The sequence below is a fragment of the Notolabrus celidotus genome, chromosome 7 (genome assembly GCF_009762535.1).
Source record: "Notolabrus celidotus isolate fNotCel1 chromosome 7, fNotCel1.pri, whole genome shotgun sequence".
NCBI classification, from domain to species: Eukaryota; Metazoa; Chordata; class Actinopteri; order Labriformes; family Labridae; genus Notolabrus; species Notolabrus celidotus.
Window position 1 is genome coordinate 24,138,760 of NC_048278.1, and position 288,358 is coordinate 24,427,117.

Below are 288,358 nucleotides of genomic sequence, written 5' to 3' on the forward strand. Positions count from 1 at the left end.
ACTTTGGACTAAAGCTGTGAAACCAAATCACAAAAAGCCATGGCTTACTTCTTTGCTACTTAATGGTTAGTTTGTTTTTTCTTTATATCTTTAACACTTTTATGCAACTTTTTTAAACTTTATTTTCTCACATGGTTGATGTCAACTTTTTTATCTGTTAGTTTGTATGTTTCTGTTATTAAGCATATTCAATTCCTTGATCCATTTTCACTTCTCTGTCTGAATAAGCAGAACATGCTGTAATTCTCTTTGACCTTGCTTAACCTTTTTTTATTTTTCCCCAGTTCACAAAATGAGACTCACTTCAATAACTTTAAAATATTGAAAATGTATTCCAGGAAAAGAACGAAATGATACTGTGCGATAGCTACAACAGCTAACAGTCCTTTCACTTTACTTATCAGTCTCTGGAAACAACTTGCCTGTCTGTGACCAGTGTCAACAAAATCTTCCTTTCATCACTTATTGCATCTTCCTTTTTTATTACACAGAAAGTCCAAAGTATTAAGATTGTCTGTTTAGTGGTTTAAAGGATTATTGTGTGGCTAGGGGCATTTCAAGGAGTCTTTGATTCAACACAAGAGGAATAAGATTTGATCTGTCTGTTAACAGCACACATAGATGTCCTGATTGTTTTATTTATTGTAACCATCTTTCACTAACATTATTCCTGGTTTGCTTCTCTAACTAAGTATTTGAATTTGGGACATTAGCATATGACGAAGATGTACGATGAAAGTGTTTTGAGGAGTTAGGAAGCAGACAAAGTGAGACATGATGAGGGAGGGGCAGGATAAGAAATATAGTTTCCTTCCTTATCTTTGGCCTGAAGAACAAAATAAAGGATGTATGATAATTGAATTATTGTCTTGGTCCTTTGCTGTGTCTCATCCGGTGGCCCTGCAGTGAGGACATGAATGGGATGTGAGTGATAACCCTCTGGCCTGACCTGGACTCATGTGGAGGTTATTTTAGAAGTCCAGGAAAGGGATGAGAGACCAGCGCCCTAGATCAGTCATTCTCTGTCCTGTAGCTATTAATGTTTCAATCACAAGGAACCAAGATAACCAAGACAAAGGGGTTGGAAAGGCAAGATGTTATTGATCAAAGGTTATTAAAATGTACCAATCCTATCTGAAGCTAAATTACATCTAAATCAGTACAAAGCAACCATGTTAGCAGAAAAATGCTGCCCAGGCATTAGTTTGGATAAATGTTTCTGCCACCTGGTTATGTAAGTCCTTTATTTAATCTGTTATGGCTCTGTTTGTTCTCCTCAAACTGCTGAGATAAATGCCTGGCTCTTAAACTGCAAAATGCATCACTATTGGTTCCTATGAGTATTAGTGTTGATGAGGGCTGTCAGTGTTAATGCATTTATCTCTGTGAGATTAAGGTCTGAAATTAAGGCATTACTTTAAAAAATCAGGTGGTATTTGCACACCATAAGCCATTGGAGCATCTTCCTGCTGCAGCCCTGATGGACAAATAACGACACCACTGTGATTTTGAATGTCACATTTCACTTTAAAAATCTACCATACAGCTCAGATTACAAATCAATGGTGAAGTTTGCATTTTCCTCATAATGTTACTTGTTTGCTTGGAAGTCTTCTGCCAAGCAGTGGTGTTCTCACAACTCAACACCTTGATTGCCAAGCATAAATATACTGTATATACATTACTACCATGTCCAACCCACAAGCTATGCTTTTCCAGCTGGTTGCTACCTGGGTCTGTTGGCTCTTTGGGTCTTTGCAGGTCATGTGTAGTTGGTTCACAAAGGCCAAGACCCAAAATCAAAAATTAATGTTGAAACAATGAACTGAAAAACACTTTAACATCTTGATTCTAAACTGCAGAGTCAAGAGACAGTTCTCACTTCCAGCTGTTGCTTTGATTGCACATGATCTGAATAATTTAGGAATAGTTTTATTGTAAGATGTACATTATCAGCTTCCTCATCAAATTTGCACGGAACAATTTCATAACAGGATCAGAAAAACAGCAGTGCGCTTCTGTCCTTTTGCAAATTGATCATGAAGGCAGCATTTATTCTGCAAAGAATTCTTCCTTTGTAATAATTATTCCTGCAGTTGTGTTCTGCCCGCCAGCAACACTCCTCCTTACTTTGCTCCACGTGAGGTCAGAGAACTCACGCTTGTTTCCATCTTGCCTGTGTTTGTCACTGGACCCCGCTGCCTTGTCGAAGGCGACCCTGCTATGTGAGTCTCAGTGGGAAAGCTGGGGGAGTTATGTGACCGTGGACCTCTCCTGTTACAAAACATACAGTACAGACGCACAACCTTGCTGATTCTAAATGTCACACAGACCACAGAAGATACTGACTCTCTAGCATACGTGGTGGATGTTTGTTAATTTTCAATCCAGGCTGACAGACTTCTAAACATTGAACAGGATTTGCTTGTCTGTGACTGATCTGTAACCACAGCAGCATGACTTCATTTCAACCAGAAAGAATGCAGACTCCTGTGGGCTTGTTTGATGAATTAGTTAATGATCACTACAATGTTATTACAGTGTTAAAAAACATCTCAGAAAGCTTGAATAAAATGAACACATAGCTGAGGAAGCATCACAGGTCATAAACCATGCTATGAACCTGAAAAGAACAAATAACTAACTATTTTCTGCTTTAAGGCCTCACACCTGCAAATTTCACAGCTTAAAACTCTTTCAAGGAGGCAGAAATCAGGACATCAGTGAATAAAAGATAAAAATTAGCATGTTATCCTGAGGGGTAGTGAAAATCAACACAAACACGAAAGTTCTTCACAGGAGCTTTAAATGGCAGAGACACCAAGGGCACTGATAACTGACTGCATGATCCCGTCCACATAAATGTTAATGTAATTAAATGTTTTGTTTTATGGATATTATCAAGCTTAAATCAACCCTTTGTCATTTAGCTTTGCCAGTGTCAGTGTCTGCTGTGCTCTCTTTGTCCCGGTTATATTTCTAGTAGCAGTGTTCTGGCTGAGCTAAAATGTGTGAATGCTGTTTTAAACAATCTATGGCTGTTTTCAAAACGGTCTGCTACATACTGCCTACGGATATAGTATGCAGTAGGTACTGCATCATATCTCTCTAACAGAACTTTCTCAGTCTCCATTGGAGACTTTTTTCAGAATCCGCTTCACTGGCGTTTGGTGTACCACAGGGATCTGTTCTGGGACCTTTGCTGTTATCCCTGTATCTTCTGCCGCTAGGACATAGAAACAGCTTTAAAATTTCATATCATCTATACACAGGTGACCTATAACTGCTGTTCCCATTTAAGCCCAGTGTGGTCTCTAACCTATCTACTCTTTTACACTGCATTAATGCCATAGAGACTTGGCAACACATTTTTTACGACTGAATTCCAACAAAACAGAGGTGTTAGACATTGCACAGGATAAGACCAGACCCATCATCTTACAGAACATTGGTTTCCTCTCCCAATCCACCCAGCCCAGCCTGTGTAATCTAGGAGTCACATTTCACCGATCTTCATCTTTTAACAGCCACGTTAAATGCTATTTTCATTTAAGAAATATCAGCAAATGATGACGTTTTGTTTCAACCCCCGGACCTGGAGATATTAATTCATGCTTTCATTTCATCACACATCGACTACTGTAACTCTTTGTTTTCATCTCTCACCATGTCCGCCCTCAGTCGCCTACAGTAAAAAAACAGAATGCAGCAGCCAGAGTACAAACATGGTCAAACAAACAATCTCACATGACCCTGGTACTTAAATCCCTTCACTGGCTCCCCGTCACCTATAGAATCCAGTTCAAAATTCTCGCACTTACTTACAGATACCTACACGGTCAGACTCCAGAATATTTGTCAGAACTCATTCACCCCTACCAGACCTCGCCCACTCAGGTCAAACATGTTACATTTTCTGTCTGTTCCCCGTACACACCTCAGCACTCATGGTGACAGAGCTTTCCATGTTGTAGCCCCTGGACTCTGGTTTTCTTTTTCTTTTCTGTGGGTCTTGTCTTTGTAAAGCACTTTGTGACTTTTGTCAGTGAAAAGCACTTTATTAACACAGTTTACTTACTTACATAGCCCAGTACTTGTAACATAATAATGACATCTGTAACACAGTAAATACATTGAAGATGATCACTTTCAGGAGAGACTCCACAGTATTCATAAACAGCACCACTCTGCACCCTGCAGGCCAGCTCAGCTCCTTTGAACAAGCAGGAAAAGTAATCTGCAGACTTACATAGTAGTAAGTCTAAACCCAGGGGAAATCATTCATTTAAATCACAGTCTACCAAAAAATATGAAATTATATTAATTACCTAAAAACATTAAGACAACAAAAAAGAACTGATTAAGTGAACATGGTGAAAAAAAAAAAACCTATATAATAGAAATGGTTATTTCCATGTGTCCATCCATCCATTATCTTGACCGCTTATCCCGTTCTGGTTTGCGGGGGCTATCCCAGCTGACAACGGACAGAGGACAGGATACACCCTGGACAGGTTGCTTACCTATCACAGGGCAAACATGGAGAGACAGACAACCACTAATGCACACTCACACCTATGGGCAATTTAGGGCAACCAATTAACCTGGTCTACATGTTTTCGGACAGTTGGAGGAGGCCGGAGTACCCGGAGAACCCACACATGCATAAGGAGAACAAGCAAACTCCACAAAGAAAGACACCTGCCCGACTGGGGATTTAAACCAGGAACCTTCTTGCTGTGAGGCAACAGCGTGATTGAAAAATATCACTTTGGTATAAAGTTTTTCACTACAACTTATTGTTGCATTTCATAAATACTGTCAGTGACACACATTTGAAAATAAATCACAAAAGTATAACTAATCAGTGCTTTAAAATTTCACATAACTGGCAGCACACATCCAAGTCCCAGATAGCTATGAAGTCATTTAATTGGCTGTTTGTAGCACCCCTGTTTTTAAATCCTCGTGTCTTTAACTTCATATGTTTAACATCAACTGACTGTACTGTATATGTTTTATGTTGGGCCTTCATGTCCTCCTATTTAAGGAGTTAAAGCAAATCATCTGCACATGTAATGCACAGTAATGCCTCTAGAGGGCAGCAAATACACATTAGTGTTATTAGACGTCATTGTTCAAATGGACTAGTCAAATGTGTATCATTGTCACTATACATAGGACTGGGATATATTTCTAACTGCTTTGGATGAACAAAGTGAAATCTAAACAAACACTGACATATAGTTGATTTAAATCACCTTAAAAAGGGAGTAATACACCAAAATATGTATTACTATATAAGATAAGATAAGATAAGATAGTACTTTATTGATCCCCATGGGGAAATTTGTTTTTTTCAGCAATACAGACATAAGCACATATTAAGAATAAGTATTATTAAAAATAATAAAAAAAGATAAATAAAAAAAAGAATCAAAATAAAAGGTATAAACAAATGTAACACATGGCGTAAATAGTTGTAATTACAGGCAGTAGATTGTATGTATTGTATTGTTGTATATCTTATGACAGATTGTGAGCAATACAAATAGATAAATATATATGGTTATGTAACATGACTGTATGAAGATAAAGAGAAAAGTATAAAGTAATATATAGTAGTAACATGATCAGTTGTATACAATATTAGTAATAATAATAATAATAGTAATAATATTATTATTAATAATAATAATAATAATAATAATAATAATATAATATAACATAGTATAACACTAATAATAACACTAATAATAATAATAATAATAATAATAATAATAATAATAATAATAATAATAATAATAATGAATTATATAATATAATGTAATATTTATTATAATATGTCATCAGCCAAAGAGTCAGTAGTGTATGTCCAAAGAGGAGAGTGCAAACTATCACCAACTTAGAGTCTAAGAATCTGTGTAATGATAGATGAGTAGTGTACAATCAGCTTTATTGATTTGTGTTACAGTAACTGCACTGCACCCACTGAGTGCCCACAGAACACACTGAGCACAGCCCTGCTGCCTTTGAGATTCAGTGCAGCTATATCATATATCCTATGCAAAATATTTTATCTCTTATATAAAAAATCATATAATAAAAGTCTTCTGCATTATTCTACAGTCAATAAGATGCAAAAATAATCATTAACTACTAAATAAGAGCCTTTTATTATCAACTAAAACTTACAGTTTTATCACTAGGTGACTTTCTAGTGTGTTAAACATATTCAAAATTATTTTCAAGCACCTAAATTCATCCACAAATCAATACACATATGTTTTTGTTCACTTTAATTTTTGGCTAGACTACATTTATTTTAAAGCCCTGAACCCTTTTACATGTATTGCAATATGTATTGAGTCTTTGTAAAAAAAAATGTAGGCCTGATGCATGACATTAGCACTTTTTAAAAAATCTAAAAGTGTTGTTTTAAGAACTCTGAAAATGGCACCAATCCTGAACTTGCATATATTGTTTTATCCCCATAATGGGATGTTTTATAATGTATTGCAGCTTGTTTTATCTCTTCAGGGCTGACATGAGTTTTGTTTCCTCTGGCTATTACATTTTGTAATAGGATCCACTTTTAATACGCTTAAGACTAAAAGAGCATGCGATCCTGTGTCCCATACTGTGATTCTGTGTCACCTCTGGTTCTGTGGCGCTAATAATACAATAGCCTATTGTAGGCACAGTGTAAAATCCTGTGAGACAGTAGTGGAAGTGTGGAAGTGGAGATAATGGCCATCAACAGACTGGAGGAAGTGTTACATGGTGATAATAAACCTCCTCGCTCCAATTCTTGTGAAATAATCCCTGCATTCAGTCAGTACCAAGCAGCAGCCTCCTCCTGCCCTCCTATGGAAGGGAAGAAGGACCAGTGCCAGTCTTACCTCGTCTGCAGACCTTCAATGGGCCTTTGTGGATGCTGCCATCCTTCCCCCCCGGCCAACCCCCGGCAGCCCATTCAGGAGTGTCACATGGCACTCCCACTCTCGACCCATCTCACAATGCAGCCCTGTCATTGGCACCTCATTGACATGCTCTCGTAGTGATGTGCATTGGGGAATGGTCGTGTTCCTCCACTTCTTTCAAAGGAAATGGAGTGCCGGGCTGGGTGGCCAAAGTGTGGCTTCCTGGATACTGGTATTCATATTTCTTAGGAGGAAGTGCTGAAAAGTGTGTGTGAGTATGTGTGTGTGGGTCGGGAGTTGGCAGTGAGGTTCAGCAAATGTGTAACACCAAACTCCTACACCTTTAACTGTAAGATAGCAGGGATGAATGTAAGAAATCAATGCTATGGAAAAAATCATGTTTAAATGTTGACGTTAGGCCTGCTGTATGTGTGGAGACTCTGGGCTTTCAAATGAGACAGCAGAATACAGAGTTACCCATTAGAGCCCACTCCAAGTAAAAAGAGTTGATCTGAAATAGAGTTTAAGAGCAATTCTAGCTACTCTGGGTCAAAGTTCTAACATCACTTTATAAAATGTGTGGATTTTTCTGTTTAACTTACTGGTGATGTGTGGTCTGGGTAGGAGAGATGAAGCCGCCACTTCCTGCCTGTTGGGGTTATCTTGTTACCCATGAACTGTCAAAAATAGACATTTATGAGTGTACATTGGTCAGACAGCTTACACATTTAATTCAATACTTATCACACGTAATTTTCTGCATTTGGGTTCTTAATGACCTTGGATTCATCTGGATTTTTTTTTTCATTCTAAACTCTATATTATGAGCTATTTATAATTTTAATGTCTGCAACACATTGCATCTGCTCCTTACAACTTATCCACATAAAAATGTGTTATTTCATTGAAGCATTCATATTTATTACATAATTATTACAATACTGGGCCAAGTTTCAAATGACTGCAAGATTTTGGGAAATATATCAAAACAGCAGTTCAGTTTGTTTATGAACTTGGGAATAGGGATGTGCGTGTTGTATTGATTAATTGTCGATTAACTGTCCTCAGCCTTGCTAGTCGAAACAAGAATAAGTAATTTTAACTAATTAATTATTGGCCTGAAATGCGGGCCATATAATAATAATAATAATAATAAATTTTATTTATATAGCGCTTTTCACAGAACTCAAAGACACTTCACAAATAGCACAAATTAAGAGAAACAATAAAAGAAACAAAATAGAAACACAGTGGATATAAAAACATTAACAGTTAAAAGCAGTTCTGAAGAGGTGTGTTTTGAGGTGGGATTTGAATGTCTGTAGGTTGGTGGAGTTGCGTTTGTGTTTGGGGAGGGAGTTCCGGCGGGGGCAGCAATGGAGTAAGCCCTGTCACCCCAGGTTCAGTGCTTGGTCCTACAGGGTGGGGAGAGGAGATTTTCATCAGAGAAGCGGAGAGCACGGGATGGGGTTGTGAGGGTGAAGCAGGTCAGTGAGATAGGAGGGGGCCAGGTGATGGAGGCCATATGTTTCGTCATAGCTGTAGCTCTGCTTAATGGCAATCGCCATAATGCTGTAATGCTCTGTTACCCGGATGTAAACAAGCACAGATAACAGAAGGCATTTCGTAATGCTGTGCAAGATTTTGATCTAGAAAACGACGATAAAGTGTATGTAGGCTGGGTCTGGTTAGACTGGCATATGACCACTCGGACATGGATGTTGACTTGCGAGGAGAACCGAATGCTGGTGATGCTAGCCCTGCTGACATTAGCCACTCTCTGCAAACCTATTTGAAACCGATTTCCTGCATACTCTGTGATCCCATGTTGAGCTGTATTGAATATGTGCTCAGTTTTGACTGAAATTAGTAACCTCAGAACACGCCTCCTGGGTAACATTGTTTTGGAAAGACATGTTACAATGTTACAATGTTACAATGTCATTTAGCAGACGCTTTTATCCAAAGCGATGTACATACGAGAACAAGAACAACACAAGTAAAGATCTAGACAAGAGGAAACAAGATCAGTAAGAGTAACAAAGGGCTTCAAGTCAATTTGGGTGCAGGTACTGCCAAGCAGTGTAAAGGCAATGCACAAAAGTAAGGCAGGATTTTTTTTATTTATTTATATATTTTTTTTAATAAAATAAGGAACACCTACAATGAAGCAACCAAACCATTTAAGACCTTCCATTATCATCATCAACAATTAACATCACCATAGTAATGACCAAAGTAAAGTGCTGGGTCACTCAAGAGCTGAACACAGATTCCCAGAGTAGAGCAGGACAGTGCGAGTCAACTGTAGCTGGAAGACACGATCTGCCACTGGGGACAACAGTGGAGAACAGTCTAGCTAAGTGCATAGTGCTTCCTAAAGAGCTGGGTCTTTAGCTGTCTTTTGAAAGTAGAGAGGGACTCTGCAGATCGAATGGAGTTGGCCAATTCATTCCACCATTTAGGGGAAACAAAAGAGAAGAGTCGAGCTAGTGATTTTGAGGCCTTATGTGCTGGAAGCAATAGGCGCTTTTCAGAGGCTGAGCGTAGTGGGCGAGAAGGGCTGTAGACCTGGATGAGGGGTTCCATGTAAACTGGAGCAGTTTTGGTTACTGCTTTGTAAGTGATGATTAGAGTTTTGTATCTGATGCGAGCTGCAACTGGAAGCCAGTGTAGCGAAATGAGCAGGGGAGTGACATGAGCTGTCTTAGGCTCATGTCATGAAGACCAGACGTGCTGTCCTGCATGACATGCTTCAAAATAATTTGATCCCGCCTTTTTTACAGTAAGTGATTAAATCACATGACAAAGCTTGTGATGGGGCAATTTTGAGTTATTATTAACATGTTAGACTATTTCCTAGGCTTATCCTCCCCTTACTAAGAGAAGCAGGAATCGCCGTCATCCTTATTGAGAAAGAACAAAAGTCACTACAGGCAAACATGAATATTTTTGTCGTATTTAAGCCATCTTCATTGCAAAAATGATATAGTAACACTTACACTTAATTAGTCAAGTGTTGTTTTAATGGTTGAAACTCATGGACTGATATATTAGCAAATAAACACTTGCTCTTCATGGCTCATTTAAAACCAATAATGGGAACTGCATGGATTTTTTTTATAAGGAAGGTAGCTGAGTGCATTTACTGTGCTGAGGTGAGAACCTTACCATCAAAGAAGAACCATATAATACGTTTTGTAGATAACAAAAAAAAAACAAAGCTATGAAAAGTACTGAAAAATCTGTCTACATGCTGGCAGCAAAATGCTGGTGTTGCAGTATAATTGGTCTTAACTGAACAGCTACATGATGATGATTACTTTTAGAATTGATTTTAAAGTTATTCTACCTGTTTTTAAAGCTGTAAACATCCTTGCTCCTCCGTACATCATAGATCTCCTGTCAATTTATGTTCCAGCACGTTTGATGAGGTCCTTGAATGCTTCTCTTTTAAAAGTTCCTTGTGTGTCTCACACAAGCACCGGCCAGAGAGCTTTGTTTTTATGCCCCTAAACTATGGAACTCTCTGCCTGTGGACATCAGAATGGCGAGCTCTCTTGGTGTTTTTAAAAGTAAATTAAATAAATACCCTTTTAATCTAGCTTTTAATTTGGAGTAATTTATTTTTAGCACTGGACTGCATTATTATTATAGTCATTGCTTTAACATGTATTTATCATATTTATTCATCTATTTCTTTCTTGTATTCATCTGATCTTTTGAACTGTACCTTCTGTTTTTCTACTCTTACGTATTTTATTAATTTTACTATATTGATTTTATTTTTAAGTACTTTGTTTATAATCATGCCTTTTATATTTTTTACCAATGCTGTTTTTTTCTGTCTCTCTGTTCTTTTGTGAGGCACTTTGGGCAGCATGCTTGTATGAAAGGTGCTATATATAAAGTTGAGAGTTGAGTTGAGATAAGATGGGGACCTAATAGGTCTGTCTTGGCCCAATAATGCTTCTGCACCAAAAGATCTAATTTTATCTCCCATCATTAATTTAAAAAACGCTACTTAAATAATGCAATCTTAAAAGTACAAAAAGAAATTAAACACAGATTAACAAAAGAGCTGTTGCTTGTATCATTCTTGTTAAATTGATTAAATGTGTTTGTGTAAGTATATAAAACAATTTTTTTTACATAATTGTGTACAATGCATTTAAACCTGTTATAAGCTATTTTTATTTTTGTCTAATGTTTTGTCCTCTGGTGAGAGATTGGAGTGCTGTTATGTAGAGGACTGATAATTTGCAATTGGCTTTCTTTAATTCTGAATTGAATAGATAGATGGAGGTAATTGGTGTCCTGAAAAAACTTTACCTTGGCATCACCACTAGTAGGCTACTGGTTTTAACCATGGACCACTGTCTATGGCAGGGGTGTCAAACATGCCCACTTTCCAAAGTGAAAAAAATACAGAGAAGACATTAACTGCAATTTTTCAATAAAATGAACTACTATTTGACATTTTTCCTCTGGGGGTCGCGTAAAATCATAGTGCTGATGGAGTGAACCAGAACATGAACAGCACTTTTTTTTCTGGACTTTTTTTCTCAAAGTGAGAAAATAGATTCATAAAGACTTTTTAGAGCACTATAAGATGATCCACTAACACTAGCACTACACCCCTGCATACAACACTGTCCAGCGAGCAAACTGTTCATGCTGGAGCTGAGGGGTCCAAAATAGTCAACTTTACCTTGTTCTTTATTATAATCTATCTGTTCTTTTGCTGTAAACATTACACTCTGTGTCAGGTGAATGGGTAACCTGTGTGTTTGGTGTGTTAGCAGCAGGTTTCAGGGCTTATAGAGTAAAATATTCAGTCCCATATGAGACTCATCATGGTGAAAAATTCAACAGCTGTTTTTGTAGAAAGATAGTTCATTAAATGTGAACATTTTCAGAATGTACTTGTACTTTTTTGCACTAAAACAAAGGGAAAAATTTAGAGTTGTCGTTATTTATAGATTATTATGTTATCCAGTCTGTTCTGTGCACCTCCATCACTGTCTGATTTGGATCTGCAACCAAACTAGACAAACACAGACTGCAACGGACTATAAGGACTGCCGAAAAAATCATTGGTGTCGACCTGCCCCCCATCCAGGACTTGTACCGGTCCCGGGCCAGGAAACGGGCAGGTAGCATCTCCGCAGACCCCTCACAACCTGGACACAAATTCTTCAAACTCCTCCCCTCCAGCAGGCGCTACAGATCACTGTGCGCCAAAACAATCCGCCATAAGAACAGTTTCTTCCCCCAGGCTGTCACTCTGATGAACACTAAAACACAACAGTGTCATGCCTGTCAGATAAATACTCTCTGTAAATATACATGTAAATATACAATGTAACAATTCTCCAAGCAGAATTCACATATTTTTATTTATTTTATTATTTAAAGCTGCTATGAGGAACTTTTGTTTTGAATCGATTCTGGCGCCCCCTTGAGGACAAAGTGATACCTCTCATCTCTTGTCCTTTACATGCAAAAGTAGTGTTTTCAACAAAAACATCATTATGATGTCTTTTAACAGACAACTTTATCAGGCAATGTGATTATTTTCCATGAAAACAGTCAAATAAAGGCTGTTTCTGAAGCGAGATGTCCATCATCTTTTCTGACACCTACCCCCTCAGAGCACTTTCAGTGTTATTGCTGATGGTCTTGTTTGCTATTGAAGGTCATAAAGAGGCATCAGTATCATTTTCAGTCTGTTTCTCAGCCAGTTCAAAACTCCTCACAGTAGAGCTGTAGTCGAGCCTTAAAAGTTAGACCCGACCCGAGCCCGACAGAATTCTGCCTGAACCCGTCCGAACCCGAATGACCTAGATTTTTTTAAAGCCCGAACCCGTTTACAGCCCGACTGCCCCGACATTATTCATTACTGATCTGGCTAATTTTGCGAGTTTTGGGTATGGTCTGTTGATCTTCCACCAGCCAAAAAAATCAGTTTCATCTTCCATGACAGTCGTTTTAATGTAGCGAGACACCTTGTTGTCTTCCCAGTCAGCTCGCTGTACATTTTCCCACTCCTCAAAATCTGCTCTTTTTGCCAGAGGATGAGCGCGCTTGTCTCTGGAGAGCTCTGGGTCTCAAGTCTCCACATCTCGTTGTGCACCTGCAGCACCGTGCACAGCTTGCAGGAGAGTGCGGGCATGAGCGTGTACGGCCTCCCTGTCTCAGTGTGGCAACATTCTCAGCTGGTTAAATTTTGGCCAGAGGAATGATGCGAACTTATAGAGGTCCTGTATTATCACTTTACGCGCGAGCCAGTGCTCGTGCCGTTGACGCACGACTGAGTCCAGATTCACCTGACCGCTCATTTAACGTGCAAGCCCGAGCCCGACCCGAGCCTGTGTAAAATGACAAAAACTATGACCGAACCCGACCCGACTGTCGGGTTCGGGTTCGGGTTCCGACAAATATCTTCAGCTCTACCTCACAGGGCCTTTAACTACTATTTTTTTTAATGTAAAAACTACCTCTGCTACTCACCACTGCACTATTATCATATTATTTTAGTCTGTACATATTAGTCATTCCTATTTGTTGTTCTTTTGTATTTATAGCTTATGTTATTGTTATTATATTTTATTTTTATTGGATGTCTTATTCTTATGCCTTGTACAAAGAGAGCACAGTTTACCAAGTCAAACTGTCCCTTACCGCATACAGTTTAAAATCCTCCTCCTCACTCACAAAGCCCTCCACCACCAGGCCCCTTCCTACCTCACTGACCTCCTCCACCATCACACGCCTTCCCGTAACCTGCACTCCTCACACGCCAACCTCCTGTCCCCACCTCACAGAACCAAGCACCGAACCTGGGGGGACAGAGCCTTCTCAGTAGCCGCCCCCACCCTCTGGAACTCACTCCCCTCCCATATCCAAAACTGCTCTGACCCTTCAGCTTTCAAATCTCTTTTAAAAACTCACCTTTTTAAGTTAGCTTTTCATTTGTGATTGTACTGTTGTTTTGTTTGATCTGTGTTATTTGTTTTTTGCTTGTATTGATTTTAACAATTGTACAGTGTCTTTGAGTTTTTGAAAAGCGCTATATAAATAAAATGTATTATTATTATTATTAAATTCCTTGTGTGTTCAAGCTGATTCTGATGATTTTGCTGGTCCAGCCCACTTCAGTTCAATTTGGGCTGCATGTGGCCCATGTGGCCCCCTGAACTGAAATGAGTTTGACGCCCCTGGTCTATGGTTTTAACTGTAACACTCATTTTAAAGATTCCCTCTCAATCAGCTACGTGACCATGTGCAGCATCATCCAATCCCTCTCGTGCCAGCATCACTCCGCTCGTACACGCTGTCCTCAAAACCTCGCGCGGCATTACCCGCATCGGTCTGTGTGTGCTGAGCCGACAGGGAGGAGGAGAAGGAGGTGGGACCTAGCTGCTGCTGCTACTGCTGCTGGTAGTGGGCTAGCAAACATTTATTGTACGTGCGGACCGTGCAGACTGCCAACCTCGATTCCCTCTGCCAACGACGGGATCTTCTGGAAAGTCACGACGAGAGAGAGAGAGAGAGAGAGAGAGAGAGAGAGAGAGAGAGAGAGAGAGAAAGAGAGAGGGAGAGAGAGAGAGAGAGAGAGAGAGCCCTTCACGAGATCCCCACCTCCCTGCTAACAACATACATTCACCCACTGCTGTTTTTGTTTCCCCGGTCAGACCGAGCGAGGTCCCCTCTAAAACCACAACCCCGACCGTCGTCCACATCACAGGCGGGGTGTTGTGTGATGAGGTCGCCCTGCAGCGGCTGCAGCGGATAGGTCAACTTACATTAAGACAAAGGCGATTTTTGTTCCCAGGACAGTCTTTGCTGCTTGTTCGGGTCTATTTTTCGCCCTTTAAAGCCCTTCAGCATCTCGAGTTTGTGAGGAAGAACACAGCAGAGGAACATACTACAGGGGGAATCACGGTGAGTGGATGCTGTTTAACTGTTATTCTGAACGTGCTTGGCCACACGAATTGATGCCATCGCACTTCAAGGTAAATATCACCCAAGCGTAGTTGAATGAACTTCCTTATACTGTCAGTCAGTGTGTAATGTGCTGACTTCACAGAGGAATGTTGACCCAACACCACTTCAAATGATCTCTGTGGTCAATATAGTAAGGTTGAGTAACGTTATGGCTGCTAGCTAGCGGCAAGAGATGGGATTTTGGCTCTTTGAAGGGAACCGGATCTTGAGGAGCTGTTCCTGTCAAAAGAGCCGTTCAAAAGACTGGCTCTTTGGCTCGTTGTTATATTCATTTATTTTTTAGAAGTCAACCAGGGGTAACTCATTTTTATCAAGGACACAATCACTGGAATCAGTTATAAGTTAAGATTTGGATCAGAATAATTTACACTTACACATCACACCAATATATATATATATATACTCTATTGGTGGGAATTATTCTGAAATATTGATTATAATTTAATTTGGCATTGTAAACATTCCATAAGATCAATCAATCAATTAAGCTTTATTCATCTAGCATCTTTCATACAAATCAAATGCAACCCAAAGTGCTTTACAGCGAGTGAAAAACGAGAAAGAAGTAGAAATGAAACAATGACAAGACATATTAGGGGACAATAATAATAATACTAATAATAATAAGAAAAATAGTAATAATACAAATAAAAAATAAAAATAATAATGGGAACAACATAAAATAAAACAGAGACCAATGTACACCAAAAATAAAATATGTGTTATTAAAATAAGTTAAAGAATCAAAATTAAGAATAAAAATAGTTAAAATAAATAAGGATAAGAGCTGAAAAATAAAACTAAGGCTAAAAATATCAATAAAACTGAGTAGATAAATACAAATTAAATAAATGAATGAATAAATACATAAAATAGAATAAGATAACAGTTAAAATTACTAAAATAATAAAGCAATATTTAAATCAATATTATAGTAAAAGGTAGGTAATAAAACTGTTAAACCCTACATAAAAGCCAGACTGAAGAAATACGTTTTTAGTATAGTGCCATATCCCCATGCTTCGACAGTGAGATCACTATTTTGAATTTTCCCTCACCTAAAAAACTTATAAAAACTATGCAAGCTACAGATAACTTCCATGCAAAACAACTTTACTGTAACATTTTCCACACAAGAACATTTTATTAATACAGAAAAAAATATGAAAATAATAAATAAGAATAAATATATATGTTTATCAAGAAATAAAAGTACAACTAGAATAAAAATGAAGACCTGGTGTTTCTACACCTGAACTCAGCTCCTTGACTCGAATCCACATAATTATTATTTTTGAACAATTAATGCTGAAATAATATATAAATACATGTATTCTAATGTTAAATTTTAAGAGCAAACTTGACGTTTAAGAAATCAGACAGCACAAAAACTTTAAATTCCAATATATAATCTGCATTTATTGCAAAATAAATCATGGAACCTGTTAACTTTTTGTATTAAATGAAAGAGAAATATCATCCAATATAAAATTGGACATTTTTTTTAAAATAACGACCCATAATATTTGGTAAAATTGACAAATTCCCCCCATGGACTTGAAATGTACCCCTAATTATAGAATCACTCATCTAAACAATGTAAACAATAACAAAGTGTTGACAATAAGTGTGAACAAAAGACTCATGGGGCACACAGGTGACACGTGAAGGCAGCATGGGTAATCTGCATATAAAAAACGGCTCCCAAATGAAAGGCTCGCAACTGCGAATCGGTTCACTTAAAAGAGCCGTTCAAAAGACCGACTCGTTCGCGAACGTCACATCTCTGCTAGCGAGCCCACGCCCCGCAGTAACATTAGGAAGAACCACACCAAGATTTCACCTCAGCTGCAACATTAAGGTGCTAGCTTGCCCTTTCATGTGAATAACATAATGTAAAATAATTACAATTAGCTGTCATATGACTGTCTTAGTTATGTCATATCTCCAGCTCTAATTATCTCCTTTAATAACCATACCAGTGCTTTACGGTGGAGAGCAGCCGTCGTGATTTACACTCTTCACTGTTATCCACTCAACAGTGACCATTGTGAAAACGCGTGGTGGGGAAACAGTAGGGCTTTTCTCTGTTTCCGTCAACACTGGCAGCATTGTGTGGGCTGTAACACGCCTGAGCTAAAACACGCTAATCCTTAGAGAGGGTTTGGCTGGCAGCAGTGCAAGTATGAGGCTGAATAGATTGTATGTCCAAGAAAACTACTTGCCTGTGGTTGCAAGTAATAAATTCCTGCATGAGATAAAGTATTGCTTCAGTTCCTTTAGTGAAACATTTTCATTTCTTTATGATTCAGCAAGGTCGTAGTTAAATGCCCTTCTCAAAACCAGTAAGTGCATAGACTGAATCATCACTGTAAATCACAGTATGAAACAACTTTCATTTTTAACTTGTCATATGTTGCACAGATTGTAAAGCCCTCTGAGGCAAATGAACAATTTGTGATTCTGTCAAACAGATCTTTGTTGACATGCTTGAGTCTTGCTCTTACAGAGTATGTCAGGGTTCCCACGCGTCCTGGAAAACCTGGAAAACAGTTTACCAGTTTTCCAGTACTTGAAAACACCTGGAAAACTTGAGATAAAGTAAAATGTCCTGGAAAATCACAGATTGTCCTGGAAAATTATTACAACATGACTGCATGCGACCGGACAAGGTTAAAAAAAAAAAACACATCCCCATTCAACATTTGTGGCCATTTTTGTCATTCAGTTCTATTTAGGTCAATTTATGCACTGATCCTCTGATTATTATTTATTTCAGTAAGGCAGCTTCCAGAGTCCTTTGCTGGCTCTTTGTTTTTTTACTTTGCTCTTTTAATATTTTTTGAGAGAAGAGAAAGCTGAGATGAGAGTTGGCCATCATTTTTACTTTGTTGCACTAATAAAGTGCTGTGCATCTTTGGTTGCATTGTTCTATAATTACAATGTAAGAGATGATTTCATGGATAGCCATAGACTGCACATCTTTCAATGTAGACTTCCACTGAGAGGAACATATTAGACTATTTAGGAACTAAAGTAGGAACTCAATTTAGACTGTCATACCAGCTTGATTATCACTGAAAATGTCCTGGAAAATGATCTCTGGAAAAGAGTGGGAACCCTGGTATGTGGTAATCGGTGGCCTGCACTTAAAGTTCAAATTTGCTCAACTTCTGACCTCCTGTGAGTGATAACGCTGATGTCCTTGTAAACATGAGTGAACGTCATGTCTGGCATAGTTTTGTCTAAACATTGATTGTCAGTGTTAGGAAACTTTCTGAAATGCTTCTTTAGAAGTACAACTTTTACTAATCAATGCAGAGTAGACCTGATGTTGAAGGGATGTGTTTATTTCTGTTTATTGCCTTCTCACTGAGGAGACAGCTATCAAATAATACAAGTTTTAACTCCTTTAGCTCCTAATGAAAGTGAATACACAATCTCATCTTGAAACAGATTCTTATTTAGCCCTCCTCCCACTGTACAGTACTGGATTCAGATTGTTTGACTACATGCAGCTTGATACGATTGCAGCTGATGGAACCTGAAGTTCAGATTGGAGGACAAATCTATCTTCATTTCTTGAGTTCTATAAAAAAAACAATGAAAATGTAGGTTTAATAAATGTGTCCTATTAGCTACATAAACCATCTATGAAAACTTTCTCTTGCTTGATTTGAGACTATTGGCAGAGGCCAGACATGCCTTCCAATATGAACATTAGCACTATCCCAATCTTAGCTACAGGAGTTTTTAAGTACACTGTACAAAGTGGGAAAAGGGGATTTAACTATGAAATTCTGGGCTAATTTTTTAAGTTCTGGTTTTGCTTATAGCTAAAGCCAAGATTTGATGTGTTTCTATCCTTGCTTAATAGGCCACACGACCATGTCACAACCATTGAATGTCCTTGAATGCTTCCAGTAACTGTGTTAACTTCCATATGGCCAACATTTTCTTTCACTTTAATTTGAAAACAAACCACATGTGCTCACTGCAGCTGCTTCACATCATGCTGGAGTTCTTTCAAGCCAGGCCGGGCTTTTTTTTTTCAAAATCAGCAGCTAGGTTTGCCAGCTACTGTTGTTGGAGCTAAACAGTGGATTGCCAACATAACATGTATCCAGGGAAAAGTTAATAACACAAGAGATGAACATCTGACACTGCATTCAGATACTTAGATAGATGGCACCCACAAGGCCAATAAGGTGTGCAATACCAATGTTCAGCCAATAAATCTCTGCATTCCTATCCCAAAGTAAGTACCTTTGTTTGTAGTCTCCTACTGAATATATAGAGCTCTTCTCTTAGGCATCCACGCAACTATAGTTGAAGACTGAGATAAGGAATGCCCCACGAAAGGAAAAGGGTCACACCATAGACTGTATAAATAATGGACGTAGTATCTTTGACCTCACCCAACTGTTTCTAAAGCGCTATATTGAAGCCAATCGTCAAGTCATTGTGAGGTAAAGAGGCAGGCTTTGAGCCTCCTAGACAACAGCTACAGTGTACCCGCCTGTCAATCAAGTCAGCTGTGCTTCTCATAAAAGAAAGCTCGTAATCTTAATATCTACAAATTGCTGCGTTATGAAAAAATTCACCCCTCATACAGTGTGTGCCGATTGAGAAATGAGCTATCCAGACTACACTTGTTTTTGTACCAGGCTGTAAACGTGTTCATTTATGCTGTAAAGATCGGCTTTTATGAATTGGTGTGTTTGTGGTTTCTGGTACTTCTGGAGCCAGCCTCAAGTGGACACTCAAGGAACTGCATTTCTTAACACTTCCACATTGACTTCGATTCTCGCGGCCAAAGGTTGCCGCCTAGGTCACACCTGAAGTAGCAGCAAATAAATGTAATCAGGTCCAAATTATCAAGTAACTTTTTATTGTATCCCTTTTGCTCTAAGGTACTTCATCATCAACGGTCTTAGTTACTTTGTGCTGGCAAACATGAATCGAGAACTGTTTTCATGGCTATTTCATTCCAGAGTGGACAATGACCATTTAATGTAACCCATACCTTTCATCTTTTACTCATCTAGATTCAGTTTTATCCAAGGGAACATTGTGAATTCAACCCCGTGTGTCTGTAACTGCATGTTTTGTGGGTCCTAAAATAGTGTGGAAAAAATAGCTGTGTAAATTGACACCCAATATTGCTAAATATGAGCACAACGCACGCATGTTGTGTGATTAAAGGGCATACTGGTTCTGAAGCCCCTGTGACGTTTAACACCCTGTGAATTCACCAAAACAAAGGTTTCAGTCATTGGGTGTTTAGGGATAGTAATATCATACAGTCTGGGTTAAAGTCAGTTGTGTAATTTTCCACTTAAGAGGAAATGAGCACTATGGAGTGTGTGGACCTTACATGGGGACACTTGTTCGTCACAAGGTCATGGGTTAAATACCAGAGTCAAGTAGCACATTACATAACAGATCTAAGAGGGACTTGTGTCTCATTGGAAACCACCAATACACGTAAAAAATACACATATTTTCATAATAAGTGGAAAAGGACCTAACATTTGGATTTTATTCTATTAAACCCCAAAGATGAAACACATTCTTATTGCTTTTTATTGTTTATTCCCTGGATTAATTTTGCTGATGGCTATGTAGCTATTTATAAGTAGTTTGCATATTTTATTTGTCATTATTATAAAAAAAAAATTTCAGGCTAGATAAAATCAACGTATTTATTATTTTTAAACGCAACTTTTTAATTTAATTTAATTATATATTTATATATGTTTTTAGGACATTTGCATAATTATTTAAACATTTCTGCTTATTTGCAATTTTAGTCATCTTCCCTTCTTCCCCACTATATTCCCTTGGCCGTTTTTAAAATGGCGAAATTTCCTCTACGTTGATGATTTCTCAATATATATTGCAAAAAAGAATGATATGGAAATGTCAGATTTTTCCACTATTGAATGGCTGTGATGGAATTTGTCAAAGTCTGTGAACTTGACACCTTTGTATCCTGTGTTTTGGTTCTGTTTGTTTATTTGCTTCAGGTCAGTAGCTGATAACCCTAAGAGCTGATATGTCTTGTATTTGGTTCAGGTTGATTTCATGCTTCAGCTTGACTTACTCACCCTCACATGACTGCAGGTTTTATTTATAGTGACTGTGACCCTGCAATTTGCAGACCAAGAGTCCTGTTCAAAAAAAGTAGGTAACGATGAAAATAAGTCGTAAAGTAATAGTCTTACTATGATTTGAATAAGGATCATTTACAGGGATAATGTTTTAAAAAGACAGTTTAATTTATAAGGACAAATAACTCATTACTTTTAATACCATACAGTGTAAGTGGCTATAAGCTAAACTTAGACTTAAAAGTAAACAAACAGATTCAAATAGATTTTAAGAGAGGATATGTTAAATGGAGAGAGATATTTAGAAGACATTTATACTGGGAGTAAAAAATAGCACCTCCTTTAAGAAGTGCCAGGATGTAGTAGGGACGGATTGCTAAGGGGCAGCTGTGTGTGTCAGTTCCTCTTGTTTGTGTCAGCTTGTGTTACTGACAGTACGCTGAGGAATGACTGGGTTCATTGGAACGGTGAGAGAGCAAATATAAACCAAGCTTTTCCAATTAAACCTATCCTCTTCCCATAGCAAATATAACATTTTCTGCAACTCGCAACATATTTTGGCTTACATTGAGATCTATATTGAGTTAGTATCAGCAATATCAAAAGCATCAAATATAGTTTGAAAGCACATTCGGGATGCTTTTCAAAGCAAACCCTATCCTGTTTTTTAGATGAAGAGACTCCTCTTGTTTTCACACAATGCTTTTATTTTGAAGTTGTGTGTAGGGCAGTTATTTGGTAAAAGTAGTAACTGGATAGCTATTTATTTGAGTTTATGCTGAACTTTTTGTTGAAAAAAAGAGTTTTAATAAAATACATTAACATCAAGTTACAGGAAAATACATCTTGTGTGATCTCCCTCTCCTTTTGCATCCATCTCTGTAAACCTCTCACCGCTCAGCTGGTGTCTGTGTTAAGCATCCGATTTTCCCCATGACCGTTTCCCAATAAGACCAACACAACATACCTGTATATTGCCCAAAAGCATTTCCTGATATAAATGAAAACATTCACAAAACATAGTCATAGTTAATTAAAGTACATGACTTTACTGATCAAATACCATCCAGTTAAGAGAGATATGATCAGTACGATCTCCTCCCTCTTTCATCTCAATCTACAGACTGCGGTGTGTTTAACTCCACGCTTTTTATTCTGGAATCGCTGATAGTTGCGTCACCTACTGTGTTCTGTTGAGCAACCCTGAGAACTACATACCTTCCTTGGTTATGAAGAGGCAAAGCTGGCCTACGGTTCATAAAGCAAGCCACATACAACAACAAGATAGAGTAGCTCGTTTTCAGAGCTGTGTTTATTGATAAGAACAGAGTGGGAAAGGAAATTTGCTCAATTAGACCTCTCTGTGGGTCAGTTTGTCTGTCTCACCTGGGACTTCCATCAGATCCATGTCCGATCCGTCTCTGACCCGCTGCAGTCCGTCTCTGTGCTCCATTGTCCGTCAACACAGGTTGCATTTTCAGAACGCAGCACGGAGCAGGACTGCCAGACAGCTGGAATCATATAACTGAGTTTTTCCCGTGGTAATTACTGCTTTACTGAATATCCGACTCCTCTCCTCATCCATGTTGTCTTTATTGACCTCTGACCTATTGACTTCAGGCCTGGCTCTGCCCATTATGACAGTATGTTGTCAGAGTTGAGTGAAAAACGATCTGGCTATAATACAGAGTGTTTTATTCTGAAAATGAACGGGATGTTTTAATTCTGTATTGGTGCCGGACTTCCTGTTGAGATTCATGCGTCGTGCCGGCATCCGGCAAAAATACAAGCCTTGGGTATCTGATCGGAGGGCTCCGGCGTGCCGGATCAGGGACGCAGCCGAAAAGCAATGGAAGGGATCCAGTGGGAGTTAACACATTGACTGGAATAGAAACCTATCAGATCCGGTGCTGTGATGGATCGGAGACGGACTGGATACGGATCTGGTGGAATTTAGCCGTTAGTCAACTAACATATAATTTTATTTGGACCAATCAAAGTTGATACTGTCACTTAAGTGTCGCTCTCTGTAATTCCTAGCCTGATAACATGCTGCATGGATGTTTGCTCTAGATATGATATAATGAACCTGTTACTTAATGCTTCTTACAATAGACAAATACCCAAGTAGACAACAGCACAATTGTGACCTACAGAAACCAGAGATATCATGGTCACATGTACTTTGTAGTACCAAGTTTTGATGCTTGTACAGGGGTGTTAGTAGGTGAATTAAATATAAATCATGCATGTAAAATTCTATCAGCTTGACCATGTCCGCTCCATCCAGTCCTCTGCCTTGTGCTTCTCCATAACTGGAGTTATGGTTGCAGCGACCTACTTACTGCAGAACTTGGCCCAACTTTGGAAAAACAAGTTTTTTTTTTGTGATGTATTTTTAAGGGCTTCAAGTGGAAACTGTTAGCTACTTTCATAAGTAATAAGGTGTGTGATCAAAAACATCATAGCTGCTTAATCCTTTCAGAATGTAGATTAATGAAACTCAGCACAGTCCCACAGTTTAAACAGAGGACAAAAAGCTTCTACCCTGGTCTCTGACAGATGCTTGTGTTTTGTGTGCTGTGACTGATGTGTTTCCCCCTCTTTCTGTCAAAATGAGTTATCTAACAAGCCACACTGAAACATTTTAATTACTTGTAATGTCTTCACGTTCGATCAGATACGTTAGGGTCAGTTAAACCCCCCTTGTATGACTGTGTGCATTTAATTTACTACAGCCAGCACATTTTAAAGAGCCCCTCACTCTGCCTCTGAGGCCTGGGTGTTTGTTTCTGCCCTTTGGCATATTAAGTTTCAGATGTGCAAATCTCAAGGCCGGCCATGGCTGCTAGTGGAAATTTCCACTACACATTTGGACGGCATCTTGAGGATGTGATGTTGTGGGCTGATCATGTGGAACTCTTGCACAAAAGCTGTGGTTTGGGCACAGTTTTTGAATGTATTTATATATATATATATATATATGTATATGTATATGTATATATATATATATATATATATGTATATATATATATATATATATATATATACGTATATATATACAGATATGTAAAGTAGATACATTTCTTATAGTGGCATAGATGTTGAGAGGGTATTTAAGAGGTTAATGAAATACACTATGACAAGCTCTTTTGATCATGAATTTGTCTGCTCTGTGTAATGAAGTAATAAAAAGCAAATGGCTGTATATCTCAGGAGAAGCATGAGACTTTTTACATGTGACAAACTTCTGAAAAGTCATGGGTTGAAAGGTCTAAACCTTCTTTGTTCATGTGATGTGTCTACTAATGGTTAAGCTACTATTGATTATAAGTAAGGTATAGGGGAGAACAGGAAGGGGGGTTAATAAGTGGAAGTTAAATGTTCATTATGTTGATTAAACTTGAGTTATCATTGTATAATGGATTAGTTATGTAATGTCTGAGCATTGAAGCTTCTTGCATTGTCCAAAAACATCATGTTTCTTTAATAAACCTCCATTATGTGCTTTTATATTTGCAGAATGATTTCAAGAGTCTTTGTAGCTTGATGTTAGACAAGCTGGCTAACCAGAAGTGGCAAAAGTTTCATAAGATCACAGGTTTAGATCCATGTGACACTTTGTTTGGGAAGGACGAGATGCTCTGTGAACTGGGTATGTGTTTGTTTTTGTCTTACAGATGTCTGCACACTTGGTTGACATCATGCAGGTCAAAATGAAACCATTTGGTAAACCCAGATAAGTGATGAGTCATTGTCCTAGAACAGAAGGTCCCTTTGGAAGTGTTTGTGGTCGTAGTCTGGGTTAATAAATACTCTGAAGAGTTGGCAGGTAGCAGTGAAACTTTTCTAGAAAATTGAAAAGATAGGCTTCTGCCCAGCTCCATGGCACAACAACAATGCACAATGAATGCAAAGAGGGATTTGCTCACTCATGCTCATTTCCTATGACTGTGGTGCTTATATAATAGGGTGAGGCCAAGTGAATGTGTCTGAGTTAGAGAGGCTCACGGAGGCACAAGTGCAGGGATCGAGAGAGCAAATGCAAATCACATCTGCCCATTTTAACACAGTCTGTTAATTGCCAAGTCATTTTTAACGCTGTTTAGATCCTCCTAGGATTATCGTCTTAAGGAGTGTGATCACAGTACAGCTTGATTTCTGACTGGTTTACATCAGCTCTTCTTTTGCCGTACAGTGTCAAGGTTTCCTCATCAGACATTCAAATTATTTCCACAACCAGAGTTATATACCCACTGAAGCGTGCAGGTTTGCCTTTTGTCCTGAGTGGGCCCTTCAGTTTCGGAGAGGGAGAGGGGCAAAGAGATATTTTTAGATGCACAGGATGTGATGTGCTAAGCCTGGAGTGTGGTTAGTCTTTTACATCATGGCAGAAGTTCTGCACTTGAAAAATGCAGATGGATTACAAGGTTGACTATAACCCAGCATTTATTGTCCTTGTGATATGGAGAGTGTTTACAGGCTGCCAGAGAGAACGCAATGAGCCTTGGCTAAGACGAGTCTGTTGAGCTGAGCTTGAAAGAATAATACTGTTCTTTCAAATTGTACTCTCTTTTAATGTTTGATGATGGTGGTGGAGAGTGCTACTTCATAATACCATCCTATCATTCCGATGTTTCTTTGACAAAATGTCACGTCTTTATAAACTACACTGTTTATTAAAAGAGTTAGACAGTTTCATGCAGGTTCACATTGGAATTGTGAAAAGATATCGATACAGCAATACATCGTGATACTTTGACCTCCGATATAATGTTGATATTTCAACTCTTAATATCGTTTTTTTGTAAAAATAAAAATTCATATTTCAGCCGATTTGGAACTAAAATCCGACTTCAGTATTTCAAAAACAATAAAGTGGAAAAGTTGTTTTCAATCAAATAGTTTTTACTTAATTTTTCCTTTCAGTTTTGAGTAATATTGTGGGATTTACATATACACCATCTCTATTTTTTTCTTAGTTTACTGTGTAGAATATCGCAATATATCACAATATTGCGATATCGTGATATATTGTGATACTATCGTATTGTGACCAAAGTATCGTGATGCGTATCGTATCGTAAGGTTCTTGCCAATACTCACCCCTAGTTCACATACGTCCCTGGTGTTTCTTATTACCATTTTGAAGTGGCAATTTAGTACTGTGTACTAATGAGGGAATCTAAGGGTGTGATGTCAGATCATAGACTGTATAAACAATGGACATAGTATCAGTGACATCACTCATCTGTTTCTGAAGCGCTGTTTTGAAGCTAATCGTCCATGGGAGTCGTATTGGAAATGCTGAACCCAACCTAACTTTTGTCAAGTTAGTTTGAGGTAAAGAGGCGGGCTTTGAGTCTCCTCGCCAACAGCTACAGTGTTCCCGCCAGTCAATCAAGTCAGCTGTGCCTCTCATAATGGAAAACGTACAGTCTTAATATCTTCGAAATGGCCACGTTATAAAATAATTAACTCCATGTACAGTGTGTGCCGATTGAGGAAAGAGCTATCCAGACTACACTCGTTTTTTGAACCAGGCTATAAACATAGTTATTTCTGCTGTAAACATCAGCTTTTTTTTTTTTTACTTTTGTGTATGTGGTTTTTGGTACTTCCGGAGCCAGCCTCAAGCGGACACTCGAGAAACTGCAGTTTGTAACACTTTGGCATTGGCTTCAATTCTCGCGGCCAGAGGTTGCCGCTTGTATCAGATACATGACGATAATGTTACGATGTAGCATTCTTTGATAACTGGTGAAATTGCTAGACAAGCATATTATGATACAACATGATATCCAATTAACTAAAGTATACCACATGAACTTAAAATCAAAGTGTGGGATTAATGCCATTAGCACCACTGCAAGAAGTCATGAGGTAGTGACACGGTGAGGTAGTGACACGGTGAGTCAGATTCTGATCCACATATTATTTTTCTATCTAAATACAATATCTGGCATCAGCAGTATGTATATCACACGTGTCAGGACTATAGGATACATTGCTGTATGTATATTTTGTCCCACCCCTATGTACTGATTAATTCATAAGAAGAAAAGTTTACCACGACAAACATTTTCACTGGCACATTTTGTGTCTTGTTTACTGCTAAGGAGTTGGATTTCTGCATCACTTGCACTCGTGATCCTTGATGTCAGTGAATCTTGATACTGCTGGGTTGTGGCAAAGAGTGAAATGGACAGCCTTCTGTAAGAGCAGAAGATGTACTCTATGAGAAACCTTTTTAAAATGTGTCATTCAGTCTAACCTGGATTCAATGACTGGCTATCACAATCCTGAGTTCATGGCAGGTTAATGACCCACATGTCGCTCTTACAGATGTCCTTAGCCCTGCAATAGTTGACTCGCTGTTTGTCTTTGATTGGCTGTGGCTGCATCCAGGGAGAGAATTATCAGTATTTGTGAAGCGTAGGAGTTAACCAGTTCTTTTTTTCATTGCATCACTACACTATTACACGGATGTGTCATAGAAAATCAGGCCATGTTATCCAATAATTGCAATTTGATTTGCAAGACTGCTCAGATTTTAAAGTGAATTTTTAGAAGTGTGTTTTGATTTTCTTCTGTTGCCTTTCCAATTGACAAAAATCGAATGTATGCTTTTCATTACCCTTGTTAATAATTTGTTTAAAAGACCCCCAGAGTCAAACCCCCCAAATATATATAATGTTTTTTTTAATTTATGTCTTTTATTGATTTATTATTTTAGTTTGCTATTATTTATTTTACATTATTACAAATAATGTTATAATTACTGTCATAATTTGAATTGACATATTTATTATTATTATTATTTGTTTATTTATTTTCAATTTACTTGAGTTTCTTATTTTATTTTTATTTTTTTCTCTAACCATTAACCTCCACTGCCAAAGAACCATCCAGAAATTCTTTCTCTGTTTTGCACGCACAGACACACACCAAACATCATCAAACACACACATACACAGACACAGACACACACACAGACACAGACACACACACACACACACACACACACACACACACACACACACACACACACACACACACACACACACACACACAAACACAAACACGTGCAAATAAAAACTAAAATAATAATAATAGAAATAACTGATAGCAAGGTGTCATGGCAGATTAAGAAATGTACTGATTTGAAGTGATTTGGTTTTCATTATTGTCATGCATAGACAGTATGCTCAGCTCAACAGACTTACAAAACACCATTATTTACATACAAAGACCAGAGACCAAAGTAGACACATAAGTTACAAAAATAATCCATCCTGACGTGTCTTGCTGAAGATTTTCTAAATAGAAGGTGTGATCCAGCAGTACATGGCAGACTTACATTGCCCTCCCAGCCCTACTATTTTTATTCTGCCCTTCCTTACTTATCAAACTGAAGATGATTCAGCGATATGGACTCAGCAACTTGCTGTTGCCTAGCTTTAGAAATGCTTCCATGCATAATGAATATCAGTGTTTAGAAGTTCAGAAGCATTGCAGTGGAAGTGGTTTTGCTTATTCATGAAATATGTTTGGTGTTGCTGAAAGGGAGATGGTTGCACAGTTGTTTTTTTCAAATTCTTATTATGTTTACATATAGGAAACATTCTGGACAAAACTCACTGTACCATTTGCCTACATCATCCCTGGAGGAGCATGTCCACTACCCAGAATGTATGAGAAAACTCTGGTGCAAAACGCTTAGTTATACTTATTGAAAAGTAATGACAGAAGCTCTCGCCTCCTTCTTCATTTAGGATGAGTTGTAGTAGTGTCGGTTTGGGTGTGTGTGTCCTTGTGTATAGAAAGTGTGTTCCGCTGCATGTATGTGTGTTTAAAAAAAGGCGGAGGTTGTTGTGGGTGAGTGAAATTGAATAAAGTCCACAGTTTGAGGTGTGTTTTGAACGGGACAGAGAAAAGGCTCTGATTCAAACAAGGAGACACATTGACAAGGCTCATGACAAGATCATGTCACCTCTCACAGTCCTTTACTTCCAATCTTTTCAGACTTTTCCGCTCTTCAACATGAATCACCACTTGGGTATGTTTATGTTTACCACAGTAAAGGCAGTTGAAGATTAAATTTAATACGTTTAAGTTATCTTCATTTCATTGAATCTTTAACTAATGTTGGCTTTGCGAATTGTTACGAAAAAAGGTATATGATGTTTGTTCCGTTGTCATTCTTAAACCTGACGCTTGGACACATGCTAGATGCCACACAGTGCATTGTCACAAGCTACAAACGTCCACAGATCATACAGCACCCTCTGATGTAGCACCCTCTGGTGTAAAGGGGTATTTGTGATTAATTTTTCATCTCGCTGATTGGAATGGTCCTTTACATACCCATCAATCAAAAACAATAGTACCATCACATCCCTGTTTATTTCAATACGTCTTCCTAATCCAGAACTCCTCAGCATGTGAGGTTTCTCTCTCTTCATGGGAGCTGTTTGTGCTTGTGGGTTTAGTACACTCTTCTCTGCCATGTCTTGAAGGCAGCACAAATTTCCCATCACTTTTCTAAGCTCTGCTCTAAGCGGTCCTGATCCCCCTCCTTTACTCTCGCATACAGTGGCTGCATAGTTTCTAAAGATGTGAGAGCTCTTCTGTAATGGATATTGCGAGGACAAAAGCCTCTCAATACCATTGTGGACCTGTGACAGTACCAAACACTAGGTCCTCCAGGCTAAGAAGGTGGAGTTTTGTTATGTTGAGTGAAGCTGAGTGGAGGGATCCGGGAAATACAGAGAAGTCACATGCATACCCATCATCCAGCCATTTTTTGTGGTAGTCAATGAAGGCTAGTATGGAGCCAAAGTATAAGTATCTATCACGACCATACATAAGTCAAATGCTATTACCAGCTCCCTAAGAAAAGACATAGGCTAAAGTTAGAGATGGGCGATATTAAAAAAGATGTGATCACAATAATGTTTTTCATATCAGTCGATATCAATAATTATCATGATAAAAAATTTAATCATTATTTCTTTTAAATTTAAAGGCAGATTTTTGCTCCTGAGTGAAAGTTGAAGACACCAGTCAGTTTGTTAGTTTGTATCAGGATTTAGTTTTCTGAGAAGCTTCTTGAGTCCCTCATTTTTTGACAGTGCTAACAGGAAGCAGGTCTTTTGTGTAAAATGAGATTTTTGTGAAGTTTTAGTTTGGAGATTCCTTTTTTTTTTCTTCTCAGGTTGAGATAATTTGCATAATCAGATTTATTTACCCACATACTGAAAGTGTATTTAATTAAGTTTATTAAGTTAATAGTTAATGCTGAGTCAGCACAGTGTTAGACAAACGACTCTGCTTTGAGCTGGTAGTTGTTGTGTTCTTCAGTCGCTGTTGCCTGTTTCAGCTGTGTTTACATTCCTCTCCAAGCGTATTTAAGCCAGCGTACAGATCATGTACAGATCTGGTGCTTGACTTGTGACTTGTAGCATGTATATATGATGGATGTGTTGTAAATGTTAAATGTTGTATGGTAAGCTATAAATGAATTGCCCTTCTTTGGATCAATAAAGTTGTCTGAATCTGTACCTCTCACCCTGCAACATGATTGGCTGTTCAATATCATCTTCTTCTTCTGTCAAATGTTGGTTAGCATCTAGCGTCTAAGACATACTAGCGCCCCCTCCCTTTCCAGTGGTTGGGAGTGTAATTACAGGTTTAAATATATCCTATTTTTATCAAACATTTGTTATATTTATATTGAGAAAAATGATATCATGATAATTATTGTTATCCAATTATCGCCCCAGCGCTAGCTAAAGTTACCAGAGCCTCAAGCAAGCAGAGTGTAATAGCTTGTTTTGTTTACAAGGTCCAGCTGGTGGAATTACCTCATTTTATAAAAGGGACTTTCATTGTTGTGGACTTATAGTGATATTATCATGTCCTGAGTTTTTCATACATCCCTATTGGTTGGCTGTCGAGGGGTTGAAATAAGCTTATCAGATCAGATGATATCAAACTCACATTCAGTCTTGTGTCATATGCTGCAAAGAGAAAGTCAAGGTCCTTATCCCGTCAGCCCTCTGATATCATGAGCCAGGTGTCCTCAGTGTTTATCCAGGGGTTTAGCTTTAAGCTCTCCACCCATTACGACCGCCAATATCTCTGGAATAATGTCATAAAGAGGCTATCTGAGGACAGTGCTGAGAGCTCTGCAACACTCTGACACCTTAGACTCACTATGAGGCACATATGGTGTTTTCATAATCCGTGGAGGATTGTTAGTGGCCTCAACAAAACTAACAAAACTAACAAAACTTTCCACTTTCCGGGGGAGTGGAGAGGAATGAATCTCTTGGCGTTTAGTGAAGGGGAGGGTTACAGGAGTAGCTTCCCAAAGGAGTAAAGTTATTCCTGTCCTCCCCTCCTCCACTCCTGTGGGTGGGCGAAGACATGTCTGGTCATGTCCCCTTGGTATATTGTGTAAGAGCACTTGACCAACAGATCTTGTTGGTGAAACTTGCATTTCATGAATCAGGTTTTCTAAAGGAAGTTTCTTGGTGTTCTCATCAAATATGAGCAAGTGCACTTTGAGAAATCAGAAGTGTCATTTTAAGTAAAGAACCTTCTCTCTTGGTGGTGGCCACCCATTCTGTTTATGGAAAAAAGATGGTTGTACATCGATAAAGGAACCTACCTTTAGCTTTTATGAAAATATTGGTGAAAACTAACTATCTTAAAAATCATTGAAGTTGTTTATTAATAATCTTTCTGTTGTTTATTTATAGCATTTAACCACCAACACAAGTGAAAACCCCTCCCTTCTCAGACCTGTCTCCATCATAGACTGTATACATAATGAACATAGTATCCGTGACATCACCGATCTGTTCCTGGGCACTTTTTTTTCACCATATTTGAAATGCTGAACGCAACCTTATTTCTGTCAAGATAGTGTGAGGTAAAGTCAGTCATGTCCTTATATGGGCAAAACTCGTAATCTTAATATCTTCCAAATTGCAACGTTATGAAAAAATGACCCCCGTACAGTGCTGATCGAGAAATGAGTTATCCAGACTACACTCCTTTTTTAACCAGGTTGTAAACATGTTTATTTCTGCTGTATAGATCGTTTTTTTGAATGGGTGTGTGTTCGGTTTTCGGTCTTTCTGCAGCTAGCCTTAAGCGGATGCTGCAGCTAGCCTTAAGCGGACGCTGCAGCTAGCCTGAAGCGGACGCTCAGTGAACTGCTTTTTATAACACTTCCGTATGGGCTTCATATTTTGAGATTGGTGGTTGCCTCTTGGTCCCCATACACTCAAGCTGTCACTGTCTTTCTTTAAGGCATAACGCAAGAACTCTCTGTGAAAGCATGTGTGATATATCTTTCTAAACATTTAGGTTTCACATCAGAAAGTAGGGCTGAACGAATTTGGAAAATAATCTAATTGCGATTATTTTCCTCAATATTGCGATTTAACATGTTAATTTTTCAAGGTCCTCTTTTCATGTATTTTTCAATAAACACAAGCAATAAATCAATCTGTATTATAATAAACAATATCAGATTTATTACACCCAAACTGTTCTTTCTCATAGGCTAGATTTATGTTAAGATAAAGGCAAATGAAGCGTTGAATTAATATGAAAGATGGTTTATTTATCTTCTTCAATTAAAGTTTTAAACTTACTAAATACTTTGACTTGCAGTCTTGTAAGCGTTCACCACAACAACTTAACAAAATTCTGCCAAACAAGTGTGGTGTAAACATAAGTATATAAGTCAGTAATAAATCAAATTGAAGCAGTGGTCGCTGGCGTTTTAGCAGCTATCATACATGGCTTTGTGGTAGGGATGTTAATAATTAAGCAAGTATTGATTAATTGATTAAGAACTTACTCGAACACATTTTATAGTTTCGATTTTGTATCGCATAGATCAAACATCATGTGGTCTCATATTTCATTCGGCTATCAGGGAGATGTTTTAAGTTTAAAGCATGTTTCAGAATCAGCTGACTGAAGGTGTTGCCCACAGCGGAGACGCTCAGCTGGGGACTGCAGCTGAGTGACAGGTCTCCACAAGACCTTTTTTTTCTCTGCCGCCGGACTGATTACGACCTGGTTGCGCTCCCGGCTGACACCTGACCGCGTTCACATGCTTATTTTTCTCAATAAGAACGAGTAGACAGAAAACTGTGAGTCTAAAACATGATTCTGTTAAGTTGTCCTGTTGCAATATGTTCCTTTTAATAAAGAAAGTGGAACTAAAATTTCAGTTTCACTTTCCCTTCACCGTTATTAGTCCTTGATTTGTTTTGTTCACAGTGTGTTTGAGTGTGTTAATTCTTACAGCATGTTTTTCTCTCTCTTCATACAGACTATCCATGAGCTCCGATTTCCCACACTACAGTTTCAGGATGCCAAATATAGGGTTCCAGAACCTTCCCCTTAATATCTACATTGTGGTGTTTGGGACAGCCATCTTTGTTTTCATCCTCAGCCTCCTCTTTTGCTGCTACTTAATAAGGTAAGATAAATGCACCTTTAATCTCTAGATTTGGGCATTCTTAAAGTTGTGTTGTATTTTGTTGCTTTGCTGTATGAGTTTGTGACAGTAAGTGTCATACAGGGGTATTTTAGGAAGGATGCGTTGTCTGTTTTCTGGGTGCAACATCAGAAATGCCTCCCTTACAGCATTACATGCAGGGTGAGGTGTCATGAGAACAATCATTTTAAAAATCTGATGTCAGAATTATGAAGCCCCAGAAAATGATCACCACTTCTAACCACTAGTTATGTCTTTTTGCTCTAAAAACATAGCCCACACAGCAAGTCACACCGATCCATGATGCATACTGGCAACCAGCAGCAACTGCTTTTTTTTTTTTTTAGAGAGAATAGAATAGAGCAGATTGCAGGAAATGTAGATCTAACAGTTCAAGAAAGAGAATAAAAAATTCTTGCTTCTTGTTCCGGCAAACTCTGACTCCGATTTGAACTGTACTTTCAAACTGAAATTCAGATACCTTTGTTCAGATTAGGCTTTGTGCTGCCAGATAGCTCTGAACATAGTGTAACTCTACTGACAACCAAAGTGAAAGTGCCACCATGTATGTTAGTCAAACCAGTCAGATTAAATGTACACTGATCATTTTGTTTCCATCCAACAAACTGTATGGCACTTGTTCACAATGGCTTCTAGCTTAGGCTGAAAGTGAAATTGTTTCCCCTTCCCCTTCCCCTCTTGCTGATTGTTTTTCACAGATGGGATATATTTTTCAACAGCACAGTTTGGAGAAGGTAGTCTGATCCTACAATTGGTGAAGTTTCTAGCAGTAGAACTTAAATGCTGAAAGCCTCAGCTGCTCATTTACATTGTATCTAATCATGGCACTTTGCGTCAAAGACTGTAGTTAATGTTCCTTTTTTCTCCTAAGAGCTACTGTATCTTACTTTAAAGTTAACCTTTAAAGGATGTTTATATCAGTTTGGACATCTTTTGTTCCCTTTGTAAGTTTATATATATATATATGCCCAGCATATAAACCAGTAGTTATCTCACATAAAGGAAAAGTGGAGGTGGTTACTTAAGAGTCATTTTTTTGCCCCCCTTTTAACCCCTCTGGTTTAGTAAAATTGTCCCAGCTGCTGCTGCTGCTGCTGGGTTTTCTCCCAGCACTAATGAAGTCAGTAAAAATAATGTCCACCATTTTTTATCTGAGACAGCAAGAAGCAGCAGTTTCCAACAAATTCACCCCTCGCCACCCTGTCCTATCCTATCTTGCAGGGCAAATGGTAAGTAGGTTAACTAATATTGTGTTCCACCTATTCCTTATCTAACTGTAAAAAGAAACTTCGATGCAGTACCATGATTAAATACTTAAAGTTAAAGTTGCCAAGTTTTGTCACAAAATATAGAAAGAGAGATTTCGCTCTATAAAAGGCGTCTAAAGATGCAGTCTCCCAAAGGACTTACACTGCATGCACCATCATGCATGAGTACAACAACACCCCCCTAGCTGAAGTTGTTCATTGATTTTAAATGTTTAAGACATATTTTGCTACAGCTCAGTTTGACATATAACCTTAGTTTTTATGCTGTATGCATCTTTGCCCTTGTTTACACAGACAGGTGAGTGAGTGAGTGCACTGAAGAATTTATGTTGGTGTTGACGTGTGACAGGTCATTATTCTAACCCAGACAAACATTCACCCAAACGTTGACACCAGTCAGACTCTCACAGAAATACTCAACCGTCTCTGTCAGTGGGTCTAAAGAGTACACACACACACACACGTGAAATATTCTGCACACTTTGCAAGGACTGAAAAGTATTTCTTGACCACGAGGTAATGCTTAAAGCAAACAACAAATGCCTCAGATAATGAAAGCATGTGCTTGGCTGACAGATTTATATATGTAATATGTAAACAAGCCTAAAACAATCAAACACACAGATTTTAGAGTTTATGAGTGTTCATGACTGACTGTTCAGCAAAATAAGAAGAATAAAGAAACCTATTTTTCATTTTTCAACTGATAATTACCTTATTTGATCACCATGGCTTTTCTCTACTGACATCACACTCGGGGTGGAGAGCTCAAATGCTGGTAGGATGTTTAAATAAAGGATACCTCACACTTGTTTTCATTTCACTGCTTTTAAATTCACAAGCAACTGAAAGACAAATGAAAGTGACATCCTAGAGACCTTTGGTAATATTTCATAAGAAAATGTAATGTTATATAAATTATCTAAGAAGTGGCTGTATGCTAACATTAACTGATGTCTAACAGGAGGTATCCCTTGAGTTCAGCCCTGTTCCTGATCTTTTTGGTTGTTAATTAATTGAAGTGTACTAAATTAAAACAATTTATTTGATTCCCAATGTTTATAAAACAACCTGGAACACAATTCTATTGATATTATATTATAGCAGATATATGGCTTCCTGCTGTGATGTCAGAGGGAAATGGATGCTGAAAATATATACCACATTCTCCTTACCCACTTTGACGTTGTACTTAATGGCCACTGAGAATCTCTTATCAGTCACCCTCGACCCCAACCCATATCCAGTTGTCCCCTACCCTTGGGAGTCCTTGCACCTTTTCCTGCTGACCTTTTTTTAAATGTCAGTTTCTCTCCTAGACTGTGCTGCTTGTTTTACAGATCCCTCTCACTCTGCTGCGAGAGGTTAAGGTTACTTATTGTGGAGGTAAATCTTACAAACCTATGATTTTCTCCTATCTCTATTGCTCTTGTGTTTTTTCAATGTTTTCCCCATTTATTTTTCTCATTCTCAGATTCTAGATTCTCTCTTACCCAATACTGTCTCTGTTCTCTCCCTGTTTACTGAGGTCTTTTGTTTTCGATCATTTACAAGAGCAATACTTATTAAGGGTTACGGCAAGAGTTTACATAAACCATAAACTCTAAAAACAATGGGATACTCTTTTTTGGCATAGTTTTTTTGCAAGCCTCAACACAGTGTCTCAACAACCACAGTAATGTTTTAAATGTTTCATCCAGTGTTTTATGAGCGAAACTGTGAGTTGATATTTTACTTGATTGTATCACTGGAAACTGCGGCCTGAGACCTTTTTAAAAAGTATCCATTAATATGTAACTTTGTCTACTTTTGCTTTACTGAGCAAAACACATACTTGACAGAGTTCAGAAAGGTATACATTTTTATTTCAACATTTTCACTCCTTTCTATAATAGGTAAATCCAATAGGTAGTTATTTAGTAGGCTCTTACACCTATAGCAGGATCATGGGAATTTACTATTCTTTCTTACACATTAGGAACCAAAATGATACTAGAACAGGCGGCTGTCAGAGGGCAGTATACGTGTAACACGTATAACAAGGAAAGAATACCAAGAACATTTGTTCTGGATCTTCTTTTTCAATGATGTTTTCACTTTTGTCTCTTTCTAAGGTAGTTAGTTGAAAGAGGTCAAAAATTAATCAAAAAGATGTTTTGTCTTCACATCTCCCCAGGTTACGGCACCAGGCGCACAAAGAATTATATGCATACAAACAAGTAAGCAGCCACACACACACACACACACACACACACACACACACACACACACACACACACACACACACACACACACACCAAACACACACACACACACACACACACACAAACCAAACACACACACACCAAACACACACACACCAAACACACACACACTGCACTTCAGAAATTTTAAATCATATTCTTCCAGTCAGATAATTTTTATTTGTATTGTGCCAATTCATACATTGGCACTGTACAATTCAACAAATACCACCTACAATAATAGATAAAATAGAGAAGAGGACTGATTATGTTAATTAGTAGTCAGTCAAGTCTACGGCAGGAGACCATCCACAGCAACAAGGAACCTTGGAGGCATAGAAACCAAAAAATCCCCATGGCAATAAATGGTTATTAACTTTAATGATTCATAAAGATTGAAAGTTGGTGACATACATGAACATATGAAACAGTTGAATATAGATTAAGAAAAATAGAGAAACAAGGCCTTTGTGTCTCGAATCGTCTTCAGTCTAAGCCTAAAGCAGCATAACTAGGGGCTGGTCTAAGCCTGAGCCAGCTCTAACTATAGGCCAAATCAAAAAGAAAAGTTTGAAGCCTACTCTTAAGAGTAGAGAGGGCTTCATTCTCCCAGACACTGAATAGAAGATAATTCCAAAGGAGAGGGGCCTGATAATTGAAGACTCAACCTCCCATAGTACTTTTGGTAACTTGCAGGCAAGCCAGTACTCTGGGATTGAAAGATTCTACAGGGGTAATAGGGCACTATGAGGTCTTGTAGATATGATGAGTAACCATTAAGAGCTTTGCAAGTGAAAGGAAGCATTTGTCTGAGAACAAGAACAATATTTTCAGTTGTGTGTAAGCTAAGTAGCAAAAAGTACACATCCCGGTCTTAATGTCCTTAAGGTATGCGTCTAGTCCAGTTTAGTTGGCTGGTTTCATATGGCTTCATTGATAAGTGTAATTTAATCTAATCTGCGTAATGATGTAAAAATTATGGAGTGTTTCTCTGGGATATCACCCTGTAGTAGCACATAAGTGGGTAGTTCTTCTGGTGCAGGTATTCTCTTGCTAACTCATCTGCTAGCTGAAGGTATTTCTAAAAATATTTTAGCACAAATTCATTATTTCTGGATTTTACTTAAACCAAATGGAAGAAAGCTACTCAGCTGGTTCAACCAGACTCACAGTGAGTGTATCAGCAAAATATAGCCTGCAGAGCTAGTCAGAGGGAGTGATGGAGGGCATAAACATGACTCTCGTGTCCTTCAATTATGTAATACCAACGAGTGCCTATTCTGGGTTCCACATGTCAAGTGAAGCAGCACGGTCATATCTTCATACATACACCACACACCCACACACACTTTCAACGTAGATCCTGTAGGGACCCGTGAGCGTGTAACTTGTCTCTTGATGTATCTTTCTTCCTGCCAACTAAAACACTGATATGTTCGGCCTATGTTTGGCTTATGTACGACTACAGAGCTCATATAGCAGGCGCACACATACAGCTGACAACCCCTGCACGTGCAGTGAACACGCAGTTACGATAAACAAGGCAATCTTATCTCCCTGATCGCCCTTACATTGGTATTTTTCATCACACTCTCATTATAAGCTGTAATCAAATATCCAGAAGCACTGTTTTCTCGTTCATCATGACATGATTAGTGTCAACCAATGACTAATATGTTCTTGTCTTATTATGCCTCCCAGGTCATTCAGAAGGAAAAGGTGAAAGAGCTAAATTTGCATGAGGTAAGAACCCACTCTTATTGTTTCAGTTTAGTTACACACGTTGTTTTTTTTTTAATGATCTGGTGAGGAGAACATTCTATAGTGTAACCTGATGAGTACACACAGTACAGTTCTAAAAGATAATTTGTACTCACCATTATGTGTTATTACCTTTTATTCCCTCCTCGACAATATCTGACATTTTCGCAGGTCACTCTTTTGTGTTTCCAATTTTCTTGCCTGTGTACTTACATAGAAACCTTTGAATCACTCTCCTTGAAATGAATCAATCCATTCATTGCAAAGGGCCTATGTCTGACTAAATAAGAACACTCTGAATATTTGAATCTGCACCATTGAGCTTTGATACATGACCATGCTTTTCAGTTTGGAGAACATTTCTGTGCTTTAGTCAAGCGGCAACCTCGGGCCGCAAGAATTGAAGCCAATGCAGAAGTGTTAAAAACTGCAGTTTCTAAAGTATCCACTTAAGGCTGGCTCCTGAAGTACCGGAAGTCACATACACACAAACTCAAAAAAGCTGATCTTTACAGCAAAAGTAATAACGTTTACAGCCTGGTACAAAAACGAGTGTAGTCTGAATTGCTCACTTCTCGATCGGCACACACTGTACTGGGGGTGAATTTTTTCATAACACAGCAATTTCGAAGATATTAAGATTACGAGTTATCCATTATGAGAGGCACAGCTGACTTGATTAACAGGCGGGATCACTGTAGCTGTTGGCTAGGAATCTCAAAGCCCGCCTCTTTACCTCGCAGTAGCTCGACAGCAGTTAGGTTGTGTTCAGCATTTCCAATATGGCTACCGCCGACGATTGGCTTCAAAACAGCGCTTCCGAAACAGATGGGTGACACCACGGATACTACGTCCATTATTTATACAGTCTATGGCTTTACCTTGTTTGTACCAGTGATGCAATACATATTTTTGATGATACTTTTAAACGTCTTGACAAAATAGCATGGAATGATTGAGTTTTGAATGATCTCCTTGCCACTATTATGTAATGCTCTGTGTCGGCTCAGCCTGGTCGAGAAATACAAGCAACAGACAACATGGAGAGCAGCTGCAACAGTGCTGCACTGGAAAACATGACAGCCAGGAACCCAATCCCTTTAACATTGCAGTGCAAATGAAATGTTCACAATAGCATCTTCATGTGCGCTTCAGCACGGGGCGCAACACTTTTGTGTCATCAGTGTTGGAATTTCCCACTGCGCCATGAGGGCCCCCTCTTTGTTGTTTATGTTATGAGAAAGCGAAGGAAAACATCAGAAGGTGTCATGTGAAACTGTGACTGAATAACCAAGCTGTATTTGTTTAAGGACAATAATAATCACACACACAGCAGCCTGGGTGGATGACCCAGTTTTAAAGGCTCACACGTCAGAGTGTCACCCTGGAGACACGAGTACAGACTCAGCTGGATGGATTCAGACCAAGTTTTTTTGGAATATGTGGAGTTGGCTTGCTAATATGAGATCGTTTTACTGGTCATGTCAAGTTTGTGTTTGTGTAACTCAACCAGTTCTCCTGTTGGTAATAGGCTGTTACCCTTTCTCCTTCTAAGTGCACCGTTCATGTGTGATTAAAGACATTAATGTTAAGAATTAATGTCTTACAATATGGCATAAAGTAATATCTTTGATTTCAATTGCAGGTAAACGTGTGTATGAAACAGTTGTTTGTCTAAGGCAGTGTGGGTCGGGACCCCCTTGGAAGTCACAAGACACAAATGGGGGGTCGTAAGATATCTTCCAGAATGTTTTTTTTTAAGTTATCTAAAAGTAGAACCCATTATAGTAAAAAATGTCGACAAAAAATGGAAGTTTACCTTGAAATAAAACCTTGAAAATAGAAAATGTAATGATTTTTCTGCCTTTCTTTTTGCCAGATGACTCCTAAGTTTAGGGTTAGTGAACAATTAATTATCAAAATTATCAGTAGTAGTAGATTAATTCATAACAGCACAGGAAACACAGCCACATGATCATAAAGGTAGGCTGATTTTCTGCAGACCAGCTAAATGATGCCACAGTAGATCACTTTGAGGGACAGTGGGCGTCACGGGCTGAAAAGTGTGGGAACCCCTGGTCAAAGGCAGCATGTTGTTTTGATTTTAGTTACTTGGATTTGTTTAATTTGTGGAATTTGTTTCCAATCTACAAGTAAAAACGGTTGAACCAGCTGTACTTGTTGCCAATTTTGGTTGCTCCTGCTCATTTTCTTTTATTTTTCAACTCTTTGCTTTCTTCTTCCTTTTTCTTTCTTCATACTTTTATAGTAAATGCACATCTATTAAATACTTCTTATAATTTCTTCTGCTTCTAATTCTGTTGTAGACTTAATGATTTCATAACTTTGATTTCCACCAGTGTATTTTCCATCCCTAATTAAATTTGGCCCCTATTTTTGTATTGTGCGTGTAAACACTACCAAAGTAATCTGATTTTGCTTGAACAGCATTATTTATGAGGCCTGTAGGACCTCTAGACTTTTTATGTGAGCTTAAAAGTAATGAGCAGAGTTAAAAGTTAGTGCAGTTCCCTCTATATTGCACGCCATGTTTTAAATAGGCCTGAGTATTTTTACTGCTCGTGAAAAAAGGAATTAAGATGCAGATTTTTAGATGAGTGAATCAAAGCACTAAGATAACGTTTGCTGACCGGTATTTAAAACACAGACAGTGGTTAAAATGAGAAGTTAAATTGGCGACACTTATCTACTTGTTTTACCAAAGAAATGTTGAAGGCTGAATGTTCTTAAAACAGAAAACAAGGACCTTGTTCAGTATCTCCACAAAGGATAAAATTAAAAAACTGTTTTGAGGATTATTCTAAGACTCCTCCCCTCTCTTCTTGTTTCTAACATTTGCTTGGTTAGACTTGGCTTTACTCTTTTCCATAAATAATATTTTATGACTTATTATTACCTAACTTTTGTGAAATTACTCATTTGTGCCACAGATTTTCCTTAGTTGAGCCTTAAATCCAGACACTTGTGAGTCTTAGCATTTTCAAATGTTTTCCTATGATCAAGTCCATGGTGTGATGTGAAGTCTGTGTGTGCATGGAGAAAGGCATTCAGGGTCTGATCACTTAATAGGAAGAAAGAGGTTCTGTCAAAAGTTGGTGAAGGGTGCCAGATCCCAACTGTGAGTGTGACTCTGAAGACAAGGCACTGAAAAGAACAAAAACACTGATCTATTCACAAACAAAGGGAGCCAAGCAGACATCTTAACGGAGGATTGCTCTGCGTCCAAAATTCATCAGGAGAAAAGCTAAGAGCTCCCATGCTGTTCTTTTCATCCTTGCTTGTCCGTCCAGCTCCCATAAAGCAGAGCTGAGAAAAAGAGAATCTGTGTGGCAAAAAGAGTAATAGTTGCAGGATGAGACAGCCAGGAACATGGTGCCAAATTGAAAGTCTTTCTTGTTTCAGTGTTATCCACTGGTTGGATGAAGTTCAGTCAAGGACAGCCTGTCTAGACTTGACTGAATAAGAAATATAGTACCCAATTTTGCTCCAATGTGACCTATTTTCTTACCTCTGTACTGTTTTCCTGTCATTGCAACTCTGATGTTGGTCTGTTGGTTCTTTTTACCAGCTAGCTACGACTCAGAGAGGAGCTACTCCCCCCATTTTTCCCCTTTGTGCACCCATCCCAACCCAACCAAAAGGATAGTGTCATTACATGGACAGAAGAAGTGGCAATATTCCTGCAGGTATACACAGCCAGGGGAACATATTATGAAGCAGTGCTCCATAGTGAGGTTTTGTGAACTTTCCTCTGCAGGAATATGCAAAAAGGAGTTCTGGTTGCTAGTCATCAGCAGGCAAATAAGCAAGGGAGTGACCTTGCGTATTTCCCCTGATTATGGAGTCTGTGAAGTAGGATTGCGCGTGAGACTGCAGAAGATTAAGTGATCAAGTGATGTGGGTGTCAGTACCAGACATTTATATGGAGGAGGTGGAGTTTTTAGCTTAGTGCATCTTGCTTGATTAGATGAAAAAAGGCCAACCCTCAGTTATGGTCAGCAGATTTGAAAAAAAAGTGAGGGTGCATATGTTAAAAAAGGAATTAAGATTCCTAGATTTCTCTGGATTTGTATGTTTTCACTATGAATAATTCTGGAAAGCACTAAAGAAAGTTTGCATGCTACCAGAACATCTTCAATCATCACATCCATGCACGTTGTTACACCTTACATTTTGAGTAATTCAATAATAAACATTAAGCCGGTTGTTGACAATATAAAAAGTGACTCAACAGGCTTACTGAAAGGATTTGTTTGGTGTTGTTGTTGTTGTTGTTGTTGTTGTTGTTGTTGTTGTTGTTGTAGAATTAACATTCTCCAAAAGTTTCCCAACTGGCTGAATCTGCAAGTACAGGGTTCAAAAATGTTCCAGATCTCTCCTTCAAAAACAAAATCACACAGTAGCAACAGTTAGCCTGTGATGGTTGGCAGGTTATGGCCTGGACAAGTCATGCCTGTTGGACGTGTGTGTAAAACAAACACACAAGGAGACATACACCTCTAACTTGTCGATCAGGATTGCATCAGTGACTCTTACAAAGGGCAACATCCAGGGATGTGTACAGCGGTTATCACTGCTGTTTTATCTGTTTTGGCAGAAACACACAGAACTGAGATTATACGCTTTTCTTTTTATTGATCAGATTTTAATTTGCACCAGTGCGCTGTCCACATCTGTTCTGACGTTGTCTATAATCTTCTTTAAACACTTGTACTTTGAATACAAACGCTAAGAAAAAAATCACATCATCACAGATAAACAGTGTGCTCAAAGGTAACATACGGACACGGCCTGACTTCACCCGCACTGGAGACCAGTTCAGAGTTGCACAACAGAATATAGCTGGTCCGTCACTGCTCTAGTATTTGTGTCAAATGTTTTGCAGATGTTGGTCTTTTTCCAGGAGGTCCTGACCTTGGTTGTTTGGATAATTCATTTTCAATCCCTCAACACAGAGCTTAAATAAAAAAAAATGGAAGAACTAAACCTCAGGGGTGCATCAAGTGAAGTTAATAGCTAACCCCCCCCCCCCCCTTTTTTTTTACAGATATGTGCAGTTTGCTTGGAGGAGTTCAAACAGAAAGACGAGCTGGGGATTTGTCCGTGCAAACATGCCTTTCATAGAAAGTGAGTATAAGGTTTGGTGTGCGTTGTGGACACAACAATACAAAGTGAGCACATGTGGGTCAAGGACACATTTGATGTCTTGATAGGCACAGGAGTAGTAGATTTTCATTCATGAAAAAAAACATAGTACTTGTCAAGTCATTGCAAAGAGTGAGTTCATGCGTGTGACTCACATTAAGAAAGTTAATAATTGTTACTACTAAAACTATGTGTGTAGTTTTAAGAAACTATACAGGACATGAATGATTGCTTGAGCCCACTCTACCGCCCCCCCCCCCCCCCCCCCCCCCCCCTTGTGCCCTGACCATTTCAACTGAGTTGTTTATATCAGCACGACACCTCCCTTGGCCTAGTTTCCCCCCCAATTGCTGCAAGAGTGGTGACCACTCACTGAATCCACTGTACAAACACTCCTTATAGAGTGTGCCAGTAAAGCTGAGCCGTTTCAGAGAGAAAACAGACATTCCAAGCAGAGCGTTACTAAAGACATTCAGCAGTGGAGAGAATAATAATTCTCACACAAACAACAAAAGGGAGGTAAAACTCAGTCCAAATCATTAATGACAAAATAAATGCATAAACACTACAAAGGGTTTCCCTGCGTATAAAATTATGAGGAGGCCACCTCAGCCTAATTATTGTACCACCCTTGCCCTCGTCAGCATTCATGGGTGTTTTTATAAGGAACACCGTTTTTCTAGTACAGCACTTGGTGAGTTTGTCAGGTTTAACTGCAGTTACAGCATTATGGCACATATAGTGGTGCAGCTCTATCGTAATCAATCCAGTGTATCACAAAAGACTGCTAAATCTGCCTCAGAGGAAGACAAATGAAAAGCTTTCCGCAGGATTCTATTCTAAAAAACAGTATAACACAACATACATGCTGTTTACGTGCCACACAACTTTATCTTAAAGACACAGTGACTCTTTATCAAAAAGGAACTAAAATAGCCTATAAAACAACCAAATCAGATAACAATTTTGCCATGCTTTACAATTACAATTTCCCAATTAACACTAACGTTAAATAAATCAATAAACAGTAATTAATAATCGGAGAGAGAGAGAGAGAGAGAGAGAGAGAGAGAGAGAGAGAGAAGAGAGAGAGAGAGAGAGAGAGAGAGAGAGAGAGAGAGAGAGAGAGAGAGAGAGAGAGAGAGAGAGAGAGAGAGAGAGAGAGAGAGAGAGAGAGAGAAAAGAGTTCATAATATCGTTACACTACTAGGCTGTAATTAGGTCATGTAAACAGCTTGACGTATCAATTACTGTATTCCAGACCATGAAAGATGATATTGAAAAAGCCACAAGTCTGTGGTGCAACAACAAACCAAAAGCGTCTTCAACTGTAATAAAAATATGGACAAATATTTAACTGCTGTTTAGACGCTGAATGGCATCCCGCTCCTGTGATTCAGTCTGTATGTGGGCAAGTCTGTATGTGGGCAAGGAGAGAGAAGGGAGAGAGATGCAGCATTACATACTACTGACGGGCAAAAAATCAGTCACCTTCCCTGCTGTGCATCTAGATTAAATGCTTTTTTGATACCTACTTGTTTGTGATTGTCAGTCAAAGAATTTACTGAACAAGACATTTAAAATTAAGAAAATGCTGCTTTGATTTTTTACATCATTGCAAACATACTGTACATTTCAAATTTCTTCTTGAACTTCCAGGTGCCTCATTAAGTGGCTGGAGGTAAGGAAAGTGTGCCCGCTCTGCAACATGCCCGTCCTGCAGCTCGCCCAGCAGGCCAGCAGCCCAGAGCCCCCGGTGCCAATACAACAGCCCCTGCCCGGGATCGAACACCTGGTGTAGCGGACTATCAGACAGTACACCACAGAAACACGTAGTCACACACCCCATGGCTCATACTCTCACCTGTACAGGTATACTTCGGTATGAGTCTGTGGACAGAGTGGAAAAAACTGGAGTCACTGCACAGTTACTCACAAAAAAAAACGGTGAATCTGCAGCAATCATCACCTCTGTTATCCTGGCATCAGTTCACTGAAGGACTTCCTTACATCAGTTCTGACTGATAATGATTTACTTTTCATCTTCCTTTTTCTCGGACAATGAAGAAGAGTTGACGTAGAAGAAGTTTCCTTCAAAAACTTTTTCACAACCAAAGCACTTTCTGGGGACACCAGTGAAAGACCAGGAAAAAAAAACAACAACACAAAAGCCAAGAACTACAATACACTAAAATACAAATTGTTCTTTTAACAAGCACTTTACGAGAAGTCAAACCTTAATTGCTTGTGATTATAGTAGCAAGGTCATGTTTTCTATTTTATCATTTATTTTTATTTCTATGTACAGTACAAAGCCACACAATGTTTAAAACACTGACTTTTAAACAAAAAAAATAATATCTCAAAGGGACATCATGTCGGTGGATATCAGGACATATGGACAATGCTCGGTGTTGTAATTGCACAAAAACAAAATGAAGCTCAAAGCAACCTCGAGACGTAATGTCTGACTAAATGTGAAAGGTTTGAATGTGTAAAAACCCAAAATATTCACACCACGTTCAGAGAAAAGTTCCCTTCTCACGTGTTTATTGTTCATCACAATGTGACTGTTTTTGTTTTGTTGATACAGTGAACACAACATATATCTTCCTCAAAAGGAATTGACCTGATATTTATACACCTGGTTACCCCCAGACGTTACTCATGATCTTCCTTTATCAGTAAAAACAATACAGAACTTTCCCAGTAGTGAAATCTGAGTTTCATAGTAACTACTGTGATTATATAAAGCAGTATTAGTGTGGATGACCTGGTGCTTTATCTTTAGAGTTGTTTTACAGAACAAACAAAAGGAAGGAGGCAATATTAAACAAAGAAATGTATCACAAATGTTCCAGTTTTATTTTTACTCTGCTGCTGCATCGTTCCAGTTTATTGAAGCTGAGCTGTGTGAATGTTAGTTTGGCTTCCTCCAAACAGAAAAATGTCACAATATGTTACCTTGAATTTGCCCCACACATCCTGTTAGAAAATGACTGACATTCAATGTGGGCAGAAACCAGGAAGAAGCAGGCTCTTGCCTTCCATGCTGTTTAGCTTCCTACCTAAACTTTGCTGCACACACAGTGGCAGTTCATTTTGCTTCCACCCTAATGCCCTACTTGTATTTAATTTTTAATTTATTACCAGTTCTTGGTACAGCCAGAAAGTGAACGCCAACTGCCAGCTCCTATCTGATTTACTGCCTTTAACATGTCATCAGCATATCTTTTGGTCATGTTACACACTACTCTGTAAAACACACCCACAGATGCACCACACAGAGAGGAGGCCCCCCAAACCCTAAGCCCTGCCATAGAGTCAGTGGTCAGTGGGTTGTAATGAAACAGCATTTTCATTCATGCACACACACACACGCTCACACACAGATACAAACAGGGTAGTTGTGCTTTTTGGCCACAGGATTCTGGTGCTTTCTCCTCTCTCTCTCTATCTCTGTCTCTCTGCACAGTTCAGGGTGCTTTTTGTTTTGTGCCATACATACAGTAACTCTGATCCCTGTCGCTTTTTTTGTCCTCATCCCTGCTAGCAGCACTCAGCGCACATGCCGTGGGTTAAATGTGCTGATCAAAGATCTAAAAGGTTGCCTTTAAAGGAAACAAAAAGCCGTGCCTCAGAGTGATGAGCCTGAGATATGTCAGAGATGGTCTTTCACCTGTGATAGGTGTCGCCAAGTGACAATCGCACATTATTATTACATGCACTAACCAAATGTGCAAACACAGTAGACCCACCCCCTTAAAAACTAATGTGAGGAGTTTTTAGCTGTTATGAAACTAATACTGGACCTACAAAAGCAACTACTTTCACATGTACAGTTTAAAATCAGTGAAGAGATAAGAGGAATCACTTTGTCCTCAGGGGGTGCCAAAATCAACGTACTCTAAAAGTTCCTCACTGGAGCTTTAACAGAATTGAAAATTAAACATAGAAACAAGTAAATATTTAACACCCAGGTGGAATCTGGCTTCATAGTGCGTAAAGACTCATGTTGTTGCAAGAAGATGAACAAGACTCATGGAAAACAACATAACAGAGTTATTTTTAGTTCTGATTGTTAAGGGGGAAAAGATGCAGTTTCAAGCTAACAAGAAAAACTAAAATAAATGTATAAATAAGCTCAAGTGTAAAAAAAAAAAGAAAAAAAAAAGAGAGATACATTGATTGTACCTTTCACAATCTCAATCCTCAACTAGACTGGGTTTTAGGTGGGTCTAAAAGTGACAGTGCATTCAAACTTCTATGTCAGGAGATCATCAATACTGTGGCCACTGTGGTGGTTTGATGTGTCATCTTTGTTGAATGCCTGCCTGCAAACCCTGCAGGAAGCCTTTCAGCTCTGTTGGAAAAACTATCCACATTTCTAGAAACATATTGTCCTCATTAGCCTCATTTGAACAAAAACTGACCCAACATTTAATCACAGCTTTTATATTCTGCTCTGTTTGTGAAGTTGTGGCTTTATGTTAAAGGAAATTAAGCAACATAAGGTTCCTCCTTAGTATGATGTATGAAGTACAGTATTTGGTATCTTTTTGGCTTCTTAATCTTTGGTTATGAAGAGGCTTTGACTATTTGGTTTGACTTGTCTCTCACTCTAAATGTTCCAGATTTTTAAACATATTCATCTACATAAAAATATCCCCAAAACCTCACTATACTAACTGTACACTGGGGAGTGTTTCTGCCCACTGTCCCTGAACAAAGACGTATGTTGTAGCTCAGCGACAAGAACACAAGTCTTAAAAGCTTTGTTACTGCAGCTTGTCGCAGGATGAGAAAGCAATGAATGAAGAGGAGATTTAATATGAAAGCATGCTATTTTGCATAGTCCTGTTGCCACTGATATCACCATTGATAAATCTATGTAGACAGTATTGTCAGTAGTGGTGTGTTTATACATAAGTGCACAAATAATGCTCTTTCCTGTAAACTAAATGGCAGCTGAACACTCCCTGCCATTTGGCCATCTTAAATGTTGTGTTTGATTGTAAACACTTTTAGCCTTTTCACCTTAACTTCCCCGTTTCTTCCTCGTGTGCTGTCCTAATCCCACTTCAATCAAAAGTGCCAACCCAAAGCGAATATTTATAAATGGGTCCCGGCCAGCAGGAGGGAGGGTTTTGAATCTTAAGGAGTAGATGAGAAGGTCTATTTTGGATTATGGCCAAAAAAGAATGAAAACTGCGCCATGAATAAATTGATGAATGACTTTCCTCTACTCAAATCACCATTGACGTCAGAGCTGCTTCTGAGTTCAGTCCATTATGAATATACAAGACACAATCAGAAGAGATGTGACAGCGCGGAACACTGCCACACAACCATTCATACGAGTAGAATCTGTCTGAATGATGGTATCAGAAAGTCATTCATAAGATTGTCTCTTGGCTCGGGCAGGATATGACAAAGCTCGGCTGTTTTATTAAAAGGAAAAAAAAAACATACAAAAATATTGTAAACAAATCCTTTCTGTTCATGAAGGGTTTTCTTGTATTTCCATGGTTGGTTTTAGCGACCAGACCATTTAGGAGTTTCACTTTCTATCACTGCCTCCCTGAAGTGAACTTTCTTCTTGTTTTGTATTGCGTGTTATTTATACCTCTGTAGCCTAACCTTTCCAACTCACAAATAACTTCACTTTCTTTCTCCAAATAAACCCTCACACCTTTACCTGTGCACCCTCACCTCACCCAGAACCCCACCTCCTCCTCCTCCTCTTCCTCCACCCCTGTTTGTTAACACTGATTATGTTTGTGGACTCTCACAGACATTGTTTGTAAAACTAAGAATTCTGCAGCAGAATATTTTTGGAGACAATTGCTGTACAGTATTTGTAAGCTCTATTTTTGTATATTGCTATTTTGGAGCAAATAATATGCATTTTTTTTTTCTTTTCTTGTTTTTGCTAATTTCACGTTTATTCATTTGAAGAAAATGTTGCATGTGACTGACTTGACCTGTAAATAAAATTTCAAAGTTTTGGAAATGCCTCAGTTTTATTTATTTATTTCTGACATAAAATAAAAATGCCTTTCATCAAAAATCCTGAATTAAACATGCCATGAATTAATTTCCTCTCCATACAAGACACACAAATGATGTGTCGTCTAAATGTAACTTGTTTCAAATGAGCTCAGAAATATAATGAAAATGTGGAAATTATCAAGTTGACCAGATTGATCCTAAAAAGTTGTGAAATATTGCCACCTTGTGTTTAAATGGTGTCTAACACTAGAACGGCCATGGGGGTCATTTTGACTGTTCTCAAATTTATGTCATGTAACTTTGTTGACTTAATGGTTACAGTGCTGCAGGTTCCTGACTTTTTCTAAAGTTGTGTGTTAACATATTTAAAATGTCATTTATACAAATTACACAAAAGGCAACAATTATATGATCGCTTTTACCTACTTATTTATTGATTGATTGATTTATTTAAAGGGACAGTGCATATTATTTAACATTTCAGCATAGCATCCATGTAAATATGCCAGAGTTAGCCCTAAGGCCAATTTTCATCCATAGTCCCTGACAGGTCAAAGCAGAGTTTATAACAAATAATAATGATAAATAAAAGATTGAAACAGCACAACATGATAGCATTACAACTTTGGCCACAGGCAGTTGTAATGACTCCCAGGATTAGATTGATACATTTTTGCTCCAGGCATAGGCCTCTTGGTTGGTTGGCAACTATTGTATCTATAAATTGTAGAAACTGGCCATGAGTTAGGGTACAGAGCAATATTAAAGGTTTTGGATTGAAACTGAGGAAATTAGACAACTCTGTTGGCAATGAAGAGAAACTCAAAGAGAGAGAGATGACTGCTGAGGAAGCCTGACAGTTGTTTAAGGAATTGGACACGGCTGACCGATGATCTATCTGAATAAGAAGCAGATGAAAGTGACTCATTATGGAAAGTTTCATCCTATGTATAAATATGCAATATATCCTTACAGTGTAACTAAACCCCACACCACTTTTTTTAGCTGAACACTTATTTATATGAGTATTAAGTAGTGTTGTTAATCAGTTTGGTAAAACAACACATCACATCCTTGTCTATATTGGGTATTTATCATAACAGATAACACAATTTGGAATCTGGCAGTCAAATTGACCTCTCGTGGCCTTTATAGAAATGGAATTCTGGCCCTTCTAGTATTAGATGAGCCTCATTACCCTGACTATCTGAAGGAAACATTTTTTTTTTTGCTTTTGTTTTCAATATCTTGAAGAATCACATCTTTATGCATTGCATTGAAAACAGACCAGACCTGTAATGTAATGTGTCATTTGATCAAATTGCTGACAGTGAGATTAAATCCTGAAAGAGACAACAATGGCTCAACAGAGACACCAAGTGGGGATAACTTATACCCTGAAATGAAAGAGTAGTACAGTTGCTCACCTTGTGCCACAAGACCACAGGCCAAAGAAAGAAACATTTAACCACCATATCCCTTTCACATCTAAGAGCATCTTTTTTATCTTTAAAAAAGGTTTGTGGATCCACGCAGAGTATGCCTAATCTTTTCTAGCCTGCTGAAATGAAGAGCATCCTTGGTTCAAACCTCATAGGATAGAGGAGAGGAAGACTTACAACAAAGTAGAATCTGGCCAGTGGGGTAAGGAAGGCTGCAAAATCAGTTTTAGTTTTTGGGAGAACCATTGCATGAGGAGTACCTCCTCATGGGGTACCCCCAAAAAGTGCAACTAATGGATTTGGACCGCTTATATTTCAATATTACTGTATGTACTTCCCTGTGTTTTTTTGTTTTTTTCGTTTTTGCAAGTTTCTAGTGGAGTTTCTTAAGTGTGACGTCAGTTCAGTAAAATACATAAATTTGTGCATATCAGCTGGATATGGACTGCATTTTTTGTGATGATGAGAAACCAGGGAAAGTGGATGATATTGGAAGCAGGGATCACAGACTGCTAATTCCAGGGATGAGGATGGAGACATAAGATAATAAGGACAATAAGGAGGGTGATAAAGATAGAGACTGTCTGAATGAGTATAAACGCTCCAAATGAGCATCATTGGCTATCTTAAATTAGCTTCTTCTGTTATGGGGATGGTCACCATATTGGAATTGCTGACTCAATTGGTCAACCCAGCAAGAGGCAAAGAGTTGGAGTTAAGGTCACGGTGCTCCTTATTATGCAAAACCTGTAACCTCAGTAGATGCCATTTCCATTGCATCAATTAGTAACATGTGACTATACAAATTTTTTGCAGTATGCTTTTCAAAATTCACTCATAAAGTGCATCATAAATTGAGCACTTGTACGTAAAATCATACACAACTCAGTGTAATACTTGGGATCTTTCAACCTTGTTTTATTAAGTTCTGTTGGTTTTTGGATTCTCTGTAATGTCAAGAATTATTGCCACACGCTTCTAACAATCAATCAAATCTATATCCTCAAAGTCTTCTCCTCAAGACCAGCAAGCAGGACTTCTGGAGTAAAATCAGCGAGGATGACCTTTGAGATGATAAGACATCCCTTACATTCCCCAGACACATACTATAGCCTGCCTTACAATGCAGTGTTGACAGCCATTCACACCCTGTCATGACTCACATGTAGTCCAGCTAAACAACATGTCTCTCTTATGTACTTTGTCTTTATGCTTTTCTGTTTATGTTGTGCATTTCGTTTTGAATCTGTGATGTTGTGTCACTTACAAAACTAAAGGGCAACTTCACTTTTATTCTTGAGAACTTTGAAGTATGTTTTGTATTGATAGTTTATCTTGGTTTATCTTGCAGAGAAGCTGTGTTGGGAGACAAACTAGTGACTCCTCTGATAATACAAATATGAGTGTGAAGGAAGAAAACACCTTATCACTTCAATACCCTACCCTCAGAGAATTGCTGCAAGATCTTTAGTTTCTTTGGTAAGAAAGTTTTTTTTGTACATGGGGTGCAAACTTAAACCAGTAGGCCCACCCATGTTCATGACGATATAATACTCCTTTATTTTTGATTGGTTAGGTTAAAGATAATGATTCAAGCTCACTTTCATAATATAAATGGGGAGTAAAAAGTTACAGAAACATGTGTCAACACAATTACAACAAATCTGACCGCAATAACTTCATGAAGGAAAGATACACAACCCACGTCACTTTGTAAATGTTTCCCCTCTCAACTAGTCATCTCGATGTATGGTGACACACCGAAGAAACATTTGTGCATTATGTAAAACCCTTTCTTGGGAAACAATATTACAGAGAGAAATGCTGAAAATGTCACTTTTTTGTAATCACTAAGTGAGGTTGAACCTTGATTTGAATGTATAAAAAGGTACATGTTAGAACACTAACATGTCTATGTCTAGCTTTGCAGCTAGCATGGACTGTACATTAAACATGTATATTTTCTAATGGTTACTTTTTAGACTCTATTTTCTACCTAGTTATTATTTATTTCATTTGTGTAATAAATTTTTTAATTATGGCTTTCTATTGCAGGTAAAATATTAGGTTTGATATGTAATGTTGCAGGAAAGCACTTATTGTATATAATTTAAAAAGGAAAAAAAAGTTAATAAAATGTTTTCCCAGAAGGAAAAAAAAAAGAAATGTTGGTACAAGTTTGACTTTGTAACGGTTTATGAAAGAGGTCTTTTTAACACAAATTTAAGGAGCTTTCTCTGGGTAGGAGAAGATACAATCGGTGTATACAGAACTTTAATCATAACATCTTAACACACTGGATCATTTAGATTTTCTAAATCCATCAACACAAATGCGTCACATGATTATACGGTTTTACAGTTTCATATATAAATTACATATTCTGAAGGGATAGATAAAGGCAATACAACCACGTCACACAGTGAAGAGAGACTTGAAAAGAACAATAGTGAAGTGGCACACAATCAGACCACTTGTGTATGTGATCCCTGGATGTGTAGAAGCAGCAGCGTTGGTGGTGGAGTTTGTGTTTGTTGAGTTCGATGTTACGGCTGCTGTCATCCCTACTGTGTTGGCGTTGGTTGAGGCAGCAGTTCCCATGTTTGCTGTGGTCATAGCTGCGCCGCTCGTGGCTGCAGCAGGCCCTCCAGCTGTGGTGCCTCCTGCTGTCGTCCCTCCAGCTGTGGTGCCTCCTGCTGTCGTCCCTCCAGCTGTGGTGCCTCCTGAAGGGGTGGCTCCTGGTGTCGTGACTGCTGAAGTTACTGATGCTGTTATCAGAAAAGAAACGTCATTATATGCGAGGTCTGAATCCCTTTTATGTAGCGTGTATTGTGATTTTTCATGAATTGTCTATCTCACCCAGGATCAGGAGCTGCATCAGAATTATCAGATGCATTGTAAATCTCTGTTTCACCTACACGGATAGAGAAAACAATGATTTTCTGCATTCTAATAATCTAATCTACAAAATCTAGAAATGTCTTAACAAACATTACCCAACACAAAAAACATTTTTTTTTTTTTTTATATAATGAGAAATTAATTTAAGCCAAGTTTTCTACATAATAATAGACACCAAAATTAGGAAAATCTGTTACCTGTTTCAAAATCTGCCTCTGACTGTGGTGCTCCCTCTTCCCTCTGTCTTTAGCTCAATCTCTGGGAGTTGTGTCTGATTTTATAGAGTCAAAGACAGGCATGAAAAATGATGTGAAAGAGACCCGGCTCTCAACATATTTGAAGGATGGTCATTCCTTCCATGTTCACCACCGTTTAAGACAATTGCTATGTTCATAAATGCATTCAAAAAGATGTCACATTAGTCTACTGCAACTGAAAGGACCGTGCAAAGCAAACAGGCTGCTGACGGATTGAAGGAGGTGTCTCACCATGTGGCACAAAGACAGGTGTGTGTGTGTGACAATTTTGAGTTATTGGTCCATAGGCTGCTTGGGTAGAAGTTGAACAATGAATGTTTCATGTAAAGTCAGTGGTATGAGAAAAAAGCAGGGTGTCTTTGTATGCAGTATTTACTTTGCTATTTTTGGTGAACATACATCACAGTGTTTGTGACTAAGACTGTCTCGTGATGCAGTCCTTCATGTTAAAGTTTCAATACCAGACTGTTGTTTGAGGTCAGAATAAAAGTACCATAACTGATGCACTTATCAACCACTCCAATGACTCTGGTACGTACATCCATGTTAATGTGACTTCAGTTAACCCTAAATGTTTCTAAGGGGATTTAAAATCGTTGAACATGATGGTGGGGAAACAGTCTAACCTTTTATTCTAAGTAACTCACCGAAAGTCAAATTACTCCCTCTGTGAGTGTAATAATTATACAGATACCAGCATCAGAAAGTCCTCAAAGGTAAAGGGCAAATTTGTTTGCATGTTTGTGGATGTTTACACCCTCAAATTAAAGCTTTAAGTCACCATGTAAGAAGTGAGCTGCCAGTGATGTTAAAAGTGTGAAATGCAGGATACAGGTGTATTCAGTCAGCTACAATGAACATATTTCTCATTTCCTTTTGTGATTAATACATTGAAATCTTATACATGACATGCTGCAATATTTTAGAAACTTTATGAAAGGGTCATTAAGTCAGGGAAATAATAATAATATGATCCAACAGTCTTGAAGTTCATCCAATTTTCAACAAGGTAAATGGTAAATGGACTTGTACTTATATAGCGCTTTCCTAGTCTTTCTGACCACTCAAAGCGCCTTTACACTTCTCGTCACATTCACCCATTCACTCATTGATGGTTGAGGCTGATATAGTAAATGACCATCAGTATTAGCTATTCTCATTTGTTCACGTTCACACACCGCTGAACAGCAGCGGGAGCAATTTGGGGTTCAGTGTCTTGCCCAAGGACACTTCGAGTGACTACTGGACCTGGGATCGACCTGCCAACCTTCTGATTGAGAGACGACCGACTCTACCCACTGATCCACAGCCACACTGTGATTGTGCTTGTTTTGTTTTTTTTATCGTGATTCTAGTGGTGCAAAAAAAGCAGTCTAATCGTTTAGTTAACTGTATCAAATAAACAGACAACTGAGTGTGATTATCTTCCCTTTCTGATTGAAGCTAACTATCCACTGAAAGGTGGTGATAAAACCAGACCAAGTGAATGTTTAATGTTGTGAAAGCGACTAAGGGTGTGTTTTTTAAATTACATTTTCAATAAAAAAAATATTTTTTATTTTTTTAGTAACACGGTCACACTTTAGTCTTTACTTATTGCTTTCGTCTGTGTCTGCTCTTAAAGCTGTGAGTGTGCTGCATCATAAATCACCTGCCTCTATGATGTCAGCCTCTAGTTTAACACATCTGTAGCACCCCCCCACACTGTACAAACAGATATATTCATGTAAGCTGTTTTTCTACAACAGGTTGTTTTCTCATAAAATGTGCAGAATAATAAAATGACCTTCAAAGAAAATCAGTGTACCACATAAAGACAAGCATGAATATAAAATATAATTTATTTCATGTTTTTCAGTTGACAGTTAGTTTATTTTCAAACTGTGTCAGCTTTACCAAAGATGTTAATTCCTGAAAATAATTTAGACATTTATTTACCAGGTACGTTTTATATGGTTACTATGAAGATCTGTCAAGGTATGAATGTCTTCAAAATATATTCTATAAAAATTTCTTAATTGACCAAAATACAATAGCTGAATGGTTCAAATGTGTCATATTTTTCAGTTTTGCAATTTATACTTTACTTTGGACAAATTATGTCATTTAAACAACTGCATGCATTAAAGGAATCTAACTTTGTAGTCATCGGCCCAATCTCAATGTCCACACTCAAATACTCACTGACTTTGAGGCGTGTTCCCACTAAGTCCATGAGGGCTTAGGGCTGTCCCACTGTCAAATCCTCAAGTGTGTGATGGATCTCCCACAGACTTTTTGAGCCCTTAATGCCCCCTTTCTGTGAGTGGGCATTTTTGCAGACTTAGGCCCAATCTCAATGTCCTCCCTAAGCCCTGAGACCTGAGCCCTTCTTGACTTAATTGACGTCGCCTGGAAAGTGATTGAGGGCAGGAGGCTGTAAGTGCTCAAACTGTAGAACTGGAATGGGACAGCACTTTGAGACTTCTCATGTAACCTGCATGATGTAAATACACATATGTGTGAAGATAAATAGATTAAGGCTGTTTTCTATATTTATACTTACAGGCAAACTTTTTTTTTTACCTGTATATTTCCTGCTTCTTTTTTGCTGTCACACTTTTGTAAATTTCATGTTATCTCGTTCGTTTACCCTTCCAAGCTTGCGGGCTTCCCCTGGGAATCCCGTGTTTCACGTCACAATGCTGTAAACTATGGGTAATCCCTTACGCTAAGTCTGCAAAAATGCCCACTTACGGAAAGGGTGCATAAAGGGCTCAAAAAGTCTGTGAGAGATCCCTCACACACTTCATGATTTGACAGTGGGACAGCCCTAAGCCCTCATGGACTTAGCGGGAACGCGCCTCAAAGACAGCGAGGGCTTGAGGGTGGACATTGAGATTGTGCCTTTGCATAAGGAAAGTGCCCCTAGTTCATAGCATTGTGATGTGAAGCACGGGATTCCTAGGGGAAGCCCACAAGCATGGAGGGCAAATGAATGACCCAACATGAAATTAAAAATAGACCGTCTGTAAATAAGAAGCATGAAGGTGCAACCAATGTTGGCGTTACAAAAAAGTTTACCTGTAACTATAAATGTAGACAACAGCCTTAATCTATTTATCTTCACACATTTATTAAAATTATAATTTATATATTTATAGTTACATATTTTTTTAATTTGTGGTTAATCAGTCTGGACGGTTAGAGCCTGGATCACTGTCACCTCCCTTAATCACCTTGATTATAAGGAAAGTAAAAATTGTGCATTCAAAATTCCTAATGCCTCTAAGGTGATGACATCATGCAGGTTACCTGAGAGGTCCAAAACTGCTGCTGTCCCGTCCCCATTTATACAGTTTTGAGCACTTAGAGCCTCCTCACCTTAATCAGTTTCCAGCTGACGTCAATTAAGTCAAGAAGGGCTCAGGGCTTAGGGTTTAGGAAGGACATTGAGATTGGGCCATCATGTAACTGTGATGTCCACATTTACAACTCATATATCTTCATTCATGTATCCAACTCATAACCTATTAACCCCACCTAACCTATTTTTAACCTGTGTAGTTTTCCAGCCTTGAAACTGATGGGGTTCTTATTTGATACGGTAAAACCTTCAATCCTATGATATTCAAGGTCTTGGAAAAGAGATGAAGCGGTCACATGAGAGGTTTTTCAGAAGAAGGCATCTGTCGGATAGGTCCAAGTAAAAAACAAAAGGAAACTATAGAGAGTCCATAAAGTAGAAATTTAATTTTGCAGTATGAATAACATTTATTTTCGTTATATTTATGCATCCAAGTATAAGACATGTAGCAAAAGCACTTAACACTTTTATTATCTCACAGTCTTTTGATTTTGATCTTTGTCAAACTTTTTACTCTTTTGTCCTTTGGCTTTTCCAATCTGTGACTTCTGCAGCAGAGCCAGCGTGTCTCTCTTCTCAATCTTCCGCAGCTGTTTCTTCTTCATCCTCTTAATCTTTGTTGTGTTCTTGATCTGTGACACAAATAAGACAGGAGGAGATAAAACAGAATAAATTCCCATCTCAAATTCAATTCTGGAGTCTGAGTTACAAAACTTTTGATCCATGTGTCACTAAAGCAATATGGTTTAATGTGATATAACAATACTTTAAAAGGTGCGCATATTCTCAATAATATCACAGATCTTTGCAAAAACAATAACCTTTCGTCTGGATGAGACAATATTTCAGACAAATGGCCACCATTACAGAGATAAAACATACGATATTTGAAGCACTTATAACATTGGCCTTGTGTTGGCAATGCTGAAGTGATCACCATTTGACAGCTATAGATGAGCTGATTTTAGAAAAAGGCAGTAACCATCAATCCTGTGTACAATAGAGAGCAGCTTATTTTTGGCCATAAAAAGAGTGTAAAGCAAATGTTATTATATCTAATGCTAGTTGTAAAACTGGAGGGGATCAAGCATTTGGTCTTGTTTAGGAGCGAGTGCCTGTATTTAGATGAACTATCTTTGAAACCCTCTCGTTTTGTTGTTGATGTCGATCGCACTAAATGATCAGTACAACGTATGAGCACCCCTCAACAAAGAAGAGAAGATGATGGCTTGCTTATTTTCTACTTCTATCGTCAATTATGTAAAAATCAATACGTTTAACAATAAAGACCAAACTTAACATCTATCATAGTATCACAAGAGCAAAGAATAATGAATGGATCGCTCAATTTTATGACAACAGAATCTACAGACGCAGGATGTTGTTATCAGGAGTGTTGTGTTTATCTTTTGTTGTCTGAGTGGTATCGTCTACTAGCGTTTCAATGGAAATTTGCTTAATGCAGAAGATCGGCCTATGTGGGTGGAGTGATATTATCCTAAATGCAATCCTGTAGCTTATCAGCAGTTTTCTGTTAATAATTTTGACTTTATCCGTATTTCTTTAGCAGATATCTCTATGGTGATGCAGCTCACAATCTGCTTTGACATTGCCTCTCAACTCAAACTCCATTCTGGTTTCTGATATTGGAAGTCGGACTGTAAACGATGGCATTGCACAATTTGTTTTATCTTGGTCAGAAGTCTTAAGGCTGGTTTATACTTCTGTGTTGACCCCACGCAGCAGTGGTCGATTTGTATATGAGTAGGGATGGGATATGATTTTACCGTCTACCCCTGCAGCACAACAAATGTTGTGTCAGTCACGGTTGTCTCAACTTGACGTTTCAAACCCGCTGTCAGAGAGCTTGATTACGAATAATCGCTGAAAATATGCCAGTGATTATTGAATAGTATTTTGGCTTGAAATGCCCATCCCTAGATGTGAGCACTACATACTTGTTCGTCTATGTTTCCGTGTTGCACAGCAATACTCCGCCGAAACGCATGGGGGCAGTTGTCTCTCGCCTGATCTGGCCTTGCTATGTTTTTTGTTTACTTTTTCACAGCAATTCTGAGCGCATTATGTTCATTTACAGCTGATACATGTTGCTGTTTATCATACAGACATGATTATTACATGGAAGAATAGAGAGGACACGTTGGAGGAGATGAAATACACGGCCAATTCGAAGTGATCCGGGATCTGCTGTTAATGTAGGAAATACAACACAGCTAGGTGGAACATTCTTAGGGCTCTCGGTCCACGTGGGTTCGAGGTATAGTCACATTTTGGAGGATGTGCGCGTCGGCTACTTGCGTAGGCCTCTGGGTAGGTAAACGAGCTACGCAGACCTACGTCGATTCACGGAGAAGTCTAATGAGGCTTTATATTGCTCAGTTCTCTACATGAAAAGTCTAGAATAGTAGACTGTTTTGTCTATTCTTTAATATTAAGATGGTAGTGAGACTAGGCATCAGCTATTAAATCAGGCTTTTTACTCCAAGTACATACTGTGAGTTTGTCGTGAATTAAAAAGCTACTTGAGCATGGCACCTTCACTTTCGTACAACATGGTAAGCATATTTGGGTTTTACTCCTCCACAGACCTTTGAAATTTGTGTCAACATTGTCATGGAATAAAATGCCCAGTTTATTCTGTTAAGCTCTCCACACTTCATGTGGAAGTTGGAAATAGCGTATAATGTGTGATGCATGTGGTGTCCAATGTTAGCCTAATGTAGCAGCATCTCCTGCTTTGTGTGAACAACAGCTGACGTACCACTTGAACGATCTCGGCTTTGCGTTCGTTCTCTTCACGGCGCTTCAGGTTCTCTTCTCTCCTTTTCCTCTTTTCCTGGATAGCAAGAAAACATTAAATGTATTTTAAAAAGTTCATAAACAATAACTATGATAAAGGTTAAGTTATCACAATGCTTTAGGTTACTTCTTTCTGTCTGGCTTTCTCCTCTTTAAGCTGCAAAGTGTACTGTTTCACCAGCTGCTTGTCCCGCTTGGCCTCCATCTTCTTTTCCCAAGAAGAGCACAATGGTTTATCTCTCACCAGAGCAGAGAACCTACAGAAAAACAAACCACATTGAGAAGGTTCTAATATGATTTAAAGATATAGTCTTTATATTCTATACAACAATACATTAAATCATTTTCTTGTGCTCATTCTACAAAATCCATTTTCCATCCAGGGAAAAAGGTCAAGCTTTACTTCTTCACTTGCTTTAAGGAAAACATTTATACCTTCAGCATGACAGCAAAGACTTTACTGAAATTATCTATTGCATAAACCTATTTTTTATTCATAATGCCAACTTCGATGTATGACCGATTGAATCCTTTCTGATAAGGAAGCTCCCAGCCTTCTCCACAACAATACTTTCATATAACATTATTGATTAACTTGAACACTAATTCACAACCTCAGCCAATGCACACGTTTCCAGTCACTGATGACAACGGGCTCATCATTACTAAGTGTTTTATTCTCATCACCATGGACCTGAATATTCCAAACCAAACTGTGTGTCTATGTTGGCATTTGTAAAATCATATTACAGGCAAAAGATGAGAGTAATCAAATGTAAATAAAGGAAAAACAGCCCTTGAGGTACGATATCTTTGAGGGTGAGTATGTTTTTTTTAAATAGTTTACTAAAGTAGAAATAGCCACACCACTTATGTAGTTTACCACAGGGGTTCCCAAACATTTCAGCCTGCGACCCCCAAAATATAGCTACCAAAGACTTGCAACTCCCACTGTCACTCAAAGTGATTAAATGTTGCTTCATACTTCCTTTAGCTGGTCCTCAGAAAATTAGCCTACCTACATACACATGTGGCTGTGTTTCCTATGCTGTTTGAATTAACCTGCTGCCACTTATGCTTTTGTTAATTAACTGTTAAATAACCCTAACCTTAGGAGTAAAATACTATTTAGTTTGTTTGTTGTATTACTATAATAATGGGTAAAATATGCCATTTTGGATGACTTTAAAATAAAATAAAAAATATCTATTCTCACAACCCCCTATTAGTGTCTCTCGACCCCCCCTCTCTCGATTCATAAGTGATGATTCCCTGTCCTTTAAGCTTCACATTCAACAGCTCGTTAAGAAGTTGAAGGTGAGGTTGGGTTTCTATTTCAGAAACAAGTCATGTTTTCTTTTGCCGCAAAGAAAAAAACTTGTTGATGCTACCTTCATGCCCCTGATTGATTATGGTGATATTTATATATGCATGCATCCACTCATTGCCTTCACTCTCTGGACACCGTTTTTCATGGAGCTCTGAGGTTCATTACAGGTTTTATTCTCCAACCCATCACTGCTCCCTGTATGCTCGAGTTGGCTGGACTGCATTGTCTACCCGTAGGCTACATCACTGGCATGTCCTTGTTTATAAGGCACTTCTTAACTTGCTTCCCTCGTATTTATGCAATTTTATTCATTTGAAAATACTGGAAGCTACAGTCTCCGCTCTGTGACCCAGTCACAAAACTTGTTTTTGCTTTCGGTCCCCAGAGTGCATCTTGAAATGGATAAAAAGAGTTTTAAATACTCAGCTCCTGCAGCCTGGAACCTGTTGCAGGAGAGCCTGGGTTTGAGTGAGCTTGTCTCTTTAAATGTGTTTAAAAGCAGACTGAAGGCTCTTGAGGAAGATGCTTCAGTTTGTAGATGCTTTGACTGATGACTTTTGTTCTGAAACCCATGATATGTTGTAATGTTTTAGAATTATGTGTTGTTTGTCTGTAACCTTTCTGGAATGTGCTGCTGCTGATCTTGGCCAGGACACATTTGAGAAGGAGATTTTTAATCTTAATGTGGTTTTTTCCTGGTTAACCCTCCTGTTATGTTGCAGGTCAAATGGACCCTTTTTAAAGTCTACTTTTGGCAAAATCTGCCTTGCAAACCAGCTAAATGAAATATAAAAATCTGGGCAGCATGTGGCAGAAGAGGTGACGTGTTTATTTATCAACATCACTTCATAATTTAAAAACAAAAAATAGACAAAAAATCAATGTCATATGAAACTATTGTATTTATGTTGAGGGCTTTCCAATGTATATTGAAAAAAGTTTCAACATTAATCTTAATGAAAAACGAGTGAGTTATCCTCATTGAACCATGATCTGTGAGAAACTAAGAACACCAATGGCCTAAATATTGATTTAAATGGTTAGTAATGGAGTTAAAAATTAAATTTAAAAAAATGTGTATTGGGATTTTCTGGGTTCTGACACTTTTGGATAATTGAATATGCCCCGGGTCAAATTGACCCAGGAACATTATTGCTGGTCCAGAGAAACGAACATAACAGGAGGGTTAAATAAAAAAATAAAATAAAAATGAACATATCAGGAATAGAAGAATCAACCACAATGATCTGTAATTTTAACAGGAACACTTCACAAGATAGAATGTATTAAATGTACTGTATCAATATGATAGTGAATCATAATTAAGCAGTGCTTAAATGCGGTACATTATACATTTGTGGACAATGTAGGCGGTGTCTTGAGTTATCCTGACGTTCCCACCTCAATAAAGAACACTCAAGACAACTCAGAAAATGTGACTCACTTATTAAATGCATTTGCACCTATTTATACAGTCTATGATTTGCGCACAGTGAACATCTCACCTCTGCTTGTTGCGGTCCTTCCACACTCTCCCTGATTTGGGTTTCCCCAGCGGCACGGCTGAGTTTGGTTTCCCGGCTGACCCCAAACGAGGCTTCTTATTGGGGATGGTTTCGATGGTTGTGGGTACCGTTTCTGCTGGTGTAGGCCCGGACAGATGCGCGTCTTCGCTCACATTGACGTCGTTGCTGTGTGTCTGTGCTACAGCCTCCGTGCAGGGCTCCGCAGGCTCAGGGACTGTACACGGCTCTGGCTCGGCAGACATAATGTCCTTTTCCTCGGAAAGACTCTCGGGTCCCGGCGCTGGCTCTTCGGTGTTTTTCTCTTCTTCCGCCGGCAGCTCTTGGAGAACAGACCTCCTCGTCCTCCGGGTAGGGGTCCTCACCGAGACTTCGGAGTCCAGCAGTGCGGCTGGAGTGCGCACTTTGCGGCCACTGCGGGTCCGTCTTGTCTCCGGAATCTCCTCCTCTGTGTGTTCCACATCAGGACCGGGCTTTTCGTCTGACACAACTCTCTGCCTTTTCGACATGTTTATCTACTATAAACTACTCAAGCACATCACTCCAAGAAACTTGTGTGTACCCACGTGTGCTCTGCGCCAGCGTTGTGTACGATCATTTGCTTCCGCTGTAAGTGGAGGGATGGTTAATACACATTACTGACACCCACTGGTCCGGAGTGTGAACTTCTTCTTCTTCTTCTTTGGGTAAGGCAGGCTAGACCTATTTTATACAGTCTATGGGCTAGACGCAATAACGGCGTATTGCTGTCTTCCGAATCTAGCCTTAGATCAATTCTCATATTCTTGTGTACACTCCGGTTCTGTGCAAGAACCAGGAGCGTTGCTTGGCATAAAGCTGGGGCACAGGCCCCCTACTATATCCCCTTCCACACACGCACACACGCGCGCACAAACACACACACACACAAACACACACACACACATTTTATGGGCAGGTGTTTTCTCGGGCTCTCTAAAGAGATCCAGAGCTTTTTTCCAGTTAGTGAAACCAGTGCTCACAAATGTGTCATGTTTCATGTGTTTACAAAGCTGCATCTCTATTTACAGAATATTATAACCAGTGAAAGCTTTCAAACCATTGTGAATTAAATGATCGTTTTTTTTAAACCCAAAGCAGTGCGGGGGGGGTAGTGGGACTTCACTTGTTCTTTCTTTTAGAATAGATTTTAAGATTATTTTATTGGTTTTAAATCTCTTAATCTTCTTGGCCCTTCTTATTTATCAGATTGCTTTTATCATATGAGCCAGTGAGAGCCCTCAGGTCTTCAGGTAGCGGACTTTTAATTGTAACAAACGTAAAAACTAAGACCCACGGTGAGGCAAGCTTTTTATTATCACGGCCCTCGCCTGTGGAACACCCTGCCTGAGGATCTGAGGGCTGCCCAGAGCATAAATATATTTAAAGGCAAACTCAAGACCGACCTTTTAGTCTTGCATTTAACTAAGTTTTATTTTTACTCTTAATAGTTTTATCTATTTATTTATTTATTATCTATTTCAAATTTAGTCACTTTTATTCTACTTATTTATTTATTTACTTATTTATTTATTTTAAGTCTCACATCTTATTTTCTTTTAATGGTTTAAAATTTTAGTCTTTTATTATCTTAGAAATGTATTTTACTTTGGTGATTTTAATTTCCTGTTTTGAGTTTTAACATCTTATTTTACCTCCAGTGTTTCCTTATTAAGATATCATCAGAGCGTTTCCTCAGTTCGTTCAGCAAATTATTTAGATTTTTTATTTTTTATTTTATTTTCATTGTTTTTATTACTATTGTTGCATATTGTGTTGTTAACCTAAGATTTGTGGGTGGGTTTGGGGTCGGGCTGGGATCTTTTTCTTAATTTATTCTATTTTAAGTTGTTTTTCTTGTACAGCACTTTGTGTTACAATGTCAGTGTATGAAAAGCGCTTTATAAATAAAGTCTGATTGATTGATTGATTGATTGATTGATTGATTGATTGATTGATTGATTGAGTGATTGTTTAGGACCATCATGCTTTCCCCCTAAGTCCTTTCCCCTAAGTCACTAATGTCCCCTCCTTCTTTGTGGACGCTGGTTTTTGCTCTTGCCCCTAGACAAATGTCATCTGTTTCTGTTGAAACTGCTCCCTCGTCATCTTCATCTTCATGTCTGTCATCTTGGGGCCGTCTCTCCTGACTTGTTTCACCCTTCTCTCGCCTGTCAGTCTCACTTTCACTTTGCCTCGACCACTCATGCACCTCAGTCTCTGCCGCAATAAATTTACATTCACCCTAAACTGTGAGTGCCAGATGTTTGAAAGGAGGTACCCTTTCTAAAAAAAAAAAGTTTTGCCCCTTCCTCTCAAACAGCCTGAGTATGCAACTGTTGATTTGTAAAGTAGGGAGGACAATAAGCAGGGCTCTCTCTGTGTTGACATGTTAAGCTGGCATTAGCTTCCATTAGTTCTCAGTCCAATTAGATATGAGTGGCACATGTACGTACTATACCTAACCAGTCCAGTGTCTTCACATGTGGTTTAAGGCATTTCAAAAGGTTTCATTTAGCAGAATTTAATATCCAGAGGAAAATGGGAAGATTTGCAAGAGGACTACATTGGATTCAGCCAACCTACAAAAAGGAAAGGAAGAAACTTGAAAGTTTTTTTTTTTTTGCTAATGCAGCTGAGCACAGGGAAAACTGGCTTAATGAATTGTGTTAGCTCTGCTGACGACTGTCTTTTTCATAGTGCAACGCTGTGTGGACGAAAGTGGGGCTCTGACCAAACCATCCACAACTCTGGCTGTGTATGAGCTGTCAGCAAACAGGTAAAGTTGGATATTGCCAAAAAAAAACAAAGCTTAGAAGGCTCTCAAGGACAAATTTTGCCAGTCAATGTGTTTGTGACTGTTGTGCGAGGGGCACTCACTCTTGCCACTACCTTGTATCTGTGTCTGGTGTGTCTACTGAACACTGATAAAGACCAGGTGTACCCAGCTTATACCCTGCTGTCCATGTACTCTGATTATCTCACCTTTGGTAGTAAGAGGTTCTTTTAGTGTTTTCCCCTGTGATTGCTCATAAGCAACACTAATACCTTGCATGATTTACTCACCATTTCCAGTTCCTCTAGAGTGTGGTTATTGGAGCTACGTCTCTTCTACCCCAGCATTTTGTGTTTCTCATTTAGAGCCCCCCTGGCAGCCATTGTGTTTTTTGTTTTATCAGATAACATTAACTTTGCACATCACTAACAATGCACTTTGTTTTAACAATTTAAACAGAATTACTGAATGTCTTTGTGGCTGTAGATGTCTAAACTAGGTATTTTTAACAGTATATTCCCATGACTTGTTACATTCCAAACCAAAACTAAAACTCTGCTTAGAAAAATAAGTATGAAGGTCTTAGGTGGAAATAAGCCAGTTATCCATTGCACTCCCCTTGTACTGTGGTGACTGGATGTATTTAATTTTACTGCTTCGTAGAAAAATACGATACTTGTTATTAATCAGTTCTTTATTATAAGCATCAAAGGATAAACACCATGGTGTAGTGCACCCCGAGGTTACACATTTGAATCCAGAAAACACAGCATACAGTGAACAGTAATTTTGAGACACACTTGACTTCTTAAGTGTTACAAACAAAGCAAAATCAAATGTTTCCAACAGTAATATTGTGATAAGTAACTAACAGTGATTATGATTTTAGATGGTACATGTTTGCTAGGATTGAAAGATTAAAGCGATACATATCCAGAAAAAGCAAACAATGATCACATGCATTAGTTTTTTTTCATTATATTTGATCCTCTCACTTTGGATAAAGCTGAAGCTGGATTTTGGCTCACACATGTTTTCAAAGAGCCACACTGTTTTCCACCACAGTCAGCGCCATGTATGTGTATGGGAGATCCAGACTCTCGTTTCTGACTTTGATGACTTCACTTAGCACTTCAAGCTCTCCTTGAAAGCCCTCAATCAGCTTGCAGGGAATCTCCTCACAGAAGCGCTGGTCTGGGTAGTGGCCCAGAGGGACCTGATGACACCAATGAAACATTTGAAAGTGAGGCTTATTATATCATTTGCATTTGATTGTTAAAAATCATAGACTTTAGAAAAAAACATGCACAGTTGTGGGAAGATAGCAGGGATGCTATCTTTGACTTAAACAACGTATTTGTAAATCGGCCCTGAAGAGCTCAAACCACTTCATTAATTTTTCAATTTGCAGCATTCAGAAAACATGCTGAACATACAGTTCATTTCTGCATGTGCTTTGTGTTTTGTTCTTTTGTATTGGTAGTGGCAATTTTTTTTGCCTGTGTGTCTTCTACAAATATTTCCTCTTTCTTTTTTAAATTGGTGTGGGTTTAGCCGTCAGGGCCTTGGTATAATTTTGCTTCGATGACATATTGCCCTACTCAACACATTTCATGCATACATTAGATTAATGCATTTTTTATGAAGCATTTGGCACTTACAAAGTCAGTGGACTGCTTGCTGAGAAGATGCATGACGGCTATTCCATGAACTGTCACGTTGACGTCAGGGAGGGTCTGCAGCATGGTGGCCTCGCTTGATTTCCCCTTCTTGGTTGGTGGAAGGAAGTTGCATGGAGGTTGGAGTGTTGGGCATCCAGGCACCATAGTGGAACTGTGATGAATTAATGATTGACAGGTGACTGATGAATATGTTTGTTAAGCACTGCACTTTGAATGTGCTGATCAATAACTCAAAGCCAGACAACAAAAAAAGTCATATTATTACCGGCTTTCTTACTGATCTTCCGCTTGTGTTAAATGCTTGATTCTGATTGGTCAAAACCCTCTGACAACCCCTTGACAACAGTGATTAACTTTCACTAGCTCACTACAGATGGGGCCTGATCTTCAAGGGTGACAGGGTTTTCGTTCCAAAAGTCTTGCATACACAATTCCAACAAAAAATCCACTCTGGACACTCAGGTGCAGAAGCCAGTCTCAGGGAGGAACATGAAACAGTCTTCTGGCCAGGCATCATTTGGGACGTGCAACTTCACGTAAGCAGATGTAGTACCTGCAATGCTCTCCAACAGCAACAACAGAAAGAGACACTTACAGCTCACCAAATTCCCAGCCTTCCCTGGTCCAAGGTGGGTATGGATTTCTTCACACTGCATGGCCTCACTAAAATGTGGACCAATACTTGGACTACTGGGAACTAGATCAAATCTCTGACATGACAGCATCCACAGTCATTGAGTGCTGCAAGCATCAGTTCAGGCATGGCATCCCTCATCATGTCATCACTGACAATGGACCGCCCGTCTCGAGCATGGACTTTCAAACCTTGGCTGAGGCATGGGACTTTTAACATGTTACATCGTCTCCATATCACAGCCAAAACAACTGCAAAGATTAATCTGCTGTCAAGATCGCCAAAAAAACTGCTAAAAAGGACAGCACATGCAGGTGAGGCCAGGTGGGAAGCAATACTGGCATGGAGGAACACTCTGGCTGAGGGACTCCATGCACACACGTACATCCCTACCTGCCCATAAGTCTATACTAAAGCCTGAAGTGATGCAGGGGGTATACCTTTTCAAGCAGGCAAGAGCAGGATATCCAAGCGACATTATGACCAACATGCCTGTGACATGCCTGTGATAACACAGGGGGACACGGCTCAGGTTCTTCTTCATCCCAATCAGCTCAACCATTCCTCGTCACTGGGAGTCTGCACCAACCAACTAAGTGACAGGTCATGTGAGGTTTTGTACATGGCAAAGTGTACAGATGACACATTCGCCAGGTGATCGGACCTCTCAGGATATCTACTGTTCCCCCCGATGTGGATGAATGGGAAACTGGAAACACAGACAGCACTGCTGAACATACACAGAATGATGGAGCAGAGCAGGCACCAGGGGCAATTCAGTTTGACCCTGGTGCATCTGCTGATCACAACTATATAAAAGTATTATCTCTCATTTAAGTTATCAGCCAGATATTGAACATTTTTAGGTAATTGCTTATTTAATTATGTTAAAAGAGATGTTACAGGAGTTGACCAGTAGGCGGCACTCAGGTTCCATGCATGAAGCAGCAGTAACTGTTCATATGGGTAAAGAGAAGGGCTGTTCTCCAGACACTAAGTGAGTTGTACATTACATGGAGTGCTTCGGCATGTAATAATGAAGCATCTAAATGAATAAGCCTGACCGGACAATGCATCATTAAACAATGGATTGGACAGCTGAAGAAAGACAGGAAATGTGGGGACAAACCAGCAGATGCACGCTTTAACCGCTGATTTAAAATGGCGTCCATCAGTTCCCTGATTAAGCTTTCCATACAGTCAGTCAAGCTAGGTTCAATGACACAGTACCTGTTGTATCAATCTTTTTGCAGCAGAACACCCTGTAGATACCATCCATATCAGTCCACTTCTCTGTGCAGTCACCCATACCGTCTAGTTTCAGCTCAATCAATCTGAAAATGTAAGCAAAAAACTATTGTTATACCTTAAATCGTTTTGACTAACAGGTAAGGAGGTACATTGATGTACTGATTATGATCTGACAGAATTTAGGACTTCACCCTTTAACGGCTTCCAAGCGAAACCCTGTTTTCCTTGGTGAAGGAGAACTGGACCTCATAAGGCAGTGAGCTAGAGTCTTCTGCATTCATGCAGTGAGGCATTCCAGTTCATACACATCCCATCTGGGTGAAACAGAGAGCATCAGAGTGATAAAACTTTAAAAGACTAATTCATATTTGTGGTACTGATATAGAGCAAGGAAGCATAATATAGTTCACACATATTCATACATCTACTGTATGTATTATGACCATTCTAAAAAAAAACCTGGCAGGTCTGACCAGTCCACAAGGTACTTCATGGATAGTTACCCAAACAAATATTCATGTATAAGTTGAACAGCTTTGGACATTGGTTATGATTGTGTTAAAATAAAAGGGGGGAAAGCTCTCAGCTCTCACTCATAGTCTGTCTCTCATCTGCTCAGCTCCTTTTTCCCGACTGTACTTGCCAAGAGGATGGGTCTCTTCATAGAGAGTAAGAGCTTGAGGAAAAACCACAATGAGGAATTTAATTATTGAATTTATACAATAAACTGGTTTGAGTTTTTTCATTATATTCTTTCAGAACTTGTCTTTATTTCTGTGAGTAGCACAAACCTTTTCGCTCTCTAATATGTGGTCCTCACTGTCACTGATCCAGCGGTAGACAGGGAAGTGGTAGGTGTCTCCCTCAGGGGATTTCACCCCCACCTTGTCGGGGAACCAGGCGTCATGAGGGAAAATTAGAGGAGGAGTTTTACTCAGCTCTATCATGAGCAGCTTTCCGATGGACTCCGTGCAGGACACGATAAAAGTGACACCTTGAGTAATGATAGAAGTGGCTTGACCAGATTCATGAGGTCAGATGAAATGTATTTGATAACCCAGCCCCCAATTAAAAGATCTGTAAATCCAAGTACTTAGCATACACTGATACTTAAAAACATTGTGAAGGGAGTTTCACACTTACTGATCCCGTGGTGAAGGCTAAAGGCCCTGTCATGTCTATGAGCCAAGTTTGGTGGCTCTCTCCATCTGTTCCCACCAGCTTGATGTAGACATTGTTTAAAGTGGTAGAGTTGAGTAGGTTGCCTGTGTATACAGTCACTTCATAGTTCACCATTTTCACTCTGGTGAGCAGGAGAATATCTGTGGAGAGAGAAAAAAGAAGAAACCTCTCCACACTAATTTGCTAATGGTCACAGTCCAAATAACTTTGAAGTACTTTTGGTAACAAAAACTGAATTTGCCTTTCCCCATTTATCTGTTATGGTCCAACTGAAATCAATCTGTACAGTGTCTCACTTACCAGTCAATAAGGTCTTAAAGTTCCTTTGATGAAGTTCCTTTGAGTCCTTACATTGAAGCAGACAACACTGAATACTCTTTTATATTTACTGTCTACGAGTGGGAGTGTCCTGGCTGTCAATACACATGTCAGATGATGCAATATCAGATGTGTATGTGTGCTGCAAAACAAAATACAAACCATGAGGGAAATGATTTAAAGAATTTTTCAACTTAGCACTTTAATCCATTAATCATGTAATCTACTTTAGGGGGGTCAGACAGAGTCCTGAGGACATGCTAGTACATTCAAATGCATGCTAGTTTTCCGTGACTACCAACCCTAGCTTTAAGAGATTTAAAAAAAAACCGTTTATATCAGAATACTATAGATGAAAAAGAAAATGTAGTAATAGTAAAATCTGTTTTATCAACCCCCTGTCTTGCTCTTGGCTCTTGTATTTAACATAATCAAAGTGACAGTTTAATAAGGAGCAATTATGGTTGTTGAGTAACACTGTGGGAGTGGTAGTGATAAGGTGTGGTGTAGGCTAGGATAGAGAGGTTACTCCAGCTTCCCTGAATCATCCCCCTCTATGTTGGCTCACACCTCCCTGTCACACCTGGCACCAATATAGAGAATAAAAGCAGGAAACCGAGACAAAAGTGTTTAAATAAATGTTAGATAGAGGACAGGGAAGGCATAGCCAGGGCGAGAACCTGTTTGGGCTAGAGCTCACCCCTCCGAGTTATACTGTACGCTTTGCGTAGCCCTATTCTCCCACTTCCATGGGAAAAAAAGGGAGAGACAAGAGGCAGTGAACAGGTTTCTCTTGCTTTTGTGTTTGGCCCTACTGATATTATTTCCTTCACCAAGATCCACAGACTTGTTTCTATGCTTCAGCTGACATCTCCTTTACGAACTTTTGCAGACTTTGTCTACTCCATTGTTCTGCAAAATTACAAGCAAATGATTTAAGCAAGGTATTCAATATCAGGACCCTCAAAAAGGCCCAGTCAGTCTTGGATGTTTAAATCACTTGCTGTTGTATCCTGTGTCTATCCTGCTTCAAATCTTCTTTAGAAATTGGAATATAATTAAGAAAATCCGTGTCAGGGTTGATATAAACAAGAGGCAAATGCACATCCTAGATGTGTAGCATTTAGAGCTAATAATGCTCAGGGTTAATTATATGTTGTTAAGAAGATTTTAAAATCAGAGCTGCGTGCACAATGGACATCAAACTGTAGAAAACTGTACTTTTATATTGACATGTCCTCAACATCAAAGATCATAGCATGCTTCAAGCTGTTCCCACAGTTTGTCGAAACCTACAGCGTAGCAAGAAGAGACGTTGGCTGTGAATCAGATAAACTGGGTGTACCACATTTTTTCTCAACATCAGTTAAAGTATTTTATTTTTATGAGGGCACTAACCAATTTAAGTCTTAAAAAAAACATTTAATACAATAAAGGAATACACACTGAATCGTTCAATATGTATATGAAACAAAAAACTACAGTGTAGGTCTAATATTTCTGATTCCATGCTTATTTAAAGGTGACATATCACGCTTTTTTCATCAATATACTGACTCCGTGACAGACCGGATATTGTTGTTACGTAACAAAAACACGGAAGTCTGAAACGGCTCGTTTCACACACATTTACAGAAAGATGGAGAAATCAAAATGGGCAGAATGGATTTTTTCATTCTCGGGGGGTTTGTACACATGCCAGGGACACATATTTCAGGTAGAGAACCATTAAAAAGTCCATTTTGCATGATATGTCACCTTTAATGTATACTTAAATGAATCGGTCTAAATGAATGATTTATTACAGCATAATGACACACCTGTCACCCCCCCACTGCACTCGGCAGCTCCCTAGTATTTACAAGAATGTCAAAGTGTCCTATGCCAAAGTCATGTAGTTTCTCAACACTATTAAACATGACAGTATTTCACAATTCTAAAACATAACTTTCAACATACCAACAACCATCAAGCCCACAAAAAAACCTGAAACAGTGCTCTATCCATTACACATGCAGCACAGAATAACAATTGATGCATGGGGGGCAGAACAGACAAAAAAAAAGAAAGCTTAAACACTTTCTTAAAATCAATTTTCACATCCTTAAATGTGAGCAAATAAAAAACTCATCCATCCTATTGATAAGTTATATTACTTTATTTCCTTATGTGACACCACTGCTTCTCTTCTCTAACTTTTCACTGCATTTAGAAAAATAAAGATCAGTTCAGTTTCTTAAAGGTTAAAGAGTTGTCATTTGTATACATCATAGTAATTTTATTAAATGACATACTTGTGTTTTCCTTCCAGTGCAATTCCCTTAAGGTTATTTTAGACAGCCTGATATTTTCGTGCTAACCCTGGTCCTTCTTTTTCAAATTTTGACATCTTCATTTTATTTTCTTGGCGAGTAATCCTGCAAGTTAGCGGACTAATAAAATGAACATTTAGTTTGTTAAGGAAAGACCTCAAAACAACACAAAGTGGGTCTATAAAGCTGTGTGTCATAAACAATTAGCATGAAACAATCATATGCAATAGTTTCTTTCCATTACATTGTATCCTCTCACTTTGGAGAAAGCTGAAACCGGATATTGGCGAGCCGCTGAGCCGGTCACACATACATTCAAATGGACACACTGTTTTCCACCAAAGTTGGGTCCAGGTATGTGTATGGGAGATCCAGATTCCTGTTTCTGACTTTGATGCCTACACTTAGCACTTCAAGCTCTCCTTGTAGCTTATCTATTAGTTTGCAGGGAATCTTCTCACAGAATAGCTGGTTGGGGTACTGGCCCAAGGAGACCTGATGACAGCAATGAAACATTTAAAAGTTAGTTTTTTTTTCCATTTGCATTTGAATCTTAACATTGACTTACAACAATATAATATACAGTGGCAAAAAAGCTAGCAGATTTGTCTGCCTTGAGGAGCTCAACAGACTGCAGTTTAAGAAAGCATACATTTCCTATATAAAAGCAGTATTACGAAACTATACTATGTGTACAATTAGTTTGCTGTGTTGTGCTGTAGCATTTTAGTCCTGTTATCTATTTTGTTTTCATGCCTGTATTTTGCTGTGTATGTTTTTCTTTTTCGAAATGTGTAGAAAATTGCTGCTAATTATATTTTCTGACACCTACCTGTGGCAGCATTTACAGGCTTTGAAAATTATTGTATTAAAACAACAATCAACGTATGCGTATGGCAGTTTTCTTTTATAGCTCATATTGAGGAATCATTATTCATATTTGTCTATTTTATGACCAGCTAAAAACTCCTCACAAGGGGCTTAAATTGCAGTGTTTTGAACTGTCAGAGCATCAGTAGGGTTTTGCTTCAATGACATCCTGATCAAAGATTCTTGATTTGATTAATGAATTGTTTATGAAGTATTTGGCACTTACAAAGTCAGAGGACTGGCTGCTGAGAAGATACAAGAGAGCTATTCCATTAACTGTCACATTGACGTCAGGGAGCGTCTGCAGCATGGGTGGCCTCACTTGATTTCCCCTTCTCGGTTGGTGGAGGACGTTGCATGGAGGTTGGAGTGTTGGGCATCCAGGAACCAAAGTCAAACTGCAATGAGTAAATGATTGACGGGTAACTGATGAATATCTTTTAAAGTCCTGGACTAGTATGATGATGAATAATGTTAAAGCAGTGTTTCCCCTACCATTGACTAGGAACCCCCAACCCCTATCCCTGACTACACAAGAGACTTCTTTGAATCTACCATTGTTAAATATGCGCTGATTCAGAATTAATAACTTTAGTTTGGGAGTCTCTGCTATGTGCGGCCTCTCTCTGCTGTGTGTACATTCATGTGTGTGTGTGTGTGTGTGTGTGTGTGTGTGTGTGTGTGGTGTGTGTGTGTGTTGGTGTGTGTGTGTGTGTGGTGTGTGTGTGTTTGTAGCACTGCATCCGTGTGATAACCCAGTGTGTGATGGGCAATCACACACTAATATTGGCACTGTTTCAGGTGCAATGTGTAAGTACAAAGGTGTAATGTTGGCAGACCTCTGTCCTAGTGTGGTCATGATATTGCAGTGTGACTTTTACACTATGGAACGTGTTTGTTTGTTTTTTTGTGTGTTTTTTTTTAAGTTATGTGTTTTGCCTATATTAAATAGGACAGCTGGAGAGAGACACAAAATGTGGGGTTTAGAGAGCGGGGAAAATATTTTCTAGCTGTGCTGCTAAATGCTGCAGACGAGAGAGGACGGGAGTTGAACCTGCGACAAGGACTGTAGCCTCTGTATATGGGGCGCGCTCTTAGACTGCTAGGCCGACAGTCCCTGCTAATGGTGCATTTGTAATAGTGAGGGACATAAAAAGTAATCATGACTGTCAAACCTGTTATTTCCTGCATTCTGATGAATTTTTATGCAGTAATTTCTAGTGGAACCATCTTTATTTATTTAAAAGAAGCAGCATCTTAATTAAATGTTCAAAATAGTAAATGGCTGGTTTAAAACAATGAGTGACATAATTTTGGGCCTTCAATCTCTCTTTGAACTGTTAAAACCCCATAAAACTATTTCACAAAAATGGCACTATAACAGTATTAAAATAACTTACCTGTCCAGAATTCACGGCTGCATGCTGTGCTGAGCAGGTGAAGATCACCATGGTAACAAACTTGACCAACCCAGCCACTGTGTTAAATCTCTGAGGAATTCCTACAGAAGATAAACTGCATTACAAAACTGCTAGACATCTAGCAGATGATCTTATAATTTCAAACAAACCTGAATCTTTGTTAGCGAGGAATCCCTCCTCAAAAATGTCTGAAATCCACTTCTGCAGTTCATGGTCTTTCTGGACCTCAGCATCAGTCTTGTAGAAGTAGGTGAGGATTCCCTTCACAAACCTTTAAATAATGATAATAAAAATATCAATTGTAATAATGATAATAACTTTATTTTATAACACCTTTTCAAAAATGTGTTTACAAAGTACTTAGATATAACCAATATAAGAACCCAGTCACAGGGAACCCAAGCAGCATGATTAATTCAAATATAAATCACAAGATGAAACATAAGAACCCAACAACACAGGAAGAGAACCCAAGCAGAACAAGAACCCTTCAACATAAAACTGAGATTAAGAGAACCAAAGATGTAAAATGAAGTTAGCAAACAGAAAGATATAGAAACTCAAGGATAAAGAAGAGGATAAAAAGAACAACATCACATAAAAGTGAGTCTGTCAAAGTGGGTTTTAAGAAGAGATTTAAAAGATGAAACTGATGCTGCAAGCCTTATCTCTAAGGCAGGTCTTTTCAAAGTTGAGGGGACCAGATTGATACAAGCGTAATCTCCTTTTAAGCCTCCTCCTTTTTAATTTGCTTTGAAATTGAGAGAAGGGAGTTACAGTAATCGAGTCTGCAGACAATTTGTGCATGGAGTATTCTTTTGAGGTCTCACTGAGAGAGTATGAATTTTATTTTGGCAATGGTGTGAAACTAGAAAAAAAACACGATTAAACAACTTTATTCTAGTGAGATGAGAATCACACACCACTCCTACATTTCTGGGTGCTTGTTTGATGTTTTAAGATAGGGCACCAATGCTGCTCTTAAATAGGAGGGTGGAATTTTCTAGACTAAATAATATTATTTCTGATGTAGAGTCTAGTCAATGTGTTAACTCCCATCCGTTGCGTTCCAGCTACGTCTCTGATCTAGCAGTTTGGAGCCCTCCAGATCAGACAGGCAAGACTTATATTTGTGCTGGATGTCGGAGCATGACGCATACATCTCAACAGAGAAGATCGAGTGGGACAGGAAGTCAGCCACCAAAACAAAATTCAAACATCCGGTTAATTTTAAGAGTAAAACACTCTGTGTTATCGCCTGATCGTTTTTTCCCTTAACTACGTCAACAAACTGTCCTGATGAGCAGAGCCAGGCCTAAAGTCAACAGGTCAGAGGTTTTCAGAGGCAAATAAAGACAACATGAATGAGGAGAGGAGTCGGATAGTCATTAATCCAGTAATTACAGCAGTAAAACCACGGTCACATGACCCCAGCTGACCGGTGGTCCTGCTCCCGCTGTGTGCTGAAAACGCAACCAATGGGTGTTGATGGATGAGAGAGCACGGAGCGCGGATCGCAAACAGACAGGACACGGATCTGGTGGAAGTCCTGGGTAACTGACTGCCATTCTTCAATTACATGATGTTGCTCCATCGATAACAAAGAAAATGCAGAATGAAAACTAAATCATGTACTTGTGGATGATATCCCAAAGCTGGAGTCCATCATCCCTGTAGTAGAAGCCTGGCACAGTCTCCAGCTCACGCTCAGCAATGTCGTCTGGTATGCAGAGGGAGCTGTACGTCGTTGAGGACAGGGATTTCCGCAAGATCGTGAACTGACCATCTCCACCAAAAGAGAAGAACTATAAAACAGTCATCATAAAGAATTGTGTTGGAGACAATATTTAACATCCTGTAAAAAATATATTTATGGCGGTGCAGTTAAGAGCCACATTTTTTTTACTTTCATCACACACCACATCTACTTATGGACAAAGGGACTTGAATGCTGCCAGGCGTTCAAGTTTGCTCAGCAAAAGCAGCAACAAAACTCTTAAACTCTTGTCCCAGAAAGACAGTAAAATAAGGTGACTCCCATGCTGGTGGGAGGAGGAGAAAGATGGACAATGTTCCCGTTCAATGCTCATTGCTCTTTTCTTACCTTTGTGAAAGATCCGGTGTCAGACATCAGCAGAAGTCGAGCCAAGACGTTGATCTGCAGAGTATAGCGAGTGTGGGGGACGAGGAGCTGAGGGAAAGAATGAATTCTGTTACACTTGGTAACATTATTGTTTATTTTAAAAAAGTCTAGAATGTAATGCTTATATACCATTTAGCATTGTGAAATTATTGGTAATATACACATACTAACATACTATAGTTTATCAACTTTCGAAGATACACCCATCAGCAAGCTAAAAACTGATAGTAATATCAGTGTACTGCTTTGCAGGTACCTTGTACAGTGGATGCACCATGGGCAAATTGCGCAGCAGAGACACTGCAAAAACTTCAGCCAGCAGATGAGTGCGCATCAGGTGAGAACTGAGTTGAGAGTAGTTGAAATCTGCACTTCTCACAAAAATCTTGGCCAGCAACCAGTCATACTCTGAGTCAGTGGGAAAAAAGATGGGATTGTCCTCTCTAGGGCGCTGCTTCAGCTGCAAGAAAAGAAAGGGAGATGTCTACTATTTTGACCCTCATGCATGGTTCACCAAAAAAACTTTACTTTAAACTTTACTTTATGAAAAACTCTGATGAGATACAACAGACGCTTTGGTCCAGTTTATCTGATAAATAATGCTAAGAAGCAGTAAAGTAATACAAGAATTTAACACATTAAAGAAGTCTTTGTTCAATTTTTATTGGGCCAGTTAGTGAAATGAACAACACAATCATAGCTATTTGTTTCACATTTGCATGAAAAGGCCCTGAAAACACAAACACTTCTGAGAGGGTTAAGTTCAGTGACTAATTTAACTGAGGTGTCACCTTTGCAGACCATGCCTATAATAATGCATACTCAAACAGCTTGAGCCATTTCAAAATTCATTCTGTTTGTCATGAATAGAGAAAAAAGCTATTGAGACTTGAACTTTTAATAACAGGCTGTAAACATGAGACATTACTCTGTTTTGGAGCCTGCCACAAGTGGTCACTAGGGGACCTGCACTCTTTGGCACATGCCATTGGTTGTAATACTCAGCTCTCTAAGTTTTAGCTAGGACAGATACAAAGTTATTTCAATTCCTAGCTGAGAGAATAGCTGCTATCTACACTTAGCTGCAATATGAATCAGCATCTAACGGTTCCATTGAATAATACCAAAATCAAGCTCTAACTTCTATTTTTACTTTTAGTTATATTTGAGTTACTCTCACCTGAATAGCAATTGGCATCATCTTGTCATCAGGTGTTTTGTGTAACAGCACGAGGGGAGCCACCAGGTACTGCTTCTTCCCATTGATGGTGTTTGCTTCCACTCCATCCAAAAGCTTGTAGTCACACAGGTATATGTTGCCATCCTGAAATTTTAATGAGGATGAGAACTGATTCAGTACATACAGAATGGATATTACAAATAGCAAGTAGCTATGTTACTGCAACGTACAAGTGTATATTTAACACGTCATGAGACAAATAATTATTCTGATACCAAGACTATTCAAAGTTGAGATAATCACCTTCAGCTCCTCTTCCAAGCTGCTCTCACCACTTAGGAAGACCATGTCATCAGTGACAGGAAAGTTCCTGGGCAGTGCTGAACAACGTCGGATCAACATGGGGTTGAAACCATTTAGAAACTGGTAGGCGAAGAATTCATCATTCTTCCAGTGTTTCTGAACATAGTCTGGAAAAGTAAGGAGAATTAAGTTTTAACCTTACTGTTTAAATAAGGTGGACATGCAGTTAAAATGAAAAAAATAAAAGTGTGTTTCTCAGATTTCAGAATCTAGTCCAGTCTTGTGTCTATCTGTTCTCCCCTTCTTCTTTTTTATCCACACGCACAAATCCTTTCTTTATATTTTGCATCTCCTTTTAATTACTTTTCTGTAACAAACAACCGTAGTTTTTTTATTAGTGTGAATCATCCATCTTTACTCAGTCTATTTAAAGTAACTGTTATTTAATTGAAATAGTCAAGCCATTGTGAACATCCAAACTGTGAGAATCTCCACTGAGGTTTTTTTTTTTGCATTAGCCTTATGATTTCTTTATGAAGTATGGTATAACATAGCTTTCATGACCAATCAATTCTGAAACCATAGATTGAAAAGAAACCCCCAGATTATTCATATTATGATAAAATAAAGGCTTATCTCAGAAAAAATGAAAATGTTTCTTTTTCTAGAATAGTTTAACAAAGTTGAATGTCTGACTGCATTAGGAAGAATTTATTGATAGAAAAATGCTGTTTCCTAAAGTTATTCTTTGTGCCTTCTTTTCAAGGGTCTTTCGATTTCAATGATGTTACGAGAGTTGATCAGTAGGCGGCACTCAGGTTCCATGCATGAAGCAGCAGTAACTGTTCATATGGGTGTGTAGTAAAGGAGAAGGGCTGTTCTCCGGACATTAAGTGAGTTGTACATTACATGGAGTTCTTCAGAATGTAATGAAGAAGTATCTAAATGAGTAAGCATGACCGGACAATGTATCATTAAACAATGGATTGGACAGCTGAAGAGAGACAGGAAATGTGGGGAGTAGAGAGTGAGGATTGACACGCAGTAAAGGGTTGGGTTGGAGACAAACCAGCAGGTGCACGCTTTAACCGCTGATCTAAAATGGCGTCCATCAGTTCCCTGATTAAGCTTTTCATACAGTCAGTCAAGCTAAGTTTGATGACACAGTACCTGTTGTATCAGTCTTTTGCAGCAGAACACCCTGTAGATACCATCCATATCAGTCCACTTCTCCGTGCAGTCACCCAGTCCATCCAGTTTCAGCTCAATCAATCTGAAAATGTAAGCAAAAAAATAGTGTTATACCTTAAATCGTTTTGACTAACAGGTAAGGAGGTACATTGATGTACTGATTATGATCTGACAGAATTTAGGACTTCACCCTTTAATGGCTTCTAAGCGAAACCCTGTTTCCTTGGTGAAGGAGAACTGGACCTCATAAGGCAGTGAGCTCGGGTCTTCTGCATTCATACAGTGAGGCATCCCCTGTTTATACACAGCCCATCTGGGTGAAACAGAGAGCATCTGATTGATAAAACTTTAAAAGACTTATTTGTATCTGTGGTACTGATATAGAGCAAGGAAGCATAATATAGTTCACACATATTCCTACATCTATGTATTATGACCATTTAAAAAAAAAAAACTTGCAGGTCTGACCAGTGCACAAGGTACTTCATGGATAGTTACCCAAACAAATATATTCATCTATAAGTTGAACAGCTTTGGACATTGGTTATGATTGTGTTAAAATAAAAGGGGGAAAGCTCTCAGCTCTCACTCATAGTCTTTCTCTCGTCTGCTCAGCTCCTTTTCCCGACTGTACTTGCCAAGAGGATGGGTCTCTTCATAGACAGTAAGAGCTTGAAGAAAAACCACAATGAGGAGTTGAATTATTGAATTTATACAATAAACTGGTTTGAGTTTTTTCATAACAATCTTAAAGAACTTGTCTTTATTTCTGTGTTTAGTACAAACCTTTTCCCTCTCTAAATATGTGGTCCTCACTGTCACTGATCCAGCGGTAGACAGGGAAGTGGTAGGTGTCTCCCTCAGGGGATTTCACCTCCACCTTGGCGGGGAACCAGGCGTCATGAGGGAAAATTAGAGGAGGCGTTTTACTCAGCTCTATCATGAGCAGCTTTCCAATGGACTCCGTGCAGGACACGATAAAAGTGGACACCTTGAGTAAAGATAGAAGTGGTTTGACCAGATTCATGAGGTCAGATGAAATGTATTTGATAACCCACCCCCAATAAAAAGATCTGTAAATCTAAGTACTTAGCATACACTGATACTTAAAAAAAATCAAAGGTTGTACAAGACAAAGGTTTACTTTTTTATATTACTAATAAAATGTATTGTTGTTTTTGTCACATTAGAAACCTGAACTTAAGAGTCAGAGAAAACATAACCTACTGCTGGAAATGTGTGTCATAATTGGTGAGGAATTATACCAACCAAAGTTCTATGTAATGTACCATAATTGCACAGAAGCATGTTGTATGTTTAAACATCGTGAAGGGAGTTTCACACTTACTGATCCTGTGGTGAAGGCTAAAGGCCCTGTCATGTCTATGAGCCAAGTTTGGTGGCTCTCTCCATTTGTTCCCACCAGCTTGATGTAGACATTGTTAAAAGTGGTAGAGTTGAGTAGGTTGCCTGTGTATACAGTCACTTCATAGTTCACCATTTTCACTCTGGTGAGCAGAAGAATATCTGTGGAGAAGAGAAAAAAGAAGAAACCTTTCCAGCACTAATTTTGCTAATGGTCACACAGTCCAAATAACTTTAAAGTACTTTGGGAAACAAAAACTGAATTTGTCTTTTCCCATTTATCTGTTATGGTCCAACTGAAATCAATCTGTAAAGTGTCTCACTTACCAGTCAATAAGGTCTTAAAGTTTCTTTGATGAAGTTCCTTTGAGTCCTTGGATTGAAGCAGACAACACTGAATACTCTTTTTATATACTGTCTACGAGTGGGAGTGTCCTGGCTGTCAATACACATGTCAGATGATGCAATATCAGATGTGTCTGTGTGCTGCAAACAAAATACAAACCATGAGGGAGATGATTTTAAGAATGTTTCAACTTAGCACTTTAATCCATCAATCATGTAATCTACATTTTCTTTTAGGTTGATAGAGGTTTGAATCAGCTTTTAATAAAATATTGAAATAGTTATAGGAAACCATTCTTACAGTGCAAATTGTGCTGACTTCTTTTCTTGTTACACTCAACATTAAGTGCAGGTCCAAAAAGTTTCTTTAAGTGATATAAAAAAAAACTTTTATAGCAGAACACTATAGATGAAACAGAGAAAACAACTTTCTTTGAGAGAGCTTCTCAGTTCACACACACACACACACACACACACACACACACACACACACACACACACACACACACACACACACACGAAAAAAAAAAGTTCAGACGAGATGCTTAAAGGGAAAGTTCTGTGTTTTTCTACAGCGGGGGTTGTAAAAGGTACTTGCCAATAATACAATCTGTTTTGATCCAACCCCCTTCTTGCTCTTGGCTCTTGTATTTGACATAATCAAAGTGACAGTTTAATAAGGATCAATTATCATTGTTGAGTAACACTGTGGGAGTGGCAGTGATAAGGTGTGGTGTAGGCTAGGATAGAGAGGTGAGGCAGCAGTTTGTGGGAAAGGTGCCATGATGATTGAAAAAGGCTTAATCTGCCAGAGGAGCAAGGCTTCTCTGAGTTTGACTTCTGTAGAAGGAGGGCTGTGAGAACTCTAAATTACCAGGGAACTTCATGATTAAAAATTTAAGTTATTTTTTTCTGAGTGAAACTAACAATTAATAGATGTGTGAAGGTTTTTCTTTTGCACTATTGCTTTCTCCAAGAGTAAAAGTTGACCTGAACCTTACCAAAGGATTGTCGTATGTAGGCTAATGTAAACCAGTGTTGACTTAAGCCTGGTTTATGCTTCTGTGTTGCCTCTACATACGGCGTACACCAAAGTAGCCTATGCACCTGTGAGCGCTAGACCCTTGTGTGTTGGAGTGTCTGCGTTGTTCTGCAATACTCCATCTAAATGCTAACTGGCAGTGCAATTTCTACATAAGTAATATTGCTAGTTCCAAGTTGTTCACAGGAAACCATCGTAACTGAGTTGGAGCTGATGAATGTTGAGCAGCAGTTGATCGTACTGCAATTATTGCAAAGAAGAACAGAGAGGAGATATTGGAGGAGATGGAATGTGGTCGATTCAGAGCGTGTTATGTTAATCTACAGCTGATACATTTTGTTTTCAAATGACACACACAAACCACCAAATGAATAGGCATTTATAAGAACCAGTTGAACACTGATGTGCTCAATGTAAAACACTATGATGAATGGAAAACACTTCTTCTCCATTCATCATAATGACTTAGGCCTTTTTTTGGTCAGTGTTACACTTACTACAGACAGTACATACATACATGGGTTGTAAAATACTTTAGAATATTGTTTTTATACTTAAAAAATAAATACACGGTAACAAATATATTTTACACCAAAAAACAATGTACACAGTGTTCATCCCAACCAACACAAAGTTGCATATACAGTGGTCTACACACAAAACAACAGAAGAATTTACTGTATACAGTTATAGTATATATATAAAACTATGCTGCATCCTCTATCCTGTTTCGGTCTGGCCACAGCACCTCATCCACATTACAAGTAATGTTTTCCCTGGCCAAGCAGCGGGGGAAATATCGCCTCACATGGCGAATCCAGCCATGTAAAGCATCAACTGCTATATCTTCACATGCATCTTCCATAGCTTGGAGAAAGGTAATACGGGTTTGTGGATTTTGGTCATACACTTTCCATCTCCAGGCAGAAAAAAATCCTCAATAGGATTGAGGTGAGCTTTTCTGTTTCCAATGTTGGCATCCATTGCTTCAAAACAGAAAAGCTCACCTGTTGCCCTTTTATGCTAAAGGTCTGATTGCTAATTGTAAAATTGTGAGACAGGTGTTTTCCCATGTGATGAGTCAGTGTGCATAGTAGGGCAATTTAACTTTAGATTTTGAATGACAGTGTGTACCTTGTGAAAACAAGAGATTTTCTTCATGAAAATTGTGCCAAATGCAGAGAATTGTGTGTAGTGTTTTGAAAAAAAGTGTGTTTTAGAACTGCAATTTGAGTGTAAAGCAGGAATTGTGCTTGTAGTTTAGCAGAATTGGTTCAGGGTGTTGGTGCATGGATTACATGTTGTGGTCATTGTGTCTCGAGAACCAGTATTTGTGTGTAAACAATTGAGCCAATGCTGACATCTACTGACTAAAAGACGCTATCACATCCCAATAAAACAATGTATCATCACATGACTTTACTTCCTGTACCTCACATTCATTCAAAACATTGCCCTGTGTTCAGGGAAGTAAAGTGGCGCACGTAGCGAACTGCTTAGATGTTAAACCTACATTGAAGAGCTCCTACATTAATTTAAAGCCTCACTTCAAGACAGTCCCCGTGTGAGCACGCATCATGTCTCTGCTCAGATTTGCAGTCCCACTGTTGCTGTGTGCATATTCAGTAAGTATCTGACTACCTCTGATCTCAAAATAGAAGAAGCTGTGTTCTGCCTTGATGCCAACTACCCGGAAAAAAGATGATAGATCTGTTTGATCAAAGTTATTAGTTTTGATTAAATGGTTATTTCGAAGCAAAGTCTTGCATATGGATTGTTTGACTCGTTGCGTACTCGTGCTACATTGTATAAATCTGAGAGGTACTTTTGATAGTGCTCAAACGTCGTTAACATGATAATGTAATGTAACACAGCTGGGTTCAATCAGACTCACTTCTCAGTTAGTGCGATGAAACGTGTATGCTTGTTGTCATCCAGAAGTCAATCTCTTTATATAACCATTTGTTTAATGTGTGTGATGGTGGGTGGGTGTGTGTGTGTGTGTGTGTGTGTGTGTGTGTGTGTACCTTTTTAAAAAACGTAGATGGGTCGTTGACAAATAAGCCTCAAAAAAAGTTTTTTTTCTAAAGCATTTCCAGAATGGTCGCAATGCATATTTTTGTGTCTGGAATAATGTGTTCTAACAAGGCTTGTTTGAACACATTTTTTAAGTCTTTAAATAGTTTATTTTTTTTGTTTTTTACCGTTTTCTTAAAGCTGCTGTGAGGAACTTTTGATTTATATCAATTTTGGCACCCCATTGTGGACAAAGTGATACCTTTTATCTCTTGTTCTGTACATGCAAAAGTAGTGTTTTCAACATAAACCTCACCCTGCTGTCTTTTAACAGCCAGATGTATTACTCAATGTGATTATTTGCCATGAAAACACCTGAAAAAGGGTGTTTCTAAAGCCAAATGTCAATCATGTGGTCTGACACCTACCCCCACTGAGTGGTATAAGGCATTAAAAATGACAACAGAGAAGGTATCAGTGTTGTTGTTTATGGTTTTGTTTGCTTTTGAGGGTCATAAAGAGGCATCAGTGTTGGTTTCAGTCTGTTTCTCAGCTGGTGAAAAACTCCTCATAGTGCCTTTAACTTCAACACCCCAAAACATGTCAGGTGGCGCAACCAGATATTTGTCAAAATATATGTACTTCCCTATCATTTATTCTAACTGAAAGTTTTAGGAAGTATCCCTTAGAGTGGTTACAGTGCTTTACACATTTTTATTTTGTGAGTATATTTTTGATTTACAATATATTAGGATTTTTGCATTCTATTGGCCAAGTATAAAATATAACTTTTACAGTTTTTGGTTGGTTGTACCACATGACATGGAAAGTGTTACCGTCCACCTATAAGTTGATAAAAGCTATTCTATTATTATTTAAGAGACATCTACAAACCTTTTAACTCAGCCATGACAATTAGTAGGGTCCTCTGAATTATTTAATATGTTGAAGTCCATTATAACTACTTACTTTCAAAAATAAAAGCTCCATGAGTATGGTGGTGCCACCCTGACATTTGAGAACATGCAAATTGCTGAACAAAATTAAATAACCTTAGGTGCCCTTAAACTATTGGTATTTATGAAATTATGTTTATTTCAAAGCTCTTATATGTAAAATCATGCCATGGTATTTTAATTTTAATTTATTATTCTTAAAATATTTCTTTTTATAGTGTTTTAAGTCAGTTCACTTGCTCGGACGGTTGCGCCACCTGACATTTTCAGGGTTTGAGATACTTCAAAATAAAATAAATCTCAATGTTTGAATGTACTGAAATTGTATTTAAAATAAGCAGGTTTTATAGAATCAATTGATGTATGTCTTAAAAATAACTAATTATTTCAAAAGAAAATAATGGATTCGGACACAATAATATGCACGTCATGTCAATGACCCAGATATAAGATCTAAATATCTAGGTTGTTTTGTTTTAGAGACAGCAAAGGTAACCAGCTGGTTCAAAGTCAGCTGAGATGCCAGCCCTGTACCATAAAAGCATGACACTTTAACCACACAGTAAAACCCAACATAAGCAGAATCTGCTGTCCACAAATGATGATCAGTGAAAAAACACCTCTCATTTCACATATGGGTAAACTTGTCATTTGTTGACCTGCAGCTTGGGAAACCTCCTTCGTTCAGCATTGATTACCAGAACGACTGCTTTAGGAAAGATGGTGAAGTTTTTCGTTACGTATCAGGAAGCATCCACTACAACAGGATCCCCAGAGTGTACTGGAAGGATCGACTGCTGAAGATGTACATGGCAGGACTGAACGCCATCCAGATGTATGTTTACCTCACGTATCATTCTCTGTATAATTTCAAACTGATTGTATGTTAGAGAATCTGTTACGGGGGAGGCACCTGTTTGGGTCTTCAAATGTTTGCATGTGATAGAGATAAAGGCCTCTTGCTCAACCAGTTTCTGAGACCCTACTGTACTTTGAGTAAGATCGATTAGTAAGCAAAACTAATCTGCAACAATTTGCAAATAGGATTAACACTTTGAAACTATTCTGGCCACAGCTTCTCAAATGTGAATAATTTCATGTATTATTAGTATTCTGTGATTGTTAACTATACATTTAGATTTTGGAGTGCTGTTTGTAGATCTTAAGATATTTTAAGACATCACACTGGGCAACTGGCCCTAGTTTTGTGTGTATGTTAGCTAAAAGACCTTTGTAATAACTATGGGTGCATGTTTTGATGTAACTGACATTTCATTTATATTGAAGTTACATCCCCTGGAACTACCACGAGGAGTCTCCAGGTCGCTACAACTTCAGTGGGGACCGAGATGTGGAGTATTTCCTTCAGTTGGCTCAAGACATTGGTTTTCTGGTCATCCTTCGGCCTGGACCCTACATATGCGGAGAATGGGACATGGTGAGGGTTTTTAGTTTCAAGAGACGCAATTTGAGTTTTTCATGGTTTTCAGAAACAGTAAGGAAGACCTGAACATATTACACTTTTATACTTCTACCAGAATTAGCAATTATAATAGAATAATATAGTAGTAAACATGGAACATGCTGTATCACCATTTCTATTTGGGTTCCTTTACATTTGATCATATTTTGCCAATAACACTCCTTTACTTACACTTTTGTGAATTTATGAGCACAGGACTTGAATTTGTTACCAATGTTTATGGAGTGGTGTTGCTACTTTGGCTAAAGGAATTTGCACTTCCTCCATCAGTAGGAAAAAGTATGACAACTGCTCATTATTATTATTATTTATTGACAAAATGAAAGAATCTAATGGTATTTATGTGTTATCTCCAATACCTGTTCGTACTAACAAATACTTTTGGATGCATCACTTTAAATTCAGGTTCATGTGATAGTTTTTTGTTTTTTTATGGTTTGGCATGTACAGTTCATGATGAACCCCCTAACATATTTTGCTTCATTCTGTACTCCAGGGTGGACTCCCTGCCTGGCTTCTGGATAAGAAAGACATTGTGCTGAGGTCGTTAGATCCAGGTGAGGGTTAAAGAAAGTAGAACAAATGAGGTAATACAGTCACAGCTGCTTGCTGCATTGTGTACAACTATATTTTTTGTGTGCATCAGGTTATATCGCAGCAGTAGATACATGGATGGGGAAGTTGCTTCCAATGATAAAGCCATTTCTGTACCAGAATGGAGGTCCTATCATCACTGTGCAGGTGAGCATTGAACACTTGGCTGATCTCTGCCGACTTGTTCTCGTTGTCTGGCACGACAAGTCCTCTAGCTCTGCCCTTGTTTTTAAGGTGGAGAATGAATATGGCAGTTATTTTGCTTGCGACTATAACTACATGCGTCACCTGTCCAAGCTGTTCCGTTCCTACCTGGGTGACGATGTGGTGCTCTTCACCACAGATGGAGCTGGGGTCGGCTTCCTCAAGTGTGGCTCGATACAAGGTCTCTACGCCACCGTTGACTTCGGGCCAGGTGGGTGTCAGGTGTCCAGGTGCTGTTTTGCAATTTACTTCAAACAAGCAAGTTTAAATATTTAGCACCTTGCACAGACAGCATAACTAAGTGCTGAAATCTATAATAGAATTAATAGAAAACTCTAAATATAAAATAAACAGCATATATCACAGCATTGCATCTGTGTCCTCAAACTGATGTTTAAAAGTATTCCAATGGTTGATATTTTGAGTTTAAGATGAATTTTTAAAGCTTCCTGAGAGGAGATAGATTGCCTGAGTCCTCATCTTCCTGTATTTTCCACACTGACTTATCGCCACATTGTTGATTACTCACAAGTCATGAGGAAGCTGCACTTCAACATGTGAGCTTCTTTTTGTGTTTGGATTCTGTAAGGTGGAAATGTCACTGCAGCCTTTGACGCACAGAGACACGCGGAACCTCATGGACCTTTGGCAAGTGTTTCCCTTGATACAGTTTGAACTCCATGGTTGTAAAGCCATACTTTGTCACTGTTCTGAAGCTCATAAGTATTCCTTGTGTGTTATCAGGTGAACTCAGAGTTTTACACTGGCTGGCTGGACCACTGGGGCTCACGTCACTCAGTTGTGTCGTCTACCAGAGTTACCAAGTCCCTCAATGAGATCCTGTCCATGGGGGCAAATGTCAACCTGTGAGTTCACAGATTTTTGTCTGACTGTTTCAGAAGCACTAATGAAGACTTATAAACAGAGGGTGATTTTGCAGACTGAGTGGGCTAGAACTGTAAGAAACCCACTCTACAATAATTAGCTCTACTTTTACAGCCAGTTAGGCAATCTAATTGAAATATGATGAATAAGTGGCATGTAATTTGCAAGAAGCCACTAAATGTCTCATTGGGGGTCAGCTTTTAGATGCTGGATACAGTCCTCCTCTGTTGGCTACTCTAATCTTTTGCATTTTGCTTCTCCATAAAATGTCAGTGTTGACACCCTATAAGGTTTGGCTAGGGAGGAGAATTTGATAGGAAACAATACAAATCTGCAGACAAAAGTAAATCACCTCAAATCAAAGCCAAAGGGCTTTAGGTTCTCAAAGGATAAAATGATGAACAAAAACCCAGAATTACTAAAAACAGAAAACTATGAACCTATCAAGAGACAGAAATAACAACTTCTGTCTAGTATATATACTTTCTTAAGAAGTACTTACAAACAGCTTCAATTAAGGAAGAACAAGAGATGAGTTAGAACACAGGGAAACGCACAGAAACAGAGAGACAGGCAGACCAAGGCATTTTCTAAACGAGACGGACAGGAAAAGTTCATTTAAAGTAACAGTAAGTTACATGACTATAATTTGTCAGAAACAGTTTCTGGTGAAGGGTCAGATGCTGCCATTCAACTTGTTAAAAATGTTCAAATCATCTGCTGCATTTACAAACTGCACAAGAGATTTAACATGTGACAGTGGAACTCACTGCATTCTCATTTAGTGATGCCAGAATATTTACATTTATACATACTTTTATATACTTTTTAAAGTGGGTGAGAACTAAAATCTTCAAAAACATTCATTTTAAAAGAGAAAATAAAAAGTTTAGATTCATTTTAATCTGCTCGTAATTGTTTACGTCTATTTTTCAGTTACATGTTCATAGGAGGGACAAACTTTGGATACTGGAATGGTGAGTGCACTTATTGACTCACAGCATATCCAGATAGATCTTTCTTGTCAAAACAATAAACTTTGAATATTTATTTCTTAGGCGCGAATGGACCTTACGCTCCACAGCCCACGAGCTACGACTATGACGCCCCGCTCTCAGAGGCAGGCGACCTCACTGAGAAATACTTTGCCATTCGAGACGTGATCAGAATGGTGAGAACACTCAGGCAAAGAAAAATACCACAAGTTGTGTTTCTTTGTCATAATGTGGTGAGCATACTTAATAATGTGACATGGAAAAGCTGATTTATGTTTTCATAACAGTACCGTAAGATACCAGAGGGGCCGATTCCACCAACAACTCCTAAGTTTGCATATGGGACGATTGTGATGAAACAGGTATTTGTCATTTTCTTTAAACCCCCTGAATTTAATGAAATGAGGTATAAAAAATGTTCTTTTCTCCCACAGCTTCAGACAGTATCTGATGCCCTAGAACAACTGTCTTTCTCAGGCCCAGTCAAGAGCATGTTTCCTCAGACTTTCATTGAACTGAACCAGGTATCCTTGAGTGATTTTTTTTTATACAATGAAGCAAAAATGTGTAGAAGTTATTCATAATGTTGATTTTTACATCTTAGTTTGTTTAAAACATACTTTTGTTTTTTCCTGCAGGCTTTTGGTTACATACTCTACAGGACTAATCTCCCTGTTGACTGCAGCACACCCACTCCTCTGTCATCTCCACTGAACGGGGTCCATGACAGAGCGTACGTGTCAGTGAATGGGGTGAGTCTCATGATGCATTCAGTTCACAACCTTTGATTGCATTATTGCTCAGAAGTAATCTCTGTCACTCTTGTTTGCACAGAGAATATCTGGTGCAACCAAATACAATACTACAGATTACAAATGAGACAAACATTGAACTTCATGTCTGTAGAATATCTGTACACTCTACTAGGCTGGTACCAACATTTTCTGATTTTTTGAGTTGTTCTGATTTGAGGATGCTATTTTTTAGCCCTTGTGGTGCAAAACTTAACATTTGATTTGGTTCCTCCAAAATGTGTCTGCATCATTTAACTTTACTTCTGATTTTAGATTAGCTGCACTTGTTTACAGGTGCTTGTGTTTTGACAACATCAGGCCTTTTTTTATTCTTCTGCTAAATGGAAACAATGAATAAAATGTTTCTATTATTTTTTTAAATAGTTTAGATTTAGCACTAGAAATTTAAAATTGTCCTTAAAATATAAACCAATTCAATGTCCTGTTAAAAGTGTATCAAACACTTCAGAAATAAATTCCAGTTGTTCTGACATACAGTAACTGATTTCTTCTAAAGGTGTCTATGGGGATTCTTGAAAGGAACAAAGCCATATCTGTCAATGTGACTGGGAAAGCTGGCAGTACGGTGGACATACTGGTGGAGAATATGGGCCGAATCAACTACGGAAAAAACATCAACGACTTTAAGGTTATCTTTTTCTTATATATCTTGTATATGTGAATGCAAAAATGTCAGCAGGCTGTACCGAAGGTGAGTTAACCACAATTCATTTATTTTAATTTTGTGTTGAGGAAGACTTCTCTCCAACAAGCTGAAATGACTGTGTATAACTCTTCTTGTATAAAATGATTTGATACCTTTAAATCTGTGTTTTACTGAATTTGAGCTCTTCCTGATGTTTTTTTTTTTTCACTTTTTTTCTGCTGCACAGGGCCTGGTGTCTAACCTGACTCTGGGTGCAAACATGCTCCTCGACTGGACCATGTACAGTCTCAGTATTGATGAAGCGGTCAGTCAGGGACTTCTTGGGGAAACTAAACCAACAGCTCCTCTTCCACCTGCTGCTCTCTCTCTTCCAGCGTTTTATGAGGGAAGTTTTATTATTCCTGATGGAATCCCAGATCTCCCACAGGACACCTACATCAAGCTGCCCCAGTGGAGGAAGGTATGTTACACTTTCATCTTAGGAACACAACCCTGAACCACAACCCTGTTTGTTTGTGGGAGGATTTATTGATGACCTGAGTGTTTTATCTGAGGATCAGATGCATTAAAAAAAAAAAAGCCTGGAAAAGAAATGTCATAAACCAATTCTTTCAACGAGTAAATATTTTCGGTCAAAGAGATTGACAAACTTTTAGACTTTTTAACACTTTTTTAAATGATGAAGCTAATAAAATGGACAAATCTATTCTTACAGGGCCAAGTTTGGATAAACGGCTTCAACCTGGGACGTTATTGGCCGAGTCGAGGGCCACAGCTAACTCTCTTCGTCCCTGCCAACATCCTGAGCACCGCTGAACCCAACAATGTGACTCTCCTGGAGCTGGAGAAGGCTCCCTGCAGCTCAGGGATGTGTAGTGTGGAGTTTACCACCACCCCCATCCTCAATGCAACCGTGCAGTCTGTCTTTAAGCACCATAGAAGGCTCTTCTCTAAAGAGGATTTGTTATGATATTCAGGGAACTCTCTGCTGCACAAAATGAATCAATTTGCACTACTCACTTATCCCAAATCAGCACCTGTGTGAGCTTTATGTAGGTTTGATTTAAAAACAAACTGTAATATGTGAAAGAATATGCGTCCAGGTTTAATCATCAATGATGAACAGTGTTCTAATGCACTGTGGTCGTCTCTACCTCGCTGATTCTCCATTTTCTTTGAAAGATTCTTTCCTATTCACACAGGGATTAATGCCAAAACATCACAGAAGCCTGTATTTTAAAAGAATGTATATTTTTTCTGGGGAAAAAACACATCAGGGAAATATTACATATATCACCATATACCTATTGATACTGTGTACGACGTGTGATCTGTAGCTTTTTCTTCTTTGCCTGTGAAGCATTTTCCTTTAAAAGCAAGAAATAAAAAGATAGATTTTATCATTCTTAAGTGAGTCCGTTTCTTGTAAAAAAGAGAAGCCAGATAATAGTTTATGCTTACACATAAGAACAGGATGCCAAATTTGTGTTTCAGGCTGAAGTGTGATTTTTATAACAAGGGCTTAATTGCATGTATTTGCACCTAATCAAGTTGTTGGTACCCTTCCCTTAAAGACAAACCACCCCCACAAATGTCACAGAAATAACTTTAAACTGACAAAAGTAATAGAAAATATAAATTTACTGAAAATTAACGAATGAAAATCAAACATAGCTTTTGAATTTTGGTTCAACAGAATCATTTAAAAAAAAAAACTAATGAAACTGGCCTGGACAAAAATGATTGTACCCTTGAGATAATATTTTGTTGCACAACCTTTCGAGGCAATCACTGCGATCAAGCGATTTCTCTAACTCTCATTGAGACTTCTGCACCTGTCAACAGGTATTTTTGCCCACTCCTCATAAGCAAACTGTTTCAGCTGTCTCTGGTTTGAAGAGTACCTTCACCAGACTGCATGTTTCAGCTCCTCCACAGATGTTTAATATGATTTAGATCAGGGCTCATAGAAGGCCACTTCGACCTGCGACTGAGACCAAGATTTTGTTGTACCATGCATGGATTCAAGAAATCCAAAGCAGCCCCAGAACATAACAGAGCCTCCTCCATGTTTCACAGTAGGTACAGTGTTCTTTTCTTTGTATGCTTCATTTTTAGCGAGCATAGAGCTGATGAGACGGGCCAAAAAGCTCCAGTTTGGTCTCATCTGTCCAAAGGACATTCTCCTAGAAGCTTTGTGGCTTGTGAATATGTATTTTGGCAAATTCCAGTCTTGCTTTTTTATGATTTGCTTTCACCAGTCGTGTCCTCCTCGGTCGCCACTTTGAACCAAACAACAACTGATGGTCCGATCTGACACTGATGTACCTTGACCTTGGAGTTCACCTCTAATCTCTTTGTAAATTGTTCTGGGCTCTTTGGTTATCATTTGTATTGTCCGTCTCTTTAATTTGTCATCAATTTTCCTCTTGTGGCCACATCCAGGGAGGTTGGCTGCAGTCCCATGGACCTTAAACTTCTGAATAATATGTGCAGGAACATTGAGCTGCTTGGAGATGGTCTTATAGCCTTTACCTTTAACATGCTTGTCTATAATTTTCTTTCTAATCTCCTGAGACAACTCTCTCCTTAACTTTCTGGGGTCCATGTTCAGTGTAGTACACAAAAAGCCCAGTGAATACTTTTCACTCTTTGAATAAGCAGAATGACTGATTACAAGTTTGAAGACATGTGTGATGCTACTCAGCGGACATATTTTAGATTAACATGTCTCTATGGTCAAATTATTTTCAATCTTTTCTAGGGGTACCATCATTTTTGTCCAGGCCAGTTTCATTAGTTTGTTGTTTTAAATAGTTGTATTGAACCAAAATTCAAAAGCAATGTCTGATTTTCATTAGATAAGTTTCAGTACATTTTAAATTTTTTACTACTTTTGTCAGTTTCAAGTTATTTCAGTGACTCACTCTCTCATGAATTATATAATGATTGACAGTAGGTCACTCCCCTAAGTTCATGTCATTAAACTCAGAAGATTTTTGAAATACCCACAAAACCAATTCAGTGCCCAAAACATGAAAATGTACATAGCATCAGGGGTTTAGTGCTATTCTTCATAGTGCACCAGTGACACACGTGATGTGCACATGTGCACAGTCAAGATGTGTTTCCATTTAAATGTTGTATATTTACTGTTCCTACTGTGACAAATGTACATAATATTAGTCAGCTATATAACACAATCAAATGCTTTCTGAACAGTTTCATCATGTTGAGTCTCTCCGCATGATGATGTTATATGAACTTAAAAACATAATCGGTGATGGCATACAATGATACGAAATACCGGCTTTTTGGGGTCCCCCCTATTTAGCATGGTAATGTTATGCTGGAGACAGATTCTTTAGACAATATACAGGATTATAACAACTGCATATACACGCTTTACACACACATATCACAGAGGCTTATGCTGCATCCACTTCCTGAGGAGGCGTGGTCAGAGAGAAAACAGAGTGTTCTGAGGAGGACTGAAGAAGAGGGCTTTTCAGGCATGCCAAAATCTGATTTCAAAGTGTTTTTTTGAGCATAAACTTTAAATACATGTTTTGGGGACCTCTTAGACCAATATATATTGATGAAAAAAGCGTGATATGTCACCTTTAAAGTAATCTAACTTATCAAGAGGTTTTGATGAGTTTTTCTTCCCTCTCCTTTTTGGATCTGAAAAATGTATTTTAAGAAAGTGTTCGAAACCTTCTTTTGCATTATGCTTTTCATTGATCGTAAATGTTACTTTTTTCTGTCCGTTCTGTTAAAAAAAGGGAAAAAAAACTGTGTTGGCTCATGTTGTGTTGTGTGGTTTAAGTTTTATGTTTTTTGGTACACGGCTAGCATCTTGGTCAACTTTACACCAGTCACAAATCTTTGCTGCCAAACATTTCATGAAATGCTTTGCCCCTCTGAGAGGTCTGTAACTGGTTGTGAAACAGACAAATTGATACTGATGCCTTTTCATGACTTTGTAAAGCAAACAAGCCCATCATTTACTCTGTTTAAATTATACCTTATATATTCACAAGCCAATTTGCTCGTCATGCTTGAAATGCAGTGCAATAAAAATAAACCCTGAAGGAAAATCTTGGTCATATTTACTTTGTATATTTCATGGGGCCACTGTGTAACTGTGGGAGGTTTGTTACTTATCCACTTTTTTAGAATACACTTCCTAGCCAGAAACAAGAGTTTGTCACACAGAGTTTGCTTAAAATCAGTTGGACTCAGTGTCAGTGTTCTGGAGGGTAAACTCAGTATAAAAAGGCTTGGGTCTTTGGAAACCTTCACTGAGAAAATATTACTCAATTCCTGTGCTATGTTACTCCAAAATCTAGAAATCTTGGGGCATTCCCAAAGTAATGGAAGTGTCCCCCAACACTTTCTTTACATTTAATGCACAGAGTGGAGATCTGATTGTTTATTTTACTAAGTATAAGAGGAGTTATGTGGGCTCTGTGGAGTATCTTGTGTTGTGTTTTTCTCATGCGATTGCAGATAAAGGTAGTTTTGGCACAACGCATTGCTTCAAGCCAGTCGTCTTCGATATATTCAGCACCAAAATTATGTTCCCATTTCTGAATGAAGGTGAGAGTATGACATAGAAAGGAAATGTTTAGTGTCCCTATGTTTCAATACAAATAAATCTATATCTCCGCAGAATGGATTATCTGGTTGTTTGAATGTCATCAATGTATTGTCCTGGAAAAGATCTCCAACAAGCCTGATCCCCTTTGCATGCCAGTGATCAAAAACACTATTCTTGATTCCTGGGACAAACTCCTCATTCCTAGTCAGTGGTATTAGTGCATACGAGGGAGTGTCTTTCCTTAGATACTTTGTCATGTCTTGCCAAACTTTAATGGTATTGTAAATGATTGGGTTAGCCTTGATTTCTGGTGCCATCTTGTTTCCAGTATAATTGACTAGTTAAAACCAAAATGTGTTTTTTATAAATGAGTGTACAGTTTTTATAAGAGTGTTTCCTTTTGCAAAGGATCTGAGATGTTCTGCTACTTGTGTGTTTGGTTGTGTGGGCCCTGTTTTCAAAATCGTGTTTAAGCAATCGAAAAAAAACTGTAAGTTTCTCTCATGCCAGTCACAATTTGATAGATCATAGGATTTGTTTTAATTCGTTCACTTCCGGATCGGCGGACCAATCGTAGCTCCCTTGCGTCTGACGTGCAGTGACGTAGGCAGCGGTGGTACTTCCTACCTGGATTTCACAGCTGAACCGAAACCAAACGCCCAATATCAGAATGCATCTGTCCAGGTAAACACCATGTATTAGTTTGTAATTGACCAGCTTTTATAAGAAACCCTCTCTACTTACGATATTGACATTGGTCGGTAGATTAATTAATGTTTTCCTTTATCGATACAGTCAGCTATGTTGTAGCTTGCTAAGGTTAACTAGCTAATGTAAGCTAACTTTAACGAAGACGTATGCTTAGGTTGCGTTAATGGACTGTTTAATCAACTAATGTCAGTACTGATAGTTACTTACGCCTGAAAACTATGTCAAATGTGACCAGGCCACTCCTCTTCACTCTATCAACAGCAAGCTAACGTAAGCATACATGTCCTGGCAGATTATGAGGCTGGAGCATTCAGGTACAGGTCATACATAAACACGGAGATCTACCACATAGCTTAATAGTCCCTCAGGTAATATTAATAAACATGGTTAGACTGTTTACTAGGAACCCAAAACCAAGTCAGGGTGTAACAGCAAGCTAACTCGAGTGATAACAGGGACAGTAATGTATCATTCAGTATTAGGTGACTGTGCTTACAGCAGTAGTGCAGGTTTTTAATTCGCCTCTGCTAAAAATATTGCAACACCCTAGTTTTACTCATGATACTCAGCAAAAACTCAAAATCTTACCAAGTGAAATTGTCTCATTTTTAGTCAAAATGTCTTATCCCACTTGATTTAAGATAAATGTACTTAACAAGTAACATTTGAGCAAGATAGAGGGATTTGTTTTAAGACAATGCATCTTAAATATCTTGTTAAGTGAACCAATCTATATCTTGTTTTGCTGAGTAATTTAGAAGTAATTTAGATTTTTCAAGCTGAGATCGTATTTGTAGAAGATGTATAATCTTGATTTAAGACAAACTCTTTACTTGATTTAAGTAGATGCATTTTATTGGAGAATCTATCAGAAAACAGCTCCATTGATAAAAGAAAGAAATAAAGAACAGATGTTTTTTTAAGGTTGGGTTACAGTTTTCCGGCACTGTTTCTTCTAAATCAGATAAAAAACATACATCCTCCAATTACATTCACACAATGAAACACCTACTTTTGAGCATAGCTGGCTTACCCTAAAAAAACAACATGACTGAATATTAGTATATCCAGCTCACTATGAGAAGACATTATATCTCAAAATGCTCAAATTAAACTTTGTAATCTTATTTCAAGTACAAGATGTTCTTAAACCTAGAGAAGTGCGGCTATAATACAACTTAAATTAAGGAGAATATATCTCAAATTAAGAAGTTGACAGGAATTTATTAGTGCAAAAATCTTTTTTTGAGTGAAAAAATACTAATTGTTAGCATTCCTGGTTTATTCTAGAGACACTAAGTTTTAAAATACTGGTAAAATATTGCTTTGTTAAGTTTTAAGATCACAGTTTTGTAAATATTACGTCTTATTTCAAGAAATCTTACCAAGCAAATTTTCACTTGTTCTATTGGTAGATTTTTTTTTGCTTATTTCAAGGTAATTACCTTGTTTGTTTTAGGAGGGGTATTTTTTCCAGTGTAAATATCATTTTTGGTATTTATTGAGATTTTAAAGCATTCTTGAAGTTGTATTTTTTGTGTGGTTGAGCTGCCAACAGTAATAGTAATGTAAAAAGCACTTATTAAGCTTACTAGCTTTTCTGAAATGTATTATACTTCTGTGTTTATTGTTTTTGCACAAAACACTGAGACACATTTTCTGATACTGATGATGTTTTTGTTCACAGAAAATCTTATCTACAGTGAGATCAGAGAGTGAACAGTTCGTGCCCTTCAGTTTCGTTGGTGGCCAATTTCAAGCTTTTCATATGTGATATTCATTTCTCAATAACCTCCAGCTAACTCAATCAGCAACATACATGTGTTACACACGTAAAATGACAGCAAGGCAGGACTGCTAGGAGCTGCTTAAGCAGGGATTACACTGACAGAGTTTATTTAAACACACTGTCTGTTCCTCTGACATACAGCTTACATCATTCTCACACACAGCCACACCCATCTCTAAACCCATCTTCACTTAAAGACATTGAGGGTTCACATGAAGGGTACAATGCTCAGTATCTGTTACAATGATGAAAGATGCCTAATAACCCCGTATCTTGTTTCTCTAAGGGTTGGAATTTATATGAAGAGGAGAAAGCGGGGCTGCTCCCAAGCCTGAACGCTTTTTGTCTTCCTCCATCCGGCACCAGTGTTTCTGCCCCTTCAGATCGGTGCCGACCCCCCCTCCCCACGCCAACATGCTCTGTTGGGGGAATGCAAAGGATGGACAGTTGGGTGTGGGTGTGGAGAGGAACCCCATGTTTGAACCCAGGATCTGTCGCGTGTTCAGCGGTAGGGGACTGAGGGAGGTGGCGTGTGGAGGGACACACTCAATGTTCCTGCTGCATGATGGAAGTGTGTACACTTGTGGTTCTAACAGCTGTGGACAGCTGGGCCACGACAAACCAGGGAGTTCACCAGGTAAGCTGACCTTTGGTTAATCTTTACACGCTAGAAGTATGTCACACCACCCTGTAGCACTGCTGTACATGGGCGTGTGAGAAAAGTTATCAAACAGATGTGAGAATGTTGTCAAACAAGGTGTTGTTAAAGAAGCTGTCAGTGTTGGAAGCAATTCAAATGATGGCCTTATAGCAGTGAAACATATAGGCTGTGCTATGAAATGCATTCAAGGAGAAGTCTCGAAGTCACTCCCAGATTTTGCTATTATTCTTGAATCCATTTTAATTCCAAACCTTTAAATTGATGAAAAAAGTATTGATACCAGAATAATATGGCACTTCAGTGGACATCTGTTACAGTCACAACATTAGCTTATCTAATACCATGGTTCTTCCATACTGATCTCCCAGAAACCACATCTTTGTGTTCAAAAGCTTTGAGAAAATGAAGTGATATGTCCTTTGTAGGTCTTATTTCACAGCTGTTACATGGATACCATCAGGCCGGCATGTGGTCATTAAATAAACTCAATCAATCAGACTTTATTTATAAAGCACTTTTTTAGAACCCTCTTGATATCTTAATGAGGAAACCCTGGGGGTAAAAATAAGATGTTAAAACTCAACACAAGAAATTAAAATCACCAAAATAAAATACAAATCTAAGATATTAAAACACTAAAATATTAAACCATTAAAAGAAAATAAGATTCTATACTTAAAATTAATAAATAAATAAAGTAAATTACTAAGATAATAAAACACTAAAATATTAAACTATAAAAGGAAATTAAGATTCTAAACTTAAAATAAATGAATAAATAAAATAGAATAAAAATGACTGAAATTTGAACTAGATGATAAATAAATAAAGAAAACTGTTATAAGAATAAAACTCAGTTAAAGGCGAGACTACAAAGCTTAAAGGGTCTCCATTTCTCTGTGGCTTCTATTGAGAACATCAGACCACACAACAAACCGCATACAGATTTCTAAATCATTTGAATCGCTCTTCTAGCCTGAGAAGTGTTTGCAGACAGCGGTGGGATCGTTGTTGTCATGTGGGTGCAAGTTTTTGTTGTGTGTTACTTTGTATAGACATGTGGGAGAAGCTGTGACAACAATGAATAAATGTGAGACTCAATGCACCTTGAGCAAATGAAATGTCTTTTGCAGTATATAGTTCTTGTGAGTACCTCAAAATCCTTTGTGACAAGTGTGCAGGAAAGAAATTGTCACAATGACAACACGCAAACTGATCAAGCACTTGTAAATTTTCACTTTTCTTGGTTGTTAGTTAGTTGTATTTCTTTAAGCTATGTTTATATTTATATTACTACATACCTTTGTGTATGTAAATTTAACAAGCCTATAAAAGGAGGCGCCTCTTAATCTGAAATCTTCCTCCTCTCCACAGAGCTGGTAGGGGCTCTGGATACCCAGAAGATCACGATGGTGTCGTGTGGTCGGGCCCACTCCATGGCGGTGAATGAGCAGGGTCAAGTGTTTTCCTGGGGGGCTGGTGAAGGAGGCCAGCTGGGCCTGGGAACTTCAGAGACAGCTGTTCGAATACCGAGGTGACCGAGTCATGCAGGCACTTGACACCTGGAGAAAGTAGAAAAAAATTGGAGGTTGCTTGAGCATCACAGTGAAGTGGTGCTCAAGCAATCAAAACAATCAGAAGTGTTTGATTTGTTGAGACCGGGTGAATTTTTTTCTAACCTGACGGTTCAGAAGATTTTAAGATTAAGAGTTTTTGCCCAAATAAGGACATGACTGACATGACTCCCAGTCGGGAACACAAAGCTGTTGGCTAGGAGGCTCAAACTACGTCACACTCTGCCTGGTTGAGTTCTGCATTTCCAATATGGCTGCCGTTGTCGATTGGCTTCAAAACAGCTCTCAGGAACAGATGGGTGATGTCACGGATACTACGTCCATATTTTATACAGTCTATGGTTGAGACCCCGTCATCCAAAACATCAGGCCTCTGAATACTCTGCCTCCATTTAGTGAGAATAAATACTTACTGTAATATTTTATTTATTAGGTAAACTGATGGGATGAGATAGATGTAGGGAGGATGGTAGGATAGTGGGATAGTTAAAATGACCATGAATCACTCTCTCATGGTTGATCTTTCAGCTGAGTTAGAAATATCAACAATAATAGAAACTTACTGAATTCTAATGGACATTTATTTAGTTTCCATTAATGATATTGATTGATAATAATAAATCATGGGGTTCAGTGTGGGCCAGTTTGTGGTTAATCCACAATTTTGTAGAGCAAACCTCGTCAGACATGATTTTTTTTTAGCTCCACCGTTGTAATGTTAGTGTTGTGCATCATGAAACTTCCTTAAGAAATCTTTGCAATTCTTACCATTTGGTCTGAAGAATACGTTTTTTTTCTCCAAGGTTGGTCAAAAGGCTGTGTGACCACCGGATCTCTCAAGTAATGTGTGGGAATCAGCACTGCATCGCACTTTCTAGAGGTGAGAAGCAAACAATCTCCTCATTGCAATGTTTACATCTTGTATTCATTTGGTCATTGGTCATGAAACGTTGCATCTATGAGCATCTTACAATCATCTTGACTGGAAATTAATTCCTTATCTTTCCTACACTCCTGAGTATTATTTTTCTTTTGGGTTATTATAACAACTGGTGTATTTTCACCATGGACTGAGAGTGATAAACTGAGACAGCTGCCACTCAGATAAACATTCGCCACAAACACTGCAAGCTTTGTCACACAATCAGGGATTTTTCAAATCAGTACAGACAGTTCTAAAGAATATCAGCTGTTACCTTCTTTCCTTTAAATATTTTCTTCATCTGAGAGGACAGATACTGAAATACAAAACAGAAATTAAACCCAGGGCATGACAAAGATGTTTTTTGTACCACCTTGTCTTTGTTTAATAGTTACTTAGAGACCGGTTAGACAGAGGAAAAGTGGTTCCCTGAGAGAAAGTCAAAAGGTAGATTTCAGGTCTATACTTACTTTCATATCTGAGGTGGGATCCATAAAAACTAGAGAGTACCACATCGCCAAATATATGTAAAGTTTTTGCCTGTAATGGTGGGAATTACTGTAGATACACAGCTAACCATTTTTATCCTCCCAGATGGCCAGCTGTTCACGTGGGGCCAGAACACCAGCGGTCAGCTCGGTCTGGGGAAAGGAGAGTCCAGCAAGCTGTTCCCTCATCCCCTCAAGTCTCTGGCAGGAATTCCTTTGGCACAGATAACCGCCGGGGGGGACCACAGCTTCGCTCTCTCACTGTCTGGAGCTGTTTTTGGATGGGGCAAAAACAAAGCTGGACAACTAGGTCTCAATGATAAACAAGGTAATAAGCATCCAGACACCTTTATTTGATACTTAAAGGATGTACTGTTATGTGATTTGATATAAAAGTATTGTAAAACATTTTAATAGAAGTTTAAAATTGGTGTCTGTAAATTGTAAACAAGGCTTTGTGGATTAAGAATGGCATATTTGTCCAGTGTTTCACCCTCTCTGGTGCTGTATGAGAAATAAATTATACTTTTAAAGTCTAATGCAAGTAGTTAAAGTTGGCTGTGAAAGGAGAGACCACTTGTGTCTTTGGAACAGTTTTTTTTCTTCTACATAATTGAACATTTGTCACACTGGTAGCAGTATAGTATCTACATGCTCACCTGTTTTTGTTGACTTACTTTCTTTGTGTTCCTGTCCTCAGATCGTGCCGTCCCATGCCACATCAAGTTCTTGAGATCTCAAAAAGTTGTTCACATCAGCTGTGGGGATGAACACACTGCAGCCCTGACAAAGGTACAGAAATAGATGACCTCCCTCCTGTGCTTTGCAGTGAAAATATCTACATAAGCTCAGATTATCATGTTGCCTCTGGTTGCATGCATCCAAATGTGTATAGCCACGTGTGGTTGGTTGCTGCTCAGGTTTTAGAGTTTTGTTTGAAAGACTGCTTGTTGCATGGGAATATATCAACCACTATGACCTTAATTCCACAAATGAAATCCAAATCTTATTACATAACTCTGATTTATTGTAATCTTCCAGCTTGAAAATATTTTTTTTGTTGTGGTTTTTGACTGAACCTCTGTCTCAAACAACAGCAACAACAACAAACTAATCTGGATCGTGCCTCTTTCAGGATGGGGGTTTGTTTACATTTGGTGATGGCGCCTGGGGTCAGCTGGGTCATGGCTCCACCAATAATGAACTTTTACCCAGAAGAGTGTTGGAGCTCATGGGCACTGAGGTTTCCCAGATCACCTGCGGCAGGTACACAGTTTTCAGAGCTGCACAATCTGATGAAACTCTGCTCAAGTCTATCTCTGTGAAGCTCAAACTGTGTCTGAAAGTTATTAACCAACTTTATGGTAGTTTATAAGGCTGGAGTAACAGAGGTTGTTGCTTGTACCGCATGATCTGAGATGTTATATTTAAATGTTTTTTTCCACCTCATTGACAGGAGAATGAGATCAGAATCAAGATCAAGCTTAAAACGAATGTAGGAAGAATTTTGTCTTTGCATTTTGGTGCATAATAATGAACACAGAAACAAGAAAAACAAATAAAGAAATGTATACTGTAAAGTCATTGAATTGAATTAAAGCGTTTATTTTGAACATGTAAAAAGTAACCGACCAACAAACAGAAAGTCGGACACAAAAAAGCAAACTTATCACTGTCTTCATAGCTGGGACTGGTATTGTACAGTACTGTGTCGGATGTATATGACAAAGATGATCTCAACCCAAAAGAACTAAGTCGGCAAATAAATTGAAACATACGATTTTTGGAATTTTGAAGCGAAGTGAATCTAACGAACATTTTGCCTGCACTGCACCACCTAGTGCCTTCAGTAGTATCCTGCTTGCTCTCTTATAGTATGTCCACAAGTGCACAGTATATAGAGGTGTACAAAAAGCTTTGAACACAAACATTTGTATTACATTTAAACAGCACAAAACAAAGGAAAATATTAAAGGAGCATATGTTGAGTTGTTAAATTAAAGGGTCAGCACTTGGGTTGATATTAAACTCTAGAGACAAACTAATACATTTAAAGGACACAGGATGCTTCTGTGTCTTTGCGTCCTAATTGTTATTTTAATTTCTTTCAGGTACCACACGTTGGCGTTTGTGCCCTCCACTGGTGTGGTGTATGCGTTTGGTTGTAATAGCCATGGTCAGCTGGGCACAGGAATACTGGGAGATGCCAGAAGTCCGTTTCCTGTCAAGGCCAGTTTCTTGACTGAAAATGCCAATAGAACAGGTCAGAGGGAGACTTATCTATCACTTTAAACATGTACAGTGGATAGCGAAAGTCTACACAGCCTTGTTAAAATGCCAGGTTTTGTGATGTAAAAAAATGAGACCAAGATAAATCATATCAGAACTTTTTCCACCTGTAGTGTGACCGATAACATGAACAATTCAATTGAATTTTTTGGGGAAATCTTTTAGGGGGAAGAATAAAAAATAAAAAAATGAAATAATGTGGTTTCATAAGTGTACACACCCTTTAACTAATAATTGTTTGAAGCACCTTTTGATTTTATTACAGCACCACGTTTTTTTTGTAGGAGTCTGTTAGCATGGCACATGTTGACGTGGCAATATTTATCCATTCTTCTTTACAAACAAACTCCAAATCCATCAGACAGTGAGGGCATCTCCTGTGCACAGCCCCCTTCAGACCACCCAACAGATATTCTATTGGATTCAGGTCTGGACTTTGGCTGGGCTGTTCCAAAACTTTAATGTTCTTCTGGTGAAGCCATGCTTTTGTTGATTTGGATGTATGCTTTGGTTTGTTGTAGTATCGAAAGGCGAAATTCCTCTTCATCTTCCTAATGGAGACCTGGAGGTTTTGTGTTAAACCTGGCTGGTATTTGTAACTGTTCATACTTCCCTCCACCTTGACTAAGGCCCTGGTTCCAGCTGAAGAAAAACAGCCCCAAAGCATGATCCTGCCCCCACCATGCTTCTCTGTGGGTATGGTGTTCATTATGTGATGTGCAGTGTTGTTTTTACGCCAAACATACTTTTTGGAATTATGGCCAAAAAGTTCAACCTTGGTTTCAGCAGACCATAAAACATTTCATGCTTTTGGGAGACTTCATACATCTTTTTGAAAAATGTAGCCGGGCTTGGATGTTTTTCTCCATAAGAAAAGGCTTCCGTCTTGCCACCCTACCCATAGCCGAAACATATGAAGAATATGAGAGATGTTGTCACATGTAGTACACAGCCAGTACTAGTCAGAAATCCCTGCAGCTCCTTTAATGTTGCTGTAGGCCTCTTGGAAGCCTCCCTGAACAGTTTTCTTCTCGTCTTGTCATCAGTTTTCGAGGGATGTTCAGGTCTTGGTAATGTCACTGTTGTTCCATATTTTCTCCACTTGATGATGACTGTCTTGACTGTGGTCCTTGGTATATCTAATGCCTTGGAACATGTTTGTACCCTTCTCCTGACTGATACCTTTCAACAATTAGATACCTCTGATGCTTTGGAAGCTCTCTGTGGACCATGGCTTTTGCTGCAAGATGCAACTGAGGAAATGTCAGGGAAATCCTCCTAGAACAGCTGATCTTTATTGGGATTAATCAATTCTTCCCCCTAAAAGATTTTAATGATTTTTCCCAATTTAATTGTGCACGTTATAGGTCACATTAAGAGTGGAAAAAGTTCTGACATGATTTATCTTGGTCTCATTCTTTTACATCACAAAACCTGGAATTTTAACAGGGGTGTGTAGACTTTTGCTATCCACTGTATACTACATATATATCATTTCATTTCATTTCTACTCACTGATGTTCAGGAGCTCATTAATCTGAATAACAGCCAAAAGAAACAACCAAGCATACACAAGTGTCTGTTGTTGTAAAGATCAGAGCTCGGCTGGATCCTGATAATAACTTTGGTGTGTTTGTCATTTGAGAATCTATTTTGGTTTTCTATCTTTCTTAGAATCAAAGCGTTACACAGTGACCAAAATCATCTGTGGCGGAGACCATAGCTTCTTATTGTACGCCGCTGAGCAGGTATGTGATTTTATTTTATTAACCCTTTCTCAAAAGCTTACTGCCTCCCTATCAGCTGACTTCAAATATATGTATAACTAGTTCTCCTGTTGATTTCCATCACTTCCCTCTGATTTCAAAGCATAATAATTAAAAAGAATTAATATTTATTTTTTACTGTACTGCTCACATAATACATGATCAAGAGTTGGAAAATATGTTACATTACGTCTTGAACAGGGAAAATAATCTCTGATGAAGCCAACCTTCAGCACTAAACCCACAACACAAAAGTTAGCATGATCATGATGAAAACAGAAAATGATGCTGATTAAAACTTCCAGTTTTTTGCAAAACACTATCAGGCAAATCCTCTTTTTTTCAAAGCACTAGCATGTTTTCTTTCGGAGCGGAAGATGTAGTCAAACACAGCACCACAGATTTCAAGCTAACCACACAATTTGTTGTGTCTCTGATCACAAAAAGACCTTCAATTACAAATGTGGCAAAACAAAATTCACATGTTTGGTCTTTTTAATCCAACTTAAACAAGCTTTGAAAAATGTTTGTTGAAACCAGCTCTTGAGATGCTGGTCAAAGCTTTAGGATACATTTTAGGTTTCTCAGTTTGAGTGTGATATGTCTAAGCAGTTATCCAGTTGAGAAGACAGAACAATTGTTTTTTGTTATTTTGTGAGCTCTAATGTAAAGGGAGTGTAAGCATTTTTAAACTTTTAAAATAAAAGATGGATGTTTGTTTATTAACCTTCACAATTTTCTTCAATATGACCACAGATTGGACACCAGGATTAAACCTCAAATCCTTTTTGTTGATTCTCTCCATTCAGTCAGTTCCAGTGTCAGCCACAAGGTGGCACTTGCGTCAAGACAGAACTAGGTTTTATATCTGAGCAACCTGTACATGGAGCAGTTGTCTGCTGCAAATTGTCTGGAATGTGTTCTGATAACAACATAACAAACGATCAGCTTCTACAGTAAAAATATTTAGTCCTCAGGCGTGGTCCATTTATTTAATCTACATGGTGGAGAGAGACTAAACACAGACCAAAGTACAAATATCTTTGTGCTGAACTGTGACACCCTTCAAGGAAGTACCAATGCAAACAGTGTTTAAATGTTTGTGCTGTTATGTGTCTGTTTGTCTTCCTCTCTGCAGAGTTTTGTCCCCTCAGAAGACTTCAGAGTGATAAATATCAATAGAAGCCTCTCCCCAATCACGCATGAGAGATTAGATTCATGGAGGTTAAAGCTTATGTATGGCCCAGATTCTAGCGTAACAAAGTAAGTTAAATAAAAGTTTAATTTTGAAATTTCCTGTCATTGATTTATTTATTCAAACACATAAAATCTACTCAGTTAGGTATATTTCAGGTTTCTTCTCTGTTCTTGTGAGTCTAATGTTTTACCATTCTGTTTTTGTTCACAGCGACATCATAATCCAACTCTCGTCTACAGCGTGTTGGAATGCCAGCTTCTTGGACCAAAGGTACGTTAACATAGTGTTTACATATATTAATGTGCAGGTTTTTATTGGTGACAAGTTCTCAACCACACTTTTGAAGTAATTATAATCTCCTTTTACAATAAAGTTTTCTATGTCTGCTTTTTTTATACTTCCATATCACTTTTTGCTGGGAAATATTAAACTTTCTTACTATGGTTTTTAGTCACAGCTATACTGTAGCTTTATTTTATTTTGTTCGGTTCAGATTTTAAATTGAATACTCAAAATCTTTTGGTACAAGTGAATTTTTCATCAACAAAACAGTGTATTGTTTTGCCAAAGATTTCTCATAACCTGCAGCATTTGCCCCCTGTGAACTTTGCAGATTGTTGAATTCCATAATTGATAGACTTGAAATTATCAGATTTTTCAGAAATAAAAGCAATGATTAGAGAAAAATACCACACCGATTTGTAGCAGACCTTTCACTTTCCTCTCTGGAAATTGTTTTATGTTATTAACCTGACTGACCTTAGATTCAGGTTCATTGGCATTTGATGAAAAATCTTCTCGCACATCAGATAGGAAAATAATAATGGTCAAAATTTTATGGTAGGAATTTCAGCATTCCTTTATAGTACTTTTCAGTGGGATAAAACACTGATTGAAAAACTAAAATGAACTAGAAAATACAAACATGATACAACAGAAAACTAATAACATGGATAAAGCATAGACTGAGACGTCAGCTAGACTCCTAAGAGGTGATTCAGCTGAGACCTCAATGCACCCACATTGTACATGTCACACACTTTCTTGGTATGTCGTCTTATACAACAGAACATGCTGATGGTCAGGGCTGAGAAAGCTGCTGTGTGGTCACTGTTCTCTGACTATCTCTGTGTGAAGGCCAGTGAAGACTTTCTACTGCACTCATCAGCAGATACTTATCATAAACATGGTATGAACTTTTGAGGCCATCAGGGTGGAAAACAGATCTCTGGGGGGGTGCATTAAACACTGTACTATCTATAGACACAGCAGGAAGTAATTGGAATAGTACTCAAACATGTTTTTTTATTAAATCAGTACTGTACAGTTTCTTAAAGTACAACTTTGAAGTCCTATTGCTTCGCCACCACATATCAGATGTATAAAAAGAGACTAAAGTACTCAGAGGTATATAAAGGTAGTATGATTAGCCTTTCTTTACCTTTATCTTATACCCATATCGAAGTTTAATGCACTTCATTCTTAGTTCATAAGGAGCACTTAATATTTTGATGCTTACACATTGGTATACTTTTAGAATTAAACGACAACTGCTTTGGATTCCATTGATTACTGATTATTATTTACCACATGCAGATGATCGAACATCAAAACTATATTAAAAGATGACAATAAAATAATTGAGTGTATATAAACTGCAGGTAGGACCCTTATACCTGTGTTTTCTTCTATCTGGATCCATATGGGATCAGAACAGCTCACCTGGTTCTTAAAAACCACTGAGTTCTTAAACTAATGCGGATCAGTGCTAAATCTTGCAGAGTACTATTTGCATCGTTTGGTCTTGTTTGGCAAACAGTCTGCACAACATCCATGTGATGTATCTGTATTATGACTAAATAAAAGCAGTGTTATCAGGACATGAAGGCTGACACTATAAATAGGTGCCATGCTTCATGTGGAGGTTCAGATTCAGGCTCCCAGGCTAAAGAGATCTTCTCAGGGAGTGACTGACATACCTTCAGGCTGAGTGGGTTCACCAAACTGATGCTTCCTCTGGCTCTGTGTGTGTTTCCCATTCAGTGGATTTAGCTCACAGGCAGCTGACCTACCACATGTCAGGGTTTCAATTGACTGGTTTTTATCCAAAGTAACGTGCGCCCTTTATATCAAGGCCTTACCATAAAGCCCCTGAATCTGAGCTCTAATCTATTTTAACTCTGTTAGCGGTCACTGAGATATTAAACATGGTCCAAACATAATCACGTTTGTTTGTTTTTGCCAGTGATGATGCGCATTTCAAAACCAACCCAAAGATCCCGGGCATCGATCTCAACTCTGTCAGAATACTGTTCGAGAGGTTAAGCAGACCAGCTTTCTCTGGACTCCTGGAGCAGGTACTGTCTAAGAGTGTATTTATATATCTGAGTACATGGTAATGCCAGCTTTATTTTCCTTTGACTCCAAAACCCAGTTTTCGAAGACATGACTGTGTTGCACTACTTAGTGATCCCTCCTACTGCTGCTATATTTGCATTAAAAATTGCTTTCTTATTTATTGTAACAGGATAAGATTCATCTTTTATTTTTTTCTGTTGAAGCAAAACATATATAGGCTCACTCAATTATTACATATATTATTAAAGATTGCCATGGAGAAATAAACCACTTACCCAAATGTAACACCACTTTTTCTATTTTGAGAAGTTCCCAAATACAAAGTAATTGCTGGAGATGAACATTATATCCTCTATCTTATGAGCCAAAAGGTCCACAAATAGAAAAAAAACTTGACGTGACTGATATTTGGTACTGAGTGAAGATTCTACGTCATTTCCTGTTTGGGTTTTATCACCATAATAAAGAATTAAAAGGAGAAACATTCACATTATTGGCCATCTGGCTTGTTTAAAGTAAAATAACACCATGTGTGGATAACAATCTTGTTTTTCAAGTACATTTTGTCGAGGAGCAGATCCTGAGTCATCCCCTCTAACATTAGCTCAGTAATGTTTGGTTTTTGGTTCCTGCATCTGAAAGCAACTTAACTTATAATCTGTTTGTAGAAAGAGGCCAAATTCCAAACCACTAAAAGCCTCTCCCAAAATGTATTTAGCAATATTTCTTCGCCTAGTTATTATGGTATCTAAAAAGTTCCTCTTGTTTATTTGTTTATACTTGTACCTTTCAAGCATGTGACAGTGCACTACAGTAAATCGTATTTGTTTCTATGTGATTAAAAATATAAATATACACATTTTGTCTCACACATCCTCCCTCTTCCTGCATCCAAAACAGGCCAGCAAGAGTTTTGAGAGTCTGTTGATCCCTCAGCTGCCCCGCTCCCCTCCGGACGTTGAGGCCATGAGGATTTACCTCATCTTGTCTGAGTACCCGGCCCTGCTGGACTCCAAGAACTACATCAGCCTCACTATTCCCCTGGCGATGGCCATCCTCCGGCTAGACGCTAACCCCAGCAAAGTATTGGGTATCATACTTGCATGTTCACATTTTTTTTAAATCGGATCACATAAAACTCCTTTGGTAAAAACACAGATCATCATCATGTCACTTCAAACCCACCGTGTGACGTCTCGCCACACACCTTTAAACTTTTCATCTGCAGTGTGTCGACAACTTCAACACAGTCATGTCTCCTGGGATTAGCTTGTAATCCTGAGGGAACATTTGGGAACAAACCACTGGACTGCAAAGATAAATGCATAAACGTGAACATCACATTTTGTTTCAACTGGCAGAGGTGAAGCTGATTTAAACTACTCACAGTCTCCTGGGTAGATTATTTTGTAATAATACCAAAACAAATGTAACTGGCTGAATGTAGAGAGAAATATGGCATGGAAATAATCACGTTAAATACACATACCTTCAAAGCACTCACATGAATGTACACATTTTCATTCCAGCACTGAGTAAAGGAAAAAATAGTCCAGTTGAGTTAGAGTGAGGTTTTTGTTTAAATTAATTTGTTTGGTCTGTATCTGCAGATAACTGGTGGTGTTTTGTGGATGGCAGCGTGTTTACCAGGATGGTCGACATGTACAAGAGCATCGTTGTGTTTATGCTAACTGGAGGAAAGACGCTGCTTGTACCCGTTTTCTACGAGAACTATTTTGTTGCCACGCTAAGGTTGCTGGAGAAGCTCCACAAGGTATCAACACAGATCAGTCACTGCTACGTTTAACAAGGAGTCTGTTCTGCAATAGTCAACTCTAATTTGAGGAGGGAAAGTGTGATATCTGACGTGTTTTTTATCCATGTCACCAGGTAAACTTAAAGGCCCACCACGTGGAGTACAACCACTTTTATATCCCTGACATCACCAGCCTGGTGGACATCCAGGAAGACTACCTCAAATGGTTTCTGAGTAAAGCTGACATTGTGAGTGCGGACAACAACCCACAATGTTTCACTTCCTTGTTACCTGACATCTGCTGAGTCCTCGCACACTCTGGAGGATATACACACACTCGAAACTCATGTCATCTCAGTGTCTGCGGAGACAGTGTGAAATTTTGTCCATAAGTGTTTGTGGGTGTGTTACTGTTTGTCAGTTCTTGCTATCCAGTTAGATTCTGAGTACACAGACGAGCCCCTCCTGAATAACTGCTTTTTCATTTTTATTAACAGCAATGTTCTGTTTAAAATCCGCTGAAGTGACTCTTCTTTCTTCCTCATTTCGCATTCTTAGAAAGTTGGATCATCCCCATCACAGGTACTTGATTTAAAGATTGATTTTTGAACATCTCATATAACATTTTATGATGATGACCCTTTAAAAAATATCAATGTAATGAGAATATGAACTAATTTTCCTGCAGAGTGACTTTCCCTCAGTGAACCTATGTGCCTACCCGTTCATACTGAACGCTCAAGCCAAGACAACCATGCTGCAAACAGATGCTGAACTGCAAATGCAGGTAGCTGCTGGTGTGAACACAGCTTTAATTCTCTTAAAGAAGTCATTTACTTTGTTAAAACCAAGAATTTGGTTTACTTTGGTTGTTTTCTTAAAAACCCTGTGATGTTTCTGAATCTAACTCTTTATGTTTCTGTCTTTCCTCTTCTCAAAGATGGCAGTCAGCGGTGCAAACCTGCATAATGTCTTTATGCTGCTCACGCTGGAACCCCACCTTGCTAGGAACCCTTACCTAGTACTCCATGTGCGCAGGAACCATTTAGTCAGTGACACACTACGCGAGCTCACCATGTACTCTGACGTAGATCTCAAGAAACCGCTCAAGGTAAGAGCCATGACGAAGCATTTAAAAGGTCCCTGCGGTTCGTTTATTGTGCCGAAAGATAAAATCTCCTCTAACTCTCCTTTCGATCAGGTGATCTTTGATGGCGAAGAGGCCGTAGACGCTGGTGGAGTAACTAAGGAGTTCTTCCTGCTGCTGTTGAAGGAGCTGATGGATCCAGTTTATGGGATGTTCACTCATTACAAAGACTCAAACCTGCTCTGGTTCTCAGACAAAGTGAGTGGCTCTGCAGGGCGATGCTTCATCCTGTATACTAATGATGTAACATTTTACTATTTACACTCGGGGTGGATGAGGGGCAGTAACAGCTCATTTAAGTTTGCTGTGAGATAAAGAAGCAGAGGAAATGCACCTGGAGGAAAATACATTTTGAAACATGTCTTTTTGTTTTCCCCAGAAACAGTTTTTGAATATTTCAGATTTAATTCAGTGTTAGTTCAGGGAGCCTAAAATGTACCTGCATCAGCACGTGTGTTTTGGCTGTGTTTTTACCTACAGCTGTGTTTTCTAGGAATGTGTGCTGTTTCTGCTAGTGCACATAGTTTAATGTGTCAGTGGCAACATTCAGATTGACAAAACACAGACCCTCATGAGGGAAACGAACGTGTCTCTGAACACTTGTTTCATAAGTGGCAGACATAGCGATCCGCTAACTGAGCAGGGTCATTGTGACTCCTTTTGTCCTGTCTTTCTGTGCGAGGTAGAGCAGCTTTTTGTAACCTTGCCTTTTATCATAGAAACGAATGAATAAAAACAATCTACATTTACTCAGGTGTTATGAGAGGAGACAGTAAAATGTCTGAAAGGCAAGAAAGAAGGCTAAAGATTCATGTCATGTTAACTTATGCTGAAATTAAAACTCACAGTTGAATAGGTGAAATGTTGTCTGATAGGAATCCTTCAGAAAGGTCATGAAGGCAAAAACAGGGCGTTATCACATGAACCAAAACTTTCCTTGAGTTCTCCACAATTATCCCATTGTTCCAAAAAAAAAAAAGAAGTTAAATTCCTGAATAAACTGTTTCATTATCCCCGTCAACTGGCCATTGGTTTACTCAGGGTAATAAGATATACCAGGAAAATAAGCTACTGTAACAAAATACCTGATCTGTGGTTTTAAGCTCCAGTCTACAGTTAATGAACACACAGTTTTATTTTTAAATGACAAATGTTGAGAACCAACAATTTGACAGTAAGACAGTACGTCTGAAGTATAAAGCCTCTGTTGATAGGAGAAGTTGCCTGTTCTTATTATGGGAGATGTTAATACAGTTAGACTTTGGTAGTAAGGACATCGATGGATCATTTTTTCTCATGTGTGTTTCAAGTGCTTTGTAGAGCAGAACTGGTTTCATCTGATCGGGATCATCTGTGGTCTGGCCATCTACAACTCCACAGTGGTGGACCTCCACTTCCCCCTGGCTCTCTACAAGAAGCTGCTCGATGTGTTGACAACGCTGGAGGACTTAATGGAGCTCTCACCCACTGAGGCCAGGTAGAAACACCTCTGAGGAGGAATTTAGAGTATTTTCTTTTTCTTTTTTTTTTTTTTTTTCAGAGTGTTCCAAAAAAACTTTCTTCACATTTCAATTTACATACAATTATTCATTACAAGTCAAACCTGACTTTTGTTTAGACAAAAGCAGCACTCTTTTTCTTTTCTTTTTTTTTTAGCTCCTTCAAACTTCCCCCTTCTCCTCTCCTGATAAAGAAATAAAAAACTCACAAGAACTGTACAATCCTGACTAAATACCATTTTGGCCACATATTAAATCAGGGAGCACAAGGAACAGCCCAACATACATTAAATAGTTGTATAGAAAAATAACTCTTTCATAAAACATCTAACAAAAGTGTGGCCTGGTGCCATGTGTAAACAGTCTAAAAACTGCAGCCACAAGCTTCTGTACAGTAAACTCTGGTAATTATTAACATGAATATTATTTACACACACATTTTTAACAGCAGTAACATAGTAAGAAATTAAATAGGATTGTGAAACTGAACGATCTATTCAGATAATAACCAGTTACACACACATATATATATACATATACATATACTGGATAGTAGGAGTAGCGTCTGCAGAAGAGGTGGGGAAAGGAAGCACCAACATTTTTAAAGAATTTACTGAACCAGTAGAACAATATAACAGGGATGTAAGAGCAAACTAGGGACCAGGCACCACAAAGGGGGGTTACAGTCTAATTTAGAGCATTTTCAGGTTTTGGTCGGCATTGCAGCTGCTACCATTAGCTGTAATTGTTTGGTCTGGTCATCTAAGATTGGAAACTGTTACAAAGATGTTTCAATATAAAAAAACAACAACGATCTGTTAATCCACAAATGAAACTTATTACCGGCAAATTCTAAACCCACATCACCAAAACAGCTTTGCTCAAACAGACATGAAGAATGAGGGTTTCTGGTCAGGGCGCCACAGTGTGTCATCTCTTACATAACCACGTTTTGATTGTTGTTGTAAGTAGAAGTGACATCGCTTGCCACGGAGCAATGCCTCTTTTCTAACTTTAGAGCAGGACGGGTCAGCACTTCCTCTGTGTCTAATTGTGTCCAGTTTACTATTGATTTTAAGATGAGTCAGCTGAAGGCTACATGTGGAGCAGCTCTGTCTGTGGAGTTGCTTTCAGAAAGAACACAACGTCCAAAGACTTTGTCCAGGGAACATTTTTAATGCTATGTTTCTAAATCTTATCAGAGGTGAAAAGAATCTTGTTTTGGATTAAATTCATTTATATTGTCTTCTCCATGCTTTGAAAGTACTGAATGACCTCAAACTGTAACGCAGTTGTGTACGTGCTTCTTTTTTTATTATGATTTTTGTCTTCTTTCCGTGTTCACTGTTTTGTGATAGTTTTTTCCTATCTTAGAAATGAACAGTAAATTCCCTCTGACTCATTGTAAATACTATTATTAGTAAATTTGATACCACCCTACTTTAAATCCAACAGACAGATTTGAGTGTTCCCTAATATATCTGTTTGATCCATGCAGCTGTTGGGCACAGCTGATCCCTGGTTTTCAATCTAGAAGTCAAACAGGGACAGAGTAAATCCTGAGAAGACAGGTGTAAGTAGTTAACTGTCTGATGAGGTAGAAAAATATGTATATATCATTCCACTCATTTTTCCTAAACAAAAAAATATAAACCAGTTAAAGTCATGAAGGGGCTGCTATCAACTTTCTTACTCCATGATGTTTTTGTTTTTCATGCTGGTGATTCTGGGCCACACTGAATGATAGTTTTGTTTTAAGCAACTGTTGCGTTCACTGTCATAAATTCATAATGTTGGTTAATCTGTAAATTTTCTTGCAGGAGTCTACAACAACTTCTAGACTATGAAGGGAACGACATGGAGGAGATGTTTCTTCTCAACTTTGCTGTAAGTGCGTTTTATCTGTTACATTTATTGCAACTTTAACATTTAAGTTAGGTCCGGTTTTTCTACAACAGAGATTAAGTGAAGGACTTTTTGATCTCTTTCTAGATTTATAAATCAAAGTTTTCTGGGCTATCAAAGCCTTTATTATTACCTCTGTCTGAGATGAAACTGTGAGAGACAAACAGAAATAACTGTACACGTCCACGGTGTACATTTCCCCGGCTATATTCTTTTCATTTCACATTTTTCTACAACCAGGTTGTTGATATTTTCACAACAGTCTGGTAACATGTTGCTGATCCACACAACCAATTAAATTTGTTTGCTATATTATGTGACATGTACACCAATTAGCAAGCTACCTTCAAAGTGCTAGCATGCATAATAACAAGGGTGTGCATTCAGCAAGCTCATGTCCTCTCAGAGCAGGTGGATGCAGGTTTGTCATACTATTCTCCACATTGTGTGAGATACCAGGAGTCAACTAGTTACTATCACACTACCACAATATCACTGTGGGTTCCACTGAATGAAGCCTTAGTTTTGACACTTTCAAAAATCCCTTTCTTGAATTTTTCCTCAAAAAAAAACTCAACAGGATCACTCAATAAAAGTTTAAGCTGTTTACTTAAATAAAAAATGAAACAAATACAGAAAGGTGTTCTTTTCCATGTTTTTATCCACAAATTCTTAAAGAAACTTAAAGAGCGTGAGAAAGAAAGAGAGAGGTCAAAAACACAGTGTGGCTCCTCTCTCTCCTTGCCTAATTCAAAAACGAAGCATCTACGGGCAGTGGCGGAGCCAGGGGGTGGCCAGGGGTGGCCAGGGGTGGCCAGGGGTGGCCACCTCTGAAAACTGATTGGCCACCCCATTGGCAACCCTGAAATTCTTAAACATGATTGGCTATTTGCCATGTCAGAGGCATTACTTATATTGAAAGCAGCTATTGTGTTGTGTTTCAACAAGCTGCAGAGAGAGTAGTTTCTGTGGATTTGAAATTTTTTTGTTGATGCTTTGACTTTGGACAATCATCTTCATTTTGAGTCCTTAAAGAGTTCAGTTCAGCAGATTTAAATGTTGACACTCTGTCGAGTTACATTTTTAATGTTAACGTTAGAAATCTACAAAAATGTAACAATTTTAAATTATTTTATAAAAAGAAGTTAAAGTAGATGTGATTACTGGAAGTAATCCTCCTAGGTTTGGGGTAAGCCCCTAATGTTTTCCATGCCTGGCCAACCCTTAACATTCAGTGCCCCAGTTTGGCCACCCAAGTAAAAACTGTGTGGCTCAGCAACTCTCTACGGGGATCACGAACCTTAACAAGGGGGGGTGGTTAAAGCATGCATGATTCAACCACCCTTCCAACACATGAAATTCTATGTCACAAATCCAAATACCTTTTTAATATTATAGAAAATACTTACAGCATAATGAACTTTAACTTTTTACCATATTTTTATAAATGTAAATATTTATCTTAATCCTTATAAATAAAGTATCTATGTAAATTATTACTTTGCACATGAACTTAAATTATTACAACATCATGAATTGCATTTAGGCTCCTACAATCACTGCTTTTAAAATATTGAAAGACTTAGTTTACATGAGTGATTTGTGATGAAAAATCATTCTCATTATGCTGAAAATAATGCATGATCTCTGAGTTTATACAAATTCAAGTATTTTCCCAACCTTAATGTGCAATGGTTAAAATGAAGCCCGTCGCCCTGGTGTGTGGGATCTTCAGTGTTATTGTTCAATAAGAAATAAGTTCAAAAGTGTAACAGAGGACACAGAGATATATCAATCTTTGGGAGCACACAATGTTTGTTAGTAGCATCACTTCATTGTTGTTTTTATTGTCTCTTTATGTGAGATTTAGATTGATATCTAATGTCAACACACTTATCTTTTAACTGTAAGTGTTGAATTCATTTTACTGAGGAGATGGACAAATCCATGACTCTTTGTTGATCACACGTTCAGATCACCAGGGAGAACTATGGGATGACAGAAGTCAAGGAGCTCATTCCTGGAGGAGAGAGCATCAGTGTGGACAAAAACAACAGGTGAGCTCTACAGATGAAATATGAAAGCAGCAATCTTTAAAGATTAGGTCTAAAATTAATCAACTTTTCCTTGTAAAATGACCTTGTTTGAGTTTTTTTAAAGCCCTCAAGCTGTTCTCTCTGAAAGATCAACAGATGACTCTGCGCTTTTTCTAATTAATTTTTTTCCAGCTCTGAGATTATCATGCGCTCACACAGCTGGCAGCTCGTACCTCATTGTTTCAACTGAAGGTCACGTTCACGTTGGTAACATAGAAAACAAAAGATTTAGGCGGAATCTGGCGTCATTCAGTGTGGGTTTTCCACCATCGACGCCCTGTTTCTCCTGGTTGTCCTTGTGGCACTGGCACTGATCACAGCACTATGTAGAGGGTTGTGGGGTGGGTGGTGTCAGCATGTCTATCTGCTGTTGTGGAACAGATGGCAAAGACTGCAAGTAGTTCCTGCAAAAATCCCCTCAATACTCAGATATAACACTATAACACAACAAGTGAAGGAGAAAAGCATTGTCCCTGTGGTGTTAAACTTCCACACAGCACAAACTAAGGGAGAGGATTTGGATTCATTCTCTTTTAAGATGCATAATTTCCTGTCTGTGCGGAGGTCTGTAACCAGACTTGCAGGTTCAAGGTTTATTAGTTTGTCATTCAACCCCACAGGGTTGTACAACAACAATTGTAGTCCCTTCATGTTCAACAACAAACATTTATTCATGAGGGAAGGTGTCAGAAGCCTCACTGCCTGAGAATAAAAGCAGCTCTGTCCTCTAGTAGTACAGCAGCTCAGTCAATTAGTTTGACAGACAGAAGCAGAGTGAACAGCCGATCACTGTGCAGTGGGTTATTGTCTTTTTGACTCACTTCCTATCACAGACATCACTGATGCTCTGTAGACAGGTACATTATATGCACATCTCAAAGAAAAAGAAGATAAGCCCACACACTTACCTAATGCCACAAGACATTTATTAAATAATAAATGTTGCCACTTACTGCTCTTTATCAGATGATCATTTTGGGCTTGCACACCAGTATGTTGATAGTACCATGATGGCAGGTGTGGTCAAATATACAATAGGGGAGAACGGGGTTGGTTGTCACGCTTTTTACTGGCAAGAAGGCAGAACTAAATTTGAAAATTGAATTGCACTGACAAGTGATAGGCCTAGATAACTGAATGCATTTTAACATGAAATGAGCAAGGAACATGAAGAGGAAACACATCTTTAAATCAGCCTATATAACAACATAAAGAACAAAAAAAATAGGCCTAACAATAATGGTCTACTCAACTAGGCTACATGCAGTCACTGTCTGAGTTACAGTGATGGCAAATGTAGGGTCTGCACACTCCAACTCATTTCACCATGTATGATTTTCCCAACATAGGGGTTGGTTGTTACATGTGACAACCAACCCCAAAGAGAATGTGACGACCAACCCCAACTGGAATTTTTTGCTAGCATCAAGGCTAACAACCATCTAACAACTACTTAGCTAGCTAATAAAAATCTAAACTATAGCTTTCCCCTCACACTTTGTAAGGGTAACACTTGTTATAACCCATCGTTTAAAAGCCTAGAAGAAAAATACTGAGGAGCTGAATACTTGAAAAACATGAAAAACATAAAAAGTCCTCTCACCTCAAGTTCAGCTGTCTTACTCCAGAGAAGGCTATGTAGGTGAGCTCTGATCCTAATTCTGGAAATGTCCATACCCCGATTTGAGAGACAGTGCCCTCTGGTGGCGAGATATAACGAGTTTGCCAACCAACCCGTGTGACAACCAACCCCGTTCTCCCCTACAACACAACCAAAGGTGAAAAATGTCCATGAGAAAATTATGATACAACATTCGAGAATATGATAAAAAATCCATGGGAATAGAATTAACAATTATTTTGTATCAATGTTTGCTAATGCGTGTACTTGGAAGTGACAATAAACTGATTCTGATTCTGAAAAAGTTCTTGTGGCGTTGAGTGAGTAAACAGGTTTATTATCTTTTGCTTGTTAATGTTTTTTTTGATTGCATTGCACCCATGAAATGTGCGTAAACATGCGATGTGTGTAATTGTAGGACTTTGGGAGCTACATTTATGAGTGGTGAATGGAGCTCAAGAACAGGATCTCCTTAACAACAGTTTGGTAAAATTTACCTGAGGTTTCAAAAATAAAAGGACTGTCTTATACAGAATACTAGAACATGTATCCAAATTTTATGGAGATTTTGATGAAAACAGGTCTGTTACAGGCGCCCACCTTGAATTTTCATGTTATCCTTGGCTTCTAATTGGCTTTGTTACTGAATTGAATAATAACGTTGCAATGAATTTTTACATATAATTAAATTCTAATAACTGGGTTTTTTTTATTAATCAGTGACCACTTGTTTTAACACCTTACTGATGCTAAATGATATATAATAAAGTTTATTTAAACTCATAAGTTTCACCATTTTTCATGGCTACAGCATAACATCTAATGGAAATATTTTGGATGTTTTCACTGCATAACATATATTTTTCTGTAGTGAAGGTTTTCTCAGATGTGAGATAAACCGGTGTGGGTTTTCCCAGGTCACAGTAGGGCTGAAGAGATTATTGTTTAATCTACCTGAGCAACCCCTGACTTAGACGTCACTGAGGTGTAAACAAACTCCAGGCTGCATGAAGAGGTTGTTGATGAACAACACAATGGAGGAGGAAGGGTGTTTACATGTCTGAATTAATTATTTCCTTGCTGACTGCAGATCAAATTAATGATGTTAAATGTGTACACAACTTGTGTATGTGTGTTTCAGGAAAGAGTTTGTGGAGGCCTACCTGCGCTATGTGTTCTCAGACTCTGTGAGCGAGCAGTACTCGGCCTTTTCTTCAGGCTTCCTGAAGGTGTGTGGGGGAGAAATCTTGTCACTGTTCCAGCCGTCTGAGTTGATGGCCATGGTGGTCGGCAACAACAACTATAACTGGGAGGAGATGGAGAAGGTCAGTGTAGGGTTTAAAAACCTGTGCCTGTGGTGATTTGATGATCATTTTTAATGTTCTTCACACACTTAAGGGAAATCTTTTCATCGTCACGTCTTCTCTTTGCAGAATGCTGTTTACAAAGGGGAATTCACAGCCACTCATCCAACAATCAGATTGTTCTGGGAGGTTTTCCATGAGTTCGCTCTGGAGAAGAAGAAGCAGTTCTTATGTAAGAATTTAAATGCCTCATCACTTCATCCGAATGCCAGTTCAGTTCTCACGCTCTGACCGTCACACATCTCAAAAACACTGCAGTAGAGTGCTGGATGTTAGGCAAAGAAGAACTGAGATCTTTAGGAGGAATAAAACAATTTGTATTCACTTGAAGTAAGGATGAGCATTTCAAATAAAAATACTATTCAATAGTCACAGGAATCTATTCAATAATTATTCAATAATTGATTGGATTACTAACAAGTGACAATATTTGGACAAGAGGCTGGATTGCAACTTGTCACATGATAGTTGTTCAATTCAGATTCAGATTCAGACAACTTTATTGATCCCAAGAAGGGCAATTCATTTATAGCTTACCATACAACAACCATACAACATTTAACATCTACTACACATCCATCATATATATACATGCTACAAGTCACAAGTCAAGCACCAGGTCTGTACATGGGACTAGAAGGTCTGTGGAGGACAGCAATAAATTAATGTAATAAATGAATAACAGTAAAATACGACAACGATTAAAAGACAATATAATCTCTTGTCATACCAATGTTATTTAAAATGACTAAAAAGACTGCAGTCTGAGTTTAAAAGCCTGATAGCAGACGGGATAAAAAACTTTGAATACCGATTAGTTCTCCTCAAGGGTGCATAGAAACGGTGAGCTGAAGGCATCAGCACAAACTCGGTAAAAAGGACATGCAATGGCTGGCCAATAATGTTTTCCGCTTTCTTCAGCACCTGGTTTTCCCAGAGGGAACACAAGTCTCTCTGTTTAACTCCTGTGATCTTGGAGCATACTTTTACAATGCTCTGCAGGCTGTTCTTCTCTTTGATAGGTAAGTCCTCGAACCAGCAGATAAAAGAAAAGGTTAAAAGGCTTTCAATAAAAGAACAATAAAAGTTACTTAAAATCCTCTTACTAATATTAAAAGAGTTCAGCTTCCTCAGCAGTTAAATCCTTTGCTGGCATCTTTTGACAATAGACGCTATGTTGACATCGAACTTCAGTTTGGAATCAAACACAGTTCCCAGTCTGCACATCTTCCCCCCAATGAAGCATATCCTGCTTTATCCTCTACAAGGAAGTTATGTTTCATTTTAGTATTCATTTATTTAGATTATAACTATACCATGGGAAGAGAACACAATATATAAACATGATCCAGGAACCCCTGTGACTTCTCTGGGCCCAGAGGGTGTTTAGGATAGACTGAGGCGAAGTGGAAACTGTCCTGTGGTCTGATGAATCAATAATGACATCCGTTTTGGAAATCATGGACGCAGTGTGCTCTGCTCTACAGAGGACAGGAACACAGTTATTTTCTTTTTGTTTTATGACTTTCAATTTGTATTTTACAAAAACAAAACAGCGGTATATATATATATATATATATGACACACATCTGTTTATTATAAATAATCCCACCCCCTCCCCACCCCCACACCCACACACAAACCTTAACCAAGAGGGTTCAGTAGGTGCTATCTTCTATAGTGGCTTAGCATATAAAGGAACATAAAAATAATAAGATCCTATTGACATAAAAGAACACAGTTATTTTCCTCAAACAATAAAATTTTTCAGTTTTAACATTTGATATGTTGTCTTTGCACTATTTCCAATTAAATATATGGTTTAAGTAATTTGCAAACCATCCAATTCTTTTTGTATCAACACTATAAAGTGTCCCAACTTTTGGGGAATTGAAGTTGTAGTTAATCCTAACTCCTCTGCTGTCTGTATTTATAGTGTTCCTGACTGGCAGTGACCGTATTCCCATCCATGGCATGGAGAGCCTGCGTATTGTCATCCAGTCCACCACAGCGGAGGAGCACTACCTGCCAGTGGCCCACACCTGCTACAACCTGCTCGACATGCCCCGCTATCAGACCAAAGACATCCTGCGCCGCCGCCTCACCCAGGCTGTGGAGCAGTATGAGGGCTTCAGCCTGGTCTGAGGACGGGAGACCTGTAGCAGTTTAATGCACTTTAACAGCAATACACCACCATGTCAGTGTCAAAAGAGCGTAAGGGGGAGGTCGCTCTCTTTATATGCTCTTACAGGATTGTTAAGCATCTTAAATCTGAAAGGTCTATCTATGTAAATGCAGAGTATCATTGTTGTCATTGTATTGGGCTAAGTTTCCAAACTTCTTAAGAGCATTTGGAAAATATTTTAAAGGCTTCTGTATGAATATTTGTTTTATATTATTCTCTGTTTAAAGGAAAAATAACTATCTGGGATCATTTAAACATGGGGACCTAAATCAAAAGCCAGAGAAGGTTGAAAAAAGTCTCATTTGGGTGTTTGCTTCCTTAATTTTTTGTCTTTTCTGTTTTTTTATATTTAGCTCCTTAAATTCTATTTTTCACTGTTAAAGAAATATGTTGTTACCTTGAAACAATATATCAGTTTTTTGTTACTTTTAATTTATTAAATAGAGTGGTTATATTTTGACAAAATATACAGTGTGTATATATATGTATGTAAATAGCACTTTGAATATAATCTTGGGGAGTGTTTGTCCTGCTGATCCTTTTAAATCTGGACACCAGCATGTCCTCTGCCTGAACTAAAAGACAATGGAGGAGAACCAGGTAGAGGTGTGCAGGATTAAATGTGGGTAATATTATTCGCATCTCTCTTTCCTTTTTGGCTGTGGTAACAATACAACAGCTGACTTTGTCTTGAACCTGCATTCAACAGTGTTGCCTTCTTCAGCAAAACCTACATGAAGAGTTGACTTTCTAAGTCTTAGTGGTTGTGTTCTGTGTGCATGTTTTTGAGTGAGAGCATAGAGATGTGACTCATTTTAAAGTCTAACATACAGAGACATGGAGTACAGATAATTAGCTTTCTGGTGGTCTGCTGGCTAGGTAAAAAGTCTGGCCCAGTTTTAATTGTGGTGGACATACAGTTCACAAAATATTGTAGGTTACCAAATGAAGTACAACATCACCTTCAAACTCAGTGATGCCAGAGCCAAGTGCGGCCTGGTACCTGAACCTGGAAATGGGTCCTAATGTCATTTTCACAATTCGTTTTTCGACATTAAATGAAAAGATATAAATGTTGTTGACAGCCGAGCTGCTAGTCAGGGCAAGACCAGCTGTTTCCAGTTCTTAGTTTGGCTAAGCTAACTGCTAGCTATAGCTTCACATGTAGCTAGCTAACAGGAAGCTAATAACCGCGCTCCAAGTTGTCATTTAAAACTATCATTCATTTGAATAATTATAACTATTGTAACTAGATTATTCTAAAGTTGCAGATATTTAAATTTTGAAATTTTTGGCAGGATGACATTGTAAGTGCATATTACACATTATGGGCTGTAAACTGTATCTGTCATATCACTTGTTTCAAAACTTATAAAATCAAGTAATACTGCATTTATTCCTACAGTGAAACCCTCTAATCCAGAAAAATGTTTAATTAGGTCGTGCATCTGTGTGAACTGTGTGAAATTGTCTGGCATTTATCTATATTTTTATATATTTCATACATGACAGTTATGTTAGACAGTTAACGTGTCCTGGTTAGCAGGTCACACACTGACACCCATTTAGCAATAACAACCTGAAATAGCCCAGTATTGTATTGATGATAACTCTAGGCTGTTCTTCTAAATGTCTTAAACACTGGACTCCTCTGAGAGGTTTCTTACGATGGTTTATCCTCTTGCTTAGCTCGATACTGCATGTACACACACATTCTACATGTTCAGTCAATATTGGTCTGATTAAACAGATTTTTTTTCCCCTGCAGAGTTTAGTCCTATGCAAAGATTTGTGCAGCCCTTGACTTTTGCACCTTTCGATGTGCTACAGAAAATGTGATTTGCATATTTGTCTGAAATCTACACATATCTCTCTGTTCTAGGCAACTTTTTAATTAAAACAAAACTATGTAAAAGGACCTTTGCAATGTGTTTTTGTGGTTGCATAATTCAAAAGTTGTTAAATCATTGTGATAGTTGTCTGAAGTTATACTGCGCATTATAATGTAGATGAAGTGTCCCTATTGAGTTCTGCACAAGAACAAACACCCAGCTCAAAAGCTCAGTAAAAATATGATTTCATTCATTATGTACATTCAATATGTACAAAATACAAACATAATTACAAATTATGTACTAAAATGTACACACTCAAAATCCATTAAGCCTTGCCAGTGTTTACATTCAGTCAAAACGAAATACACACTGATAATCATCCATTTTGGAGAAAGGAAAGGAAACATACTTGCTCACAGAAACGTAAACATCCACACTGATCTGTTTTTACATTAAAAAAAAGAAAGAAGATAGAAGCTTCTTGAAAGAACAAGACAGAAACTCTGAGCATTTCTATCCTCCAGAGTCATCTCACAATCGTCCATATCAATATTCCATCAGTGAGCACAAGCATACCAGTGATTCCAACAAGAAATAGCTTATTTCACATGGAGTGAAGAGGAGAAGAAAGCACTAAATACACAGTAAATGCCTCAGAAAGTACCAGTGATCAGGAGAATAAGCTGTTAAATTGAATATGATGATGAATATTTTGGTTTGCTGTTTTTACTCTGAGTCTTTGGGTTGTATTAAAACTAGGAACCACTCGTTTAAGTGAGCACAAATGTAGTTTAACTTCTATAGAAGCAATATTAGAATATTTCAGACACATTTCATAATGGTCAGAAGTGAAATAAACAAAACTATTTAGTCAATACTGTTAAGCTGACTGAAGTTATACAAATAGTAACATCTCCCTTAAAAAAATACACATAAATCTCAATCACGAAATCCTTCCTTAAAAATGTCAATAATTTCATACCTATTAGTTTACTTACAAGGTGTTTTTAAGACTTCTACAGGTGAAGTGTGAGAAAATAACTTTTCTGTGTGATAACATTCAAAAGGGAAGAAATAAATTATAAGCAGTAAAAGTGTGATTCAGGTTGCTTATGTGCGTCTTTGCTTGAGTCTGGAGAAAATCAAAGTCCTCTTGTGAAGGTGAGCCTCAGCTGGCAGAGACGGTAACATGAAGAAAACTTCTGATGATTTCCCCGACAGACTCAGCATCAGTCCTTTCACAAGTCTTTTTTATTCCTTCTCAGATGAACTTGGAAGAGTCTCTTTTGCTGATGAGGACTTCTAGCAGCCGCAGTTTGGCTTTGACATGCTTGTATTCACTGTACTCCACTGCCAGCGGGGAGCGGTCCTCTTTCTGCACGTTTCTATGGGAACAAGACAACAAACAAGAAATTGAGGCTAGTTCAGTGGTGGAAAAACAATTTTATGTTCCTCTCTCTATTTCTCTTATGCAATCTGTCTTTTACCTTCCATTCTGTCTAAAGAACTGGTCCTCGAACTCTTTCAGGTTCTTGCGAAGTCTCTTCTTCTCCTCTCGAGTCTCCTGGAGCTGCTCCACAAGTTCCTGCCTGTAAGAGAGCGAGCACAAATACTTCAGTACCTCAGTTCAAAGTAATTCAGTTATTTTTAGGTTTATTATGGTCTAAGTATTGTATTTGCCTCTGCAATTAATAGAGATTGAAGTAAAAAGAGCCCCAAAATAAAACTCCAAGTGACACTTCAATACTGTAGGGGAGAACAGGGTTGGTTGTCACACAGGTTGGTTGGCACACTCGTTATATCTCGCCACCAGAGCACACTGTCTCTCAAATTGGGGTATGGACATTTCCAGAATTAGGATCAGAGCTCACCTACATAGTCTTCTCTGGAGTAAGACAGCTGAACTTGAGGTGAGAGGACTTTTCGTGTTTTTCATGTCAAATTGCAAAAATTCAGCTCCTCAGTAATTTTCTTCTAGGCTTTTAAACGATGGGTTTATAACAAAACAAAAGTGTTACCCTTACAAAGTGTGAGGGGAAAGCTATAGTTTAGATTGTTATTAGCTAGCTAACTAATTGTTAGATGGTTGTTAGCCTTGATGCTAGCAAAAAATTCCAGTTGGGGTTGGTCGTCACATTCTCTTTGGGGTTGGTTGTTACATGTGACAACCAACCCCAAAGAGAATGTGACGACCAACCCCAACTGGAATTTTTTGCTAGCAATGTTGGGAAAATCATACATGGTGAAATTAGTTGGAGTATGCAGACCCTACATTTGCCATCACTGTAACTCAGACAGTGACTGCATGTAGCCTAGTTGAGTCGGCCGTTATTGTTAGGCCTATTTGTTTTGTTCCTTATGTTGTTATATAGGCTGGCCTAAAGATGTGTTTCCTGTTCATGTTCCTTGCTCATTTTATGTTAAAATGCATTCATTTATGTAGGCCTATCACTTGTAAGTGCAATTAAACTTTCAAATTTAGTTCTGCCTTCTTGCCTTTTTTAAGATTTTTCCCATTGAAATACCATTGTGACAACCAACCCCATAGTGTGTGACAACCATCCCCATGATGGGGTTGGTTGTGACAATGTGTCAGAGTGTCTTTGATAGTTAATTGCCTCTTTGTTACAATGAGTTGGAAAATGAGAGGGATACACATTTCAAGCCAACACCTTAAGCTTCAATTTAATGTAGCAATGACTATTGAAAGATGTTTTGATGATGAGCAATCATCAAAACAGTAAAAAGTGTGACAACCAACCCCGTTCTCCCCTACTTCTTAAAACAGTTAGTTCTCATGTCTTTACAGTGACTTACGTGGTGGCTGCGTGTAGGTTAGACAGCCTCATGTCCATCGTGTTCTTAGAAGGTGAAAGTTCGTCCACGGGTGAAATGAAACCGTCCACCTCCTCGTCCATGTGGTCCAGGAAGCCGAGCACACTGACGTCAGGCCTCACGGTCACCATGAACTGGTTCTTTGTTTCTCCATCATCCTCTGAGCCATCCTCCTCCTCCTGCAGGAGCACAAACATGTTAAAAAAAATGTATCCACATCCATCTCTGCGTTAATCGAAAAAAGCTGATGCTGTCGACAGGCCTCCAGGCTCAAACACTGCTGTGTGAGATGGTCGTGCAGTGTTAGTCATCAATGGTCATAAATGATAATGTTACAGCAGCAAAACTCACAACCACATCCCAGTTTGTGATTCATGAGTTAACCCATTAGTATGTGTAGAAGGAGGTCAAGAGGAAGACACACAGACCACTGAGGACAAACTTTGTCAGCCAAGAACCAAAGAAACACTCTGAATTTACTGCAAAATGCACAGAGCAAACAAATTAGTTTGATTATAGTTTGTCTTTTGAACACGACTGAAGGATCATTCTGGTTTATCACAACTTTAGTCATATAATGGTAGCTTTGACCGTCACTTCTCCTCCTTCTTGTTGGCCAGCTACTACTGACCTCTTGCTATTATGTTAAATCAGTTGCTTAATTTTGAATAAACAGATTATTATTTTTTTATTAAAATGTATTTTGTTTTCTCCGTAATAAATTTGATGAGCATGAAGGTTTATTTTATTTCTTTCTGACTGTCTGCATGTCTCACATATCTGACTCTTTTGCAACCAGTGTGTTACTTGACCCCCAAAAACCTAACAAGTATATTAATAATATTACTGTAGGAAAAAAAACCTTACACTGTAAAGAGAGGGACCTAAGCTGTGTAAACCAGAATTATCCTGTAAATATAACGTACACTGCTCACACATTTGGATCAAAAATCATCACACACTGATTCCAAAAAACACAGAACCAGGCCGCTACTGATTCTTCTTCTTCTCTACAACTGCTGGTGGCAAGAAACAGGCAACCAGCCAATCAACAGGCAGCAATCAGGTTCATTAGAGGGGTAAATGGTAGTTATATAAGGGAGAGGGTGGGGGTGGGAGAAGCTGTCAAATGATTATTCAAGCAGCAGCAGCAGCAGCAGCTCTTCACCTTGATGTCATCGAAGAAAAGAGCTGTTTCGCCCTCGATAATGGGCTGAAGGAGGGGACCTCTGCGCTTGCTGGAGGGAGAACCCTGTGGTGATGGTTAAGAAGGAGGCGTTAACCACGCTGACACTGTGGTGTTTACAGCAGGGCAAAGTGAAGTGCAACAGTCTGCCTTCAAGTATTCACCAGATGTACCCTTTATGTTTCATCTTGATGAATTATAGACATCCAAATAACACAGATTTGAAGAAACTGTACCACCATTTGTTTAAAATGAGCACAGTCAGCACCCTGAATGGGGCCCAAAACTAGGTTTAGTTGACAGTTTTTTTCAATTGGGTGGCATTCCAGGAACCAAACAACACCATATCTGCTTATTTTGTTACAAGAATGTGTACAAATTAGATCCTTTAGATTTGTTATTATGTCAAATAAATGCTGCACTGCTACACCGGTGTGGTCTGAAACCAGGACATAGAGGCTGAAAACAACTTCAAAGTGCTTGTTACAGTGTTTATTTATTTATTAATTTTCTTTAAAGGCTAACACTGTTACAGGTAATGAAATATGTAGGAGTGTATTTGCAAATATCCATCAATGTCAATATGCTGCCCAGTTGTTCCAAGATCATTTTGATTACTCATTGACGTCCAATGACCCCCCTGTTAATGCAACAGCATTTTCACTTTTAAGGAGTTCCAGTTCGTATAGTGCCCTGCTGTCTTTTGTGACGCAATGCTTCCAAACATTACACGGGACTTCCACCAGATCCGTGTCCAGTCCGTCTCCGATCCACTGCGGTCCGGCTCCGTGCTCTCTCATCCGTCGACACCCACCGGTTGCGTCTTCGGAACGCAGCACGGAGCAGGACCGCCAGACAGCTGGAGTCATGTGACCGAGGTTTTACCACGGCAATCACTGAATCAAGGATTCTCCTCCTCCACTCCTCCTCCATGTTGTCTTTATCAGCCTCTGAAAACCTGTGACCTGTTGACTCCAGGTCTGCCTCTGCTCAAAATTACATTTTTTTGTCATAGTTAGTTAAAAAACTATCTAACGATAACACAGTGTTTTATTCTGAAAATTAACCAGGTTTTTATTTTGTTTTGGTGCCTGACTTCCTGTCCCACTCCATCTGCTCTGTGCTTAATTGATGCGTTGCATCCAGCAAAAACAGAAGTCTTGCGTAGCTGATCCGTTGCGTTCCGACCTGCTGGATCAGAGACACAGCTGGAACGCAACGGAGCGGATCCAGTGGGGGTTAACACATTGACCAGAATAGAAACCTATCAGATCCGGTGCCGTGACAGATCGGAGACGGACCGTAGAAGGATCTGGTGAAAGTTGGCCTTTAGTCTGAGTAGCTGCACCTGTATGCTTAGCTTGCAGGTGGTAGCTCAAACTTGAAGCTCACACTCAAACTTGGTGATATTTTAATTCTGCTTGACACAAAATGCATTTTACTTTGGATTTGTCTACCAACAGGGGCTTTTTTCTTTTTTTTAGAGTGAAATTATCCAAAAGTGTAGCGGTGATGTTATTTTCCACCAAGGCGGCAGCAGGAAGACCTTCCACTGGAAAATTCAGCATGTACTGATGCTTCATTTGACTCATTTATTCCACATAATTCTACGAAGAACTACAGCATTATTTCTGTTGTGGGGAATCACTTCAATTTGCATCATGGGGATTAGAGCTGCTTTATATAACAAACTTAATGCAGATCATATATTACATAACAAAAATGTTATTTGTTGACTACACAAGGTAATAGGGAACGCATCAACCTATAGACTAAATTATTTTATGCAACTATTAATGCAACAAGGAAGCATTAACTGATTGTTGTTTCCCTCTGTTCTTCTGTTTGTGTTATAAAACTAGAGATTATACCTCAAATGTCAATACCTTACATTTCTGACCCTGTGCTGCACTCAGCTGATGTCATGTCCTGTGAACTCAATCTGTCACCTGTGAGCTCCCTTGTGACCCGAGGACTCCCTGAGCCGCTAAAGATGGACTAAGAGCCCAAAAGGTGGATCACACGTCTGTGGCGCGGCAGCCACCGCACAGGTTTCCCACAGCAGGAGCTAAAGCCAACATGGGCTGAGGATTAAGTGTCTGCACCAATCTGATACTGACGTGATCTCTGCCACATGCTCGTCAAAGAGGACAGCTGTGGAGGGGGAAAAAAAACAAAGGTTAAGAAGTGGGACTTACAATGACGGGGATGGTGGAGGCTCTTATCAGGATCTGCTTCACCAGGCGATATCTGTCGTACAGAGGTTTCATGATTTGTCTCTCACTCTTCGTGACCTAAAATAGAAGGAAGAGAAATGCATCTTGTTAGCAGTGTTAGCTTCTTTCTCTTCTTTCGTTTCTTCCTCTGTCCCCCTGCAGACTGACTCACTACAACAGTGACATAAACGCAAGATGACAGCCATCCCAGTCCAGCCCACAACTCCTCTAGAGTGTGAAGATCAATAACCACAAACCGCAGAGGAACGCAGCTTGAGGAGGGACGGGAGGTCAACTACACTTCCTGATATACTAAAATACTAAAGAGATCTGAAGCTGGATTTGGTCTGACAATAAAATGTGTGTGCCAGTTTCTTTAATGATCCAATTTTTGCAGTTGTTTTTAAAAAGTCTGTATACAAAATCTGTTTCCAATTAAGATAAACACATAAAAAAAAAGTCAACAAATGAGAAGAACATCCTTCCTTTTGTTTTTTTGGCTAACAGACTCTCCAGATACACACACTCTGGGCTCAGACATTATTCACCCTTCACTTGAAATCTGGGTCACACTCCAACAGCTAACTGGATTTTTCTAGTTTGGGCCAACATGGCTGACAGGGAGATATATCTTAAGTTTTGGGGGGGTCAGACTTCATGTTTCTGTGGTGTTAGTTTGAAGAAGAGGAGTAAGAAGACGACTTACTGGTCGGCCGTGAATACTCTCGTAGTAAAGGAGAGCTTTCTGCAGGGCGACTTTCTCAGCTCCAATCTGCTCCCGTGTCATATCCTGTTAGAAGAAGGGAGCCGACAGTGAGACAAAACAATCCAAACTAAGCATTCAGTGCTGCGACACTGTTACTTCTTTTAACACAAATATTGCAGTAACATAATTAATTGAAGCCTTCCTAACTGCTGTATAATTGATGCAGTTTATCTAACACGTAATATCCATTTGCTGGATATGTCTGTCTATGTTTTATTTAAAACATCCTCAATCGTGTGAGAGGTGTTCCTGATTTACCTTGATGTCCTCAGGCCGGTTCACCTCCTCCCTCTTCTCTTGCAGCTTCTTCTGAATCGTCTCCAGGCTGCTCTCCACCGTGGGCTTCGGGACTTTCTCCTGCTGCGTTTTCCTCTCTAGCTGAGAGCCGAAGCTTTTAGGAAGAGTGTTGCTGCGCTGGCGGGTCAGAGGTGGCAGATCCTCCTCGGACTTCAACAACTTGTGTTCTGGAGAAATTGGGGAGGATTAGTTTATGGTTGTTCACGAGTTTATTAGCTGGGTGTTGAGCAGAGTTTTCATGACTGTGTCTCACCTTTTAGGTCTTTGCGAAGCTTGGCCAGTTCGTTCATCCACCTCAGCACTTCTGGGTTTGCAGCTTTATCACTGTGAGAGGGCTGGATGAAAAAAAAGAAGACATGTATTTTAAAATAAAGCAACACTCAGTTTGTGACTATAATTCATTAAATCAAACATTATCTGCACTTACCCTGTATTTGCGCTCCTCTTCGAACCTCTCCTCGTACCTGTGGATCTTCTTCTTCAGTATATGAATCCGCTTTGTAAGCTGGGCAGACGTCAGCTCCTCTTTCTCATCATCACATGAGCCAAGAGAAGAACTCCGTCTGCGACTGTAAGGACACACGATGTTATTAATATCACAGGCAGCTCCTTCTTCTCTCTCTGCAAACACAACCAAGTCGAGTGCTTACCTGGCAAACGAGTGTGAGTTTGGTGGCGATGGAGGCACTTCAGTGTCATCCAGGTACTGCTGGCACTGTCCGTAGGCGTAGAAACGAGGGGACAGCATGGGGTCGCTGTCCTCCTCCAGTAGCTGGCGGATGAGACGCCCTCCTGCGTGAGGGGACAGTCGGGCTTCCTCGCGGTCCATGCTCTCCCTCTGCAGTGAGTACGCCGGCACAGGGTCTGAGGAACAAACAAACAAACAAAAGCTTTGGGTTAAATTGGGACATTTTGCTTGTTCCACAGTGAAAGTAAACAGGAGATGTGCAAACAAGGACAGGTGTGTCAGGGGATCTTGTGTTGCATGCTGGTCAGCAGACAAATACATCACGTGTCTTTTGTACAGAGACAACAGAAACACCATTACATCCCGAAGAGCTCGGCAGCCACAGAATAACAGGATCAAACTTGGTCTCATCTACAGGTGGAGCTTAACAGAAATTTGATTTTAATCCAATATCAAATCTGCTTATTGAGTCGGAATCCCCTCATGTCCTTTATCAGACTTATTCAGGTTATTTTAAACTAGAAATAACCTAAACTGTGTGTGTAGCATGTCCAAAAAATAGCACGAGTGAAAAAATTTAATTTCCCCCCTGGGGATTAATAAAGTACCTTTAATATTCAAAAGTTTGTTTCACTACAAAGATTTTACAAACTGATTCATTTTCATCTTTTAGCTGTAAATACTGATTTGTTCTGCAGATTATTATATACTCAATAAAATCAATTAAATTGTTTTCTCCAAAAGTGAAAACAACAACAACAACAACAACAACAACAACAACAACAACAACAACAACAACAACAAAAAGAGGTAAAAACATCCATTGTAGTTTCAAAATGCCTCAAAGTATGTTCTTTAAATGGTTTTTTGGCCCCAAAGAGTCCAAAATCCAAAGTTCTTCCAACTTTGGACCACATCCTAAATGTATTCCTGCCTCTTGTTTTTTCCCCAAAAGTCTTAGATTAAAAAACATTAAAATAACTTCATATATTTCTGGAAAAGTCAGATAAAAAGTTCTTGTTTTAGCAGATCAGCTCTTGTTAGTTATTTTTCTCTCTCCTAACATTCATTTCAACTCTCTCTGGCCTTATTTACGTAAACTGGACATGATGAAACTTTTCTCTGGTGTGGCTCGACAGTTGCAGATGTTGTTCTGAAGCTGTGGGAAGACACGCCTACCCCCCTCTCTCTCTGTGTGTCCCATGCTGGTTACAGTCTCCACTCTGGCAATAATTATGTCTGGTGAAAATAGCCATGCAGATACCCCTGACAATCCCAGGCTATTAATAATGCCTGCCTCTCAAAGGATAATGTCAGGGCACGACCCCTGCTGAGATGCACAGTGATGTGAGTTTTGTGTTAAAGTTTCCACTCTGCCTGGTGAGAGATAAACCTGCTCAATGTCTGTCCAAGCACGTGAGAGAGAGAGGCTAGACAGAGCAGGTCGTTTGAGAGAGTTCACTGTTAAAGAGGTGTACAGAAAGTGTGTGGAAACAATAATGCAGATTTCAGAGAAACAGGGAGAAAGGCAGCATCAGGTGTCAGGAGACGGTAGAGATACACAGAGGAGTTGTTACACGGGGAGAAGAAATGAAGGGAGCAAAAACAATCTGAGAAGGAAACCAACCGTCTGTGTAAACATTCAAGGTGTCATGAATCACCCGAGAAAATATGCATGCCCAGTTTTAAAGTGCACATGCATATTTTTCTTAGCTAGGGTGAGTGTGTGCGTACGAGAAGAAACGTAGCTCGAATTCCAGCTCTTGTCCCAGAGGACTTCCTGAGCTTAAAGGTACGTGCAGTTTGTCAAGTAGCCACTCTCTGGCATGTTAGAGCTCGCTCTCAGCGGCAGGTGAGCGTCTTCCCTTTAGCTCTATTATCTTGCTCAGAGTGCAGCGAGGTGTAGCCGGCCAGCATCTGAAATTAATCCCTTAAATCAACCTCTTGCTGATGGTTCAGGATTAAGTGGACTAATGAAACAAAAAGCATGCCAGTTTGCCATTTGGCTAAAGGTTGTTGTGTGCGCAACGCTCAGCCACAATGTTCCAGATCATTCGAGCATGTTGTCATGCAGGGGGAAAAGGTCATTCACACAACCTTTTCTTTCTTTCTCTCAGACATGTTATTTACAGTGAAGCAAGTCAGCACTGACTGCGATGTACCGTCACACTTACCATCACAAAAACTGTGTTGGAAAATGCTTTTGAAATCAAGGAAGGGTGTGCTAAAGAATGGAGAATCTAAAAGAAGAAAAGAAGGGAGAAAATGAAGTGAAAAGGTGAAGACAGTGAAACAAAGACACAGAGGTGGAAAAACACCAAAATGAGAAATAAAAAACAAACAAAACAAGCATCTCCCTGAACTTTATTAGCTCATGAACTATTTCTTTCTGTCAGTGCCAGCACACATGCGAGGGCAGATCAGCGGGAAATATCGGGTCACCATGACAGGCGCTGGCACAAATTGTACTAGGACAAAGGTCCCGCACCATTGCCTACTGCCCTCATCCATCAACAAGCCCATTTGTCCAGTATTACACCTTCTGTACAGTATGCACGTATCATCCTGACAGTATTTATAACATTTACACTGCTTTATTAACTGCTTATTTATCTTGGATCGTTTCACCAGAACATAAAATCCCTCTGTGGCTCTGTGAAGAGTAAGCATGCACAATAGTAGTTCGGACTATCTCTATCACTCGTATGCTTCAGAGGGTCTGATGTGTTCCCCATCTCATGCACCTAAAGGAGATACTGTATGGCCTGTCACAGCCAATCATGCAGCCTCCCTGTGGCGTCCCTGCTGCCATGAGCTCAGTTGTGAATTCAGGACAGAGTGTACAGGAAGGAGGTTTAAGAGAGAAGCCAAGAATGAAAACATTGGCCCAGTGATCTAAAAAAAATGTGTCTGTATTGTTATCAGCCACCTGGATTCTAAATTTCCTGCACAAACTGTCCAACAAACCCCTGCTACATCCCCTCTCTAGGAAATAGCATCTTAATTACAAGCACACACAATCAGAATTACCACAGACGCAATAACACTAAACCACACCTTTCACCCTCCAGGAAGCAATCTAAGATTTAGATCCTTACAGTGAACCTTGTTGTTGTTGTTCTGGCTGTGAGCTTATTTGGGACTTCTTTTATTTGCAACATGAATTATTAATAACTGAAATTGAAATGCTGAAATTGCTGCTCAACAATTCATCTCTGAGTAAATGAAGTTTCATCAGATCTTGCTGCAGAATAACCAAACATTGTGTTGACTCTGCCACATTGTTTAACTGCTTGAGATGTCTTCCCTCATGGAGCAAAGCGTGCACAGCAACAATAACAACCTCTGGAAACCTGCATTTTTTATGTATCACATTTGGCCACTAGAGAGCCCCACAAAACATGCAATAATCTGCGACTGCCCCAAACTTGAGCCAGTTGAAGCTGACAGATTTATTGCACTGGCTTCCACAATAAACAGGAAACAGTGGTGGTGTTGGTGGGGCAAGTTAAAATAAACAATTGAAGCGTGCAGATGGAAGTACACGCTGCAACAAGCCCTTTAACTGTATTTCTCTGGAGGAATAAACCTGTTGGTTATCATTCCAGTTTACAGGGAAGCAAAACATTCAACTTTCATCGTTCGACACAGAAACCTCCACCCACCTCTGCTGTGTCGCAACGTCCTAACAAAACAATCACAGTGTTAGGTGCATGGTCACTGTGCACGATTTCCTTTCTAACCAAACGCTAACCCTGCATAAACAAACACTTGAATTATAAACTCAAATAGGTCTGATAGCAAACACGGGGAGGGAGCGACACGTGAATAGAGTGCCACTCGTGACTATTTCTGCAAACACTGCATTCAAAATTACCCTTGATAAGCCAGCATCAATAAAATAACATGGCATACAACATTAAATTTGATCTTGTGCAAAGCTGCCCCTGAACGCATGTGCACGGATCCCTCTAACATCACTATCCCTGGGGTGACAGAGCAAACGTGACCTTTATTAAATGGAGCACGAGTGTGACTATTTCAACCATGGTCAATGAATTCTGCAGATGTAAGCCAAGTTTTTTGCTGTGTGTTGGCTGCTACACTGTTATCACCATTAAAACTTTCCCTTTAATGATTGATTTTCACTGGGAATTACAGCAGCAGCTGAGATTGGGAATAATCCAGAGCCAGACTTTGCCAAATCACTGATAAATCCTGGTAAAAAAACATGCAGTTTGTTCTTTAAACAAAAGCAAAGGAGGAGCTCTTAACTCGGCTCATATTTTCTCTGGAGAGATTCATACAGCACTCAAGGTTCCCATGTGGTCTAATTCAGCTGCAACAAAACAACTAGCTGGCTGCAGTGCTGTCTTATCTCGTGAGCTGAGCAAACAAGCGTGTCTCCAGTGTGTTTCCCCTCCAGATATAGGCAGCTAGAGAACTTAAGAGGATCTTTTACTATTAAATCCTACAGGGGAAGCAGAAGGAGCTACATCAGGGGGAGGAGGAGGAGGAGGAGGAGGAGGAGGAGGAGAGGAAGCAGAAGGTGTGCAGCTGCTACCCAGACACCCATGTGCAGAGTTGGGTGGAGAGAGTGTTGTCTGGGCTTGTTCATGTGAAAAAGTGTATATTCCAGAAATAATAATAAGGCCTATCAAAAAGGAAGATTTGCATGTGGGAGTACAATAAAAGCATGAAAAACAACAGCAGGCTGGCCTAGACTCACCTCCCCAGTTGTTGTCCTCAGTCAGTGCTGTCAGGTCCAGTCGGGGAACATCCTCACAGCTCGTCTTCTCGCAGTCGGAGTCCGAGCCTCGCACCTCTCCACTGCTGCCAACCCTCCCTATGTCACAAGTGATGGGCGACTCCTGGATCTTCATCCTTAGTGTCTGAACAACCATGAGAGAAAAGAAAAGAGTGCTCAACGACAGCAGGCAGTCTGCGAACACACTCTTTAAGTTGAGCCACACACTCCCTCCGACTGGCCCTGCCCTAACGGAGGGGGCTGCTCCCTGCTAACCATTGGCTGCCTCTGTGGCCAAAACATCCGCCCATAAGCCTTCGGCTGTGTGAGAGAGAGCTGGAGTGAATTGGCTCCGCCTCGTCTCTCACCCACTGGAATCCTTCACCCCTCCCTCCTTTCCTCCTTCTTCCCTCTCTTGTTTTCTCTCCCTTCTCTCTCACAGTAGTTCGGTTTGCTTTCTCTCCTTCCTGACATGCATATCTTCCCCACCCCAGCTCCGCTCTGGACTTGTTTGTTTCACAGCAGCAAGAACAGAAGGGAGGGGTTTTAGAGGGAAAGGGAGGGAGGGAGGTGAGGACAAGAAAAAGCACACGCAGATTGTGTGCATACACACGTAGGCTGACTGGGTGATTTTATTCTCCAACTTAGTCTCTCCGCAGGCCAACACGTAGCTCATAGCAGAGATATTTCACATGAAAACTTCATATGTTTAAAGTCATCCAACAGGTTTCCCCTCCCTCATTTCGTATCCAAAACTTTTCTCAACTCTTCTGTGCTTTTAACCACAACCAACGCTGTGTAATTGTGCTGTACTGTGATGTGAATCATTTGGGAGGACAGCATACCTGGCTGGTCATTCATTTAGAGCGTGCCCCTGGATCACTTAGCTCTAAGCCTGTGGGGTCCCATTTCCTCTGTCTGGGCGTGGGACCAAGCTATTTTTAGGTGAAACAGATCAAGACACACTGCAACTAGACCTCATAAATGCTACAGACGGCTTACAGGAAGGGGTGCACTCGAATCTCGTTACAACAGCCCCTTGTTTTGTGTTTTTTATTGTCCATCATACTGAGTTGTTTTTGTTGGCAGGTTTATGTGAGATTACAGTGGAACAGCATAATTAGTCTCAGGTGTGTTTGTGTTTTTGTGTTCATGTGCTGAAGAGAACAGCACAAGGCCAAAAAACAAGGACTTATCAAGTCTCTTCAGCTGTTTCATAGGAAATACATTTGATATGATGTAAATCTCGAAGAATATAAAGCGGTGTTAGTGAGTGGAGAGCGTGAGGACAGTGATCACTTAGAGCGGAAATTTCCATCGAGTACTCTTTACCGTAACTGTTTTGGAGTACAGACCCCCCCCCCCCCAGTACATGCTGCACCTTCAAAGCCAAGGTCTTATCCAAGAATATTCAGAGAAATGATATGCTCAGTGATACCAACTCTAAAACCCAGGGAGCAAACAAACAAATCCTCCATCACTCAAACGCATCAATAACACTTCAGAACTATGAACACAAAATGATGAGAGTACACATGAGGGAGACATCAGGAACAAAGGTCTAGTGTGTCATTGTATGCGGTATGAATATTAATAATTGTTCTCTACATATAACATATCGATAGGTTAAAAAACTCACAATATCAGCATTTTTTATAGCAGACCTTTTCACCTGTCATAGTGTGAACAGCACAAGTGTTACTTTTAATATCAATGAAGGCTCTCAGCTCTCCTAGTGAGTCTCAGTCACTGTGAGTGAGCATGAAGAATAACAGGACCCTGAAACTAATGCAGGCAAATGTAGTTGAGACATCCTTATTTTTACTATTCACCCCTGTGCTTCCTCTTATAAGAAATGTCAAAACATTGTTATGTAAAAAGGCCTGTTATAGGAGCAGAGGTGTGGTGCTAGATAATGTAAACTTTGAGATGAAAAAACTACTGCCCCCAAGGTTTTTAAGAAGTTGCAAGCTTTATGTGTGCAAGTAACTAATTGGTAGTGTGCTTCTTTTTGGAATAATTCAGAGCAGCTCATCCTGACAGCATACTGTAGTTCATTATGTATAATGACACTTAGTTTTGAAGTCTCTCATCAGAAAGTTTCACCATAAAGTTTTTGATCTTAGGAAAACTTTAATTACCAGCTTGTGTGTTCTTCTTTCTTTACTTGATCCATGTTAATTACTCTACTTTGTGTCATCATCTTAAGTGTTTGCAGCACAGCTGATGCTAATCATGCAATTAAAGTATGGACTCATTAAGCTTGCAACAGAAGGGTCTCCTGAACGAATGTTATGTAATGTCAGGAGTCTCTGAGGTAAAGATGTTGTGAGTGAAGAGCAACTGAACTACAGCTCGTCACATTATTCGAACATTTTCCTCTTCATCAAGCTGCACTTTTGTTGTTGTATCCTTTTATATGCAAATTCAATCATTAAAGACAGTTTGATGAAAGACCTGATGATTAGATTATGCCCCTTAAATCAATCTGCAATCAATAATCACAAGCAGAATCACTGCTGGTAGGTATTGCTGTGGAGAGTACAATGTTCCTCCACTTTAAGATGCTCTGAGCAGAAACGCAGGGGATTAACAGGAGCACAGATGTTACTATGATCCCGCTGTGTTCGCATTTAATTCAAAGGTACATGCACGCACACACACACATGCTCATACGCGGCATTTTGTTCCCTAGAACATCAGCCACTGTGTTCAGTCAAACACACTCAAACCATGATTACATCATCATGTGAGGTCCAGCTGGTGCAAAGGAGGAGGGGATACACAGAGCTACTGTGTGTGTGTGTGTGTGTGTGTGTGTGTGTGTGTGTGTGTGTGTGTGTGTGTGTGTGTGTGTGTGGTGTGTGTGTGTGTGTGTGTGTGTGTGTGTGTGTGTGTACTTTGTTGGAGGTGGGGGGTGCAATAGATGATGATTGAGCTGTGTTTTGGGGGGCTTACAGATAGTGTACAAACAAACACTATTTGGAATTTAAAGGGCATTTTGCTGAGCTTGCACACAGACAAGACTATAACCTTGAACACACACAAACACACAACCACAGACACACACACACACACACACACACACACACACACACACACACACACACACAAACACATGCACCGACTAAACAGAGGATTTGGCCCGACATAAGCTTGCTGTCTGATAGCTTTGTTTTCATGCTCTCCCACACTATCTATTAGAGCTCTCTGAACACTTCTCATTTTAAACCATCTTCACGCTCACTTGCGCGCACACACACTCGCATGCACACACACTTGCATCCACACGCATTACTATCATGAGAAAAAAATCACTCATCAAGTATCAAAGCCCACAGAGGGACTGCTGTGTGAAGTTAGCCGTGGCACGCCACATATGCACGTGTCCAGAACATTGGATGCTGCTTCTGCCATCGTGAGTGTTTCTCTGAGCTTACAAATAAAGTATTGACTCGTTTAACTGAAAAAATTAATCTGCTAAATAAAAATAAACCATGATGATTATGTTAGTTTCTAGTTGACATATCAGTGTAGCAGCCAACCATCACTTCCTAATATCTTTATTTGAAGATACATGACATTCTAATGGAGTCATGTGCTAATGGTTTACTGATACTCGTGCTAAAAGAAGACACACATGAACATATTGCCATATGTGACACTAAGACTTTATTTCTCATAATAGATGTTAAATGAAGAGAGTATTTTTACCTGTGTTAACTTTTAATGACTCAGTAGGCAGATTGTACTTAACACTGCCCTCTAATCTGCATTTTATTTCCTTTTTCTCATTTTTAACATTATATGATTTTAAATTGGACTTGACTACTTTGCCTCATTTTGGCCAACCAGCGTCTAGATTAAAAACACATGGTATGTAATGTTAAGAAATTAAAAGAGAGAAAAGTACACTTCTGCCAAATTACCAAAGTGTTTTGTGTTTCAGATTGACAGCAGGTAAACATAAGTTAAGCTGCGTGTATTTAAAAAACATATGAACAAACCAGCTGCAGGTGAAGAGGTCATCATGTCTATGTGATTCTGGAGTTGTAACCCGGGCTTTAGTGAGCAGCAGAGAGGCTGTGGCACCACGCCGGCTCCAGATGGCCACTCAGTGTGGCACAGTGTGGTGTTGGTGGAGGTTCAGAGCTGTAGCCTGAGCTGCCACTGAAATCCATCTGGACTGCTTAGAAGGAGATTCACCATATTGGTGCAGTGCTGCATGATTCTGTTCCTTGGTGCTGGTCCAGATTATAACTGGAGATGAGCAGATGGAGAAGGTGACTTGTTTCCTTCTGCTCACAGTCACATGAACACAATCAAAGGTGCTACCTTTCCACAATGTTTTTGAACAGGAGACTAAAGTACCACTGAAAAAAAAACCCAATGGGAATATCCCCTTTATTCAAAATCTCCCTTTGGTCAAAAGTATAAGTTTCTGTGGAACTGCAGAGGAGTTTCTTTTTAACTTATCAACTGTGGTAGTGTTAAAAAGCACTTGTGAGTTAAGCAACAACATGGAGTTGAGAAGGTTAATTAACAAGGTGCTGGTCAAAACAATATCTGTTGTTATAAAGACACTTACATCTCACTGCTCTTCACTTGATCTTATTCAATTCTGTATTTTCATAACTTTAAATCCACAAGTTTCTGATCCTAACTTGTGTTTCTTTGATATTCTGACTGATGCCTTTATTGTGTCCTATCTGTAACCACTGATTTAATATCAGGTGTGTGTGTGTGTGTGTGTGTGTGTGTGTGTGGGGGGGGGGGGGGGGGGGGGGGGGGGGGGGGGGGTAGGTGCCTCTGTGTTTGTATTGTACTGCTTAGTTCTACTGATGTCTTATAACTATGTGATGTTTTGATTGGGACATGCCAAGGTCCAACGCATCAAATGACAATATATATGAATAACATTGTACATGGTCCCTTTATAATGAAACAAACAAACAAATAAATATTGCATAGAGTGCTTAGATAGTACTGAGTGTCAGTATTGATACAATACTGTTCTTGTTTTTCAGCGCAGACACAAGAACATTTTCTGAGGTCCACATGGACACTCCAACCAGTCTGCAGCTACACAGCCCCATACACAATGAACTGTGATACACTGATTGTCTGGGCTAGTGCAGGTCGATATGGTCTGAAATCAATGCCATGATTAATTTAACATTTTACCTTCATCAAGATTCATGAATAATTATTTTGTATTTGTTATTTTTCTTGTATGAGGGGAATGATCTAATGACAGAGTGCATATCTTTGTGATTTAAAGAAAGAAAGAAACACACAGATGAAGCATTAATATAATTTTTTAGATAAGAGTCAGTTGTAAATAATTTTGATGAATTGCCCAGCCCTAGTTCTGGCACCTTTATATGAGAACCAGGATTAACTTTTTCAGTTTGAGCTCCAGTACATCTTCTGTTGGATCAGACCACATAAGCCAGCCTTTACTCAGCACATGCATCAGTGAAGCTTGTTGCCCATGATCCTAGTTCAACAGTTTCCCTTCTTTGAATCACTTTTAGTAAGTACTGACCACTGCAGGCTGGGAACACCACACAAGAGCTTTCATAGCGTGGTTCATGTCGAAGTTGTTCACATCCTTACACTTGTCCATTTTTTTGCTTCAAACACATTAACTTTGAGGACAAAAGGTTCATTTGCAGCCTAACATATAACACCTTCTGACAGGTACCACTCAAAAAAGAACATCAATGATACCCTGATTCCCCTCTCCGTGTTCATAATGTTTTGGCCGACTGGTGTGTGTTAAATGGTCAGAATTATAAAAAAACTCTCCCACTAATCTCGTCTTAGAGGTCTGTCTTAAATTGTAAAATACACAAGAGACTGTCTGAAGTAAAAAGGTTCAATCTGAGAAAGCCATTTGATGCTGTTGGAGCTTGGCACTTTTTCTTACTTGGCTCTGCTGACACATTTCTGTCAGTACCAAACCAGCATCAATATGAAATATTCAGTCCTCCCCTTTCTTCCAAATCCATCTCCCTGAAATCTGATGCTCTACTTTTGAACAGTGGCACTTGTTTGGCAGAGTAGATTCACTGTGTCAGGAAGGAGGAGGAAGGAGTAAAGCTGAAACAGAATTTGGAAGCTAACAGAAAAGACCGACACTCATGGTAAAGGAATTATACATTTGAACATACCTGAGGTGGAGGAAGAGGTGAGGAGGTGAGGATATCTTTTCTTGAAATGTCATTCCTGAAAACCAGAAAGAGAAACCACTTCAGCAAAGAAGCTCTGATCACATCAGCTCATGATGAACAAAAGAAGGTGCTTTCCAGTTTTTCATTTAGTAGGAAAGCTGTGAAAGCCAACTCAGTTTGGACAGACACACAAGTCTATCTTTGTCTTCCTTTATCAGACAGTGTGTGTGTTATAAACATTACAACATGCAAAACGGATTTCTAAAGATAACATGCCGGTGGCAGCCGGTAGCTTATCAGCATAAAAACAAACAGGTAACAGGTGCTTTGACTTTCTGTGTAGGAAAGAGAAAGGGAAATTCACCATGTGGAATGAATTTGTTTTAAAACTGTAGAGGGATCAAGTTGAGGTTTTTGGGAGCTTACCCTTTCTGAAATGTCTCCATGTGGTTTGAGCCTGTTCTCTCAACACATTCCTTGAGCTGAAAGAAATATTTACAAATGCTGTATTAGCATATCTGATAAAACACAGGGGAAGAACAATATCCTGTCACAAAATTCATGAGAATCACCAAACAGTTGACAACACCTAAAACCAAAACTTCATTTCCTCAGTGGCCTCATATCAGAGGGTGCTTTTATGGCTGACATTGAACAATGACATTGAACAAAAACATCACCAAGGAAAAAAGTATATATATATATATTAAGGGTGACATATCATGCAAAATTGACTTTTTAATGGTTCTTTACCTGAAATATGTGTCCCTGGCATGTCTACAAACCCCCCGAGAATGAAAAAAATCCATTCTGCCCCTGTTTTGATTTCTACACCTTTCTGTAAATGTGTGTGAAACGAGCCGTTTCAGACTTCTGTGTTTTTGTTACGTCACAACAATATCCGGTCTGTCACGGAGTCAGAGCTCGGAGCTTGTTCAGTCCATAGACTGTATAAAATAATACTGAATCCCTCCCCCGTTTTTCATTACCTGCACAAATGTGTGGTAACAAGGAGCTTAGGAGGGAGGCATGCTAGTTGTAGGCTGTCTTAATAAACACAAAGGTCGGTTTTACTCACCAAGTCTGCAGATTTGAAGATCTAGTGGATGATTTTTATTTATTATGGATAAGTGCTAGCGCTAGTTAGCATAGCTACATAGCTACATGTCGTAGCTGTAGCTGTGTACCAAGACACACGTCAACATACTGACAAATAAAACAACAAGAAACACAGAATCTGTGAACAATCCTTCAGAAAAGGTCCCGCTGCCTTTCTGGCAGAGGTCGGGTTTACTCCCCACGTCTGCAGATTTGAAGATCTAGTGGATGATTTTTATTTATCATGGATAAGTGCTAGCGCTAGTTAGCATAGCCACATAGCTACATGTTCGTAGCTGTGTACCAAGACACACATCGACATACTGACAAATAAAACAACAAGAAACACTAAATCTGTGACCAATCCTTCATAAAAGGTCCTGCTTCCTTTCTGGCAGAGGTCGGTTTGACTCCCCACGTCTGCAGATTTGAAGATCTAGTGGATGATTTTTATTTATCATGGATAAGTGCTAGCGCTAGTTAGCATAGCCACATAGCTACATGTTCGTAGCTGTGTACCAAGACACACGTCTACATACTGATAAATAAAACAACAAGAAACACTAAATCTATGACCAATCGTTCAGAAAGGTCCTGCTACAGGCGCCTCTCCGTCAGGATCAGATTCTGGATCAGATTCAGAGGGTTGAAGTAACGCGATCTCTGAGCAGCCGTGTATATTCAGCCAACATGTAAACATTAGGTCAACGTGCTGGAGAGCCGAGGCACATCCACTTCCGGAGGGGGCGTGGTCAGAGGGAAAACAGAGTGTTCTGATGAGGACTGAAGAAGAGGGGTTTTCAGGCATGCCAAAATCTGATTTCATAGTGTTTTTTTGAGCATAAACTTTAAAGACATGTTTTGGGGACCTCTTAGACCAATATATATTGATGAAAAAAGCGTGATATGTCACCTTTAAATGCTGTGTTGCTGTACAATTAACCCACTTGAGCCTTTAGAGCCTCAGTGGCTCTTGACATAACAAGCTCACAGCAGGCCCTTGCTTACATCAAACCTCTGTTGTCAGCCACTCAGCAAAACATACGGCCAACCAATCACGATTGTGCCACCTATCAAATGCATACCAAATGTATGTTGAGGCATCTCGACTGGGCTGTTGCATAAAGAAATTGGCACAGGGATTCTGTTCCTTGAGTGTGAGAGTGTAAACTCAACATATTTATTTATGTCAATCGTTCAGAGGGACAGCTGAACTTTACATCAGTAAACAACAATCCAACTTAATGCAGCAGTAGTGTAAGAAGAGTCTGTATGGACTGGACACCATGTACTGGCTGTGACTTGGACTGCTTTCACACACTCCTCGATTACAGCTCTCACTGTACTGCACGGATAGTCAGTATGACTCCCTGATATTCAATTTACAACTAGCTAAAGGCATTAAATCCTTACGTTGAACTAGCTGGGACCAGGAAGTGATTAGATACATTTTGGTCAGGATGTGTAACTCAGCTCTGTGTTTAATCGAAATGTGTGTGTTGAAAGTATTTAACAGAGAAGCTGGTTTTGGACAAATCTTTGCACAGTCATTAAATGGTTGTCTCTCTTTTTATGTCTGCAAGGGGGGGGGGGGACGGACTATTCCAATAATCGGTGAAAAGTTCCTGGTGACTATCTAATAGTATTTTTGCTTGAAATGCCCGTCCCCGTCCCCCAAACTATGTTGGAAAGTTGACGCCGTGTAAGACAAATAAACAACTAGCTTGTTTCACTATCTGCAAACTAACCACTGCACAGAATATGAAGAATATTAAAAGCTTCAAAGTCACCATCCAACCATGACTGAGCAGCTTTAGTAACGGCAAAACAACAAACCCCGGTAGAGTTATTGTTGTTAAATTGACTGGAAATATAATTTTTTCAGCTTAGCCTTTAATGATCTTCGTGCTATATTTTACAAAGTAAACCATGTAGGCCTCTATGAAATGGTTTTCTCATATTTGCATTGTTTGACCTCAATACTTGCTCTATTGATTTCAGTGTTTTTGAATTGTATGTACTTGAATGACTCAGTTTAAGCTAATAAATAAGACCTTTTTTTGTAAAGTACATTCTTTAAATTGATATTATTTACCACATCTAATATACTGTTAACAAGAGTGAGCTAGCACAATACAAGACTTTTATGAACACATCTATATATTTTTTTTTTTTATGCATTTGTTGAAGGATGCAATCTATAAATTATGGTTATCTGCAAATCTCCCAAAATATTGTGATTTTTTATTTTTGCCAATAAGGCTGGTCAGGAAAAAAAAAGTCTTTATAAAATAATCAGTTTAGTAAATCTCAGTCACTTCTTAAATGCTGAGCAATTAACAAATCTCAAATTTGTGACCATGTGGTCTTGAGTGCCCACATGATAACAAATGAAAGGACAAGGGGCTCTCTGGAGCATCATCTTCTTAAAGCTACAGCAAATTGTTTACTCACAAGAGGCCCTTTAGTTTGAGCTGCCATTGGAAATAAGTGTTTTACAATAAGTGTGGCATTCTGCATATTACAGGATGCTACACAACAAGAACCATTAGACAGCTGCAGTACTTCCTGTCATCCTCCATCCGACTGCGTTCACATTAATTGATCCTTATTAACTGCTGCTGACACTTATACGCAGCAAGTGCATTTGAATAAATCAGTAGTGTTGTTTGCAATGGCAGCCCTGTAAACTGTTGAAAATACATTTCTGGTGCATAAAACTAACAAGAACATTTAGAATTCACTGTAATTTAAAACAGCCAAGATACTGCTACAAGCAACAAAAGAAACTTGCTTTCTTGGGTTTATCTATTGAGCTACACCTGTTACAGTGAGAGAGGGGATAAAGCAGAGGAGCAGTAAAGAAAAGCAAATAACAGAGAAAAGTAGGGGAGAGACTCTGCCAAGCTGGTGAGGAATCACAGCGACAAAGTGTGATGACTCACTGTGTGGGCGTCCTGGTTGTCAGTAAGCTGCACCAGCGTTGGGCTGTGTTTCTTCCTTGGTTTGGGGGTTCGCTCAGCGTGACCACCTTGGCCTCCCTGTGAGTCCCCGATAGAGCCTGTGTTCTCCCCTACGCTGACCGAGCTGCTTCCACTGTTTGACGGGATGTTCTCCTTGTTGGTGCTTGCTCTGACGGATCCAGCTCTGTGTCAGACGGAAAAGAAAGCAGTGTAGACATAAGACATCTGCTTTTCATCTAGCTCTCACTATTGCGCACTCATGTTCATCTTCATCAGCTTGACACTGGATGAATGTTTCAGCCATGTAAAAGCCAAGGGCACACTGATAGCTCATTTACTTATATCTTCTCTTGCAGCTAATGATCTGTTTAGCTTTTGTGCTAATTCTATTTACCATCTATTTACTGTCCACGCTCTTACCGACATTTTCTGCAGACTTTGGACTAATGCACTCCTCTAATCCGTGTGTCACCGATCTAACAGATTCTCCATCAACAAAGATTAGCTTCTTAGTGCAATGACTCCAGTTGTTATGACTGTACTGTGTCTCAGTGGACTAGCTCCCACACAGAATGAAACCTTGTTTATTGTTTCAGAACACCAACTGGAGGTAGAAGTATTACATGGAGGTACTGAGGTCAGGCTTCAGTAATGGATGGCATGCTTATTTTGTCTTATCAGTAGAGTACAAGACATGGACCCTACAGTGTAAGATAATCTGACTAGTTTTTTATATTGTTGTGAAAGTGAAAATGAGATGTCATTCCATAAGTGTTCATTATCTGCCTCTCTTCCTGAGGTCAACCTCTTAATTATGACAGTATTTATGTGATGGTTCCAGCAATTCAATTCTACTAAGTGAAGTTTTGAGTGCTGCCTTCATATATCAACGTGTTTATTTATTTGCATTGTGGAAAGCGACTGTCATGTGACTCAATTCAGTGTTTCAGAGAGACATTAGGTCGTTGCACAATTCTGTGGTTTTGAGTGGATGAGTTAAAAGAGGAAATACTTTTAAAACAGGAAATTCGAAAATTCAAACTTTACCTTGATTACAATCAGAAAGAGATGTTTTGTTGTCGCTGGTCTTACATATTTATCCCGGTGTATCACTAAAACTGAGATCTTTTATTGAGGTTTTGCACGACATAATAAAAGTGATGCGCTGTTTGGCCAGTAGAGAGAAACATGAGATGAGTACATCACCTGCCACCAGTGTCAACTTAACACAAACAATGTCCATTAATATAAACAGTGGGATGTACATACTGTGTATACATCAACACTGGAAACTCCTCCCAAGTCACTGATGTGCAAACGATACATAATTCATGCATCTACTTGCAATATCAAGGTTGCAGCTGATGGACTAAATGTGTTAACCTCCACATTTTTGTCAGGAAATACTACTTAATAACACATTTACTAACATAAATAAAGTAATAAGAAGCTAAAAGGTTGTGGCCAGCCAATTTAGTAATGCAATCAAAGACAAACTGCAACTGATCACATGGTGGTACCATCAACTTCCAACGGCAAGGTGATGACAGACTCAATGTACCTGTTTTTGTCTTTGTGTCTCAGCCCCTCCTCCTGTTGCTCCCTTTGGTGTCGACGTCTCTGTCGGGCGGTAATCGGTGTCAGACGAAGAGACGGCGGGCAAGAGGTCAACTCACAGTCCTCTGAACTTTGATCCCAAAGACTATTCACACTGAAGAGGTGCTGCTCCACTGTTGAACGAATCGTCCTGTTCAGAAAACTTAAAGACCAAGAAAAGAAATATTAGAGCAGCACTCTACCATTCATGGTACAATAAAAGTTTAATAATAATCATTTTAAAAAAGTTTCTTGAATAAAAATGATGACTACATTTGCTACACGGCACTGCATATCATACCACTTATGTGACAGTAGCATAGTCCACTTACTTTACAGCATCTGGTCTGCAGTGGACAGGAGAAAGGTGGTAACTGAAAGAAAAACAAGAGGAGAAGGTGAGTTAATGCCCCAGAAACAGGTGGTCACAACAGGTCACTGAGCAACACTGAAAATCCCCCTGGCTCTGGATCTGGCCCTAGGTGATCAAGGCATCTAGTGTGCATGAGTGAGTGTTAACTTCAGCTGTGTTCAGAGCATAAGTAGGTCCTCTGAGAGCAGAGTGGCCAGCTTCTATGACTACCAGCAAGTCTGACAGTAGAGCAGCTTGTCAATGCCGCTGTATTGGGCAGTTTCCTTTTTGTTATTTCCCTGCTCTCCTTTTCTCAGAACACACAGAGGCAAGTCATCGACAGGAACACAGTAAAAAGTATTGAATGCTGTTGAGTCAGTGCAAATTGGTATGATTGGTATAATTGGTAAAACTGCTATACAAATCAGCAAAGAAAACTTAAGAAGCTGATATCAATACAGACAAAACAAAAAAGAATCTGATTATCTTAAAGAAAAACTGTTGCCAATGTCATATTTGCACCAATCTTCATTCTCCTTCCTTAATATGACCTTTTCACTGCCTGAAATACATCATTGCTTTTTATCTTAGAGTTCAGCTACCTCACCATGTTTAGGGGTGACCTGAAAAAAACCTTCCATAAACAGTGGTGTTGACAGTAACAGCACAGCTTGGAAGATGCTCAACCGATGCACTGATAGAAGGGAGAGATAATGATGGGCTGATGGCACAAAGTGACGGTGACTGTGGTGAAGCTGTGTCAGATGGCTTTGACATTGCAAAGCTGTAAGCTAGCTGGTGAATTAAAAGGCGACGGGCCCTTATGTGTGATAATCAGATGATTATTATGTGAGGTTTAACAAGTTCCAGTCATAAACGTAAGGTTGTAAATACCAGGAGGGTTTTACTGTCGGCTTGTGAGCAGAATTGCCAAAACAAATCTTTTATTATTATAAGAAAGGTCCTTCAGTTTCACTTCAGGTTCCCTTATTCAGACAAACACTTCATACTGGCAGAGCAGTGAGGGCAATGTCCGCAAAGGAGCTCCAATCCTAATTGTTATATTGTCTCAGGGCAAGACAGGAAAAATATTACCCCACCTGTGACTAATAGTATACTTGGCTCTGAGTGCAACAGGTTAAAACAACAAAAAAACTGTTTAATGGCTTACTTATGTTAACCTGACCTCACACTGTCGTGCCTGCAGATGCCACAGGCATGAATTCATCAAGTGCAGTGAACACACTCCGGCCTGAAATATGACAGAAGTTTCCTAATGTGTCATGACCTGTCACTGGGTGTCCTTTGTGCTGCAGTGTCATTAGGTATGGAGGTGATGAGAGGATGGACTATTTAACCGTGCCAGGAAAAGGTGGATATGATCCCAGACGAAATGTTAATAGCCTATCAAATCCAGCGTGCCGTGCCCCATGTTATAAATTTAGCACTGTCACGGTTTATGATGGTGGCTGCTCCCAACCCTTTTGGCTTCTGACCATTTAAAATAAAGCAATGTTTATCTGATAATCCTACAACCCTGCTCATGCCCTAATAAGGTGTGCTGGCATCTAGTTCATTTTCATGATATCCTGTAATACAACTTGTATTCATGCACAAATCTACGGTCTGTGTTGGTACTTAATGTGAAACAGGCGCTGTCATATGTCCACGTGACACACACTTAGGCTGTTAATGAAATAAACAGCTGAACGTGCCTGCCTGCTTGAAGAAATGAAATATCTAATTGCCGCAATCATCATCCGGGCTTGGCACACAAGTACAGACAACATGTGAACGTTTGGTATTTTACCAGAGGATATGATATCAAAAAAGACTTTAGACCTGTTCTGGTATGAGACAGCATCGTCGCCTTGTGCGCAATGGGGACAGTCTGAGTCATTAACCACAGTCAAAGAGGACTATTAGGAAAGAAGGTTGAATCCTTCCATCAGAAACACAATAAGAATATATCCACATCAGAATAACTTGAGGGGGTGAAGCTAACATCCTTTCTTTAACAGTCAGATTCTATAAATATTAAATCCCACACCAGACCAAGTCAAAAGTTCAAACAGGAAGTGATCAGCTGGTAGTTTTTTCAACACAGTTGTTGTGCGATTTAATTTGCTGATTGTAAAGACGAGCTATAAAGTCTAGAATCTGAATTTGCTAGAGTGACTCCCTGACTTTTTTACTCTCACTGCTCTACGGTAAAATAACTGTTTGATTTTAATGCTTGCCTGATTTGTAAGGATGACTATAATCCAATAAAAGAAGTCCAGAAAAATACCAGTTATTCTGTCAGGCGCTACTCCAGTCACTTGTTAAAATGGATAACGTTGGGCACAAGGCAGCAGGTCAATGCCACATTGGAGAAAGAACTGAGAGCTGTATTGAAGAAGGTATAAGTGGCAGGAAAGTGTAGCCTTTTCTCTACTGTGTAAGCCAACGCCAAGAAAACCTGCTTAATGTTGATCTGAGAAGCGCCGAGATAAGTGAAATCAACAGCTCCCTACAGCTCAACATTGTCATTTGGCAGTGTTCTTTATTGGCATGGTTGGCGTTTCAGCATGTGCTTGATTGCAGAGCGGACAGAGACACAGCAGTGAATTTAACACAATCATTAACAAGTGCTTTCATTTGAGCAGTTTAAGTCAAAGGGAAAAGGCAGGACTGAGTTGGGAGAGGAGGAATTCTGAGGCTTATCTGTGCGCTTGGTGTCAGCACCCTGACATTGGGGCTGTCATGTTTTGTCTTCATGGCACAGAGGCTGCGGTGCATCAGGTGCATCATCATAGGCTTTGTTCAGACAATTGAACAGGTCGATGGCATCCTTGAAATTCTTTTGGTTTTATGAAGTATCTGACTTTCTTCTTCTGTGTTTGAGTAGTCTTGTCGCTTATTTTTCAACAGCATCCCCCAAGACAGAGTTACAGACTGAATCATCACTTCCCTTGCTTTTCTTGTAAGTTGGCACTCATAATAGCCCTTCGTCTGAACTTATCAGTTGTCACAAGTGGTCAAATTTATTTAGTCAAGACAAGTTGATTTTATTTATATGGTGTCCTATCATTTTGTGTGTAGGCCTGACTCCTCATATTATCATTTACAGAGACAGAACGTTTTCCATCATGAGAAACCCTTCAAGACAATGGTAAAGAAAAGACTTGTTTTCCAGTTGTAATGTGGAGGTTGAGTGCGGCCTGGCAGAATCTGATACACATAGGTAAGATAGGTTAACTCTCTCCTAACAACTCCTTTATACTTTGAAAGATTGAGAGTGGTATAAAAGTTCTTATTCAATGTTAAGCAGAAAAAACGCAAATAACAGAAGAGCAAAAAACATCTTCCAAATGTTTAACTAAACTGTCATCAGCCGCTTTTTGGTCTCACTGACTGAATTCATAAGAGGCGGCAATACAATTATTTAATTTAAAAGGTTCAGGCATCATTCAACAGGGTTATTTGGGGCCTTTGAGCAACAAAAGAAAAAACAATGCTACTCTAAAATGGCGAGTACAAAGTAATGCATCCGTAGTGTTCTGTAAGGCATACAAATCAAGGAGGAAACAACTCCAAAGCTTCCACAGCTTAAGCTTATACCAGTTAAATTCCCCACATTGCGTACCCTGGGGCGTCCATTCAGGTAATCTGGTGTTACACCACAGTCAGATATTAGCCAGGACCCTTAGAGTCTTTGGACAACTCACAGAGAAGAAAATTATGTTGATTTATATCCTTTTTGACTGAGCTGAGGTTAATCCCCCATGTAGCAGCATGGGAGTCTCTGTGTGAAGAGGAATGCAAGCAGACTTCAGCTGAGATAGGAAAAATCTGTGTGGTGCATGTGTGTATGTGACAAAGTACAAGTAGGCCATGGAGTTAGTCATCACTGCTGAGTGTGAGCAAGATAAGGAAATGAGAGGGAGAAGGCAGAGATGAAGTGTCAACAAAAATCCGTCTTAGTCATATCAGAATTAGAGGAACTGGAGCTGTACATTAGGACGGCTTTATCATTCAATCTGTAAACAGTAGTTGTCTTGTTAGCAAATCATTAATCTTACAGTGTACAAAAGTGCCAATTACCATGTCTACAGTTAACTTATTTTGAAGAACTGACAGTACAGAAAACACAGATATAATGTCAATAGAAACATCAAACTGAAATATTAAGGAAATTCATTACTATTGAGGAGCTGAAAAGGAAAATATTGTTTACCAGCAGCAATGAGAGCAATGGCTGATGTTCATGCTCCCCAGAGCGTAAACCCTTTTGACCTCACAGATACCCAACGTTTTCTCTAGTGACATGATGCTCAAGATGAGCTGTTTTTTCACTTAACTTCAGTTGTACCATCAGCAGCCGAGTGCAAAGTTATGTAGCTCTATGTCTTTACATTTTCGTAAGGCTTTTTCAGTTTCTGATAACGTTGTCAGCCTAAGTGAGAGTTAGATGACTCATGAAAGGATATATCAAGGTGAACATAATCCAAACATCAGACATCTACTGTCTCCATTTTCAATCATTCCTTACTTTAAATTAAAGCTACTGTAGGTTAGTACATGTGTGCGCACTGTGGGCCTGTAAATGTTAAATAATGAATTATTGAGACTTATTAAGTGTTTCAAAGGTTCTTTGTTTTGTTGCAAACTGTGGTGTACTTTTGAAAATGCCATCTCCATTTAATTGAGTAAGTGCGCCTGCTGCAGAGATTACATCATAAATACAAAGAGATTATATACCTCTTTCCTCAGTAAAAATAGGTTATAGTTATGTATTCAATTCTACACATACTGTACATAGCTGACTATTAACAGCCACATGTCTACGACTTGGACGAATGCAGGACTCCTTTGATCTTCAACCTTATTTCATGAGTAGAACGATTTTGTGTTTCATTGGATTAAAAGAGACGAAATGTTCACGTCAGAGTTAATACAAGGGATTTTTTGTTCATCTTATGCTACAAAAGCATTCTGCAAATGATACAAAGATATGAATTTCTGTCTTAAAGAAACGAATGGCCATGTGTTTTCACTGAAGGATTTATTTAAATTCAAGAAAGTCTTGGTGCTCTTGCTTGGAATGTCTTTTTTCGTTTATGAGGTATAAATAAGTAAAGTATACTTAATGTTGTAACTTAATCTTTTTATGTCAGATCTGATGGTGTCATATGAGGCCTTTGTCTCTGTCCTCCTTACAACTGTTTTGGGGAAAAAAAGCTAACAAAATGCTCAACTACACAATCAGCTTCCCCTCAGCCATATCAGCTCTGGGGTCATATCAGCAGACAACACCCCAGCCAAAACGTGTCGAGTCAGACTACCAAACGGATGAAGAGCCGTTTACACTGTCTAGACAATCTCCTGCTTTTAAAATGCCTTAAGTCAACAATCACTGATTGCTAAATAGGAAATGATGACTGGAGAGTCACTAATGATTAACCAGTGACTATCAAGGAGGTGTGGTTCGACTGTAGTGAAACATTAACAACTGCACATGATAGATCAAAACAATAACAGCAGATTGCATCCATGTATTGTCATTGACTTGTACTGGGACATTCTTTCTCACAAGATTGTATTTTTTCACTTTGGCACCAACAACAAAAAACAATTTTTTTTTAGAAAATTGGAAATTGAATGCTGGGAAATCTTAGGATATGATCAGAGCTGCAATTAATTCATTGTTTTTGTTATTAATGAAACTGTTGATTATTTTTTGCTTAATAAATTGAAAGCATGTTTATTTATTTAGAAAGAAATACTAAAAAAATCCTACATTTTCAGTTCATAATTTTACAAAGAAAACAAAAAACTATTTAAACTGGAATCATGAAAAAATATTATGTAAAACTTGATATTTGATGATATTTTTATGTCTTTTAACGAGTCTAAGAAATCATACATCTGAAACACAGTGTCTTCATCTCGATGTATTTTGCTAAGGTGGTGTCTCTGTAACATGTGCTCCAGCTGGCTCTGCTACAATAACCAAACAGTGATGAGCAAACTGTTGCATGTGCACGCCGCCCTGCTTTCCCTCTAACTGGTGGTTCTATTGTTTCCCATGATAATGCACCAAGGCAGCATACAGCAACCTCCCCCCACCTCCAGTCCAAAACAACATACTGTCACCCAGTCCTGAAAGCTTGGAATCTCAAAGAAAGAAGGCCTACCTCATGTAGAAAGGGGATACTGGTCTATCTTCTTCTTGGGAGCTGAAATATAAAAAGAAACACCTGTTATTAATTAGCTTGCAGGATATGGATATGAAGCACTATGGCATAAAAACATTAACCCCCCCTCCACCCATCGCTACATGTCACCGGGGCTGAAAATAGGAGCATAAGGCTGGCTTTTGTCTGCAGAATAATAGCCATGCAGAGCAACAGATCAGTGCCTTTGTGAGACTTGTCTCTGGTAATTATTATGAACCAGGAGAGAAATGTGTGCTGCTCTAGAATATAGGCTGTCTGCTGCCATTGGATGTATGCCAGCAGCTCATGATGAAATTATGCAACGTTTAGAGGAACTCGACGGTGTTGGCGCTGAATGGCGGTTGCTTAACATTTTCATATCCTGGCACTTGCTGGGCTGAAAATTTCATAATCACCCAGTCTTGTGTGCTTAGTGGAGCGAGAACACTGAATTCATCTTCTCTAAAGTCAAAGCAGGAAGAAAAACACTGCAACTCAACCTGAAATGGCAGACTTTGAAATAAATATTGTATCGTTAAATCAAGGCTCAGATTGAAGAATGTATTTGCGCGTCTGCTTGAATTGTACCATGAAACTTTTAAACATTATATAAATTTCATATCGAACCCCAAATAAAGTAGGTTTGTGTTTCAAATTTGTTATGACTCTATTTAGCTTATGGCATTCTTTGACACAGGAGAAATATGTGTTAAGTATAGAGATAAATAATGGTTGAATTCCACAGGCCAGCTTCAGATTTAGTGTCCTTCATTGTTTGTGCTTGCTCATTGTCAACATGACAATGTTGACATGCTGACACATTTGCGCTCTCATTTGAGTATGACTATGTTCCGATTGTAATGATGATGTAATATTCCAAATTAGGCGTTTATTGGAAATTTCCATATTCTGACTGAGACGTGTAACTTGCTGATATTATTCCGGTTATAGGAGTGTTCTTTGGACATAGACTGTAAAGACCACATCTTGTGCAGAATCACAGTGTGGTCTGTGGAGAAACAGAGGGTAGATGGGGATCACCGCTCCCAAATAGACCACATGCTGCATGAGTTGCATGCCTTGGAGTCTGTTCTTCTCGTGAAAGAATGACAAACAGGTACATCAAGGGAATAAACAACTGCATATGCCATGCCATTGGATAGTGGTCTATGTTAAAGGTAATATATTAAATCATTAGCCATTTTAAAACCTTTACAGGAAAATTATGTTGACCTTCATCACTTCAGTTAGACTTGGATGAAGACCAGTCACAAGCAAAAACAACCATAATGACGTCTTCAAGTGTTCTCACCTTACAGTTACGCAGCGAAAAGAATTTGGACGAAAGATCAAGTGCTGACAACCAGGTGTAGCACTTCACCTGCTAAACTAAGTTAAGTGTTTATCAGGTAGTGAATGACGATTTCTTGCATTGAAGGAAAAACAACTATTGATAATTCATTGATTAAACTTTGATTTTCCAAGGTTATACAATTGTTTGTAGTTAATCAAATGTTAATTAATCAAGTATGGGAGAACGGGGTTGGTTGTCACACTTTTAACTGTTTTGATGATTGCTCATCATCAAAACATCTTTCAAAAGTCATTCCTTCATTAATTTGAAGCTTAAGGTGTTGGATTGAAATGTGTATCCCTCTCATTTTCCAACTCATTGTAACAAAGAGGCAATTAACTATCAAAGACACTCTGACACATTGTCACAACCAACCCCATCCAAGGGATGGTTGTCACACACTATGGGGTTGGTTGTCACAATGGTATTTCAATGGGAAAAATCTTTTAGAAAAGGCAAGAAGGCAGAACTAAATTTGAAAGTTTAATTGCACTGACAAGTGATAGGCCTACATAACTGAATGCATTTTAACATAAAATGAGCAAGGAACATGAACAGGAAACACATTTTTAGGGCAGTCTATATAACAACATAAAGAACAAAACAAAAAGGCCTAACAATAATGGCCTACTCAACTAGGCTACATGCAGTCACTGTCTGAGTTACAGTGATGGCAAATGTAGGGTCTGCATACTCCAACTAATTTCACCATGTATGATTTTGCCAACATAGGGGTTGGTTGTTACATGTGACAACCAACCCCAAAGAGAATGTGACAACCAACCCCAACTGGAATTTTTTGCTAGCATCAAGGCTAACAACCATCTAACAACTACTTAGCTAGCTAATAAAAATCTAAACTATAGCTTTCCCCTCAAACTTTGTAAGGGTAACACTTGTTTTGTTATAAACCCATCGTTTAAAAGCCTAGAAGAAAAATACTGAGGAGCTGAATATTTGAAAAACATGAAAAACACAAAAAGTCCTCTCACCTCAAGTTCAGCTGTCTTACTCCAGAGAAGACTATGTAGGTGAGCTCTGATCCTAATTCTGGAAATGTCCATACCCCAATTTGAGAGACAGTGCGCTCTGGTGGCGAGATATAACGAGTGTGCCAACCAGCCCGTGTGACAACCAACCCCGTTCTCCCCTAATAGGCTGAATATTAAAAAAAAACTTATAAATTATTACTAGTATATCAAATATTCTAACAACCACTAACAGTCATGAATATGTGGAGATTTAAGATTTACATTTGATTTAATTTTGACAGCAATAAAAGTCTCTTTCATATTATAAGCAGTACAGCACAGAGGGGGTAAAAGTAGAAACACAACACAATATTGTTGATATCTTCAATAGAGTAGCACAGAAACTCTGTTTTGTTTATTTTCTGAAAGAAGAACCAAAAATACAAAATATTCCAAAATGAGTTCATATTGCTCTCTGAGCCAGTAAACACCCAGTATGATGGTAAATCTGTAGAGTCTCAATAGTTGTAAAACCTGAAAAAAGGAGTTGTTGTTGAGAGGACCACTGAGTAAAAGTTTGGTTCCCAGGTGTGTTTTGGTACGTGACGTGCATTCATGGGGCTTACAGAAAGGGGCAGGACTGTGGAGGCGAGGACAAACCACTTTGGGAAACACATCAACACGTTCAAAACAAAGGGTTTAGGTTTCAAGTCAAGCAAGACTCAAAACAGGTCAAAGTTGACTGAACTTCAAAAGTCTTCTTCAATGACACAATGTACACAACATGTACACTGTATTCTTCCTGTCTTGTTGTAGGTTCAGGTGAGAACAACCACAAACACGTCCAAGTTCTTGTACAGCCTCGGGAGGGAATGTTTTCTCTCCAAAACGTCTTAACTGGTGTTACACAGTCTGGCAAGCGTATTAAAATAATGTGTGCCGTCACTGCTGCCGTGAATTGAGAAAGCGGAAATCCTGCTTACCCACTACCTTACTGAGGGGATAAGGACAAGCTTTGTAGGGGTGCTCAGAAAAGTCCTGATCCCTCCAGGACAAACGGAAAACTACCAATGACAAGTTGGTCAACATTGACATGCTCTACTTTTTAAACTTTTTTTTAAATATGCGGATAAAGGAAGTCTGACTATGCAGACACTCTGTAATAACTTAAGTTCAGTCTACTAACTTTTGGCAGACTACCTCTGCTTCCCCTGCTCTTTATTAACTTTTCCAAAATCTTTCTTTTTCTTGCATGTAACAACACTTTCTCAAGTCTAATTAAACGTGTGATAGGTGAATTTCATGCCCCATAAAGAGAAGATGTACTTTGGTTCATAATGACAACACAAAACTTTCAAAGAAAGAGAGTAAAAAAAAAAAGAATTGAGGGGATCAGGGACCTGTATCCTCTGTTCATTCAGAACCCTCAAAACATCAGTCTTCCGACGGATAGTGAACATTTTTAGAATATCTCAGCACTAAGTGTGTGGTGGTCATAACCTTAAGTATTTGACAGATAAGTCCAGCTTAGCAACGTTTTTTGCGTGCTCAAACTATCAGAGAGAAGGGGGTTGAGCAGAGAAAGACCATCATGCTTAATGCGGCAAGCAAAAGTTTGTATCTAATACATCATCTTTGAGACATTTGGCAAATTACCCAAGCAGCCTCAGGGCTCGCAACTGGGAGAGTGTCAAGTATGAGATCAAAGAAGTTTTCTGCACGTGTGTATATAGATACAGGGTGCAGGGACATCCACGTGGTGGGTAAAGAATCCTTTCCCCCAGCCTGAAATGCTGCTAATGTGCAGATTCTACACTACGGTGCTAATGGTAATAAGCTGTCAAGTTCTGCATTGAACCATTACTTTCACTTGACAAAGAACATTACATTAATAAAACAAATAGATCAGGATGGGATTGTTGTCCATACCTTATGAAAAACTGGATGATTGATCCCGCTCAGGTGCCATACCTAGCTACCTGGTTGAATCATCTGGTAAGAGACACTATCACATTTGCTATAGATATGATGAAATATGATTTCATTAGTACTAAACAGACCAGCATGTTTTAATGAACTGCATGCTCCTTATTATTAATATTGTTGAGGACATTTTCATTCATGCAGGGATTTACACAGCATCAAATATGTGGTATGTAGTTCACTTGCCTTTTAACTATTAATCTAAGGTTCATGGTACCACTGAAAAAAATCGTACACTGTTTGGATAAAGTGAATATCATGTAAAAGTTACTGAAGTGTGCTTTCTGGGAAGCTGACTGTGTCTATTAAAGAATAAAGAAGCTAATTGTAATGGTTTTGACTCAAACAATTTCACATGAACCCTTGAAATATTTGCCATTGTTCTCAGAGGCTAAATCATCATTACATGATAATTAATTGGTTGTGATAAAGTAATTACAAAGAGCTTGTTGACCGAGTCTTCATAGACCCAACATCTTAGTTATTCTTATGTGTCTCTGTGCAGGATGAGAATTGGAAAATATGCACAGAGATCAGAAATGCAAGAAAACCAGTCTGATCCAGCCAGCAATTCCTGCTGTAAATATGTGCTGTCAGGCTGATGGATGAGACCTCTAGACAAGCAACCAAAAATACCAATATATTCACGGGGAGCCTGCACTCACACCACACCGCAAAGTTCCTCACTTCCACCACTTTCCAGTGGGCTTCTAAGAAACCCAATGGTTACATCACATGTTTCAGTGAACCATGGCAACTACACACAAAAGCCAGTATGCATCACCTAAGAGCAACTACTCAACGCTGAGAGCACGGTAAGTTCACATGACACTGCTATGTTGGCCCATGCAGCCTGTGAGAGGGGAGGGTGGCTGGTGTCATATTTCAGGTACAGGTAAGAGCACTGTAGCGTATTTAATTATTAGACTCTTCTGCTGGATGAAGACAGTTGACATGAACCACTGAAAGAAAGCACTGAGAAAGATGACAATTAGGAGCAAACGCTGACAGTGAATTTAAGTGAGCAGGGCTACTCAGGACAGGAGTAGCCCCTAGAATGAAGGGTGTATGTGCCAAATGTCATCAGATAAATTCTCAAAGCTGCTTCTTAATCACCCACAAGGTGTGGACATACGTTCCACATACTTGTTCTCACGTATCACACACAACAAAAATAACATTGTCATAAACGTGAAAACATTTTGATTGTATTCCCTGTAAACATTGAATTAATATAAGAGTCAAATGAAAAGAAGCTCTGTTTTTCTGTCTTTCTGGAAATGTTTCATTCAAATGAATAGCTTACGGCTGTGTTGCTGCATATGCTGCCCTATGCTGACACAGACTTGTCTGACACATACCTATGGAAAGTGAGAGCAAGCTGACAAGCAGGCATGAGAGCATCTACAGATATGAAAACACAGATGGATCCACTCATGGAAAATGATCATGCATTTGCTGTGGGTCATGAGTCAAAACCACAAGCTACTTAAATCTGAAACCTAAACCTTTAATAGACACCTAAACTTTCTGTGTCAATTCAATGTCTTTGCTTTTGAACATTTGAAGGCTCCAAAGTTTTCAGTTGTATACATCACTTGTCAATATATCAAGACTTCTTGCATCAGCATCAAAGATAGTCTAGTTTTTTTATGAACTGCAGGTGTTTATTAGTAAATACTAGTGAGTTCATATTGCTGACGCACTTCACTGGGGTGCGCTGTCACACTGTCTGTACATCAGTCACCCAATGCCCCCTCACTGAGAGATTTTAAGGGTGTGAGGGATACCCAGCAGGAGATTTACTGGTACTTTGACATGGTGAGGAAAGCTTTTGCTACCTTGGAAGTATTATATTTGCCTCTTCCGAGAGACAGGGACATCTGTTCCATGAGGAGGCAATGGCTGACCTGATTGATAAAAAAAATATATGATTGCAAATGCTTTACTGCTTATCAACTGAGGTGATATAATCTTTGATCTGAGGCTGTTTTCTGAAAGTTCAGTAAAATTCTAGTTAAAAAACATATACTTTCTAGGTTAAAAATACCTTTAACAAACTATCTTAACAAATGTAGACATTAAAAATGTATAATAAGTATATCTAGTTACAAGTGTGTGTCACCAGCTTGTGAGAGGTCACACAAATGTGTGGGTGTCATACTTAACTTTTATGTAATGTGTTCAAGGATAAGGTGCTGACAGTGTTTGAAACCCTGATTAATGTCACACTTAAAGGTCACTGGTATGTTCGACAAGCCGTGTTAGAAGTCAGAACAGGGTCATCATTTCCCATCTTGATGTTTCAGCATCACTCATATTATATTTACTAATTTGCTCAACATAATATTATGTATTGATTCCATCACTCATATTGCTAGTGAAGTCGTAACAATTATGTCCCTTACATTAATTTATGAAAAATGTCAAATGAAAAATACACAGTTTATAAACTGAATTTGGAACAAGCGAGAGGAGGGTTTTAAACTTTGTAGAAGCAGTCAAGCAATGCAGTTGTGATCACAGTCAAGGTAAATGCTGGTCTGAACCCTCAAGCAAAGCAGCAAATGCCCCAACAACAGACACAGCTGTAACCCTGCTATTCCAGGACTGAGGACACTTGACACCAAGTGGTTCCAGTTTCAACTTCTTATAATAGGCTTGTTTGCATGCCAGGGGCACACTGCCACAGGGCCCGGGCTTTAGATCCCTGAGCGCCATCAGACGCTCAAGATTCTTCACCCTCAACTGATAGCACATCACATCACCTATGCAAATAGTGCATGGGTGCATAACCTGCTTACCACTGATAGAATAATCCTTGGTTATCCACATTGGAAAATGAGCATGAAAAAATAGATACTATTTATAAAAGTTTTATTTTATGCATACAGTGCTGACAATTTGTTTTGGGTTTGATGGGCTTGAGATCTATCTTCCTGCTTTATGCTTACAGATACCTGAAATTCGATTATAAGAGTGGAGGGCAACTAATATAATATCAACACTGGGGATCATAATACTGCAGGGCTAACTGATTTAGTATCATAGAGTTCATTAATATACTGCAGTTTTTGCTGCATCTTTTTATTTCTGCTCATGGATAGGCTTCAGCTAATTACTCAAAAGACAGGCTTCACAAATAAATAATTAAAGCATACAGTGCATCCATAAATGTTACTATCTGACTTAATTCTACATTATATTTTACAGCTTTTAACTAATCTGAAATTACATCAGCTGATGAACAACTGAGGAAAATTTGCTCCAAAATTCAAACATTTGAGTAACTTAGCATTATCAATGTCAGCATTGTGGAAATATTTGATTAAACTAGAAAAAAAAATTGTCCAACAGCCACTTGCCATATATGAAATACGATTGGCGGTAGAAGTAGAGCTGTGTTCAATACTTGTGCAACAGGCTGTCCTGTGTTTTATGTGTGGTAATGTTTTTGCCTTTTGAACCGTGAGTCCCTGGAGAGATACCGTAGACTGCCATAAAGCGGTTGTTGTTGTTGTTGTTGTTGTTGTTGTTGTTGTAATCTGTCTGTCTGTGCACAAGTGTGATTGTGCGATAAAGTCTCAGTTATGGCTTGAATTCCACATCAAGGTGCTGTTTTTTATTTTCTTATTGAGTATAAATATTTGGGTGAACCCAGAACGTTCAGTTGCACTACCAATTTCACACCCCAAAAACTTAACATGCAACTGATTCAAGCACATTCACTGAAGCACCTGAGGAAAAAACTGCAGAGCCAACGCAACAAACCCTGCACTTCAGTTAATTTCTTTACCTTAGATGTTTTGTTGACAAAATAAAATGGTGTGTAGCTCTATTATCTAGGCAAATACAGAATTATCAGATTAGTCAGCAGATCGGAGACCAAGATAGCTAATCAAGACATCACTAACTGGAAGGTTAACTGCTGCCCAAACTCAGATGGTCTGTTCATATTCTGATGATCTGTTTCTTCAATAAAAAATGTCTACATCATGCAAGAAATATTATCCTGTATCTCTAATATTCCCTGATGTTGATGCATGCTCAGGGACAGGAAACACTCACCTGCTGAGGACCTCAATTCTGCCTGAAGGGTTAACGCTGAGGTGGTCCATGTGCAATTTGCTGTTTAGTGTGTCTTTACAAGCCAGTGTAATTGAATCTGTCTCCATTGGTTCTGGACTGGGGGTCCTCCGCTCTGAGGTCAGGGGCGAGACTAGTGGTATGGGCTGGGTCCTCGCATGGGGTAACCCAGCAGAGTGACGGGGCTGAAGAACAACTTCAGCCATGCTGTCATTCGTCCCTTTCTTCACCTGTTTTACAGAGAGAGAGGGAAAGATGCCAGCAGCAGGTGACTCTCGTGATGAGAAACCAGAGACAGCACGAGAGGTAAATGATACACAACTGATACCAGTTTATGCTCAATCAAGCTCACTCAGCCCCACGCAGAGAGAAACACACTGAACCTCTGCTAAAGTTACCAAATAGATGCATTAAAAGGTCTAACGAGGCGAAGCATAGAGCAATAAAGGAAGCACCACAGAGGGGGGGGAGGATAGCTTGTAAAACTGTAAGGTTAGACTGATGTTTGTCTTACCGTGCTGACCCTGAGAGGATATAAACAGCGTGAACCACTGACTTCAGTGTAGATGAAGAACCTTAATCTAACTACAGCTACACTGTGAGCAGCACTCTTCTGCATTTTAATGGAGTTTGAACCAAGGTTGTTCAGAGGAGAGTTAAAGAATGTGTCAGACAGCTTTCTCTAAGTGTATATGAACAACAGCCAGCCGACAGAATAACCGGTAATGGGTCTGACGCCATCAGTGTCCATATAGATAATGGAAGACAAAGGCTGAAAGTGGCTGAGTTGAGTTAAAAAGCTTTCTTTTCTCTAACTAATTATCAGCAGAAATTGACATTTAGGGTTGAACACACTGGGTAGTTCAGAAATCTTTAAATGCTGCCTCCATTTAGTCATGCACTTGCTGGGTGGATCTCTGGAAACATAATTGGCAATTATGTAGTTTAGCTAGAGTACGTATGGATTTTGCCCCTAGGACTTTGTAATTGATCAAGCTAAACTTGTAATTCAAATGGAACCACAGATAGAGTGAAGGGGAACAAAAAGGGATGAATTAGCATGTTATTCAGCCATCTTTTTAAGAGGAGAATTTTGTTCCATTCATGTTATTTGGTATTAAAATGTTATCATGCAAATAGGGGGGGAAATTGCTCAAAAATACACATACTTGACCTGGAAACCAGATCAATATGCCATCTCATGTTCTGTTTTACCATTTTTGTGAAATGTCACGAATCCTCTTTGGTGGCATTCAAACTAACTGGACTGTAATTCACACTTGAACACACTATAAAAGGACACGATAATCACATAGTGTGACCATACATATACTGAACTGTGAATGATGGACACAGTAAAAAACAGGCATGGCAAAATATCAGACGGCAGGTCGGTTTGAGTCATGTTAACCACCAACTCTTGATGCTGCCTCCATTCCTGGGTCTCAGTTTCTGCCTATGCATAAAAAAAGAGCTCAAAACAGAACAACAACAAGTCGGGGCTAAATAGGCCACATAGCAATGAAGCCTGACGGACCAACATGAGGATATGACCTGCTTTCCAAATCATGGATTAACTAATATCTTGCTTTTGTGTGAAATATCAAAAGACAGCATTGAAAGTTGAACTTAATTATTACAACTTAAATTCTTACTTTGCTATCCTTACTTTCTGGTAATCTGCTAAAATAAAAAATCTGATGTAGTTGGCCACTGTTGATTTATCTCTATTCACTTACAGGAAACAGCTCATTTAACCTCACAATATGATCCGTACCTTGTCTTGCTCACAAAACCAACTCCCACCAGACTTTTAGAAAAGGAGGCAGGAAAAGCCAAGACACATTTGATATAAAGAAGAAAGCTTACATTTGCCTGTTTTGAAAAACTATGAACACATACCATAGCAACAGAGGGCTTTGTTGTGATACTATACTATTCAACACCAATAGTTATACTCCGCCTCTTATATGTGTATTTTCATAGTGTCTACAGCGTTTAACAATGTTGTCCTTTGATCCCATATTCATGCTTTTTATTAACTGCATCATAAATCAAACGGTAGACAGGTTTATGTCTTTCCATTTGGAACGTGGATGGGTGTGTATTTGTTTGTAGACTTCTCTCTCACAGTTTGACCCAGCATGAGACTCAGGAATTCTGTATGCTATAGTTTACATAAACACAAATAGCACTTTTGCCTACTAGTGTCAAACATATAGTCTAGGTCTGGTAATGATGTGTTGGCGAGGATCCATCAAATAATTTAACTTTAACCTGTATTCCTCTTAGTCGCAATCACAAAGGCCAAATCTGTATTGACTGGCCATGATAGGGAAACTGTTTACATAGAGGAGGTTCTTCAGCAGTGTTTGGGGAATGCAGCCACAAAAGTTTGATATTTATAGTTTGAATGACTCACTTGAGAAATTAGAGCTAGCCACTTCAGCTAAACGCACTTTCATTATGACAGGAAGTGAGGGATTTCCAGGAGTATGCTGGTCTTAGCTTTAGCCAAAGAAATCAACAGAATAAACAAATGGGTCTTCTTGATATTCAACCTTAACATGATTAAATGCCAAAACTTTCCACCGCTCTATTGTAGCTAAGCAATCAGTTTCTGCTCAGCTTAAACAGTTACAGCTTTGGCTTTGTTGGATTTTTTAAACATATATTGACATTTATATTTTATCTACTCAGCAAACACAAATGCTATAGCTTCATCTGTAGATACCCTTTTTATTATAGCTGTTTTGTGAGTGATGACTTGAGATTTAGTAGAAATTAGCTTATGTATGGCCAGTTTATTGCTAACGCTATCAACTAAACAGCTAACATTTAACTCCTGCAGCACTGTAATCTAATCTTAATTTACCTTCTAGACATACAGTGTAATGTTTATTAGTATTTCAGTGTTGATGCAACCTTTTTCTTCCAAGCATGAGGAACAATGTAATTGTAATTTAACAGCAGTAGATGATTTTTTGTGAATTCAGTTTCCTTGTATCTGTGTCATTGTGCTAATTTAATTTTATCACAGAATCTAATTGTTGTTGACTTTTCTTTTCACAGCTTCAGAACTGCTTCCAATAAAACCCCTTCAGGGCAATTCACAACTTTTATTGAAGTGTGTTTAGCTTCCTGTGCAATAAGACTCATAGTGGGGGTGGAGAACTAACTTCTTAGCTTAAAGATTTAACTCACCTCTGGAATTTTAAAAACAGTCTTAAGCTTTAGTAGCATACCAGCTCTAAAAAATGCAGACATCTTGCTGCATTGCACTATGGGAGAAAAACATCCTTCATCAGCAGACATTTTTACCTTGCCAAGTGTATCTTTTCATCAGTCAGCATTTCTCTTATCTCCACAATAACACTAGTCTTGATCTTCAGATCTTTATTTAAAACCAATTTCAAGACAATCACAGAGAGGTGATTTCAGTCATTTTTGTTCTCAAAGATGAGCCAACCTTACAGATAGTATTCATATACATTTAAATTTAAAATATACACAAATATAAGTAAAAAGAACTTTGCATCTATGAGAGATCAGACTAATCATCATTAAAACTATGTTTAGAAATAAACTCATTCCTGTCTTTTTGATTCTATTTTTAAAAAATAAGCCAAACTTTAATTTCTACTACGTGTGCACAAACACTTTTGCTATGGTCAAATGCATGAACAAATGCAGCCTCTGTGGCTGCAGGGTTCCTCTGTAATGATACCACAGCACAGTCAGATATGCATACCACAGCCTCTGTTTGTCTCTCATTGCAAATAGTGTGTTGTTGTTTCCTGCAGGCAGATTGCCTTTATCAAATCACATCATGTGACCGAGCTGCGAGGCCACAGGCATCACAGGCAGTCTGAGTGATGACCTCGAGCTAATGACTGCCAAGGCCGTATGGCAGATAAGAAAGCATAAAGTATTCATTTAATTCAACGGGGTGAGAAATACAGACTGTATTAATCAAGAAAATGTATTTACACATGCAGCATCTCATCAATGACAGTAACAAATGATTATCAATACCTTCTTTTTCTTCTGCCTTATGTTTGGAGAGGTAGTGGGGGATTGGCTCAGAAGTTCTTCATTCTGTGGTGACTTTTTCCGGCCATTGTGGAGAAAAATGAATATAAAGAAAATGCACGAAAAAAGACATTTTAAAGAACCTGATACACAGCTTAATATAAAATCACAAATCCATGAAAGCAGTTTATACTCTACTCAGCAATCCTGGATATATGCATGCATAGAATTCTGTCAGGCAGCTGAAAAATAAACATTTTAAACCGATCTCCTGATTCTGAATGATAGCTTATCAGTAATGTCAGTCATATTATTCAAAAGTCATCATGTATTCACACTGATTGACCTTATTACCAGTGCAGGCAGTATACACAGGTCAGCTGATACTGATAATATCTTTAAAGCTTACAGAAACCTACACAGACGTAAGCAGAAATGGCTCTGTTGTTGGAAAACAGCTTTTCCAAAACATGCCCATGTTATTTCGCGTCACAGGGATCACATGGTTGGTGTTAAAAAGGACTATGTAAGGGAATTTGTAGGGTTCAAGCAAGTTTGACCTGGGAATTTTCATTAACAACATGTCGCAGAAGACAGACCCAAGCAAAGATTTTCAGAACAGCAGAGTAAACATTTAAACAAAGACGCACACATACAGGCGTGCGTGTTGTTATAAAGCCGAGCACACACCTTTATCCTGGGAAGTGGTGTTGGTGTATTTCCATCAGGGAGGCTGGGTGACGGATTTGTCTCTACACATGATACGCTGGCCTCCTGGGACCAAAAAAGAGGACAAAAGAGGAGAGAAAGGAAGTTTTATTTGTTGCTTTATATAGACAGTAGCTATGAACTATTTTTTTTACGCCCAGGGAGTCATTTTTTTAAAAGTACTCATGGGTATGAGTGTTCATACTGTGAGCCTCAAAAACAGGGGTCAAAATAGATTTTAATGAGTTGAATATCCTCAAACACATAAACACTTTGATGCACTCCTACTGCTCATCAGAATTCTGTCTCTAAAGCAAAAGGTAACACCGGTGATCATGTGTGCCGTGTTCAAAGGCACCAAGCCACGGAGGTCAGGAGGCAAGGGGCCTCAGTGGGCTGAGCATCTCTGTGTGTATGTGTTAGTGTTAAATGTACATCTACGCGTGTTTGTGTGTAAGTTGATCTTATTCTGACCAAGGGGTTTCCCATAGGTCTGCAGGGTCTCATGTGGCTGTACCCTTAAGGAGTTCACAAAACAGCATGGTGGGACATTTGTGACTGAAAACAGCTTTAAGAAAATACACTACATGTCATCAAAGGTATTCTGGGTTTCATTTAACTGCCACTAGGACCCTAGGAGCTCAGTTTGTATATGTATACTTTAATTTCTAAAATATTTAACATCCACAGCATTTTTATTCTGCATGGTAAGCACAGTGTCACATAGGGGCCAAGCACTACGCATGATGATGTTAAAAATGGTCAGAGAAGCACCCTGGTGGCCTAGAGAGGTCACATCTAGGAGGAGCTAAATCAAAGTAGTCATTTCCTGGACCCAAAGCTGAGGCATCAGATGGCCGATGTCACGTTTCAATAACAAAGCCATCAATCAAGTGTTGCAGAATGACTTTCCAAAAGTAGAAATTTCGTCAAAGTTTTTCAATTCCACTCATATTTGTTCTTCAGATACTCATGCTGCAGCTGTTGCAGCTCTGAATATTCCTCTCATTTTACCTTACGTGGACTACAAATATGTAAGGCATTTCAACATGACTGTAGCCACCAGTGAGGAGACTGAGGTCATACTGACAATTTAAAGATACACTTTTTCATTTGTTTTCTAATTGTTTTTCATTCTTTGTTCAAGGATACTTCACAGGATGTAAATATTGTACTAAATATATAGTTGGTTTTTTTTACACCAGGGAAAAAAACAAATAGAAGTAGAAATCAATTATTCATTTTCTGGATCAACCAGGTTTTCTTTCGTGTGAAGAGTCCCTAAATGGGATCACATGGTGTGAGGATCTTCCATTTATTAAAATATACTTTTATGGTGATGAGAAATAATAATTACTTTACTTGCTACATGACTAAATTCAAATAAATCTCATTATCAAAAAAATCCCTGAGAACTCAGCCTCTTTTAGTAGGTTGTGACAATGTGTTTGTTGAAATATGTGACTACTAGAAATAAGTTATTTCCACAGCATAGACCCTGAATATCCATTTTAAAACTTTCTATGAAACTAAAGTGTTTTTAAAAAATGTTGTGTTCAATGAAGTACAACACGAGACTATGGACTTTTGATTTGGGGTTTTCTAAAGTCCTGGCCTTTAGTTTTGCTCTCATATAGATGTGTTATTTCTAAACAGAGTTAAACTGAACTAAAAATGTACATTAATTCAATTTGAATTGCTTAATTATTTAAGTATCTGACTTAAATGACGATGAAACTGGTGCTTTGCTGTGCTGCACTGCTCAGGTTTGTGTCTTGGGAGCTACATTTTCCTCAGGTAGATGTAGCCGGAAAACCGGCAGACCAGACAAACCAGCTAATCGATGAAGACATCACCCATCCAAGCAGCAAATATAAATCAACAAGCAGAGACTCAAAAACAGCAACCTGTGGAGGACCCTTCCTCGCGAGGCTGGTATATAAAATCAATAGTTGAATCAATTTTTAGCTTGGTGTTTTGTAAGGCTGTATTTGTTAAGTCATCATGCTGGATGGGAAGAGGATGAGTTCATAGAGAGGAACTGTTTCAAAAACATCGGCGCAACATGTGACTCAGTTTGTTACCAGCTGCACTTCATATTACCGACAACAAACACAGAACTTTTTAAATAAACATCAGCACCCAGTGATCTGTTGAGTTTACCACACCTTGACTATGATTAGGACTGACTGTTCTTCTGGGCAGCTCTCTCCGTTTCTGTCCATGTCAAATATACTGTTGTAGTTTTGGATGAGCTTCACCATGATCTTGTTACAGATATTTTGGTCCTTCAATGCCTCGAAACCAGGAGCGACACTGTAAGAAAATATGAATATATGTTTAGGAAATCAGATTTCATCAAAGATTTTATCAGATTCTACAAAGTTATAAAGAATGACTTTCTGGTTCACCTTTTCTTCCATCACTTAGCAGCACTGATCTAATTCGACAGCAAGTTAGATAAAAAGCAGCTGCCCTAGTAAATTTGAGTCTGATACTAGTGAACAGCTGTTTGAGATGTACACTTGGCTGTAGGCCTAATTATATAACATCAACTCCCAAACACATTCACACATTCACCCCAGACAAGCCTCTCACGTAGAGAACAGGCTGTACAGTAAGACAGGGCTATCCAGTGCAGGTTCTTCTTCTCTATTCTGCCCGGTGAGATCTGATCTCTTTACCAGGCAGGGTTCCACTGTCTGAACACAACAGTGATATACCCATCAGTCACAAGTTTAGAGAGCAGCAGCTGTAGATGTAAAAAGGGTGATTTGAAAACTCAGTGCCCAGTAATCACATCATAAATAGATGAGTGAGAACAGCAGTACTCAGCTCTTCAGAGTATCAGAGCAATCTCAATAAAAAGCTTTGACAAATTTGAAAGAAGCTTATAAATAGGACTGTCATTAGCAATGTAGCAGACTTGCACAGTAATGATTGCAACTTCACTAAATATGCTATAGCACCTCCTGCTGGCCTCAAGGTTTCACAGAGCGAGGGAGAGAAAAAGCCCTTCTTTCTCTCTCCCAGTGGAAACAAATAACTTACAGCAGCTCTTTACAAAGTATTTGCTGTAGCATTTGTGGAATACATTTCGATTTTTTTTTTTTAAAGTATTGTTTTGGCGGTGTTTATTGACATTAAAAAATATATACATATGAATCCAACTCTTAACCCTCTGTAAGCCCTAGGAAAAAGTTACGTTGAAGGTCTTAAGGCGATCAAAAATGAGCATTGCTTTAAACTGATATAAATATGTCATATATTGATGGATCATTCCAATTTTTTTTTAAATCTTTTAATTAACTTCAGTATTAATGTGACATACTGAATGTTCACTAATATTATAATTAACCCTTTAGTTACGACGTGTTTAAGAGCCAGAGAGAGGAATTTAGGGGAAGAAAAAAACACCAAAAATGGATCAGCTCCTGCATAATATAATGAAAACTGGAATTCTTTTTTTGAGTCAACACATTTTGACATATGTTGATGACTTACAACAACACTTTTTTATCACTGCATTATTTTTCATGTAATGTCCTATGTTTAAAAAAGTTACGTTGAAGGTCTTAAGGCGATCAAAAATGGGCATTGCTTTAAACTGATATAAATATGTCATATATTGATGGATCGTTCCAATTTTTTTTTTAATCTTTAAATTAACTTCAGTGTTAATGATACATACTAAACATTCACTAATATTATAATTAACCCTTTAGCTACCACGTGTTACAGTGCCAGAGAGGGGAATTTAGGGGATGAAAAAACACTAAATTATTATCTCCTGTATAATACAATGAAAACTGGAAAAAAAAATTTGGGGTCAACACATTTTAACATATGTTGATGACTCACAACAACACTAATTAAATGACTGCATTATTTTTTTTGCAAAGTCATGTTTTTTATCAAAAAGTCACAATTTTGGCCTCAAATTAACCAAAAGTGGGCAGTCTAAACTGTTATAAATATGCCATACAATAATATATTTTTTCAAATTTTGAAAAAAAATCTTTCAATGGAAGTCATTCATCACTATCAATTGAAACAAATTTTATTTTCAAAAGTTTAACCCTTCATATGCCAGTCTGTGACTGATCCTTTGTTATGAAAAAACCCATGAAAAGCAAATGAGCTTTCTCTATAGGTTTTTGGCTATAATTTGATCCCCCCTACACACACACACACATTACTGTCACCATGCACATATACATACATCAATCTTGAGGATCAATATCAACACACAGAGACCTTCCTTGGTTGAATCTAATTTCAAAATTGCATGAAAGGCTCCAAAATGTAAAACTATAGCAAAAATTCCCAAAAAGAGCCAAAAAAATGATAATCAAAACCTACATGAAGTTTGGCCCACAGTGGAAACATGAAAAGTGGTTCATTCAGCTGAAAACCCTGAACATCATAGATTTTGAAGGCAAACCTACAATGTCAAAGCTGTTTTGAAAAAAAATAGGATTTTTTCCTGCAGAATAATGGCATTCAAACTTTGAGTGTTTTATGCTTTTAGGTGGGGATTTAATCAGGGCATTTTTCCCATAAGGAATTCATTACTCCAATTTTGGCTACAGATATTCCCACACACACAAAATAATTTCACTAAACACACACATACACCACTTCCAGACATCTCAAGGTATGCAGTGAACTCAAAAAAGTCTGAACCCATTTGCCCTTTGGTACTCTAGAGCAGGATTTGTGCCCCTAGTGGACAAAGGGAGAGTAGCATGAATTTGGCAAAGGGATGAAAACTAAGAAAATGGCGCAATCTGGTGTTCTATGGTAAAAATCAAAATTTTAGGTCCCTGTGGTTTGGTTCACAACAATGAGTAACTCAGAACCTTTTTTTCTGATGTAGTAATTCCAGGATCAAAAAACGTGGTTTGAATGGGTTTCAATGGCTGCCATTTTTGGCTTAAGAGCACGAACGTCGGTAAAATGAGTACACTGGAGGACATTACACTTACCAAATCATATATGTAAAAATTTTGTAAATTGACCCAAATAACTCCACTGTCTTTAATATCATGCCCCAAGCTTAGAAAAAAACACCAAAACACAACAGGCAAATATTGCGAATGACCAAAAATGGGCTAAGGCTTACAGAGGGTTAATATCTGACGCACAATACAGAAATAGAGAGAAGATGATTGAATCCCTCAGCTATCAAGACTGTGTGCCCATCTATTTTTTTCTCAGACTAAACCAAGTCTTCTTCAATCCAAGTATAAGGCGCCTACATGTTGACTGATAACACTTCCAGCTTTTGAAAATGACTAAACTTTTCAATAAGTTTGATTTTCTTTATTGTTTTTTACTTACAAAAAAATATATTATTGGTTTCGCTTTATCTTGTGCTGCTATCTAAAGCTATCAGAATTCAGATTATCCTTAAAGCTGCTGTGCTACATGCAGAGCAAATGGCTACATGTAATGTTAAAGATGCTGCATGTAGTGACAAACCCACAGTGAGATATCACCTTTGCTGCTCTGTGAAGATTTTTGTATGGTCTCTGAGTTTTTTAAATTAAAGCAACTTAAATGCTTCTGTTTTTTTTAATTGTATCAATATAACATCAAGCAGCAACAGTATGCACTCAAAAAAAAAAAAATGTATCTACTGAATTTACGCTTTTTGTTTGGAACCAAATTGCACCGAGGCAAAGAACGCCTTTGAAAGTTCTGGATTATTACACAACTAAAGAGCCTGGCATTCAAAAATGAAGCATGGAGGAGAGTGAGTACTGCATGAGTTAAGTTGAACCTTCAAAATTAGTTCACAGTATTAACTTACAACACTATCCTTTGCTTGACAAAATCTGTAATGACACATTTTCTAGATCAGCCTTGTTTCTAGTATATCTTCTGTAAAACTGTTTTCATATAGGAACACATTCATACTGTTACCAATACATCTGTGATAAGCCCATATCAGCCAACTACTGTCAGCCAACAGACGGATTTGTCAGTCTCTGAAATAGAAAAGTGTGACTCACTGGAAGACACTTGGTCCAAACACAGTGGCGAGGTTGAGGGTAGTCATGCGGTTTTCCTTGTGGTTGCATTCAACGAGGGTGAGGAAGTGGCAGAGGTATCTGAGGAGGCTGAGGTGAACATCTGGAAGCTGCTGGAGCATGTCTCTCATGTCTGAGTAAGACACATCATCACCACACTCTACAAAAACACAACAAGACATCAGAAAAGGTCAGAGGTTAGCATCCTACAAAATTATGTTTGATCAGTCACTGTTGGTTGCCATTCAGAAAGCTTTTGTCTAATGATTGATAGGTGCTCTGCTGTGCTGACACTGGAATAATTGATTGATGTCTAATAAAGCCAAGTTAACTGACTTTAAAGCAGAAGTGATAGCTCCATCCACCTGCTCTCAGTAATATCTAATACTGTGTTAATTTAACAAGTAATGTGTGAGCATTAGAGTAAAGAGCCTGGAAATATGTTGATGCTATTACTTGGGAAACATAATTGGGTCAGAGTTGGCTAAACGGATGTGACAACTAATCCAAAATGAACGAGTGACGCAAACTATGTGCGTGCGTAAGTCTATGTGAGTGTGTGTATGTGTACGAAGGTTGGCAGGTGTGCCGGTCTGTCTAAGGAACTACAACGAGACGGGAAATAATAATAATAATAATAATGGCTCAGAGGGATCACAGCTGCTCTTGCTACGTCAAGTTCTGATTTTGTGTACCTAACAGCTCAAAAGTGCTTAGTACCTACGTACATGTGTGTGGTTGGGGGGGTCCAAGATTTTAAAGGTTAGTGCATGAGGCATTTTTTAAGGGGATGCAGAGACCACTTCGACCACATCATAAAGCACACCACATAAAACCCAGACAATGCAAGTGGATCAAATAGTAGCAGAGTGAAATGTGGACAGGATAGCTTTTATGTTAATCAAGTCAATAGACTTTTTACAACTAACACCCAAAAAGGAAATATACTCAAGAGCTTTTAACCCTAATGATATAGCTTAAGTTATATGCTTATGCTTCATCAAAATTATGGAATATCTTACTAACCTTTTGTGATATGTAGCCATTGCTAACTTAATGGATGACACTTAGAAAAACTGTTGTCCGTCTATATGTATCCATATTTCAAAACATCAATTTTACAATCAATCAGTTTTGCACCTTAATCTGCTTGCCTAACCTTTTAGCACTGTCTTATGAGTTTTATAAAGTAGCCATCTAATGGCAATACGGTTTTAATTTGTCTAAGTAACCAAAATATTTTTATTGTCTTGGGTAAAAAATAAGCATTCCATTTAATGTAGCATTTGGCCAGAGGCCCTGAAAATAGGCCAAAATGTAATGGGTCTATGAAGGAAAAACTAATACGGCCGCCAAGATGTTCACTCTCCCTCCATTACAGAGATTAAAACAAGTGATGGAGGGAGAGCACAAAGTGACCATGGACACTTCATCTGTCAAATTAATTTACCCTCCAAGATTAAAGCTAGAATTAAGAGCACTATCACTTTTCCAGTATCTGTCTCTCTCACTCTCACAAACATGCACTGGACACAGCAGTGTCTTCTCATGTTTATTGCCTGGTGCCAATGACGGCAGTGCTAATAGCACTGATAGCTTCACAAGTGGAGAGAATATGTAGGTCATGACCATAGGTCATATTCTCTCCACTTGTGAAGGTGTCAGTGTCATATCTTGGATTTTGGAAGTTGGCAGGTCTCACGTGATGTTTGGAAACGTATAAAATGTGAGCTGGAAGGATATATCTTGGAAACTATGCCCTTGGCCGTCACAGATAAGCACCAAAGATAGCACTTGGAAGACAAATTTGTAATGTTACGACCAGACACAACTTTTTCCTACCTTGGTACTGATGTATCAGTGCCTGCTGAACTGAGGAGTCAACCAGACCTTCTGGCAAGTCCCTGAGGTACCGTTTGAGCAAGCTTGCCACAGTACATGAGTCAGATTCAGATAGCAGGTCCACTTCTTCTCCGCTCTCAAGCCGCTGCTTCAGGATCTCCACAGCACGCACATTCCCGTTCACTCTGAACAGACCCTCCTGATGCAATGCTGAAGGAAAACCACAAAAACATTGTAAACTTCAGGAAAACTTCTGATGCTTCTATGCGCCAGTCTATCAACTAATTAATTACATAGCTAACTATGCCCAATATAATTTCAAGATTAGAGATTCAAGAAAGCTTTATTGCCAAGTGAGCTCGCACACACAAGGAATTTGACGTGGTGAATGGACTACTGGTACTTAACAACAAGACAGTAAGGACACAACAAGACAGTAAGGACAATAAATATATAAATCTTAACAAAAATCCAAAAATTCTAAATAAAAATAAAAATACTATCTGTACAAAGAAAGGTATAGAAGTACTTCTAAAGACATGAAATAAGATAAATTAGCCTAAGCCAGAGTGCACATATAGTAGATGAATATAATAATAAAATATGTCATGGAATAAATTACAATATTGCACATGGTTATTGAGGTATTGCACCGTAATTTCAGTAAATATAATAACACTTTGATACATTTCGAATACAAATGTTTTAAATAAATGTAGGCTGTATTGACATACGTTGATGAAGTTATCTTGAAAGTGCCTTTAGTTACATTTTTTTAAGCCAAATATGACTAATCGTTAATAGTAAGTGATATATATCACAAATTAATGGTTGGTATTGAAGAACAATTTTGTATCAGTTCAGTTCTTGTCTACATAGTGTGTATACATCCGTAATAGTTGCCATATTTTATTTTATTTTTACTTTATTTTATTTTATTTATTTTATTATATTATATTATATTTTACCCTTGTCATTGCTATTATTATTGTTATTATATTTTTTACTATGTCAGTACATTGTTGTATTCCCCTGTCCCGTGTTGTAAGCTGCTGTAAACAAAATAATTTCCCCCAACGGGAGACAAATAAAGTATATCTTATCTTATCTTATCTTAAAAAGCCACCATGGTTTTGTGAATACGATGGTCAATGAAAGAAGTTTTGGGGGCCAATTATCTTCAAATAGCGCCTCAAAAGTTAACCGGCTAACTATCTCGAGCTTCTTTTCGCTAATTCTAGCTTCATGTCAGGTGGACATAAAGTGACGGGAAGCAGCTCACTGAAGATTTCACCAATGTGTTCACCTCTTAAACTGCATAAATAAGGTTCACCTCGGCCTGAGTCAGCTGCAGCAGACAGAGGAGTGGATCCTGAAGAACTATACAGACTTTGGAAACGTTGGGGTATGCTGGACATTGCTATTCAACAAACAGGACTGAGTGGTAAGTTAATCGCAAATTATACTTTAGTTAGCCAAATAGGCTTAATTGTTTTTTTAACTGCGTCACTTCCTTCCCATACCTATGGGGCACCGAAAACAAAACTGCAACATTTCTCCACATTTAGCAACAAAACGTCATAAAAATGTAAAGTGATTTTTAAAAGTTGCTTTCTTTTTTTAATCACATTTAGAAGAATATTTGTGATTTTGTGAAGATATTAAGTTAAAATCATTGTTAAATCCAAATGCTAAATCTAAATCTACATGTTAAATCAAAACCTAAATGTAAAATCTATATCTAAATATTAAATATAAATGTAAATCTAAATATTTAATATAACCCAGATTGCTTTCCTGTTAACTCTAAGTGTAAGACTGATCAACGTTGGCCTCCTGCAGGCCAGGAGGATGGTTGCTCGATCTTGGAGATGGACTGAAGTATCCTCTGCACAATCTTGGATTAGAGAGATTTCAATGTGTTACACTACAAAAGTTAACCTATGTAAAAAGGGGTAAAATGCAAGAATTTGAAGAGGTGTGGGCACCCTTAATGGACTTTCTCGACAACAGTAGATTATTTATCTGTAAGATCTGTGTGACAATTTTATTTTATTGTTCTTAATTTAATTTTATTATTATTATTATTAGTAGTAGTAGTAGTAGTAGTAGTGGTAGTAGTAGTAGTATTTTTTTGTGTGTATGCAGTGAAGGCTGCTTGTATTGTATTTTGCAAAACTGCCTTTAAAACATTTACGGCAGGCAGCCCGGCTAGTAACCCGTAGGAGTCAGTACTGACCGACTATGGTTAGGATACCTGTATGTCTTCATGAAGCTCTTATTTTGGTACTAACGGCGCCCAATACAAATTCACACTGCCGCCTATCGGAAGTACCAAAATAAAAGCATTAGAAGGAAAAGCAAGGCAAGGCAGCTTTATTTGTATAGCGCATTTCATACAAGAGGGCAACTCAATGTGCTTTATATTAAAAGATTAAAAGCATTGGAGACATTTAGACAGGCATAAAAGAGCATAATTAAAATGACAAATGTGATAAAACAGAAAAGAAAGGAAAATTATAAACATATTAAAAATTGCATTCAAATTTTAATTTAAAGTGGGTTAATATAAGCTAAGATAGGAAGGCAGTGGCAAATAAAAAAGTCTTACTCTTTGATTTAAAAGAGGTGAGAGTTGGAGCAGACCTGCAGCTTTCAGGGAGTGTGTTCCAGACATGTGGTGCATAATGACTGAACGCTGCTTCACCATGTTTCGTTCTGACTCTAGGGACTGAAAGCAGACCAGTACCGGATGACCTCACAGGTTGAGGTGGTTCATAAAGTAGTAGCAGATCAGCAATGTATTTTGGGCCTAAACCATTCAGTGCTTTATAAACCATCAGCAGGACTTTAAAGTCTATTCTGTGACTGACAGGAAGCCAGTATAGAGATCTAAGAACTGGAGTGATGTGGTGTACTTTTTTGGTCCTTGTTAGGACTTGAGCAGCAGCATTCTGTATGAGCTGCAGCTGTCTGATGGACTTTTTTAGGGAGTCCTGTAAAGACCCCGTTACAGTAGTCTAGTCTGCTAAAGATAAATGTATGGACGAGTTTTTCTGCATCCTGCTGAGACATAAGTCCTTTAATCCTTGATATATTCTTAAGGTGATAGTAGGCTGACTTTGTGATTGTCTTAATGTGGCTGCTGAAATTAAGAAAGCAATACAGATGCTGGAATAATTGTCTCACAGGCTCACAAGGTATGAGAGGCCTCTCGGAAATAGGCATACATGGGCCATTGTGTTGGGTTTTGAGAGCAGGGAGTACACTGTTGCCGAAAAGAGATTTACTACACCTAAACTACACGGTGAGGAGGAAAGCATCTTGTGGAAATCAACCACATACAAGAGAGCCTTTTTGTCACAAAGAAGGTAAACTGTGCAGTCCCTATATGTTTTATTAGCAATTTTTAACAGAAAATCTTCAGTGTAAAGTCAAGTAATGTCTGCATCACATGTTGCTTTGCCAATGTTTACCTTAGTGTACTTGTCATGTGTAGTCATCCCATAAAAATGAATTAAAGTGTAAAACTTTGTCATACTACAAAAGGCCTGAAGTTTAAGAAGCCATGGTGGAATTACATTTTCTTGCACTGACATCTAGTGGTCAAACAGTAGGAGTAAAAAAAACAATTAATTAGGATAATACCACCAACACAGACTGTATAACCAAGTACAGTTTATGTACAGGTTTGGGTTTTTATCCCAAAATATGTGTACTTCAGATAGGCGTTGATCAATTTTAATCTAATGTAAGGACATTTTGTATTTTTTTATATATTTTGGTGCTGTTACAGTCATCCATCACATTGAACAAGGAGGCATTGAGATAATCTGGGATGAGAGCACACTGAAAAAGTCTGAAATGCCTCTGAGTTTCAACTTCCCCCCATACTTGGCTTGTTGTCACTGAATAAAAAAAGTAAAGATAAGATTTAAAGATCTCATGAACACGTCAGCAAACATAGACTATGATGTTGTTGATGTATAATTTAACCATTGAATAAAACTATACATTTCTGCTGTGCTAATCCCAAATTGGAAAGATAATGGTTTGATGGAAACATTTTAAATGTTTTGCTTTTTTTAAGAGAAAACAAAATATATGCTTCAAAAAGCAAAAGACCCTACAGAGAAGAAGTGAAATTCTGGTCTGGACTTTAAAGTTCACATTTATTAGAATTGAAAAATAACTAATCATAAAGAACCAATCAATCAGGACATTTTATTCTCTCTTTTACATGCTGGTGTGTTTTCCTCACCATGCTTTCTGAGATAGTCCACCATCCTCCTTAACACCAGGGGAACACCATCCTCAACCAGGCCCTTCTGATGAAGCTCAGTCAGGGTTGTTCCAAACAGCTTGGTGCGCTTTGCAGCCACTGTCCTGGGTCGCAGTAGTGGTATCTGAACCATCCTCTTCATGTCTTCTTTAACCTGCACTGCTGTCTTGTTGTGCTACAGGAAGAGGAGCATACAGCTACAGTCAGCCACTGACACTGCAGGCACAAAGGGCATCAAGCTGGATCATCAGGTTAGACACCATGGAGACATCTCTCCGGAAGGCCATCTCTGGTACAAAGACCCAAAGGTATGTGTTGTTGTGATGGTGGTGAGTCCATGAAAGCATACCTCCTGCAGTCATACACTTAAAGCACAGAGTGCGCTGTAAGGAAGAGGAAGTGGAGGGCTGGCTCTGCATGTGTTGCTACGACAAAGATCAAGTTACCATGCAACACCTTTGGTCAAAGGTATTGCCAGAGTGACACACATTGGAGCACTAAAAGACACACATGCAGGATCACGGTGACAGCCATGACTATGACTTTGAATGTAGAGTTTGCTAAAATCTGGAAGGGTTGCCAGTCAAACTGTTTATATTTGAACATGGGAAATTGGTAGTTTCAAAAGTTTTGACTGGAAGGTTATTTGAACATACACAGAAATATTTTAAGCTAACATATAAACTTAGAGTGAAGAATCAAATTACTGACTACTGAAAAGTGTATGTGTTTGTACTTTACTTACTAACTCTAAAAGCGGACGGAACAGAATACAATGCTCTTGTAATTCAACTATTTCATCATTATCAAGGTGTGCAGCCTGGTATCTTTTTTCTATAGTACTCAACTATCATAATATCATTAATTTATTGGATAACTATGAAGCACCATTGTATCAACAGCGTTCTTATATAGCCGCTTCTTGACAATTAGCTAATTTTGACACTTTGTGCCTAGTTCATTATTTACTATAGAACCATCAAAAAATATCTATCATTAATTATACATACCTATATGTTAAAAACACAATCTGCAAAGTTTCTATGTAGTGCTTTTTAACAACTGTTGCTGCTCAGTAGGTCAGAAGACAGAGTGGGTTTCAGTAAGCTGCCTAAACAGCTGTTTGTTTGTTTTAATTTTCCACAGGAACGGTTCACAATAAGTGATATTTTTGGCTGTTAAAACACAGCAGAACAAGATTATTTGTCAGAAAACACTACTAACACATGTACAGGACAAATTCAGCAGAGAGTAGAGGTACAGCTTTGTCCACAGGAGGGGGCTAGAGTCACTTCAAACTGAAAGTTCCTCCAAGGACCTTTAAATTACCTTTGAATCTTCAATGGTAATTTGTCGAGTTGCTTGTTTGGGCATTGTTGTTGGTAAGTGTAGGTCAGCACTGTTTAACTTATTTTTCTTTAAACTTAAATATGACTGTGTCGACCAAAACAACATAAAATGTGTATCCTCATCCTCAACATCCTTCCATGCACTCAAATTCCTGTCTGCTATTTGTCCAAATTTCTACAGTAGTTTGACGCTAGCTTGCATTAGAAGTGAAGCTGGAAGCGAGAGCTCAAAACTATAAATGCCATTAAAAAGTATTCCATCTGGATCACCAATGTAACCAAATGAAACAGAAAAATATATCCAACAACTGCAGGGGCTTTTCACACTGAACTTAGTCATTTTCCACCTCTGCTGTCTCTTAATGCCACTTTGAACCCGTTCTCCCCCGGGGATAAACCCTGAGCATTTATCTTGTGGGGTAATTCACCAACTGTTCAGCATGTCTTATCTGATAACTCAACCAAGCAAACGGTTCCTCATGCTGCGTCTATCCTTGATACACAGACTGTAAAGCAAGCACACCAGCTGTCTTTGTCTGAGTGTAAACATTGTGTGTACACAGAAATCTCTCTATAAGGAGCCAGCATAGCACAGACAGGGGAAGATTACTGATTCAATTGCCTCTTTAAATAGAGCAGAGTGCGTTGATGGCTTTGTGTAGGCAGTAAAAAGGACAAAACAGTGAAGACACACAAATCACAGGCAGGATTCAGAGTCTGAGTAAAGAGGGATCGACTTCCTGTACTTCATTGTAAGTTTTCATCTGGTTGTCATAGCTCTGTCTGCACCATGTGACATATTGTTATAATTCCAGAGTTCACTGCTTCAAACGAGTGAAGTGACCCACACTCTGACATGAGAGGCCCACAGCTACTATTTGGCCACAGTGACACAGTTGGTTCACCATACTGGGGAGGCAGAAGAGGGTGCTAAAGAGGAGGAAGAATTTATTCGCTGTGTGGAAAATTGTTGTAGACAGAATGGGTTCAGGCATGTGCCACAGTCAGGTCAGCTGATTAAAGCCCACCTCACAGATGGTGCAGAGATGGCTGAAGAGGAAGATCTTTACCCTGGCAGATGCTCCGGCAGAGTGAAGAAAACATCTTGGACAGACAATGTGTTAATGTAGATGTTATCCACTCCTCTTTCACAGGCTCATTAAAAATATTCATCCTGATGAATGCCATGATGTAGACTATACCAGTCAAAAGTTTGGACACACCTTCTCATGCAATGGTTTTTATTTATTTTAATTATTTTCAACATTGTAGATTAATACTGAAGACCTCAAAACTATGAAATAATGTGTGTTTTCCATAATACGGATTACAACAGTAGTCAAATAGGGCTATCCATTGTGTACTAACCCTACCTCTGAATAACACAACTGATGTTCTCAAACACTTTAAGAAGGGAAGTCATTCTACAAATGAAGGCTCATGTTAATTAGAAACCATTCCAGGAGACCACTTCATGAAGAAGACTGAGAGAATACCAAGAGTGTGCAAAGCTGTCATGAAGGAAAAAGGGGGCTACTTTACAGAATCTAAAATATAAAAATGTTTGGTTTGTTTAACACTTTTTTTGTGAATTAAATAATTCCATATATGTTCTTTCATAGTTTTGATGTCTTTGGTATTAATGTACAATGTTTCAAATAATTAAAATAAATACAAACCCTTGAATGAGAAGGTGTTTCCAAACTTTTGACTGGTAGTGTACATCTACATTTTGTCTTGTCTTAACTTGACTACTTCATGCCTGGATGGTTGCCTTGACATGATTAAAGACTGTGTCTTATTATGGCTGGTTAGAGACTTGGGTAGTTGTTGCTGTTTTTACACATTGGTAGACACTAAAATGTCATCTGTCTTCACAGTTTTTTTAGTCAGTGATTGAATAAGATATTCCTATAATTCATTCGCCTAATTATTTTGGTCTGATATGTCTGTATGGAGTTAAGAGATTAAAGGTTAAATGTGAGGTTAAATTAAAGTTACTATTCAGGTTTATGTCTGTGGTGTCCAGTCTATAGTGGGTAATTTAATTACCCACTATTTTAATAGGTCACAGTAGAGTTAATGCAGCAATGGGCTGCAAACTGTCTCCAGTAGTACTACTCCTGCAGGTGTTAAAGAGCTAAGCCAGTCTGAGCTAAGTCTGACTGGGATAGGCATTACTGAACAGATGTCACCTAAATCGGTCTTTACTATCATGTGGACGGACGGACGGACTGACTGACGGACGGACGGACGGACGGACAGTTTTCTTGATAGTAACAAAAAACAGACAGTTGTAACTGTGGTAACCCACTTTCTAGTTTATTATATGAGTCATTCTGTCACAGGTAAATACCTAGTTGTCAGTTTTTCACCTTTTAAGGCCCATTCAAGTAAATAACTACTACTTTTCCTACAACTTTAAGAAATATTACTGTAAATCATGTCATCAAACCCCACCTGACACCAAAGTGTGATCGACACCCTCTGAGAAAGTAAAATACTTTACACTTCACTACCATATGGGGAACTAGGAAAAAAAACAAATATAACTTAAACTGCACTTTGATAATTTAAAATACAAGTTGTCTGTAAGAAATAGACCATTTTAACATTGAACATCCAGAATAAAAGAAGTGAAACACTTGTAGAAATAGAGGGTGCTCTATAGGTGAGATGAAGCAAACCACAAGGCTCCTGAAAAACACTCAAACTTTTGGATCCTATAGATATTTATTTGATGACTGACAGAGTAATTAAGTAATGACATATGGAGCAATGACAATTGTGGTTGTCCAGGATTTTTTTTTTATCATTTGTCTCGCAAAAAGTTAACATAACAACTTATTTTCTGTGAATGAATGTAAATGAATTCTGGTATCAGAATCAGAATCAGAAGTACTTTATTTATCCTGAGGGGAAATCCAGTCATTGAAACCTACAACAAGAAACTGAATGTCGGAGGACCAATCTGCAATCCATTTGTGTGATCTGTGTTCCCATCCTCACACCGGAGTGTTGCTGTCATGTTGGTGTTTGCCCTGGTTGTTAGCAGGTTTCCTTGTAAACTTGTGCTTTTGTTCTTTTGTTGCTATAAAAGTAACAATAAACTGAGGCTATAAAAACATTACACTCTTCTCCCTTAAGTCCTTTTTTAGACTTGTGCAAAGCTTCTCGAAATTACTATGGAGAAAGAAAAGTAATGTGCATGCGGGAACAAAAAAAGGCTGAATTTTTCACCCCAACTTTACCTGAAATATTTTCTACCTGTTGCAGTTGGAGTGAGCTCATGTTAGAATGCAGCAGGAAATCTAAAGGGAAAATTCCCTGTGAGCGAGCATGCAGGGGTGATTCGTTTACATCAGGCGGCTTGTGTTCTCTCTAGTTTTGCTACTGTAGCGCAAAATAATAGCAGAGGCTGCCAGTTTGTGCTTTTATTAATGTTTTTAGGTCACACACAGGGAAGAGTGTGTTGTAAGAATAAGGCGAGCATGTCTTGGTTCTTTAATATGAAAGTTTTATTTAATATTTCCAGAGAAGTGTGTCTCTGTACACTCATATCCCCAGTCAAATAATGCTCTTAGCACAGACTGGCATATCACACCACTACTCTCTCCATCTGCATTGTCAGAGTAATAGGAGCGTGCTTTGATAGTGTATGATAAAATCATTGATTAAAATTTCAGGAGAAGCATCTAGGATCTGGCTGTATGCATACACAAAGCCATGAAGTAGCACACTTCGATAGGAAGCACTGTTCAGTGGTACACCGAAGAGAGCCCCGAAGAGCGGGTTCACACCAGTGTATGGGATCAAAATCACACACACACACACATCTACCCCCATCCAACAGGGAATACTTCATGCTGTCACATGTGTGAACTGTCAGCTCAGGAAAATTTAAGGGTCAGAACTCCTGAAATTTCTCAGTGATCCCCCACAACATAGAACCCACTTTTTAAGCGTCAACAAGTCAATAGCAAGGTTTGTGGGAAGCTGATCCTTCACATTTAAATAGCTTTAGGGCCTTTGTTAACTAAAGCAGCCAGTAATGATAGGAAACACTTCCTGGTAGTGCTCATTTGCCTCCATTGTTTACTGAGACAGTCTGCTGTGAATAGCCTAATGATTCTTGTCCCCTCTTCCCCTCCCTGTCTTTAAAATATTTTCACACTTCAGCGGCTGACAGTGACACAAAGCTATTGTCATTAACTGCTGAGAGACTCTTGAAACTATTGACTGTCTCCCTTCTGATCTTGAGAGGAACACTATTTCAAGTGTGAGCTTGAAATGTGTGAAGTGTGAGACACTATTAAAAAACTGTGCCGTTCAAGCGAGTCAACACATCTTTTAGGTTTAACAAAAATAAACTCCACACAGACAAGGCCATCTTCTTGTGTCATTCTAGCTCTCTCAAAGAAAGGATAGCAAGCCCAAGCATGTGCCCCTTCTTTCCCAGCCCTCCTCCCCTCTCCCTCCCCTCCTGTCCCTATGTGGGTGGCCATGTAAGCAACTGGTAGCAAAAGCACCACAGGCACTGCAAGCAGCTGTTCAAGACAAGGAAAGTAATTCTAGAGACATGTGGTTTGAAAAGTAAACCAAAAAGGGCATGTTAAAGTGATTTCGATTTTGTAAAGATACCTTTTCCATTAGGGAAGTTTCGTGAAAGTGACCTCATAGAGGCAGTGGAGTTAGTTGGGAAAATATGACGGTTGTAGGCAGGAAACCAAAAGCTCACTATGTGTATTTATCCTTTTTCTTCTCCTGCAGTTATACGTTTGTACGGGGGCTTGTACCGGGCTGGCAGAACCAATGTAGAGCTGTGTTAGAAGGACATACTGTCTCTGTTTTGGCTGCATGTGAAAGTTTTCTTGAAGCCGGTAGTCATCTATGTAGTTAGAAAAGTTTCCCTTCTTCAGATTTTAAGAAAACCGTATGTTTCTAACAGAACATTAAACGCACAGATTCATCACAAAGGCATGTATAGACACTAACACTGCATTCTTTAGCCCTTAATCACAGGTTGAATGGGAAGTCTGTGAGCCAGCTCAGCCTTTGTAGCTTCTACTCACACAGATGGTCAGAGCTCCTGCCCCCATTCTTCCACAGAAGAAGAAGAAACGCCTGTGGAGGCAAAGATGAGAGGAAAAACTTCTGCTGTCTTCCCTCCTGCTGTCTTCTTCACCCTGTTCTAGGACAAACTGTTGGACGTCCCCAAGTGTTGGGATCCCTTTTCACTCTTAAAAGTGCCATCCAAGTTCTCAAAAAAACAAACAAACCACAAGTAATCCACATCGAGAGAGTCGTATGCTGTTCATGCTATGAGCACAGAGAAGTGCTTGCCTCTTTTCTTCCTCCCTCTCTATTCCCCTCTCTCCTCCCAGGCTGAAATCTGAGCCGAGCCCTCCCATTGGCTGACTGGTCTGGTCATGTGATTAAAGGGTTAAATCCCCAAACTTTAAATCTGTGCCTGCAGGATTCATCTGGCTGCCAGTGAGGGGGGAAGAGGAGGAAGCTTCTAAGCACTGGGAACCGGAGAGAAGCAAAGTCATGTTGCTGCCACTACATTGAAAATAGAATAAAAAGGAAATGCAACATGTATTTTGAGATGTTTTGTGTACCCAACTTGTATAACTGAGAAATGGACATGGTACTGTTAAATATAGTTCTGAGTAAAATGTTATTCAGATACCATCTCTCCCTTCCTGAAGATATGTAAAATACTATAGCAGAGAACAACCCTGAATATATGCCCACAAAGCCTTGGTCAGAAAAGAATAAAAAACAGAAATTTGTAGTAAACATACAAGCTTTAATTCAAAACTTGAACATTAGTTGGTTACATCACTCTCAAAAATAAACTTCTTGATGTTGTCATTGATCCAGTCATTAAAGGCAGAGACACGGGTGAATACTGAGGGTTTCTTGTCTCTGATGCAGCCTTGAGGTCCAAAGCTGACAATTCCGTGTACTTCCCAGGTTGTGTTAGATTCTCCTGTTGCACAGGCGAAAGGACCGCCAGAGTCACCCTGTGATAAGCAAGATAAGGATATTACCAAAGGTTCACTGTCTAGAGAGGAAGATGTATTGCTGATCGCTGAATTTTGACAGCCACCATAAATCATCTGTGTAACATGGAAATTATGAAGGTCACTCTTTATCAAATGGATGTGTGTTTTGTTGAGGGAGGGAAATGTCGACATTGGGTTTATCAAAGCTCTGTCGCGATTCGAAAGCCACGAGTTTTGGATCCCTTTTCCCTTTTAAATCTCCTCATGTCCATGCTTATTTGTTATGACAAACAAAGATGCTCCTGTGTTCTTCTGCCCAATTACGGCAGAAACCAGGCAGCCATTAGTGATCAAGGTTGACTGATCACAAACAAAACAGGTTTTGAGGGAGTTATGTAATAGACCACCCAATCAAGTGATGCAATGCACGCACAAAATGAGGAGTGAGAAACACTATGAAGACTTGACAATATCTTCATAAAAATTCCATTGTGTCAGTTTTTACAGTAGTCGTAGCATGTGTTTCTTTTACCTGGCAGGCTGACTTGAGCTCATCTGGAGACTCATAGCCAGCACAGATCATGGAGGGCCTGAGGGTGTACCACCAGTACGCCGGTTTGCTGCAGGTCTCGAAGTCAACAATAGGGAGGGCTGCTTGGTTTAGCTTCTCTGCAACTTTTGGGAACAGGTTACCTATGATAGAAACAAAAAGAAAAGGTTTACATTGTTGGAATAAGCCTAGACACAAAGGTGCACATGGGTCCTGTAAATCAGGTATCATTTTCAGCTTCTCTATTGATCATCAACTGAAGACCTTTGACTGAAAAATCTGCAGGGAAATCTGGCCATATTCCAAGTTACAATGGCTCTATTAAAAACCCTTTTGCAAGTCACATAACCTCTAATGTGAGCATTTAGCCACTGACTAGCTATTATAACCCTAATCTAAGAATTGGTGGAAAGCTAGGATTACTATTTGCTTGTGTTACATATGAAAATTTCAAAAGGCATTTAATTCCTAGACTGCAAAATGTTTGCTTGCATTTTGTAAGATTCTGTTTAATTGTAGCCAAACAACAGCCAAGGTTAGCATTAATAATAATAATAATAATAATAATAATAATAATAATAATAATAATAATAATAATAATAATAATAATAATGCATTTTATTTATCACGCACTTTACATACTGAACAAATCTCAAAGTGCTATTAGTGCATTAAGCCACTTAAAAGCTATTGTAGTCTTATTCAAAGCAGTGGCTGAAAGTATATTACCATTTCGGAGTGTTACATATCACTATTGCAAAGGCGCTGATGGTTGATTGCTCCCTTATAAATATTTCAATCAGTTGTCTTTTTAGTTGTTCATTATCAAGAAATGTATGACAATTTACTATTTCTTTAAGACTGTCTTACACTGGCTAGCTACTTACAAATCCATGCTTGCATTTTAGCTTTTCACCCCAAGTGTGAAATAAGAGGAAAATGATCGTCCTGTGAAGATGGTCAATATGGACTTTTAAATTATACAACTGCAGTTGCCTTTTGTGTACCTTTCTCGTCTCCCCAGCCGGTGACAAAGCAGGGTTTCCCAGCGGGCATCACAGCCCCAGGTTTAGGCATACAGATGGGGCTGATCTCCCTCGTCATGTTGACAGGCTTGGTCAAATGCACCAGAGCTACGTCATTGGTGATGTCAGTGTTATCTTCCTCATAGACAAATCCCTCGTGGCGGATGATACCATCCACTTTGAAGCATTCCTCTGCTGAGGGAACATCCATAGAGGAGTTCATGTGGTGCTTTCCCAAACACATTCGCCAGTAGGAGGGGTTATTCAGTGGGCTGGAAAACAGGCAGTTTGAAGGCAAAGATTAGAACCTTATATTACATTTTTTTAGATTAGTTGTTCTACTAACTTTCTAATGGTTTACACTACAGGTTTACCCTAAACTTGAAAAATCTGTCTTTAGTTTTTAGTTTAGTTTTCATGAAAACTAAAGCCCACCCCGATGGAGGCAACCATCAATAGCAGCTCTTCCAGATTATATACCACTGTTTCTTAACCTGTCTCCATTCATAGGAAAAAGTGTGCTTTACTTTGAGTTTGTTCCTGAACAGCCATGGACTTACTGAACTCCTAATTGTAATACAACTTTAAAAACATCAAACTATCATCAGATTGAATTTACAAACTATTGTAATCTTCAACCCAAACAAGAAGGAAATTATTGCCATGGTTCCTGTGAGAACTGACCATGACCACCCACTTTAGTTCTTCACAGTAATTACCACAGACTCTCTGTAGACAAATATTGTCACACTAATTTGCTTGCGGCTGTTAGCTCTGGTGCTTATGAATGGAAGTTTTTTGCAATTGACCTCACTGATATGAAAGGAGTGTCAAATGTAGGGATAATGGCTAACTCAAATACTTTCAAACAGCCCAAGATACATTTAAGTTTTTGCATATGCTTTTAGAATTGGATTGTTGTTTTGTCTCATTTGGGTTTAGCATTAAAAAAAAAACCTTCCAGGTAAGTGGCTACATATATCCTCCTGCTAGTTGCTAAATGTGTCTGCTGTATAGTACAATCTAGGCTGTGTACTGTCATTTTGCTTAAAATTCTACACTTAGAGCAGTAAAGGTGAACCAGTACAGTGATTTTGCAGGTGGACAGTAAAAAAAAAACTAGCTGACACTTCATATAAATCACTGTACAGTCAAGGGGAGCTCAGATTTATAATAATGTTTCGAAGGTTTTTACAATCAATGCACACTGTCACGGTGCTCTAACATTGTCATTTGATGTATATTGTTGCAAAAAAAACATTGATAAGATCGAATATAAAGGAGTATGAGCTTTCAAAGTGGTATGTGCTGTGGTTATAACTTACAACATGAAACAGTGAGCAGCAGTCAGGACCCATTCCTCATGAATCAAAGAACCTCCACAGCCATGCATGTAAGGTATTGGGTTCAGTGGTGAAGCCTGAGAGTCAAGTTTTATTATTATTTTTTCAATGAAGCACCTCTCATTTAAAATATAGCTCATAGAGAAACAGGAGCTGACTTTACCTGCATGGACACTTGCCAGGGCCAGGAATGGGGGATCGCCTCTTCTCCATTAACCACCCTTGTGGTACCTGTTTTGGGTTTCACTTCTGGGTTCCCACAATTTACTGGCCAGTCTAGGAAGAGAAAAATGCACATTCAGCTTTTTATAAGTAAGCTTTTATTGATGAATATTCATTCAACCTGTATTTAAATAGGACCAGCATCACAACATTTTTTTAAAGCAGAAATCAGATAATCCATTTTCTGATCTCTCTACAGTTTCAATTTGTAAACTTGGACCCCACATGAGACCCAAAAGAAAGAAATCAAGCCTGCACCCACCGATAGTGATGTTATCCCATGGGTTTGCAGGAGGGGGAAGTAAAGTTGGAATCACACCAGCATCAGTGGTCCAGTAACCACGAAAGCCTGCCTCTTGATTGTCTCCATTACTAATAAAGCGGATGACAACTGTGTCGCCCTGTATGGTGAGGGTGGGTGGAGGGGCAAAGCCGCAGAATCGACCTACAGAAACAAAAAGTAAACAAGTTTTAGTAGAGGAGAAATCTGATAACAGAAAATGGAAGCAAAACGCTTTTTGTATAAAAACCAACCCATTGATGTCATGCTTTGTCCATTGAAGATCTCCACGTAGTCCACACAGTTCCCTAATGTGTTCACAGCCTGTACCTCAAAGTGAGTGAAGGTTACTTGGACACTTTTTGCTGAAGGGGCAGTGATACGCCATGTGCACACAGAATCAGATTGGTAGTCCTTGGGCCAGTTTGGAGAGATGATTTCACCCTGATTACTGCTAAAGCTCCCTCCACATGGAGCTGCGTGTATGTGTAGATGTGTCGATGATGTGATGGAGAGAGAGAAAGGGGAAAAGGAAAGAAAAACAGACAATGAAATATACTGGTTTTACCTGGAGGCTATAACATTGGTATCTTGTCAGTGACACTATTTTCCTGTCTTACCCTCTATTGGATCCACTGCCTTCCAGGTGGCAGTGAAGCCTGTGTCCACAACCTTATCATTGGAGGAGAAGCTGATGTGAAGTGTGTTTCCATCGCTCACCAGGTCTTTAGGAGGCACATGGCTGCAGTGTCTGCCTGAAAGAGAAATGATCATGGGGGGACTGTCAGCGGACTTCTTTAAAGAACCACTGTCCTAAAAGCTAGTGTTATTAGTGTATCTTAGATGCTCCATTAATTTCTATTTGATATTATGGGTTCACAATAATACAATACAACACAGCAGGATGCTCTGATGGCGGCAAAGCTGCGTGGGTTATGCTGGTAATTAATGGCTATGTGTTGGGTTACGTAGCTAAGTAATTGCATTGAAGTAATCAGTCTGGAACTTAGTCATACATCCTCATAGAGACCACAGTAACTGCTGTATCTGTTTGACAATGGCAGATAAGGCATTTATCACACTAGTAAATGAGTCAGAAAATTATTTTTTGGCCGTAAGGTATAAGGAAGCAGATATTCACATACCTAGACTTCCTAATCTGTCACTGAGAATGACTTTGTCATTCAGGCACATCTGGCTCTCCTCCAGGGAGAAATTGTGGAAGCGTAGGTGGACGAGTTTGCCATCGGGCACCTGGATGTTCCACTGACAGCTGGCTTTGTTGCTATAGCTGCCCGGGTAACCCATCGAGGACACTGTGCCTTCTATACCAGTCAGGTCCTTGGGCCCTCCACAGCCAGATGCTACACAAAGAGGACAGAGGGTGAAAAACAGCCATAAAACCTGCTTTTGTGCCATATTTACTTTTTGAATGAAGTAGGTCAATAAAGAGCAGCTGCATTCATACTGTGCTCATTGTACATGTCCCTGCGGATGGCGTTTCGGATCCAGGGTAGGTAGGCTGAGGAGCGGGTGAACACGGAGGGCTTCTTATTCATAATGCATCCTATGGGGCCAAAGCTGGTTATACCATGAACTTCCCAAGGACCACCAGGAGCATCCTGGCACACCAGAGGACCACCTGAATCTCCCTGTAAAAGCAAGCAGTCACAACAAAAACATCTTGAAGCATGGTGTTAAATACATCACTGTGAACGGACATGAAGGTAATCTTTTTGATGATAATTTAGGTATAAAACTACTGATGTATTACTTCTGTCCTCTCAGGACTGTTTTTACCTGACAGACAGACTTGAGCTCGTCAGGCAGGGTATATCCTAAGCATATCATGGAGGTCTTGACCTGGAACCACCAGTAGTCCATCCTCTTGCAGGTGTCATGTGGCACAACAGGCAAAGCGACCTGGTTAAGAGCCTCTGCTACTTTAGCATTCATTGAATCACCTGAGAATCACATAAAATAATTTCTAATTGTCACAAAAGAATGAAATACTTTGCACACTGTGGAGCATAAGCACAGGAGGTATTTGCACATTTAGTCCAGCAGAGGGCACACACACCATGCAACAATGATATTTCGGTGTCAAGTGTCTATTTTATAATACCAGTGACTCAGATAACCTGAGAGAAGGTGTGACTAGAGTTAAATAAATGATTATAAAGTGTATGAACTGCATGTCTGGTACCAGTCTCGTCTCCCCAGCCGGTGGCGTAGCACTTCTTGCCCCCTGGTAGGACCTCTTCCTCTGAGGGCAGGCAGGCGTAGGAGATCTCATCACTGGATGTCACCTCCCCATCCAGTCTAACCAGGGCAATGTCAAACTCCACCGTGGGCACTGTGGGATACTTGAAGCCCTCGTGGCGATAGATACCAGTCACACCGAAGCAGTGTTCACTCGGCTCTGTGTAGGTCAGGTTGTGTTTGCCCAGACACATGCGCCACCGCTGCAGCTCATCAGCATATCTGGGTAGAAAAATCAGCAGCTGATTTAGTGATAATATAACACAGAGATAAATGACTCTGTCACTGTCCCATAAATGGAAACTAACAGGACAGTTAAACAAAATCTCAGCACCGAGGTTATTTTACTATTTTAAAAATAGAAAAAATGTCTACCCTGCATGCACCACACTTGTGCAGCACATAACTATGTGTATGCACATCCTGTCTCACTGCAGAGAAACTGTATAGCACACAGACTCCATAGTGCACCATCATCTCTCTCTCTTTGGGATACTGTAGACCATTAGCCAAGGCGTTGAGCCATCCCTAACAAGGCATTACTCATGCACTGTAAAAAGCCTGGGGTAAAAGGACAGACACCAATAACTGCCCTGTGAGGTTATGTAAGAATTCTTCTAGAGAGTTTGGGTAAACTTTTGGGGAAAATAGTGGCATTTAGATCCAGGACGACTGTACGTGGCCCTTAATTCTTACAAAATATTTATCTGTGGAAGCTTCAACTCGATTAATTCTACATTTTTGGTTTATTGTAAAGAGTGTGATACTGATAAAAAAAGATTTTTTTTTTTTACTTCATAAAGCAGTGGGCTGCTGTAAGGACCCAGTTCTTGTGAATTAGAGTGCCTCCACATGTGTGGAAGAATTCCGGATCTGGTCGACTATCGGGCCAGACCTGAAAATGAACCATTGAGAAACAGAAGTACTTAACAGAGATTTTTGCATGAATAAGAAAAAAGATATACAGAACTGGCAGCCAGGTAGCCATGCAGTCAGTTATACAGTTTATATGAGTTATACACATTACTCAAGAGGCCGGAGATTACTCTTTAATGTTATATTATGAAAACATTCTGCAGGATTATCTGAAAACTTTTGAAACAGCAGATATTCTGTCTCATAACTTGTATCTTTCTGTTAATGCTCTACTTTTCCAACATGAGCCTCTCACCTGCATGGACACTTGCCAGGGCCATGAGTGCGGCTTGGCTGGCTCTCCGTTCACAATGCGAGACATAACAGCAGGGGGAATCGCTGGTTTCCCACAAGTACTGGGCCATTCTAGCAAAAAAAAAAGAAGAAGAAAACCATTGTAATCCATCCTGTTTCTGGCAGCCTGTGCATGCAAGGATTTGTTTTATTTTTTGGATTGTTTGTGTGTAAACAAAGCCTGGATAAACAGAACATATCTGGAGCTAACAGATAAGCCAGTGTCTTTGGCTTTAAAATCACAGGCGCTGATGCTGTCATTTGAATTTTTTAAATGATGTTCCAATCATAAAAGATGGACACTGCTGGCTGTGGACAATGCCCCTGTGTTATTGGCTTTTACTAATCCCCTTGTATTCGTTGTATCCTCATGCAAGCATACTGCCATGCTCCTGCTACCAACAAACAATGGGTCCTCTTACAAAAAACACAATTTTCAGGCCAGACTACTCGACATCCAACCATTTTGACCCATGAAGATATAAATTTCTTCTGATCATCAGAGGAGTTGACATTTAAGTTATGCCAGTAACTCTCATCCTACATTTGAGCCCTCTATCTCTCCTTCCTCCATCCAGCACACAGGGAACCTCTAGTCACAGCCTTGGTGGAAATAACCCAGAGGCAGCAGGGTCCATCTATAAAACTCTATTTCAGCAATTGGCTTGGCAGGAGCCTGGGCCACCTGGGGCTCATCGCCTGCTGAAGAATGAGAATCGGGTGACAGTCTGCTTGGAAGAAAAGTGTAGCACTACACCACTACTCGATGTGTTCTCAGCACACCCGCTAACGCCATATCACCTTGTTTAACAACACATCTAGGTGCAGCAACGCAGAGATGGGAGAAGGGGGTGTGAAGACATTGTGAGGGTGGGAGTTAGCATGAATGGCTTTAATATTTAGGCAGAACTCTGCAGATTGTAAGGAGCTCTTGCAAAGTAAACGTTCATTATGGTGGGTAGTGGAAAATACACCTAACCTGAGGATTGCAGAACATCGAGAAACCCAAATAGATTAATCTGTTGGAAGGCTGCATTATAGATACAACACAATGTTTACCATTTGGAGCATAATAAAAAACAAAAATTGTTTTACCTGAGAGACAAACTTTAGCATACTGCAGTTCTATTAAATCTGATCATTTTTGGGGCTGTAGCCATTTATAACTGTCAATATAATATTGCTATAAATAGAGAATAAATGCCCATCCATAATACCTGTTGCCCTGAACTTCGCCCTTATATGCTTTAAAATGCCTTAGAATTTTAAATAAATTAAAATGATTAAAATATGTTCACTGCCATATGTTAAAGCTGCATCAATAGAGTTTCTGACCACATGGGGGCAATGTAAGAAGCTGAACACAATACCTTGTATGTAAATGGACCTATCACATTCACATATTCACACCTCATTCATGCAGTGATGGCAGAGGAAGCTAAATGAAGTGCCCATCAGCGTCAACTAATCTAATTCACATACATTCATACAGCACTGGCTATATCACAGGGAAGACTTTTGGGCTCACTAGATGTAGGCTGCAGGAGCTTAGATCAAGCCACCAATCTTCTGATTGAGAGTTGTTGGGTTATATTTAGTTGCAGATTTGTTAGCTAAATAAATGCTTATTTATATATCTAGTGTGACCACCATTAGTCTTTATTCGTGTAGTGTTTGATAAAACTTAATAATGAAAAACTTCTTCTGTCTGCTGTTTGGTACCTAGCACTGTAAGTTTATTAGAGGCTGTGTGCTGAGAAGTGCCACCTGCTGTGTTTGGATATTAGGTTAATGGGAGCGCAGTTACTTAAAATAGGGAAATTGAAAGGAAAAGCTCTGTGGAGTATAAATTTGTCGTTGGTTCATTAGTATGATAAACACATGTCACATTATACTACCAGTTGATCCAATGATTCATCTGTTATTAGCATAAATTCAGATTCATGCTACCTGAAATGTTCTTTTAACACCACAGTCAGGTTCAAGGATATGCTTCACCTATTGGGATGTCGTCCCAGGGGTTTGGCTGAACAGGGGGTTCTGTGGGAGGGGGCAGGCTGGTGTCTGTTGTCCAGTAGGCCCTGAAGCCTTTAGCCTCAGTAAACGAGTCTGTGTGGAAACGAATCACCAGCCTGTTGCCTTTTGTCTGGATGGTAGACGGCAGCGTAGTCCCACAGAATGGACCTAGAGTGCATTCAAAGAACAATTTTTACACATGAAGTAACATGACACAGAGGCAATATTAGTGTAGATACATTAACATAAACAGTGTAGATGCAAAGATTTCAGATTCAGGATCAAAATGCAGTCAATGAATACATAGTTGGGTTGGAACTCCTCAAATACACTTACCATGCTTTTGAATCTGCTCGTTAGTCTCACCGTTGATGTCGTACACCTCAATATTATCGTAACATTTGGATGTCTGGGTATCTTTGGCTTCCAGATCAAAGTGGGTGAACTTCAGTGCCATTGTTTTCCCAACAGGCACAGCGATGTTCCACATGCACTCACTGTTAGCCTTGTAGTTCATCGGCCAGTTCAAGGACTTGATGACTCCTGTTGGGTCTTTGGAGGAAAAGCCACAGCCCTGGATCTCTGAAACAGGAAGAGGGAGACAGAAAAAATGAAGCCAATAAAAGGATGACGCAGCATTGTGCTGATTTTTTGGAGTATAAAAATAACTAATGACCCATAAAAGCAAGTTTGTGCATTAGGAAAGTGGTGGAAAATATAAACTTACCCAAGAACTCAAATTAAGAAAAGCCTTTCAGTGTGTGTGCAAATCATTACATTATTTTGGATTCCAGAGTGAAATGTTAAACTTTGTATCACAGCTTTCACTTTCTTTTCTTTTATTCTACAAAAAAGAAAATACAGTTAAACCTATCAAATATAAACCTATATTAAAATGCATATAACCTACAGTGTTTTTAAGGTCTATTCTTCTGTGCTGCAAACATTATGTATTTATAGTTCAGGAAAAGTGGAATGATAAGTGAAATGTGTCTCCTAAGCTGGAATCGGGTTCATACTTTATTCTGTGCCTGATAAGAGTGATAAAGAAAAAGATAGAGGTGTGTTATCTCACTTTTTATCCTTCGCACTGTACTCTGCCCTGTGCTTCCACTGAACTAACACTACTTATACATTGTGTTATACTTTAAATATGTAGGAGAGGAGTGAGAAGTTTTATGGTTTATCCAAATGAGGTGTTGAGCTGCTTTAGCAACGTGTCTCAAGTGTAGATAGTTCCCCACGTGTGCCTTCTTTTCTGTGTGTGTGCATGTGTTCACCCATGCATTGAGTGCATGTGTGTTTGTGTCCTTGGTACCTGTGATATCCTCTGGATACACAGCCTCCCACTTGGCAGAGAAACCTCGGTCTGTGAGGCGACTGTCGGACTGGAAGGTGACAGATAATGTGTCACTGGCGCTGACCACCACAGGGGGGAGGATGTAGCCACAGTGTGTGCCTGAGGATGAGAGAGGCGAGGGAAAGAGAGATAAGATAGAGGTCAATGAAAAGAAGAAAGGGGATGGTTCAAAGACTGCAGCTTAATGGGAGAGTAAAAGTATGTAAGCACTGTGGGGTGTAAGTTATCGTGTGTTTGTGAGGCAGAGTGTGTGGTTGGTGTTTGATGGATGGGGATGCTGACAACTCTGACAAATGGAGGTGACTTTACTGCCTGACAGTGTGACTTCATCTGCCGCTAAACACCATATCAGATGAAACAGCGTTTCTTCTATCGTACTTGAACACCACAGATAGCAGAAGCTAATGTTAGCAGATATGTTGTGCTATAAGTATGCAAGATGCTAATTTGTGTAGCCAAACCAACTTCTAAAGAAGAGATATCGAGAAAGTATTTATATTATTATACTTTGTGTCAGACTGAGTAACTGTTATTCTTATTTATGGTTCTGATTGTGCAACAGCAACTTAATGTTTGTGTTGTCAGCGTTAGATTTCAAAGGCTGTTGTTTTTTTTGCAGTTATGTCATTTTGTGCTACTCTGTAGTTTTTCTTTAGTTACACCATATCAGAAGAGACCATTAGAATTCATACACGCCAGTTGTATTTTACTATAAATGTGACTGTGAATCAGTGTGTAATTAGTGTCAGCTAAAGAGGTATAATTGTGCAGACTTGTTTCTTGTCTGTCTTTCTGAGAAACTTGCTTCAGTTACATTAAAGCGCTGGAAAACATTCAGTGATCAGAGGCAGTTGAGGTGTAATTCATGCAGATTTTCAGAGGCAGTTGCATACAAAACACCCATTTAGTAATCTTTCTCACACATATTTGTTTTTACATTTTTTATAAAATTGTAAGACTTTTTCTAAAGTCATGCTTGAGGCATTTTTGCCTTAATGTGATAGTACAGCTAAAGAGACAGGACACGTGTGGAGTAGAGAGTGGGAGAAGACATGCTGCAGAGGGTCTTGGCCTGAAGTGAAACCAGTAACTGCTGCAACACAGCTTATAGCCTCTGTTTTTGGGTGGTAGGCCGCTAGCTGGGCCAACCAGCGCCCCAAAGTTGTGAGACTTTTCGCTAACCTTTAAAGTTTTAGATTATATATTTTATGTTTAAGAAAATGTCATTAACAAAATGAAGGAATCATAGTTATTTTTAAAAAGTCATAGTCGATGTATGCACAATCACAAGGGGATGATTGTGGTTAAATAATAAATCTCACTAAAGACCTTATCATAAAGACCTGTGTTCTGAAAGGTATGAGTAAATAGTTTTTTAGGCTTCAAGGATCTGCAGATTTACAAGTCATTTTCAATTGGTTCTTCATTACCGGCTCAACAGTGGCTTAAGGCAAGGCTATAAAAGTTAAAAACATTACAAAACTTACTTTTTACCGCCAGTTATACAAAAATACCTACCTAAAGTTAGCTGACATCAGCCACTGTATGCTTATTGCCATACCAGGCAAGGCATAACGCAAACGGCAAAGCTGTATATGTACATTTGTGAGCTATTTTCTTCCCCGTCTTCTTTTCTTAGTTAACTGCCTAAAGGGATTTATGAAGCTAATGACTTTTCAGACTTCCTGCTTCTCCTATCTGCTGCCAGAGTATGTTTCTAATTCTTCTCTAGAAACACACACACCCCCTGAAAATAACAGGTTGCACCACTTGCACACTCTCACCACCTTTCACAATGAGCGTGTGCTTGTACCTCGGAGCTTTAGTCCTTGAGAACTCAGCAATAGATAAAGCTGTATCGGCCTCACTGCAGCCACTGAAGTGAATAATAAGGAGAGGTAATTTATAGTTTGCTTGGCCCTCTGCAAAGAAGATCCTAATCAACTGTTTTATAGCAGGGGGAAGATATCAAGCTATAAATACACTGTAGCTCTGGAGCTGCAAGTCCAATGATGTGCAACAAACAGAGTCAGAGTCCACATTTTTATTGACAGGTTATATTCTAAGCATATGGATATTAACTACTTGCTGGTTTGCTGTGTTTACTTTGTGGTTGAAATGCAATAACAAGGGGATTTTATAACATTTGTATCACAATGGCTGCTTCTCCAGCAGAAACGGCAAAGATTTTCTAAAATAATCTTAGATGCATTTGATAAAGAAGTTGAATCATAGCTCACCTAGTGTGCTGTATTGATCTGAGATGATCAGTTTGTCATCCTTGCACTGTCCAGCCTCTCCCGTGATGGCAATGTCAGTGATCTGCAGCTTTACAAGGAACCCTTCAGCCACAGATATCTTCCAAGAGCTCTGTAGATGAGCAGGATATGGATTTGGGAAACCCAAGGACTGGAACACACCTTTACGGCCCTGAAGAATGACTGTATCTCCTGTGCAGCAGAAGAGAAAGTAAACATTCATCATTTTCCCACCTCATTATGTAAATTGTCTTTAAAAGCAGGAAAGCTGGATGAAAAACACGTAATGTATACAAATGTACGCCATGAACAGGCTCATTATGTAGTACCTTAATTGGCCACTGGAGAGAAATAGACTGTCTGCCAACAGCTTTAATAAAGTGACGAATAAATGAACCTCGAGGGGAATCTCCTTACTCCCACGCACAGAGCTAGTTGATTCATTCTTTCTTGCTCATTAGGGAAGTGTTTGTGTTGGGACAAGTGTGCAAGGACTTATAGTAGTTAAGTTGAGTTTAAGAAGCTCTCCCTGGCCAGAAAACAACCCTGTTAGAAAACATTATCACATAAATAATGAGCTTATTGTGCATCTACTTTAACTTTCAAAAGATAAGTGAAGACAGTTTGTAGCTTATTTATCTCTAAAGTCTTCCAAGAAAAATAAGAGTTTGGATGGACGTGTTTTTTTAAGAAGCTTAATTAATCAGTGTTGGTGCTTGTATCCAAATGTATCTGATGGTGTATATTTCAACTTAATTCAGGAAGATACGTACATGCAGGTTAAGTAGGGGGGCTCCAAAAGTCCAAAGAGGCAAACTGGATTTACAGTTTGAGTATTTAGAAGGGTATTTAGAGAGTGCATAAGCTCCACCAAGACCACTAGTCCAGTCTTGTATCACACGCAAAATTTCAAGTGCATTCCTACTGTATATGAATGGATAATTGATGCTTTAAGATCTATAAGAATTAAGTAAAAACATGGCTATGGCTAGCTAAAGATGGGCAAAAGCTTCAACATCTCTGCTATACGTTTATTTCTACAGTAATGTTTGAGAAAGCTAGTTTCCTCTACTTTCAGTGGCCTATACACAGGTGCTACAACTTTATCATCTATTTATTATTGCTTGTTTGTGAATCAGAGACAGATTCTTTTGCCAAGTTTTAAGAAAAGCAAGCCTGAAACTCCAATGAAAATACCGACCTCTGTGACAGACAATTAGAGGTAAACATGAGTCTCTGATAACTAGTTTGTGTTTATGTTCTGGACAGAAAATGAAACAAGATGAAATCTGGATCAGAGAGAGTTCTTACCAGCAGTTGTGGAAGATGGAATGGTTGGTGTGGTTACAGGGATGGGTTTTGACGTGGGTTTGTTGGTGGTTATGGGTTTCATTGTGGTGGTGGGTTTTGCTGTAGTGGTAGGAACAACAACAGGTGGAAGGCTGGACTTGGTGAATGTAGCTTTGAACCCTTTAGAGGTCAGAGTGTTGTCTGATTTGAAGCGGACCACCATTGTGTTGCTGCTGGACTCCACTGGCTTTGGCATCGTCCCTCCACAGAATTTTCCTTTGATAGATGGATTACAGTCAGTGTTAAAAATGATTAGCAGTCACAGAGGCAATCACAATGACCACAACAGTCCTTAAATATAATATAATACGGTTGATAATAGGCTCAGTGCTGCTTTGACAATAATTGTGTCCCCCCCCATGTTCCCATAAATACATACTGTGCAATGCAATAATTACCTAATGAAGAAGATCCAGCTATGTCGCCATCATAGACCTGAACAAAATCCCCACAGACCTCCGGGACCAGGTCAAAGGAGGTAAATGTAAGACGTACTCTCTCGCCTTCAGGGACGGTGATCATCCACTAACCCAACACAGAAACAAATGCAACGGTAAATTGTACAATTTAAATCAGACAAATCACTGATTCTGCTCCTGTTTGGACAGGTGGCGGCCTATCAAGCAAAAACAGCCAGATGGAATCATAATGACAAGCAAATAACACTATTTGACTCCACATCCAAACCCAGCCTGCAGACCCTGACATCAAAATTGACTTTTATTTAATGAGATGCATTAATAAAAAACCCAGACCATAAATAAAGTCTGTGTGGCTTTGTTAAATCCACAGCCAAGGGATTTATTGAAAGGTCTGATGTGAAATCTATAGACTTGTTTAAAACTGTCTCATCAATAGTAATACATATTGTACAAAACTCAACATAAAGAGGTATAGCTTGGTATTCAGAGTATCTCTTAGCTTATATGTAAATACCACATTTTTCAAAAATATCACCTTTGTTAAAAGCATCATATTTAAATGCACAGATTTATGTCATAAAGGGAAACTTTCAACTATAACATCCTTGATTGTATGTTATATAAGGCCCAATGTGAATGCTAAAAAAGTCATTACCCAATAATAACATTCAAAACAGAGCTTTGCAATTGTGACCACTAAAAACCTGAGTGACTTATTTTACAAACTGTGATTGCGGCAATATGATGTATAGAAGTGGAAATATTTTAAAGCTCCTGTGAGGAGTTTTTATCCGCTAATGAAACAGATCCAAATTGATACATATTTATTTTTATGACCTAGAAAAGCACATTTGAGAAAAATAGCTCCCTTATATTAAAGTAGCTGCAAAAAGGCTGGTTTTGTGTTTATTATTTATGCTAATTATTTATGCTAATGTTAGCATAAACCCATTGCAATGAGGTCAAAATGCTAGTAGAACTAATGTTGAATAAAGTTGGGTAATAATTCTTCATTTGGTTGGTCACTATAATCAACCACTTTCACAAATGTGAATTTTATGATGTGAAAACATTGCCTTATAAACTTTTAGGGGATTAACTGGTAACAAATGCTGCCCATAAAGAATGAGTCCCCTGTTGAATATTTAATTTGACTTTTGTTAATGAGTGCATTATTATGAACTACTATTCTAGATATGCTGATTAAGGCAGTGCTTTATTAGATGTTAGCCAGTATTATTTAAGTAAATATTACAATGTAGCGTACACATTGCCGCTTTGATTGCGTCTCCTTGTTTGGTATATCATAGTACCTGGTACAGTGCTCCATTCATGTAGGTCTCTGGGAAGCTGGGGGTCATCAGATCCCCCTGGTCACCTTGGAGAAAGCCACCAGCTCCAGCTATTTCTGTAAGGTGGGATGAAGGGCACTTCAGTTTCACATACACCTCAATGACACCCACAATTACACTGATCCAACACTCACCTACACCATATTCATTACCCTTCTCCTACCCCTCTCTTCAACCTGCACCTATTACTGTAGCATGCACTTTCTAGGTCAGTCATATACTGTAAGACACACATCCAGCATTACACCAGAGTCAAGGCAATTTTCTTTCTGAAATGGATTTCCACTCATCTTTTTTTTTTTTACCTGGTGTGAGGTTTGGAGCCACAGCTTTATAATGAGCCTTGAATCCTTGGTCTGTTTTTCTGTCATTGGTGTCGAAGTACACCGTCAGGTGGTTTGTCAGCGACACCAGCGGCTTTGGTTTAGTGTAGCCACAGTATTTACCTGCAAGTACCAAACAGTTAATTTAGAGATGGTAAATTCTGTGAAGATATTTCCACTGAGTGAAATCAGGGTTTAATTATCAAAACAAAACATTTCATGAAGATCACAAAGTTTCTATTTGAGCATTGTTGAAATTACTGATTTTATTTATACTGCTTGATATTAGCATATTAAAAGTTGTTTAACATGCATTTGTTCCAGTGAATAATTAAGAGTGTCATTTTCCAAGGACTAGGTCTTCATAACTGGTTTTACAAATGTGACCCCTTTTTCAGTGTGGCCCAATCTGGCTAGCCCAAGGGGTTTAATTGCCTTTGAATAATTAACAGACAACAAAAAATAGAGGATCAAGAAAATTGGGAACCAAGTGTGCCACTTTAAACTCTGCTGTCTGGTTTGGGAACTAGAGGATCAGAGTGTGTTACTGTAAGTAGAGCAGTGTGCAGTGGACCAGCAGAGCTGTCTGGCTCACTAGCTGAGTCTGTCCATGGATGGATGGACTGATTTGGACAGTACATCAAAGCTGCCTCTGTAAACTGAAACAGTGATGTATTGAGTCTAAGTTGATGTTCCTATTTATTGATCTTTCAAAATAAAAATGAACCTTGAATCGGCATGACTTTGCAAACACTTCCATCTCCCTCCAAGGTTGGGATTGAGGTGAGAATTATTTTTTTTACCAATGGTGCCCAAAGAGTCCCTCAGTGTGAGCAAGTCCGCCGTGCAGAGCTGGGTTTCTTCCACAGCAAACTCCTCAAACCAAAGATGGATCACCTGCAGCAGAAAAAATGAAGTGTTTCGTCTCCTTTCTTTTTAAAATCTGTGAGGCTGATAAGAGAGAAGAGCTGCTGATGGGGAGGCGAGAGAACCATCGTATGCATGTGCACATGTGAGAGTATGTGCAAGCGTGTCAGTGCGTGAAAGGATGCAGTACAAAGAGTGTGCTTCTCTATGTAGGTTTAAAGATACTAAAAGGAAGATATAGGCAGGCAGGGGGGCAGTCATGCTAGCAGAGAAAAAAGAATTAAGGATTTTGTTTTCTTCTGTGGGTGTGGGGAGGAGAGCTGGGAGGAGAATGGAGGAGACAAGGCAGCCATCTGTCCAAGAAGCTGCTGCTGCAATAATCCCAGCTGTCCCCCACTGCTTGGCCTCACATAAAACAGTTTCCCCAACAGTTACGTGACAAACTCTGCTCATTAGACACCAAGCAAGAACAACTTAAAAGACCCAATGTGAAAAGGAGACATGGGGGATGTGTTTCGATCAGCATCGTCGTGTAAAAATAAGAAAGCATTATGAATTTCAGGCCATTACAGAAAAAATGTTGCTCATTGGTTGTCTTTGTGACTTTTCATGCAACATATATAAAAATCATTGAACTCTTTTTTTAATGAAACTGGCTGACCATACTGAAAAATAACACAGAGACCTAAAATGGAGCTGCTTCAGCTCTGAACCCAACTGTGCAATTGTTATCTTACCTTTACTCTCCATTGTGTCAGATACTACTGTAGTGATGCACTTTCATTTTTTGATCACATTTATAAGATTAGGAATTCATTAATGCAAGCTAATAATAATGTCTAACTCTAATTAAGAAATATACAAATGGATGCAACAAAATCAAAGATATCATCTTTTTTTATTCTGATAACAATTTCTTGATAATACCTTGTGCCTACGTTGCCCACAGTGCAGCAAAACCAACTACAGATTTATTCGAGATTCAGTTTGTTATGCTTATAAAAGCTATCAGACCTCTAATCCCTTGTGCACATCACCTTTACATGTTTTTTCCCACATAAGCACTCTTAAATATACTTTGATGTTTGAAATCTATGGAGTACTCCTTTCAGATTGTGACTGCCGACATAGTTTGTGACTTGAAATTGTAATGATAATGAAAATGGCTGTTTGTTATTATTTATCTTTTTCTTATTATCATAACGGTTTAAAGGCGACAACACAGATTATGCTGATTTGGGTTTGAGAAAGAGCAGTGATACTGATTTGTGTCACCTTATCAGGGTCCACAGTGATGTGCCAGGTGCAGCTCTGGCCATTATCGTAGCTGCTGGGATAGTAAGCGCTGGTGAAGGTGCCTGACTCTCCGGACAGCTCCTGAGGACCACCACACCCAGAGTCCGGCCCTGGAAATGTTAAACATTAGAAAAAGGAGAAACTTGTGACTGGATATGACTGTGTTACTTGTAACATTTTTAGCAATATAGGTCAATGAACTGCATGTTTACTATATATTTATTCCAGCCTATCAGTGCTTAAGCCTATTTGCCGAATGTTTTGGGATTCACTGTCTTGGCCAAGCACACCTAACATGCAAATTTGAAGAGCTGTGATCAAAACATCAATTTTCGGATAGTAGACAACCTGCTTTACTTCAGAGGCTACACATAACAGCTTTACATAAACAACACAAACTCTTAGCAGCTTCTTCCCCCAAAGGTATGACTAATAGGGCAGCAGGTAGAGAAAAAAGGAGACAAACAAAGCTTCCATTATCATCTCCTCGGTGAATTAAATGAGTTGAGGGTTACATTATGCAAGGGGAACTGAAAACAACTTTGCTTGTAGGCCTACTGTTATTACGATTCCCTTAAATGTAATGCTCACAGATAAGCATTTTAGCAGTCTGGGAGTTGCCATTAAGCACCAAACTGAGGATTTCATTAAGAAATTACTATTTTCAACAAATAACAAAGGCATTACCAATCACTCTGTAAAGAATTTATATACACTACTAGTCAAAAGTTTGGAAAACACCTTCTCATTCAAGGGTTTGTATTTATTTTAATTATTTTAAACACTGTAGATTAATATCAGAGACATCAAAACTATGAAGGAACATATATGGAATTATTTAATTCACAAAAAAAGTGTTAAACAAACCAGAATATGTTTTATATTTTAGATTCTGTAAAGTAGCCCCCTTTTCCTTCATGACAGCTTTGCACACTCTTGGTATTCTCTCAATCTGCTTCATGAAGTGGTCTCCTGGAATGGTTTCTAATTAACATGAGCCTTGTCAATAGTTCATTTGTTGAATGACTTGCCTTCTTAATGTGTTAGAGACCATCAGGTGTGTTGTTCAGAGGTAGGGTTAGTACACAATGGATAGCCCTATTTGACTAATCTATATTATGGAAAAAACATATTATTTTATAGTTTTGATGTCTTCAGTATTAATCTACAATGTCCAAAATAATTAAAATAAATAAAAACCATTGAATGAGAATGTGTGTCCAAACTTTTGACTGGTAGTGTATGTAAACCTATTTTGATGAAATTCAGTGTTGTACAAGCATCTCATTGAAAAGCAACCAGTATCTTGAGTAATTGGGTGAGATATTTTCACAGAATATGTCAAAAATATTGACCTGCTATTCATGCCAGAGGGAAAGTTACAGCTATTAATGGGAGTAGGATTTCTCTTCCAGGGACCATGAATGTTCACACAAAAATTTAGTGCAACCCATCTTGGAGTTGTTGGGATTCTTTTCAGTCTGTAGAATTGTAAACCATCCATGGAGCCATGCCCCCGGCTTTACTATAAACATGATTGTATAATTTGTGCAGACATCAACACAGCTGGTTAAATTGGAACATTCACACCTTTTCTGTCCAACAGACTAAAAAAACGGCACATGGTATTTGCAGTGAAAAATTAAAATCAATTGAAAATCCCTGGCAACAGCATTGATTATACAGTATGTCATCATCCACAGCAGCGACAGGCTTTCCTCTCTTGTGGTTGCAACAGCTTGTGTTTCTGAGCCCACAGTGCTGCTGTGTCTCACAACAAAAAAATAGATGACATTTTATCATTAGGCAGTACATAACTGTCAACACAACTGTGATGTTTTTCTGTTATGTAAAACACGCCAACTCATTTTGGGGGGCAATGATCCTTTTAATGTTCTTCATAAAGACAGACTGCTTTTCCCATTCGTTACAATGAGGACACAGAAACTGAAATAATGCACGAATAAATAACACAGTTAGTGACAACCGACTGAAACTCATCAGCCCTTGTTGTACATTGTATCTGCTTCATACTTGTCATAAAGACAGGTGCAGAAGACTCTAATACTGTGACGCTCACAGAAATTGCTTCAGCTGATAGAGATTTAACCACTTTACTCCTCTCATGCACTCAAAAACAATTCACCCTCTTCATTTCCAAAGTAAACAAGGCAGCACAAACACATCAGCTCTCCCTCTCTAGAAGTGTCATCCTACTCAAGACTTTAAGAAATAAGGTGTTATTGAATACAGAGGGAAACTGATATGAGTTACAGCAGAGATGATGGCAGAGGAGGAATAAACACCTGTGTAGTGATAGAACACATTACAGCCATGTAATAACCTTTACAGCTGGTGGATGTGTGATAAGTAGTAATGACACAGTTTTCATAGTTTTCTATTCATTGTTTGTACGCTATACAGCAAGGTATGAAGGCTTCATTAAAAGAAAAAGGAGACTTTTGTATTATCAATATTTTAATGCACGAGGGCAGCTGCTCTTCTGATAATCCCCTTCAAGATAACATATACAGCAGGCCAGCCGTAGCCTCAAATTATGATTTGGTCTAAAATATAAATAAATTAACTATTAGATTAATTATTTGTAAGCTTTACTCTCTTAACATTATGACTTAATTCCTTTAATGTTACAATTTCAATCTCAGCATTTTACAACTTAGTTCTCAAAACCTTGTTTTTCCTGTTTTTATACATATAATGTATATTGTTTCTTTACTTCATTGCAATAGCAAAAAAAATATTGTGAACGATTGTTCCTTTAAAATATATTGCATATGTTTTATATTTCTATAAACATATACATAAAAATAACAAAAACACAACATTAATTTTACAATGATAAAAATGAATTACCCCATAATTAAATCAAGCCTAGAAAAAACAAACAAGGCGGTGGGAGGGGTTGGTGCCTTCTACTGCTAGTTTGGGGATAAGTTCCTGTAGACTCAGTCTGTTTTGTATTTAGGGTCGATCTTATCGATTTTGTGCATGTCATCTCTTTTGTAAATTTTAAATATAATGTTTTCACCATTTAATGCTTGTTCTGTTGTTGTTAATGATTAAACTTTAGGTGGGTTTAGTTGTTTCCATGTCCTTGTCACTTGCTTCATGAAAGTCACATGTTTAAAAGATACATGTCCGCTTTACTTATTGTTGCATTAATTCCTAAAAAATCTTCTGGTTTCAGATGTTCACTTAACTCAGAAATATTTATTAATGCATTCTCAACCTCTTTCCAGAATGGTACTAATACTAATACTACATAAAAAACAGTATTAGTTTTTGCCTTTTGTATCCCACACCCTCTCCAGCAATTGGAACCTGCAAGGGGTAAAAATAGTCTTATTTTAACTAATTTCTTTAAATATCTACAATTCATACAACTTAATTTTATGCTGCACTGTGTGCACACAGTGGCAGTGCGACATGCTGCTATCTGGTAGGTATAAAGTCGATTCTGTATGCGTCATCTTTAGCTTGCTTGCATTTGAAGTTGTAAATGCAAAACACAATAGAGTTTGATGTTAATGTTATTAGTTGCAGTCCTTTGGTCCTATACCAGAGATATTTTTGATCTGATGGTGGCCTAAGGGGGTCTTTGAGACTCATCATCAGTATCAGGACCAAAGTTTTGGACTACTGGCATGGCTTAGAACAACGGCAAGCCTTTAACCATTGATTAACGCTTGTCAAGTAAAAACACAATTTTTAAGATCACTTAAAACTCAACTTTGATACTAAACACAAAAGCTAAAATGGAAGCTCTGATATTTGTTATAGCACACGTTAAACAAATCATTCCTCCTTTTTCTGGTGTTGTATATCTTCCTTCCAAAGTGCAACTTCAAAATTGTAATGCAGATCATCATTTGTCACCCAGACAAGTCTTGTGCAGTGAGTAGAACTGACCATATATACATGGAACCATATATAGTGACGTTATTCATCAAGGAGACTGGAGGTCTGAGTTGACAAAATGCTTCTCAGTCTTGCTCCGTCACTGAAGCAGTCGCCTCAGGAAGCTCTCACTTTATATTTTTTATCAACATTTTTCACTCTAGCTGCTTATAAAAACCTTTAATGATACTCCTTTTTCTAGAGATGTTAAGCCACACCATATTAATATTTAACTGCCTTTTTTACAGTATTTATGTGATGTCTGGCTGTCTAAGAAGGACTGCCTTCAAAAAGTAAGAAAGAAAGAAAAAAGAGTTCCAAAAACCTTATCAGTACAATGTTGAACAAGGTTATTTTACCTCAGGAACACATTGATGGGCATCTTCTGTGTTTTACACACTCACCTTCTATGTGTGGGGTAGAGTCATTTTTGTCAGTGAAGTAGACAACCACCAGGCCGATGCAGGCGCCAGTCATGGCTACAAAGAGAAATATTAAACACTTTTCCAGGGTACTCAAACCCTTAGAGCGACGACCACCCTTTTCCACATCCATTTTTGTCACTTGGATGTCCCAAGCTGTGCTTCATCCAGCAGCCCAACAGCTCCTTACCAACAGTAGGAGGGCCGGGGTATATCTGCTGTTTGATACACAGATGAACCTTGAGCTCCTTCAGGTGTGTAATTACAGTCTTCAAACATTAAAGGTGGATAAGTCAAAAGTCAGAAAGCATCATAACAACAAGTTACTGATTATTGATATGACTTGTGTCACAATCAAGAGGTCACAAGGATATCATATTCCAGATAACTGAGGGAAATACAAAGTAAAAGACCAACCTCAGCCAAATATATGACACAACATCTCATTTAGATTAATTGATCATGAATTTAGTCCCTGAACTCTAACCTTCAACTGGGATGACCAAGGTAGACTTTGAAATTATGACAGCATGTTTTGAATGAGTTATTTTTTAATCACACTGTAGTGTGGAAATTAAGTGCTGTGTCTTTTATTTTCAGTGTGCATTTTCTGTATAGTAAGCAGCAAACTCATTAGCTGTAAAACTGATGACTCTAATGTTTCATTTTTAGCTGGTTCATTAACACTCAGCTTGAAATGAACTGATAGTCAACTGATTTAAATCAAACTCTGACCTTGACTTTGACAGGATCATAGTAATTATTCAAGACACTGACTTGATGTCCTTGATGTTTTCCCCCCTTTTTTTCAATCAAAAGTTTAATATTTTAAGTACTTTCTAAGCTGATGTTGGTTCTGGATTCAATTTTGATTCCGACTACTTTTTCGACCAAAAAATTATATGTAATACTGAACAAGATGCTGTACAGATGGCTCAAAAGAGTATATTCAGACAGAACATTTTTACAAAGTTTAACATTTTTAGACTGATGCACATTCGAAAGGATAAAACAAAACTAAAGAATCCATTGAGTAAAAATTGCTAATGGAAATTTTAGGTAGAAAGATCAATCAAACAAAAATAGAATATCCAGTACAATAAGAACAATTTTATTTGCTGATTGTTGCTGTTAGTTGTCTTTCTTGGTTGTTCATCTGTCTGAAAGCGGTGACTTTATTACATGTTGTCAAAATACAAAAAATATAGTCAGTGGGGTTACAAGAAAAAACTAACACTCAGGTACTCAAATGATTCAAAATCCAAATTGTGATGTGTATACAGAGTGTTTCTTTCAAAGACCAAAAAGTTAATTTCAGTGTTCAGCCACATAAAAAGGATTAAGTTCCTTTGAAGTGTCACAGACAATGCAGTGTGACACAGCCTGAGTAATATGAAAAGTACAAAGGCATGGCTGGATTGGGTTTTCATTTCCTGGATTCACTTTGAAAATGTTAGAATCAGAGGCAGAAATCTAGAAATCACTTGTTGACTTAAACACTTTATTTTACTTTCAAGATGAAGGTTTTCCTCTCATTAAAAAAAGCAGTTACGTAACAAATGCTGCTTATCACTCCACAGGGGCGCAGAAGACAACAGGAGAAGAACCCTCTTTTAACAGTAAGATACTTTTTTCTCTGCACTGCAGAAATCTGCTCTTCAAGACACTCTGAATAGCTGCAGCATACTGATATGTGTGCATGTCTCCCACTATCACAGTCTATCTCTCTCTTTCTCTCTCTCTGTCCCCCCTTCCCTTTGTCAAAGTGTTCCACCTTTATCCGTGTACAGTTTGTTGTGAATCTTCTCGCTCCACCAGGGGACCTATGATTTATGGGCACATCTGTCAGCCATAATAAAGCAGTCTCTAATGAAGCCAAGGAAAGTGACCTTTGTGTGTACATGTGTGTATTATGTGTGTGGGACTGTGCTTGTTTCAAACGTGCATCTTTTGCACATGTATGGTTCGTATCTAAGGTTATGAGGGCATGTGCTTGAGAGCAATCAATGATGAGCCCTATAATTCTGGATACATAGATGAATGAGGAACAAAAGAGAGAGACAGGCAAATAGAAAGCCACATAACAGTCCATGTTTGAGAAAACAAAAGAGAGTACACTGCAGAAAACTGTAATGGTTTGATAAAGGAACACACATAGCCCAACACTGCGCCACAAACAAATGTAGGCCACATACTCCACTGGGAACAGGGTGGCCATCAGGAGGACAAGCTTCACTTCCAGCTATCTGGCTGATACAATGCGAGGATGAATATGGTCGAGGAGCAGTAGTAGAGCTTTTTATGAGAGCTGATCAGCAAAGTGGAGGCCAATAGTAGCTTTAATCACCTTTCTGCTTTAATCACTGGCTTTGGATACTTCATTATGATATCATCCACAAAGAGAGAAAGGGGCATCTGGGACAGAGAAAAATGGAGGCTTGGAGAGAAAATGGGGAGCATGAGTTGAAGGGGGAGGCACAGGGATGAACACAGAGGATGAAAAATGGTGGAAAAACTGCACAGGGATGGTAGATAATTCAAGCAGTCTGAGCTTCCATCTGTCAAATCTCCAGAGCAGTTATAAAGTATGGGTTAAAGAGAAATAAACGTCAAGGCTATGATCACTAATTACCCACTTCATAATCTCAAAATATGATCTGTAAATAGCAATTAACACTCATTCCCATGATAAAAGTGCCTCTAATATGTCACAAATCATCTATGAGTGGATATATTATTCTGATGATGGTCTTTATTATTGTTTTGGCATTTCTCCATGTGCAGTAGCATCTGCAGGGCTTCTATAAGGACTCCTATATAAGCTGAAGAAGCTAATAGTGTTTATGGAGCTAACTGGGTCACTGCAAGCACATCTCAAATCCCAATACCAGGACAGGGAACTTATCTGTGGGACTTCAATTATAGTTAAAAATGTTGCTGTTGCTGCTGCTGCTGCTGCCCTGAATTCCCCCTGTATCCAAGGGTACACTATCTGAGCTACTCATGGTGGATGTTTACACTTTAAATGTCTGGAAGAAAAATATATATCTGAAGTGGCATCCAAGTGGGATTAAGTTAGGGCAGGACATTCAAGTCAACCATACACAATTTGCTATCAATAAGACTCACACATTAAGATTCTTTAGATTTATATGACTTATCTGAGTGTAGGGAAGCCACTCAAAAATAGGATTTGGGAACTAATTACGATCTGCAGGTGAAATACTCCACAAATTTAATTGTCTATAACATGCATTTTTTAAATTGGTAAAAAAAATCTGGCATGGAGATGACTGTAAATGTAAAACTAACCTATGAAAAACCTGTAAACTTAAAATTCATATTATAAAACTAAATAAAATCCCTTATATCAAAACTAGTAATGTCACAACCTTGTAAAAGGATAGTGAATGCATGATTGAAGAATACTATCCTGTAAATATTTCATCCCACAATAAAAAACTTGTTTTTATTCCATGCACCATCGTTCCTTGCTTGCCTGGAGTACCCGCTCCATTAGTTTCAACATCTCAGCATGAGTCAGGGGAGGCCCTCAGGCTCTAACAGAGGGCTCCTGCTTCCTTGCACGGACTATCAGTCTTTAATTTTAGCTTCTGACACAGCCCGGGAGTTTCCTTGTTAAGTGGTAACACTTGAGAGATTATTATTTTGCTCTCAAGCTGTGTGTTAATGCTGAGCTGTCACTGTCAGGCTGACAGATAAGCATGGGATCACTTATGTTTCTGGCAGCATGTTGTTTTAGGTTATAAATCATTGTCTTTAACACTTTATGAATACGAATACAAAATAGAACACAGCCCAACACTGAATATTCATCTCTTGAGGCTATAAAATACAATTACTTATTAAGGCATGACTAATATTTACATGCAAGAGAAATCAATTTAGAGCATTAATGATGAGCTGAAGCTACAGAGGACCACAGCAAAATCCCTTTGTTACCCCTATTCCACCTCAAAAATCATATAATTTAATACGCCAGCAATTTAGAACACTAATAGTATCTTTATAGGAAAAATCACATAACTTTTTTCACATAACACTTTTTATGCAATGACTTTCTTTGTCTTCTGAATTGTCCTTTGTTGACTGATCTCTTGAAAAGACCAAAACCAATTCTGTAACACACTACTCCATTGTTGTCTGAGAACACATCAATATCACACTGTCTAAATCAATGATCCTTTAAAAAATATATAATAAACTAAAAATGATTAACCATTTGTGAAGATTTGTGTCTCGAAGGGGAACTAAGTGCCAAAGATTGGAAAGAGAGGGAAGTAAGTGTAACACTTAGCATTGTGAAGCAGCTGGCTAGCTTAGCTTAATTTAGCTTCGCTCAAAAATGAGCAATTAGAGGAAACAGCTAGCTGGTTGCTATTAGAAACAAATCAGGGGGGAAAAACTGTTCAACAAACCATATATCATACAAAGTGTGGATAATTAAGCTCCGGAGATTTCGTACAGGGATTGTGTTTGTTTTGGACAAGGCCAGGCGGGCAGTTTTCCTGTTTCCAATTTCCATTTATAGCAAAAGACTACACACTACAAAAGAAGCGCTGACAAATGGTTTGTTTCAATGTTTTGTTGAGTGTAAAATTAACAGACACTATGACCCAACTCAAGGGAAGTATTTTGAAGGATACATTTTACGACAAAGTGTATCACAGTGTCAATTCAAGTGTGACCAGAAAATGCATCCTTCTTTTTTTAGGGACACCAAGGGTTCATCATGTTCATCCTTGATGGGTTAAAGTGATGGGTTACATTACGAGACATTGGTTATGTGAGCTTGTTAGCCAGTCCCTGCTAATGGTTGACAAGAGTGGTGATGCGAGGGGAACAACTGGTGATGGAAACAGGTAATCCTCCGTAAACCAGACCCTCTCATTGTAGGTCAGCGTTAGTGGTCCACACAGGCTGTGAAATCCTTCGAAGCGGTGTTCTTGAAGGAGACTGCCCTTGAATCTGGACTCAGCTGGTGTTTAACTACACCATCTTTATATTCAGAGTGGTAAAAAATTAATGGTACAGACAAAATAAATTTTGGGGGATGAAATTTGAGCAAGACGTCCAAAAACATTTCCTTTCCAAGACTCAAACCCAGTACATGTCTGACTTACAGTTTGTGCCTTAGTCATGTAGTGCTCTTCATCGCAGGATATCTTTACCCATGAAAGGGTATGCAGTGTAGTAATAGGGCATGGAGCACACAGCCAGTGATCTGAATATTAACAGCCAGTTGAATGCTGATGTCTGGTAAGTGTAGCAGTGGGTGGTATTTGTCTGTGTGCCTTTGAAATCCCTCTCCATGTTCCTTGTCATTGGCATAAATCTCCCTCTGTGCTAACCACCGCCTGTGGCTGAATCCAATCTGCACTTCCAAATATGAACCAGGCATAGCGGGACAGTGGGTAGGGTGGGTTATTAAAAATTGAAACACAGCTAATTAAAGCAAGGGTGAAAGAATCAGAATCAAGGCTGGTGACCGGGCCGACAGGAATGGACAGAGTTGATGTGTAAAGGAGATGATGACCTCAGCTGGAGAGGGATTTGAATCTACCTGGGGCTGAATTTGGTATTTAATATGTCTCGACGGATTAGCAATGTCAGGCTGACACCTTTCCATCAGCTCCGTGGAGTAAGAGAGGGCTTGAAGAAGAGATTATGTTTGTAAAGAGGTCATGGAGGTCCCTGCTTCTTGCAGAAACTTTCACAGCTTTTACACACGTCAGAGTGAGGATGGAGGAGAACTGTGTCTGATTCGAGAGGATCTAAACAAGGCATTAGGATTAGGCCCCTCAGTCTGTCTTTCTCTCTACAGGTTGTGACATTTTCTAACACAGTGACTAAATTTATAGAGGACTTCTACAGAGGCTATCACTTCCTGACGCTTACAGGAAGTGACACGCTTGTTAAGACAATAACAGTAGTCGCCTGAAATCAGTGTTACACCCGTCAGGATGGTAAATTTACTCTGAAGGGAAGTGTTCACCATGGAAGAATGGTGCTCTAGAAATGTTCTTCTGCATTTTAAGTAAATGAAAGTCTTTTGGAAAACAATGTTATATTATTGAGGAGCTTTTCCAATGTTTCTAATCACACTGATCTTTAAGGGCTAGAGATGGAACAGTATGAGGTCAAATAACTCTTGACATTTAGCATAAAAGTGTACCTACATTAATGGGCAAATGCTCTGTCACTGACAGTACATTGATTTACATATTGAATTTAGGGTTACGATCAGCAATCATGCTCACTGTTAATTGACCTGCTGATTGAACATTTTCCATTTGTTGATACATTGTGTAAAGCCACATGCGCCACACCAAACATTATTTTCTTTCTAATGAGCAATCAATTATATCTAAAGAATTTCTGGAGCGACCAAATTATTGCATGAAAAAAAAAAATCTTAATCTTCTGGTTGTTGGATCTATCCATCCATTGTCTATACCACTATTCTCATTCTAGGTCATACTCCTAAATCCTGTTAAAAGCATGAAAAAAGCTTTATACAGTAATTCTTCCATGCAGTCCTACTGATCCAACAACTGTAAGTTTGTGACCCTGTAACTGAGTTACATTCAAATGCTACTTTTAAGATCCAGAATAACCATGTCTTCTCAATAATTTAGGACGCCATGGTATTCTTAAATTGGATTAAAGAGCCACATTAAGTGGATGAGGCATTTTTTAAATGACCTACTATTAGTCCTGCTAATGATTTTTTCTGCTCCAGAGTCCTTTAGCACTCAGGTCTCAGTGTTAAAAATACAATTACTGTGACAGAACTAAATCTGCCCGTACTATGCTGCACATTAAACTGCATTGTTCAATAAAGCACAACATAATTTATATTAGACACTAGCCAGTAACTGTTTTAGATTTGGTATGTTGTCATTATGGGAAAAACATTACCATTTAGAACAGATGATGGTTACTGAGGAAGTTTATAGTAGAATGCAGAATAACAAAATGGACATAAGGTAGAGCGCTAACATTGCTTGCCACACAGATGAGGCTGCCTGCAGACTTTAATGTTTATTTTTAATCTGCCTTCTGAGTGCAGATATTGGCCAATGCCAAATATTTCATAATGCCACTAATTGGCCTGATTATTTGGCAAACCGATTAATCACTCTATCTCTACCTAATATGATATAATAATATTATCTTGTTTAACCAACTGGTTATTCTGGTTTCAACTAGCCAAGGTGACATGGTTTAATCATTTAGTTGACCAAATGTGCACATGCAGTTTGAAGTATCTTAAGGATCATTTCTCCCCTGGACTTCACTGAACAACAAAAGATTTCACAGATATGCTGATATTTTTAAAACTCTGGCTGACGATTCTGTCATCCAAAATTTCCCCAACACACAAAACTAATCTATCCAAACTAGACTTTTTAAAAAGCATTGCCTTATTTATTAATATGTTCTGCCTTTGCCCACGTGTCGACCTGAGGGTTTTATCTCAATATCATTCAAATGGAAATAGTTGAGAACTGACTCACCTTTGACCCAGAACAACCTTCACAAACCTCAGAAACCATCCTATAAAGCTTTACACAAATGTATCCACTGCATACCACAACCGACTGCACCTTTACTCTAAGCTGCAGCCTGTCTCTGTCTGACATATCCTGTGAACTGAGCTGATGTCTCCTGCTGTTCTCCCATTCCCTGACATGTGCACCGAAACACAAACATACACCATCTCACCAAGTGCATTAATAATCAGAATGTAGATGTTACACCCAGCCGTTTCAAAGGATCAGAAATGAAGAATTTGTAAAGCTTGACTTAGATTTTTCTTTGTTTTAATAGAAACCAAAGTAGAACAGAATTTTAACAGCGCTTGTATGCATACAGTCCCTTTTTTGCACAACAGAATTACTCACTAAAGGTGCATTAAAACCAAAAAACAGCAATCTTATAAATATATTCCCCAAAACACCTCAAAAACATATACCAAATGCACCAAATGAGATGTTGGCTTAATATATTTGCACAAATATTCTGAAAGTAAATAATACGTCGACCCATAATTGGTGTCTTTAACTGCAAAGGTTTGGGCTTTGTTTTAAAGGCCTGCCTTTGTACTAATATACATGCGTTTTACTGTTATTGCCTTTAATATTTAAAAACTCTTTTCTCTTTCTTTTTATAATATCTATCTCTAGAAAATAAGTTGTTCATTTTATATGTCTATTTTCTACCTTCTTTGATCACAAACATCACACATAATTTAACTCTTTATGCTACAACACTCCAGTATACTCACTTACAGGGAACGCCGCCCTGTTAACCTGGCATTGCACCCATGACGGGGGAGGGGGGAGACAAACATTTTGACCTCAAGGAAAAAAGGGGAGAATTCTGACATAGTTTATCTGCACCCCAGCTACTCGGAGGAGGGAGGGGGACGCACGCAGCAGTTGGGCCGTCTGACATTTCGCAGCATTGACCTGAAAATGTTCTGCTGCCTCCTTTTGTTCTTACGGCCTTTCTGCGGCGAGTCGACCCCAGACACCGATTTTCTGATGGAGGTCCGGATTACAAGTTTCCTCTCTTGTTCCTTGATTTTGCACTGCAGGTGGCTCTGAATGGCAAAACCAAGGGACTCCGGGTCACAGGAAGCCCCGTAGACCTCCCATGTCATCCCTTGTTCATCCCAGACAACATCATGGACGCTCTTTGCTTTGTCCTTCGCTGACTGGTCATCCTCGTCTTCCTCTCTCTCTGGTTCTACCTTCTTTTTTGACTTATGGGCTTTACCACCATCTTTATTCTTTTCTTCAGGGCTCCCAGCTTTATTTTTAGCCGGTGCTGACTTTGATGTTGCGTTTGTTGTTGCTGTTGTTGTTGGCAGGGCCTGGTTGGGCTTGGTTGAAACAGCAGCCTGAGACAGCACAGCATTGTTGCTGTCAGCAGATCCAGACTTGATAGCGCTGGCTGTCTCAGGGGGACTCCCTGCTTTGAGAGAGGAAGCTTCAGCACTGCCTGTTTTCACGGCAGACCCTTTATTCTGGGAGTTACCTGTCTGTCCTTGCTCCTTGTGTTCGATGTTGATTTGATAAACGGGCTGGGTGTTGCAGAGAGTCGACCCTGGGTCTTTAGGCTTTGCTCCCAGCCTCTTGTCAGACAAAGCTTCTGAGTTAAAAACCACACTTGCATTCTGGTTGGGGCACATCTCTGCTTCAACAGTCAGCCTCTCTGACCTAGGATCAGCAGTTGCTAGTAGACTACTTATGTTCATCTGATGTAGTCCCACATTTCCGTCTGCATTATAAACTGCTGTCAGGCTCTGTGGTTCTTCCCTTGCTCCACTGCACTGCCTGTGAGTCGCAGCGAAGGGCAGCAAGCTCGGACTTGTGGCCACACTCTTGCTGCACGTGTTTGCCACAGCTTGAACCTCCATATCTTGACGCAGTTTAACCGGGGTGGAAGACAGGGATGAGGTCATGGTGGAGACCTCTCTGTACTTCTTGCACGGTTGTTGCTGCTGCCCTTCACAGACAGCTGTGTCAGTCTGGCTAGCATCCTTGGCCACCTGCCCCTGTGCCGCCATGTTTTTGATAGCTTGGGGCTGGGCGGGGGAGGCTGTTTGTGGAGAAGCCGGTTGATGTTTATCTGAGGAGACTTGTGGTTTCTTTACTGGGGTTAAATCCTTCTCTGGGTGTGTTGAAGATGAATTCTTATTTGTAAATCCCACTTCTGTATCGTTGTTCTTCGCTGCAGATTTATTGGAACTAAGTGGCCCCGCAGATGTTTGCAAGTTTTGCTCAGGTTTAGATGTCTGCTGAGGACTGACTGAGCTTTTTGAGCAGATATGTATATGATCTGGCTCCTTAGGTTTCTGTGGAACAGCAGAGTCCTTGATTATGGGAGCAGGAACACTACCATTTAGATCCAGTTGTGGTGCTTCTGCATTATGCCTTAACTCACAGACATTATTGAGGTTTTTATTACTTGGAGAAACACATTTTGTACTGTCCTCTTTTGCTGTAACTTTAGCCAAGGATGTCATTTGTACACATCCCTCCTCTGCTGCACTTGGCTCTTTAATTCTGCAGTCATTGGTCCGCATGTCGACCTTTGGCGCTGAAAGAGCAGACGACACAGCAGCCTTACAGATATCCTCCTCATCAGCTGGGCTTAACATTTTCATATTGGCGTTAGAATCCCTCTGGTCGCCTCCTGTATCGCCAACACCTAGAGACAGGTCAGGTGTTTGGTTGCCTCCACCTTTCACTGTCTCTGATTTTGTCTGGTTTCCATTATTTGTTGCTGCTTTGTCTGACACAGTGCTGCAAACTGGTTCAACCCCCGAAGAGGATGTTTTAAGGATTTAGTCGGAGAAGCAGTGAGAGGGGAATTATCCTGTGTGTGGTCAGGAGATGTGATGGTGGATTTTGGACAAACCTGAGACAGTTTCAGGTTGGGCTCTTTGGTCCAGTTGGCATTTGGCTCCTTATTGCCCAGTGTGTCCACCACAGCCAGCTGAGGCACCATCTGGACTGTCACTGTCCTTTTTGGGTTAGTTCCCATGCTGGATTCACTGGTTCAGTCTGTAAATATTCTTGTAATCCAGAGATGGAAAAAGATGCACAATATCAGTCCCACCTTTGTGCAGTTTCCTAAAAGAGGGAAACAAACAGACTTAGTTTGTTTAAAGATTTTTTTTAACTTTACTTTTTCAAAGCTCAATCCAACCTGACCAGAGTCGAATGATAGTCCTCGTCTGGATGAGCATTATGTAAATTGCTTCTTCTTTGTCTTTGACCATCCATTAACATTCATTTAAATACAATCAATTTTTGAATAAAAGCAAAGCACTTAGACAATCAATGACCTGAGTTAGTCTAATTTAGCCCTGCGTTTAATCAGGATGAATGTGATTCAAAACTGCATGACTCAGTCAATTATAACAACAATCATGATAACAATACTCTGAGTACAAATCCCAGTGTGTGAGAGTATGCCTCTTCAGCAAAGCTGGTCTTTGTACTGTGATGATGATTATGAGTCAGTTACTGTAAATGTTTACCTGACTGTGAGTGATGCTCTTTTGGCCACAGAAACACACAAACGTACACACATTGAAGGATTTGGATAATTCTGGAAGCTGGTTATTTCTTAACTGGAAATTTTTTAACACCTCCATTAAAGCTTCCATGAGGAACTCTCTGTTTCTGTTGATTTTGATGCCCCCTGTGGAAAGGTGGTCTTTGCTGATTTTATCCTACATGTGTAATAAGCTTCTTTTCTTGAGACATAATTTAATCTCATCCTGCTCTCTTTTATCTGTTAAATGTTCTCTCATTGAGAATCTTTGCCTTGGATCGTAAAAAGTGTGCAGTTATTCACTTGGTTTGATACAACCTACAACAACTACAAAGAAGTAATCACTCTTCATGTCTTTTAGGTCATAAAGAGTCATCAAAGAGTCATTATTGATTCCTGTCTGTTTCTGTTTCTAAGAACTCTTCACAGAAGCTTTAAAGGAGTTAAGTGTAGTAGTATCAAATTCTGACTCCTTGATCCAGCTGAACAAAAAATGAAAACTAAATAGGAATAACAGAGGATCATCTGAAAAGGGAATGCAAAAACGCTACATCACACTAAAACAAAGCAGTTTACAATACAATACAGTGAGCAAAGTACCGCTATAAGACTTAGACGTATGAAAGATGAAAGTGCTTACAGATACATTTAAAGTATCGCATTCTGAGCAGCTTTGAGCAGAAAAAAAATAGTGCTGTCTGGTTTCTCGAGATAACATGCAACCTAGTCCTCATTCAAATCTTATTAGTTTTAATTAATACCGAGAATGATCAGTGTTTTCAGCAAAGGGAGAATCTTATAACTAGTCTCCATTGTTGCTTGCAGAGAGGGCTAACCCTGGTGACGTTGCTGTAATATCAGTGATATTGAATCATTACTTACTGTATTTGTTACTTTACAGAAAGTATACAGGTTGAAAGAGGGTGCACTGTAACAACATCCAATCTTGTGTGTGAACATTTTTTGCCAGTTTCTGAGGAGGACAACATGACTAGAATTTGCAATACATGTTCCTTTATGGTTCAGAGGGCACCCGTTGTGGGATTAAATTAGTTATGGTGTTGGTATCTGCCTTAAGGAGACAAAGTATTACAAAAGTAGGTTAAAAAAATACATATTAAGCATCCTTACTTGATTGTGCTGTTTAGATCAATGCATCTGACATTACCTGACACAATGATGAATTACCCAGAGATAATATTCTCTAATATTCTCTCTCAGCACTGTGAATAAAACACATCAGTGTGTGTGCTACTATGTGTGTACAGATGCTCTCTTGTCCTGTTATTAATCCAGTTTAGAGCCTACCCACTGACCTACAATTTCAAGATCTGTTCATCCTCAGTCTCAGCCTCAGCCTGATGAGATCTGTCTGTCTCCTAAAGTGTGCAAGCATCTGGGCCAATTCTGCAACTAATGTGCAACACTCAGCAGACGTCTGAAATATCAGATCCTTTAGATATTTCAGACAAATTAACTGCACTGTGATCAAAACTTCAATGGTACAAGAAAACAGCTTAAAGACTACATCATAAAGGGGAAGAACAACCACAAAATGATACGAGGGTGATCCACAGGAGGCGAATTAGCCTTTTTATTCACATTTATTACTGATGGCAAACCACTCTGCATATTGTGAAGCTCATTTAAATTGAACTGAGGTTAAAACTAGAGGTATCCTTTGGGTTGTAACCTTTTTGTCACAACAAGAAGCATCATCCAAAGTCTGCACAGTGCTCCTCTTTGGGAGGGAGGAACATGCCAGATTTACTGATCAGCTCATATTTGCTTAATTTGCTCAAGAATGAGGACTAACCTCTCTCTAATTGCACTTAAAATATCATCAGAGTATGATTTTGAGGTGTGACTTGAATAAAACAAAACAGTAGGCTTCTGTTGTGGGTCACAGACAGGTGTAGCCTGTTTGTGTATTCTCCCACTGAGCATCTGCGTATCTGTTATCAAAGCGCAAATATTTATGGCAAACATATCCTGACTCTAATTACACATTCACTGATTAAAACACCCTTGCGTCTGGGCTTTTTGCCTACAGCAGTTTAGAAACAACACTCACATTGTATGCAGGATGTGGATTCATGCACATCGGCAAACAATGCATACATTAAAGTGCTGCACACGACCTATCCGGGCCAATCAGATCTATATGGCATGTTCTGGATTTGCAGTCTCGTCCCACCCCAACACCTTAAAGGCCACTGATATGTGCTGGTTCCATTTGACCTTGCGGAAAAATTAATGATGTGAAACAAAGAGAAATAGAGTCTGGTGAAAAAATGGGGAAAGGCTTACCTTCAGAGACGCTTTTTGTCCCGCACCTTGGGGTGCCGTTTGCGCGTCCGTGTCAGCGAGATGAGGCAAAACCCTGGAACTGGATATGGAAAATCAGCGGTGTGTCGGTGACACAAAAGCCACGCCTTCCACCAGAATCAGGGTATTTTTATTGGTATCGATCCTCCACGGAAAAGCGACCTGACTAACTGACTGACTGCCTGAGTGATCGTGCGCAATGAGTCACCGCTGTCCGACCGAAGGATGCAGCCCCTGAGGTCTTTACTAGCGTTGACTCATGCCAAGAGAAAAAAGTGGACCTTTTGTAAAATGGACCTCTCATGTTAGTGTGTGTGCGCGCGTGTGTGTTATCCCAGTCTAAGCGGGACCAGCATTCAGGCAGCGTGGTGCAGCAGCAGAGTAAACCAGGTGAATGGATGAATGGATGGATGGATGGATGGAGGAGAGGAGGAGGATGGAGGCAGCATCAGCCGCAGGAGCGACACCTGCTCTTTAAATTCATGACTTTATGATCCTAGTATTACTATGTGTCTCCTGAAAGAAAGCATGTATAATCTGAGAAGATAGCTGATTACATTGCAGTGATATTTTTTTAAGAGGAAAGTCTTGGGTTGTTGGAATATAAATTAATAAGGCTGTATTTCAGAGTGGTATCAGGTCTTCCACATTATAAACTGCTTTATGAGTAGAGAGTAATTTCCCTCTAAGGGGGGTGTGATGTGAAAATGACCTTAACAATCAGGTCTTTAATAGTGGGTACGACTCGAAGAGTTCTGCTCTCTCAAAGATGCTGCTCCCATTGAACAATTGTTCAACCTTTTAGACAAAAGCCTGGGTTTATGTGGACAAAAAGGCTGCATTGATAAAGTAAACTACTAGTGTTTGTACTAAAACTGTGTTTTAGTACAGACAAGATGATGAAATATACATCTTCATTTATTGATTATAAACAAATCAGTCTTAAGTTAGTGACATGTACCTTAAAGCTCCAGTGAGGTGTTTTGAGCCGGTAATTAATTTCTCGATATGAGCTATAAAAGCATAAAAGACCTTCAGCAGCAAGATTGATAGTCTATACAGTTCTATCCATTGTCTGTAAAAATGCAACTGAGTAGTTGTCAGATGTTGTGATAGGTACTCTGCCTAAACAGCCGTTTTTCATATTACCCTCGGCACAGATTGACTGCAAGTGATACTTTGGACAATTAAAAAAACAGGATGAGATTTATTAGCAGACAATGCTGTTTACATATGTATAGGGCAAGATCAGCAAAGAGATAAGAGGCACTGCTTTGTCCACAGGAGTTACCAAAGGAGCAACAGCAACTGTACCAAAGAGGAGCTTAAATTTATTTTCTACTGTACTGTACCAACGGAACAGTATAAAATTGCTTACACATTAATTTAATTTTTTTCAAAATGTACAGTTGTCTCTGTCTCTCAAACACAGCATTTATTCATATTGACTTTTCAACCAGCTACATTGTCTTTACACTATGAGTCAATAGTTACTGTGAGAATAACGATTTTAGAGACAAATCATTGACCTCTTTAGAATACAGTTAAAGGTAGATCTATATGCATTATGCCTATGCTAAACAGAATATTTTCTCACTGTGTTTACTTTTTGTCATAGGTCACAGAACAGTGGCATGCCCTGACATGTCAGATCCCCAAGAGGTCATGTGATAAATCTGAGGGTCATCGTGTGAGTAAGAGTACGCAGCACAAAATCCCAGCATGATTCAATACACTGTTTCATTTGATCACGAAACAAAATTAGAAAGACATCTCAATGACCTCATGATCAGTACTCTCTACCATGGATTAATCACTGAACAGGCCTGAATGAGCACAAGGGCTGAGCAGAGCAAAAAAGGGATTCTTGTTTAATTTACTGTGAAAATTCCTTGTTGGACAGTCAATAAAACAACAGAAAAATTGACATACTAAAAAAAGGTATTATCAAAGGGGATTTTCTTGTCTTTACCTCAGAGCCACAGAAGATCAGTGTTTTCTCTTAAACAGTTGTGTTAAATGTATTTCATTTGATACTTATACAAGTGTTTCCCTGTAAACACAGTAATGGCACAGATCAGAAAACAGATTGTGGGAGCTGCTTTCTGGGACTCAGGATGAGGATGAGACTAATCTCATGTGGGATGTTTTTGGCACAGAGAGAAAAATGGAAATTTTGACATTCATTTTGAGATCTTATTTATTTGGTTGGAAATATGCACATGGATTTCTCTAAATATTGTGTTTGTTTGGTCATCTGGTCTATAATGTCAGCCCTCATCACTCATGGGCACCTTCTGGGTGGATAAGACAACAGTTCAACATTCGAAAGTCTCAATTTATCTACGCGATCACGGTGCTATCAGAACTGAGTCAGCTTCATTATCACAGACTCTCTTACCTTGGCCTAGGCTGATCTCATGAACTGTTTTTATGATCTGTGTGGTTCCTTGGGGGATTCAGTTATCAAACATAGCCCAGGTCTAAGGCAGGAGCTCCTCCTGGAATGCAGTAATTGTAAGGAATAGACCTCCTGCCTCTAAAAGCCCAGAGGGACTGATTAGGTGAGGAAGCAGACTAGACTTAATTACACTTGAGTGCAGAATTGGCGAGTTACTCGGGGTGGCTGTACGCATCGTTTATATGCCAGACATTTACTTCAGGGAAAAAACGACCAATTCAGAAAAAATAATGTAACGAAACAACTTAATGATAAAGATGCATGGTCTTTGACACTATTGTAGAAACTTGGAGGGTAAGGAAAGTTTAAACTCTGCATTAATTGCATTTTTAGAATAATGATGGCTTAAGGAAAAATAAATAAATAGATTTCAAAATATGTAAAAAAAAAAAAAAAAAAAAAAAAAAGATAGGCTTGAATATAGATTCAAAGAAACACATACAGTCATGTTTTGGATCTGGCATCATCTTGTGGTGAGATTGGCAAAGGCATTTGCTGTGGTTGACATCAGTGTCATTTGAATACTCAGTGTGATATCCATCTTCAAACTTGGGTTACTGTCTGTTGAAGATGGTGGATCCTTGAATAAATAATCTCCTTTACTAAATCTTTCATCTAGGGCAGGGGTGTCAAACATGCGGCCCACTGGCCAAAACCGGCCTGCCAGAGGTCCCAATCTGGCCCACGGAACGACTTTGCAAAGTGAAAAAATTACAGAGAAGACATCAACTGCAACTTTTCAATAAAAGTAACGACTATTTCAAATTTGTCCTCGGGGGGTTGTATAAAATCATAGTGCTGACGGAGCGCACCTGAACGCCGCTTTTTTCCGGCACCTTTTTTTCTCAAAGTGAGAAAATAGATGACTTGCTGTTTGCATAATCCGGTAGAGATTCGTAAAGACTTTTTAGAGCACTATAAGGTGATCCACTAACTACTAACACTAGCACTACACCCCTGCATACAACACTATCCAGCAAGCAAAACTGTTCATGCTGGAGTTGAGGGGTCCAAAATAGTCAACTTTACCTTGTTCATTATTATGATCTCTTTTTCTTTTGATGTAAACATTACCCTCTGTGTCAGGTGAATGGGTAACCTGTGTGTTTGGTGTGTTCGCAGCAGGTTTCAGAGCTTAAAGAGTAAAATATTCGGCACATTATGAGACTCATTATGGCGAAAATAAAACAGTTGTTTTTGTAGAAAGATAGTTCATTAAATGTGAACATTTTCAGAATGTACTTGTACTTTTTTGCACTAAATCAAAGGAAAAAATTTAGAGTTGTCGTTATTTATAGGTTATTGTGTTTAATTTTACTGGTCCGGCCCACTTCAGATCAACTTGGGCTGTATGTGGTCCCTGAACTGAAATGAGTTTGACGCCCCTGATCTAGGCAATGCCTTACATACACAATTTTTGCATTTCTCTAGAGCCTTGCGGCCCAGTTTTTGCAATACACACGCAATTTAGACGGTAGACGGCGCTGTAGTAGCGTGGAAGGGATTGCTTATGTGACGTTCAAGAACGTCTTGTGAATCAGCTTTAACACTAAAAATAAACCCAAGCTTCCGACAGTTATGGCGTTTCAGAAAGAAAAAAAATAGGAATTAACTAGTTAAAAATGTTTACTTGAGCTATATGATACTGTGAATTCGCACGACACCATAATCCTCAATACCGGATCCCTCTCGTTACAAGAACTGAAACTTCGGTGTGTCTGGTGGGACCCTGAACGCCTCGGAGCCAGACTGTTGTCAAGAGAGGCGTTGCTAACTAACACACGGTGGTGGTTAGCTCGCATGTTGAAGAGAAGTTCAGGTGTTTCTTTTTCAAACAACAGTATTGGCCTACGTGCTACAAGAAGGTAAGGTTAACTTTATTGTCTTCATCCTTATATATATAATGGGCACATATGAGCAGTCGACACAACCCAAACTCGGGTGACATAGCTTGTAAGCTAACACTTTGGTAAATACATTGACAACCTGTTAACCGGTTACATGTTATGTGTGAGTTTTAAAGCTAATTAGCCCAGTGCGTTTATTAAAAACAAACCTTTATAACAAGTGGTTTCATAACGTTCACAAGAAGAGGTCAGATCTTGGGTTAAAGCGCCTCCAAACTCAGTGAATATTTGCCTTGTTGAACTCAGTGGTCACAATTGTATGATGATAGCATTATGCTAGCTCCTACAGTGCTTTTGTTTTATCTGATAAAGGATCAATCACATGATCATGTTTGCTGTCCGTGTACACTAACATGATTCCCTTTAAACCCGGGTCAGTTATTCCTGCAGGATGTTGCTGATTTCCCTTTACATTTGGGAAATAATCTTTTTTAAAACACGGAATATTGCCGAAATTGCTCTAAATAGTGGCCATTGTTATTATTACACAGAGAGGCTTGACTCCAGTGTCTCAGTCATCCTCATTTTACTGACAACGTGGAAAGCTTCATTTGGCAGACGAGCCGGAAGTGTTTCGATTCTTTAATGCTTATAAAGTATCTTTATGTTTATGTTTATTTATTTGCATAATTAAAAGAAAATACATACAAAAAATAGCAAAGATAAATAATATAATGTGCAGGATGAGGGAGAAAACTCAGAGAGCTTATTTGAAGCCCCCACCCAAATAGTGTTCTAATATCAAAAATGAATTAAAAAATACTAAATTGACACATATAAAGACAATAATTGATACTAAGAATAAAATAACATAATAATATACAAAATTAACAATTAATATAATTACAGTTATTACATCAACAGAATTCAAAAGTACAAAATCTGAATATGATGTGTATGGACACATACTCTATGAATATGTGGTTGAGCATGATGCTTATAATAAAGTTACAGTGGTTAAAAGTTTTTTCAAGCATCGTTTATAACATTTTAAAGATAAAGTTTTTCGCTACATGGGAATAAATATTCCAGAATTTGCTGTCCCTGAAACGTATTGAGAATTGACTTCTACAAGTAAAACATTTAGGAGGATGAAGAAATAAAGTTTGATGAGTTGAATAAGAGTGGACCTGTGAATTTAATTTGAAGTAAGACTTGAAGTGGTCAGGGATATCCCTTCACGTTGTATTTTATACAAAAAAACACATATCTGAGAGATATTGATGTTATAAATATTAAGAAGCTGGAGTTTCTGAAACAAAGGAGCAGATGAGACGTATGGCTTCGATCGAGTTGCCATTCTAAAAAAAACGTTTCTGAAGGAGCAAAATTTTATGGAGAGTCGTAGGTAAAGTACCACCCCAAACTATATTACAATATGAAAGATATGGATAAGAAATAGGCTGTAATAAAGAGTAAGGAGACAGTTTGTGGTAACAAGATGACTAATCCTTCTTATAATACCTAGAAATTTGTTCGTTTTTCTGCTAACCCAATCGATTTGTTCTTTCCAACTCAGATTCTCATCATCAAAAACTCCAAGGAATCTAGTAGCTGATACCAGAGGCATCTCAACAGAGTCAATATGAATTTTAGACAAATCTGTACTTAGTAAAAGTACTAATACCACACAGTAACATACTCTGGTATAAATATTGTCAGGGGCGTCGCCAGGAATTCAGGGCCCCCTGAAAAGATCTCTCAGTGTGCCCCATCACCACAGCCAACCCTACAAAATATAACATTGCTGCTATAATACTGCAGGGTTCCCACGTGTCCCGGAAAACCTGGAAAATAGTTGACCAGTTTTCCAGTACTGGAAAACGCCTGGAAAATGGGAGATAAAGTAAAATGTCCTGGAAAATCACAGATTGTCCTGGAAAATTATTCCAACATGACTGCGTGCGACCTGACAATGATAAAAAAAACACATCCCCATTCAACATTTGTGGCCATTTTTGTCATTTAGTTCTATTTAGGTCAATTTATGCACTGATCCTCTGATTATTATGTATTTATTTATTTTAGTAAGGCAGCTTCCAGATTCCTTTGCAGGCTCTTGTGTTTTTTACTTAGCTTATTTTATATTTTTTGAGAAAAGAGAAAGCTGAGATGAGAGTGTGCCATCATTGTTGCTGTACATCTGTGGTTGCATTATTCTTTAATCAATTTGCTATCATTTTTAAGCATGTAAGAGATGATTTCATGGATAGCCATAGACTTTCAATGAAGACTTCCACTGAGAGGAACATATTAGATTATTTAGGAACTAAATTAGGAACTAAATTTAGACTGTCATACCAGCTTGATCATCACTGAAAATGTCCTTGAAATGTCCTGGAAAATGATCTCTGGAAAAGAGTGGGAACCCTGTACTGGTTTATTTCCATTAAATAAAAATATATGCATAAAACTATCCTGGTGAACTGACTCAAATCTAAGCTACATATCAGTATTATTTATTTTACAATTTCTCCAAATGTAACTGCACAATATTGACCTTCAGACTGTCCACATCTTTAAACAAGATTATTTGAAGCCAAGTGACTTGTTGAATAACAACAAGGGGTCATTATTTGGTATAATCTAACCTCGTGAAGTAAAATTAAACTCTAAAAACCTACAGTTTACTTTCAATCACATCAGCCACACTTGATGCTATGAAAATATGACAATTCCCCATGAGATGCACATCTCACGGAGCCCAGGCTCCCCTTTATTACAGAAAGGAATTCTGTATGTATGCTTATTTATTCAGACAAGTTTAGGTATCTTATTGCAGTTATAACAAAAGAAAAGAAAAGAAAAGCATAGTAGAAAACACATTTTATTTCAGGCCCAATAAGGGCCCGCTCCCCACTTGGGCCCTAGGTAGTCAGTCCCACTTTTCCCCCCACTATGACGCCCCTGAATATTGTATTGAAAATGTTCACGTTTTAGTAAGAAAGTGTACTATCCTTTTTAGGGGTTAGGGTTTTAGTTTTAGATTTTGATGCCAGAAATAAAACAATAAATTAGCAGGACTTTTATTTTATTGTTTAACATGTGGAAGTGGTATTTATTAAGTTGGTATACTTTGTCAGTATATTTATAACAGACAACTTGCATCACTATCCAGCTATTCTTTGGCTTTCATCACATGCTGACATTCATACATATCATGTCTTTCAGTGATGATCATGCTTGCCAGAACATGTCTCACTCCATCGGATTATTATCAGAAGGGTGTTAACCATCCCTGTTGCAGGACCACGCATCATCAATGTCCAGCTTAGTCAGACACCTGTTTCAGGAATCAGTCTTAACATTAGACAAGCAGAACAAACTGTAATGGACTGCTTATCCGATTCTTATGTTGAGTTCTTCAGGTATCTGTGTCTTCCCTCTGCCCATGATTTAGAACATGCTGGGGAGTATCTGGCAGTATGTCTACACATCCTTCCTGAGGTACTGGCTGAAATGGTTTATCAGACAGGCAACAGGCACTTGTGAGCTGCAGAGGATATGCTCTGGATACAAACCTGGGGCAGCAAGAACTGCAAAAGCAGGTGTGTTAAATCATCCCAGTTCTGGTCTTGTTTCACTTTTTGGAATACATTTTATCCCATTATATTAACCTTCCTCTCATGTCCTGTTACAGAATATTCTCTGCGGTCATCAAAGAACAAGGTAAGAGAATGCACTACAAACGTACCACAGGTGCAGAACTATAGTTGCATCATTAAAAAAGAGAGATGAAATGCAAGAACACATTTTTATGCTACACAGTGCAGTCACTCACACACACATATATAAGCATATTTTAAAACCCACAAATAGTTGTATCCTTGTCTTTAAGAAGAGTTTAAAGGAAAGGATATATGGCTAATTTGTTAAAGAAAAATCTGAAGCCAGGATTGAGGTTTTGATATTCCTCTTATTATATCAAGACAACAATGTCACAGTATTAACTGAAGTTAAATCTGAAACCATGTACTGTAGGTCCACAGAGAAGTGTAAGGAAAACGCCCCTTGCTTTACTGCAGACCAGCTCATTGACTGTCAGATGTGTGAACTCCATTAAGGACAAATCCGCTCTGCTTTATCAGCTCTTATCTTTCAGTTCACTTGCCAAGCTCAGATGAATCAAATTTACTTGTCAATTGAGATTACAGCTTGATAAGTTGTTGTTCATTCAGCTGAGAGACAGAAGTGCTCAGTCATCTTATTTCATTATGTCTGAGGCAGATATTGAAAGTTTTTTCACCCTCGTATACAGTTTAGATTGTATAGTATCTTTCTGCATCATGTCTTACTGTGGTTTCTTCTGTCTCTTTCAATCTTTCTCAGGTTTTGAGAGTAGCGTTGGAAACAGGCAAGAATGACTTGGAACACAGTGTGGATCAAATAATGAAAGAGAAGAATGTCAAACCCCAGAAGGACCCGCTGTAAGATTACTTCTTGTCTGACCTACAGTCATATATGAGTGTGTATCATGTTTAAATGTATTAATTATTAGTTTATTCCCACTTCTTTTCCAGGTTCAGGGAAAACCTCCACATCTGTCTGTTACAGATTACAGGCTACAGCAGCCTTTTTGTTTGTGTGGAAGACGTTAGAAAGGAGGTTTTTGACTCTGAGGACCAAAAGCATGAGGCCATGCTGTTGAAGGTATGTGTTCTGGCTTAATCCATGCACTTGCCGCTTTTTTTCTATGTCGAATGGTTATAGCTCTAAAAACATACACTTTTATTTCCAAAGCATGAGTATCAATCAATCAATCAATCAATCAATCAATCAATCAATCAATCAATCAATCAATCAATCAATCAATGAGACTTTATTTATAAAGCGCTTTTCATGACATTGTAACACAAAGTGCTGTATATAAAAATAACCTAAAATTGAATAAATTAAGAAAAAGATCCCCCAAGCCCCCACCCCAAACCCACTCTAAGATTAAGAACACAATATATGCAACAATAGTAATAAAAACAATAAAAATAAAATAAAAAAGAAGTTGCTGAACGAACTGAGGAAAAGATCCCATGATATCTTAATGAGGAAACACTGGAGGTAAAATAAGATGTTAAAACTCAACACAGGAAATTAAAATCACCAAAATAAAATACTTTTCTAAGATAATAAAACACTTAAATATTAAACCATTAAAAGAAAATAAGATGCTATACTTAAAATAAATAAATAAGTATAATAATATATAATATATATAATAATAAGTACATAAATAAATAAAATAGAATAAAAGTGACTAAAATTTGAACTAGATAATAAATAAATAAATAAATAAATAAATAAATGAATAGATAAAACTGTTATAAGAATGAAACTCAGTTAAAAGCGAGACTAAAAAAAAAAGTGAGTCTCGATCATTGTTTGTGGGCTTCTAAAACACTTGATTGACATTGAAAGTCATTGGGACTACAAGGAGCACCCAATGTTCCAAGTTTTGTGGGATTAAAGAAATGAAACCGAAGTAGATGGCACAAGATAACAGAGAAAGTAATGCATGACTTCAAGATTATGACACAAAGTCACAGTTTGAATCATTTGACCTTGACCAAGTTATTGAAATGTATAACCATAATCAGTTTATGCTCTCAGCTGTGGGATCTGTTGATGCCAAATGTCAAACTGGAGTCCAGGATCACCAAGCAATGGGGAGACATCGGGTTCCAAGGAGATGACCCAAAAACTGACTTCAGAGGAATGGGCATGCTGGGCCTAATCAACCTTGTGTGAGTGTCCAATGATAAAAAATCAAATATTCATTAACTCGTTTTTTTTAGAAGCACCAGCAATTGAAGCACTTTGCGTTCAGACAGAAACCATGATCCGTCTTAAACATTGAATCTATGATGGAAATACCTTTTTGTCACCGTTTTATCAATTGCATCATTTTGTTGATTTTTTTAATGTATTGTTTTTAAAAGCTGTCTGTTGTGTAATTTTAGTGGTTTGAAAATCAGTAATGCTAAAAAAAAAAAAGACAAAACACATAAAATGAGTGAGACAGCACAGATACTGAAAGCTGACTAAGCAAGATGAACACATCTCCCAGATGAGTGTCAATAGGAGCCTGAAAATGCAATCCCAAACTGACAAGGAAATACACCCAGTCAGCTAAACTTGTAAATTTACTTGTTTTTGGCAGCAAACAAACAAACAACACTGCAGCCAGTAAACATGATCTCATTCTCCAATCAGACCAGAAAGTATTGTGCTTTTAAAAAGATTAAACCGATGTGCTTTTGGTCTGTTGCAGTTTTTTCAGTGAAAACTACACAGAGGAGGCTCGGCAGGTGTTGTCTCATGCAAATCATCCTAAACTGGGGTAAGAGATGTACACTCTAACAAAGCAAAACTGCCTTTATAATCTCTAAGTTTGTTTCTTAAGTTCAGTTTTCTTGAAATTTGAAACCACATACAAGGCATGCTAAAGTAGAATTAGCATATTGGGCTATCTCTCTGTGTAAGATGTCACTTTTAGCATTCTCATCATGTTTATATTTATTCCTTGTGTTATAGGTATTCTTATGCCATCGTTGGGATCAACTTGACTGAAATGGCCTACAGCCTCATGAAGAGTGGTGCTTTGAAACCCCATTTCTACAACACAGCACAGGGCACACCTGAGCTCAAAGACTTTCATCAGTTATACTGTAAGTAAATACAAAAAAATCCAGTCCTGTTTCATATCATTTTTTATCATCTTGAATTTAACGAAAAGGATAGGTTCTTTTTCTAAAGAAATGTCTGTTTGTGTGTTTCTTCTCTTACAGGTTATCTGGCATATGAATTCGATAAATTCTGGGTGGCAGAAGAACCAGAGAGCATCATGCATTTCAACCAGTACAGAGAAAAATTCCATAACATAGTCAAGACAAATCTGCAGGACCCCAATGTATCCCTCACATTGACTGTCAGCTCTAAAAACTAACATTCACCCAAAGTGTTGTATGGCCTCTATGGATCCTGGCGTTATTTGATCAGGTAGACGGAGGTCAGAAGCATGAAAGCAGACTGAAACCAGTGATTTCCCTCAAAAATTGGAGGAAATAAAGACCTCCAGTGTTTGGTTTTTTTGATCCTTTGGTCCTGCCTTTTTCCTCTTGTCACAGTGATAGTCAAAGGTTTTCAGAACACAGCACAAAACTAAAAGCTTATACCTCAAAAAAATGACCAATCCCTTGTTTGATTAACCTTTGTTGAAGGGAAGTAAGAGCTGCTGCAGGAAGCTGTAGTGATAACAGGTCTCTCTTTTGTAAGGGTTAGTGCACTTTCTCTGAGAAAGCAGCCAAATAGTTGTTGTAAAAAACAGTTATTAAATTGTTGATTTACCTCTGTTTCTGCAGCTGTCTTTTTTGTACTGTAAACAAGACTTGTGTGTTCTTACAGTTGTCCTGCTAAAGATAATACCAGTACATGTGTGTCTTAAAGTCTCCTCTGCTGTCATCTGTATTGTGGAATATAGGTGATGTTTGCCTCCATGTTCCTGCAGTGTGAATGTCTAAATAATACCTTTATACTGTTGTTTTATGCTGTGATTTGCCTTTGAGGAAGGTATTTAATAATTAACACATTCTACTCAAAAGTGAATAAACACACAATTTGATGTTTTGAAAAGTGTGTGGTGTTGTGGTGTAGTTGGTTAATAATCAAGCACAGAGTCTGTAAAACAAGTCAGATATATTTAGGGTTTGTTTCACATGTTATTCTGGGCAGCAGTATTGTCTCTCACATAAACGTGCACTTGTTCAAACTGCCTGAACATGTGGCAGGTTGTTATGTCTTAAAGTGCAAAGAGGTTAACACTTTCCCATGTCCGCACCATTCACTCCCATTCAATTTTGGGATGGCTTCTTTCTGAAAATTATAAAAACAAAGATAAAGCTGCATGTCTTACATATACTAACAGTCAAAAGTTTGGATACACCTTCTCATGCAATGGTTTTTATTTATTTTAATTATTTTAGAAATTGTAGATTAATACTGAAGACATCAAAACTATGAAATAATATGCAGGGTTCTCACAAGTCCTGGAAAACCTGGAAAACAGTTGACCAGTTTTCCAGTACTGGAAAACACTTGGAAAATGGGAGAAAAAGTAAAATGTCCTGGAAAATCACAGATTGTCTGACCTGACGAGGTTAAAAAAAAACACATCTTTATTCAACATTTGTGGCCATTTTTGTCATTCAGATCTATTTAGGTCAATCAATTCACTGATCTTCTGATTATCAATATTTATTAATTTCAATAAGGCAGCTTCCAGATTCCTTTGCTGGCTCTTTTGTTTTTTCTCAGCTAATTTTATATTTTTTGAGAAAAGAGAAGGCTGAGATGAGAGTTGCCCATCATTGTTACTTGGTTGCACTAATAAAGTGCTTTTCATCTGTGGTTGCATTGTTCTATAATTAATTTGCCATAAGCATGTAAGAGATGATTTCATAGATAGCCATATACTGCACGTCTTTCAATGTAGACTTCCACTGAGAGGAACATATTATACTTAGGAACTAAATTAGGAACTACATTTAGACTGTCATACCAGCTTGATCATCACTTAAAAAGTCCTTGAAATGTCCTGGAAAATAATCTCTGGAAAAGAGTGGAAACCCTGAATATGGTTTTGCCATAACATGGATTACAACAGTAGTCAAATAGGGCTATCCATTGTGTACTAACCCTACCTCTGAACAACACAACTGATGGTCTCAAACACTTTAAGAAGGGAAGTCATTCTTCAAGTGACCTCTTGACAAGGCTCATGTTAAATAGGAACCATTCCATGAGACCACTTCATGAAGCAGATTCAGAGAATACCAAGAGTGTACAAAGCTGTCACTTTACAGAATCTAAAATCTAAAAAATTAATACAAACCCTTGAATGAGAAGGTGTTTCCAAACTTTTGACTAGTAGCGTACATTGTCCAAAATTCCTTTTTCAACAAAGGATTTTCTTCTTCGTCACCAGTGGACAAACAGAGTAATACTAAGACATTATTTTGTATTTAGTTGGTTTCTTCAGTGGTACTTCAAGTTTTTCAGCAAAAACCTCAGGTCTCCATCTTCTTCTTTGTGACCATCATGCCTCTCTTGATTTGTTCGAATGAGACAAACATCACAACGTTCCATGATCCCAACCTCAGAAACGAGGGTACAAATCTAAAAGAAACAAAGAACAGTGCGTTGAAATGAAAGCTACATGTGATATCTCATGACCTACAGTACATATGCCTCATAGTGTGTGCACTCTGGGATCAGAGGGGAAGACCTCACCCTTTGTAGAAAGCTGTTGGCCCCTCTTTAGTCAACATGGTCCAGGCACAGTTTATTGCACTCTTGTACTGGCCCGGTGGTGAGTTCATGTATCTGGTTTTCACTACATCTACTGGGGAAGCGATCACTGTGGTAACAAAGCCGGCTCCAAATGCAGACACAAAATGGCACGGCAGATTATCTGTGGGTGAAAGAACAGTAGAATGGTTTGACTGACAGTATCCAGAGGGCCTTTGTTCTGAGTGGAGCCATATAGAAACCCCTGTCAGCAGATTATATAACCCCCTGAATGGAGCAATACAAATGATTGAGATAAATGGCTTATTAACCACTAAATTTACAACACTATGAGAGGAGGATACAACATGTTCTGTGTGCTGTTATCAGCTGTGTTGGAGTTGAAAGGGGTGAGAGGGTGTGTGGGTTTCTCTCCAATCAGCTGTCTCTCTGAGGTGGCATGTGTGTGTGTGTATATGTGTGTCTCAGCACAGTCCAACAAACGTGCATGAGCTCTCCCACTCACCTGACATCAGCTTGTGCCTGAGAATGGCCTCCTTGATCAAGTCATACGTGACCAGCTCTGTGCAGTTTACTAGTGCATTTCTTGTGATGTTTGGAAGTGTGCCTAAAGGAGACACAAGAGATCATTCAAACTTTGAAAATATGATTACTAATCATTAATAAATAGATTCTGTGACTTTCTTAATAATTACACCTTTCCAGAGTCCACGCATTCCTTCATTCTGAAAGATGTGTTTGTACGCCTGCATGGTGCCAGTATAGCGACGGGCAACACCATCCAAGTTCGTCTGGGCTTGGAATCGAACCTTGACCACATCTGTGGGTTGTGCAAAGGACACGGCCATGGCGCCTGTGGTGCAGCCCGCCAGGATACGAATCAGCACATTGGCATCTGGAGAAGGACAGAAAGATACAACCAGGGGGGAAATATGAGGTGCACATACTCATTTGCCGCAACTGTGTATAGTTTACATTATTTTATGATAATTACTTCATTTTTAAGTCCATTATATGATAGAGAGGTCATTTTCCCAAAGGCAAAGAGAATGTCCTGAAATCTATTGTTTTGTAAAGTGTTCTAAATATAATCAGATCACTCATATAAAGAAACTAGATTTTTTTTTTTGTTTCACATTTCAGAACAACAATCATTGAGTTTGACTTTCATTTCTTCTTAAGATAGCTCAAACTTGTTGATAAAGTATCAGAATTGTTTGCAAATGATGGAAAAGTTGACTTAGTTTGGGCACTAAAAAAATAATTAACTGCCCTCAAAACCTGATAGAAAACTTTTGTTACACCTGATATTTACTCCGTAGTACACTTTGTAGAATGTTTTCTAAATAATGGCATCACTTCTGCCTGCATTCACTGTATAGCTACTGTCGCACCTCTGTCAGTTCAGTACTAGCGTAACATCAGTATTGTCCCTTTGGGTTTCAAACTTGTTGTCTATATCTTAATCAAGGGTCTAAGAATAGAAGGTGAGCTAGGTTGTAAATTCGCCTCAGACAGATTTGGGATGTGGTCGAAGAGCTGGTTTTCCCCAGAGTAATTCTAATTGAATAGTTTTATCAATGAAGATAAACATCTTTAAAAAGAAAACCCTGCATGCAGTTTGTTGGTTACCACTTACTGTCTTTTCCACCAGTGTAGAAGTTCTTGACGTTGTCATAGAGGCCGATTCTGACGGAGGCGAAGCACACCTGTCTCTGCAGCCCGGCTATCAGCCCATTGTACAGGGACCGGGGCCCCTCTGTTCGGATCATGGTGCTAATGGTCCCAAACACCCCTCTGTAGCGGATTCCCCCCACTGCCACCTTCTCTCCTTGAATCTGGGGTCACAGATTGTAAACAAGTTTCAAACCAGATTCACAGAGCAAAGGAGGAAAACTTCATGTTTCAGACACTGTGATTATGTGAATGAGGGAAATTGATTTGGGGTTATGGAGTGGATGAGATTTGAAGTAGAGCTGATCAGTCAATAGTCTACAACTTCATTCAGGGCTCCAAAGTTGAATTGTTGAGATTATGATCACTGGTGTCCTTCTTATTTTTCAGTGTTTCTGAACAGATACCTGTAGTCTGACTTTGGCTGTGTCCAGAGGAAATGTGACAAGATCAGCAATGCAGGCTGCAAGTCCAGCACTCGCCATCTTCACCCCGAGAGGAGGGGGAACATCTGAGGGTTTAAGTCCCACCATGGCTCCTAATACTTGGGTTACAGGTATGCAAACACACAGACACACACAGGTACAACCAAATGAAACCACCGTATAAACATTAACCACACATGCAGTACCTGTCATCCATCTTTGGCTCAGACAGATAAGTGAAAGATGAGCGCTTTTATGGGTTAACAGTCAAACATACTTACATAGTTTGAGTGAATTTAAAAGTCCCTGTTGATCCTCAGGTGTTTGTCACCGGGCAGAATTTGACTGGCCAGATTATAATCCATTAAGGGACTCCACTGAAAGAGCGGATGCATCTTTGGTTCAGCATTTATATATCTACCGGCTGCCTTTTCTTTATGACATCCACAGAGAGGCGTTACTGTGTACTCCTCTACGCACGGGTCAAATCAAAGTCCACAGACTGTCAGAAAGTCAATGTTCAATTCGGCCAAGAGTGCAGCTGCTTTCAGGAAAACAACCATTTTACTTTCCTATTCTGTGCTCCTATCATCATATCTTTGCATCCAGATCATGCTTTCTTTAGAAAAATGTCTATCATCATTCTTGCACTACAGCCATGTTTAAATCAAGTGCAGGAAAAGGAGTCTGGAAATACCAGCAGATTTCTGGTCCCTCATTTTATTGACATTAAGTTATTATACACTTCATGAGGCCTGGTGTACTGCTGCACTACATACAGCAGTCATAATAAAGCACTATCAGATGATTCGTCTCTGCTTTCAGCCAATGAGAACAGGAGTGCGAACCACAAAGCCGGTGTGTAGAGCTTATAGGCTGAAGTACCAACCAAAAATCACACCAGGCCACACTTTCAGTTTTGTTGAAGTGCTGTTATATCATTTGTAATATCATAAATTGTTAATCATGAAAAAACAAACTGATCATGCTGTTCTCGTTGTTTTCTTGTAACAAAAGCACTGAGGGGGTGGGGGGGTTGTGACGTGAACTAGTGACTGAAGTTCACAGTGGAGCAGATAAGAGCTTTGCATCATACTGTGTTTGGTCTATCAGCAGTTTGGGAGCAGTGAGGCCTGTTTCATAACACCTTATCCTAAATCTAACATAAACAGCTCTCAAACAGACACAATGAGAAAAACTGATTTTGAGCAGAATACAAAAGAAGAAAAGTATATCTTATCAATGTGGCACTCAGCTGCCACTCAGATAACATCTTAGATCTTAGATTCAACTAGTTGAAGAAACAATTTATACTGATAACATTTCAGTGTTTTGCCTTACCATTTTATGAATGATAGTGCAGGTAACTAAATATTAAAGCACATCTTTATATCTGTATCCACTGTCTTAAATGTTGCTTAAACAGTTCAAATAAAAACAGAACACTATGCCTCTATTAGATAAAACATTTACATTTAGATTTTTAAGCTAGGTGTACTTAATTCATTGTAAAAAGACTGTATAATGATGATATAAAAATACAATATAATACTATTTTGATGGATGGATGGATGCTTCGTTCCACACATTGGAATAGAAATAGCTGTATTTATTACACCTAATAAAACCTTTCTTTTTATACTAAGCTTTACATTGAGTTTTATCTTTCCAGAGCAGAGTGAGGAAAACATCTATCCATCTTCTTTAAAAGAAACAAAGATATGTGATCGATAAATAATTTCATTAAATAACTTTTGCCATTTGTCTGAGGATGGAATCCTCTTTTCAACAGACAGAAGCTCTCACTCTGCCCGCCATCACTTTGTGGTGATTGGTTAACCTGAGCCACAACCCCATGTGTTTGGCCTGCACAGAGAAAGACAGGGGCCCTGTCACCTTGTATGAGGTTAATGTTGTTGGATGATCCGCATCAAACCAGATAGAGGAAGTTATAACTGATGGCACAATTTTCCTGGTCCGAAGAAAGAGCGTACACCGCCATTTTTGCATTCTAATGTGACAAAATAATGACTCAAAAGCGGCTTCTCAAGATGTTAGAAGAAACTCTAAAAGGATCAAATGAGTGTTGTCAGGGTTTGAGAGAAATAGTCAGTTCTTTGTAATTATATCCTATCAGTGGTGGAGGAAACATTCAGATCTGTAGCTGGTGTTGAATTTAAAATATCTTTGTGTTAAAGACTTCTTGTCTCAGGTAAACGTAATTATCTTAATTTAGAAACTAAAAGTAATCAATCGATCTTTATCAATATAGCGCCAATTCACAACAAATGTTATCTTAAGACGCTTTACAAACAGAGCAGGTCTAGAGCGTACTCTATGTTATATTATTTACAAACACCCAACATCAAGACAGGATACGATCCAGTCCCATCTTACAGACAGGACACAGTCTTATCTCATCTTGAGCCACCATGAGCAGAGCACTTTGCAGCAGTCATACTTTTCATTATGTGGTAGAAGAGCTGTTTTGTGTTGCACTTTTCATTTATCAATCATTATGATCACTTTAGAGAGGGAACAATATTAACTCTATAACCTTGTAATTTAATCTCAAGCAAAAAAATTATATTTTTAAACAGGATTGTGTAACTGAAACTTTGAAACCAAAGTAGATATTTACCTTTAAAGACACTATAGTACAATATTTGAATAAATACAAATGACAGTCCACGGCACTTAAAAACTGCTTAATTCAAACTCCTGTTGCTGTAAATCAGTTTGAACATGTGAGTTAGTTCAAAGCAGCTATATCAGTTTTCTAAAGATAGCTTGAAGAAGAATAAATACTAAAGTCATTGTACTTGACGACAAACCCAGTCTGGGGAATCAGTGATCTTCCACCAGATGGCAGTAACCCTGAGTGTCTTTGGTTGTATAATGGCACTCAGTCTGAGGATAGGAATGAAACAGGCCTGAGGCGTTATGCTGTGCAGCATTGAATCAATCATACTGTTACTTTAATTAGATGGAGTGATACACAGAATGCATCAGGATCCAGAGTAACAACACCTGGACATTGAAAAATAAAAATATTCACATTGAAAACAGCAGTGTAAAAAATGTACAGAGCAAAAAGATAAAAAAATGTAAAATATATTAAAAAGAAGGCAGGTGCTTTTTATTGGAGTGCAAACAACAACAACAGCTATGTAGATGGCAAGCAAACACATGTTAGTGAATCACATTATGTTGTAAACATAAAGTGCAGCCTCTCTATTGAACAGTACTTTTTAGTGTGATTGTTATGACGTAGCACACCTTCCTTCAAACCTTCAACAGTTCTGTTTTGTCCTCGTCATTTTGACTGGCGTTTGCAGACATAAATATAACCAAAAGACAAACCACACTAGAGCCATTTTTTGAGCGTTATTTTGGCAAGTGAATGTCAAAGACGTCAAAGGTAAGAGTGTGAAAACGAGAGCAGTTTGGTTTATACAATACAACATGAAAATTCACCTTTTCGTTGAATTTTCACAGCTTTCACTCTAGTTTGAAGAGACACAACAAAATTAAAGTGATTAACAGCAAATGGAATGGTAGCGCGAGAAAACAGTAGTCTGACTGGATATAATGTTTGGTGACTGTACATAGACGATCGATATCTCAGTTTGTCTTGTATTTGTAGACATTTACATCTATATATCCTAAGAGAACTAGAGATTACAATAATACCACCTATGCATAATGTTTTATAAAGTACAGCTACAACATGTTCACACTGATTTCATTGGAGCAAACCTCAATATTCTTGTTCTGTTTCCTCTTAGCTGAACAGAATCTAGTGATTGTTATAATAAAAGTCTTTCACATCTGATAAAATACATCGCTAAGAGCAGTTTTTGGTCACATTCATTCAACTATCATACACACACACATTTTACACATTGTACCTTCATTCTCTTCCTGAACTCATAGAAGTTTTCACACCAATGACTGATGATAATGTTTCCCTTTAAAACAGCAAAGTCTTTGTGTAAATTTCCTTGAAAAAGACCTCAGCCGGAGAGCGAGATTTCATAGTCACTTGTTGACAGCAGGGGGCGCCCAACTTTGCGCACATTCTTAGCGTTGGTTATACGAGCTGCCACGTCTACTGGCTTTTCAAAATAATGCACCAGGGCTTGTTCGGTGAGCACAGAGGCCAGGAACTGCTCAAAAGTGATGGCCCAGTCTTTATCGATGCTGGTGCTGTGAGGCAGACCTCGGTCCTGAGGTTCACTGCCGCGAGGTCGGCTGCTTCTCTCCCCATCTGGGACGTCCTCGCTGCGCACCAGCACCGTGTCGTCTGCGATGTCCTCACACTGCAGCTTCTCATCCAGCTCATGGGAGCCAGCGCTGAGCACCGAGTAAGACGACATCGAGGTGTCATCTTTGGTTTCATCATCCGAGATGAGCATGGCGGAGGACGTGCCCGTGTCTTTAGGGGACGAGTCCTCCAGTTTGATGTCTTGCATAGGTGGCAGCTGCTCATCCCCTTTTACATCCTCACAAAGGCTCGGCTTGTTCTCCAGCCCTGAGGGGACAAAGGTGTTTTCAGACACGGCCTCCTGGGGAGTTTTGGGATCTGCAGCGTCCCTCCTGCATGTACTCGGCTCTGATTTTCCCTCCATGTTGTGATCCTTTCTGCCATATGAGGAGGAGAAGAGCTTCCCCACCTCTCCCATCTCCAGCAGCAGACTGGTGACTGTGGCTGTGGCGTGATAGAGCTCCTGTTCTGCTATATCCTCACTGAACATGCTGTACAGGGTCTTACAAAGCTCAATGAACTGGCTCTGTTGGAAAAAAACGTACAAGGTCAGCTCTCTCTTACTACAACTGCTGATTGAAATAAACATACTGGGTTCACAATCTTACCTGATTGAGCTTTGGGAGGTCCTTCATGTTTTCTAGTTTAGGTTTTGTTTCCTGGTTCCACAGCTTCAGGTAATGGCGATATTCAGGAGTGTTCAGTTTCTTCACTGTGAGGTAGATAAAGAATGTTTAAGAAAAGTATTTTATCAGGATTTTTTGGGCTGATCAAAAATCAGAATTTCACATTTCAAGCTGTAAAGATACGATGAAGCGCTTTGTTTCTCTCTTATTCTACTGTGCTGCTCACCTTTTTCAGTCTTAAAAGTAACTCTGACAAAGCCATCGTCCCTCTCACTTCTGCACTTTGAGTCATTGCCTGAGGAGAAAGGAGAGAGGGTAAGATCAAATATCCATGTTTGTAAGATTAAAAGGGAAATCAGATATGAATGGCTAGACTGAACGTTCAGCAACCACCTTCAACAGCATCCTCCAAACCTAAAGACACTTACACCACAAGTCCTCAGTGCTCAAACTACACAGCGACCTGCTCTTCAATCCCCTCTTCACTTCTCAAACTACTTAAACAGTATAGCATCACTCTCTTAGCAACTGCAACAGAATACAGATGACACCACTTCTCAAATATAATTCTGCAAAACAGCAGGTTTCAATTCAGGAAATGTGTCTCCTGCTGGCTTGTGTTGTACCGGCAGAATTTAAAACTCTTACACGTTTGTTTTTTGTGTCTGTGGTTCCATCACTGTCAGTGCGCACACTGCAGACTGCACCACCTGTCTGCTTTTTTAAGGTTTAATAAAACCACACTACCCCCTGCAATTCACATATCTAGCCCATGACCACAAAAAAAAAAAAGAAAGAATGATGAGGAAACCGCAAATCCTTGATATTGTAAACAGCAACATGTTTGCACCTTTGAGCAAAGAAAAACACTGAATTACAAAAAGTGGAGCCAATGCAGAAAAGCAAAGTGGTGAGAATGAAACGCCTTAAACCCTGTTTTAGCTGTGAGGTTGTACTGTAAAAAATATCATTTCTCTTCCTGCCAACTGAGGTGTACAGTCTTTTTTATTTTATGTTCGCAACCACCAGTTTAGTAACTCACGAACAGTAAGTAGACATGCTTCTTGGTGACTATAATTATTGCATAAAGATTCACAAAAAAGCCAATTATACCGCAGTGCTGCTGTGATTTCATATTCCTGATTATAAGATGATGAAATGGAAAACAGACACCCTTCCCTCCAAAAAAAACAGAGATGATGTAATTTTCCTCCTTTTTTTTTTTATTTACTTTTTTTTTTCAATGCTTTTGAAAAGTTTATGAATCATCATGTCAATATTTTTCATCATGTATTTTCCTTGTCTATGTGTAACCTCCTACATATGTTTTGCGATTACCTCAAAGTTTCAAGCGAGGAGAATTGTTTTTTGATCCGTCAAAGTGGTTATGAAATCCCAAATTAATGCACACCTACTGTGCAATGTAGAGACACACTTTATGAAGGAGCAACCAGATGATATCCTGTAATATGACAGTAAATGAACACAGTGTGATTATGAGCAGGCTGCAGTCCTTACCGATGGAGGTTTCTGGAGTGATGTCTTCAAAAAAGTACTGAGTGGCCTCAAAGGCAGAGTCAGGCTCTTCCTGTTCATGGGTGATTTCTGGGACAGAAGGATTTAAGACTGTGTCAAAATGAAGTTATTAAGAACATCATGTGAACCATTCTTCATAATTTTCGGGTTCTTTATTTGATCATAAAGTTAATTTGATAAGGAACCTTTCAGAGAAATCCGGTCTTGTAAAAATCTTTCACAAATGCTTACTGGTGAAATAATGGGACAATTGTTCAGCTTGTCAGATTGGTAATAAATGTCAAGCCTTAGTGTTCATTAATTTGAAGGTTGAATTTAAGATAAAGCGAGTATTTTATAATGTTTTATTCTCTGCTGTGCTGACGAATGTAATCCTGAGGAAGTGATGAGCTCTGTGAAGTGAAACAAAGAGCTCAAACTTGAACAGTTACTCTTCTCTACAGCTCATAATCATGTTTCACTGCACTGACAAATATTTCCTGTCATGTCCATTCAAAGACTTTGCATGGATGCACACTCACCAGGTATTACATGCATCTTGTAGAGGAGCTTCAGCTTCTCAGTGAGGTCTCCGTGACACAGAATGCCTGAAACACAACAACAAGGATCAGAGATCAGGTATAGCTGAGCTAATTTTCTCAAATTATGAACTGCAACATCTTTGTTAGCTTCGACACAATATTATTCATCTCACCCAGGCCATTGATGAACTCTCTGAAGTTGATAAGCGCTCCTCCTTTTTGGTCGAGTAGGCGGAAGAGGCGCAGGGCGATTGGGTCTGTGTGGGCTCCATTGGCCCAAGGGAACAGCAGATTGAAGAGGCCTTTAAACTGCTCCACGTCGATGCGGTACTGCTCCAGGTAAGGCAGACTGGGGTCGTGACGCTCTGTGGGGTTACTGCTGCCACCCCAGTAACAGCTGGTCAGGTGCTCCGCCTGAGGAGAGGAAGACACGGGTGACAGCTGTTAGACACGATAGTACATGCAAATCAATAATATTTAATCACACAGAAGAACTGTGACTGTGATGAGGCACATTCAGAAATGAGTGGGCCTTAACTATTAACAATTGCAATTGTTATTGTTATTGTTGTGTTCCATCATATGCATGGAATACAACACACAATGACAATATGAAAGCAATTCTATCCTGCACAATATGAATCATCAGAGACACATTAAAGCCATTACAGTAGCAAATAAATCTTAACCATGTGTTTCTTCACAGCTGCAGGACAAGAAAAGCTTGTGCTAGAGGGAAAAGTAAACGCACTGAAGTAAGACCTCCTCAGGGCGTTATTCATTTGGTGTGTGTGTAAAAGAAATGACTGTTTGATTTCCTGTTTATACTTCACCTTTAGGGCAGTAAAGTTAACTGAAGCTGTAACTCACCTTGAAGAGCACGTAGAGCTCCTCCAACTCATCAATACTGAAGGCAGTCTCTGTTACAATAGTTCTGACCTGAAACATTAGAAAATTGCAGCAAAATTAAGGATAAAAATGTAGAGAGCAGAATGTCTAAAGTTACTGAAAAATGACATCTGTTTGGTTATAAAGCTCAAACAACCTGCAGTCCTTGATGTCAGACAACAGTATGATTTCTTTGATGCTATATTTATGGCAGGGTTGAGCAACAACATTGTTGTGAACACAGCAAAATAAACTGTCTGCACTTTCTCACACATTTACCAAGTTTCCAGTTTATATAAGAGTAAGTTGGTGGAACATTTAGGCAGCCAAATCTACAAGATTTGAAATGCTGTGAATAATAACAATAATAATAAGAAGACCTTAAAGAGAACAGAGATCCAGATATTTGGACATCAATTTGGCAAAAATGATCTAACTCTGTACAGAGCAAAACAATACATTTGAAGATTTTTATCAGGACATATTTTACCCCTTGTAAACTCAAAAATATGCATTTCAACAATAAAGATGTGTTGTAACTATATTAGGGGGAAAGGTCTGTTTTTTTTCATATGATATGGAAATGCTCGGAATTAAAAACTGTTGCATTCTGGATTATTCGGATGATACAAGTTGGCATATTTAAAGAAAAAGATTGTGCATGTTTGTCTAATGAGTGCAAAATAACCATTGCTACAAATTAGATGATTTCTAATACTATAATGGGGGAACCTGGCTACAAACTGAGGAACATGAATTAGCTTTCAACATTTTTTTTTAACTCAATTTACATTTCCACCTGGAATCAGATTAATGTACAAATGCATAACAACATTGGCCACCTTGAATAACAGAAAACAAGCATCTATATCAACCAATGATAATAAAGGAATGGGAATGATTCTTTCCCTCCTCTCTGCACTAAACCCTCAGTTTCTTCTCTTACCTTTTTCAAGAGATGAACAACTGTCATTTATTCACTTAACAATCTTCTTCTTTCTTTGTATTGGACACATTATTATGTTATCTTTTGCAGATCAGTATTTTCCTTGAGCATTAAAAAATTAAAAGTATATCAGTGGGACCTTACCACGTTGCGTTTGGTTGTGTCTTCAATGGTTTGGATGACCCTCAGTCTCTGTTTGAAACGCATCTGTTCGATCACATCTGCACGGATTGATCCGAATTTCTGACATGATAAAAGAAGGAAAAACGGGACAAAATAAAGGTCACAAACTGAAGCGTTACAAAGTCTCTTCATACCGTTAAAAGAATAAGAATGGATGTAGATAATAGCATGATTGTGAGCAGACAGCAGGTCGCCTGTTGAGAATATAAAAAGGCAGACTTAGTCCACATCCAGATCCTAGATTACAAACTGAGAGAAAATTAACTGAAAGCACACATATTACAAATGTTAAATGCATGGTTGTCACAAACACAGCATGACTAGAGGAGTCACACTCTCATAAATCTGTCTTTAAAGAATCCATCTACCAAATGTGTACAAAACTCAATTAGTAGGCTCTTTCAGTGTGTCAAATGTTTGTCCTCTTGTCCCTGCATGTCTCCGGTACCACTAAAAGACAATAAACAACAAGGATGATATAGCTTTACAAACACTGAATGATCAGTGTACTCAAATACCTCATAGGAGCTGCGGATCAGTTTGAAGATGTCGACGTCTGGATGTGGTTCTCCATTGTCTGTCAGCAAGGAGTGCAGGTGCGGGATCGGAGGGAGGGTGCTGTCTTTATTGGTCACACTGTCCAAGTATCTACCACACAAAAAAATCATTTCAAGACACTTCTTTCTGGAAGGTGGGGAAAAAAATATCTCACAAATAAAGCAATAGTTCTTGGGTTAATGCAATATCTGTTTTCTGACAGTTAAAAGAAATTGTAAGAAGTTTGTCCCCTCAGCCTGCCCTTACCTGCCCAGTACAGTCATGGCCTCTCCATCATCCTTGCAGCCAAGCAGCTGGTGGATGTTGGCGTGCAGCACAGAGAGCGCCAGCTGAAAAATGACCTTGATGCCATCGTAGAAGAAGCAGTCCACGACAACCACAGCGCTCTCGAATGGCATGACAGATAGGAAGAGGGTGAGGAACCAGGAGAGGGAGATGGTGGATATGACGCCCAGGTCCTGCATGCAGTCATACAGCTGAGGAACGTACTCACGGGCGAGCTCCTCGAACACACCCTGATCCACAAGGGCCCCTGAGGAGATGAAAAAGGTTACAATAAAGTGGAAAACTGTCAGTCAAACATGTACAATACAGAAGGCATACACCGACTGACCTACAACCCTGGTGTTGTAATAGTCCGGCAGCATCCTCTCACAGAGCGCTACAAGTAGCCAAAATGCCTCCTCCTCTTTGGCGTATAGCAGCAACACGGACGTCACAATATTCATAGCCTGCAGTGTTGAGGGAAAGAGGAGTTAAAATTCAGGTAAAGTCAAGGTCTAAAGGTCTCTGTCAGCACAAAGCATGAGTGTGTGTGTGTGTGTGTGTGTGTGTGTGTGTGTGTGTGTGTGTGTGTGTGTGTGTGTGTGTGTGTGTACCTGACAGTATCCGATGTTGGGGTTTCTGAATGCGTATGCTGTGAGGACCCTGCGGAGGGCAGCGATGCCCATTTCATTCTGAAAGGCTGGGTGCTCGGGGAGAGATCGGTGCAGGTCACGCTCGATCTCCTCTGTGGCCAGGTTGTATTTGCCCATTGACTTCTCCACCAGATCCTCATAGTAACCAGGGTGGGTGGCCATCTCATTGATTGCCCCTATGAAAAGAACACAACATTTAAACTTTAAATAACTAAATAGGACACACATTGTTGAAGTCTACTTTTTTATAAGAGGAAATCACAGAGAAGACAATAAATACTTTGTTCCAAAAGGCTTCTTCTTCATCATGTATCTATATGATACACTGCAACAAAATGACTGAGATAAAAACATTGCTGAATTAATTTTCCGTTCCATGTTTTCTGACGTGGTTCCAGCACAGTTATTAAGATACTTTACCAGGCGTGACTATCAAAATAAGCCAAACTGGTTTCTTCTATTTCTGGGTCCAAACAGATGCCTTCTAGGAATGCTTTAAACAAGAAAGGTCAATGTTTTCTACTAGCAGCTGAGTGAAAGTCATTTATGAAGGAGCAGGTAAGGAGAGATAAAGTAGGTCAGTAGGAAGAGAGTGAGCAGGGCTGTTTGTAACCCAGATCTGCTCAGGTGAAGATGACTAAAAGCTGCATGTGGTGTGTAACACATGATCAGGCTTGTGAACAGGAAAGTCTGGAGTGTGTGCATACCTGAATGAAGAGCATGTTGTTAAAGTATGACAGTCCCAAGCTACAGGTTCTGTCTATGTCATGGAAAGGTTTAATTTAGTTACATTTTAATGAGTGGGTATAAAAACGTTGTGTTCAAGCACACAGGGAACATAATATGTATACTTACACTTTGGTTTAAGATATCACAGTTTTTAACCAAATTGTGAAGGGTATCAATAAGTGGAGTATTAATAATGTACACATCAAGTATACTGTCAACTTGCAGTATTTTTCTTATTTGTGAGTCTACATTATTATGTTATTGGCTCCAAGACAAAAGATCTCTCTTGAACTCTCCTCTCAGTTACCAACTCAGCGGTTGTCAAAGAGTCCCTGAAAGGTAAAGTGGTCCTTAACAAATTGAAGGGATGAAATAACACATTTCAGTAAGCTAATGCTGTTTCTTTTAGGGGCGAGCTAAACATCCTTCTAAGGCCGCAATCACTTTCATTTGAGTTTAATGGCTGAAAAGGGAAATCGCTTTTATAATTTTGTACTTATTTCAGTGGAATGGGGTGCAGGACCTTCTCAGATCTTGCCTGAGGCTTGGCCTAGTCAGATAGGAATAATTATGAAAACTGTGCCATCAGCCAAACACTTTGAAAGGCAAATGAATCCATACCATGTATTTATACAGGCAGCAACAAAGGACTCAGCGTGGCTTAATGATATAGTAATAAATGTGCATTTTTAGTATTCATGTCTCAAGTTGGCTCTGTAAGTTTTAACTTGTGTTACATGGTGTGCTTGTAAACAGGGTGACATTAAGACTGCATCATGTGATGTTATGATTAAGAGTGATCGCATACAATGCAGGGTGTGGTCTCTCACTCATAAAGTGTACATGACTATGAATCATTCACAGTACTGTACTCTCAGAGTGTTTGTGCATGTTTACTTCAGGCCTCCCTGAATGTTTACTCACCGGAGAAGAGCAGCCACAGCTCTCCTCTCATGCTCTCAGGAATCCCCTTGAGGACAAGCTCCTTCGTTTTCTCTGTGCGGTACATACACACCCCCTGCCCATACTCTGCAAAGTGATTCTTCCAAGCCTGCTCCTTTAGGAACTCCTTTGCCTGAGCAAAGAAGGAAAACAATATCTGAGATGCAGAAGCTTAAGCACAATTACTTTGTATATAACAACCGTGCTGTATATACTCTGCAATAGCTACTTGGATAGACACATTTCTTGTAGAAAGCATGAATAATATAACATAATTCAGGGTGACTGTGCCATAAAAACTGAGGTTAGCAAAAGGCTGTGCTTTAATCACACACTCAGTCTTCCTGCTAAGTTGCTGTTACTTCCGATCCTTCATGGAGCTTAATTCCCATAAAGTGTAACGTTGTGAAAATGCCAATTACAGAAAGGCAAGCAGAAACGTCCAAGATTACAAAAAGCCTTTGACTGAAGCTGAACAAATCAGGGTATTATTATAAATATATTTATCAGAAAAGCCTTCCCCACCATGCTTGACACGATTAACTGCTTTTATATGTACCACAGAAAGAGGGTTTAACTCACCAGCTTTGGATTGAACTCCTCAGGTGAGCGCCGGCGGTACATGGTCATGAGGGCCTGTGTGGCGGTGGGAACGCTGCTGTCATTCAGGTTGAACGTACGCTCGCTTTCTGAACCCAAACTGTGCTGTGGGCTGCTGGAGAGCTGGGATCCATGCTGGGAGTAAACCTGGAGGGAACACAGTTCATTTTCAGGATTTAAAGGTTTTAAATGGTATCAATCCCATATAGTTTCTAATTTCTTATCTTCTTACAGTAAACTAGGTGTTTCAGCAAGTTAAAAAATATCTTCAAACGCATGCAAACACATTTTTTACCTCATCGTCTGAGCTGTTTAAACTTCCAGTTAGTTCCCTCTCCAGGTAGATCTTTGAGCTGGTCTGCTGCAGAAAGTCAGAAATCCTCTGGACCAGGAAGTCTCTATCTTTCAGATTAGCAAACAGGAAAGTCATCCGATTCTTAGTGCTGATGGAGAGTGGGCTGGGCAGCACATTGGAGCTGTCTGCCTTCTCCACAATGGTAACCTGAAAGAACAAATTGGAACAAAATGTCAAGCTAACAAGGAAAAAAACAATAAAGATCAATAAGCCACATCTTTGACAAAAAAAAAATTCTATGAGCAATTTTAATTCTTGACCAAATTAACCTGTAGTGTTTATAAATGTAGTGAATATGAATCTTCATCTACTTTAGTAGAAAATTTAAAAAAGACGATCTTTACAGCAGAAATAAACATATCTACAACCTGGTTCAAACAACAAGTGTAGTATGGATAGCTCATATCTCGATCGGCACACACTGTATGGGGGGTGAATTTGCAGCAATTCCGAAGATATTGAGATTACGAGTCTTCCAATGAGAGGCAGAGCTGACTTGACTGACAGGCGGGAACACTGTAGCTGTTGGCTAGGAGGCTCAAAGCCCGCTTCTTTACGTCACAATCGCTCGACAGCAGCAATATGGCTGCCGCCGCCGATTGGCCTCAAAACAGCGCTTCAGAAACAGATGGCTGACATCACGGATACTACGTCCATATCTGAGATAACTAAGCTGTTGCTACAGAACAATGCAACCTGTAAAGTAACATTATGTTTCTATGTTTAGATACATAAATGAAAGTCTCAATTACAATAGTATTGAATGTTAAAAATCATAGATCATTTTAGCCCCCTTTAAAGCATGTTTGGATTGATATCTTAAAAGTGAGACTGTACACTTGACTGAGGCTTTTGAATGGACAGTGCAGAGGATGATACCAAGCAACTGATTTGCATATGAACAAGTCTAATAGCTAGATGGCTAGAAAAACCACCGCACTTTCTAGTTTTTCAGTGTTATTGAGTTAACAACCACACTGAAATAACTGATTTTCAATATCTGCCTTCTTGCAAGCTGTTCATGAACAGACGGAGACATTAAGACAGAACAACTCACCTCTCGTAACGGGATGATGAGGCTGCACAGTGTCTCTTCCTTGCTCGTAAAGCAGATGTAGTTTGTGGAAACAAACATCTGACCCAGGATGTGCATCTTGTTAAAGGGGGTCCACAGCGTGCAGTCTGTGTGCCCGTCCAGTTTTTCATCTTTGGGTAGACGAAAGAGCGCTCTGTAACGCTCACTCTTTGCTCTCGCATCCAGATCCCTGCAGAGTAGAAAATGCAGAATCATGTAAGACTGTAGACCTTTGTTCAAATCTGATGTAACTGCTTTTTGGTTTGGATTTTATAAATAAATGTTCTTTATTGTTACAATTTGGATGAATGACAAGGAAGTTTCTGTTAAGGAACACTTATTTTTATGCAAGAGCAACCATTCAAATTCCCCTAGAAAGACTGTTTTAATGACACACTGCAGAGAAACAAGTCATGCTTTCATAAAATGTGTTGACCATGTAAAATGGGGTTAATCGGGCCATTCATATGAGCTTGCGCAAACCAGATAGGACAAAGATAACACTGCCTTCTATTTCTGAACAATAAACTAACTGTGTTTTTGCAGATTTTAAAACCTACAAGTTGGAGCACCACTTTAAGACCTTCACTCTCTGTCCTTAAATGTCCAGATAACAAACTACTCCACCAACCAAGACCCATTAATACTGATCAATTAACTGCATGTCATAAGCATGCTTCAACATTTATTTATTATTTATGAGCAAATGTGTTACCACACTTCCTCACCTCTTGAGAGCAGACACCTTCTTTGGAGACTTCTTCTTGAGTTTGGGCAGCGAGCGGTCCTGCTCGAAGCCCTTGTTGTCCAGCAGTTGACGCATGGCGATGTTGGCCAGCTGCTCGGCCAGTTTGAAGGTCTCATTGATGTTGAGGAAGACAGAGAAGACGTGCTCGTTGACGCGGGTGCTCACTTTGATCGCGTCGGGCAGCAGGAGGGTGGCGCTCTTCTCCAGCTGGGTGATGTCTGCCCAGCGCACCACCAGTTTGGCTAGTAATCCAGAAAGACATTGAGATAAGAGACATCAGTATTGTAAAAGTTATTCCCTTCAGAGTACACAGAGGTTTCACCCCATACAGTTTCTTAAGTAAGTATGTCTGATATCTTCAGTTATGTCTTGGTCAAAAATCTTAAGAATGAAATTAAACGTGTAGACAAATTGATTTTTTTAAACCACAGAATACAAGAAATTCAAACTTGAAGATTCAAATAATACTTGAGTATCTCAGACGAAGACCACCTAAACATTACAAGTTCACTTAGAGGTTCTCAATACAAAATAATGCAGAAGTGACTCTAAAAACATTGATTTATGGTTTTCCTGTCTTCTGGGATTATTCCTTTATTTGATCTACTCCTACTGCTGCACAGTAACTGCCTTTTATGTAAACCTACCTGCTTTGCTCATAAACACTGGGAAGTTAAAGCAGGTAAAAGAAATAAATATTCTAACAGGTGGTAGAAAAGGATAGACAACAGTCACATGATTAATAAACGACTGTGTGTGTTTAGACCGAGTTTATGTCTAACCTTCTTTCCCCAGTAGGTAGGAGTAGAAGCAGAGGTGGTTGATGCTGAGGTAGAGCCAGCCCTGCCGTGGCACTTTGCCCTTCCAGTAGCTGCAGGAGTAATAGTTGACCAACTTCTCCTCCTCGGGCATCCCAAACAGCTTACGAAACTTGGCACTGGCCTCCTTGAACTTGTCCGTGTCGTCGTCCTCTTTGACATCGTGGTTCTTGTTGTACTCTGCGATGATGCCCTGAGGAAAATGGAAAGAGACAGAGCTAGTTGACAAACTCAGCTAGGACATGAGGAGTTAACATTGTTGCTTGAACCAACAGTCAAAAGCTTCCAAAAACTCTCTGTTTAGATCTGGTCACCTTTTCTTTTACTCACTTGTAAAAATCCTTGAGCACATTTGATTCAAATGCACATTAGTAAATACACATTTTAGTGTCCAGGCCAAGTATCACAATATATTCATTTCCCCCAAAGAAATGACTTAGCCAAGTTTGGCTTATAATTCTAGCCTTGTTTTGGTCCTTGGCTTTCTGGTCCATGCTTTATCTGTGTATTGTGAAGTACGAGATTCTAATCTTTTGTAAGCGTCAATACAAATATGCAAATATTTTACTATTTTATCACCCCCAGGGCAACAGATAGTGTTATCTAGCACTCCTAAATGTTTTCTAGAGTGGATGTAAATTGACTCTTAATCATGCAAATAACAACCACATTAATGCTGGAAATGTTAAGGGTAAAATTATCATTTGATCTGCTTGGCAAAGCTCTATTGGCAAGCCTGATGGATCAAAAAGCCTTTTGCACATCACATTATTTGGATAACTACTGCTGTGGTGTGCATTCCCTATAATTAATTCCCATGCAGGAACAGTTACCTTACAACCATAAAACCACTTTGAGTTACAAGCCCAAACATCAAACTACAATCTCGATAAGTGACAACAAGAGGTCACCTGGACTTTTCCTTTGACAAAGGTTGTGATGTCATTCTCGTTCTCAAAGATGGAGAGCGTCTGCAGCAGGTTGTTTTCCAGCCACTCCCAGTGCTCTGTGATCTCTTTACGGGAGGTTCCTGCAGAAGAGAGAGGAGAGCAAGTCAGTGCATGAAACCACAGAGTACACAGCATTAGAGCTATGATCTAATTCAGGGCCTTGTGTAAATGTATGGAAACATAACTGAGGCTTATGATAGGTATTTAAGCCTTGAATTAATCTATTATACTAAACTGTGAGTATCAAGATCCTCTTTTACTGGATGACAGGCAAATAATGTCAAAAAGCATTAGTGCACCTAAAATGTATAGCGCAACTAGTAGAATTAAATGTATATGTTTGATTTCATGTTTTAAAGACTAACATGCACAATTAGATTTTGTACTTAGCAGGGTTATAAGGGATTTTTCCCTGGCCAGAGGAGAAATTGGTTGCAGTAATGGCTGCCTCTGTGGACCATTATCCCTTGACAGGGCTGCACACAGCCTTCAGTGAGTGCACATTCACTGAATTAGCCATGTCTGCCAGACTGCTCCACTTTGCTGCTATCTCTGGGCGGAGGATTTAAGCACTGGGAGAGCTGAAGAGGGAGTGGAGGAGGGGATCACTTGCCATTTCAGAAATGCCAGGCTATTATTTTGAAGGCCTCCTTTTCAGAGGTGAAAAAATATATGAATATAGTGGGGATAAAATAAATTCACACATAAACCAAAACACAGCCGCATTCTTTATCAGGGCCCCAGTGGTCCAGACTTTGTTGAATTTGAAATATGAGACTACAGCAGAACACATGCCCAAACATACTTTAAAGGATGGTTTTGCATATCTGAGAATGAAGACAGACAGGATTTAACATAACAACATTTTAACAGAAGAGAAGTTAAGGCCCGACAAAACCAAACAGTAACAAATTTTAACTTATTGTGTTTATATTGTCGCAGATCCTTCTTTGAGCTTAAATAATACATCACTTATTTAGCAAGAACTCCTTCAACAGACTAAAAGAAAAGGATAAAAAACAGTTACGTGTATACAGTTTTTATACTCCTGCCTCTACACGAAAGTTCAACTTAACTGCAGACTGTTAGACTGACATCTTCAAACAAAGCAAATGCTGACTCAAGTGACACTCTGGAGCCAAAAAAGCCCTTTTTTAACAGACGCAGTTTTACACTTTAAGACCTTAAAACAAAGGTGTGAGTGTGTGTGTGTGTGTGTGTGTGTGTGTGTGTGTGTGTGTGTGTGTGTGTGTGTGTGTGTGTGCGCGTGTGTGTGTGTGTGTGTGTGTGTGTGTGTGTGTGTGTGTGTGTGTGTGTGTGTGTGTGTGTGTGTGTGTGTGTGTGTGTGTGTGTGTGTGCGTGTGCGTGTGTAAAGTTCCCCTCTAACTGAGCCTGAATAGTCTCTGTGTTGTTATTCCTCCCCAAGCAGAACTCCTTAGCTATTTCTCCCTTTTTTGTTTTGTGTAGCGTTAAAATAAAAAGCTGATTTCCAACCATCATCAATGTTGAAGATCAGCTGATGGTTTAGCCTTTGTACCACAAATTCACTACTGCAAGCATTTCAAATGTAATGACCTACTGTTTTTCTCCATCCTCTCAGGTAGTAAAATGTAACACCTTGAGCAGATTTGGTCAAAAAACTATTTCAGTATGTCAGACTTTGCTTTTCACTGTTCTTACATGTATTTAAGTATTGATAGATTATTAGAGAAAGTAATTAGCAATTAAAAATCATTCACTGATTGAAAATGAGTGTTACTTGCAGCTCTGGTTGTCAGAAGTGTAAGAGCTTTTCCTCACACATGGCTGGGCTCATTTCACATTCAGTGACAAAATGAAAGGGAGAGAGTTCTGCTTTTAATCACTCTGCAGTGTGGCTGTTAATTTGCATGATTTACTTTCTCAGAATGTCTACAAAGCAGTCTGATTGAAAAAAAAAACTGGAGATAGTGAGTAAAGCTTTGTGTATACAGAATATGCTAATTCTGTCATGCACCAGCAGGCTACAGTAAAATCTTGATGAAACTCCATCAAGGTGAAAAACACGACATCCACTCTAATTTGAGCATCGATTTTCTGCACATGTTCCTTTAATCCTCCCCTTTAAAACCACCAGAGCACGATGTAATGCTCTGTATTCAGCAGCTAACATGGGAGGATGATGAATGCTGTGTGTTGTGTGATGGCTGACAGAGGGAAGTGCAGGGGGTAAAAATACATAGGGGTAACCCATAGCCTAAATGTGCAGATAAATAGCACCTGAAGTTGTGTATTTTCAACAAAACACATTCATATCCACACAGTTTAGGAACAAAGAGTTCAAGTGTACATACCATGAGCGATGGTCCAGTAAACTAAAGAGTCTGGGGTCTGGTACAGGATCCTGTAAGGGGCCACACGAGCACTAGAGTCTAAGACGACATCCAGGGTCCCAACCAGCAAACCTGAAAGAGCCCAAAAACACACAAATCAAACACTTAGACCTTCAAACGCTTAGAAGTGGAAAACTGCAGATTTAATAAATGGCTAAATAAAGAGCTTACTGTGTTGCTCCAAAAACAATAAAAACTTCACACTCTGAAATTAACTCATGACAAATGTTAACCTATACATTTGTTCAGCTCTGAAACAAAAGCCCTCACAGAGTTGCAACAAGCATAAATAACCATGTGAGATGCTTAACAAACTAAGTGTATTAATACTTTCAGAGTGTTTTGTCATGCTCAAGCACAGGGGGAACCCACGAGGTCTTGTGGTTCAAGATTTGAACGTAAGAAAACATCCTGCAGCTCTACATTAAATCCTTTTGTTTACTTGTTAGACTAGTTGCACTGCTGATCTGCATATGTATGACTCCATGTGAGGCTGTTTCATGAGGATTATGTTGTTATTATGGACATGATCACTAAATGAGATTTCGGTATTTGAAGCCCTAGAGGCAGCAACCACCAGTGTGAAACTAATAGACAGGGCCGAGGAGGTAATCAAGATAAAAGTCACCTGAGGAAGAGCGTGATTGAGCGAATGTTATGAAACTAAAAAAAGAGTCATGATGCAGCTGAAGGTTAAACAGATGACAGTGTTTCCCCTGTACATATCAAATTCTGCCATTTTGTAAATTAGAAAAATGGGTTGATGTTTCTCCTGGGCACGCAATCCAATTTATGATTATTATTCCACTGATCTGCAGGTAGCAGTAACAAAACACAGACTACATTATCATGTGTATGATAAACTCAACACCATGCACAGGACATACAAAAAGTGAGCTGTTGATTATCCATGTTGAATGCAAAGCAAAAAGATAGTCTCAGTGAAAAAGGAACTGTGGAAACATGGCGATGCATCATCACAGACTGTGTGGAAAGGAACCTGCTCTGTAGACATCCTGTAAATGAATACTATTATCCTTTCCTCCATATAGATTGTCCTAAATTTTAAACACTGGCTGCTCCTGGATGTTGTTTTAAGTGTTGCCACGGCTAAAACGTTGGAATAAGCTGTGACTAGTTTGTAGGATTTGGGGCATGGTATAGAAGTGAATAATACAAGCTCCATACTTTGTTAATAACTGTTACAACTCCAGACCTGATGGCTTTTGTAAGAACACTGAAGTATTTGCTTAATACAACTTATATTTGCACAAGACTTGAAGTCTTTGTTTTCCTCTTTTAAAGCTTTGTCTAGCTTTTATAATTAGAATAAACACTTATGGGGTGCCGGTTTGGCCTAGCGGCTATAGTCCTTGGGGCAGGCGGACCAGGTTGCTGCATGTCATCCCCCGCTCTCTCTCCTGAAGGTTTAAACTCCCAAACTTAAAACATAAATACATAAGAATGGAAACCTTTGATTCTTTACTAATGACATGACTTTGTGAACACTTGGCTGTTCATGACTCAAACTCTAAAGAGATTTTCACAACCTGGAAACCCAGAAAGCTGGTCCTAATAATGGCTTATAACTGATCTTAGCGCAGTTTAAACCTTTAAAACCTTTTGTAGAGTGATTAGAAAAGTGGTGCCACAATCACAAGCAGTTTATAAACCTGCAGAAACCAATTTGCCATTTGGATACCTAATTCCAGGCAATCGTGGAGCTGTTAGAGAGTGCTTGGTCTGCTTGCTTAGGGTGGAGGGGAGGAGAGGAGACAAGTGAGGAAAGATGAGAGGTTTCCTTATTTTTCAGATGAAATCTTGAGAGGAGATATAAGGAGGCAGGTGCACTTTTGTAGTTTAGACACATAGATCTGCCTAAGACCCTGAACTAAACTTACATATTTCTCTCTTTTTGTCTGCCTCCTTATTTCTAAGGCACACCCTTTTCTCCCTTCATTCTCATCTTGTTGAAGCAGCAATAAAACAACTTAGGCCTCAACAAAAAGATGGTCGAAAATGACACCTCTCAAACAGACATGGTTATTGTCATTCTGAATGTTATCAACATTACATGAACAATTCTGCATGAACCAATAAAACATCCACTTTTTAAACCAATAATCCTCATCCACGGGCTGAAGAAGCCAATAAAGAAGAAGTGTGTCGCTCGTGGTGTCAGGGAGTCTTAATCACACTGAAACTAATGTGATAACTCTGCCTGACACCTCGGTTTCATCTCTTTGTGATGAACAAACTGTTGTCAGTGTGAAGACAACTTCCTCTTTGACAAAAGTGAATCACAAGGTTCAGAGGTTCAACTGTTGATCTTACGTTGACCTTAGTGACGCCTTCAATGTGTTTTTATTCCAAAGAGCATTTGAGGGAATTTCCAATGTACGCAAGTGCACTTTGCTCCTCGAGTCTTGTGGTGAATTTAATAAAAAGCAGAAAATTTTGATATTTAATAAGCAGCTTAAGATGTGTGAACACAGGTTTAACACAGGAAACATACAAGAAAAGAGACCACTTAGCACCTCAGCCCACTTGACATCCACCCTTTTCCTTCTCCAATTATGCAAGTGAAAACTAACTGACAGACAGAAAGAAAGCACTTTGCTAATGTGGATTAAACTTGACTCTTGTTGTTTATGTACAACCAGCAAGGCCCAACAACAGTTCATGAGACTGTTTTTTCCACCTCACACCTCTGCATTTACACAAACACTTTGCTGAATGAGTAGGTGTACAGCCCACGGGGCAAAGAGAACACACTGTAATGGATGTGCTGTTCAACTTGTTATTTCTGAGGGCTGGAAAACACTCTCCCTCTAAAAAAAAAAAAAAAGCTATAAAATCATATGATGCTTTGTGCCTCTCTTCTCAAAAACACAGAGTCAATCAGGGCTCACTATTGTTGGAGCAAAACAAATCACCTTCCCTGAAACTTCAGGGTCTTTCACGCAGAGGAAGAGCAGGAAACCTATAACCACTTATTTTGTTTATATCCTCTTTGAGACAAAAGAGGGGGTGGATGCCGATGGGGGATGTTTGCATTGAACACACCAGGGACCAAAATCTCCCTCAGACTCAAATCAATACTGTGTCAAATAACAGAAACCTGAGATAAGCCTGAATCCTAATCATCATCACATGCAAGTTTCACTGCCTTTATAAAACCAAATGGACTTCACAACATCTTTTTAATTCTCAACATCTCGACATTTACTGTCATTAAACAATACAGCTTAGGAAAACAACACAGGAGATGGTCAGCATGTGTCTGGCATGATCCACTTCCAGCCAAAGATACAGTAATCACCAGAGGGGTTGTGAAATGTGGCGTTCTACAATGACTCAAACTGTTGTGATGTGTTATGCTGTAGGTACTGTTGTTTTAAGTTGTGTAACAGTCTGGCTCTGAGTTTATTTACAGACGGATTCTGCTTCTTATCTGAAGATACCGTCACTGTGACCACTTATAAACAACAAAGAAGATGTGGATGACAGATTTCTTTTAAACTGTGTCTCCAGCTGCGTCTACACTGTCCTGTACATCCAAACTGATGTTCTCCTACTTTATGCTCTTAAAAATTCAATTAACAACAAAGAAGATGTGGATGACAGATTTCTTTTAAACTGTGTCTCCAGCTGCATCTACACTGTCCTGTACATCCAAACTGTACCATTTAATAACCCTTTAAGTGACTGTTAAAAGCTGCTGGCCTCTTACGTTTAACATGTCAGGAAAATTATATTAGACCACTAAAGGGAGCAGGTGACATACTCAACTGTACACTGACCTACATTGAGCCTTGTTAGGTCAAATTGTGTTTTCATGACACTGTCAAATGTGCATGTTAAAGTTGTTCATATTCAGCATTTTAACTTCCTGCTGGTCTAACATGTGTGAATTCCATTTTCTGTCTTCATAAAAACAATTTGTAAACAGGATTCTTCCTTAGCTTTGAGAAACCTGACATGTACTTATGCTCACTTGAACTGTTCTTCACCGTCTTTTCAGGTTCCTACGCATAAAAAAACGTAGCTTCTTTTTACTCTTACCAGTACTATTACTGTTTCAAAACCTCACAGAGTGCCTTCAAATCACACCTGACAGTTTTATTACTGAACACATTGTCTATTTTTAATTAACACATGGTTAATGCAGCACATGTACATATAGAGTCTGCATTATTCCACAATACGTTGGGTGTGTAAGGGATAATGTACAGTGAGAAGGTCAATATGCAAATGGAATCCAAACAGGGTAAGACAATATTCCAATGCAAAGCGCCTCCATAGTAACAGTATTCTTATCAGACTATGTGATGGCTGAGGTATCTCTGTACGTAACATTTTCATTCATGTCAAAGTCTTAAAATTACCCCGCTTCATTGTTATAAATCTAATTAAATTGGCATTTTCTTTTCTTCAAAACTATTTATTTAGATGAACGAGATGAACAACGGTGAACATATTGATGCTGAATGAGGACATCTGGAGACCATCTATTCTCTGTTTGACTTGACAAACTTGTGGATTTCTGGATGCTCGGAAAGATATCTTAGGTTCCATTTTTGAATTTTTAAGAGCATAAAGTAGGAGAACATCAGAGGATTTACCATCTCCACATAATTTCTCAATTAATGCCCATCCCTGCTCATGACTCTGCTTCACTCTTTTTCACATTGTTCAATGAACCAATATTCTGTTTTAAAAAAGAAGAACAGTTGTTTGCTGGCAAACAAAAAAGGGCAGTCTTAAATCAAACCTAATCAGCTCTGACAGTAGAGCTTGGGTCCAGTAAGGTCAGAAATGCAGATCTGTGTCCAGCTCAGTAAAAAGCTCTGTCCTGGCTCTGCTATGGCTTCCTTTCTCTCCTCTTGGAAGAAGAGCTGGTAGACAATGCCAGGGTCACTGGGCGCTCAGTGCCAACTGGCACACAGGACTAGTCAGCAACCTCAGCATTTACATAACAATGACATCATCGCCTGGCAGCACTCTTTGTGTTGCCAGGGTAAGAGATGGCTGTGGCTCTTGGTTTAAATTATTCATACCAAGGAGGGTCCTATCCCAAATACTACCATCTGTATTTGTTACAAATGTTTTACATTTAGATTGTATGTCAAGTCTAAAATCTTTGATTCATCTATACATTATCAGTCAGACTTGCATAGTAAAAAAGAAAAGATCTGCCTTGAGAGGAGATTTTGCTGAGCTGTTTCTATTCCCTTTATAACTCTGGGATTATTTCCCCACTGTTTTTTTTACAGTAATACTGGCGATGAAGTGCCTTAAATTGCAATTCATCTAATTACATGGATTATCTTCAACACAATGTCATCTGTTTTACTCGACCATCTAAGGTCTCACAGTTGAATCTTTGAAGAAAAAGCAGTAAAGCTGGTGACCAACCTTCGACCGCAAAATCAGTCAATCTTAAGTACAGGGTTGAAAAATGACAAGATAGTAGATGAGGTTTGCAAATGTAATGCTAATGCATCATGTGTGCAAGGAAAAAGAAGAGGTGGGGTACCCTGGTAGCCAACCTGATGGAGCATGTGCATATTAACAAAGGCTGACAACAGCTTCTTGCACATCATCCAATTTCTCTACTCCATGTTTCCTGTCTCTGTACAACTGTTACTACCCAATAAAGATAAAAGTAATAAAAGAAATACAGAAAAAAAATGATGCCATGGGGTCTCTGCAACATCCGAATGGGAAACACTGCAGTATTTCATCATAAAAATAGAAGGTCTTATGTGTTTTGCTCTCCTAAGGCAGACTGGTGAATCCGGTTATAGCTCTCAGTCTGCAGGCACAATGAGTGGTGACACCGACAGACACAGAGTGAGAAATTCTCAGCAGGGATCAGTAACTGAGCTGATCAACAGCACTGATTAAATTGTATATCTAGAAGGCAAAATGTGGCATACCTTACACAGCATGCTCAGTATTAATGGCTGCTCAGGTAAGACTCAATTACCAACTGGGCAAGAAGTGTCAGCTGTACCTGTGAACACCAGGGTACCTAAAAGCCTCCTGTGTGGTGACTGATTTGTGCTGATTTGATGTAAAGTAAACGTATATTGGAAACATGTTACATCAGGCCCATTTCAAAATGTCCAAGGAAGGTGCCATTTACAATTGAACATGGTAACAATGAGCAGAAATGCTGTCACAGCTTGTTTAAAGTAATCCTGCCCATGATCCTATCATTAATCATCATCTGAAGGTTCAAATGTCAGAGAATGTGCTTGATTGTCTCCTTTAATGCCTCACAGATGGTACACTGCATTTCATTTTTGACATCCTACCCTTTTGGACTGCAACCTGAGGGATCTAGGTCAAGAATTGAAGCAAATCTCAAAATACTGTAAGAAAACAGGACTGCAAGCTGCTAAACTGTGAACCTCAGCCTTCATCTCCATAACTTGTCCCTCCTCCTCCTCATCTCCATCTTCCTCCTGCTGCTGCTTGACCCATTTTGGCAGGAATAAGCAGGAGGGAGGAGTGAGAAAGAGAGGAAGGAAGAAAGAAGACGGGGAATGATTCAGCATGAGCAAGCAAACAGACTTCTCTCTGGTTGGTGGTCAAACAGATGCACTGTTGTTGAGAGTCCACGGCCATTAACAGCTGCACAAGAGATGCAGAGTAAAAATCTAATCTCCACTTCCAGGCTGGAGAAGGCAGATTAATGTAACAGAGTGTGAAATAAATATGACCTAATTCATGGAGGAATTATAAGATCAGAAGGTATAGTGGACTTTGTGTCTTTGGGCTTTGTTTGAGTTCAGCTCACTCGGTCAAAGGTCTGTCAAAATCAGACTTTAATTGTGTGAAGAAATCAATAAGTAAAAGAAACAGAGGATTTGAGGTGTTCTTTCCTAACACGCACATTGAGGTGAAAGGCCACCTGTGGCACCTGATGGGTCATGTGATCATCAACCATCCGTCCATGTGTTTTCCAGTGTCGAACAACAATACACACACCAAACCCCAGCTGACTCCTCGATCAGCTGTCACCATTTTCACCATACATAACCTCTACGTTCAAAATTAAACATCCACATGTTTTGATATTGATCCATGATAGCACAACAATGACACTCACCCGCCAGTCCTCCACCTCCGTCCCCGTGGCCCTTCCGTTTTTGAAGGATAAAATATGGATTGGCTCTCTCGGTGATCCACAACGCGCCAGCCAGTAACACATCTTCGGGACTGACCCACATGTTTCTCCTGTTTTTTTAAGGGAACATTGAACACACAGGACTGCAGATGGCGACCATCAAACTGGTCTGGCCTGGAGGGGTTATTAAATTATTAAAACCCGAGTGGAGGCCTGGTATTCTCCTCCTCCACCCTTCAAATATCACCTAGTTTTGAATAACCAAGCGAAAGTCAGACGCGCATGCAAGCGTTGCGATAATTAAAGGCTGCAAGGCACGATTGGACTCGAATCGGCCTGCAATATGGAGGTCCTACAGCAGATTCCACACAGACACCTTCTCTTGCAGCATCAGCGTCCTATGTGCAGCACGGAGGATTTCGAATGTACATATATTTCTTGGATGTTTCGTTTGCAGACAGGCTCGAGTTTGTTGCTGCACCGCACAGTGCTGGATCAGGCTTTGTTGTTCATGCTCCTCAGCAGGTGCGATCCAGTCGGTTCCCGAGGTCTGCGTTGCTGTTTGAGGAGCAAAACGCGTAACAGACGATCAAAACTAACAGTAACTAGTCCGTGTGCTCTCTCAGTTGTGATGTCCGTTCGAGTACTGAAGCAGTAAGACGATATTGTGACTGTAAACCCATCAACAGCGCTGCTCTGCTGTTCTCCGCCTCCTTCTCCAGAGCTGCAGCGCCGCCGCTGCTGCCGCAACCAAAGTACAGCGAGCGCGTCACCACCGCGCAACGTCAGCGTGCGGGAGGTGGAGACACATGGGGAGATAATGAATTACAATATATCTCACTTGCTAAAACACATTTCTTGACATCCACCATATGCATCCACCACGCTTTTCTCAACACTATAAGCCCAAAACCCAATTTTCAAACTACATTCACCAAACCTCTGACTCTTCCTGCAAAACCAAACAATGTTGTCAGATCATACCCCAAGTCAATCAAAATTAAAAACAATACTGATCAGTCATTACACAATACATCAAAACACTGAAAACACAATGCTCAGAACATGAAGCTGTAGAAATAATGTTTATTGTTCACAGTAGGCTAAATGAATTTAGCAACTTTATACAGTAAAAAATAAAGTGACAACAAATATAAATGAGAAGCACATTACAGTGTAAACGACAAAATCAAACTGAAGTGCTTATTGTATCTACAACCATTCAGCCACAGCATTGTGTCTACGTGCTGGGTCAGGCCACAGAACTTCTTCCACATCATTTCAACATTCTCCCTGGCCCTCTCTTCCTCCTCAACCACCTTTTACACACACTCTTCCTCTGCCTCTCAGATTATTTCTGTCCATTCTACAACCTTCAACAACCAGCGCTCTCTGAACTGACTTATATTGGTTTCCTCACATCATTAGCCACGAGTGTGATCAGTTTTGAGTGGTTGTGTTGAAGCTGGGACACCTGTGCTTGAAATGTGTTTAACTTTTGCTACCTGTGCTTACCATTATGCAACACAAGTGCATCACAGTGCAACATGTGTTTTAGTGAGTGAGAATGTGTTTGCAAGTTGTGTCAAACAGGTGAAAAGTGTTAATGGTTTTGAGAAATACTGTAATAAGAAATCGCCAAAGCAATCCACCAAAATTAGCTTTCTTTGTTGATGCCAAAATGAGTGGATGAGTAGCCTCCTGCCTGATTCTTGTAGGCTATATAGTTAGCGGAAATCAAAGGTCTCTGTGCAAACTGATAACGTATACCATTGTGAAGTTGTAGGCTACTGACACTTTTTTTTGCATATGAATTAAAATAACACAAGGTGAATTCACCTGATTCACAGTCCTGGGGCAAAAATAAGCCCCTATCTTGTCGTCATTTTATGAAAACGGAACATATATGGTGAATTATTGCAGACAGATGTTGTGCAACCAGCTTCTGTTCAAACCCACTGAACTTCTGGACTCTTCTTCTGGAGATTCATGTACTCTAGGCAAAGGAAAGGTGGCTAATGTTGTACCATCAGATATGCTAAACAATGTTTAAGTTTGAAAAATTATGGACCAAAAGATACCCTTGTAGCTGTACAAAAATGGAAATCTGCCTCCCACTATGGTGTTCAGGATGACATGATATTGTGTACTTTGGTGGTGCCCATAAAGAAAAGGTAATGCAGTGCAGTGAAAGCTTTACTTAACCAGTGTTTAGAACTGTTTCCTATGAATACCCCATATCTTGGTGCAGGCTAGTGGCACAACCCATGAAGCTTGGGGCCTTTTTCACCCCTGTCACTTAGGTGACCTTAGTTTGTCATGGTCTTTAATAATGTATAGTTGTGGGATACTAGCTCATTTCTGATGGTGAGAATGTTCAATTAAAAGCAGCATTATCTTTCAAAGAAAGAATCTAGAATATTTTAATTATAAGAATGTAAAACATCTAATTTGTGTTTTATGTTGTGTTGAATTACAAAGAGTTACTGGCCTATAATCTAATGTAAAGAAATTAGGTATATGTATTATTGTATCATCATAGTAGGAATGTGATAATGCAAGAAATTAGAAACAAATAAAAGTACTCACAAACACAATGAGACTATGTTACATCTGTGGAGGAGGGTTTTTGTTGGGTTTCCTGCATTTTGTGTCATTTTGAAAAACAGGATGCAGGATGAGGGGGAACAGCACTTTATTCATGGTTTGACTCAACTCGGCTTTGGTTGGTTGTTTAGAAACTCTCCCCTCTGGTAAACCGCACTGAGTTGACAGGATGCACACACAGGACTCGCTCCTCCATGCATGAAATGTTACTGCCGACGCAGGTTCTCAAATGAGTGAGGCACTGTTACAGTACCTGCACAGACTCTGGTGTGGTTTCCTCAGGGGTTTGTAAATGAGTAAAGATCCCTATAAGGGACTGATAGACATAAATATCAACATTCTGTAACCTTTTTAAATTAAAGGTGGTTCTATTTAGGTCAGCTTGTCGTATTAGTCAACATACACTGTGGCTGGAGATGAAAAGCACCTCCGTCTGCTTTTAGGGTCAGGGTTTTTACAAAAACTATTTTCGTTACTTCAGAAGAACTGCTTGAAACCTACTCACAAAAACACCATTGTCTAAGGGAAGACACCGAGACACAGTATCGGCTTGATGTGATTAATAGCTCCCACTTTAGATTATGATCAAATAATCAGGGATTCCAGCTTTCATAATGACAAATTGAAACACTTTCATGGTTACTACAGCAAACATTTCTAGACTTCTAACTCTTAATCAAATCTGAGATTCTTGCATTTCAAATAACAATGAGGTTTGAGCCTGTCTGTGAGTGATTATGTAATGAAACACCAGTTTGTTCAAATTCAAACACATTTTACATTGATGTACATTCAACCTCAAGCATATTAACGTTTGAACCTCAGCTTTTTCCAAACTTTGTATAAACTTAAAGTAATGAAAGGACTCTCTCACGAAAAGATTAACAATCCTGTTACCAGCAGCTCTGAGACTGACAACCTGTTCCACTTCTTAGTTCCTGAATCACATCCCCTTTCTTTACATACTGTTTTTCAGTTCTTCCTTTAAAATTAAGGAAGGAGAGTTTTTTCATGGTTGTGTTATTCTCTTTTAATTTTGGTAAATATATGTATTACAACTGTAAGGACACAAAACAGCTTGTTTTAAAACCAACATATTAGTTAATTTCTGTCTGTAATATGATACATCTGTTTATTAGTGATGATTATGAAGGCTGATACATGATCATGAAAAAGGACACGTAGGGTATAAAGGGTAAACAACCTCCTACAGTATCTGAATAGAAGAGAAAGGCTGTTCAGTAACACAGAGGATGCACATCTTCTTATTAAAGTGACAAAAACAACATTTGACTAATTGTTCAGAACCAACTTCTCAGTATCATTCATTCCCATAGATTCCCTGGGAACTGTAGCTAAACAGAAGTAAAGTTTGGGAAGGAAACAAAATCGAGATCAGATGAGATACATCCAACATGAAAACATTTCCTGCATGACCTTATGTAGATTACTTCTAAACGGACCCATTTCCATTCCTCAGGTTGTAGTGGTAAACTTTTTATGGTGTCAAAAATAACTGTACATGATTATATTCTGTAAAAAAATAAAGAAAAGTTTCTTTAGCTTAAATACCACTCTGTTTTCATTAATTTCACCTGATCATAATAATAATAATAATATCAATAACCATGCAAAACTGTATTCCATAAGATCATTATGTTTTCTGAGATGGGAATTGTGCCATGAAAATCTCATGCTGATGCAATCCCACCCACTTGCTGTAATGAGACTTAAACTAAAGGAGCTCAGAGAACTTGCATACAAACGTAATGTTTCATTTGGTAAATCTAATGTAGTTTCCCCACTTATTTCATACTTTATTCCCTCTTTCAAAATAAAGTAAAACCCCTCATAGTCCTGTTATTTGGATGGGACTTTTGCACTGCAGAGTTTCATGTACAGTTCCATAGAAATACTCTCTGTGGCATCATGGGAAAATGTTTACATTTCATCAAAAATTCCCCAAAGCAGAGGGATTCTTTGTAGGAACTTCCATTTTTTGGGCACTCTGTTTGATATGACTGTGTGAGGCATGTCAAACTTCAACAAACTCACTTCACACAAACAGCACACCATCATGGATCCTGTAGTGCCCTCCTCTGACCACAAAGAGAACCTTAAGAATTTCATTATAAAAAACATGGAAACAATGTTCATTTTTGTCCAACAGAGGGCAACATACTATTCATATTGTTTTGCTTACAGTTCAGAACTATGAGTCTGGTCAAACATGAAACCCATGTGATTGGTGGTCATGTCTTTCAAAAACCACAGGCCTCAATATGAAACTTTCATTCCTCTATGCAGGCTTACCATAACATATCAAATCGTATCTGGCTGCTGGGGTCAACTCTGAGTAATTTCTTACAGCTCTATGAGTTTACCTGATTTCTCTGTTGCTCATAGTTTGAGCTCTACAAACACCTTTGCCAATGACCTCAAAGGCAACTCGCTTGTAGGTTGCAACACACTGGGGGTCAGTGTGTAAGTCTGCTTGAACCTGCTCCCACACCTTCTGTTTAGGGTTCAGCTCTTTGTCCGGTTCACCTGCAATCAACAAATCAGATTGATTCCTTAGAACAACCTCCTTTGTTCTCCACTCATCCATCTATAATGCAGGTTTATGCTTCTTGGACTGTTATTGCATATGTACAGTACTTGCATAACAAGACTCAGAACAGGAAAACCTCTGATCTTTTGGAGAGGGCTTTCCACAAGATTATTGAAAGTGGTGGCAGGGATCTGCAGAAGAGATCAGTGATGTTTGGCAATGAAGCCCGGCCTACAGTCAGAGCTCCAAATTTTCCAAAGGTGTTTATTTTCGTTGATTCAAAGCTATATTTCATGGACCTTGCTTTGTGCACCTTGCGAGAGGAAAGGACATATACTTTTCAGTATATCACATTTGTTATATTTATATTATATTATTTTATATATTAAAAAAAAGAAAAAAAATGCAATTTGTATTTTTTGTAGGCCCAACTTGGTGGGAATTGTCGACAAGTCACATGCTAACATCACTATAAAATTCATATAGTCTTGCAGGCAGAACATATGTGAAATTTGGTTTATCAATTTTGAGAATACAGTGATCAGGTGAGAGTACCTGGAAAACCCTGGATAGTGACTTTGTCTACAGACACAGCTCCACTTGGAGGATCAATGATTTCCACTTTGCTTGGTGAGTGGGCGCACAGGATCTCAGCCTGGGACAGCACTCCTCCTATTTCTGCTGGCTTCAGGTTACAGGGCAGCACTACCATGCGATTCTGCATCTGCATCACAGTAAAGAAGATGAAATTCATATTGACAGCCTACATGCCCTCAACGATAAACATGAGGACAGCATGTTATCTGATAATTTAGTTGTGCAGTCTGGAAAAACATAGCTCAAATATACTCAAGATATAAGATCCTTTGCAAGGAATGTTAAGTGCAGACTAAGTGCAAATAGGAGCTGTATCTATTTTAGCTGACTGATTCAAATTCCTGTATTCGGGTATGTTGCATGTATATCAGTGCATTGTGGTAACTGTGTTTAATTACATTTTTTAATCTGTATTGCATTCTGTTTTTGTTTTTTTATTGAAAACTGTATATTTACATAACATTCTTCACATATGCAACAGGACTTTTTACAGACCAATAACTTCCCACTGTTTATCAAGTGTTGTGCACAGGGGCGTCGCCAGGCCCCTTTACTGGGGCATGTGCCTCAGTATAAATGAGCTGTGCGCCAGTATCAGGGGCGGACTGGACATCGGTAGTACCGGGAGTTTTCCCGGTGGGCCGGAGTAAAAAAGAAAAGAAAAGACTTTAGGCGCAGTTGTTAATGTGCTGCATCCACCGCAGTGTTTCCCATACATTCATCATTGCTGTGTTCCGAGAGCAGCAGGTGAACTGCACACACGCAGCTTTCCCTCAGGTGTGGGATGCGGACAGCGAAGTTCGGTCTGGTTTTGATTTTGCTGCTGCAGAGAATGAGGATCAAGGTGCTGGAGGAGGAGAGGGAGGAGGAGGAGAGACTGAGGTGCATGAGTGGTCGAGGCAAAGTGAAAGTGAGACTGACAGGCGAGAGAACGGTGAAACAAGTCAGGAGAGACGCCCCCAGGATGACAGACATGAAGATGATGATGACGAGGGAGCAGTTTCAACAGAAACAGATGACATTAGTCTAGGGGCAAGAGCAAAAACCAGCGTCCACAAAGAAGGAGGGGACATTAGTGACTTAGGGGGAAAGCATGATGGTCCTAAACAAGTGAAGTCCCACTATCCCCGTTCCCCAGCACTGCTTTGGGTTAAAAAAAAAACGATCATTTAATTCACAATGGTTTGAAAGCTTTCCCTGGTTAGAATATTCTGTAAACAGAGATGCAGCTTTGTAAACACATGAAACATGACACATTTGTGAGCACTGGTTTCACTAAATGGAAAAAAGCTCTGGATCTCTTTAGAGAGCCTGAGAAAACACCTGCCCATAAAATGTGTGTGAGTGTGTTTGTGCGCGTGTGTGCGTGGAAGGGGATACAGTAGGGGGCCTGTGTCCCAGTAGAGCTTCAGGCCTAGCAACGCCCCTGGTTGTGCACGAATATACAAGTGTAATGTAGCCAGAAGTGGACTTTGTGGACACTCGCCTGACACCTGCATAGTTTACCTGTCCCAGACTCACCTCTAGTCTCGTGGTCGGTGGAAACGGTTGCGGCAGCTTCCACTGAGGACAGACTTTTTTCCAGCGCTATTTGTGCCAATTTCTCCTCCCTTCGCTTGAGCCAGCTGTCGCTCTTGGGCCGAAATGGGGTTATTCCTCCACGACACCACTGCATTATCTCTCTGACGACAGTATCATGAGGCAGGCCTAACAGAACACAAATCTCATAGATTGGTTTTTGCACATGTAGCATCCCACTATAGTCCCCCTTTGAAAGTCACTGAGCTCCTGGCGACGACTCATAACACCACAGAGGTCTGGAGATTCCATCTTAGTTACATTAAGTTATCACAACTTCATATTTTTCTCATCCTGCTCCTGCTACGGTTTTTACAGCTCCACTCTTACAGGGCATATTCTTTTTCTTCTGAATTTTACGGCAGTCGACAGTCCATTTAGTTGCATTTAATGCCACCTTATGGTTTCACTTTTTGTAACTCCCTAGTCCCATCACAGTCTGGAGTAGAGATGAGAATTATGGCTCATTAATACCTGTTCTCTTCGATTGTTCCCCATACTTCTTGACTTTTTATCCACCCCTTATTTGTGTTTTGAGCCACAAGTGAAAAAAGTTGTCCAGTCTTGTTTTTATCAGCTCAGAAATATATCCAAAGTCAAGTCCTTAATGTCAGCAAAAGATCTTCAGAAACGTATTCATGCCTTCATATCCTCCCGCCTCGATTACTGTAATTCCCTGTACGCATGTCTTAGTCAAAAATCAATCCACCGTCTTCAAACAGTTCAAAATGCAGCAGCTTGTCTTTTAACAGGAACTAAAAAGTGTGCCCACATCACCCCCATTTTAGCTCATCTACACTGGCTGCCTGTTGATTTTATGATTGATTTTAAGATTCTTGTATTGACTTTTAAAGCACTACATGGACTTGCCCCTCTATATATATCTGAGCTTTTTTCCCCCTACGAACCTAGTCGCAGTCTGAGATCCTCTGGCAGTGCTCTGTTAGCTGTTCCAAGGACCCGACTGACAACCAAAGGGGACAGGGTGTTTTCAGTCAGGGCTCCTACTCTCTGGAACAGCCTGCCAGAGGAGATCAGACTTGCAGAGTCAGTCCCTTGTTTTATGTCATTACTCAAGACACATTTTTACAGGAAAGCTTTTATTTTGTGATTTTATTTAATTTTAGCTCAGATTTTAAGGGTCTGTTTTATAAGTCTGTAGGGTTTTTAAGCTTTTATTTCATTTTATTTTTAATCGTTTCATTTTGCTTTGCACTTCTTGTTTTTATTGCCCACTGTAAAGCACTTTGTTACTTGTATTGAAAAGTGCTATATAAATAAAGTATTATTATTATTATTGAATTTGGTGTGTGCCTATCTTAATGTTTAATTATGTAGTGCAACCTAAATAAAATCATGACATTAAGCTTCTAATTGTACTTGCTTTATTGCTGCAGCAGCGAACATACAACTTCTCGGCTCCTCGCCATAAAGTAACAGTTTTGTACTTCCTTTTCATTTCACCCCGTCTAACCAATACATGACATCCTTCCTTTTCTTTGAAATAAACTCAATCCACCGGTGTCTTAATATACAGAACATTACAGCTGAAAGTATCACATTGTAGTTTTTCTCATTACCACCTTATACATATTTTGTAAACTCTGACAAGACTGAGTGTGAGTCTCACTGGGTCTAGTGGATCAGGTCCGGCAACAATTTGAAATCCATGACACGTGTAACAATATTTTTCAGCTGCTTTGTCCATGTCAGGTCACCAAACTTTGGTGCTGAGATGTTATTTTGTTCCCACTATTCCCAAGTGTCCTGTATTTGTACCTCCACTAGCTGAGTCTGGAGCAGAGGCTTCCTCTACCTCTCTGGTTGTAACCTGCTAACTCGTCTTTTAAAGCTTGAAATGCACAAGGACTTTTCAGCAACTAGGAAAACTTCAAAACAATAATTTCCCACTGTTTAGGTAGTGTTTTTGCAAAGATGAAATGTTCAAACCAAGCCAGAAACCTTGGTGTAGTCATAGACTTAGACCTTAATTTCAGCAGCCACATTAAGACAATCACAAAGTCAGCCTACTATCACCTTAAGAACATACCAAGGATTAAAGGACTTATGTCTCAGCAGGATGCAGAAAAACTCGTCCATGCATTTATCTTTATCTGACTAGACTACTGTAAAGGTGTCTTTACAGGACTCCCTAAAAAGTCCATCAGACGACTGCAGCTACAGAATGCTGCTGCTCGAGTCCTAACAAGGGCCAAAAAGTAGACCACATCACTCCAGTTCTTAGATCTCTACACTGCCTTCCTGTCTGATAGAGAATAGACTTTAAAATCCTGCTGATGGTTTATAAAGCACTGAATGGTTTAGGCCCAAAATACATTGCTGATCTGCTCCTACTTTATGAACCATCTGGACCTCTGAGGTCATCAGGTACCGGTCTGCTTTCAGTCCCTCGAGTCAGAACGAAACATGGTGAAGCAGCATTTAGTCAATATGCACCACATATCTGGAACAAACTCCCTGAAGGCTGCAGGTTTGATCCAACTCTCACCTCTTTTAAATCAAAGATTAAGACTTTTTTATTTGCCACTGCCTTCCTATCTTTGCTCATTTTAACTCACTTTAAAAGCTAATTTTAATTTAACTTTTACTATATTTCTAATTTTCCTTTTCTTTTCTATGTTTTATTAATTGTCATTTTAATTGTGTTCTTTTATTCTTGTCTGAATGTTTCCCATGCTTTTAATGTTTTAATGTAAAGCACATTGAGTTGCTCTCGTGTATGAATTGCGCTATATAAATAAAGTTGCCTTGCCTTGCCTTATGATGTGCATGAATATGCAGGTGTACTGTAGCCAGAGGTGGACACCTGCATACTTTACCTGAACGTCCCGGACTCACCTCTAGTCTTTTTGTAGGTGGACACTCGGCCGCGGAAGCCCATCACTCTAAGCTCTCTTCGGACTGTCCTGGGGCTCACTGAGGCCCCGGACACGGACTGAAACTCGGTTGCGACAGCTTCCACCGAGCGCAGACAGCTACCCCTAACCCTAACCCTAACCCTAAGCGCTACTTTCTCCAGCACCTGACGGTCCTCCTCCTTCAGCTTGTGCGGTCTGCCGCTCCGGGGCCGAGCTGAGGTTACTCCTCCATGTTTCCACTTCAGTATCACTGCGCAGACAGTAGACCGAGGCAGGCTTAACAGATCAGAAATCTGCCGGACTGACTTTTTGCACATCTGACAACCCACTATAGTCCCCCTTTGAAAGTCACTGAGCTCCTCGCGACGACCCATGACACCTCAGGTATTTGGAGTTAAATCTTCCTCTTTAGCTCATCCTTTTCCATCTACGATTTGTACAGCTCCACTCTTACAGGGCATATTCTTCTTCTTTGTAATTTCACGGCAGTTGGCATCCATTTAGTTGCATTTACTGCCACCCTATGGTTTCACTTTTTGTCACTCCCTAGCCCAGGGGTGTCAAACTCATTTCAGTTCAGGGGCCACATACAGCCCAATTTGATCTCAAGTAAAATCCTAGCATAATAACCTATGGAGAAGAACAACTCAAAATGTTCCCTTTGTTTTAGTGCAAAAAGTACAAGTACATTCTGAAAATGTTCACATTACATGAACTATCTTTTTAGAGAAACAGCAGTTGTATTTTTCGTCATGGTGAGTCTCATAGTGGGACCGACCCAGGGGCGATTCTGTTGTTGTTTAGGGGTGCTAAAGATAAATTTCACTGTTTTGTACATTTTAATGCAATTTCATTCCCACATCTGTGAAAGAAAAGTATAACACTTTTTGGGAAAGTCTGTGACTAAACCATCAAATCTGATAAGGGTTATTTAAATGCTGAGCCACATCAAAATAGAAATGGATTGGAATCATAAAAGAAACATATGGTAGCCCTAATTTCTGGGGGAAGACAACTCATGTTGATACAGCAGCTCCTCAACATATACATAAACAGTATGTATGTTTCTGGAGTAAACCAGCCCCCTATAGTGAGTACCAAAAACACCAAAAATTGACATTGGAGTTATTTTTTGGACTTTCATTTGAAATGCAATGCACAACATGTAAAACGCGGTGGAGCTGTTGTATTTTTGTTGTTAAAATATTAAGTTTCAACCAGGTGCAAGTTTTAGGGGTGCTGGGATTCAATTTAGAGGTGCTTCAGCGCCCCCAAAAAAGGGCTAGAAACACCTATGGTGGGACCAATGACGTACGCACGTGTTTGGCAGGCTAAGCATGTGCACGATATGTGGCTCCTTTTTTTCGAAAAAGGTGGATCCACCGCTTCTGCTGTTACAAGTTTACATATTTGAAAACTTTAGTGTTGATTGGATCTTGAAGTGCTCTAAAAAGTCTATGAATTTTCACCGGATTATGCAAACTGCAAATATTCTCCCAGAGCGCCGTTCAGGTGCGCTCCATCAGCACTATGATTGTATGCGACCCCCAGAGGACAAATCTGAAATAGTAGTTACTTTTATTGAAAAATTGTAGCTAATGTCTTCTCTGTAATTGTTTCACTTTGGGAAGTTGTCCCCAGGCACGATTGGAACCTCTTGCGGGACGGTTTTGGCCAGCGGGTCGCATGTTTGACACCCCTAGCCTAGATGAAAAATTTAGTAAAGCAGATTATTTATTCAAGGATCCACCATCTTCAACAGACAGTAACTGTATGTTTCACACCCCTGCCCTAGTCCCATCAGGGCCTGGAGTAGGCGTAGAGATGGATTTACTTTTATTGTATTTATCTTTAATGTTATCAGCCAGGCCTTACATTAGATAAAAAAGTAATGAATTCAAAATGCACCAAGGCTTGCTTACATAGTGGGACCCTAGAGATAGGGCTATGAAAGAAATGGAGGTCAGATACAATAACACAAAATAAAAAACTAAATAATAAAAAAAAATCACCCTTGTACCACTAGTGTGATGTAGATAGTTATTTACTGTATCAAAATGATCAATCCTTACCTTGCCTTTTTTCCTCTGTATGTATGGCACTAGTTTCCTGAACATGTGTGGTCATCGGTCACTATCTTTTTATACATGATCCTTTGTGGCCTTACATATTTTTGCTCTAACTGAATTAATAAAGACCACTTTTTGGTTGTGTTTTACAATATAGACAAGTTTACATATTGATAGAGGGTTACAAATTAAAGATTTAAAAATGTGATTTTACACAACTTGGCTGGGAGAGTTATGAGTTTAGAATACATTTTCTTTGAGGGAATTAAGTGAGACTTAAAGTTTTTGGAGGTACAGTTTCCCCCTGTTAATTCAGAAATCCTGACTTTGAAATTTTTGTTTAAAACACATGAAATACATACTGAAAGATGAAAGATGAATGAAGCCTCTCTGAAAATGTTGTGTCTGATCACAGGTTACTTTGACTTGAATGCAGTGACAACATACAGTTGTCCTTTAACAGTCAAATGTTCCACTCCAATCTTAGTTCACGTAACATGTACCCTGCAGCAGCATTTTCAGGCATGGGAAATAACTATGTAGAAATAATCAATCTTTTCACTGATGATCTTGTTTGCTTTTGTACCTCACAAACTCTCTTGATGTAGCAAAACATAGAAATTATCAACCTTATGTAACATAAAAAGGTTTATTCATTTGAAAAACCTGAATCAATCACAACTTCACACTCCATGCATGCATCATAGTGCAAAAAAGGGACAGAGAGACAATATTTATCATACATATAATTCTTTTATACTACAAAATAGCATTGCTGTTTTATCTGCTGGGTATAGTGTACAATATATCGATACCCCACCCTCACCCTACATATACACAATCGTACAGACAAAAGATCACAACATTATAAAATAAGCAACAACTGAGTCATGTGCCGAGTTCAATACTGTAGCCCTCATTCTCAAAAGCTGTACATACAAAGAGACTCTCAAGTCATTCAATAAAGCCGCTCCCCGTTCATCGGAGGGTTAAAGTGCAGTATAGAAAAGTTTACGCAAACAGGAGAAAACGAGACAAGAGAACAAAACAAAGAATTGATAGCATTGATAAACTTCAAGTGATAAAAAATATCTTGGGCCACACTTTGTTCTACAGGTCCATCATTTCAGAATACTTCTGAGAATTTCCTTGAAAACAACATGATTTGGTACAGAGAGTTCCTAAAATGATCCAAAAATATTCGTCAACTGCACACCAAAATAATGTGAATAGATTTTGGGAGGCAGGTTTACAATTCAACTGCTTTCAAATTGTTTAGGAAACTCATATGGGTTATTACAAACTACCATCTGTGATATTGTGAAACTATTAATGATGAATGTGTAGACTTCTTGTGCATATTTGGTTAAATTACTTTTAAATGTATTTTCAATATCTGTTTATCAGATATAATCTCAGGAAAAAAATAGGTTCAAATCCCTAAATAGACAAATTTGGACATGTTTGCCACTTATGTCAATATAAACCAAGCTTTTTTATTCAATCAATTGTTCTTACTCCCAAATTAGTACCAAATTAAAAAGTTATTTCCAGAAAACCTGTTGAATGCACAAAAAACAAACAATGTTATGCTTTGGGAGAATTACTTTATGTCTTATAACTGATCTGAGTTCTGATTTGTCCTTAAAGGGAGTTGCTGAAACATAGAAAAAGCAAACAAAACAAGCAAGAAAAACAAATCTGATAAATGACCTTAAAGCCTACTCCCATCATTGTTAAGTTACACTGTAGAAAGGATGCTTTAAACCATCTCTACATTAACAGTGGACGAGTTATCTGGCACTTAAAAAAAGACGTATTGTGCCGTTTCTTGTTTCTATGTCTACCAAACAAACGGATGGAGACAGTGCTTGTTGTGTTGGTGTGGAAAAGTGAGGACTTATAGTAAAGACTGACATGGAAGAGTGGACTTACATTAACAAAGAGAGAAGACGAGGAGAGAAACAGATGATGCTGTTAAGTTTTTCGTTATGGACTGTGCTTTCTTATTATCTAAGTGAGTTGATGTAACATACAGGAGGCTTAAAAGGTCCAGATTAGGCTGGCTGAGACTTAAGCACCTGTGTCTGTTATGTACTGGCAATAACTACAATCATCCTCCTATATATTCATCACAGAAAAGATGTATAGCAAGAGGTAAAATAAGTGATGAAAATGTACATTCATGAGTGCTTCCTTAATGCTCACACAAGTTTTGGTAATGTTGAAATGGTAGGTTGCATGTTGAGCTGGTCTAAAAGTTGAATATAAATTGAGGTAATGTGAAAGCTTTTTTCCCTTTTCTTTAGCAGTTAATTGTATCTATTAAGTTTTGTCTTTGGGCATCAAATTGCTATAAGCAACAACACAAAAAAAACTTAAAGACACAAAGAATTACAACATGCCCCTCCAAAAACCAACAATATGAAATATTTCCCTCTACATTTGATGATTCTTCAATGATTGACTTAAACCAAGGAGTGTTCACATGTGTGTTATATAACAGGAGTCCCAGGTGGCAGCAGGACATAATGGAAACAATGACTGGAAACAAAAAAAAAAAAAAAACAGTTAAAATTCCACCGGCTCCTTGGACTGAGTCAGTGAGTCTGTGCTTCATCAGTGTGCAAGTCAACAGGAATGTGAGAGGAGCCAGATCCAGAGCTTTGGATCCTACTGGGTCTTTTCAAATAAGACATTAGAGAAAACGTCAAAAATAAAGGAAGTGATGAAAATGACTACAGTAGAACTACAAAAGGAAAGGGAAAAATTACAAACTGTTCGAGGACTTGAATTAACAGTCAGCTTTACATTTGGAGTGAGAGATGAGACTACATCCACATTAAGCCGGCTCAGTCTCAAAATATTATCTTTACATCTTCTTTTTGGCATACAACCAACGCTAAACAGCTGTTTCTCTCAACCAACTTTGGAGCTGCAAGTTCCTTGTGTCTTAGTGAGTGTGTTAGACATCACTGCTTTTGCACACAGTACAAGTTGACAAGTACAAGTACAAGCAACTCAATTTACAATTTTGACTTTCACTGCAAGTAAAATATATTTAAAAGAAAACACCTTCTTGTGACTTTTGTCATAATTCTGTTTTAAAGTAAGGTTTCGGATAAGCCACCTGAAGGTGCTGGCTCACTGAGGGTAGTTAAAAAAAAATGGCTGGTGCTTTTAAAAAAATGGTCTTCAGAGTGGTAACAACAAAACCTTTATAGAAATATATAGAAAATGTTTGCCTGCCTTTTTAACCTAGTGGGAAGTAAACTGATAGACCATCTTTCAGCAACCTTTAAACTTGAGCGGCATCTTCCAGTGTTGAAAAGTTAAGCCATAAAAACCAATCCATGACTACTTCAAATGTAATCCATTTTGTAACTGGAAGTAGTCCCTTTGTAACTGTATTTCTTCAGTTTCAGTGTGCTTGAAAGACAACGACCAGGTTTAAAATACCACTAATAATCTTGGCACAGAGACTTGCTGACATATTTATAATGGCTGGTTTAACAAATGTCGTCAACACAGTGTGCATACCTCCAAAATCTGGACGAGACAACTGCTACTTCCAGCTGTTTAGCAGCAGTGTTAACATACACACAACCATCGACCTTCAGACAGATGGCAGAGAATAATCATCCACGTCTTGTGTTGAGAGGACTTGTAAATCAGCAGCAGTTTCATCAGGGCAGTGGGTGACATCACTTCAAACTGCTTGTGGTAAGCTATGATTGTCAAATGTGAAGACAGGAATATCTACTCTGTGTTAGTGTGTGTGTGTTTGTGTGTCTGTGGTTTCGTTCCTCTCAACAGCAGGAATATTCAGTTGTTATAAAGTTCTATATAAGGGTTCCACAAAACATTACAAGGAACAGGTATATTTAGAAATTACAGCATAACGTGTGCATACATATTTCAACTCCTTAATGTCACATGACCACATGTACTCAAAGACCGGCGCCTTTGAAGTGGAAGTCACATGTAAGTCTGTATCTGTAAATGCTGGTGGAAATACACACCAACTGTTAAAAAAATAGCTGAAATACACTTTGTACGTGCTTTGAATCCACCACATAAGTAAAACTTGCTTCTGGAATAGTTTGGCAGTGATCTCATACCAAAAAAAAAAGTCAAACAATCTGGACATATTTTTATAATAACTCCAGCTGCGATCTGGCTTTCAGGAGCTCCCTGCTGCTCTTGTGCAAACATTGTGTCCAGCAGCAGGTTTAAATTGCCAGAGCGTGTAAAGACAAATTCTGCCTTCTCAGGTCTTTGAACGACTACGACATCTCTGTCAATATGTGGTGGTTTTTTGTGTGTGTATGGAACTTGGACTAAAACTGGGCCACCACCATGTGTGAGCTGTGATTGGCTGTGAGGTCCTTATGGCAGTCAAACCAACAAAAAAAAAACCCAGGTAAAAGTTGGACTGCCAGAAAAACGAGCAAGCAACAAGTCCACAGATGCAGTAACGATAGAACGTGGTGTTTTTGTGTTGTTGTTCTATTGCTCGCCTGCCTGTCTTCTGAGTAGTGGCTTCCTGCAGGGGAGGAAGCTCCTGCTCTCCTCTTTCTTTTCCTGGTGATTGATGCTTTTTCAGACTTTACATCCTTGACATCCTTGCTCCACAGACAGGTCTATCTCAGACATGCCTACCTCTACTCCTGTGATGATAGAGGACTCTGAATCGCTGCTGAGAGGGGGCTGGTGCTCACCTGAGGACACAGAAAAAAGGTTATCTGTTACTTGACAGGTGACTGTGGGATGCAGTTTTAACAGTGTGTTTACACAGGGACAAAATCTATGATCAAGGTTAAATTCTTGGGGTTAGGCCTTCATGAAAACCAAACTGTTTTTTCCCCCATTAGCTTTGCTGAGAAGGTTCCCAGAAGTATAATGATAACAAATACCAACTACCCAGCATCCATATATGGTTATGTGCATTGTGTCAGGATAGATAGATGGGACAGTACTAGGTACAACCCATATTCCAGCAACAAATCAGGCCTCATTGGTGGCTACCGACTACAGACAATAAACGTCTGACACCGTAAGATTGAGAGCTCCACAACTTTTAACGACAGCACTCATTACTCAGGATAAAGACACCAGACATTGGCCCTCCATCACTGTCAACCCACAGCAGCAAGAGTCTTGTCGGAGTGGCTGTTCATCTCATGCTCTGTGTCTGCCAGTGACAACCTCTTTGTTGGTCCAGGAATGTCAAGACATAAAACAAATAGCATCTGATTTACACACTATTTAGTCTGGTGGAGAACACCTCCTTGTGGTGGGGTGATCTCCACCACTCTTCAAGCACACAGAAATAAACAGAAGTCTTTGAGCTTCATCTTCTTCTGAATCCCTTTATGGCATAACGAGGAGTACTACGCCAAAATGACATATTTTATTTCTGTTCTCCATTTAGTTAAAGATAAAAATAGACTTATATTTTTGGCTGTGAGTAGTACTAACTCATAAAACATTAACCTGCTCCTGTGCACTGTAAGTAGTTTGGAGCTGCATACTTACATCATGTTTTAGCTGAAATTTTTTTCAATCAATAAAACTAGTATTTGTCACTTGGTCAACCATTTAGCCTTTCTATTGTTAAGTTATGTTTTTAAAATCTAGATTTGATCTATTCAAAAGTCAATTTTACAGGAGGCATTCAATTCTAATGCTAATTTTTACATTTCAGAAGCAGGAGCCAATAAATACTTTGCAATCATGCCTTTATCAGGACTGAACAATATTGTGAACTGGGGTTTTTTTTTATGAAAGACCACATGTCTTCTTCTCCAACAGTGGCTAAAACAGCTTGAACCTTCATACAAAAGAGTAAATCAGATAACACAGAATTCTCAAATCTCCTTCATCTCGTTACACATGTAAATCAAACCTCCTGATTTTATTATAACTGATGCTGACTTCAATTAATCTTTTTTTCTTTGTTTATCTATTGTACAATTGATTTTTTTGTAAAGTGTCTTAGAGAAACCTTTAACCCTCCTGTTACGTTGCAGGTCAAATTGACCCTTTTTAAAGTCTATTTTAGGTAATATATGCCTTCCAAACCAGCAAAATGCAGCATAAAATCTGGACAGCATGTGTCGTGTCAATTTATCAACATCACTTCCTAAAAAAATATACACTGCTGACACTTTTGGATAATTGAATATGCCCCGTGAATATTGACCCAGGAACATTATTGCTGTTCCACAGAAATGAACATAACAGGAGGGTTAAAGCGCTTTTATAAATAAAATGTATTATTATTTTTATTATTATTATTATTATTATTATTATTATTATTATTATCATCATTGTTGTTATTGTTATTGTGATTTTAATTAAAAGCCATACTCAATTCCACTGAACTCTATACGAAATTTTTTTATTCAGATTTGAAGCAAGAAACCAGAAGTGAAAAGAAAAGTGCAGCTTGACCTCTGTCAGTCCTTTATTATGGATCGGTTTGAGTCTCCCGATACAGTGACTGTTCATAGATACAGTTTGTGCCTGTAAGCAGAAAGAGTAGGAGCCAGTCTGACAAGCTGAGCAGTATACATTGGCACAGAAGGCTCAAACACTTCATCTTTTCTTTACTGTTCCACTCTGCTCCTCCAGGTCTTCAAATAAAAGTTTAATTATTCACCCTACCCTGACAGTAACCAGACCTCTGAGTGGTCAAAAAACAGTAGGAACCACAATAAAAACCAGTGAGAAGAGTAATTAAACCAACCAGATGCTATTTGTTAAATTTCCACCACGGACAGGCTACCTCCATTAATGGCCTCCTGAATTTCTTGTTTCAATGATTTACTAATGAGACTTAAGAATGAGCCTTTCCATATCCTTACCTGATTATTATTTTATTTTAAGTCATTCTTTCCTCTCTATTACACATGGGAATAAATAAAACATAATTGCTTTTTATTCCTCCTTCAAGGCATTGCATAGGTGTTTTATTACTCGACTCTAGATTTTTAAAGCCCTTGAAAAACACAGCATGTGTCTGAGCATGTGCGGTTTTTCACACAATGAAGTGCTAATAGCAAGCAGATGTTAAACAACTTTTTACAGCCTAAAATGTACAAGATACTTAGGAATATGAAGACGTACAGTGTTGATGTTGATTGAGTTGTGATATCCTGGAGAGGCATCTCTATTCTACCCTTCTGTATTGTCCAAAGGGATCTGAAGTGGTGAACAAGACCCAGGTGCCTGTTGAGCCTGGATAAGGCCTCCAGATAAACAATTTAGATAACACATAACTCAAAGTCAAAATTGTGTGTGCTTACTGCCGGCGATGACGTAGTTCTCCTCCCCTGCCTGAGGTGCTGCCTCTGGATGAAGCTGCTGAAGGCCTATTGCTCTCCCAGCAGGATCCAGAACCACAGAGCTCTCATTAACTGTGACTTCACTCGCTCCACTGATGGCGTTGGTGGGTGGACCCCCGACAGATGTCTCATAGTCTGGAGGAACTTCGTCTGAACAGTCAGCGCTGAGCTGAAACATGCAAAACACGTCTTCAGAGGCACTGTCTTACATACTATGGATACTTATTACTTTTTTTCACCCTGCATTTAGATTTGTCTAAATATGTATGAGACTGATGAAAAGACAATGAAGAATCAAAGGGACCTTACAGGGATTCCCAAAGCTTTGAGGATGTTCATTTTACACATGGGACACGTCCGGTGGTCTTGTAGCCATGGATCTACACAGTGCTTATGAAACACATGCCTGACAGAACAGGGGGACAGAAAACAAACATAACACGATAAAAGCAATGCTTAACTGCAGTGCTCTGTGAAGTGTGATATCCTCTGTTTAACTACATATAACCAACAATATGATATACTTAGTTTAAGTTACAATTAAGATTAAGATTAAGAACACAAACCTTACCTGCATGGTAATATCCTTACAACATCATTAGGTTTATAACCTTCAATACAAACTGCACAGTTGTCGAATTCTGACTCAGTTTCCTACAACACAGAATAAAGCACAGACAGATATAGAAAAGGTGTGAAGAGACATACAAATATTCTTAAACATAACTAGATACTTAAAATATGAGTAAGTAAGATTTAAATACTCATAAAAACATTTTTGTCTACTTTTTAAAAAATGGAGGACATAAACATGCATTACATTTTTGCAAGTTGTAAAGTAATCACATATTTTTGCATTGTGGAGAAAATCATTTACCTTGTCTCCTTTCTTTATAGTGCGTACTTGCAGCTTACTGATGGCCTTTTTGGCAGCATCTCCCAAACGTCTCTGCAGACATAATAAACTATAATAATGACAAAGCCAGCTGTATAAAAGCATATATAACCATCAGTTCTCAGCATGTACCATATTGTTTTTTTAATATTATTTTCTGGTTTGCCGCAC

General features: G+C 39.0%; 13 protein-coding genes, 1 long non-coding RNA gene and 1 pseudogene across 22 annotated transcripts in view; 4 read left to right on the forward strand and 11 right to left on the reverse strand.

Moving 5' to 3' along the window:
• Positions 1-14,523: 14,523 nt before the first annotated feature.
• On the forward strand, positions 14,524-48,713 carry rnf24 (ring finger protein 24). The gene is made up of 6 exons (XM_034688223.1): positions 14,524-14,870; positions 33,405-33,554; positions 37,038-37,080; positions 38,806-38,847; positions 43,934-44,013; positions 45,691-48,713. The coding sequence occupies exons 2-6, from the start codon at positions 33,412-33,414 to the stop codon at positions 45,830-45,832; spliced, it is 450 nt and encodes a 149-aa protein (XP_034544114.1). The 5' UTR covers positions 14,524-14,870; positions 33,405-33,411; the 3' UTR covers positions 45,833-48,713.
• Positions 48,714-53,681: 4,968 nt separating this feature from the next.
• Positions 53,682-58,000, reverse strand: LOC117816315. Its single transcript, XR_004631924.1, has 4 exons — positions 57,938-58,000; positions 54,584-54,657; positions 54,345-54,399; positions 53,682-54,253 (listed from the first exon to the last, which is right to left on the reverse strand). It is a non-coding gene; the product is annotated as an uncharacterized LOC117816315 (long non-coding RNA).
• A 351-nt stretch (positions 58,001-58,351) lies between these two features.
• Positions 58,352-64,316, reverse strand: ccdc86 (coiled-coil domain containing 86). Its single transcript, XM_034688684.1, has 4 exons — positions 63,645-64,316; positions 60,937-61,066; positions 60,772-60,846; positions 58,352-58,621 (listed from the first exon to the last, which is right to left on the reverse strand). The coding sequence occupies exons 1-4, from the start codon at positions 64,169-64,171 to the stop codon at positions 58,460-58,462; spliced, it is 894 nt and encodes a 297-aa protein (XP_034544575.1). The 5' UTR covers positions 64,172-64,316; the 3' UTR covers positions 58,352-58,459.
• Positions 64,317-67,132: 2,816 nt separating this feature from the next.
• Positions 67,133-68,311, reverse strand: LOC117815390 (arachidonate 15-lipoxygenase B-like). The gene is made up of 2 exons (XM_034687074.1): positions 68,118-68,311; positions 67,133-67,672 (listed from the first exon to the last, which is right to left on the reverse strand). Exons 1-2 carry the CDS (start codon positions 68,280-68,282, stop codon positions 67,493-67,495), a joined length of 345 nt encoding a protein of 114 aa, XP_034542965.1. The 5' UTR covers positions 68,283-68,311; the 3' UTR covers positions 67,133-67,492.
• Positions 68,312-73,248: 4,937 nt separating this feature from the next.
• On the reverse strand, positions 73,249-82,669 carry LOC117815391 (annotated as a pseudogene).
• Positions 82,670-85,106: 2,437 nt separating this feature from the next.
• Positions 85,107-93,699, forward strand: glb1 (galactosidase, beta 1). The gene is made up of 16 exons (XM_034688453.1): positions 85,107-85,320; positions 87,333-87,502; positions 87,955-88,105; positions 88,647-88,707; positions 88,797-88,891; positions 88,979-89,159; positions 89,538-89,596; positions 89,693-89,814; positions 90,770-90,810; positions 90,892-91,004; positions 91,116-91,190; positions 91,263-91,352; positions 91,467-91,580; positions 92,140-92,271; positions 92,516-92,749; positions 93,005-93,699. The coding sequence occupies exons 1-16, from the start codon at positions 85,273-85,275 to the stop codon at positions 93,257-93,259; spliced, it is 1,941 nt and encodes a 646-aa protein (XP_034544344.1). The 5' UTR covers positions 85,107-85,272; the 3' UTR covers positions 93,260-93,699.
• Positions 93,700-97,473: 3,774 nt separating this feature from the next.
• Positions 97,474-126,139, forward strand: herc3 (HECT and RLD domain containing E3 ubiquitin protein ligase 3). Of its 2 annotated transcripts, none has more exons than XM_034688703.1 (25): positions 97,474-97,576; positions 99,679-100,029; positions 101,428-101,587; positions 102,431-102,507; positions 103,144-103,365; positions 103,738-103,829; positions 104,173-104,303; positions 105,149-105,300; positions 107,001-107,074; positions 108,231-108,355; positions 108,501-108,560; positions 110,536-110,647; positions 111,549-111,738; positions 112,259-112,422; positions 112,539-112,652; positions 112,963-112,986; positions 113,093-113,191; positions 113,345-113,515; positions 113,606-113,749; positions 114,862-115,028; positions 116,871-116,937; positions 118,930-119,012; positions 121,814-121,997; positions 122,106-122,208; positions 123,973-126,139. In XM_034688703.1, exons 2-25 carry the CDS (start codon positions 99,807-99,809, stop codon positions 124,179-124,181), a joined length of 3,147 nt encoding a protein of 1,048 aa, XP_034544594.1. In that variant the 5' UTR covers positions 97,474-97,576; positions 99,679-99,806; the 3' UTR covers positions 124,182-126,139. The 2 variants fall into 2 exon arrangements, with proteins under 2 accessions (XP_034544594.1, XP_034544595.1); XM_034688704.1 differs by lacking the exon at positions 97,474-97,576 and adding an exon at positions 99,355-99,373.
• A 135-nt stretch (positions 126,140-126,274) lies between these two features.
• On the reverse strand, positions 126,275-189,173 carry fam13a (family with sequence similarity 13 member A). 6 transcript variants are annotated; one of them, XM_034688696.1, is made up of 25 exons: positions 188,891-189,173; positions 182,449-182,644; positions 178,188-178,397; positions 176,328-176,505; positions 172,479-172,626; positions 170,293-170,376; positions 169,606-169,677; positions 165,553-165,800; positions 157,156-157,197; positions 150,957-150,998; positions 150,590-150,787; positions 149,011-149,212; positions 145,394-145,449; positions 144,968-145,022; positions 138,774-138,936; positions 134,007-134,220; positions 133,784-133,925; positions 133,610-133,691; positions 133,318-133,523; positions 133,000-133,083; positions 132,276-132,371; positions 130,060-130,143; positions 128,874-129,070; positions 127,544-127,645; positions 126,275-127,441 (listed from the first exon to the last, which is right to left on the reverse strand). In XM_034688696.1, the coding sequence occupies exons 1-25, from the start codon at positions 188,915-188,917 to the stop codon at positions 127,318-127,320; spliced, it is 3,252 nt and encodes a 1,083-aa protein (XP_034544587.1). In that variant the 5' UTR covers positions 188,918-189,173; the 3' UTR covers positions 126,275-127,317. The 6 variants fall into 6 exon arrangements, with proteins under 6 accessions (XP_034544587.1, XP_034544588.1, XP_034544589.1 ...); XM_034688697.1 differs by lacking the exon at positions 188,891-189,173 and adding an exon at positions 182,819-183,031; XM_034688698.1 differs by lacking the exon at positions 130,060-130,143 and having other exon boundaries at positions 188,891-189,156.
• A 447-nt stretch (positions 189,174-189,620) lies between these two features.
• Positions 189,621-212,437, reverse strand: zgc:154142 (uncharacterized protein LOC555481 homolog). Its single transcript, XM_034687345.1, has 25 exons — positions 212,287-212,437; positions 207,944-208,074; positions 206,605-206,698; positions 205,784-205,924; positions 205,440-205,534; positions 204,103-204,229; positions 203,666-203,920; positions 202,337-202,546; positions 200,055-200,195; positions 199,073-199,318; positions 198,719-198,904; positions 196,683-196,792; positions 196,306-196,406; positions 195,456-195,733; positions 195,050-195,213; positions 194,718-194,901; positions 194,395-194,613; positions 193,870-194,004; positions 193,504-193,725; positions 193,232-193,414; positions 192,911-193,023; positions 192,730-192,824; positions 191,387-191,676; positions 190,362-190,522; positions 189,621-189,847 (listed from the first exon to the last, which is right to left on the reverse strand). Exons 1-25 carry the CDS (start codon positions 212,435-212,437, stop codon positions 189,650-189,652), a joined length of 4,230 nt encoding a protein of 1,409 aa, XP_034543236.1. The 3' UTR covers positions 189,621-189,649.
• Positions 212,438-220,129: 7,692 nt separating this feature from the next.
• gprin3 (GPRIN family member 3) lies at positions 220,130-226,243 on the reverse strand. The gene is given in 3 exon segments (XM_034688534.1): positions 220,130-222,678; positions 222,681-222,971; positions 225,709-226,243. Coding segments are annotated over 2 exon segments (2,145 nt in total). The 5' UTR covers positions 222,883-222,971; positions 225,709-226,243; the 3' UTR covers positions 220,130-220,735.
• A 3,665-nt stretch (positions 226,244-229,908) lies between these two features.
• elmod2 (ELMO/CED-12 domain containing 2) lies at positions 229,909-237,720 on the forward strand. Its single transcript, XM_034688535.1, has 9 exons — positions 229,909-230,052; positions 233,495-233,642; positions 233,735-233,763; positions 234,424-234,521; positions 234,615-234,744; positions 235,699-235,832; positions 236,360-236,428; positions 236,623-236,756; positions 236,877-237,720. The coding sequence occupies exons 2-9, from the start codon at positions 233,498-233,500 to the stop codon at positions 237,032-237,034; spliced, it is 897 nt and encodes a 298-aa protein (XP_034544426.1). The 5' UTR covers positions 229,909-230,052; positions 233,495-233,497; the 3' UTR covers positions 237,035-237,720.
• Positions 237,721-239,153: 1,433 nt separating this feature from the next.
• ucp1 (uncoupling protein 1) lies at positions 239,154-241,921 on the reverse strand. Its single transcript, XM_034688384.1, has 7 exons — positions 241,775-241,921; positions 241,476-241,612; positions 241,034-241,232; positions 240,092-240,289; positions 239,900-240,001; positions 239,377-239,557; positions 239,154-239,262 (listed from the first exon to the last, which is right to left on the reverse strand). Exons 2-7 carry the CDS (start codon positions 241,599-241,601, stop codon positions 239,154-239,156), a joined length of 915 nt encoding a protein of 304 aa, XP_034544275.1. The 5' UTR covers positions 241,602-241,612; positions 241,775-241,921.
• A 2,516-nt stretch (positions 241,922-244,437) lies between these two features.
• tbc1d9 (TBC1 domain family, member 9 (with GRAM domain)) lies at positions 244,438-268,431 on the reverse strand. Its single transcript, XM_034687851.1, has 21 exons — positions 267,645-268,431; positions 260,486-260,596; positions 258,114-258,232; positions 257,167-257,395; positions 256,365-256,626; positions 255,619-255,826; positions 254,502-254,708; positions 254,189-254,353; positions 253,589-253,739; positions 251,897-252,111; positions 251,632-251,749; positions 251,265-251,550; positions 250,979-251,108; positions 250,422-250,520; positions 249,314-249,382; positions 248,617-248,857; positions 248,444-248,509; positions 247,905-247,991; positions 246,613-246,681; positions 246,369-246,472; positions 244,438-246,286 (listed from the first exon to the last, which is right to left on the reverse strand). Exons 1-21 carry the CDS (start codon positions 267,763-267,765, stop codon positions 245,510-245,512), a joined length of 3,834 nt encoding a protein of 1,277 aa, XP_034543742.1. The 5' UTR covers positions 267,766-268,431; the 3' UTR covers positions 244,438-245,509.
• Positions 268,432-270,807: 2,376 nt separating this feature from the next.
• On the reverse strand, positions 270,808-278,331 carry LOC117815385. The gene is made up of 4 exons (XM_034687068.1): positions 277,855-278,331; positions 274,939-275,124; positions 272,654-272,816; positions 270,808-272,385 (listed from the first exon to the last, which is right to left on the reverse strand). Exons 1-4 carry the CDS (start codon positions 278,246-278,248, stop codon positions 272,211-272,213), a joined length of 918 nt encoding a protein of 305 aa, XP_034542959.1. The 5' UTR covers positions 278,249-278,331; the 3' UTR covers positions 270,808-272,210.
• A 2,247-nt stretch (positions 278,332-280,578) lies between these two features.
• The window catches only part of rnf150a (ring finger protein 150a), a 21,343-nt gene continuing 13,563 nt past the window's right edge, over positions 280,579-288,358 (reverse strand). Inside the window, exons 3-7 of one of the 3 annotated variants that reach the window (XM_034688943.1) lie at positions 288,170-288,241; positions 287,864-287,946; positions 287,602-287,698; positions 287,254-287,461; positions 280,579-284,664 (exon numbers count right to left, since the gene is read on the reverse strand). In XM_034688943.1, the coding sequence (XP_034544834.1) occupies positions 284,546-284,664; positions 287,254-287,461; positions 287,602-287,698; positions 287,864-287,946; positions 288,170-288,241 (579 nt within the window). In that variant the 3' untranslated portion in view covers positions 280,579-284,545. The other 2 variants (XM_034688944.1, XM_034688945.1) reach the window with 2 other exon arrangements.

Coding starts and splice junctions, on each gene's coding strand:
- fam13a (XM_034688696.1), bottom strand. CDS start 188,917: ATGGGGGCAGGAGCTCTGACCATCTGT. Junction 176,506..178,187: donor ACTGATACATCAGTACCAAG/GTAGGAAAAAGT, acceptor GTGTTTTTGTAG/AGTGTGGTGATGATGTGTCT. Junction 133,692..133,783: donor AAGAGGAGCGCAAATACAGG/GTAAGTGCAGAT, acceptor TTTTTCATCCAG/CCCTCTCACAGTGATAAAGC.
- LOC117815385 (XM_034687068.1), bottom strand. CDS start 278,248: ATGGGTCGTCGCGAGGAGCTCAGTGACTTTCAAAGGGGGACTATAGTG. Junction 275,125..277,854: donor CACCTACAAAAAGACTAGAG/GTGAGTCCGGGA, acceptor GTGTTCTGTTAG/GCCTGCCTCATGATACTGTC. Junction 272,386..272,653: donor ATGAGCAACAGAGAAATCAG/GTAAACTCATAG, acceptor GAAATTCTTAAG/GTTCTCTTTGTGGTCAGAGG.
- zgc:154142 (XM_034687345.1), bottom strand. CDS start 212,437: ATGGATGTGGAAAAGGGTGGTCGTCGCTCTAAGGGTTTGAGTACCCTG. Junction 203,921..204,102: donor AGCTGGATCTTCTTCATTAG/GTAATTATTGCA, acceptor CATCTATCAAAG/GAAAATTCTGTGGAGGGACG. Junction 198,905..199,072: donor CGAGCAGATTCAAAAGCATG/GTAAGTGTATTT, acceptor AATGCACTCTAG/GTCCATTCTGTGGGACTACG.
- tbc1d9 (XM_034687851.1), bottom strand. CDS start 267,765: ATGTGGGTCAGTCCCGAAGATGTGTTACTGGCTGGCGCGTTGTGGATC. Junction 251,551..251,631: donor TTACAACACCAGGGTTGTAG/GTCAGTCGGTGT, acceptor TCATCTCCTCAG/GGGCCCTTGTGGATCAGGGT. Junction 251,109..251,264: donor GCCATGACTGTACTGGGCAG/GTAAGGGCAGGC, acceptor TTTGTGTGGTAG/ATACTTGGACAGTGTGACCA.
- elmod2 (XM_034688535.1), top strand. CDS start 233,498: ATGCTGGGGAGTATCTGGCAGTATGTCTACACATCCTTCCTGAGGTAC. Junction 234,522..234,614: donor AAACCCCAGAAGGACCCGCT/GTAAGATTACTT, acceptor CTTCTTTTCCAG/GTTCAGGGAAAACCTCCACA. Junction 234,745..235,698: donor ATGAGGCCATGCTGTTGAAG/GTATGTGTTCTG, acceptor TTATGCTCTCAG/CTGTGGGATCTGTTGATGCC.
- LOC117815390 (XM_034687074.1), bottom strand. CDS start 68,282: ATGGTGCCTGGATGCCCAACACTCCAACCTCCATGCAACTTCCTTCCA. Junction 67,673..68,117: donor GCAAGCAGTCCACTGACTTT/GTAAGTGCCAAA, acceptor TGGTGTCATCAG/GTCCCTCTGGGCCACTACCC.
- ucp1 (XM_034688384.1), bottom strand. CDS start 241,601: ATGGTGGGACTTAAACCCTCAGATGTTCCCCCTCCTCTCGGGGTGAAG. Junction 240,290..241,033: donor CTACACTGGTGGAAAAGACA/GTAAGTGGTAAC, acceptor GTCCTTCTCCAG/ATGCCAATGTGCTGATTCGT. Junction 239,263..239,376: donor CCAACAGCTTTCTACAAAGG/GTGAGGTCTTCC, acceptor TGTTTCTTTTAG/ATTTGTACCCTCGTTTCTGA.
- ccdc86 (XM_034688684.1), bottom strand. CDS start 64,171: ATGTCGAAAAGGCAGAGAGTTGTGTCAGACGAAAAGCCCGGTCCTGAT. Junction 60,847..60,936: donor AGAAAGCCAGACAGAAAGAA/GTAACCTAAAGC, acceptor CTTGCTATCCAG/GAAAAGAGGAAAAGGAGAGA. Junction 58,622..60,771: donor AAGCCGAGATCGTTCAAGTG/GTACGTCAGCTG, acceptor TTTGTGTCACAG/ATCAAGAACACAACAAAGAT.
- herc3 (XM_034688703.1), top strand. CDS start 99,807: ATGCTCTGTTGGGGGAATGCAAAGGATGGACAGTTGGGTGTGGGTGTG. Junction 108,356..108,500: donor CCAGATTCTAGCGTAACAAA/GTAAGTTAAATA, acceptor TTTTGTTCACAG/CGACATCATAATCCAACTCT. Junction 112,423..112,538: donor TGCTGGAGAAGCTCCACAAG/GTATCAACACAG, acceptor CCATGTCACCAG/GTAAACTTAAAGGCCCACCA.
- rnf24 (XM_034688223.1), top strand. CDS start 33,412: ATGAGCTCCGATTTCCCACACTACAGTTTCAGGATGCCAAATATAGGG. Junction 37,081..38,805: donor AATTATATGCATACAAACAA/GTAAGCAGCCAC, acceptor TATGCCTCCCAG/GTCATTCAGAAGGAAAAGGT. Junction 38,848..43,933: donor AAGAGCTAAATTTGCATGAG/GTAAGAACCCAC, acceptor TTTTTTTTACAG/ATATGTGCAGTTTGCTTGGA.
- glb1 (XM_034688453.1), top strand. CDS start 85,273: ATGTCTCTGCTCAGATTTGCAGTCCCACTGTTGCTGTGTGCATATTCA. Junction 87,503..87,954: donor GGACTGAACGCCATCCAGAT/GTATGTTTACCT, acceptor TTTATATTGAAG/TTACATCCCCTGGAACTACC. Junction 91,353..91,466: donor CTTTCATTGAACTGAACCAG/GTATCCTTGAGT, acceptor TTTTTCCTGCAG/GCTTTTGGTTACATACTCTA.